The sequence below is a fragment of the Canis aureus genome, chromosome 22, assembly GCF_053574225.1.
Source record: "Canis aureus isolate CA01 chromosome 22, VMU_Caureus_v.1.0, whole genome shotgun sequence".
In the NCBI taxonomy this organism is placed as follows: Eukaryota; Metazoa; Chordata; class Mammalia; order Carnivora; family Canidae; genus Canis; species Canis aureus.
Window position 1 is genome coordinate 25,634,494 of NC_135632.1, and position 271,832 is coordinate 25,906,325.

Below are 271,832 nucleotides of genomic sequence, written 5' to 3' on the forward strand. Positions count from 1 at the left end.
ACACCACAATCTTCTCATTCATAGAATGTATCTTGTGTGATCCATGTGGGAATGATCCAAATAAGCAAAACCCCTGCTGACTCACTGCTCACTTGCAAAGGTTTGGAATGAGTCACGTCTTCAGGGAATAAGCAGGAAGAACCCAGAATTCCTGAGGAAGCCCTGGGAAGTCCCCCTGGAGCAGGAACAGGACCTCTCCCACCAGATGAGAGCTTGCCCGCCCTCTCCAGTGCGGGACCTGCCAAGAGGAGTGAGCTTGTGGCTCCGGATGTGGTTGGCTGCCACCCACTTAGCTCTCTGCCCCAAACCCCAGGGAAATAGAAATCATTTTAAAAATGCATATTGTTGCTTCATGCCAAGTGGCTTTAAGTCAGCCTGAGAAAGAGAGAGACAGAGCAATCCTAAACACAGACTTGGTGGACCTCCTCCTCCCAGTAAACACTTAAGAAGCACTTGCTGGATGCACAGTCCTTTCTTCTGAACAGACCACCTAAAGCTTTCCCTGAATTACTTTCTATTGACAATTTAGAATTAACTGCTTATAAAGTAGAAATGAGGGGGGAAATAAATAATGATGGTAAAACAATTATTTTTATAATAAAAAGAAGTAGCTGCCAGATGGCAGCACAAAGTGGAGGACAGGGGAAAATGAGTAAAATAAATAATTTTCAGGAAAAACATACACCTATGATTAATGGTTGTGATGTGCTTTTGTCAACTAATACTGAAATTCAGGAAGTGAATGGCAATCTTGACCATAATGTCAAGGCAGGAAATCAAATGTATTTTTGGTCAAATCAGACTTGGGGGAAGTCAGTTGGTCTGTGTGGTTTCTCATGCAGGTACAGCTGGTGCCTGTTTGTGGTTTTCCTCACAGAGGAAGTGAGAGGCACAATGAGCTGTGTTTACAGTGGACTTAAAAAGGCCTGTTCCTAGAGAAGGCGAAACCACGCCCTGCTCACAGTCCCAGCACCCACTGCTCCCCCCTGGGGGAGAGCCTGCCTGCAGCCCTGCTGAGGGACACCCACCCAGACCACCCCGCACTCACAGGTGGCCCTGCTCAGTACCCTGTGGCCCCATCCCTTGGCCATTGCACAACGGGCCAGGAGGAGGCACCTGACTCCAGCCCAGCCAGTCAGAGGGCTGCCTGGTGACCTGCCAGGTGCCCTGGTACCGGAGACTCTGTCCAGAGAGGGACGAGCTCAGTCAGCTGCTTGGATTCTCAGTGAAACTCGGAACTGCTCAAATACCAATTACCCACTGGAACAAATGGTTTCTCAACAAAGTGGATATACATATGGCAAAACTTAAAAAAAAAAAAAAAAGCTTTAGTACGAAATGTATAAAAAGGCTCAGATTTAAAACAAATGCTGATGTGACATGAAGATCTGTGAGCAGGACTGCTGTGGAGGCCTTTGGTCTTACTGCCATGTCTCCCTCCCTGTGTTAGTTGCCTATTCCCTCACAGCAAATCACCCCAAAATTTAGTGGCTTAACACAGTCACGAACATTTTTAGCTCACAGTTTCTGTGGGTCAGGAATCTGGGAGTGGCTTGGCTGGGTTGTTCTGGCTCAGGGTCCTGTGAGGCTGCAGTCAAGATGTGAACTGGGGCTCTAGTCAGCTGAAGGCTGCACTGGTGTTGGAGGATGTTATTGATAATTGTGTTCCCCAAAAAGATATGTTGAAGTCTTAATCCCCAGGAACTTGGAATGTAACCTTATTTGGAAATAGGGTCCTTGTGGATATGATTAAGATGAGGTCATAGCAGAGTAGGCTGGCCCCTTAATCCAATGTGACTGGTGTACTTGTAAGGAGAGAAGGTACAGACACACAGGGAGAGGATGGCCATGTGACAACAGAAGTGAAGATCAGAGGAATGCATCCATGAGCCAAGGAACACCAAGGATTGCTGGCAAACACCAGAAGCTAGAAGAGTCAAGGAAGGCTTCTCCCTTACAGGTCTCAGGAGGAGCATGGCCCTGTTAACACCCTGATATTAGATGTTGAGCCTCCAGAACTATTGAGGCCCCAGAATTGACTCCAGTCAATCTCTGTTTTTAGGCCCAATTGGTGATACTTTTTAAAGGCAACCCTGGGGCAGCCCGGGTGGCCCAGCGGTTTAGCGCCGCCTTCAGCCCAGGGTGTGATCCTGGAGACCAGAGATCGAGACCCACATGGGGCTGCCTGCATGGAGCCTGCTTCTCCCTCTGCCTGTGTCTCTGCCTCTCTTTCTCTCTGTGTCTCTCATGAATAAATAAGTAAAATCTTAAAAAAAAAAAATAAAGGCAACCCTGGCAAACAACTAACTACCCATCAGGTTGGTGCTGGTTATTGGCAGGAGGCTCTGTTCTTCAACACAGGGTCCTTTCTGTAGGGCTATTTGGCTGTCCAACTTGACAGCTGGCTTCCCCTGGAGCAAGTGGTCCAAGGGAGGGCAAGGTGGAAGCCACAATGTCTATTACGACCCACCCTCAGAAGTCACACTTTATCATTTCCATCCTATGTTTGCTGTTGGGTTACACAGATCAGCCTTGCTCACTGAGGGAGGGGACACAGCACACAGGCCAGGAGGTGAAGATCACTGGGCACCATCTTGGAGCTGGTTACCACTCCCCTTCATCCAAATCCCACTTCTGCTTTGTACCTTCCTGAAGTTTATAGGCCTGCCCAGCCTGCCCCCTGCCTGTGCTGAGCCCCATGCTGACCCCTCACTGTGAATCTAGCTCCTTGGTCCAGCCATAGCCAAATTCCCTCAACTCCACAATGTGCTGAGCATAATCTGGACTCAGCCCTGTTGTCTCTGCTTGAAATGGCCTCTTTTGAGGAGCAAACACAAAGTCCACTCCATCAGAAGCACTTTGTGAATCATCTCCCACTGAACTGACTTTTCCTGTTCCCAGAGCCCTTCCTCATTGGGCCATAATACTTATCCAGGTCCTCCTCTCTGCCAGAACATGAGCTGCACCAAGAGTGGCTGCTCCACGGTGAGTGACAGCTCTGTGCTGGATGTAGCACATCAATAGCTCCCTTAACCTTCTCCCTGAGCCTTAAAGAAGGCTTGATGCAATGGTGGGTTGTCTCTGAGATTAGGGTATAAAAGATCCTGTGGCTTCTGTCTTGGTTTCCTACTTTCTATCTTGGATTACTTGCTCAGGGGAAAGCCAGCTGCCCTGTCCTACAAAGCCCTATGGAATGGTCCATTTAGTAAGAAACTGAAACCTCCTGCCACCAGCCCCATAAAATGAGCCATGTTGGAAGTGGACCCTCCAGCCCCAATCCAGTCTTTAGATGACTGCCACCCTGGCCGATGTCCTACAGCAATCTCATGAGAGACCTTGAGGCAGAACAACCCAGCTATACCATTCTCAAATCCCTAACCCTCAGAAACTGTAAGATGATAAATGTTTGTTGTTTTTTAAGCTTCCAAGTTTGGGGTAATTCATTATATAGCACTAGATAACTAATGCAGTAATCTTCCTGACAGCACCTCAATCCCCTGCCAAAATTCAAATCCATCTGATGCTCAGTCTTCTAACTGTCCTGACTGCCCCTTTATAGGTCTCTCCCATGATACATGATACAAGTACTACTAGCAATTATTTGTTGGACTACACGAGCTCAGAAGTAATCTTCTCTTTCTCACATTTTTGAAGAGTGAGGTACACCCAGGCAATATTCTCATATGGAGGAAGAAAGCCACAAAGAAGGGTACACACTGAATAGACCTTGGTTGCTTTGAAATTGGAAGTTCTAGAGGAGGCATTCTGAGAGTGGCCAGGAAAATCTCCTGTCTCTAGAATTTACCTAACCCACCTCAGCCTGGCATGATAAAGGTAATGATTTTCAAGGGTAGTCTCAATTCAACAACTGGCATTACTTGGAAACTTTCTGGGAACACAAGTTCTTGGGATTCAGATCTTCTGGATCAGAAACTCTGGGGACAGGACCTTTCAACCTGTGTTTAGAAAGCCTTCAGGTGATCCTGATAAAATGTGTGACCACCACTCTAAAAATGTGCATTTTTCAAAGCATGTGTGCCAGCCTTAGTCATCAGCTCCCCACATCAATCCTCTGAAACAGGCAAGTGTGCCGATTTTGTAGAAGAGGGAATTGAGGCTCGGATGGGAAATGCCCTACCCAAGACTCAATAACACCCTAATATCACAGCTAGAGCCTGGAATCCCCACCCCAGGACCAAGCCATAATAAGTTTCCATATCACTGGCTCTCCTCCTATTCTCATGCTAGTTTTCAACCCATTATTACTCTTTTTCTGGGACTCTTTGTCACTCAAATACATTACTTTTATTTGACCAAAGATAAATCAATGGGAGAAGATGACCTATAGTTAAGTAATTATTTTTTAACTGGTTCTGTGTAATTTTGAAATTTCACAAAAGGCTTCAAGGGAATGCAAAAATCTTGTTGAAACTATTTATCGGCAGGTATTTTTTTCATTTTTTAATGTAAGTTCGATTTGCCAACATATTGTATAACACCCAGTGCTCATCCCATCAAATGCCCTCCTCAGTGCCAGTCACTCGGTTACCTCAACCCTCCACCCATCTCCCCTTCCTCAACCTTTTGTTCATTTCCCAGAGTTAGGAGTCTCTCATGGTTTGTCTCCCTAACTTTTCCCACTCAGTTCCCCTCCTTTCCCTTACAATCCCTTCCACTATTTCTTATATTCCCTGTATGAGTGTAACCATATGATGATTGTCCTTCTCCAACTGACTTACTTCACTCAGCATAATACCTTCCAGTTCCATCCACGTTGAAGCAAATGGTGGGTATTCGTCGTTTCTAATGGCTGAGTAATATTCCATTGTATATAAAGATCACATCTTCTTTATCCATTCATCTGTCGAGGGACATTGAGGCTCCTTCCACAGTTTGGCTATTGTGGACATCGCTGCTATGAACATTGGGGTGCAGGTGTCCTGGCTTTTCACTGCATCTGTATCTGGGGTAAATACCCTGTAGTATCTGCAGGTATTTTGAGTATAATCCCTTTATTTGGTTCCAATGGGAAAAAAATTGGCAAGGGATGCTTTTAAAATCTTTTAATCTGGCGCTTCAACTTAAAAAAATATATTTTATTTATTTATTCATGAGAGACACACAGAGAGAGAGAGAGAAGTAGAGACATAGGCAGAGAGAGAAGCAAGCTCCATGCAGGGAGCCTGACGTGGGACTCGATCCCGGGACTCCAGGATCACGCCCTGGGCTGAAGGCAGCACTAAACCGCTGAGCCACCAGGGCTGCCCAGGGCTTCAACATTTTGAATAAAATACATAAAGTTATTGCTTGTTATGCTTAGTGGACATGTCTGTACCGAACCTTCCATACAAGTCAGATGATTGGTTTTATCAACAATACTTTCAGTGTATAAATTTTCTGAAATATTATCACCTAATTTGGCAGAACAAAATTTTTGATACTGTGCCCTTTAACTTGGAGGCTTGTTTTGTAGTTTATCTTATGAATGCTGAGTTTATTGCCATAGGGTCCTGATGTGATAACTAAAGATACTATATTGAAAGTAAAAACACCACCTTTCTCATTTCCACACTCTAAATATTCCTACAGAACATGTATATGGTCAGCATTTTACATTTTCTCTGAGTATTGGAATGTAACATTTGAAATCATACCATCAATCTGGAAGACATGTAGGGTTCTAAAATGATCCCAGAATAATCAATAAAGATAAAATTATGTACAATGTGATTTTAAGATAAGATATATTTGGGGGTTTTAATTCTTCAAAAATTATTGATTCATCTATGCATATTTTGCAGCTGTCAGAACATTAGGTGTGAAATTTAAGTGTTAGCTCCACATAAAACACTGTGCTAGAAATCATACAGTTTGTAGTTACATAAGAAAACACTATTACTTTTGGAGAGAGCTTACCATCTAGGGCTCATTTTAACATAGGATTTATACACATACCCTAAAACAAATCCGCGAAAGATATTGTGGCAATTTATTTTTCAAAATTGGCTGCAACTACATTTCCAGTCCCACTTTTTTTCCCAAAACTTTGCCAGTCCCCATCAGAGAAGTGGGGTCTGTGCTCCTTCCCTTGACCCTGAGCAGGACTTTGTGACTGCTTCCATGATGGCATCCTGGCAGATGTGACACTGCATGACTTCCAAAGCTAGGTCATAAATGAAGATATGGCTCCTGTCTGCTTCTCTGTCTTGGGGATTTCACTCTTGGAACCCAACTACACTCCAAGAAACACAAGCCACATGGGAAGATTTATGTGAAGAGAAATTAAGGTCCCTAACCCTTACAGCCCCTGTTGAGCTCCCAGCTGACAGTAGAGCCAGTTTCTCAACCATCTGACAGAGTCCTTAGATCCAGTAGCCCTCAGATAACAGCCCCAGTGAGCCGAGCAGAGACAAGCCTCCTCCACCCTGCACTGACAAAGCTGCAGATTCACAAGTAAAATAAGTGAGTAGCCATTATATTTTGAGGTGGTTTGTTATTTATGATAGAATGATTTAAATCAACCATAGAAGTTTGCCAAACTTTAGAATGTACAGGCCTGCAGACTGTGGCAGGAGTTTGGGTTTATTTGGGAAGCAGTTAGGAGGTATTAAGCAGGAGAATGGCATGGCCAATTAAATGACTCCTTCCTGAGCCAGTCACATCTCACGACCAGCCACGAGGACTCATCAAGGAATTATGATAAATGGCAATTTAATGGAAAAGTTACATTTAAAATTTATAATAAAACAAATAGCAATGTAAGGGGAAAAGTAATTCTTTGGGATTATCCATTTGGAGATTTTCTAATATAATCCTCCATCAGTTTTTAGAAGACTATTGTATATGTCAAAACAAAGCGGGAAAGAGGATCCTTACATTTGCAGATAACAGAAAGGCATTTGCTTTTAGTAAAATACACATCTTTGAAGAATGGTTGTGGTCCAAATTTTTCAGCAGCCATCAGAAAAACAAAGGATATGTCCTCTGAATCGTAACATGCTAAATACTGGGGAGTGAATCATACAGGGAGTGTGAAATATATAAGGATAATTACTAGGTTGATGGAATATAGACACAAAAAGATATAATAAAAGCCACTCTTTTGGCACTACAAATGAATTTGAAAGGGTAAAGAATTCCACTGTTTTGCAATTAGTATACCACATTTGGCTCCTATATTACACAGGCCCTGATAAAATTCTGTTTCAGACCTTTCCTAGGACACAGGCAATGTATGCTGAATGTAAAATGGCTGTGTGTCACAAAACAGATTTGCTTTTGCAAGGCAGCACAACAAAAATGCAAATAAGCCAAGAAATAAAATTTTTAGAGTTCTGGCTTACAAGTGCAGAATTAGGCCCGCTAACTTGCTGCAAGACCTGGGGTACCTCCTCTCCCTCTTCAGATCTAAGGTCCTGTCCTCAAAAGGAGGTTAAACTAGATGATTTCAGCTCAAACCCACCTGGAAACTCTTTCAAGTAGTAAATAAGGAAATAAACAGCATCCACATATGACAGGGAAGCTCTTATAGGATACTTTGTAAAACAAACAAAAATGAAGACTCAATTTGTAGTATGAATCATCTTTCCCCCAAGCTTCTTCCCAACCCATTCATTTGTTTAGTGTTTAGCTTTTCGTCATCAGTGTTGCTATTAACTATTGCTAAGTAATGGAACTACTCTGAAATGTAATAACTTGATATAACCATTTTAATTTGCTCATAGTTTTGTGTGTCAGGAATTTGGAAAGGACTTAGGTGTACAGCAACTTGTCTCTCTAGAGCTAGAGTGGGTGGGGCTAGAGACCCCACTTCCAAGACAGTCCTTCCACTCACGTGTCTAGTACAGCAATGGGGGCAGCCGGCAGGCTCTGCTGGGTCTCTCCATGTCTTCCTCCAGTGTGGTGGTCTTAGGGTAGTCGGACTTTTCACAGGACATCTGTTAGAAGAGACAGGAAGGAGGAGTTGTCACTTTCTGAAGGCTGGGGCAGCAGCTCTTCTACCAAATCCTATTGCTAAAGTTGGACACCCCCCATTGGCGGGAACAGCATACAAGAATCTGTGGCTATTCTAAATCTACCTCAAAAGAGGTATGTTGATATTTTAGTTTATTGAGTATTGTTGGGCATAGTGACTTATTTAATCCTTCCCGAAACTCCATGAAATAGAAATCTGTCATCCAAATATCATAGGTGAGGAAACTGGGACAAAGAGGTTAAACCACTGGCTAAGGCCGCTCAGCTGTATGTGAGCCAGGTTTGCAATGTGAGCCAGGTATGCATGGTAGATTAATGAATTAACTAGGCTATTTCTTACCACAACTTCATGTAATTTTAACAGAAGTATCAAGTATATTGCAAGCGCTATGCAGGAGTGTGGACTTTCTATATTTCAGGTAAACACCCCTTCTCTGGTGTGGATGGTCCCAGTTGCCTTTTTGCTGGGGTGGGGGGTGTCTATGGGTCCGGATGGTGTCTGGGGGTGAGAAAGGGGTTGCTAAAAGCCAACTCCTACAGTAATCTTTCTTTCCCCACAGTGTATATTGGTACTCTTATTGAAATCTATTAGCCATAGATGAATGGATTTATTTCTAGACTAAATTCTATTCCATCTTTATCTGTCTATCCTTAAGCAAGTACCACATTGTCCTGATAACTGTAGCTTTGTAGTAGGTTTAGAAAGTAGGAAGGGAGTCCTCTTTGCTCTAGTTTATTAAAACTGTTTTGGTATTGTGAGTCCTTTGCAGTCTCATATGAATTTTGGGGTCAACTTGTCAATATCTGTCAAAAAGGCAATGGGATTTTCATAGGGACTGCATTTAAAATATTATTAAAATATCAATATTTCCTAAGTTGATCTACCATTTTTACAACTAAGTCTTCCAATTCATGAACACAGTATGTCTTCCCATTTATTTAGATATTATTTACTTTTTCAATGATGTTTTTTATAGTTTTCATAGTACAAGTTTTATACATTTTTGTTGAATCTATTCTCAAGTGGTTTTTTTTATTCAAGTTTTATACATTTTTGTTGAATCTATTCTCAAGTGGTTTTTTTTATTTTTCTGGATGTTATCATAAATTAAATAGTTTTAACCTCATTTTCGGAATGTTCATTGCAAGTGTAAAAAAATATAATTGATTTTTCTATCTAGGAACCTCGCTGAACTTAGCACTAGTGCTTTTTTGGTGGATTCCTTAGTATTTTCTACATACAAAATCATGTCATTTACAAATAGCTTAACTTCTTTCTTTTTTTTATTTAAAGATTTTATTTATTTATTTATTCATGAGAGACACAGAAAGAGCAAGTGAGAGAGGCAGAGACACAGGCAGAGGGAGAAGCAGGCTCCATGCAGGGAGCCTGATGTGGGACTCTATACTGGGACTCCAGGATCACGCCCTGGGCTGAAGGCAGGCGCTAAACCGCTGAGCCATGGATCCCCCACTGAGCCAGGGATCCCTAACTTCTTCCTTTTCAATACGGATGTCTTTTTTTTTTTTCCTCTGTTGAATTGTTGTGGCCTGAACCTCTAGTACAATGTTCAATACATGTGATGAGAATGGACATCTTTAACTTGTTTCTGATCTTAGATGGTAAGTTTTCAGTTGTTCACCAATAAGGACTATGTTGGCTGTGGGTTTTTCTTTTTTAATTTTTTATAAAAGATTTTATTTATTTATTCATGAGAGACACACAGAGAGAGGCAGAGACATAGGCAGGAGAGAGAAGCAGGATCCATACAGGAAGTCCGATGTGGGACTCGATCCCGGGACTCAGGGATCATGCCCAGAGCCAAAGGCAGACGCTCAACCACTGAGCCACCCAGGCATGCGGCTGTGGGTTTTTCATAGATGCTCTGTATCAGGTTGAGAAAGTTGGCCTTATTTCTGTTGTTTTTATCATAAGTATGAGATTTTTGTCAAGTGTGTTTTCTCCATCAAAAGAGAAAATCTAGTGTCTCTTCCTCTTTATTGTATTGATCCTGTATTGTGTTTTACATTGATTTAGTTTTGTGTTGAGATGTTTTATCTTGCATTCCTTGGATAAATCCCAATTGGTCATGGTGTGCAATGATTTAATGGGCTGATGGGATTCTATCTGGTAGTATGTTTTGACGATCTTCACATCTGTACTCATAAGGGAGATGTACGGTGTACAATACTTTCTAGATACTGATGGATTTGGTTTGATAGAATTGTTAAAGATTTTTATGACTATAATCAGAAGAGATGTTGGTCCGGTGTATTCTTTTCTTGTGATAGTTTTGTTTAGTTTTAATACCAACGATGCAAGAGTGAGTTGTAAAAGTGTTCCTTCCAATTCTTAAAAAAAAAAAATGTTTGTGAAACTAGACCTGGCATTTTTTTTGGTTTTGTTTTGTTTTGGTTGGAAAAGGGAAGAATATTTTATTAGCTTTAGCATATTTTCTTTTTCAAATACATAAAATTCAGTATGTGGTAGTCTTTCCTTTCTTTCTTTAAATTCATTTAACATATAGTGTATTATTAGTTTCAGAGGTAGAGGTCAGTGACCCATCAGTCTTATATAAGAAATGGGTAGGAAATATCAGAAAGGGAGACAGAACATAAAGACTCCTAACTCTGGGAAATGAACTAGGGGTGGTGGAAGGGGAGGAGGGCGGGAGGTGGGGGTGAATGGGTGATGGGCACTGAGGGGGACACTTGACGGGATGAGCACTGGGTGTTATTCTGTATGTTGGCAAATTGAACACCAATAAAAAATATATTTATTATTAAAAAAAAAAAACCCAGTGCTCATTACATCACGTTCCCTCTTAAATGTCCATCACCCAATTAACCCATTACTCCCGCCACCCCACCTGCCTCCAGCAACCTTGTTTGTTTCCTATAATTAAGAGTCTCTTATGGTTTGTCTCTCCCTCTGTCTTTATTTTTTCCTATTTTCCCCTATGATCCTGTTTTGTTTCTTAAATCCCACTTACATATGAGTAAGATCATATGACAACTGTCTTTCTCTGATTGACTTATTTCACTTGTTATAATACCCTCTAGTTACATCCATTTGTTGCAAATGGCAAGATTTTTTTGGATGGCTGAGTAGTATTTCATTTTGTACGTTTATCACATCTTCTTTATCCATTCATCTGTTGATGAAATCTGGACTCTTTCCATAGTTTGGCTATTGTGGATATTGCTGCTATACACATTAGGGTGCAGGTGCCCCTTCAGATCACTATATTTGTATCTTTAGGACAAACCCCAAGTAGTGCAATTGTTGGGTCATAGGGTAGCTCTATTTTCAACTTTTTGAGGAACCTCCATACTGTTTTCCAGAGTGGCTGCACCAGCTTTCAATCCCACCAGTAGCATAAGAGTGTTCCCCTTTCTCTGAATCCTTACCAACATCTGTCATTTCCTGACTTTTTATTTTAGCCATTCTGACTGGTATGAGATGGTATCTCAATGTGGTTTTGATTTGTATTTCCCTGATGCTGAGTGATGGTGAGCATTTTTTCATGTGTCTATAGGCCATTTCTACATCTTTTGGAGAAATGTCTGTTCAAGTCTTCTGCCCATTTCTTGATTGGATTCTCTGTTCTTTGGGTGTTGAGTTTGATAAGTTGTTTATAGATTTGAGATACTAGCTCTTTATCTGATAAGGCATCTGTAAATATCTTCTCCCATTTTGTAGGTTGTCTTTTGGTTTTGTTGACTGTTTCCTTTGCTATGTGAAAGATTTAAAAAAATATTTTATTCATGAGAGATACAGAGAGAGACAGAGACACAGGCAGAGGGAGAAGCAGGCTTCCTATGGGGAGCCCAATGCAGGATTGGCTCTCAGGACCCTAGGATCATGACCTGAGCCAAAGGCAGATGCTTAACCACTGAGCCACCCAGGTGCCCCTGTGTAAAAGCTTTTTATCTTGATGAAGTCCCAATGATTCATTTTTGCCTTTGTAGACATGTCCAGCAAGAAGTTACTGCAGCCAAGGTCATAGAGGTTGCTGCTTATGTTCTCTAGGATTTTGATGGATTCTTGTCTCACATTTAGGTCTTTCATCCATTTTGAGTCTATTTTTGTGTATGGTGTTAGAAAATGGTTGAGTTTCATTCTTCTGCATGTGGCTGTCCAATTTTCCCCAATACCATTTGTTGAAGAGATGGTCTTTTTTCCATTGGATATTTTTCCCTACTTTGTCAAAGATTAGTTGACCATAAAATTGAGGATCCATTTCTGGGTTCTCTATCCTGTTCCACTGATCTGTGTGCCTGTTTTTGTGTCATACCATACTGTCTTGAGGATTACAGCTTTGTAACAGAGTTTGAAGTCCGGGATTGTGATGCCATCAGTTTTGAGGTTTCTTTCAACATTCCTTTGGCTATTCAGGGTCTTTTCTAGTTCCATACGAATTTTAGGATTATTTTTTCTAGTCCTTGAAAAAAGTTGATATTTTGATAGGGATTGCATTTAATGTATAAGTTGCTTTAGGTAGCATAGATATTTTAACAATATTCTTCTATGAGAATGGAACCTTTTTCCATTTCTTTGCATCTTCCTCAATTTCTCAGAGTACAGATCCTTGACCTCTTTGTTAGGTGTATTCCTAGTTATCTTATGATTTTTGGTGCAATTGTAAATGGGATAGACTCCTTAATTTCTCTTTCTTCAGTCTCATTGTTAGTGTATAGAAATGCTACCAACTTCTGTGTATTGATTTTATATCCTGCCATTTTGCTGAATTCCTGTAGGAGTTCTAGCAATTTTGTGGTGGAGTTTTTTTTTTTTTTTTTTTTTTTTTGGGGGTTTTCCACATAGTTTCATGTCATCTGTGACTTTTTTGCCAGTTTTGATGCCTTTTATTTCTTTTTGTTGTCTGATTGCTGAGGCTAGGATTTCTAGTACTGTGTCGAACAACAGTGGTGAGTGGGCATTCCTACCATATTTCTGACCTTAGGGGAAAAGCTCTCAGGTTTTCCCCACTGAGAATGATATTCACTGTGGGCTTTTCATATATGGGTTTTATGACACTGAAGTATGTTCCTTCTATCCCTACACTGTGAAGGGTTTTAAACCAAAATGCTATACTTTGTTGAATGCTTTTTCTACATCTATTGAGAGGCTCATAGGGTTCTTGTCCTTTCTTTTATTAATATAGTGTGTCACATTGATTTGCAGATGTTGAACCACCCAGGAATTATTATTGCAGCCCAGGAATAAATTCCACTTGGGCATGAATAATCCTTTTTACTGTTGGATCCTATTGGCTAGTATCTTGGTGAGAATTTTGCATCCATGTTCATCAGGGACATTGGTCTGTAATTCTCCTCTTTGGTAGGGTCTTTGGGATCAAGGTAGTGCTGGCCTCATAGAAGAAGTTTGGAAGCTTCCCTTCCATTTCTATTTTTTGAAACAGCTTCAGAAGAATAGGTATTAATTTTTCTTTAAATGTTTGGTAGAATTCCCCTGGGAAGCCATCCAGCCCTAGAGTCTTTGTTGGGAGATTTTGGATTACTGCTTCAATTTCCTTCCTTTCTTCCAAGTTATGTGTCTGTTCAGGTTTTCTATTTCTTCCTGTTTAGTTTTGGTAGTTTATGCATCCCCAAGAGGGCATTCGTTTCTTCCAGATTGCTTAATTTATTGACATATAGTCACTCACAATATGTTCTTATAATTGTATTTCTTCAGTGTTGGTTGTGATCTCTCCTCTTTCATTCCTGATTTTGTTTGGGTCTTTTCTTTTTTTGATAAATCTGGCCAGTTTATTCATCTTAGTAATTCTTTCAAAGAACCAGCTCTTAGTTTCACTAATCTGTTCTACTGTTCTTCTGGTTTCTATTTCATTGATTTCTGCTCTATTCTCTATTATTTCTCTTCTTCTGCTGGGCTTAGGCTTTATTTGCTGTTCTTTGTCCAGCTCTCTTGGTGTAAGATTAGGTTGTGTATTTGAGATCCTTGTTTCTTGAAAGAGACTTCTGTCACTAAAATACTTACCTCTTAGGATCGACTTCATTGCATCCCAAAGATTTTGTTTTGTTTTTTAAGATTTTATTTCTTTATTTATTCGAGAGAGAGAGAGAGAGAGAGAGAGAGAGAGAGAGAGAGGCAGAGACACAGGCAGAAGAAAAAGCAGGCTCCATGCAGGGAGCCCGATATGGGACTGGATCCCCGGTCTCCAGGATCACACCCTGGGCTGAAAGGCGGAGCTAAACCGCTGAGCCACCAGGGCTGCCCATCCCAAAGGTTTTGAACAATGAAAACTCAGTTTTCATTTTTAGTTGTTTCCATGATTTAAAAAAAATCTTCTTTAATTTCCTAGTTAACCCAGTCTTTAGTAGGATGCTCTTTAGCTTCCACCTAATTTGTGTTCTAAATTTCCTCTTGTGATTGAGTTCCAGTTTCAAATCATTGTGGTCTGAAAATATGCAGGGAATGATCCCAATCTTTTGGTACTAATTGAGACCTAGTATATGATCCATTCTGGAGAATGCTCCATGTGCACTCAAGAAGAATGTATATTGTTGCTTTAGGATGGAATGCTCTGAATATATCTGTGAAGTCTGTCTGATCCAATGTGTCATCCAAAGCCCTTTCCTTGCTGATCTTCTGTTTAGATGATTTGTTCAATGCAGTGAGTGGAATGTTAAAGTCCCCTGGTACTACTGTATTATTATCACTATATTTAATTTTAGTTAATTTAATTTAATTTTCTTATTAACTAGTTTAAATAATTGGCTGTCCCCATGTTAGGGGCATAAATACTTAAGGATTGTTACATCTTGTTGGATAGGACCCTTTAATTATGACATAGTATCCTTCCTCATCTCTTACTACAATCTTTGGTTTAAAATCTAATGTGTCTGATATAAGGATTGTCACCCCAGCTTTCTTTTGATGTCCATTAGCATGATAACTGGTTTTCCATGCTCCACTTAAAATCTAAATTTTTGTGTCTACTTGCAGACAGCATATTAGATCTTACTTTTTTTCTCCAATCTGATGCCCTGTGTTTTTTCATTGGGGCATTTAGCCCATTTATTCAGAGTAATTATTGAAAGATATGAATTTAGTGCCATTATATTACCTATAAAGTCGTTTCTGAATACTGTCTGTGCTCCTTTCTGGTCTATGTTACTTTTGAATTCTCTGTTTAAAGGATCTCTTTTAATTAATTTCTCACAGGGCTGGTTTAGTGATCACAAATTCTTTTGGTTTTTGTTTGTCCTGGAAGCTTTTTATCTCTATTTTGAATGACATCCTAGCTGGATAAAGTATTCTTGGCTGGATATTTTTCTCATTTAGCACCCGGAATATGTCATGCCAGTCCTTTCTGGCCTGCCAATTCTCTGTGGATAGGTTTGCTGCCAGCCTATGGTTTCTACTCTTCTAGGTTATAGAACTCTTGTTCCCAGCTGCTTTCAGTTTTTTTTCTCTGAGATTTGCAAATTTCATTATTATATGTTGGGGTGTTGACCTATTTTTGTTGATTTCAAGGGGCTTCTGTTTCCTGGAGTTGGATGCCTATTTCCTTCCTCAGATTGGGGAAGTTCCCCACTGTAATTTGCTCCAATATACCTTCTGTCCCTCTCTTCCCTCTTCTTCTGGGGTCCCAACTATTTTAACATTATTCCGCTTTGTGGTATCATTTATCTCTTGAATTCTCCCCTGGTGATCCAGTAGTTTATCTTTTCCTCAGCTTCTTTATTCTCCATCATTCTGTTTTCACTATCTCTAATTCTTACTTCTGCCTCATTTATCCTAGCAGTTAGAGCCTCCATTTTTTTAATTGCATCTCATTAATAGCCTTTTCAAATTTCAAGCTGATTAGATTTTTGTTTCTCCAAAAAGGGATTTTCTAGTGCCTTCTATGCTTTTTCTCAAGTTCCACTAGTATCTTTGTTATTCTGAACTCTAGTTCCAACATCTTACTTATGTCCATACTGATTAGGTCCCTGACAATCAGTACTGCCTCTTGTTCTTTTTGAGGTGAGTTTTTGTCTTGTCATCCTGTCCAGAGAAGAATGAGAGAACAAAATACTAAAATAGCAACAACGACCCCAGAGAAATATACACTAAACAAATCAGAAAAGACTCCAAAAAAAAAAAATATATATATATATATAAAATCAGACAGGTGAACAGAACAGAGCAATACACTGGATCCTATGTGTATTTTGGTTAGAAAACTAGATCCGTATTGTGGGAATAAAAACCATGAATTCTGTATGATATACTCCCTGGTGCTGGAGTTTTGCATTTCTCAGTGATCGGTAAACTTGGGTCTTAGCTGATGTTCTTGCTGATCATCTGGGGGGGGTGCCTATTGTACTGATTCTCAGGTGTCTTTGCTCTGGGCTGAACTGTAGTGTCCTTTCCCCAGGGGCCAGGCTAAACGAGCTCCAGATTGTTCTATGTGGCTTTTATTCCCTGCAGGCCTTCTGAGCAGCTTTAGAGAAGGAAAGTAAAGATGGCAGCCTCATGATCTCTGGTTCCGAAGATGAAAGCTCAGGGCCCCACTCCTCAGTGTGCTCTCAGGGAAAAGCAGTCTATCACTCCTGTCTCCCTGGTCTCCGACTGCACTCTGTGCTCCCCTAGTCTGTGACTGAGAGATTCTATCTCAGGCACACAACCCTGCTTTGAGCCTCTAAATCCTGTAGACTCCTGTGGCTTGCCCCTGTGCCACTCCTCCTCCAGTTAGGTGGGAGTTTCATCAGGGTTCTGCTGCTTGCTGGGCCCCAGCTCCGAAAGCAGTCATGCTGACTGTGCTCTGGTTCAGTTTATGGCAACCCGGAGCTGAGAGCCCACTCCTGCGCTTGTTGATTGCAACTGGCTTCCCCGCTCCAATGCCTGGGAACTCTGTTGCACTCAGGCATCCCTGGTCTTCCTGGGGATCCTGAGAACACACTGTCCCATTGAACACAATTCTGCCCCCACTTCACCACCTGAGTACCTTTCAGGCAGATTTCTAAAAGTTCCTTATTGTGCTCTGCTGCTCTATCACTTCCTGGTGCAGATTGCTGGGAGACTCCCTCCCTTCTCAAGGTCTATCTTCCCATATATTGCCTCAGATTTAGTTTTCCGCACCTCCTACCTTGCAGAAAGTGGTCACTTTTCTATTTGTAGACTTGCAGCAATCCTTAGATCTACAGTTGAGTTCGCAGCTGTTCAGAATTTGATAGCTATACTAGCTGAAATCCTGGAATCTAGATGAAACTAAGGTCTCCTACTCCACCATCTTGGACTCTTCTCTTTTTAAAATATTTGAGAGAGAGCATACATGTGCACACACCAGCAAGGGGTGGGGGGCAGAGGGAGAAAAGCGGACTCCCCACCGAGCAAGGAGCCTGATGCAGGACTTGATCCGAGGACGAAGGCAGATCTTTGATTGAAACACCCAGATGCCCCAGATTTTCTGTATCTTCTTGAAACAGTTATCATAGTTTGCCTAATAATTTGTCCCTTTCGTCTAGATTAGCAAGTGTATTGGTATATAATAATACATATTATTCTGATTCTTTTTATTTGTATGAAGTCAGTAGAATGTCCCCTCCCCTTTTCATTGATTTCAGTAATTTGAGTGTTCTTGTTTTTCTTGATTATTTGCTCTACAGATTTATCAACCGTGTCAATCTTTTCAAAGGAACTTTTTTCCCTCTGTTTTTGAATCTCTACTTCATTTATTTCTGCTCCAATATTTATTATTTTCTTTCTTTTGCTTGCTTTAGGTTTAGTCTGTACTCCTTCAATCTAGTTTTTCAAGGTCAAGGATCACATTATAGACTTGAGATCTTTCTTCCTTTTTACTGTTTACAGCTAGATTTCCCTCCAAGCATTGCTTTCACCTCATCTCGTTAAGTTTTGGAATGTTCTAATTTTGTTTTCATTTATCTTGAAATATTTTTCTAATTTATTCCTTGATCCATTGGTTACTTAGAAGTGCAGCCGCCACAGGTCTCTTTTGGTTGCTGCTTACATGGTATTTATCATCTTGCTACTTTCAACTTCTGTTCTTGAATGTAAAGCATGTCTCTTGCAGACAGCATACAATTGGATGTTTTACATCCATTTGATTAATCTCTATCTTGTAATTAGAGTTTAACCTGTTTGCATTTAATGTAATTACTGATAAGGTAGCCATTGTGCTCTTAGTTTTCTGTCTTGTGTCTTTTCTGTTTCTCTAGTCCACCATTCCTGCCTTATTCTGTTAGATATTTTCTAAGGTGCCATTTAATTCTCTGGTATTTTGTGTATTTTACAGTTATTTTCTTATTTTTTATTCTGGGGACTTACAACTAAGATTTTAATTTGTAACAATTTAATTCAGATTAATAAAACAAAAGTACTACACATTTTCTAAGTAACTCTATTTCCTGTACTTTTGCACTGTTTCACAAATTATATTTTTATGCAGTGTCCCTACCAACATAGATTTATAATTACAGCTTTATGCAGCTGTCTTTTAAATCAGATAAGAGTAAAAAAGAGTTACAAAAATACATTTACATATTGCCAGATCTTTTCAAAGCTCCTATGGATGTGGATTCCCTCAGCTTTTCCTGTTAAACTCTTTGGTTAGTCTATTGCTTGCTTCAGCTCTTATTAATCACCTAAAGCAAGTGCAACATTAAAACTCTTGCCTATAATTGTTTTCAACAAACACCTGTCCAGGGAGAATATTTTTCATACTGGGTCCACTCTGAGCCCAACTACAGATAGTTTTGTGAAGCATTCCAGGGAACCATTAGGCCAAATAATGGCAACTGTTTGGAAACGAGGCTTTAAAAGAGCTCTAGCTTTGTTTTGTTCTCTCTTGTGACTACTAGGCTGTACCAGGATTGTGGACTGTTAGCTGCCAACACTAGTGCAGAGCTGAAATGAGGAATGCCACTAAAGCAAGTTAAAATGCCACAAAGATCAGTGTTCTTACTGAGATTCAGAGGTTCTTTCTCTGCCATTTTCACTGAGATCAGTTGGTAAAAGCTATTGGATCACTTACAGTATCTATTCCTATTTGTGGCCTAACTGCAGGCAATTGGTGGCCTTTTCTCCCATTCCCCTATACATATTGTTACCTACATGTGGATAAAGACAAAACTCTTTTCTAGATGTCCCTATACCTTAAATTGTCTTCATTCACATTTTCTTGGATTTTGCCATTTCTTCCTATGAATATCAGAACCACAAGCAACTTTTCTCTCATACATGCCAGGTCCTGCCACCTTTGTGGTGTACATACATAAAGGCTCAAAAGCAGGTTGCACAAGAAGCAGGCTATCAAGTAAAAAATTTACTATCAACATAAAAAATACATTTCAATTATTTCTACTAGGTTTCAAACAGTGTTACTTACAGCACTTGCTGTTATTTTGGGTATCAGAAATAAACCAACTTCCCATGGGGGGGGGGTATCCAACTATTACATTAGCATGAAGCTCAAATATTAGAGCTTAGTGCTTACCTGTCCAATCCTAAGCATTGTACCATCTCCATTTCTAGCTAAAGATGAAGCAAGTTACATGTCATGGAATGGGGATGGCTGACCCAGCAGGCCTCTAAGAAACACTTTCCATCAACCTAGATCAAATGACAACTGATCCCTGGATGACACATGACATGGTTTTGGGTTAGGGTAACCTCAGCAAAAATCTTCAGGTTTGCTTTTGTGGATTAGTTCACCCTCTCAATCTATTCTTTCCTGCCTTTATTAGTTTGTTACTTCAACATTCTTCCACATTCTCAGCAAAATATGTGTCTCCCATCAGAGTTTTGGTGTAATCCCCCTAGTGCACAGACAAGGTATCTTTATCTTCAAGGACTTCTCCCAAATACCAAAATCTCAAATAGCTATCAAGTTATTCTCACAAATCTTTCTTTACAGAATAATCACCACTGTCTTCTTTCCTGTCTCCCCAACTAAAACATAGCTTCCTTATGGCAGGAACCTCGCCAGGTTCATTGCTATAACTCTGGTGAAGTTCCAGTATTTACACAGTGCTTGTCACAGGATATGTACTCAATAAGTGTTTGCTCAAGGGCTAAATAGGTCTTAAAAGTAAAAATGCAATTTTTCTTGAAGTTTAGAGAAAGACAAAGAGGAAAATATATTTTAAGATTAAATTATGGACTTTTTTTTTTTTCTTTTTTTTTTTTTAATTTTTTTTATTTATTTATGATAGTCACAGAGAGAGCGAGAGAGAGAGGTGCAGAGACACAGGCAGAGGGAGAAGCAGGCTCCATGCACCGGGAGCCCGATGTGGGATTCGATCCTGGGTCTCCAGGATCGCGCCCTGGGCCAAAGGCAGGCGCCAAACCGCTGCGCCACCCAGGGATCCCCTAAATTATGGACTTTTCTAATTAAGGAAATACTACTTCAGCCTGTATTTCAGTCCTAATTTCAGATAAGACCAATAAATATCTTAAGAAGAGGAGTAAAATAACCACAAAGAAATGAGAGCACAAAAAAGAGGAATTAAGTGGAGAAATGGAGACTTCTACAAATATGGGAGGGGACGCCTGGCTGGCTCAGTCAGTAGAATGTGTGATTTTTGATCTTCTGGTTGTGGGTTCAAGTCCCACATTGGATGTAGAGAGATTACTTAAGGATAAATTTAAAAAGAGTGTTAGAGAGGGGGAGATGGAGAAATGATCTTGATAGAGTGGGGTGCTTTATGCATCAGTGTCTTTTTGTTTTAAAAGTAGTCACTAGCCAAGCTTTATTTTCCATCTTCTATTAGACTGAGCTCTGGTTTAAAAGGGATGGTCACAGTAAGACAGACACCAGAGGGGATTCCTGTTACATTATTATTATTATTTTTTAAGATTTTATTTATTAAGAGAAAAAAAGATTTTATTTATTCATTCATGAGAGACAGACAGGCAGAGACACAGGCAGAGGGAGAAGCAGGCTCCATGCAGGCAGCCCGACGCCGAACTCGATCCCAGGCCTCCAGGATCAGGCCCTGGGCTGAAGGCGGCGCTAAACCGCTGAGCCACCTGGGCTGCCCTCCTGTTACATTCTTGTGGAGTTTTAGTAGGCAAAGGAAAGGGTTCTTTACCTTTGGAAAAGAGCAAATCCAACACCTATCCAATCAGTTCTACACTGTCAAAGAACTTTACAATTCAAGATATATTTTTGCTACTGTTTTACATCTGAACCACCTACACCAGAAGGGATACAAGAAAGGAATGAATAGGCAAAGCAAAGACTACTAAGAAAGTATGAACAAACTGAAAAAAATGACTGGTTGGTTCATCATTTCAGTGCTAAGTGAATTGTGGAAACTGAACTCAAAACTATTCTTCCCCATAGGCAGAGCCAAAATGGCCCCATCCCATTGAGGTTGGGCCTGGTCATATGATTTGCTCTAGCCAGGGGTGTATTAGCAGATGTGATGCATGCAGAAGCATAAACTGTGTTTGTGTGAGTGGGCTTGCCTTCTTGTGCTTTTGTCATCATCACAGAGAATTTCCAGACAACTTCAGCAGTCTAGTCCAAGTCCGAAGAGGAATAGAGATGGCGCAGACCCAAGCCCAACTCATGGCAAATAGTTAAGCCCAGCCAGATTTCCAAGTGTGAAGCAGTCACCCAGCCAAGCCTGTCAGCCAACCTGCAAAAGCATGAGTGAGAATTATTAAATTATTTAAAGTTGAAGAGATTTGGTGCAACAACAGCAACTGAAACATAAGTATGCCCTTTTCTTAGACTCATTGTAAGGGTAAATCTTGGTTTTCCTTCACTGCTACATGCTCAGGACGTAGCAGTTTCTGGTAATTAGCAGATGTTCAATAAACATGTTGCAGTCATATTTATGTTTCTTCTAAAATTAGTGACTTAGAATAAAATTGAAAGGAACTTACATAGTTCAGTTGTCAAGCATGTGGTTGAACTTCAAAATCACCAATTTCAACAAGGATCAGAAAGCATATTAGAGGTCGTTAGGTGGTTAAGAGCACTGACTATAGAAATAACTGCCTGTATTTAAATCCAGGCTTTGTGAATTACTAGGCAGCCGATCTTGGGCAAGTTACTTCACCTTTTTTGCCTCACTCCTCATCTGTTAAATGGTACTATTAATAGTACCTACCTCACAGGATAGTTGTATAGGTTGAGATGTAGTTCAGTCACTTACAACCCTACCCAATACATGACAAATACTTATAGGCATTTTATTATTACCAGCATAAGAGGATTTTGAGCAAGGTTATGAAAATCCTCTTTGCTTGCTCCTCCAGTTCACCTATTTATATCTTTTTGTTCTCACTTTTGTTATCTCATCTCTGTACAAATGTATAATTAGCTCTTTTGTAGGTTCGCATGGTCTTTTTGTGCTCTGGAGTGCTAAATGCTGACACCTATTCCACTCTCTTCCACCAGCCATTTTACAAACCACTGATTTTGTTCCTTTCACCTAGGATAGCATCTGCCCCTTCTTCACCTGCTCAAAGCATAGTTGTTCCTTAATGTCCAACCTAAATGTCATCTCTCCCAGAAAGCCTGTTCTTTCCAAAGTCATCTTTTGTTCTCTGACCTTCCTTAGCAGTTCATCTGTACCTCAATTATAATTTTATACTTTCTATTTTCAGGTATATGCATTTTCATGATGAGACTATAACTCCTAGAGGACACAGCTTCTAGGCTCACTTTCTGCCCATTCCCACCCTCAAGTATATGGCAGGCAAGCAATAAATATTTGTTGAACTAATACATTTGAGAAGCCCACTTAGGTTTCATCTAAATTCTAAAACAGCTTTGTCAAGAAGTCATTAAGTTTTTAAGAAAGGTAAAAATGAGTTAGAATACTAATTAGACATTAAAAGATAAAGTTTATATGTAAAAAAGAAAGACACTTGATTTATTGCATTAAAAAAACCTTTATTTCATTTAAAAGGTCCAATAGAAGCCAAATTAAACCCCAAATTGACAGCTACACTTAGAGATCTCCTGAACTAAATGGCACTGTTTGAGTTGAGTGTCTTGTTAAAGGAAGTCATTTGCTATTACGACCATTTCCCCCAAAGTAGTTCTAGAGCAGAAGCTGGTATTACTATAATACACATCAGATATTTCAGATGTCATCTTTCATGCAGAAGTTAAAAAAGCAAACAGGCTTTTCTATTCTGTATGAGGATAAAAACCACTACAGAGCAGGGCCTGAATGCTTTTGACATACAAGGTGTAACTATAAAGGAACTTACTGTGCTGCTGTGTTCATTCATTGAAGTTGTCCATGTACATACTCCAACAATACTAGGGCTGCTCAAATACTATTTGGACCAGCAGTTTGGGATTTCCCCTCATTAGGTGCAGACCAAATGAAGTGGCTGATCAAGCTGGGGACAGACTGTCACAAAATGCGATCACAAAGCAATGAAACAGATTTCCTAGTGGGCAAGCAATTGAAAGGACCATCTCACAAATATTTTCAGTAATAGCCTCATTTATATAGAGTGATACAAGATCTAAGTTCTGGCATGTGTGAGGATAAGTTAAAAACAGCTTGTTACTTTATAGCTACACCTTGGATTTCATTAGATGGGTAATCTAACTGTGTTTAATGAGTCCTTCTGGAAATCACTTCAGCAGATAAGTCAAACAGCCTGTAAAAGAGAAGACATGGCAGAGGGCGTGAGATTCATCCTTCCAACGTTCATGTTCTCTTGGAGGACAGACCCGGGCCCAAGGACAGAAGTTACCGGGAGGGAGGCTTCAACTCCATCTAAGGAAGACCTTTCTAACAGTTAGAGCTGCTCAACAATTGAATGGACTGCTTGGTGAGGTAGAGTCACTGGAAGTGTTCAAGGTGGAAAGATCACCCTTGTAGAAGGGACTCCTGTATTTGTTAAGAGGTTAGACTGGATGAACCTCAGGTCTCTTTCAATTCTGAGATTCTAGAAAATTCCCTCAGGGAATTCAGAAGAGAATTCCTAAAAGGAAAGAGAAAGCACACATATGTATACTTTTAGAATCCTCTTGAGTTTTTTTTTTTTTTTTTCAAAAGGTACAATAGAAAATGTAGTCCACTGTCTTTAAAATGCAAATTCACCTTCCTACCATTAATAATTAGGAAGGGTCCATTATGACTTCTTTATATTATAAAGAAAAGATGAAGGATTACATTTATAATTTCTGTAAATATTTTAGAAAAAAATGCTTAAAATCTAGTAGTCAATGCCCTAGAAACTTTATAGATTTTTAGGTAATATGCACAGATACAAATACATTATTCATTAAATACAACTCACATCTGTGTTTTATTATACTCTAAAATATACAGGAATCTTGATGTACTGAAAGAGTGCAAGTAAATACAGTATTCAAGCAGTCACTATTTCTATGTACATGCTCATTAATTCTTCAAAAACCCCACAAAATTATCAAATAGATCAAAATACTGTTCTGTGTTTTCACACTTTATATTCAGAAAAACCAGCTGAAATTTACAATGTCATAAAGTTTCCAGTTTCACAATACAAAAAGATAAAATGAAATTGGGTATCATTTTGTGAAAATTTATGGAACTTGACCCAGATCTGTAAGACCCCCTACATATGTGAAATCATTCTTACTGGGAAAGTGACAGTTACAGTAAAAGCAGAACCATATAAATTGTTATTTAAAAGCCTAAAGATCAGCCTTTCTCTCTCTCTCTCTCTCTATTATTTGAAAGGCAGTCTTCCAATTCGGCAGGCAATTGTTTTTTTCCTCAAGTAGTAGCATATTTAAATCTTGAATAGGACCCAGTACAGAAATGCCTTCCGAGAGGCCTGATGATGCTAACTTACCAATAATAAGGGATTTTTTTCCTTTTGATTATTCACTAAACAGTGAAAACAAAATCCCCCAATCCATTGTGGAGGCACAAAAGTAACATAAGTGATGAAGGTGTACCATCCAAAGTAGTGAGGTCGAAAATTCCATTCCCCAGGACCATTTAGCTGCAATAGGGTGAAAATAATCTACTTTCTGATTTCATGAAATTTTCTTCTAGGAAATTCTTTACATTTTCAAACAAAAATAGTTCAATTTTAAACCTAAACCATTCAAAACTGGTCAACATCCACCCGACCCCAATCTAGCTCATGTCTACATCACAAGTATTTTCACCCTGACTGCACTCAGCCAGCTGGTTTTTAATTCTAATATTATAAAAGTTGGAATTTTTAAATTTTTATGTAAAAGAAAAAATGTAAAAATACATCTGCTTTCTCTCATGGTTTAATACAGTATTCGAAGGCTTTCAGATGTTTTCTTTAAAAAAAAAATCAACATTTAAAACCAAATCTCAGCTTCATTTTCAGAAATATTAAAGTTTGGTTTAGATAATGTCTCATTTCACCTATTCTTGTTTCCACAAAATGGCATTCTATTAAAAAACTTTTAAGTTACTTGGTCCTTTGGCAATTTGCTGTGCACATAATGCCTACTGTACCAAACTTTTATTGCCCTTAAATTTAGTTGTAGTTTTATTGGTAAAATTTAAATCTAGTGTCCTTATCTCTTCTTTTACAATAGTGTTGCTTGTATAAGCAGATTAGGGTGCAGTGTCCCAAATTATTCCTGGCACTGCAAAACCAAATTAAACAATTCCACAAAGTAATGTGACATCAAAGTGTTTTCCTCTGGTCAAGTCTATTTCAAGATTCTAGAAGTTCCTTTTGCAAAACTTGCCTTTAAAACTCTTCTTCCTAATGTCATCACATTTCTCATATTTGCTCACTCTGCGATCTTTCTTTCTTCTCAGGTTGAATTTGTATGTGAATAAGAAAGTGCCTTTTTTCCTGAAAAAGCACAATCTGAAGCATTAGTGTCAGAACTCCTCATTTAGATCTCCGGCTCAGCCTCTTAGTAGGTCTCAGAATCAGAGTCATTGAGCTCGTCCACATCAGTGTATATGTACTCCTGTTCCCCGCCAATGTTGTTGAAACTGCAATAGGAGCTAGGTTCATTCCTCATGATGGGCAAGGCTTCAAAGCTGACTGTTTTTGAGGTGTTGGTGTAACGGTTAATGGCATTGAATGTCAGGGATGACAAAGGGCTACTCGATGAGACAGGCATCATGGTGGCCAAAATGAGAGCTAGGCAATCAGCCACATCCTTATTGGGAGCACAGGCCAAAGCTGGGGTATAGCCTAGAATTAAAAATAAAATTTAAATAATTAAACATCCCGAGATAAGGAAATAAGTCTAATGGTCTTCAATTTTAGACACAGTTTAAATTACTTGGCTTATAATAAATTGGCTTAATTAGAATGATTCAGAAATTTCCCAATAGTAGAAAAAAGTTCTAGGGTGGGAGAATATATATATACACACACTCTGTATTATAGAAGAGGAAACTGAGGCCCAGAGATGGATGATTTCTCCAAGATTTCAAAACTTATCCATATACACCTGAATTCACAGAAGATATTGAGCTAGAATGGAAAAAACACAAGCAAACAAAAACCCTCAGACTGATCAAGCTACCTTCAGAGTGGTGGAAGAATCTGTTAACTTGTAGTTATACTAAGTGCTTACATGCTGAGAAATCTAAATGTGTACAGTTTCATGAATGAGGCACAGAAGTGATCAAAGATGTTCACTGAATGAATGGCAGACATCTGGCTGTTGATCAACTTTTCTCTAAGGGACACAGAACACTGACGAAAAACAGGAGTTTTTAAAGTTTACCTGTTTATTTCCTAAGTCAAAACCCAATGTTTCCTTTTCAACTCTTCCTTTCTTTAGAAGCCTGATCTTACCATTAAGGTACCACAAAGTATAAACAAACTGAGTAAGTAAACATTTGTTACCTTGGCTGGTACAAGACCCTGTCTTGAGGATGAAGTGAAATAGAAGATGGTGAGAGCATACCATATGATGCCAAGTTTAGATCACCCCCAACTGGAATTCTAGCAGCAAATGTCTTAGAAGTTTTAATTTACAGCTTCATTTCTCCATTGCATATCTAGATACAGTTTTCCCTATTGCTATATATATAAATGCTTTAGCTTTTACGCTCATATATGTGACTCTTGAATAATGTAGGGGTGGGGGGACAGGGAGGGTGCCTAAAGGAATGAAACCCTGCATAGTCGAAAATGTGTGTATAACTTTTGACTCCAAAAAAAAAAAAAAAAAAAAAACTTTTGACTCCCCAAAACTTAACTACTAATAGCCTACTGTTGACTGGAAGCCTTACCAATAACATAAAACAATATATATTTTGCATGTTGTATGTATTATAAGCTGCATTCTTATAATAAAACTAGAGAAAAGTCATAAGAAAAAATACATTTATAGTACCATAAAAAAAAATCCATGTATTAAATGACCCATGTAGTTCAAACCTGTGTTGTTCAAGGGAAAACTATGTATTTTATAATGTCACTTTTTTTTTTTACATAGCTAAATGATTTATCAAAAAACAAAACTTCACGTAATCACTACTCAGATTAAGAAAGAATATTACCAGCATACCTTACTAATCACTATCCCTGTTCTCTTCCACAAAAGTAACCACTATCCTGATTTACGTGGTAATCATGGCTATTAGTTCCTTTCTAGTTATATTCATAAATGCTACGGTTCAGTGTTTTTTTGAACCAAATGTAAACGGAATCATATAGTATGTATTATTTTATATCTGGCTTCTTCTGCTTAACATTATTCTTGCAAGATTTATCCATGTTGTTGTATATAACTGTAGTCAATTCATTTTTATTGTTGTACATTCCATTACTGTGATTATACCATGGTTTGATTACCCATTCTAACTACTAGACCTTTAACTGTTTCCAGTTCTCCTATATATTTTTATCCATGCCATGTTATCCTTGAGAAAGAAGAAATGTTTTTTTCCCTTCTTAAATCTCCCCTTTTAAAGAGTCAAAGGGAACAGCTGATGCCCCTGAAAATTTGGCAGGAGTGACTGAAGGGTGTGCATTTTTAAAAATTAAACCTGTTTACTCAAAATGAGGAGAGTGCTTCAATGCCCACACTTCAAGAGATCTTCTGAAAGCCTGAGGATGCCTGTTGTACTCTGTAGGCAGAACAACCCCTTAGACAGGTCATGATGCCTGAATGAGAGTAAGGTAGGGGGAGAAGAGCATCGCAGGTGTGTTATATAGTTGGAATATGACAGAAAGCAGGCTCCTCTCTTCTGCATGGAGTTGATATGGTCAGCTAAAGATAAAAGAGAAGCAAATTGCCTGAAGACAGGGTCTAATCTAACTCATGCAAGTATAAAATATTTTGCTTCCTCCAGAAAAATCCATGGAAATATATGGCTCTGACTTGTCAATTTTGGACCCTGATTACTATCTCACATTGCAAAGTGTGTTAGAAGATACCCAGGTGGTCACAGATGACCTTCCTTATCTTATTATATTATCCCTTCTGTTTATTTATAAGGAAAAATCTATATAAAATATTGAAAATGATCAACAAAATTTGAGTATTAGCTTATGATTCAGAGTCTCATAATGTGGCCAAACATCTAAGGTTAGCATTTTAGGCTGTTCATTTTAATCTATATGTAATAACTGTATCTCTAGAAATGTAATTTGCTGATAATGAAAATTTATTTTAAAGCTATATGAGTCTGAACTTATAGATGCTATCATTTACTTCTTTGGATTTCATGACTTACACATTCTTATGGTTCCCAAATCTTTATATCCAACCTAGATCTTGCTTTTGGTCTCTAGGTCCATATGTCCCATTATCCACTTGGGGTTTCCACTGAAATTTTCTCATGTCCCCAAATGAATCTAGCTCTTCCTCCTACATTCCAATTTTAAAAGCATTTCCATCATCCACACAGCACTCCAAGCCAGATGGTGTGAGATTTATTCCCATACAAAGTCTCACTGAGTTCCTTCATAAGATCTCTAGAAACATGTATCTTTTCATCTTCAGTGCTTCTACCATAATTCTAGTTACCACCTTCTCTCACCTGTAAATGTTACTTTGTTTTCCCATTCTAATCTTGCTCCCCTCAAACTGCTAGCTTCCTACTGCACAGATCCCTTGCCATTTGATTTAAGAGACTCTGGCACAACTCCAATATTTACAATATCCTGTGTTTTCTCTCTAAATATGCCACTCTCTGCTTAGAAAGCTCTCTCCCCACTTTTTTATTTGTCCTTTGGATTTTGGCTTATAAGCCACATTTTTGGGATGCCTTCCCTGATCCTGTAAGAAAGAGTTTGAACTCTCTTATGTGTTCTTACAGCATTTTAAGTTTTCTCCAAATGAACCACTTTCAGTGTGTTGTAGTAGCCTGTTTATACTCCTCTCCATTTAAGGAAGTAGATGGTCTTAGTCACATCCTATCTTCAGAATTGAGCATAGTGCTTGGCACAGTCACTCAACAAATAACCACTCATTATGTCCAGGTACTTTCCTAAGTACTTAGCATATAACAGTGAAAGCAACTGATAGAAAGTCCCTGTCTCCATGGAGCTTATATTCATTTACTGGGGGACATACGCAATCATAATAAAAAATTCAATTATATACAGAAGATAAGCTTTATGGAAAAGAAGAAAGAAAGAAAAGAGCAGGTAACAAGGACTGAAAATGCCATAGTAGGGGGTCAGTAGCAGGTTGTAGTATATATAATAGGCTTGAGAAGATAAAACCTGAGTAAAGATTTGAAACAGTTAAAGGATTTAGTCAAAGACTTGCTTGGGGACAGAGTGTTCCAGGCAGAGAAAAGAAGCCAGAACAAAGAATCACAATGCATATATACATTCCTAGTGAGCATGGGCTGGCATGGTAGAATGGAGAGAAGGAAGAGTAGAAGATGAGGTTAGAGAGGTAATAGGGCAACAGATTAATTATGTAGGGCCTTGAAGATCACTGTAAGTGAAGGGAGATTTAAATTAGTATCTTCTCATATTTTAAAAGGATCCAGGCCAGGGTGGTAAGAATAGAAAAAGTGGGCCTATTTTGGATATACTTTGGAGGTGCATCGGTTGTATATGAAGGATTATACACTGGATGTGAGAAAGACGAGTCAAGGACAACCCAGGTTTTTGTCCTGAGTAATTATAAGGATCGGAATTGTCATCAACTTAAGATCAGGAGGCTGTGGGGAGAACAGGCTTAGCAGGGAAAGAGACAGAGTCCGTTCAATTCTGGATAGGTTAGGTTTGAGCTTTTATTAGACATTCATACAATACTATCAATTAGGCAGCTGGATCTGTAAATGGATCACATCTCTATATAGACTCTGAGAGGTCTGGGCTGGAGATATAAATCCAGAAATTCTCAGCATATAGGTAGTATCAAAGAACCAAAGGGCTACATATAGATAGGGAAAGCAAAAAGAACCAAAGATGGAGTCCTACAGCTCTCTAATATTAAGGATATGGGGAGAAGAGGGAGAAACTTCGCAGAAGAAACTGGGAAGGAGTAACTAGTAATACAGGGTGAAAACCAAGAAAGTGTAAAGTCCTAAAAGTCAAGTAAACAAAGTTTAACAAAGAAAAAAGTATATACCTGAAACTTATCTAATGTTGTATGTCAATTATGCCTCAATTAAAAAAAATAAAATAAAAAACATATTTCAATTCCAGTGAATTTGGTTATTACTTAATCCAACCATTAAAATAGCACCCTACGGACCCTCCTCCAGTTATTAGTTGAAGGAACCAAGTATTTGTGAATGAAGGCAGATTGGATTCACCCATAGAAGGGTACTGTAATCAAACTCTTAAGACTCCTCTCTTACCCCGACCTAAAGTGATCTATACCTATTTATCTATGTAACAGTATGTAGCATAAAGGAAAATATAGAGATTGTTTGGGGAAATATTGGACACTTGCTATGCCACACTGCAACGTTCACATCCCCACTTACTCCCTTATTCCTATATATTTTAAATTCTTTATTAAAACCCTTACTCCTACTTAAAAAAAGAAAAGAAAAAGGAATAATCAGTTGTGCCAAATTCTGATACATCAGGTACAATGAGAACTAAGAACTGATTCAATATCATGAAGATCACTGGTGATCTTAAGGACAGTATAGCTGTGTGGTGGGGGCAAAAGTCTGACCAGAGGGGCCTCAGGAGAGAATGAAGCGGGGGAAGAACTGGGGACAGTAGGAGAGCCAACACTTGAGTAATTATGCTACAAAGGGGAAGATCAAGAAATATGGCAGTAGTTGCAGAAGTAGTTAGATTAATTGAAGATTTTAAGATGAGGGAAATGATATTTATATATGCATGGGAATAATCTAGGAAGGTTCCTACAAAAAGTCCTTATTACAGGAAACAATGAAGAATTGTAAAGTGACAGTCTCAAGTAGGCAAAAGGGAAGAGGATCCAAATAGTGGGAAGATTAACTTAGATAAGAACCTGGTTCTTAAGGGCCTTGGTAAGTATTTGCTGACAGAACAAATTCTTTGAATACTAAGATGAATGAAGGTGATAACACTAAACCAAAGTTAGTGAAATCAGAAGTTTATTTGTTACATAGATTTTTCTTATTTTTTTTTACCCTTATCCACTTTGCCGAAGTATGATTCAATGTTTATTTCAGTTCTCCTCTTTGACCAATATAAAATACCCACATTTACTTCACTTCAAATATGGATCAAAAGATAAAATCCTCTAGTAAAATCCAGGTTAATGAAAGAAAATACAGAACTACTTACCATTTTCGTCTACTGCAAGCACACTTGCTCCTTTCCCCAAAAGTTCCTGAACCACCATTGTCAGCCCATTTCGGGCAGCAACATGCAGAGGTCTGAGGGGGGGAAAATATTATAAATGTACATGCACACAGGTATGTGGCTCTGAGTATATACATGTGTACACACACACACACACACACACACACACACTCTTTCTCAATTCTGGTTAAAGAGCTTTTTTGCTAACTTGTGATGACCCAAAAATACAAAATTGAGGCATTCAGTCTTAAGAGCAATGAAGATGGACATGAGGGACAACAAAATCAATGTGCAGAGTATACTATCAAACCTTCCAAGGTGCGTGACCATAGCATTGCCCCCGCCCAAGCAATTCACCTTCACCAATACCTTTTGTTTACTCCTAAGAGTCAATGTTTAAAAAGATTTTATTTTATTTTTTTTATTTTATTTTTTTAAAAGATTTTAATAACTAAACTGCATTCTTATTTTAAGAAATGAGTTTGGCAAGTATATATATAATAAAAACCTTTAATTGCAATAGCACAAATTTCAATAAACTTTGAAAATAATTTACAGGTGACTAGTTTTGGGACCCTCAAGAAATCTGATTGATACATGAATGGGAACTGTTATAAAATTGGTTTTTTTTAAGCCAAGACTCAAAGTAGAATAGCAAACAGAAATTGGGAGAGAAAAATGGGAGACTTTGATCTAAGATCGAAGAGGTCACTTGAAAGATGGCTGTCACACTAAGAACTTGATTCTTTCTGAACTCTCTCTAGTTTACAGACACATATTAAGCTTTTCATTTATTGCTAGAGTCAAATAACATATTATTCCAGTTGATTTCCAAAAACACACAGAATAGTACTATCTTCTTACAAAAAATTATGTAATTAGATCAAGGAAAAAACATAGTATTTTCATTATAAAGTTTCAGTACAAAACCTTTTTAAATAATAAGCCTTTTAATTGTGATGAGTTTTGTCAATTATAAAAACAGTTCTTTACTTTTTAACTGCTTCTGTGGCTGAGACTGATTCCAATGGTCTCATGTTAGAAAAATAACTATGAATCATATTTATAATTATAGGTCACAAGATTTACACCAGTCATGAAAATACTCACGTTTGCAAGGCTGCATTGGTTGCATTGATGAGGTTTCTATCTGTTATCTTTTCCAGTATTAACAAGGCACTAGTTTCATGACCCTAAAATTATGGCAAATAACTCTTAAAAACTTACATATCATTAAAGATAAATATATAAACTCAATAAACCTCAACTCTTATTCATACAATATGTACATTACCATATATATGCCATGAATTTTCTTAGCTAATAATACCTTGAATATTTGTTCAAATGTGTTGGTAGAGTAGGGTCAGGGGAGAGGGAAGGAATATTTAAGACTGGAGAGATTAAAGGAAGACAAAAATTAAATTTAGGCTTACACTCCAAAACTTACTTAGCCTACTGGAGATTTTCATACATCATGGTGCCTAACATGTCAGTGTTTTTTTTTCCCCTCAAGAAATCTGATGCCAGTGATCATTAGAGAGGTTCTATCTCTAGCTATGTTCATTTTAGTAAAGTAGAAAAACTTCACTAAGTTTGGGGAAAATGCCATTGTTGATATAAACAATGAAAACATACCCTTAAAACGTGTACCTACCTTGCTACAAGCCAAATGGAGGGCGGTGTTTTTACTGTTATCTTGTAAAGTCAGATCTGCACTAGCACTGCTAACCAGCATCTCTGGGAGGAAAAATTACATCAGGTTTTATATTTATGAACACTCAGATTACTAATAAACTCACTGTAGAGAAATAAAGATATAAAGCAACAAGATCCCTCAAGTGATAGTTTAAGTACAAGAAAAATACTGTAACCTAAAAGGTATATACACTATATCATCATATTATCCTGTAAGTCACAGACACAATGGCAACTAACATTTATGCTGTAAGAGCTTACTAAACTCCAAATACTGTGTTAAGTGCTCTGGATTCATACTCTCATAATAACCTTAACAAAGTAGGCATGGTTACTTTTCTCAATTTTAAAAGTGAAAAAAATTAAGATATAAGGTCACTTAATCGGTAGATCTAGGACTCATATGCAGTCCATCTAACTCCAGAGCCAGTGTCTTTTTTTTTTTTTTAAAGATTTTTTTATTCATGAGAGACATACAGAGAGAGAGAGAGAGAGAGAGAAAGGCAGAGGCACAGGCAGAGGGAGAAGCAGGCTCCACGCAGAGAGCCCGATGTAGGACTCGATCCCCAGTCTCCAGGATCACGCCCTGGGCTAAAGGCCGCGCTAAACTGCTGAGCCACCCGGGGCCCCCCAGAGCCAGTGTCTTAATCGCTATCCTATACTGCCTCGCTATAGTAAGACTGTCCAATCAGTAAGAGCAAATGAAAACATTGTGTGGTCCTAGATAAAAATATGGGTTGAAAGCAGACTAAGGGTTTTAAATCTTAGGACTAGGGAGATAACTGGCAAATTTTAAAGAGTCAGAAGTTTGGGGTTTAAGTTTTCCATAAGTTAAACATATATAAGCAATATAGCATTACAGTATTAGAATAATACAAGCCTTAACCAGTGTCTTTACCAACTGTATTTGTCTGTCCATTTTCTGCAGCCATCATGAGAGGTGTTTTCCCAGAAGAGTCTATAGAATTGACTTGAGCATTATGGCTGAGCAGCAGCTGTAAACACTCTACGTGGTCTGTGAAGGCGGCTGCATGGAGAGGGGTTCTGTAATACAAAGAAATGGGAAGACTTCACTAAATTTGTACATTGTATACTCTAGAAAAAATTATTCCTAAAAAAACAAAAACAAAAAAAAACCAAATATTCCTAAATTTATGACAAGCAATTTTCAAAGGTGTACATATTAGGCTATAAAATCATTGCCTGGATACAAATAGGTTTAATGATTTACTTATTTCTGCCAGAGTAATTTGTATTTCTAATAAAAGGTCCTTAATTAAACTAATATAACATAAAATTGCTAAAAACAAATTACATCATTAAAGAAATTTTAGAAGAAATAAATCCTGACCCAATATTGCCACCTATTACAAAATGGCAGACTCCCCTCTCCAGCCTTTACTAGTATTTAGAAAACTTTTAACAATAATCTTTGGGTAACAAACATACCTTTTAAAAGGGGGCAGAGGGACCTTTACATTTTACAAGTTTTAAAGAGGAAGACTGACTAAATATCATAATAATAAAGCTTTTTATAACGAGAACATAAAATTTTATAACAATTTATACTTGCAAATATAAAAATCAACTATTAATTAATAATGGGTTCTCTGTTAATTCTTCCACACTAGCCAGTAGTTAAAACTTTTTCCTATTGCAAGTTAAGCTATTTCCTACATAGTTGAATTCCTACCTTCCTTTTGAATCTGTGGCGTTCACAATGCTGGCACCTAAAGTATCAATTAACATTTCAGCAGCACCTTCGTTGTCATTTATCCTGTGTAAGGTAACAAAGTGATCACTCTTACAGCAATGGTGTATTTCTTAAATAGTCAAACCAAATCTGATTCATCTGCCTTTACTTACACAGCACAATGCAAAGGACTGAATGCATTTCCTTCCGTTTTCTGGAAAACTTCCTGTTCTAAAAGAAGTTCTACACATGTCTCATGGCCTAAATAAGTAAATGAGATCAGATATTAAAATCCAAAAAAAAAAAAAAGAATACTGAAATGCCCAATTACATCCACATATCCCTAACACAAATAAGAAAAAACTTTACGTGGATTAAAAATAACTAGAATGGGGGAATCCCTGGGTGGCTCAGCAGTTTAGCACCTGCCTCTCTATGTCTATCACAAATAAATAAATCTTTAAAAAAATAAATAAAAAAATAAAAATAGAATGTTATTCACTGAATGTATTAAACATCACATTTCTAGGAATTTTATTTATTTGTTTGTTTATTTATTTTTATAGCAATTTATTATTGACACAATAAATATTTGTTTTGTGGGGAAAAATTTAGTCTCCGTTTTCATGATGATCAGTTAGAAATACCATTTTTTGAAAAGTCATATTTATATAGCATACTATAAAGTATATTTATATAGCATAATTAACTTCAAAATGTAAATATTTTCTAATTTTAGTAATGAGGTAATGATAAAATCTCAAATACTACAGTAGTGTCTAGAGGGAAAAAGTACACATCCCTGTCCCCACCACCATCTCCAGCCCTACTTTTTAGACTGTAACCACTATTAACTTAATAGTTCCAGGAAATTTGTAAGCATATATAACTGCATGCACAAACATGTACTTCCTTTTAAAATTTTTATGCAAATTTTAAATGCTACAACTTGTTTTTCATTTAATAAACTGTATACATCCTTCCATTATAGCATATATACAAATCTTATTCTTGAATGTTTAGAAAAACTTCACAGCATTAAAGTGTATCATAAATAATTTAATTTCTAATTATGTATTTCAAGGTGATTGCTAATTTGTTTCTTATATTACCAATATGCTGTAATGAAATATTCCAGTACTTTAAAAAGTTTTTGTTTTTCTAAGTCAATTTCCTAGAAATGAGATTGCTAGGTTGAAGGACAAGTGTATAGATTACTGACAGGTATGGGGTGCACAGTTTGTATTTATTTATTAAGATTTTATGTATTTATTTGAGAGTATGCATGTGTGCACTCACAGGAGTCAGAGGAGGAGGGAGAGAAAATCTCAAGCAGACTGAGGCTCAGTGCAAAGCCCAATGTGGGGCCCAATACCACAACCCCAAGACTGTAACCTGTGTTGAAATCAAGACTTGGACGCTCAACCGAATAAGCCACCCACGAGTTTTTGAAGACAGGGAAAAGCCTAAACCTAAGATTTTCTTTACCTAATTTTCAAAGCCAGGGTGTTAGTTAAAATGCCTCAACTGCCATACTAATTTCTGCAAATGAAATGTTGCATCTTTTATTTCATTAGTCATTTGGGACCTGCTTTAGGAAAAAATTAGATTCTTATTACAAGGTCTGCATTTATTTCCATGGCTTAATATTTGGCTAACAAAATGATGCTATATTTCTTTTCTTTTTAATTACTCTAACATTTTCAAATACTAGCTCAACTTAATCCTTATTCCTTACTAGAAAAGAAGGTAAGTTTTAGGAAAACCTTTAATTGTTCCATCTTCTGTTAGCTCTTTTCTTTAATCCAGTGGTTCCTAACTAGAGCAATTTTGCCTTTCAGTAGACATTCAGCCATATCTGGAGACATTTTTGCTCATCACAACTAGCCATGGGGTAAGAAAATGCTGTCATTTAGCAAGTAGAGATTAGGGATACTGCTAAACACCTTCAACCCACATAGCAGTGCCTTACAACATAGAATTTTTGCCAAAATGTCAATAGTCCTGAGGTTGAGAAGCCTTGCTTTAATTCTCTCTAAATGTCAACTCATTAACAAGAAGTACCCAGGGAAAGTTGTCCAGTACAGATTTAAGAGTTTCCTATTTGCCTAGGATAGTAGTTCTCAAGGTGTGGGTCTGGGGAACCTTGGGATGCCATTGCAAACTAGTCTTCTCCTAAAGTAGCCAGTAAAGAAATTTGCCATCCTTCTCACTAAAATTGTTCTTTTTGAAAGTAAGTTATTTTTCAGTAAAAAAAAAAAAAATTATTTATATTAATATTTAATGATTATTTTAAGGTAAAGTAATAAATATCCTTAAATTTCTCAGTTCTCATTTCTAGTACCGTAAATATTGACAGCTCTAAATCCCAGATCTTGAAACTGAAAGGTTTGAGAATTACTATCCGAGTAGACTGCATACTCCAAAGAGAGAGGTCTGGGCTACTGATTACCACCAACAATTGTATCAAGCTGAAAACTTATCATTTTGCATCCTAGTTTATGAAAAGATGATAGAACTGGTCTCCTTCATGTTTCAGAGGGATATTTTGAGGACACTTATAGCTTCATAAAAATTTATCAGTTTTTAAAAGAAACAGGGATAATGTAAGTACTCTTAAGTTCTGTGATTGAATGATTACATAAACTGAAAATGTGAACTTTAAAATTTAGTATTATAACCAATTCTTTTCTAAAACTTTTTCATCATTTCATCTTAATTTTGAGAGAAAGGTTGTTTTTTCTGGCTGGTTAAAGAGTGCTTCCAATTTTGTTTTTGGCCATACACTAATTAGTAGTGGAAGCAAAACCATTTTACATCTTCTATTCTCAGAATGCCAAATTATAAAATAGTTTTGACTATAAATATGGTATTAGACTGCCTGTATAATCTCTTATTGCATATAGCCAACACACATCAAATTCTTTTCAGCTCAATTCAGAATCATCACAAATTTGCTATATTCTGGAAGTTAGACATATCTGTTATGATCTTTAAATGGGAACCAGGCACGTAGTTCATGCAAAATTTTGTCTGTTTTGTCTCTTATACATATTGTGCTTAGAGAATCTAAATTTAGCAATAACCGAGTAGGAACTCATTTTAGAGAAACAGTGTTTTCCATTAAGACCTGATAAATGTTGTAATAGATAGCAACTCTCCAAAGGGCATGTACAACAGTAGTGTATTTACAACTAAATGCTCTGCTTGAAGAAAGATAGCTTAGTGTGTGATTTTTCTAATGGTTAACTCTTACTGACATATTTAAAAAAAAAAGAATCAAGCAATAAAAGTCAGCTTCAAAATGGTTTCATTTCTTGGAGTGGCTAGGTGGCGCTCAGGCAGCATCCAATTCTTGATATTGGCTCAGGTTATGATCTCAGGGTCATGAGAATGGGTGTGGAACCTGCTTAAGATTCTCTCTCCTTCTCCCTGTGCTCCTCTCTCCCTCTCCTCTAAAAACAAAAACAAAAAGACAAAAACAAAACAAACCAATAAACCAAAAAACCCAGTTTCATTTCTTAAATAAAATTCACATCTGTAGGTGTTTCCCTACAATATTAGACGGTTTTGGTTTTCCTCATACTTGTAAAATGTCAAGTTACATTATAAAAACAAATCAAATTCTAATGGTAAAATACAGTATCTTTTTAAATTCAGGACTACTCTTTGGCCAGTTCACTATATTCATTAAATACCAACTCTATTGAGTAGAAAAGGAGAAAAGAGAAGTTGAAATCCAAAGGTTTTTAATCTTCAAAACTGTTCTGGCTCAGGATCTCAGGTAGTAAAAATGAAACAGACTAAACTAAGCTTATGAATTAGCAATACATTTTACTGTTCAAGTTTTGATAGTACAATCAGTACTCAGAAATGATGGATGCCCAATCACAGAACAATTCTCAAGAAGAAACCAAAACTTCCTTATAGCAAAAGGTTAGAAAACTCAATTCTGACACAAGGATTAATATGAAAATCAAAATTCTGCATCTCGAAAATACTTATGAAAACATTTAATTAAATTATAATTTTGCAAGATTCAGGTTTCTTCCCTTTCACAGTAACTCAACAGTATTTGTCAAAATGGCTCTAGTCAAAGAACTACGAAGCAGCACATTATAGAAAGAAACCTCAACTCTCTGGTAAGGCAGTCAGCTGGATTTTAGAACAGATACTATATTTTTTAAGCAAGTCAATATTTATATCAAGAGGCAATTTAAATTTTCTTAATATTTTGAGGGAAAGTTGTCAGAATTGTGAACTAGTTTTCCAGGTATGCTCTCACAACTAACAGTAATCTAAATGCTTCAATGAAATTCAAATCGAATTAAAAACCTCATATTCCTAAGATTCTAAACCTAAATTTTGACAAAGCTGTTTACAATGTATATAATGTACCTTAGCATTTTTCTTTTTTAAAAAGATTATTCATTCATTTATTCATGAGAGACACACACAGGTGCAGACAAAGGCTGAGAGAAAAGCAGGCTCCTCAGGCTCAGGCCTGGGAAAAAAGCAGTCCTGATGCAAGACTCCATCCATGGACCTGGGATACATCCTGAGCCAAATGCAGACGCTCAACTGCTGAACCACCCAGGCGTTCCACCTTAACATTTTCTAACATGATAAAATCTGTGGTCTTACACAAGGAAAAAATCATTATCTCTCAACATGCCTCATTACTTAAATTATTTTAATTAGTGACATGTCATAAGCTGAACTTCATTTTGAACATTTATATCTTAAACATAGCTTTATATTTCTGAGTGACCGTTAGGGAGCCTACCTATAGATGGATTGACCAGCTGTAATCTTCTTGGAAGCCAATGGTCAGTATGTTCTAATCATGTAGCAAAGTTAACCATAAAAGTTTCTAAGTTTCTCAAATTTCTAGTTCTGTGATCTCCTAAGATTTTATTCCCTTAAAATGCTAAGCATACATGTTACAGTTGATATAAGGATCTACCTTACAATTGTGCTCAGAAAATAGATTTCAGTTTAGAATGCGATGCGTTTTTATTTTCTGCTACCTGTCTTTTTTCCCCAATACAAATATACTTAGAAAGTAAAAGAACATAATCAAACTACAAGCATACTATATAAAAGACATTGTAAACATTACAAAAGTATGTTAAAAATGCAAAAATCTCAAATTTAATGAAACCCTACCTCAAAAGATCTTTGTCAAACTAGTACCTTGGCTTTACAATGATAAGTGATAGGAGTAAGCTAAAATTATGTAGTACAGTATTTTTTAGCTTTTAGCTTCCTACTGATCTTGCAGTTATCTAATAAATATTCACAAATATCAGAATGTGTTATAGTTTGTTGTCTCTACTTGGTACATTAACAGCATCTAATGTAGATTTGTATCTGTATACTCAACCGTTGTAGCAAGCCCAGTGAAGTGCTGTATATCCATGATTGTCTGCTATGGCTGGATTTGCATCCACAGATGCTGCTGACTGCAAAAGGGCTCCAAGAACACCAATATGTCCGCAGGCAGCTGACAAGTGTATAGGTGTCCGGCCCCTGCTATCTCGAAATAAGCACTTAGCACCATGTTGAAGTAATGCATCTACACATTCTTCATGGCCTGTAACTGCCTGAAAGAAAAAGCATTTGCAAGTAGTTGAATATATTATCTTGGGTACTATCTGCCAATTTTAGCTAATTAAAAAAAAATTTAAGCCTGTATTCCTCATATTTGTCCATCGAAGTATTTATCATTTTTTGAATAATTCAGTATTTTTATTGGAATTGGCTTAAAAACCCATGAGCAGTAACTTTGTCAAAATACAAGTATTATGAAAAACAGGAATAAAGAACTTATAAATCTGTGAAAATAAAAAAGAAAAAGGTGAAAGGTTTCAAAGGTGAAAGGCAAAAATGTATAAGAAAACAAAAAACAAAAAAAAAGAAAACAGTTGTGATACTGAGAAAAAGTAAAACTGACATTAATTCTACTCAAGGTCTTACTTAGGGTTTTCAAATTTTGTTCCAACAGTACTGTTTCCTGGATTAAGTTGTGTTTCAGTAGTTTAAAATTATTATTCAAAAACTATTTGGTAAAAATCTGATGAAGAAACATAAACATAGCCTAGTTCAGTTTTAGGCAAAATGAGATCCTAAGAAATTTTTGAAAGGCAATGAGAATATTTTTACTTACCCCTCTATGCAATGCTGTCCTTCCCCATTTATCTTTGGCATCTACATTTGCTCCTTTGTTCAGCAATGAGTAAACACAGTCTGTGTGCCCATTGAGAACAGAGAGCATCAAAGGAGTCCTGAGCAACAACAGAATAGGTTCAGTGTTACTACCTAAGACTCCACTTTATGAAAAACAAACAGTTGTGCTGGCCCGTTTTCTAAACATGCCTTTTTGTAATGCAACTTTAAAGTATACTTAAATGGGAAAACTAAACTTGCTATTATTCAGTTACATACCATAAGAGACTTACTAGAATAGAGGCAAAAGTATGAAGATTAACACACATCTTAAAATTAATTAAAAAATTATTAAAACTTACTGTCCGTTTCCATCTTGAATGTCTACTGCATTCTGTGGTTCTGCATTTCCTATAAGTAGCCTCAAGCACTCTGAATGACCATTTGTTGCTGAAAAGTGATATTTTAATATTTCAGAAATTACAATGGCAAAATAGAAAATTTCCATCTTAGGGCACATTTTCTAGATATAACTGTGGGATAGTTTCATTGAATTTAATAGTCAAAGAAAAAATACATACATACAAAGGTTTCTATTGCCTTTGTTGGTGAAACTGAATAGATATAAATTCCTCATGGTAAATTACGGCCATCTGCCCTGCTAATAGAATGCTCATTTTATTTGGCTTTCTGGGGGTGGCAGAGTGATCAAGGGAAGGTGGCCTGCCTTCAGCCAAGGGATGAAACTGTGATTAGATAAGTCCATCACAATTCTGTTCTTTGCCAGTGACTGGTTTTAAGATGAGTGCTGGTCCAGTTCTGGCCACTGAGATGCTAAGAAGTTTGAGGGCTTGTGGGAAATATGTTTATCCCCGATAATGACCAATCCTTCTCATTCTGTGCCATGACTGAAAAGGCAAAAGAACAGAGTGTTCTGACACCATTGCTTAATCAATCAATCGTGGAGCTGACTCTACCTCTGAACATCTTATGAGAGAGGGTAAACACTTGTCATTTAAGCTACCTTTTAGTTGGGTACTATGAAAGAATCTCAACTGATAACATGTATAATAAGAAGAAATGATCTACCTAAAGATGGCATTTATATGTCCAAACACATAAAAAATGGGCAAAGGTATAAAACAGAAGTAGCCTAAAGAAAACAGTAAGCTTTTAAGGTAAGTTAATCCCCTGCAAAATTCAGATCCTTCCCATAATACAATAAAATTTGAAGTTTAAAGTAGTAAGTCACATAATGATGAAGAAAGGAATATCTATCACTGTTCTTCCTAATTAAAAGAAGACAAAATAATGAAAGCAAGCTAGGTGCCCTAATATGCCACAGTACCTTCTAACAGCTATATTTAATTCTAATAGTTATTAATTAAAACAAAATCACTCCTATCTATATGCTAAACTTTGCCAGCAGCTCTCATAGTGATCAGTAACAGCTGTCACTGAAGCATCTCACTTGGGGATGCATGAAGGAAACTGTTTGTCCCGGCACTTCTTAATGGACCCATGTGTACTCAGTACATAGTAGCTCCTGAGGAGTTTTGTGTTTTCTAAACTCAATACCTAAAACATCATGTCTAATGCCAATATAGGAGAAAACTTTTTTTCCCTTTTGGAAAAAAAAAATCGCAATGTCCTCTTCATGACTTATGAATAAAGTGCTCCATAACAATCTCCAAATTTAAAAGGTATCTATAAAACCAGGTTTGCATTTATTATATAGGTGGGCATCAATAATAACCTGTAGCAGCTAGCTTTTCCAGCAGATGAGATGTACAGACTATCTGACATTGGTCAGCCACTGAGGGACTGGCTAGCGTCTTGATTCAATACTGACCAATTAAGTGTGCACCACTCCATGAAAGCTTTATAAATCACCTCTGCAAATGATCTGTGGTTACAACATAATTTTTCAAGTTGCAGAATGATATATAAACTTCATTTTTTTCAGAATAAGATAATAGAAAATGATTGCATTTTGACATAATTCTGAACATATAGTAGTTTTTTGGTTGTTTTGCTCTTTGAAAGATTTTATTTATTTATTCATAAGAGACACAGAGAGAGGCAGAGACATAGGCAGAGGGAGAAGCAGGCTCCCTACAGGGAGCCCGATGCAGGACTTGATCCCAGGATCCTAACCTGAGCCAAAGGCAGAGGCTCAACCACTGAGCCACCTAGGTGTCCCAACATATAGCAGTTTATATATACACATTTACTAGGAATTTTAATCCATTTAAAAATTTTTTGGTTTTGAGTCCTGCTTGAATATCTAATAGTTTCTGAAAGGCTACTTTGGAGCAACAGCTGGTGTTACCTTTAGGAAAATGCAAGTTTCCTAAAGGAATAGAAGTCCAAGGGATCCCTGGGTGGCGCAGCGGTTTGGCGCCTGCCTTTGGCCCGGGGCGCGATCCTGGAGACCCGGGATCGAGTCCCACGTCGGGCTCCCGGTGCATGGAGCCTGCTTCTCCCTCTGCCTGTGTCTCTGCCTCTCTCTCTCTCTCTCTGTGACTATCATAAATAAATAAAATTAAAAAAAAAAAAAAAAAAAAAAAAGAAGTCCAAGACCCATATTAAAATATGTCCTTAAAAATCACTCTATTAAAACAGACCAAGTGAAATGAATGTAATCATATAAAAGAGGCCTACTGGGTGTGAAAAAAAATACTTAGCTAGGATTTCTTCCAGTATACCACAGTCTTAGATATTTAAGATAAATACTGATTTGCTAATTCTCGTATAGAGTTGTGAAACTGAAATACAGCAGTACCAAGTCATATAATGACATGGTTACATAATTTTGCATTTTCACATATTTACAACATCACAAAATCATATGGTAGAATAGATCTTGCATAAAGTAGGTGCTCTGTAACTCCTGTCTGACTACATGTTTAACATAGCACTCTGGTGGGGATCCCTGGGTGGCGCAGCGGTTTAGCGCCTGCCTTTGGCCCAGGGCGCGATCCTGGAGACCCGGGATCGAATCCCACGTCGGGCTCCCGGTGCATGGAGCCTGCTTCTCCCTCTGCCTATGTCTCTGCCTCTCTCTCTCTCTGTGTGACTATCATAAATAAATAAAAAAAATTAAAAAACAAAAAACAAACAAAAAAAAACATAGCACTCTGGTGCAATAAGCCAGCATGTTCACCAACTGTTCAATGAAAGCATGTACCAATCCAAAATAACTTCCATCAAAAAGAAGTAAAAAAATTTGCATTGTGTTGATAAAGTATTACAGAAGTCACACAACTATATAAATTTACTATATATAAATTTCTAAGGTAGATCATGATTTTTTAAAAGCAATCATAATCTTGCTGTTGGCTTTTCTTTGAAAGAAGAATCATTTGATCTCTTTAATTTTTTAAGATTTCATTATTCATTCATTCATTTGAGAGAAAAAGAGAGAGAGAGAGAGAACACAAAAGAAGGGAGGAGCAGAGGCAGAGAGACAAGTAGACTTCGTGCTAAGTGCAGAGCCCAACACAAGGCTCAATCCCAGGACCCTGAGATCATGACCCAAGCCTAAATCAAGAGTCAGGCACTTAACCAACTGAGCTATCCAGGCACCCCTTAATTGACCTTATAAAGTCAACATTATAAAAATAATTACCACAGGATGCCTGGGTGGCTTAGCGGCTGGGCGCCTGCCTTTGGCTCAGGTCATGGGATCGAGTCCTGCATCAGACTCCCTGCGAGGAGCCTGCTTCTCCCTCTGCCTAGGTCTCTGCCCCACCCCTCCTTAGTCTGTGTCTCTCATGAATACATAAATAAATCTTTAAAACAAAATTAAAAAAATTAAAATAATTACCAGGGTATAATACACAAAAAAACTGAAAAAGGCTAGAATATTAGATGGAAAGTGGTAACTAAATTCACGCATAATATTTGACATACCTGCTGCATGTATAGGTGTTCTTTTCAAAATGTAGTCTTTTACTAAAATTGAGGCTCCCTGATTAATGAGTACATCCACACATTCAACATGGCCCTTAAATGCTGCAAGATCTAAGGGTGTTCTTCCACTACTATTTCTCACATCAAGATCTAACAAAGACTGTACCAACACTTCCAGTGCTTGATGGTGACCATGATAGGCCTAGGAATAAATAAAAATATAAATTAAAAAAATACATATTTAGATTTACTTCTCATGCCTTATAAAACATAAAGGAAGCAAACTTGTCTTCACACTATTATTACATTTGAAATAATAAAAAACTTACCTATGAAGGGTTCAGAAAAGTATAAATTTTTCTAATAAACAAATGTAGGTTATGGTGTTAGAGAATGTGTATTCTGCAAAGAATAAATGTTCAAATGACAGGTGACTTTATCACTAACATACAATGGTCTGGTTCCTGGCATTTAATGAATGTGTAACATAGATTCAGTTAAACCTGCCATTCTAAGTCTATGATGGTAAAGCCTGTGCTATTAATCACAGTTCAGTGCTCCACTTAACTCCCTGATAAAATTTTACTATACTTATAGAGCTAGCCAGCAACTGAAGTTAGTATTTGAGTCTTCTGATTTTTCAAACTGAAATGACTATCTTCATTCCGTAACATGCTGTACCTAAAAAATAAACATCTTTCAGCACAAAAATACTTAAGACTGAGCCCAGCTTAAGTAACTGCTATGTGCTAGGTACTAGCTATACAACAGAGGACGAAAATTTAAATGTCTGTCAGACTGAAGTTCCCTTCTTTACCACAGTTTCTGATAAAAAGGCTTTCCAAACATAATTCATTTCAAAAACCAACATGTCAACTGAACATCTATTACTGTTGTTGGACTAGATGTGAGCAAGACATAATAAAGCAATCAACAAGACCCACTTGTGGCACACAAGGAATGTCCTCTCTAGTTCAAATTACCATTTTGTCGCTAAAAGGACTTTCATACGTCATTTCTGATACCATTCAGACCTACAGCTTAGCAGTTTGTTATTACATGTAAACTTTTCACTGGGAACTGAAAAATGTAAAATTCTACCATACTTGAGGTAAAACTGAAAAAAGATATATAGCTAGAAGAAGGCCCCACATTACAGCAAAGGGCTGTAAAGTTATTTCTTGTAGAAAATGTCAGAAAGTACCAGGAAGACATAAAGTTGCTCTGGGCCTTACTGATGATCTCTGATGTTTCTGACTACCTACAGAGATTTTCGACCACCTTAAATATTAAAGTAACTTGAGATTATGGAACTCTACTGTCCTAGGATTATATTTAATCTTGTTCCTCAACACTGGGTCAATGAAATCATGCTACTAATAGAAAAAACTTTGAGAAAAACAGTATATGCAGAGGATAGTTTATAACAAGAAGACACAAAGTAAGGATGACAAGAAGCTGTAATGGTTTGCTAGAGAGGTCTGGCCCTCATGATATCCTTGTGTAGGACCAAGACAAGGAATTTGTACAGGTACTATGTGCAAAGACAAGAACCAAGACCTCAAACTACTGTGTTTTCACAGCATCAAGGTGTCCTATATTGGGAGAGTTTGGAAGGAAAAAAAATAATCACCTCAAGTTAATTTCTGGAAACCTCTTAGGAAGAGATACAAAATGTAAAAAGTAGTGGTATAATCAGTTCACTGAGCCTAATTACCAAGTTACAAAATTGTTTCCACTTCAGCTTAAAAACATTCAGCACAGCCAAGTTCATATAGAGCACTACTATTCAAAATGGCCATAGAGTAAAAAACTAGTAAAAAAAAAAAAAAAAAAAAAAAAAGTTACTTTCTGAGATAACATGTTCAAGAACTAGGGAAAGTGTTTAGCCTGGCACCTAGTAAGTGCTCAGGAAATGGCAGTGACAGTATAAGAACGATGGTGATGATATAAGAAAAACTGTCTAGTCATCTGCTCAGATGATTTAATTTCTTACCACCAACAGTAAAATGGCTGTTTTCTCCATGCTGATTTTGCCCTTTCAGATGACTTATTTCCTATGCAAGTGTGGGAGAGTAGATAGCATTTCCAAAGACCCAAAGGGCAAGGAAGCAGGAAGCCGCAGCATACTTCCTTAGTTATTCAGAAAATGGTAGGAAGTATTAGTGGGGAGAAAGCGGCAGAAAATTCAATGCAGATGCATCAGTGTTAGAAGATATGCAGGATATTATAAAAAATAATAGCATACGTGAGAAGAAAGAAAGGGATCAATGAACTTGTAGTGATCCTCTCATTAACTTAAAGTATATACCCCTATAAGCATTTACTTATTTGGGAGAGAAATCTCCCAAATAGCTAGTGACTATCTGAGTCTCCTGATTCTCAGTCTTCCTCTCAGCCTTAACAACTGTTAACATGCTCTGTTCCAAAAACAGATTCTTCTTTCAGCACAAAAAGAACAAGATTGGGCCCTGCTTGAAATTTCCTAAAGCAATTCTTTCACACAACTGATTTAAAGAACTGTTATACTTCACTAACCTTCTCCTCTTAGTGACTGACATTACGAGGAAATATTTAGAGGCATCTTAAGTAGAAGGGACATTACAGATCACAGAGCCAAATTCCACAGCATGAGCAACTGAGGGACCAGTAAACACATAGTGCTCCAAGATAAAAAGTTGTAGAAATACCGCAGAAAATATAGTTCTGCTCAGCAAGTTAAGGCTACTTCATTAGAGCAGTGCATTTTAAAATTCACATCACAGGTATATTCTCTTCCTTAGAGTAGTCTTTGGCGGAAACCCAAAGACCACTATTTGTGTTTTAAATGAAATAAAACATAACAAGTGCATTCAGGAAGTCTCTGAATGAAAAAAAGTTGTTATGAAGTTTAATTTCATGATCACACCCGGCCTAAAAGTTCTGGGTACTGTTTGAGTCAAACAACCATGGAGATATTTTCAGTAAAGCAGCCATCAAGTTGGCTGTGAAGGCAGTACTCACGGCCAAATGTAAAGGGCTTATTGTTGCTCTATTGTCTGAATCATTCAGCATGTCTGTCCCAGAGGTTTCCATTAACTGGGAAAGAAAAGTATTTGAAATGTCAGAAATGGTACTTCAGATATATTATAGCAGTTATTCCTGTCCCCTTCTTCCAAGTTTAAATCCATTTTAGAATGAAAACTGATACTTGAATATGAATTTTTAAATCTCAGACCAAACTGCACTCAGCTAGCTTATACAACAGATCATCATGATAGGGTGGTGAGGACCACAGAATAACAGCTCTGAGGCATGGCTGGCTATAAACTAGCTTGAGGGAAATGCTATTTACTCACCCCCAAGTAAAAACCACCAACCTCATCCCCTAAATATATGGTTTCTGTCACTGTCTTTGTTCCCAGGAATGCATATAACAGGTTTCAGCTCTAGTGAGAGCAAATAAATAATTAAAATACTCTGAATAGTAGGGGAGAAAATTGATTATTACTTACAACATCTAAAGGAGTTTCACTTGCAATCTGAAATAAAATTTAAAATAAGAATATTTAGCTTAGAAAGTATTCACATATATTAGAGATAAATATTAACTACAGGTCTCTATTTATATAAGGCTCTGTTACATTTTATTTTTAATTTGTGCTCTGACTCCAAAGGTTAAGTCTTTTAAATAAACAAGTGTACAATACAATAGACCACAAATCTATACTCATGGGTCTAAGATTTTAGTATACAACATATTACAATAACCTAAAAAAATATTATTTTTGATAGCAGAGTTTTAAGTTCCATATTAAATACGTCAATCTGCTTTTTCTATTTTTAATACTCTCCTTTGAAAGGAAGCAAAGTTTAATATAATTTGTAAGGTAAGTCTAAATAAAAAAAAACTTTAACTTGAATCATCTGTTACAGACGCGAGAATCTTTTAACTTGTCCCTTGCTTTCTCTTTGGTTTGGCAAAGTGGGGTGAATGGCATGTATATTCAAGAATGAGATCAGAGTTGAAATGAAAAGTTCCCTTGCAGAAGTACTGCCTCCTCTATGAGGGACTGTAAAAAGAATGGGCCTTTCAGAAATCTCTAAGTATATGGAAAAAACTCTCACAGGGACATTTCTCATATAAGAAATGGATATAGTTCTTTAGAAATTTCTGGAAAACATTTATTTAAAGGAAAAGGAAAAGAAATGCTATATCAACATGGGGTATTATAAGGGAAGGACATTAAGTAGACCTCTCCAGAGATCTAATTGTCTTTCTCTTTTTGAAAGGGAAAAGAGAATGAGAGATATCTTACTGAGGCAAGTATGAATTTAAAAGGGGGTTTATATATATAGGTTCTAAAAATATTAAAAAGCAATAGTGTTTGTTTCTTGATTCATTTATTTCCATTTTCATTATGTTATTAGAATATAAAATCACTTAGTCTTTCCACAATTCAGGAATCTTACCAGCTGAAGACATAGACGGTGACCATAAGCAGCTGAATAATGAACTGCATTGTATCCTTGCTTGTCACGGATCCCTGGATTTGCATCATTTCTCAATAAGTATTCCAGGCACCTATATATAGTAATAACATTCAAAATTCTAAATCTTGCATTTTAACAAATGGCACAGACAGCCTGAAACTAAAAACTGACAATTTTTCTTACAATTACAATTTCTTGCAATTTTTCTTTTTTTTTTGAGTAATGTAAAAACCACAAACATATCTACACTATACAAATTTATCATTTAAATGACATTGACTGTAACTATCATATGAATACAAGCAAAATGTTCATAAGAGAATTTTCTTCATTCAAAGTGAGTATCTCCAAAGTCTGTCAATAAGCTAGGTATACCTGAGGGCTGTCTTTTACAGTCACTATGTATGGCACCACCTATTCCACTCAAACAATATTTGACAGGATTAAATTTAGTGGTGGTGAGCATCCAATGTTGGCAATATTACTGCTGACGTATCTGGAACACATAGTGAGTGTAATATCTCTTGAGGAAGCTGAAGAAAGAATATAAAAAAAAAAATCTCAAGATAACAAGGTCAGAATTCAATGATCTTGAAACAGAGGACTGAGAAGGGTGTAAATAATATAAAATGGTATGTGGGTAACAAGAAAGATCTTCCCATAGATTTACTTCATTCCTGTGCTATCAAAATGTTAGACAAATAATTTTAAAACATTTTGCTACTGCAGCAAAAAAAGAGCAATGAATTAGAAATTAAAAGTCTGTAGAACCAGTTTGATACTAGTGATTTTGAGCAAATCAAATCATTTTGACTTTACGGTAAAATGGCCTCTGTTTATTCATTTGCTAGATGGAGTGGGAGATAGAAATCCAACTAAGTATGCTAAACTCCATTCATGCTCAAATTCCAAGTCCATAATTATTTGTTGGTAATTTGTCTAATATTGTAATATGTCTAACTAAATATTAATTCAGCTACTAGGGAGAAAATTCATAATCAAATACTCTTTGTTAAAAACTTAAGTTTCCTTATTAAGGAGTGCACTTGTGATGAACATTGGTGACAGATATATGGAATTGTTGAAACACTATACTGTATACCTGAAACTACTCTAACACTATGTTTAACTATACTGGAATTAAAAAAAAATAAAGACTGTAAAGAAATTCTCAAGTTTCCAAAAGCATACTAAAGTTATATCAAAACAAACAAAAAAGAACTCTAAAGCAATGTAACTGATCTTTCAGGAACTGTATCACACATATATATAAAATTTATCATATATATAACTATCATTTATGTATCTGTATATTACCTATCAATCAATCAGATATCTACCTACCTATCTACCTATAAGGGCCATTCTTTTCAATACCAACACTTTTTTTAACCTATAAAGTTAATAAACTTTATTTTTAGAGTAATAAGATCACAGCAAAATTGATTAGAAAGTACAGAGAATTCCCATATACCCCGTCCCAACACAGGCCCAACTTCCCTATAAGTATTACACATCAAAGTTGTACATTTGTTACAATCAATAAAACTACATTAGCACAACATTATCAACAAAGTCCATAATATACATTAGAATTCACTCGCAGGCCAACACATTTCTTTAATGCTGAATTGCTTAACATCCTTTCAATCTCTTAGGAATTACTTGCAGAATCTATATTTATTATAATATCATCAAGGGCAGCAAATGTCTATCCATTTAAGCAGGACTTTGATATTTATATACAGTTAAAATTATTAGTCATACATGGTCAATCACTATGATGAAAAAAAAAACCCAAATCAGACTCAAAAGTGACAAAGCTGGTGTTTTTTAGTGTTCATTAACTAGCTCTGAGGGCCCTGTACAAAGTGTTCCAGACAGTATATAAATTGTGTCCAGTTTTCTTTCCTAGGTGTTTAACTCAGAGGTCAATGCTCACTGGAATGCATAAAAGACCTGGAGGACAAATAGATTCATTGCTATGTAGGCACAAACATTTCACCCGAGGGCATATCTTTTTATCTTTAATCAAGTTCTCTAGATGAGAGAGATGAAGCAGAAATAGTTGAGACCTGAGGACAAGACAGATTCTATCAGTGGAACAAACTATTTTAAGATAACTTGCTGATACATGAGTACTGAAAAAAAGATTTATTTAAGGAAAGCAAAACAAGTAGGTAAGTTCATGTTTACTTTCTAAAGTAGGAGAGCACATCTCAATGCATTATTTATAGTGACTAGTCCAAGTGTACAGCAATAAATGATTTCAAATAATTTGTTATACATGCAGTTCTTATCAAATCATATTATTTTATATTTTTACATTCACATTATTCAGATAATTGGTCTCCTGCAACAAAACAAAGAGTTGATTTGAAATGATAAAATTTATTTTATTGGCCTGCCTTTTAGATTTTGCTAGGTAGGCAGTATCAACTTTTATAACTACTTTGTAAGATAAAGCATTATCTTTAACAAATGGAAAAAAATTACGGACTCTCAGGAAAACCAAATCACTTACTCAAAATCTTTTGCCTAGCATATGGCAAAGCAAGGACTAGACCTTAGGTCTCTTCTCGTCATCCAGTGTTCTTTTCATGCTACCAAACAACTTCAAGATAGGGATTAATGAGTTAGAGTGATACTTTATTTTATTGATTGACTGATTGCAGTTTTATACCTTTGACATTCACCGATTACTTCTCATCCACATTAACAATCTGTAGATTTTTTAAAGTGGTAATAGGTACATAGCAGAATGATACTTTAACCTGAGTGCTTATAAAATACTGAACCACAAAATTACTTGATCTTGAATATCTGGACCTCACATTTAGTTTGCAAATAAGGTGGAGGAGACTCAATTCTTTTTTTTTTTTTTTTTCATTCTAAGTTAACATACACTGTTTTAATAAAAGTCAGAAAATTAAGATATGGATATCCTCTTTAATCTCTCCTTTCCCCTAAAATAAAATGTATGCAAAATCTGGAGGAATTATTCATGGCTAAATAGCTAAGTAATAAGCTATACTACTGTTATATTTAATGTGTTAGACAAATTAAGTATCATTCCAATTAAGCATATAAATTTAAATCAGAGTGCATTTCAAACTATTTAAATTTCACCTACTCCACGGGCAGCCCGGGTGGCTCAGCAGTTTAGTGCCGCCTTCAGCCCAGGGTGTGATCCTGGAGACCTGGGATCGGGCCCGCGTTGGGCTCTCTGCATGGAGCCTGCTTCTCCTTCTGCCTGTGTCTCTGAGTCAGTCTCTCTCTCTCTCTCTCATGAATAAATAAAATATTTTTTAAAAAATAAATTTCACCTACTCTTCCCTACCACCCATGAGTCCCATGGCTGATCAGAGTTCTGGGTAAGGAACACCCAGGCCGGGTAGGGAATGTGGTATTGTTACCAGAGGCCTTCTTTCCTCTACTCTCTCTCATTTTAGTTTATAATAGTGTTTGTTCTTACCAAATAAAAAAGAAAAAAAAAATACAGCTAATCCTTAAGATTATGGGTACTGTTCTAAGCAATTCAGATATCCTATAACTCATGTGGTTATAGGAGTTAGGTCAGACTATTTTCCCCATTGCACAGACAAAATGAACACAGAGATGTAAACTATGCCCAAAGTGCTACAACAAGGGGCAGAGCCACTAAACCCAATGTTATATTATAGACATATCCAAATCAAATCATAAAAGGCTGCTGAAAATATAGTCATATACAAAAGTCCAATGTATTTATCTGTATCACAACAAAAGGAAATTTAAAGATAGGTTTATTTTGGCAATAAAATATTAACCACATAGGAATAAATCTAAGGATTTTAAACCTCCAAACAAAAAACTGTTATGATTCCATTTATATCAAGTTCAAAACTGACAAAAATACACAGTGCTATTTGAAGTCAAAATATGAACCCATTTTTGTGAAAAATGCCAACTATCACCATAAAAGTAGATCTAGGTGAAATATATCTATATACTCATAAATATATTTATGTATTCAATTACATGAACATAGAAAAGGCTATGGAAAGGCATATACCAAGTCATTCATTCTTTAATTCATTTGAGACACAGAGAGAGGCAGAGACATAGGCAACAGGAGAAGCAGGCTCCATGGAGGGAGCCTCACGTGGGAGTTGATCCCGGACCCCGAGATCATGACCTGAGCTGAAGGTAGATGCTCAACCACTGAGCCACCCAGGTGACTGGCATATACCAAGTCTTTAACTTTGATTGGACTATGACAGACATGAAATGATCTATATACACGTACAGAAACAGCTTGTTTACAGTGGATATCTTAACAGAATAGGCATGAGAAGGATTTCTTCTTTATGTATAATCAGAAAAAACCATCTCAGTCGTCTTCTCCTATACACACACATTGGTATTGGGAAGATCTTTAACCATCTTGCTCAAAGCCAGTCCTATTTCGTTTGAACTGGTGAAGAGAATTTTATTTATTAATATTTAGCGCATTAAACAGGTTTCTTGTGACCATGTATTTGTTTGAGTCATGACTGTCTATAAAGAATGCAGCCACTGGGGTGTCTGAATAGAGCAATCTGTTAAGCATCTGACTCTTGGTTTCGGCTCAGGTTGTGATCCATGGCTATGAGACTGAGACTGGTGGCAGGCTCAGCATGGAGTCTGCTTGAGATTCTCTCTCCCTCTCCCTCTGCCCCTCTGGCTCCTGCTGTCTCTCTCTAAAATATAAATGAATGAATGAATGAATGAATGAATGAAGGCATTAGGATAATTGGGGGGGGGGGGACGACTAGAATGAGAATGAGTTAGGAAAGATTTCATGTATTTCTCCAATTACTCAAAGTGAAGACTGAGGGACACAAGGCAGAGGAGAGTTATAATTACTTATGTCACTCTTGAATAGCAGAAAAGCAATGTCAAAAATTAACATATAAACAACTTTCCCTGGCGATGCTGACATGGGATTAGTAAATGATCATTAAAAAAACAAACCAACAAATATACGTTATTGAATAATAGTAATTTGATACTACGGGGATCTTGTGTTTTCTTTTAGAAAATATTTCACACTTGTTTTGCCAGAAGTAGGAGTTAATCATGTGAGATTCTTTTATGATCCAACCTCTACCTGGGAATTAAATCAGTGTAACTTAGAAAAATAAATTGACATCTTAAAATTTTTTGTAGGGGGAAGAGGGGCAGAGGGACGGGGGAGAATCTTTTTTTTTTTTTTTTTTAAAGATTTTATTTATTTATTCATGGGAGACACAGAGAGAGAGAGAGAGAGAGAGGCAGAGACACAGGCAGAGGGAGAAGCAGGCTCCATGCAGGGAGCCCGATGTGGGACTCGATCCCGCGTGTCTCCAGGATCATGCCCTGGGCCAAAGGCAGAGACCAAACCGCTGAGCCACCCAGGGATTGACGGGGGAGAATCTTAAGCAGGCTCTGCACCTAGCATGAAGCCCCAAACGGGGCTTAATCTCACAGCTCTGAGATCATGAGCTGAGTCGAAATCAAGAGTCAGATAGATGCGTAAGCAACTGAGCCACCCGAGTGGCCCAATGTTTTATCAACATTTTAATGCTACTATTTAAGCCACCAAAACAATCATTTATTGAAAAGAAGCCTCTGGTATCCTAAAATGGTTACTGTAGCTTATAGCTTCCAGAAAGTTCTCAGGGAACATATCATTGAGTTAAAAAGTGATGGCATTAGACAGGACCTCTGGGATTCTGATTCTTTAAAGAAATAGGCTCTAAGAAACAGTGCTAGAGAGACACCTGGGTGGGTTAAGGTTAAGTATCCAACTCCTGGTTTCAGCTCAGGTCATGATCTCATCCTGAGATTGAACCCTGTGTCAGGGTCCATGCTCAGCAGGGAGTCTGCTTGAAGATTCTCTCCCTCTAACCCCACTCACTCACACTCTCTCTCTAAAATCTTAAAAAAAAAAAAAGGCAGTGCTAGATTGTTTTATACACCTAATTTCAGTTTTTCCCACAATTCTAAGTAGGTTTCTTTGCAAATTTACAGATAAAGAAGATTTTACTTGGCAATTACCTGCTCAGCCTCAAAGAGGTATAATATAAAACCCCCAAGATTTAAACTGGGTCTTTTGGGATCCCAAAGCTCATGTTTTTTTTAGTACATCGGGTTGCTTTGTGTAGATCTGAGAATTAACTGTTTAAGTAATAAATATCACTAGCCTATTGCTCAAAACAATTATATTAGGTGAGAAAACTAATAATTTATATCTCTTTAGTACTAATATACTTCTACAAAAAATAGTAGGTTGGTTTAAAATAAAACCAAATCCCAAACAGAATGGGTTGAACACTGTTATTCTTCTGATTTTTGCATAAAAATTCAGGTTTAATATAATTGTCTAAGGGCAAGGGGATCTCGGGTAATCTCTATGTGCATGTATTATGTGTGTGATCTTTCAGTGGAATTTTTAAATGTTGTATTTATTTGACAGAGAGACCATGTTCAACTGCATGCACACAAATAGGCAGAATGGTAGGCAGAGGAAGTGAGGCAGGCCCCGCACTGAGCAGGTGGCCTGATGTAGGGCACAATTCCAGGACCCTAGGATCAAGACCTGAGCCCAAGGCAGATGCTTAACCAACTGAGCCACTCAGGTGTCCCACTCTCAGTGGAATTTATGTAGATCTGGCTGAGCTACAGCTAATAATTAGTGTGTGGGAATAGTAGTAAAGGATTATTTGTGGTGATATACACATTTTGGGTATAACCTATTTTAAGAAAATCTATAAATCAAATCCTGAAGCTATAAAATTTATATATCAGAAGATGATCTATTTAACTATTTATCAAAATACATATATATTTTTTACAAAGTCTTTACCACAGATTTTCTTTAAAGAACTACTATCTAAAAACATATTTCAAATAATTTAACTTCTCCCAAAATCTATCTGTACCTAACTATTCTGGGTATATATAAAATTCTACAAAGTGATAGATTCTTGTAAACAAAAAGTACATTTTACTAGTGCTTTCAAGATTAGAGTTTTAGCTATGAATCCAACATAACAAAATGCCACTGATAGAAATGGCTTTGGTATTAGTTATAGAATTTATAATACTCTCAAATTATGCATTTTATTTTGAGGGTAAAAAGCAAATATTAAAAACCAAAGAAATAGTTCTATGTTAATTAAAACTTCTTGAAGTATATTTTATAAAATTCTCCCCTACAAACCACTCTTTGTTTTTCTTTAAAGGTATTTTTCCTCTTAACTGACCCAGACACATGGAAAATACCACAGACTAAAGATCTCTGTCTCCAATGAATTTATTTTCTTCCAAGGCAATATATATTAAGGAGCTATAAATGGTTCTGATCAACTTTAGGTGAATATTAATTATAAGAATAATTTACACATCTCTTATTCTTTTGTTCTTATTCAGGCATTCTTGGCCAATATTTAGTTATTCCATTATCTCATTTACTTATTTAAGCAATATTTGGTACCAAATAAGTGCCAGATTCTGTCAGTTTGGTTATTCCCTTTTTGGAAACCAATTTATAAGGATCTCTTAGAAATATAAAATCTCTACCTCTGATGGATACTGGTGTCCAATCTCTGCCCACCTTCTATTGGCATCATCCACATCTCCTCTCGGACCCCTTCCCTATGACAAACTCAAGACTGCCGCCTCTGAGAAATCAGAGGGAGAAAACATGGAGGAGATACTAGGGTGCACTTTTGGCAGGGAGGACAAGAAGAAGTCTTTGTTTCTTCTACCAGATCAGTCAATAAGGCAGGTTGCTAAGTAGAAATAGGTAGTAAGAGGATTACAATTTAGGAATAATTACGAAACCAATTTATTTCCCACACTAGAGACTCAGGAAAAGACAACAAAAAGTACAAAAAGAAAATATAAATTTTCAATAAAAACAGCCATCCACATGGAAGATTCTAGTTTATAGAAATAATACTTTATTCTCACCACATGATACTTACTTGCCATCTGTGTCTGATGTGGCTGCATAGTGCAGGGGTGTGCATCCTCTTTCATCAAGGTCATTCACACTTGCTCCTGATCCCACAAGAGCAAACAGGCACTGGTAATTGCAGTTGGCAGCAGCATAGTGCAGCGGAGATCTTTTGTGCCCAAGTTAATATAAGAAAAATAAAAGCCAGGGACATACACCAGTAAACAAGAGCACAGCTGCCTCTTACTTGATCTAGTTACAAATACTGTATTAGTGAGCCTGACATTGAATTCTACCATATGCTATGTCCTTAGAGGGCCAGACAGAGAGCTAGTAGGAGAAAGTAAGGTGGCAGAGAGCTTCTAAGAATAGAAAATAAGATAGAAACACAATTAAAAATTATCTCATGGACCCCACAGTAACAATTCTAGTCTTTTGAGTGAATTATAGATACCTTCATATTCTGCTCAGAAACTTTTGAAAATTTTTAACAAATCTTCCTTTATACGAATAAAAATGTTTCATTGTACAGAGGTAGAAGTTTTGGTCATATCTCAGAGGAATAAAGGATAAGAGAAATATAGAAGCCTTAAAAAGAATGCCCTATTCTATCAACTATGCAGTAAAGCTGCATAGTAATACCAAGTCTCTCAAGCAAAAACTGCAGTTTCGAAGATTGTTCCCCAATCAGAAGAGTTAGAGTATTTATTGTTCTTAATTTCTAAAGGGTGAATATTTGTAGCTGATTTCTTCCCAGTTACTGAAATGCAACAGAATGTTACTAAAATTAGGAGTCCCTAACTTTGAATTGCAACTCTATGATGAATCGAGTTTTCATTAAAAGCAAAAACAAAACAAAAAAAGGAAAAGAAAACAGAAAAGTGAAGGTAAATTCAGTCCAGAATCGTCATGTTATAATTTTTTCTAAAACATTTACCTAGTGAGACGATAGTAAAACATTATTTTACTTTACTGGATAACAGTATAGTACACAGTAATAGCATTTTAAGAAAGACAATTAACCCTGAATTACTTTCAAGCTTCTAAATTCAGAATATGCTTCAGAATCCCGTTCTGCTATGTACAGTAAAAAATGTTTCAAGTACTACAAATTAACTAATATACTGAATTACAATCGTAAAAGCCAATTAACTGTAAAAATATTGCACTGCAAAGCCAAATAAATTGATTTTTGATTTTGCAGGTCATTAGTTCCTCTTATTAGTAGGCTTATGAGAGCAGTCTATTCCTCTAACTAGTTATAGGGTCAAATAGCTTTTTTTTCCTATATGCATTTCTGATTCCCTACCATACATAATTCTATTTACTTCTGCACTGATCCCATCACATGCACTGAACATACACCCATACATTTCCTTCTGATACACACACACTTTCTTGTCATAGACTTTGAGGTAATTCTCAAACTCCTGACCCATTATTTTGCTCACACTGCCACCTCTATTTTTTTTTTTTTTAACCTGATTCAAACTGCCTTCAATCCTTTCCTGTATGGTTGGTTTTAGCACATGCTGGGTTAATTCCTACTCTAAGTTAACATAATAGATACTGGTGGCTTTAAGTACTGCTACCATAAATGCTAGTCACAGTGAGAACAAAGATTGGCTAAAAGACTACAAAGGGACTCTGTCACTTCACAGGTGCTTTCCTATCAATCATATGAAGGGATGTATAATGATGTGTTGTTATGTGTATATGTTTATGTGAGGATTTTCAGGAGGGGAGAACAACAATTTCATATATATTTGTGATCTACTTCCTTCCTATTATATAGGCACCATGGAGTTTTACATTTCCATAGTATAATTATCGGAGGAAGAAGAAGAATGATATCAAGAGATACAGAGGTATCTGTGGCTAGCAGCCTGGGGCCGTGACAGGGACATAAGTGGAAGAAGACTGTGGGTAAAAATGAATATTTAGAAGTTACTGACTTATTTAAGCCTCTTTTGCATGATCATAATGCAAAAGATGCTGAATTGTTAATTCTCAGAAGCTAGTTAGAAGATCATGCAAATCACTAAGTAAAATAACATTAATTAGGTTCTATAGAGGAATGGTATCATAGCCTACCTCCCAAACTTGTCCTTTTTGTTGAAGTCTGCACCAGTATTCAGCAGAAGGTTTAGGCACTCCAAATTCCTATTCAGGGAAAATACAATTAAAAGACTTTAATTGTTGGGCAGCCCGGGTGGCTCAGCGATTTAGTGCCGCCTTCAGCCTAGGATGTGATCCTGGAGACCCAGGATCAAGTCCTATGTCAGGCTCCCTGCGTAGAACCTGCTTCTCCCTCTGCCTATGTCTCTGCCTCTCTCTCTCTCTCTCTCTCTGTCTCTCTCATGAATAAATAAATAAAATCTTTAAAAAAAAAAAAGACTTAATTGTCAATAATTTCATAATAAAATTGGTAGTTTAAATAAGTTATCAAAGCATGTTTTCAAATGAAGGCAAAATGAACAAAATGGTGTGATTTATATTTTATAAAAAATAAAACATTAAAATTCATATTACCTAGAATTTTATTTTATTTTTTTTCATATTACTTAGAATTTTAAAAAGTTATGTATACACATAAAAGAAAGCTCACATTTGTAAAAAGAGTTCCTGAGAGTCGGTTAAGCAGCTGTCTTCAGCTCAGGTCATGATCTCATGCGTCCTCGGATGGAGTCCACCCATGTTGTTAGGCTCCCTGCTCAGCGGAGAGTCTGCTTTTCCCTTGGCCACCCCCCAACCCAGGCCACTATCTCAAATAAATTTAAAAAAAAAAAATCTAAAAAAAAAAAAAAAAAAAAAAAGAGTTCCTGAGAGTTTTTAGGGACCTTTAAAATAAACTCCAAACAACATTAAATTTAAATGGTTTTTAATACTAAATTAAATGAAAATGGGTTTAAAAAAAATCAAACCTGGAAACCCAGATAATGTTCCAATTTGCTTTCTCTTATATTCTCCTATACTATAATTGCTTAGATGTATCCTCAGTTAAAATTATAGGAGAGTACAGTACATGTGTGAGTATTTCTGTACTTTAGTTTTCAAAAACTTGAACATCATTATTATGTTACACTAGGAACTGTGACTGCCACCTAACCAGACAGTCATGTTGTCTTTTGTCTCTCTCTCTGGAGGCAATATGGAAGCTGGGTTTTAAGGAAGGTTTTTTGGTGACCTTGGAAGAACAAAAGGACCCAGGCATACATTCACAATCCATTTCTGCATCTGAGACTGGCCTAGTGGAAGTCTTGGTTCAGTACATTTGTCCTCTGAAAACACTGGGAATTTTTAAGGAATTATCAGGAATAAAGTTCTTGCAAATAATGTTTTTGGTAAGTCACCATGAATTAAATGGTGTATTTTAGATTTAGGATCTAACTAATCAGAAACATTAGATTAGCAGCAAGCTTCAGGGACCAAGAGTTTTAATTGAAAGTTGATGTTTATTCAAACCAAGGACCTAGTTTCCCCTAGCAGCAGTATTTAAAACTTTGTCCAAAATCCTTCAAACTCAAAAATTTCTTCCTGTATATTAGTCCTGAGTAGAGGCAAGACATAAATAAACCATCAACACTCTTCCTTCTAAAATTATGATTAAAAAGCCCTATATACCCTCTCAAAGAACACTAGGATAACTCAGAACATCCTTAATGTTTTGTTGCTCTCATTTGAGGACATATATTCTTTTCATTTATCCAGAAATAATTTCTCTTACAGAAAGCAGTACTTCCTTTTACAGTTTTGTTCCATCTCTCCCACTCACAATTTATATGACTTAGGTGGAAGAAGATTTAGAAAAAGCAATTTCTACTACTACTCTGGACTATCTTCTCCCAAACCACTCCTATTATGGTTTTCTACTTTGAGGCAGCCCAGAACTAATAAAGAGAAACAAAGATAAGAGAAAAACTGACATGATCAGCTACTTTTTTCTGAAAAAGGTAAAAATTTTGTCAACATACCCTCCAGCTGCAGCTGCATGTAGACAGGTCCTGCCAAAATCATCTGGGGTATCTATATCAAATCCTAGAAAAATGAAATACATCTTATATAGCATCACAGATAGGTTACTTCATATAAAGTACTATGTCAAGAAATGTCAAGTATCACATGCCCCCCAATCTCAAACAAAACTGATTTACAAAAGGACACAAGATTATTGAAAATAGATTAATAATGTAAAATATTACCAAAAAAACTGCCTCTAAAGGAGTGGGGCTAGTTTTAGGATAAGTGCTGGAGTACTTGTTTAAAAGCCATAGGATACAATGGAATATTATTCAACAACAAAAAAGAAACCAAATACTGATACATGTTATAATATGGATGATCCTTGAGAACATTTCGCTATGTGAAAGAAAAGACCACATCTTGGGTGATTCCATTTCTATGAACTGTCCAGAATAGGCAAATCAAGAGAGAGAAAGCAGAATAGTGGTTGCTTAGAGAGGGAAAGGAAGAAATGAGGACTGACTGCTAACAGGAGGATGAGAATATTCTAAAACTGACTAAAGGGATGTGGCTTAGTGGGTTAAGTACTCGACTTCGGCTGAAGTCATGATCTCAGGGTCTTGGGATGGAGCTCCATGCCTGGCTCCCTACTGAGCAAGGAGTCTGCTTGTTCCCTCTGCCCCTCCCCCTCCCACTGCTCTCTTTCTCTCTCAAAATAAATAAATCCTTGAAAAAAAACCCCAACTGTAATGATGGTCCCATACTTTTGAATATACTAACACACACTGAACTATACATACTTTAAATGGATGAATTGCATGTTACATGAATTATCTCTTACTAAAGCTGTTTTTAGGGGTTCCTGGGTGGCTTAGTTGGTTAAGCATCTGTGTAAGCTCAGGTCATGATCTTGAGGTTCTGTGATGGATCCCCATGTTGGCTCTCTGCTCAGTGAAGAGTCTGCTTCTCCTCTGCCCCTCCCCATTGCTTGTACTTTCTCCCTCTCTCAAATAAAAATCTTAAGAAAACAAATAAATAAAGCTGTTTTTAAAAAGAAGCCATAGGTGCTTTGCTATCTGTGGATTATTACTAACGCTCAAGAAATTTTAGACTTCTCTTTCATAGATAAATGGGTCATGAATACTTGTGGACATACATATGCTTTTAAAAACTTAAGAAATAACTAAAAAAAAAAAAATCACTAAGAAAAACACAGAAGGGTCCCTAAGAAAAACACAGAAGGGTCCGTCCCACACAATATGTTAATTTTCACTGAAACTTACCCATCATTCTTTGACCAATTGTGAATATTAACATACAAAATATGTCTAACTTTAACACTCTGAGAAACAGACTATCATTTAAAATCAATTAAATTATATATATTCAGTAATTCTATGCATTTAATAAGGACCACAGTTTGTAGTATTTATAGAAAGCTATAGTCATTTTACTTCAAAATGACTATGATTATGGTATAACACAGTAATTAGATATGGTATAAATAATTTCACAAACCTAGAAGATTTTTATAGAATGGCTATCAGTTCCTAAAAAGGAAGCATGCAACTGAAGATACTATTTCTAGACACAGGGAGATGATCCAAGAAAACTATCGTTGAATGAATAGAAACTGCTCTAGAAACATTCCATATCTCATTCCCCAACAAACAGACAAAAGGAAATCCTGGAAAAATAAAACCTTTCCCAGATTTGAAGAGAAAACTGAATCTTAAAATTAAAAGATCTAACATCTAACGGGGCTTAATAAAGGATTCACACTTGGACACATCATCTACAAGTAATTTTGGAAAAGCAAGATAAAGATAAAGATAATTTTTGTATTAAAATTTGGGGGGCTTTGGGAAAACAAAAAAAAGAAGAATCAATCTGTAACAGTTCCACTTACCAGAAGAAAGAAGTTTCCTGCAGCAATCTGAAAAACCACTTAAGGCTGCCAAATGGAGGGGGAACATTCCATGTATGCCACGCCTAAAGCATAAGTAAGACAGTCACCTCATTACAATACAAGAATAAACAAAAATTTAATAAAATACAAAGAAACTATTAAAGTAAGAAGATAATTAGAGGAGTCAAAACCTTTAATATTTTGAAGAGCAATTTGGAAAAAGGGTTAAGGTAGTTATAGCTTATTTATTATCCAGCAGTTTTCCTCCAGGAGCACAATTTTTCAAACTTCGCACTACTGTCATGATGGACTTTGTATGGGGGAAAGGTGGTGGTGCGCTACACAGTGCATGCAGGATGTTCAGCAATGCCCCCTGGCTCTATCCAAACCAGATGCCAGTAACACTCTCCTCCAAAGTATAACAATGAAAAAGGTCTCTGGACATTTGCCTATGGTGTGAAATCCATTCTCCCTGCCTCACCACTGAGAATCATTACCACAATACAAAATGTTCAAAAAGACTTACTGTAATAATTTTTGTAAAACTGGAAGCAACTTAGGTTTGCAAATAAGTAGAATAAATAAACTATGAAATCTCTATATAATAATTAAACTTTATAAAATGAATAAACTACCGGTATTTGTTGAGATGTGAAAAAAAAGTCCAAATTTTTATCTACATGGCTAAATCAAGGAAGTTGCAAGAGTGTTTGGTAGCATCCCATTTACAGAAAATTTAAAAGAAGGTTTAAAACAAGTTAATGAATATATATAAATGTAATAAAATATAATAAAAACACAAGGACACACATAGGAATGATAAACTTCAACTGAAGTAGGGTATTTACTTCTGCGGAACATGCAAGAGAATCCATCTTTCAAACAAAATCTTTATATAAATGGATCACAACAATGAAAAGCTCTGACCAAAACTGCATATAATTCATAATCACTGAGGTAAAAAAATATAAATAAAAATATACTATACTGGCTTATCAGACAAAATCACATTAAATATCTATTCTAGCACATCATCATCACAAAAAGGAAAAAGTTCAAGCAATTAGTACTATATTGGGCACAAAATCCACACTCCTACTTGAAATCTCTGGAAAACTGCAATTCACTTTTATCTGTTTCCCTGTCATCACAGCTATCAACACTATGGTAAGTACTTACTTTGCAGTGTCAGCACCACTTGTAATAAGAGTGTTGATTAGCAGCTCATGGCCATACCTTGCTGCTATGTGCAAAGGGGTGTTTCCATTCTTATCCTCACAGTCAATTACAGCTCCTACGATAAATAATGTACTATCAGATGCTGGATTATATTAAGATCAAGTCAAATCTATTACATGGAAGTAACATAAAACACTTCGAGCATAAACTAACGGATATAGTGATTTAACTAGATTTCATTCTTAGAACATTTACTGAGCCAGGCACTAGAGTTATAGATTTTACACTTAAAAACACTTTTGTGAACTAAGCATAAGCTTTTAACAGATTTTAAAACGACAAAAGGGTTTTGGGGTCTAAAGTCTGGAAATCACTGTATTAAAATAAAATTAAACATATTTCTTTAAAGCAAGACTTCAGAGCTTTAATGCACTCTATGTGTCATCAAGATTGCATGCAATGCTTTAGGAATCATTTGATCACGAAACTACTACTACTTCCTTGCAAAACCGAAACAACCATTATCTCAACGACTACTAACAAACAAACAATTCCTTGGAATATGGCTTGGGAAATACTAACATAATGTACCTAAGAGTTTTTATTTAAAGGTTTAGCTTGCCTCGTACTAATTTAAATGCAAAAAAATATAAGTTCTGAAAATAAATGAAAGTTCTAAAAATAGGTCAAAATATTCAAAAAGGGAAAAGATAAATGCAACAGAATTTTGTTAACGTATAATACAAACTGTGGTGTAAAGACAAAGTTTTCTATTTAGCAATGCTTAAAAAAAGCCCACAACAACTGCTAAAGAAATTGTATTTATAATTCAGGTGAAAACAAAACAAAACTAAATGAAAAATAAATTGTGAAAGATACACATACATGGCATTTTATACTTTTATTATTTGAATTTCATAAGACCTGAATTCAAATATTAAAAATTTATAGACAGCTACAACAATTCCTCAATACCATTCATTTTGTGGATGTTTTACTACATTTAAGAAAAAAAACAAACAGAAATACTTTTTACCACTCTGGATAATGGTTTGTGATCTGGAGAATCTACCGTGGAGGGCAGTCATGTGCAGTGGAGTTTTCCCATCCTTGCTCTGAAGTAAAAGAGATTTAAAATTATTGTTATTTGTCACATGTAACCCTTAGTTTTATTTTGAATATCTTCTTGCATCTTTATTTTGTAAAACTATTATTCAAACATTATGTTTAGTTCAAAACTATGGAGGTAAAACAGCTGTTCAAAATTATAAATATTGTATTATATTATAAAGCACAAATATACAAAACAACAATAACAAACCCACACCAAAACCCCTCAATGCCTACATTTTACAAAAAGCTCTGCATGGTAGGTACAGTGTAATCTTAGTATTATTCCTATTACATAGGTGGGAAAACTGAAGCACAAGAATATTAACAATTCAATCACGGTCACAGTCAGTAGTGGTACAGCTGGAATGTACTTCCCATCTTTTAAAAACTTGCTCACATTGTTATGATTCTTTCATTCTAAGAAATGCTGAATCCCTCCTTCAACCAAGGGAAAGTGAAAGAATTAACTTCAACCACTACAATTTACTTTAAAAGCTTCATAATTTTATAATAATCTGCAATAAATAGTTAGCTTTTTTCTCATATTACTTAAAATAAGTAGACTAGCTGTGCATGTGTGTATTTAATGTACAAACTCTGAAATTCTAAAAGACTTCATCAAAACATATAATGTGACCATTACAAAGGAAGGAAAGAATCTATTCTGTAATTCCTAATCCTTCAGCAATATTCAGCATATCTTCTGTGTGTGTGTGTGTATATATATATATATATACTTAAAACTGAAATATGACCAATGTCCTAAGTTTACACTAGAACTGTATAATGCAGATCTCTTTAAGAAATTCTCATGTCATTATAATAGTGGAGTGCTAGATGAACTTTGTAATATCTATCAACATTTGATTCCATAATTTGTATTAATTTTTTCAGGCAAACAAGCTATCCAACTGGCAATTTATCTCAAAGAATTTTCAAACCTTTGGAAGCAGTGTGTGCACAGGAGGGAAAACAAAACAAAATAAACCAAAGCCAGCAAACCTAAGTGAACAAACAAGGTAGGCCCTGGAGTCAGAATGGCCTGAGCTGAATCCCACTTCTGCCAGTTACCACAGCAAGATTTAAGAGAAGCTATGTACCTTCTTGAGCCTTCACTTCTCAACTGAAAATGGATATGATATTACCTGTACCTGATAGGTCTATTGTACAGAATAAATACACTAATCTTTGTAAAACACCCATATAACATACCAGTATCTGTCATATATAGTCTATACTATATTTGGTGTTTTTATCTATGTACCTAGTTTTTATCTATGTACTAATTATTCTTCCAATCAGAAAAAAAAAAAAAGCACAAAAGTGTTTTAATAAAGGGATTCCAGGTTGTAATGTCTTTTCAAAATGTTCCCTATATAACATATCTTGATTTTTTAATGTTAGTCTTTTACCTACAGACAAAAAAATAAAAAAATAAAAACTAAACTGTGCTATAAATTTGAGTTCACAAAATGATGAAATTTGAAATATAATTACAGCTAACATTTACATACATATAGCAAGCACTATCTAGGCAGTTTTAAAACTAGTAAGTTCATACATACTAGTCATTTTCTTCTTAAAACCTTATGACATATGTAGTATTGAGCCTAACAGGCCATGGGGTTAAGAAATGTATCTAGGTCTCATAGCTAGTAAGTGGAGTCCTACAGGTGGCACTGGATTAGTATTTTTACTTTCTACGTGCTTACTGATATAAAAATATTCTAACATACTAAAACAAACAAAAACCCCCAAAAGATTCAGGTTACCAACTGAAAAGTCCACTTTAAGACATGTTAGAAAGGAGGAGAGTACATTTATTTCTCTCTGAACTGGGGAGACAATGGGTAGATTTTTTTTTCAAGTCACCTTAATTAATTTTAGACCAAATTAAGAGTTTCCTTTTTTTTTTTTAAGATTTTATTTATTTATTCATGAGAGAGAGAGAGAGAGAGGCAGAGACACAGGCAGAGAGAGAAACAGGCTCCATGTAGGGAGCCCGATGTGGGACTCGATCCTGGTTCTCCAGGATCATGTCCTGGGCTGAAGGCGGCATTAAACCCTGAGCCACCCAGGCTGCCCAAATTAAGAGTTTGAAACAAAAAATAAAGATCAAAACTCTAAGAGTTGGTTTCACAGGTGACCATAAACAGCAGCAAGTAAGCCAAACATATTCCTTTTACATTTAAATTTTAAATCAAATTATTTGGGCTATTTTATCTCACCAAAATTTCTTCTTTTTTAAAAAATTAAATTCAACTAATTAACATATACTATATTATCAGTTTCAGAGGTAGAGGTCAGTGATTCATCAGTCTTATAGCTAGTGCTCATTACATCACATGCCCTCCTTAATGTCCATTACCCAGTTACCCTGTGCCCTCTCCCCTCTAGCAACCCTGTTTCCTATGGTTAAGAGTCTCTTATGGTTTGCCTCCCTGATTTCTCCTTGTTTTATTTTTTTCTCTCTTCCCCATGATCCTCTGTTTTGTTTCTTAAATTCCACATATGAATGACATCATATGACAATGGTCTTTCTCTGACTTATTTGGCTTAGCATAGTACCCTCTAGTTCCATCCATGTTGTTGCAAATGACAAGATGTCATTTTTTGAAGGCTAATATTGCAGTGTGTGTGTGTGTGTGTGTGTGTGTGTGTATACACACATATATATTCCAGTAATAGTACTATTCCACCCGAATAGTAATATTCCAGTGTGTGTATATATATATTGATAGACATCTGGGCTCTTTCCATAATTTGGCTATTATAAACATTGGGGCACAGGTGCCCCTTCAGACCACTACATTTGTATCTTTGGAGTAAATATCCAGTAGTGCAATTGCTGGGTCAAGAGTAGCTCTATTTTCAACTTTTTGAGGAATCTCCATACTGTTTTCTAGAGTGGTTGCACCAGCTTGCACTCCTACCAAAATTTATTCTTATTCAGGCAAAGTGGGAAAAGATGTGCATTTAAGTGATACAACCAAAGCAGTAGGGCTCATGTTAATAAACGAGATTATAAAAACCAGACCTATAATGCTTTTTCATTCATTTTAACCCTATGTAGTAGTTTGTAAGATAGCCAATTTAAAAACCTATTAATAAATAATTGAATTATTTCAAGCCTAAATTCACATTCTAATTTCTAGTCATCCACAACTTGATCAGGGACAGAAACACCAAAAGGGAGAACGAGGTAGAAGGAAAAGATGAAGCAAGGAAAAAGAGATGACTTGATAAAGAGAACATGAGGGTTACAAGTATAATTTTTTATAATAAAAGGCAAGTGTCAAGTGTCAAAGCCTTATTAGCTCCTTAATGAAGCAACGATTTTATAGGCATAGATTTGATAAATATTTATATATATAGATAATTTTTTTTGAAAAAAAATCAGGAATGAAGAAATATTGAGTGAATATACATTCTTACTGTTTGAAAACACATGGCTATTAATAATTTTTATATAATTTCAGAGCTGGAAGGTATCTTAGAGGTCATTAACATGGAAACTGTGTTCTAAAGGCACTTGGCTATAAGATTATTGGACAATTGCATATAAATGGGATGTCATACACCCAGGCAAGATTAAGGCAACTTTTTAGGAAATCTATTTCTAAACCAACATCCTAGTCTTGTAGCCATTAAGTCTACTTAACCACTGGAGTCAGGTATGTATGCACTCACATATGAATCAAATGATCATCATTAAATTATATTAAATATTCATGATTAAATGGCACTGAATAAAAGAAATAAGCCTAATTTTTACCCCTTAAAGACAGCCCTATAGAAACTAAAACAGAGGTTACAGTTAATGATATCGGTAAGCCATGATACTTAATATTTAACACACAATGATGATTTAACTACAGTCACTTGATCATAACAGGTCTCATACAGACTAAAAAATTTGGTTGTGATCTTTTGAGAAATGTTAAGATCTAATCTTCATTAAAAATTACTACTAGGCATTTGAGGAAACAAGTAACAAACTTCTTTCCTTCATAAGAGTTTAGATATTGTTCTAGTTCCCAATAATCCAAACAGCTGGAATTCTTCAAATTTAGTATCAATAAATTTTTCATAATTATTTAAAATCTTAAAACTTTAGTAGGTGATTTGACTAAGAACTGGAAGCTTTAAATGTATATTCTTAGAAGAGGCATTTTAAATGTAAGCATATAATAGGAGTTCTTTATGATACCTCAGGTCCTTTCCTTCCTTAGATGTGATATCTATGAATTCTTCCTATAGCTGAGAGATGGTAATTCAGATCAATGACCTAATTATAGATGGACCTGCTGCTACTGCAGCTATCAGATGAGGTCAGTGGCATCACTAAAGGTTTCTCTAAAATTAAGAAATATAAGAAAATGTGAATGACAATGTGAAAGACACTGGCTCATGATACTCAAAAAAAGAAGTTGAAATCTTAAGTAATTAAAGCTTTGAAAAAAACATTTTAAGTTTAAATGTTCTTACTAACCCTAAACAGTTCAATTTTATTTGTGGTTTTCTTTTCTTCATAACACAAGATATAGACTGGTAAATACTTAAAGAATGAATAAATGAATTAAAACAGAAACAATCAGGGAAGCATCTTGGAAAAACTAAGATGATGATTACACATTGTAAAATAGTGTTGTTCAAAACTGTGGCTGAATGCGTGTGGTTTTGCACAGAATTATATAGTGAAAGTAAATTTATTTTGGCTCCAGAATTTTCACATATTTCTAAAATTTAAATGCTCATTCCTGAAAGTGTTTGTAACCAAAAAAACAAAAAACAAAAAAAACAACTATTCCTTATACATAACATTTTTTTTCCTTATACATAACATTGAAAATGGTCTTTCAATTTTTATAAAACTGGAAAAAACTTCAAAACAGAAAAGTTCAAAGATTACTGTGAACATCCATATACATACCACCTGGATTCTACCACTAAGATTTTACTATATGCATATCATCATATATCAATCTCTTCATCTACCCATCCACCCAATTATCTGATGTTTTTATTTTTATTTTTTATTTTTTAATTTTTTTTTCTGATGTTTTTAAAAGTTGCAGATATGACTACATATTATCTCTAAACACTTTAGTATGCTTATCATTAACTATGGCTCAACATCAGTTTGATTTGTTACCTCCTAAGGGAAAATCTACATGTAACAAAGTGTACAAATCTTAAGTGTGCCATTTCATAAGTTTTGACAAACATTTATATAACACAAAGCCTATCAAAACACAGAATATTACCATCACCCCAGAAAGTTTTCATCAATCCCTCCTCACAGAGGCAACTGTTTTTTCTTTTTTTTCCAACTGTAGAATCTGGAATCCCATATAAATGGAGTTTCAATTGTTCTAGAACCTTATATAAGTGGGACTAGTATTTATATTCTTGTATAAGGCTTTTTTAAGATTCACCTGTGTACCTGTGTCAATCAGTAATTTGTTCCTTTTTATTGCTGAATGGTATTTGCTACTGATACTGTTTTAAACAGCAAACTCCTAAACACTACAGTATGGATTCTGATTTTATTTCATACCTTCATATTGACATCAGCCCCATTGCCTACTAGAAGCTCTAAACACAATGCTCCATGTGTTGATGCAGCAGCAAAGTGTAAAGGAGTAAATCCTTTTTCATTCTTTTGATTTACATTAGCACCACAGTCTATAAGTTCATTCACTACAACATCTTGTCCATTGTAGCAGGCTACATGAAGAGGTGTATTTCCATAGGCATTTGGTTCATTCATCTATTAGAAGAAAAAAATCTCAATGTTAAAATAGTCTTGCTACAAAAATGAGACCCATTTTAGCGATGTTGTGATTGCAATCAAGTTATTAAAATGAGAAAGACTAAATACACAGATAAAGTTTGTAATTCTGAAGTCCTTTTAAAATAATGAACATTAATAACAGCATTTTAGGTCAAGTAGATTTTGTACATTCAAGAAATCATGACAAATGAACACAAACTGAAAATTCCGAGGTATACTGAATAACATGCTTATTTTCAGCCTTTATGTTTACATTGAGAAGAGATTAAAGTTGGTAACGAAGATCAGGTTTTTAAAAAAAATAAGTGACATCTTTTTCTATTTCATTTTTGCAAGAAAGTCGGGCTGTAGATATTTTCCAGCCTTACATGTTAACATTTTACCAGAATGAATGTGCTTAAATGAATATGCTCAATACTGCGAAGTAATCCTGGAGGAATTTTCTTTCTCATTGTTTCTCACAAAATAAAATTTACACAAAACTTTTGTGTAAAGAATTTGACCTATGCCCAATGCACTGTCTGGCTCTCACCCTTGCCTTCTGGGAGGTAATCTATGGCATACTTGATAGGAGTGTCCTTGTTTAAGGTGGGAGCTAGCTACACTGGATCTTAGAGTAGAACTGGCCACAGACAACAGTCTGGGGGTAGGATGTGACCATATTGCATAAACCAAAGATGTGATTTAGGGTGCGGGCTTTGGAGCCCTCAGTTATCATAGTGCACTTGGAAACTGAAATCAACCATGTGGGCAAGTGATCAATCAATCACACCTTTCTCAAGAGCTCCAATAAAAACTCTGAAACAAAGCTCAAATGAACTTTCCTGGTTGGCATTACTATGTGTGTATTGTCACACACTGATGCTGGAAGATTAAGAAGTCCTAACTCTATTGGGGAGAGAACAATAAATGCTCTCTGTTTAGAATACTCCTGGACTGTGCCCTAAGTGTTTTTCCCTTTGGCTGATCTTAAATTGTACATTTTTTTTGTATAATAAATCATGAGTATAATATCGGTCAGTGAGCTATTTTTAAAAGTAGGCTCCATGTCCAGCATGGGGCCAATTAAGAGCTTGAACTCACAACCCTGAGATCAAGACCTGAGCCAAAATCAAGAGTCAGACACTTAACTGACTGAACCACGGAGGGCCCTTCAGTGAGGTTTTTGAATCCTTCTAGTGATTTATCAAACCTGAAGGTGGTTTTGGGGCATGCCTCAACCTTGTAGTTGTTCAGAAGTAAGGGTGGTCTTGTTTGGAGACTGTGCCCTCTAACTCTGAAGCTGGCCCCAACTTATCACAACTCTATTTAACATTTTCTTTTCTGACATCCCTGGTAACAGAAATTCAAGAAAGTGAAAAAATTACACTTAACTTTACTCAAAGTACCTAGATTTCATCATCAATAGCTAGGAGACATAGACTAGATTCTCCCTCAAAGTCTCCAAAACTTTGAGAAATCAAATTTAAGTCACTCACATTATGGTAATTCGTTATGGAAGCCTTGGGAAACTAGTAAATCATGCAATTGGAGGCCACCATGTCACTAAACAGCTCTAAGTCTGACCATGTATTCCAAAGAACGCTGTGTCACCAGTTTACAAATGTTATTTTACTGTTAATAAACAAATTTTAAAAACTGCACCAGAATGAATGTGGAACAGTAGTCATTAACAAGGATGCCTCATTTATCTAGATGAGGGGTACTGTAAAGCATTATGCTAACTCTGGTGAACAGCTAGAGAAAATGCTGAGAAATAAAACATCTGTTTGTACTCTACAAGACCCTACCTAACAACATGTCTTGATTTTTTTGCAGTATCTCATAATACTGACATTTTCAGTAACTACTTGTTTGCTTTAGGCAAAGTGCTTCATATAATCCTTAAAGTAAGAGTCTTATATTCAGCTCTCCAATTCTGCCTTACATTCCTTATTCAACCAGACTACCACCTACCTTTTTCTTTTGTTTTGCAGCTGATCTAAAGCCCTCCCTCTAGCAGAGCCTAAAACTCTTCTCTTTCTAATTTGCTCTTTTTAATCTGTTTTGAAGAACTAGATGAGTTGGTCAGAACTGTACCTAAAATAAGAGTAAATATACTAAGAAGGGTATAAAAGCACAAGTGCTTAAAGGATGGCCTGTGAAAGTGACAGGTATTCTTAGCTATCTCAATTCAGGAATCAAAAAGTCAGAACCCTCCTAACCAAACAAATTTATATAGTAAGGAACACTTAGAGTTGATTGGCAAGAAGCCTCTGGTTTTCCTGCCAAGCTCTTGCCAATATCCTGTAATGTGCACTGCTAGAGTCATTTAAAGGGAGTATTAAACTGAGCAAATAAGACTACTAGTAACCTAGCTACTTAGGAAAATAACCCAACTGTCTGATCTGCTGGTTTCCACAGCTAAAATGGAGCTACAGGGCTTGGATTGTGATGAAAAAGACAGATTTGTATTGTTCATTTACCTTTGAAATGTCCTTTACCTTTTAATATACTTTGACCAATTACATGATCAGATAGTAGCGCACTATATATTATATAAAGAACTACAAATATCTAATTAAAAGACAAAAATATTATTGTATAAAATTATCTGTAAAATTTGAAATAACTTCTGCCAAAAATGAAATCACAAACGTATAAAATGCCCCCTTCATTTATACTGCTCAATCTATAAACCTACATCAACTCCAAGATCCAGAAGGTACTTGACTACGCTGATCATCCCACTAGAGGCTGCTGCATGAAGAGGTGTATAAGACTTCTTATCCTTGCATGTCACTTCAGCTCCATGTGCCACAAGTAATTTCACTACTTCAATGTGACCTGAAAATGTATTTATGAGAAAATAATGAGCATAGGAAAATATGAAATATAATCTTGAATAGCTTCTTTAAAAGGTAAAAATGCAAATTAAATAATGCAGAGATCACCAATAAATCAAGTTATAACCAGAGAAAGGATGGAAGAAAAAGAACTCAGATAATTTTGATAAATGTTGATAGAGGTAACTAATTGAAAATAATATTTGATTATTTTATCCAGTGACCACCTTTTGTCTAGATAATCCTCCTTTTGTCTAGATCTTGTTTTCAAGGTTGTTTAAATACATTCTCAAGTTCTGAAGTTTCTTATGCCCAATGTTACACATTAGTTTATGTTTCTCTTTAACATTCCTTGGTGGAATCTTCTACTTGAAGATCTGGGAGTGGCTTGGGGATGTTTCTTAAAAATGTTAGGTCTTTAGTAAATGTAGTTAAAAACTTATTTTCCTCTATTATAATTTCTACAATGTCCTTAACCAACTTAGTTTGCTACCCATTTTTATTGGGATAGGGTTATATATGTTGTGGTTAATCAATTCCTCAATCTCAGTGGCTTAACTAGAGTTTTCTTCTTATCAACACTAAAATAGCTTGGCAAGAGGGGTCTGTTCAGTCACTCAAGGACACAGGCTCATACAATTGACACCATCTTGAACATGGCCAGTCACTGTGCCAAAAGGAGGAATAGACTGTAGAATCTCAAATCAGCAATTAAGTGCTCTGGCCTAGAGGTGATGTTGCTTTCAATTCACTAGTCAAAAATAGTACCAGGCCCTACCATACAAATAGGCCAGGAAGGGAAACATGTATGCCAAGGTGGGAGAACCACTATTCTCCTTTTATATTTTTTGGTCTTTGTAAGATTAGAAGATTAGAAGATTAGATTATATACAGTGCTTTCTCCTTCTTCCACAATGCTTCCCACCTCTGTGCCTTTGTTCATGGGATTCCTTCATTGCATGAAATGGTTTGCTTGAATATTTCTTTCCAAGCATTGCTACTAATCCTTCAAGGCCTACATCAGTTCCCATCTTCCCCAATAAACCCAGTCATCTCTCTTTTCTAGAAACCATCTAAGCCAAAAGCACCACATATTTGTAAAATACTAATAAGTATATAATACCTTCTGATGGGTTTTTAAACTTGGAATCATTATTTAATGCCTCTAATTACTTTTATGTAGTAACTTCCCAAATATATTATCTTCAAAGGCAAATATTGTATGCTCTTATGTTCCACAGGGCTGAGAACAGTGTTGTATACAAAAGAAGTACCCAATACGGGATCCCTGGGTGGCGCAGCGGTTTGGCGCCTGCCTTTGGCCCAGGGCGCGATCCTGGAGACCAGGGATCGAATCCCACGTCAGGCTCCTGGTGCATGGAGCCTGTTTCTCCCTCTGCCTATGTCTCTGCTTCTCTCTCTCTCTCTCTGTGTGACTATCATAAATAAATTAAAAAAAAAAAAAAAAACTCTTAAAAAAAAAAAAAGAAGTACCCAATAAATAAATTACATTGTTACATTAAATAAATTGCTCATGACATCATTTTTTAAATATCCCTTCATAGGGAACAAGTATATAAAATTAATTACTGGGTGCCTGGGTGGCTCAGTTGGTTAAGTGTCTGCCTTCAGCTCAGGTCATGATCCCAGAGTCCTGGTACTGAGTTCCACATCAGACCCCCTGCTTGGCAGAGAGTCGGCTTTTTCCTGTACCCCTCGCCCCTGCTCATGCTCTCTGTCACTCTTCTCCCTCTCGCAAATTAAAAAAAAAAAATCTTTAAAGAAAAATACAGTTAGTAACTATAAAAATGAGGCTTTCAAACACAGGACTCACTCCTTGACAAAATAAAGGCAGGATACAAGATGCTCAATCAAGCAGATTTCGTCGTTTATATGTAAATTACCAATTAAAACGGATACTTTCAGTTATTTTTTCCCCCAATCTCATTAAGAAATATCTACTATATTTTTAGGAAAAAATCAAAGGAATATCTATCAAATACTAGGTGCCCAGGCAAGCATAATTATCAGATAAGATTATTAACTGGTATAAAAGATCACTCAATATACATTACTGATTATGACTCTATAAAGGATAACTACTTGCATTTACTGTAATACAGTCAAAATTAGTACCCAAGAGGCTCACCCATAAATATAGCTTTTCAACTGGGCAATGTGTATTATTAACTAATATGCCAAAAGAAACAAAGCTTTCTTGATGTTTAAGACTAGAAGGCTCAGGGACCCCTGGGTGGCTCAGCACTTGAGTGTCTGCCTTTGGTTCAGGGCGTGATCCCGGAGTCCCAGGATCGAGTCCCATGTCAGGCTCCCTACATGGAATCTGCTTCTCTCTCTGCCTATGTCTCTGCTTTTTTCTCTTTCTCATGAATAAATAAATAAAATCTTAAAAACAAAAACAAAAAAAGACTAGAAAGCTCATAATACTGGAAAACTGTTCAAAACCAATACATCATTCTAAGTAAATAACAGAGATCATATTAATTGTGTGTATAAACTAGTAGATTCTAGGAAGTATGAATTTTTCCTAATACCAATAAAACTTGTTTCTTTAAAGATTTTATTTATTTATTTGAGAGAGAGCGAGAGAGAACAGAGAAGGAGGGAGGCGCAGAGGGAGAAGAAGACTGCTGAGCAGGGAGCCCAACACGGGGCTGGATCCCAGAATCCTGACCTGAGCCAAAGGCAGAAACTTCACCGACTAAGCCACCCAGGTGCCCCCAAACCAATAAAACTTTATTTGGAAAGCAGCTATGCGTAGGCAAATTCACAATCTTAAAATTGACAAATATTTATTTAGTCACATTTCATAAATATGGATAAATTCCTTTACTGGACTACTGAAAATGAAAAAGGTACTTCTCCACAGCCAGTTTGGGGTGACTTATTTAAAAGAGAAAAGGGAAGAGAGTTCTAGAATGAAATAAATGATATTGTTCTAGTAGGTGGACCCTTGGCAGAACAAGTATATGTCTTTCTTGTCAATTTATAGACTGATGCTACCAAAAGGACTAGATTTCATTTAATTCATCTAGGTGTAGTTTTAGAAAATGGCATCCATTAGATGTGCATGCTATATGTAATTTTACTTGGAAAATTCCCTACATTTTTCCTCATGAATGCGTAAAAAAAAGTAAAGTGAGCTATGTTCACAATTTGTAAGCTTTTACAAAAAAGGAAAGGAGAGAAAAAAAATACCATTTCACATTTATTCAAAATTATGCTCTACTTTAAAAAGAAATAACATGAGTTGCTAATCAAGGTAATATTTATTCAGCACCTTCTATGTCAGAGTCAACACGGTAAGATGATTTTGAGGTAGAAGTTGGCTGAATATTGCTGAAAGTACTGAAACCAACAAAAAAAAGATAAATGTGTAAAAGGGATCTTAATAGAGGTTCATGGTCAGAGCAAACATGGGGTAGGGAGGAGGAAATGATCAACTCTTTGGGGATAGAGGCATTGCTGTGAAACACTAACAGATAATTCATTAACAGCATAAGGATAAATGGTAACGCCTACCAGAAAAGTAAGGGGAACTTCAACCAAGGGATAGGAGACAAGGGCAAATAAGGAAGTTTGTGAGAAATAAAGTATAAGACTACATGAAATTTTACTATCTCTTACACTAATATTGACAGATTTTCTCAGTACAACATAGAGGGGACAATGACTGGACTTCTGACTAGTCTATTAGACCAGTCAATTGCTCCCTACTTTAACATGTTTAGCTCTGTTTAATCCTGAATGCCTGTGGAACAGTTTTATTTTTTTTTATTTTTTTATTTTATTTATTTATTTATTTTTTTTGTGGAACAGTTTTAGAAGCTATGTGTCAATACTCCTCTTTTTCCATGCTGAATGAGACAGGGAAAGAATCATAAATCCTCAGTGTCTATGTTCAGAATTTAATTAAGGTCCAAGAAACACAAAATATCTTTTTTAATCCACAACTGGCCTGAAAAGCAACACTGTGCATCAAGAAAAACAAAACCATTGGAGGAGGCCTCCTGATATATACACACACAGCTATTCTGGGAGTCCAATTAGAGGCAACCTACAAAATCCTCTGGCCTTCAACTTCATGAAAACAGCTGCTTGCTTAAATCTTAATTTTGGAGGTAAAAGACCTGATGCATTCTGGTTTGTGTTTAAACCGTTTAATGTTAGATGTACAGTTTAAAATTATGCAGACTAGCTGCTCCTAAAGTGTTTGGGAGGATAAGCTACACAAGATATTCAGAAAAGTCCCCAAGACTTAAACTATGAAAAATGTACAGACTGAGAGGAGGGGACCTGAGAATGCTACAGGAGACTTGCTTCTGGATGTTTTACCTCCAAGTAACAGAAGAAAACTGCCTATGATATAACTAGAGGCATAAATCTTTGGTGTGAGAACACCAGAAGCTCAAAATGCTCAGCTTTTGGGTTTCAAAACAGGATATCTGAATAGGATATTAACTTTCAGGAATTTTCATTTTTATATTCCTTTACAATCATGCTAAAGGTCAGACATGTAATTCAATATGGATTCTAATGCTTTTGGTTTTTCTATTACAGGCAAAAAAAATTTCCTGGACCTTGGAGTTATCCATGTAACTGGTTTGAGTTCATTTATTTTCTTCCACTATATTTTATAATTTTATAGTTTTAAAACTTAATAATTTTCCATCATATCTTCCTTTAATCTTTTATTTTTATGTGAGAGACAGGAAAAGATAAAACCAAGAGCAGGGAGTACTCAGGATAAGTTATGCCTATAAGAAGGCTAGTGAGAGGTCTTTCTAATCAGGTAGTATGATTGGTAAATCAGGGAAGGACTGCAGTATTATCAAAAGAGATCGGTCCATATGTGATTTTTCTTAAGCCAGAGGAGCCAAAATAGCAGAAGCAGAATTATAATCTTTAGCAAGGAAGAGAAAAACTCTGAGGCTCCATGGCTTTAAAGGGAGGAGTTGGTCTTTCAGTTTTATTTTGAAAAACTTGAGAATGAATGTCTGTATCCATGTCTTTCTCCCAAAGGTACAACCCTGGCTTTGTAGGAATTGCAAGGTTCATGGCAGGCTGCACTTCCTCTACACTTAGAGATTTATTTCTACATGCATGGTCTTAGCATCCACAAGCCAATATTCTACTCTGCTCTTTGCGTGCTCTTAAAAATATCTTGAGGAATGCTCAAGATCTGCCTGCTCTCTGGCTTTCCAAGTTACCTCAAGAACCAATTAATGTTTTTGTTAGTGGTCTGGTCACAAAGTTGCATGGTTTTGGATGGACTAAAACCTTGGGGTGGAATACCCCAAGACTGTTTTCCCATGAGCTCTGTTAGATTTATCTATCTATCTATCTATCTATCTATCTATCTATCTATCTATCTATCTATCTATCTATCTATTTATTTAATGATAGTCACAGAGAGAGAAAGAGAGAGAGAGGCAGAGACATAGGCAGAGGGAGAAGCAGGCTCCATGCACCGGGAGCCCGATGTGGGATTCGATCCTGGGTCTCCAGGATTGCGCCCTGGGCCAAAGGCAGGCACCAAACCGCTGGGCCACCCAGGGATCCCTCTGTTAGTTTTAAAGTGCAATTTTACAAATCTTAAGACTTTTCAAGAATGTATGTATCATGTTACAGCAGAGAAACCTATACTCTAAGCCTTAATTTCTTTCTGTGAGATTACTGTTGAAGAAATCAAGCACGATGATGCCTATTCAACTCAACCCAGTGGTGGCCCAAAATAACAGGCTTCCTAAAGCACCTTCGTTAACTTCAACCTTAATACTCCCATAAAAACAAGGATGGAGGGACACCTGGGTGGCTCAGCGGTTGAGCATCTGCCTTCGGCTGAGGTCGGATCCCACAATCCCGGGATCGAGTCCCACATCCGTCTCCCTGCATGGAGACTGCTTCTCCCTCTGCCTGTGTCTCTGCCTCTCTGTGTCTCTCATGAATAAATAAATAAAATCTTAAAAAAACAAACAAAAACAAAAACCAAAAAAAACAAGGATGGGCTTTTAGTAAACAACTTAAATTATGTTTCCCAGACTTGTGTCTAGGGTGTCTCTCCCTTTAAAAATAAACAGAATTATTTTCAAATAGCCTTTAGAAGCAGACCCAACACACTCCTGGTTCTGGAAAACCTCTCCCATACCAGGCTGGTTCCACTTAGGCAGCAAATTTAGATATGGTGTAACTTCCCACTATCCTAAAAAACAGATGTTATACCATATGCAAGAACTAAAATGTACTAATTTTCCTGAATATTATCGGGTCAGAAAATTAAATTTAAAACATACATACCCATATATGCTGCCCAATGAATAGCCCGTCTATCTTTCTTGTCAAAAGCATTAATATTGGCACCTCTAGACAAGAGTAGTTTGACCATCTGTAATAAAAATAAACAGCTTCATCAAAATTTAGAAGTAGAACTATTCATGTATATATCTTTTATGATGACAACTCATCTCAATCTTTCTGGAACTGAATTTCTGCATTTGTAGAAAAGAAGGAGCTAGATTAAACCTTGAAGACCCTTTAACATAATTTAATAAATAATAGGACAAAATAATGAAAAAAAAAAGATTCACAATGCGTGCTTTTGAAGTCAGGTATCAGTATCTTTTAAAGATGCTACTTTGTGTCCTTTTTTATGAACAATGAAGTACAAATCTGGAAAGTCTAAAGATATTTATTTTTTTTATTTCTTTTAATAGCCTAAGGTGTTTTTAAAATGCAAAGTGCATTCTTATCCCAGAAATGTCTTAAATTTAATTCAAACACAAATGTACTATCTATAATATGGTTAGATCTGAAGGTCACTACACAGTCTGCTTACCTCATAATACATCAAGAACAGTATTTCTATTTCGTTCTAATCATATTTACAATAGCTTCCCCATAGGAAAGGGCATTCTAGGTTTCAAAAAAGAACACATCTGTGACCTTAATTGTAGTGAAGGCAAGGATTCTTTATGTTGCAAAAAACCCCAGAGAAACAGTAAAAACACTGCAGCCACTAGCTCTCAACCATGCAATCCTGGGAATGTCTCTTTTATCTCTGAGTTTCTGTGTCTGCAACAAAAATGAAGGAATGGACAAGCTGTCCTCAAAAATTCTTATAACTCTGTGTTTTCTTCTTTCCTAAGCCTTCTATGTACACATTAACCCAACTCTTTGCTGTGAAACCACCTAACATTAGGTAATGCTTGTTGTATAATTAAATATTAATTTTCTTACATTTTTTTCTTTTGATGGTCTGTTACCAAAGAATTTTTGACTAAATGTTGATAATAAACTGTAGGAAATCTTTTCTAAACTCTGCTTTCCTTTGTTACTATCTTTCTGGGAGCACTATGAAACTGCTCTATCTTTCTGGATTATTTTTTCTACAACAACAGAACATACTTTTCACGTTGTGTATAGTTGGCAGTGTTCTTGGTCTTTCCAGGTTGATCATGAAATTCAAGTGCATAGGCTATATCTGATAAGTAACCTTTTAAATTTGAGAAATTTATATCATGAATTTTATCATGGAAAGAAATGTGAGGGTTTGCTAACGGCAAAATCAGGCAAAAATAAACAAGATGGGTTTTTGTTTTGTTTTGTTTTGCTATTACCACGGACTGAATAGCTAAAAAGGGTTAAATTCATTAATAATTGGGGTGGGGAGTGGCAGGATGAAGGGAGAGAGAATCATTGTCTTATTGGACACCACCTACCTCACCATGTCCACTAAAAGCTGCATGATGTAATGCAGTCCTCCCCGCTCTATCAGACACGTTTACATTACTTAGGAGAGGTACTAAAGCTTCAGCACACTTTACAGCTTTATTAGCAGCAGCTATGTGTAAAGGGGTTTGCCAATTTTTGTCTCGAGCGTTAACATCTGCAGAATGCTTCAAAAGTACCTGCACTGCTTCCTGAAAGATATGAAGATAAAAGTTACAAAAGACGAATGAGTTAACAGTTTTAGAAACTGTGTATATATTAAAAAACTAACATTCCCTGAGGAAATAAGAAGTCTGGTAGAACTTGCTATAATCAAGTGGGAATTTACTCAAGAAAACAAAATATTTTGAACTAAAGGCAGTACTACTCAGAGCCATTATAAGATATATTGAGACAAAATATTCCTTTTTGTTCTCCAATTAAAGGCATAAGAATATCAAAATGTCCAAGAAATAGTGACAAAAATTCTTTAAAAACATTCTTTAAAGGGGCGTCTGGGTGGGTCAGTCAGTTAAGCATCCTACTCTTGATTTTGACTCAAGTCATGATTTCAGGGTTGTGAGATCCAGATGAGTCTCGAGTCAGGTTCTGAGCTCACAGGGAGCTGAGGACTCTCTCTCTCTACTCCCACCCCACTCCACCACTCTCTCTTTAAACACACACACACACACACACACACACACACACACACACACACAGAAAACATTGCTCTCTTGTTTTTCTAGATAACATTAATTTATATTTAATAGTTTTAAGGAATAGCTTAAGTACTTTGCAATATATAAAAATTTAAAACATACTATTTCCCAAATTAGTATCCATTTTATTTTACAAATGGAAAAGTCACTAGCATCTAATTTATTAGAGAGAGAGAAAGAGAAATAGATACTATCATGTGAACTGGTGAGAAAGTTGGTATTAACAAGGCAATTTAAAAGCCTAGTATCCAAAGGGATTTGTTTTCCTGTAAGCACAAGGAAATCTTCACAACACATCTATGAACTGGACTCATGGCTAGATAGATACTAAGAAATCCAGTATGCTATCTACATTAAGCAATATAATCAAAACTAAACCTGGCAAAAAATTTCTCCTTGCAGTGATAATCCTATCTTTGGCAGACAAATGAACTAAAGCCTAGTAATAATACTGACCTTTGGTTTTCTTTCCTTTTTTATTTAAAAAAAATATTTTTATTTATTTATTTTAAGAGACAGAGAGAGCATGTGCAGGGGGAAGGGCAAAGGGAGATGGAGAGAGAATCCTCTGGTAGACTCCCTGGAGACCAATGTGGGGCTCCTCCCAGGACCCTGAGATCAAGACCTGAGCCAAAACCAAGAGTTGGGACTCTCAACCACCCAGGTGCCCCAGTGACCCTTGGTTTTCTTTAAAAAAGAAAAAAAAAAAAAAAAAAAAAAAAAGCACATGAAAAGTGTTCAAAGCAGGGACGCCTGGATGGCTCAGGGGTTGAGGGTCTGCCTTCGGCTCAGAATGTGATCCTGGAGTACCAGGATCTAGTCCTACATCAAGCTCCCTGCATGGAGCCTGCTTCTCCCTCTGCCTATGTCTCTGCCTCTCTCTCTCTCATGAATAAATAAAATCTTTTTTTTTTTTTTAAAGTGTTCAAAGCAAGAAGCAACTATCAACATGTAAAGTAGCAAGGAAGATTAAACAAAATACTATTATTTGTGATTCACACATAGTTTTTTAAGCAGTTCGAATAAAAATGATCGTAACTGAAATATGGGAAGTAGCATAAGTATTTAACAGGACAGACAAAATATTGGAGAGATGCCCAGTAATCTACCAATCTGCTAAGGAAGTCAGGCACCAAAGAAAGATAAATATATGGAGGCTTACTCTAGACCCCACAATTCTACTCTACTTATCTGCCCAGGAGAAATTTAAAAAAGACCCACCCATCCAAGAATGTCCACAGTCTTTTATTCATAAAAGCCAAAAACTAGAAGTGCAAGCTACTGTATATCTATACAATGAAATATTCCTCAGCAGTGAAAGGAATGAACAATTAGGTGCACACAGTATGGAAGAATCTCAAAAGTATTGAGTTGAAAAAAAGAATTCAAGACACAAGAGTACACACTGTATGATTCCATTAAGCAAAAATTATTCTACAGTGGAAGAAATCAGAATGGTGGCTGCCTCTGAGGAAGACTGACTGGAAAGGGACAGGACGTAACTTGTTGGAATGATGCAAATCTTCCATATCTTGATTGGGAAAAAAGTTACATGGGTGGATACAGATTTTAAAACTCAAGACTACACACAACATTTTTGCATTTACTGTAAATTATACTTCAATTAAAAAAAGGAATATGGAGAAAAGAATACAGAGAGAAAGTGGCACAAACACACCATCAGCCTTCTTCAACTCAAGAAGTATATATTGTGACTTGGGAGATAAAACTAACATTACACTGGGAAATGTTAGCCGGTATGTTGATAGACGAACTAGAAAATAATTAAAAACAAAATGAAGAATTTATAATTGGATAAATTAGGCAGACATTGCATACTATAGATGCTAGGCCTTAGGCCTGCCTTATTCATTCCCATTCTGGAATTCACAATGCAGACATTAAATCTTATGAGAAATCTGGAGAATACTTATTTTTCATTAGTAAGAAAAAGAAAAATCAAAACTATTCTTTTGTTTCACTGAAAAGCAAAAATAATTCCAGTTAACGGTAGGTAAGGGAAGGTAAGATGGCACCTAAGAAAGGCTATACACACAGTTATTAAGACCCTAGAATTAACAAAGACCAAAGTGAGAACCATGGGTTCACTGCTATGGACCGAACTGTGCTCTCCTGCCATTTTTATCTTGAAGCCCAACCTCCCAGCATACCTGTATTTGGAGATACAGTCTTTAGAAGGTAATTTAAGTTAAATGAGATGTAAGGGAGGCAACCTAATCTGGTAAGACTGGTAGCTTTTAAAGAAGAGGAAGAGAAAGACACTGCTTTCTCTTTACCACGTGAAAACACAGAAGTAGCAAGCCCAGAAGAGAGAGCCCTCATCAGAAATGGATGCTGCCAGGACTTGATCTAGGCCTTCTAGCCTCCAGACTATGAGAAAATAAATTTCTGTTCTTTAAGCCAGCCAGTCTATATTATTTTGTTATGGCAACCCAAGCTGACTAATATGTCCATCAGTTACTACTCAGAACAGTATGTCAGATCACAATAGCAGTGATATTTGAAAATTCAAAAAAAAAAAAAAAAAAAAGAAAAAAAATCTCTACAGATAAACCAAATCAAACAGGTAAATTAATCAATTTTTCTTTCTTTCCTCTCTCTCTCTCTCTGAAAGCATGAGAGAGGGGGAGAGTAGAAGGGTGGAGAGGGAAATAGAATCTTAAGCAGCCTCCACATCCAATGCAGAGCCTGACCCACAGCTCTACCTCACTACCCTGAGATCATGACCTGAGCCAAAAGCAAGAGTCAGACACCTAACAGCCTGAGCTATCCCAGGTGTCCCTAAACAGGCAAATTTCTGGAAATTACAAATCAATGAGCCTGATATCCTAACCTAATAAAATTCTAGATATTACTAGCACATTATACGCACTGAAGAATGACATAGGGATAATAAAGGGTACACACAGTTTTACTAATAGTAAATAATCACCATAGTAACTGCAATCCCAATTTTTCCATTATTTCCAATAAGAAATGCTGCAGGTGTGCCCTGACTTTGAAAAAACAGCTAATATCCTATGACACTGATTTTAGTAAGATTATGAAACACTCAGGGTCAATCTGGAAAAGTATATAGCACTAGCTGTGTCTCTGCCTTTTTAGTAATTCTTACAACTGATTTGAAGTCAGGCACAGGAAAAAGAAGGGCTAACACATTTGCAAATAAACTTAATACTTGGAAGGGCTGTTAATATCTCATGTAATAATATAAAGCTCAGTGTCTTGACAGAACTGAAATGTAATTCCTAAAGTTGAGTTAAAAAAGTAAATGTAGATGTGCCATGTAATATGGCTTCTTTAAAAAACAAGAAAAGAAAACCAAAACACACACACACACACTCATATACACACAAAGCCCTAATACTCAGAAATCAATTCATTCAGAAGAATACTCGGCATTTACAGAGAGCTGAATTGTCCACTCCACTAGAAGAATGGAATTCACAAATCACTGGTAGAGATGAAACAAGTTGGCCAGCTGATATGATGAGGTGTGTGGAAGCCATGTCACAGAGTGAGAGTGAAGGAGCTTAAGACATGTAACTGGAAGCAGCCTTTCTCAGTCTAGGTATAGTAAGGGGAATTAGCCCTAAGGCATCCTCTGTGTGAATTAATTTCTCCACAATGCTCTACAATGGTGCAGAGCCTTAGAGGATTAAGAGAACAAACAGTCACTATGATCACCCTGTATAGGGTTTGATTCTCTCATGGTATCTCAAAAGCATAAACGAAAGCTGCCTAAAATTTTGTCTTTTCCATTCCTCTCTGTGACTATATTTTTTTTATTACATGAAATGAAGTACAACTTTCTTTTGCTCTCAGGATGTAATAGGAAAAATTTTAAAAAGTCATAAAACTGATAATCTTGAGTAAGTTTCCTGCAAAAGAGTACTACATAGCCCAGCAATTTTTAGGTAGAAAGCAGACTTAAGAAACTTATTAAGATCACGGCTTTCTAACCTATAGCTTGCCCTCAAGTTCAGGCTATGTACACAGTTTTAAAAATTTCAGCTGTCAAGTCTTTGGGAGGAACCTGAAATCTTGCTCTAACATTAACTATTTTCTTTAAGAATTTTTGGTCTGTTTTGCAATCTTTACAAATATGCAAAGTGTTCCTTCTTAGGACTTAATTTGGGGGAAAAAAAAAGGACTTAATTTGGCAAAACTCCACCAGTCTTAAAAATTGTAATCCCAGGAGTTATACTAAAAAGTGGATAGGTCTGACTAATTTGTTAATAGGTTCCAAAGATACTAATGTTTATCTTCCTTAACTGCCCTGTTTACGGAAATTCTTTACAAGGGGGCTAATCACAAACTTAACATTACTATGGAATTTCAAACTATTTAGGTTAACGTCTTAGTTTTCATAATAATCCCCAGATCTGCCTCAAATCACATAGCCAGTTTCTCCAGATCCAAGCTCCACATTTCAATAGCTATAGCACACCACAAACTCAGATCCAAGGTAGGAAGTGTGCTCCAGTGTACCACCCACTGTTTCCTCTCTTCTCCTAGCTAGGATGCTACAGCTAACACTACACTGCCTCTGTCACATCATAGGGTTTGAAATCCTTCCCAGCCACTCTGCCCCTACATCTCTTCGCTTGTTCTGGGTTTGAGATGTAGTTCATAATGAGGAATACAAAGAAGAATGAATAGAAGAGTTCTTTGGGCACAATGCTTTTTAAGTTGTTGTTTTTGTTGTTGTTGTTTTTATGATAGTCACACAGAGAGAGAGAGAGAGAGAGAGAGAGAGAGGCAGAGACATAGGCAGAGGGAGAAGCAGGCTCCATGCACCGGGAGCCCGATGTGGGATTCGACCCCGGGTCTCCAGGATCATGCCCTGGGCCAAAGGCAGGCGCTAAACCGCTGCGCCACCCAGGGATCCCCACAATGCTTTTAAAAAATGTACTTAATATATTTTACAAAAAGAGTAAGATGACAGAAAAAAAAAAAAGGTCTAGGTTTTGATTCCATCTCTACTACTCAAAAATTGAGTGGTTTCTGGCAAATCATTAACTACAAATCCCTCAAAGTATCTATCCTGCAAGGATCTCATGAGGCCTGGAAGATATGACAAACATAAAAATGAATGTTCTCCAAAAATGTCAGTTATCTTGAAGAACAAATAGTATACAGGGTTAGAAATAAGAAATTGTTCTTCCCCATAAAACACCTAACATTTTTAAGTTGTATATTTAGAACTGGCAAAATGTGAGATCACATCAGATTTTTGTAGCTAATTTCAGTGTTTACCTAAACAGTATTTCAATGAATTGTTACATACTGCTGACATTGTTTCTTGATCATGGTCAGCAGAACCTTTTGCAGCATGTCCAGGAGAGAAAAGACTGAGGAGGATTTTATAAGACAAAATAGTCTGTCTTGTAGGACATAGACAAGGAAGGTTTTCTATTCTCTGCACTTCAGATTCTCCAAGAGACCTTACTCAGTCACGAAAGAGAAATGGGAACACTTAACTTGGTTTATACAAATTTTAAAGTAAAATAACCAGTCTAGGTACTTTCATTTGCTTTTTCCTTCTTTTGCAAACAGAATTTGAATATGGGCTCATAGGCAAACCTACTTAATGTTTTCATATACAGTATATTTACTAAGAGAAATTTCATACCTCACTACAAGATGCAACTGCTCTGTGTAAAGGTGTCAACCATTTGCTGTCTTTGGCATTAACTCTAGCTCCTGCAACAAGAAGAAAAAAATAAATTGAAATAATTTGCATAAAATATTTTAAATAAATCTCCTGAAATATTAATTATATATAGTCCAAATTGGATAAGTAACAACTGAAAAAGTAGTACTTTATTTTTTATACTTCCTGCTAATAAATTACCATTACATTACAAAGCAAAACTATCCAATAAGGTATAATTAGCTTTTTATTAAAAACATTATTTTATATATAGATTAGAAAAGCACCTTTATACAGAGCATAGAGTAAAAATAAGACCCCATTTAAGAATGTGTCTTAAAAAACAAATACTTAAATAAGAATAATCCTATGTAAAATGAACACCATTACAAAGTCTTCATTACTTTTCTTTATTAATGAATGTATCATGTTATAAAGCAACAAAATATAAAAATATTTCTCCAATGAGGATTTAAAATGCATTAGTACTATGAAGTTATTGTGTAAAACAGATAGTGGCTATAGACTTAGGAAAAAATTTGAGAAAAAAAGAAATGAACAAACCACATGTCTTTTTGGGTTATATCTAAAGGTTTAAAGAATTTGGGCAGCCCGGTGGCTCAGTGGTTTAGCGCCGCCTTCAGCCCAGGGTATGGTCCTGGAGACCAGGGATCAAGTTCCATGTCAGGCACCCTGCGTGGAGCCTGCTTCTCCCTCTGCCTGTGTCTCTGCCTCTCTCTCTCTCTCTCTCTCTGTCTCATGAATAAATAAATACAATCTTTTAAAAAAATAAATAAAGGTTTAAAGAATTTAAAAACACACCCAACTGTATACAGTTATTTAAAAATCACTGAGTCAATGGACAAAAATTGTCCTTAACAGAATATAAATACATTTAGTAAGACCAAAAAAAGTATACTATGTAATTGGTGTGTGTGTGTGTGTGTGTGTGTGTGTGTGTGTGTGTCTACTGCCTACATAAAATCCACTGATTTGGTACCTAAATTCCCAAGAGAAGCAGCAACCAAATTGTAGGATTAGTATATATTGAAATAGAGAGAAACAGTCAGGCTTTTAAAAGTATAGAGAAACAGGCGACAGGTTCTACACTATAAGCAACTCTAGATTTATATCTAGGATCATAATTAGCTAGTAAAAAGGGACTTTAGATAGCTAGTCTAACCTTATTTTCTAGATGATGAAACACAGGTACAGAGAATAGCTTAACTTCTAAGTCCAGTATAGTAGAACCAAGGCTAGAATTCAGATGTCCTAATGTTTGCATTCCATGTTTTGAGTGTGAGGTTCCAGGGAATAATCAAGTACACTGACTAAGTTATACCTCTAATAACTACTAGGTATGGGTTCCTAGCTAGTTGTGTGATCCCTCTGACCTAAAGTTTCTTCATTTATAGAGATCTCCCAATGCCTCATTACAAAAGTTAAATAATAAACATACAGCACGGATAGGTTAAAAGTAGATTTAAAAGTCCTAAACATGAGAGAAAAATGAAATGAAATGCAGGTATATAAAATCATTCACAAATGAAGTAGCTGGAATTCTGAGAGCAACTGAACTCCTATTCAATGACAGTGAGGACACGAGGACACTTGACACTTGAAGAATTAAGAATCAATATGACAGTTCTCATGATTGCTCAATTAGGCTTTGGGAAAAACAAAGGGACTCAGCAAAAATAAAGAAATAGCTAGAGAGAGTGATATATTCAACTATACCTGCGAACAACTATCTGCTAGGCTCTTGGGAGACCAAGATGTTTTAAAACATAGACTGCCTAACCACATTTGAGTCAGCATCTGTTCTGGGTAACAGGCAGAATGTAGAGAGTGCAAATATTTGAAATGCTTATAGGTCAGAAGGTTGGAGACCTTAGAAACAGGGAAGGGACAATATAGAAGCTAGGCTCTTTCATTTGCCCATTTATCTGCTTAGAACATCAAGGGTTCTCCATAGTACTTGTACCTCTCTCTACAACTTTCTACTTATGTGCATAGTAGAAGGGCAAATCCTGGCATTATAGCCTGAAAGACAAGTACTCTGGATAGACAGAAGTAGAAAAGAATAAGGCCTGATAATAGGTCTTCAGCAAATGGGGAAAGTTCAATATAACTATGATTCCAGGTGTTAACTAAGGAAATAGAATGTGGTTGTCACAAAAACAACAAAATCAAACAACCCCCCCCCCCAAAAAAAAAAAACCAAAAACACAAAACCAAAACAAAAAAAGCCTCTATGTACTCATAAAGATGTCAGAAATATGGGCAGCCCCGGTGGCTCAGTGGTTTACAGTGCCGCCTTCAGTCCAGGGCGTGATCCTGGAGACCCGGGATTGAGTTCCAGGCTCACTGCATGGAGCCTGCTGCTTCCTCTGCCTGCGTCTCTGCCTCTCTGTGTGTCTCTCATGAATAAATAAATAAAATCTTAAAAAAAAATGTGAGAAATAAGTGAAAAAAGCAGTGAGAACTGGATGAGTAATATTCTTTAATTTTATGCAGAAAATGGAAGGGTTAAGTATAAATATCTATATTCATATTTGCTTTCTATGCATAAAGAAATCCCTGGAAGAACACTAAGATACTGCATTTCTGTAGGTGGTAAGGTACAGTGAAAGCTGGGTGATAGGGGACTGGAGTAGAAAGGCAGCCTCACTATCACATACCTTTACATATATATACTCCAAATTTTTAAAATAAAATTGAAATATCAGTTATTCAGAAAGAAAAGAAAAGAGAAAAAAGAAAAGAAAAGGAAAGAAAAGAAAAAAGAAAAAAGAAAAAAAAGGGGAAGGAAGGAAGGAAGGAAGGAAGGAAGGAAGGAAGGAAGGAAGGAGAAAAAGAAAGAGAAAGAAAGAAGAAAGAGTAGGTAGGTAGGTATTTAAGGAGGAATAAAAGGAGTGGTCGTGCAATGAAAAAAACTGGAAAGTAACTAGGTAGAAAGTAAAGATAGTTTTGTTCTTTCTTTTAACCATGGGTTATCAGGCACACAGTTAAAGAAAGGAAATCTAATTTTGATAGCCATTTGGCAGCCTCAAATAAAAGACCTTGCTGGTTTCATTCTTCACTCTAAGTTATGATAATTAATTAATTAGTCTTTCTCTTCACTTTTAATAACAAATTTTAGTAACAAATTTAAAGTTAATTTCCAAAAAACCATGAGTGACCTACCACAAAGAATCCACTTATGGTTTACTGAGTATACATAATACTACTAGTTGGTACTAATGTAACAGACTATGTGATAAAAAAAAATTAGGCCTGTTCTTTTTAGATTCTAAAGATAGTTATCTCCAGGAAGATCAACACCACTGGATACTAGATATCTGATCATAATCTTTTTCAGAAGATGCTCATCTTATCTTTTGTTAAATCATGTGTTTCTTCTAATAACACTAATCAAATGTTTGAATTCCTTTGAAATGAAAGGTCAAGTATATGACAAATGGTTGAACTATTTCTTTTTTCTTTTTTTTTTGGTTGAACTATTTCTAAGGACACCAACAGAATATCTCCCCTGCCCACATCTATTAATTAGTAACACTTTACATATTAACAAACAAATATGGCATAGCAATGTACATTACAAAAGTGGCAGCTGAGTATAAAAAGAAAAATGGCATATGAGCAACAAACAGGACAGCGCACTTCAGTTGTCCAGGCTCCTAGAGCTCACTCATAGGAATTCTGAAGGTAACCAAACTTTTGTTCTACACAGACAGCTCCAAAATTAGTTGTATATTCATAAACATAAGCTACAAAGTCATTCCAGTAATGCAAAAGATATTTCCAGAGTAAAGTTTACCAGTCTAGCAGCTGAAAACCAGGCACAAAGACTAAAAATGAAGATGAAAAAAGGGGGGGGGGGGGAATCATACAGACTTAAAATATAAAAGAGTCTTCGAAGAGAGAAAATGAAATGCTAACAGTTCTGGTGGAAACATCACATACTCTGTACGTAGCTGAGTATAATATTTGTGGCTTATAAGGATGACCTTAAGTCACCAAGAAAATATTAATTTCTTTCCTCTCTCCTAGTCATTAAAACAGAAGAGAATATAAAATAGCAGCCCCATCCCAATTGTTGAAGTTAGGTTACTAGGAGACTCTTGGGTAAGAGGAAGCAGTGCTAAGAAATTTAAGACAATTGAGATAGCAATTTAGGGATATCACTGATAACTACTGCAAACCCACATTTATAGAAAACCTCTCAAGGGCTAGGAGCACATCTCATTAAATCTAAAATAGTTATGCCCCACCATGTATCAAATGCTTTCTTGACTAGGCTCTCTTTCCCCCACAAATCCACATGTAGGAGAGATCCATGAGCTTTCCCTTAAGATGATAAATAAGCAGCCAGCACATATGCCACATCAAATATCTGAATAGATTCATCTTCCAGAGTAGATGTGATTAGATTTCTGAAATGCTAAAAGCAAAAAGCAAAAAAAAAAAAAAAAAAAAAAGGCAAGCAAAGAACAACTGCAGGGTAACTCAAACAGGCTGTATACATTTGATACCACCATTAGATTATAGAGAAAAATTCAGATAACCAGCTTCCTCTCACCCAGTCTTTTCATTTAATAATTCATACATATAAAAATTTACTCTAACAGTTTCTGAAAGAAAAAAATTAAGGTAAGATTTCCAGAATCAGGCCAATGTCTAGCTTATTTGAAGATAAACAAGAAAATAATTTAAAAAAATTAAAAATCTGGGGCGCCTGGGTGGTACAGTTGGTTAAGCATCCGACTCTTAGTTTCAGCTCAGGTTGCGATCTCAGGGTTGTGAGACTTAGTGCTGCATCTGGCTCCATGCTCAGTGCAGAGTCTGCTTAAGACTCTCTCCCTCTACCCCTCATCCCTGCTTGAGCGCTAGTTCTCTCTCTCTCTCTCTCTAATAAATAAATAATCAATCCAGTTTACTTACATCTGTCTATTCTGGGCTCTAGACAACAATGCAGCTGAAGAGGAGTCTTGACTTATAAGGAGACGGGCATTAGTGGAAGGAGCCCAGAAGCAGGACCTATGATCTAATAATGCCTCTGTAACAGCACATTGTGTGACCTGGGGCTCTTCCCCACAGCCTAGACCTTTATGTTGTTCATCATAATCTCTGCCCTCCTATACCTTGTGTGTGTATATGGGGGAGTGGGGGCAGAGGGCGAGGGAGGATGGGCCCTATGCTGAAACAACATAGGGAGCTCCTGTTTCTGCAAAGTGGATGCCACGAGTCAGGAACTCAAATCAGGAGCACTCCATTTAACTCTAGGTCTCAACTCATCTGTTCTCTCCTTAATCTAATCAATCAACAAGATTTGCCAATTCCTTAAGTTTTGAAACTAACTTATCAGGAAAATAAGGGTTGTGCTAAGTGAGCTGTGTGATCCATTTCCCATTATAATATTCTATCCTACTTTGAAATAGGTACTGGGAATAAATTATTACATACTTAGGAAATACCTTGCCCTACTTTAACATTAAGTAGATAAGGCAGCATCTTTATCATCTATATCAGGGTGTCTTCAATTACAGCCCACCTATTTTGTAAATAAAGTTTTACTGCAATACCAGCTACACCTATTCACTTAACTATGTAGCTCTCACACTGTAAGAGTAGAATCAAGTAGTTACCACCAGTTATCTGTCTGGCCCTTCACATAAAGTCTTTTAACCTCTGATTTAGGCTAAGTATTTAATAGTAGATATTACTAAAGTTATTTCCATTTCCACAGGTGTTTATAATAATTATCAGTAGTCCACTAATAATTTTCTAAACTTCTCCTTGCAGAGAATAGTTCTCTGCTCCTGAGCCTCAGAGGAGACAGTCCATGTCCAGTGAGCTGGGCCAGGAGCCAAACACTTTCATTATGCTTCTCAAACTGGAAATAATGCTTTCCTTTGGCAGCCTACCAAAAGCAATGTCAAAAGCTTCAGATTCTGTTTTCAGGTTGGGAGTGGAATAAGCAAAGAGCAAATACATTTCCACTTTCCACCTGCAATGCTGAAAAAGAACCAGCTGCTGCACTGTATCATTTAAGATGGTGTTATGGACGCCAGATCCCCCTCACCCTTCCCAAATTCATATGCTGCAGTCCTAACCCCCAACACCTCAGAATGTGATCTTATTTGGAAACAGGGTCTTTACAGAGGTAACTAAGTTAAAATAGGTGATTAGGATGGGCCCTAATCTAGTATGACTGATATCCTTACAAGCAGAAGAAATATGGACACACCGACATGTACAGATGGAAGACACAAAAAGAAGGTGGTCATCTATAAGCCAAGGAGAGAGGCCTAGAACAGATCCTTCCCTCACAGCCCTCAAAAGGAGTTGATGCTGCCAACATTTTGATCTCAGACTTCTAACCACTAGAATTGTGGAAAAAAGAAATTTCCGTTGATTTGTTTAAGTTACTCAACTTGTAGTACTTTGTTATGGAAGCCCTAACAAACTAATATATACCAGGACTGTCAGTTTTCAAGGATCATATCCTTTAGGTCTAATTCCTAATATATAATATTACTATTTCCTTATTAAGGGCTATATTTTCTAAAACAGACTGATCAATTGAAGCTTTGACTAATGCCTTATACAACAGTCATTTAACCATTCAATCATACACTGGAAACAGTCTGAAGTACTGCTAAACCTATGGTTTTAAATATAAACATTAAATGAATAGCTCCCATAAAAGTATCTATACTTATGTAGCCAGAAAATTTAGCCCTCAAAACAGAAGTTCTTCTATAAAAGTAATTATCTATACAAATTTTGCTATGGGGGAGAGAGGTAGGGGTGTGTGAATAGAGGGGAGCAAGAGATTAAAATAGAGTAAGTTTTGGCCAGTTATTAAATCTCTAAATGACTTAGTTTCCCTATCCATAATACCTTCACATAAGAGTGAAAAAGTAAATTTAGCATAGTACTTGAGATCTTCGTAAGCATGATTTCCTTTTATTATTTTACTCCAATAAATAACAATCATGAAATTACACTAGACTTTAGTGTTACTATTGATTCTATGGAAGTATTCACTTGTTCAATCAGACACAACATGTCATAAATGATACCTCTCATCCAAAATTCTTGGAGCTTCATCATGTGTAAACATGATTTTCAATGAATTTAGTTCTGGACTGCAGGTTAAAGAAAGTGAGTAGCTTTACTCTTAAAAACAAAACAAAAAAAAAAACCTCAACAAAAAACAATGTGAAGAAATACCACCCTAAGTGCAAGAAAACAGCTGTAACTGCAAACCAAACTATGAAAATTTCTACGAAATATAGTGAATTCTATACCAAAATGAGGAAGGATATAAAATCAAGTAAAGCTTCTTCCGATTCTGGGAAGGCTACTGAGTCTTCTAAAAGAGTCTGTTTGTGCATATAACTGCCCCTTTTCCTGTGTCCCAGAATCCCTTTCTCACAATCTTTTAGATGATCTAGAGCTGAGTGGGTAATTCACAGTACCCTAACTTCATAACATAGAAGAACAAAGTGGAGTAGTGCTGCAAGAGGAACCAACCAGGAATCTTTACTATTTTTCACCCAGCTGAAGATGGAGGGCAAGGGCCAAACACCAGTAGATCATTACCTAAAAATCTGTGATCTAAGGAGCTGCCAAGTGACACCAACTACATATAGTACACCAAGAGCTAAAGGAAACTACTCTCCTAAACTGAGAGAAAATCCATTTAGTTTGAGAGCTAGTGGAACAGACAAACCTAACTAATGCTCACTTTTTGCCATCCCCCCTGCCCTCCCGCCCCACACTCTACTCATTAGTAAGTAAATGCTCTGGAGAGAAGCAAATTCTTCAAAGATGTGTAAGTATCCAGCACAGGACAAGAGGAAAAATATATGGGAGAAGAGAGACTGAGTAAAATATAGTTAATAGGCTCATCTGAAAGAAATTATCCCAGGGGAGGAAAGGATGAATTTGCAAACTACTCTCTGCACAACTTCAGAGAAAATAAGCTCTGAAGAGAGACCTCAAAGAGTTCCAAGATAGATGCAAGACAATACAAGAGTCTGAGAGCTGGCAGAGATCAAGAAGGACAAAAGGAAAAAACAATTACAGATAAAAACTTAGAAATAACAAAAAGCAGAATAAACACGATTTAAAACACAGCTAAGAATCTGAACCACAGCAAGAGTGAACCTTAAAAACCTAAGTAAGACCATGTCACTTCACTCAAAACTCCCCTTTGGCTTTCCTCATCACTTTAAGGGCCAAATCAAGTCCTTGCCAAAGCCTACAAGGCCCACATGATCTGGAACCTGGCCACCTCTGCTACTTCATCTCCTACTGTTCTTTTCACTTGCCTCCAAACATGCTACCACATCATGGTGTTTGTTCTTGTTCTCTCAGTTTTCTCAAAGTATCTGCCTGGTGTGCAAGGCTTGCTTCCTCATATCCTTCAGTTATCTGCTCAAATGTCATATATCCTGAATCCCTTCCTGATAACCTAACATAAAACAGCAACTGATCCCCATCCAACATATATTTCTTTAATCTTCCCATACAAATTATCACTACAAGACAAGCTATGCATATTAACTTGTTATTATCTCCCCCACCAAAACAAACTCCATGAAGGCTGGGACTTCCATCCATTTAATTCATTGTTCTACCCACAGCACCTAGAATAGTACCTGATACACAGACATGCTCATTAAGTATTTGATGAATGAATGAGTAACAGGTATAAGGCAATAACCCAAAACTAAATGGAAGAGACAAAATTACAATTAGAGAACCCCCCCCCCCAAAAAAAAAACATGGTAGAAAAATTTACTGACAGAAAACATGGAAATAAAATATTCAAAGATTTAATGGAAAATATACATGAAATAAAAATCTAAATTTTAGAACTAAAAATGCACACTCACATTATGTCTCAGCAAAAATAATCAACAGATTTAGCCTAAGTTAGTAATGAATTTTAGGGATAAGGAATTGAATCCTACAGGCATCCAGGCAGAAGAGAAGTGACTATGGTGGTGGAGGGTGCTATGGGGGAATGGAAATGGCAAGCAGAGAAAAGCCTGATCCAAGATTTCCACTCAGTGCTAGAAGACACTGGAGCAGCATCTATAAAACTGAGAGGAAAGAGCATCATGAATCAAGAATTTTAGAACTAGCCAATCTACTCTTCAATTAAAGAAAAAAAGGCAACAGTCCCAAATAAGAATATGACATCCATGAGCTCTTACTGAAAATTAAAAACAAAACTCCCTCCCCTCAAAAAAGCCAACCCTCCAACAACTTGATGATGATGTCTATTCAACCAAGAGATACATACAAATAAAAAACCTAGGGCTAGAGAAGTTATGAATAAAGACTGGGGTGTGTGAAAACAGTGGGAATTCTGATTACAAAATAGAATGTAAAGTCATAATTCTTAACAATGAAAAGACAAGACTGAAACAAACTAGAGAACACAGTTTCCTAATTTCTCATCATAGGAAGTTAGAGAATAATCAAAACCTGAAACATTAACATGGAAGGACAGGACTCTACAGACTGATGTCAACCTTTTTATCTTCTTCATTTTTTATTTTAGAGAAATACTGTAGATGTGTAGTATCATATCACTGTGGTTGAAAAGATGCGGAATGGGATTTCAATCTTAATTATGAAAAGTTGTTTTGTGACCTAACATGATCCTGGAGAATCTTCCACATAAGCTTAGCCTTTTTTTTTTTTTTTTTTAGCCTTTGATTTCATTCCAGCTCATTTTATTCCAGATCCAAGTAAGTTTTTATTTATTTAATTTTTCTTAGAGCCTAGGTGGTAGTCTGAAGAGAAACAAAGTATACAGAAGAGCCTGAGCTGCTTCCATAGGAAAACAAATCATTTGTTTTTTTCCCTTTTTCACTGAACCCCTAACAATCCCACATTCCTACTGCATTCCCACCTCTCCCACTCTCACTTCCACTAAAGACGTGGGAAACTGAAACCAAAATGTAAACAAAGCCTAAACTTATATTGCTGGAGCACCTGGGTGGCTCAGGCAGTTAAGCATCTAACTCTTGATTTTGGCTTAGGTCATGATCTCGAGGTCATGAGATGGAGGCCGCCCACCCACCCATCCACATCAGGCTCCATGCTGTCATGTCAGCCTGATTAGACTCTCTCCCTTCCTCTGTCCCTCCTCCCTTGTCTTGGAAGTTTACATTCTAGTAAAGAGAGAATGATAGGAAATGACTAAGTAAAATTTTAAAAGGCTATCAGATAACATGAAGTAGTAGGAAAAATAACACAGTAGAGGGAAAAGATGGTGGCAGCGGTGGCAATGATCAGGGACCTCACCCAGGAGGTTAACATTTGAGCAAGGACATGAAAAAAGGTAAGGGAACAAGTCATGTGGCTATCTGAAAAAAGAGTTTGAGGCTAAAGAAGCAGCTGGTCAAAGACTCAGAGACAGTAGCCAGTGGCATTAGAGCAGAGTGTACAAATGTGAGAGTAATAGAAATTAAAGTCAAAAGAAATTTGGAGCAAGGAAATAATACAGTTTGAGACCAATGTAAAAACTCAATTTTATTCTGAAAACTATAAATTAATTTGTGATTTTATTACTCCACCTAAAAACAGCTACTTGAGACTGATAAAACAGTATAATACAAAAAGTATCCTCTTCTTTTTAAAGATTTTATTTATTTATTCATAGGAAACAAGAGAGAGAGAGACAGAGACATAGGCAGAGGGGAGAAGCAGGCCACCCATGGGACTCCAATCCTAGGACCCCGGGACCACGACCTGAGCTCAACCAATGAGCCACCCAGGTGCCCACTAAAATTATTTTTTAAAGTTGAAATAGCTTTTTTATACATGTATGGTAGCTAATTTTATATATTATTTCTCTTTGAGTTATTTAAAAGAAATTAAGCATTCTCTCAAATGTTCATATCAAAGCTGATATGATATTATCACATGTGAATTCATAAGGCTCATCTGACTATCATACTTACAAAGACCAGGAAGTCAACTTTCTATAAATCCTGATGCAAACATTCACTTTAAAAGCCATGTAGTAAGTCAAATGGAGCATCTGAAAAGTTTTTCCTAGGTTAAAAATTAAAAATGAGAAAAAGAATCCTCCATTTTAAGTCATAAAATCTTTAAGTTAAAATGGAAGTAAAAAAACAGAACTGTGTTAAAATAAAAAAAAATGTAGCAGTAGAGTTCTTATCCAAAGTCCTAGACATTAATTTAACTGGAATTGTACTGTTGTTAGCATAGCCATGTCTTAAAGAAAAAAGAAACTGTTTCTTAGGCAATATTTGTAAAGAAAATTCCATATATAACCTATATCCCATCAATTCATGTTACTATAGTAGAAGCCTCAATTAAGAAGAAATATGATTTTTCTCTTGCATCTCCTCAGTTCTTATCTCTAATAAATTTAAGCTGGAAACTAGTGAGCCAGCAGCATCCACAGAGGAACAGATATCTTCAAGAAAGTACATCTGTGATGAAGTTACTCATGAAGAAACTAGTATAAGAATATCAATCAGCTGGGGCTGACATGAGCACTGAGTAATGTTTATGTTGTATACCTAAAACTAATAATAATACTTCAGTAAAAAAAGAATATTAGCTGATCAATATTTAAAAATGTATATGATCATGCAATTTGTAATAAAATCCAGATTTTAGAATTTTCGTAAATGTAAAAATGGTAAAATTCTATTTAGACTTTTTTTTTTTTTTAAGACTGAGAGAGAAAGCGAGCACAAGCAGAGGGAGAGGGAGAGAGAATATCTCAAGTACAATCCATGCCTGGCATGGAGACGGACGTAGGGCTTGATCTCATGACCAGAGATCATGACCTGAGCCTAAATCAGGTGTCAGACACTTAACTGACTGAGCTACCCAGGCACCCCTCTATTTAGGTTACTGAATGAGATCTTCATTCAAAAATTCCCTAAGTGCTCCTATTCCCAAATATTAAATGAATGATACTATTTCTTCAATTGCATTATGTGTATATCTACAATCTAGCAACAGAAGCAAAATTTAAGCACATTTGAATTTTCTAATAAATAAAATTTCTAATAATTTGGCTACAACAAAAATATTTCTAAGCTCTGTTTGACTATAGGCAGTCTGATCACAATAGGAGTTATTCTATAAGAAAGAGTTCTACCATTACTTCATAGTAAAGTCTTAAACAGTTTAGGAGAAACTGAAAGATAAAAGTACAAGTTTCTAAAATGTATTTTATGGGCCCTCAAAAAGAGTTCGATAAAAGCTACTTAAAGACAGACACCTTGTTGGCAACAGTCATAAAATATATCACAATCATATCATTTCTCACTACCTCCACTACTGCACTTGGTCTGTGCCACATCACCTCCCCCTTGAAGACCCACAATTTTCTCATACTTACTCTGTGGTCAATCAGGCCTACTATGAATATTCTATATAATGCCTGAGCCTATATATTGTTCATCTCACCCTGTTATTCTGATATACTTTTTCATTTTTCTATGGCAATTATCATCTCCTAACATGCTATGACATTTACTTGTATTTACAGCCTGTTTTTCCTTATTGGAGTATATACCCCCCCAAAGGCAATAATCTTTGCTTTGCTCTCCAACATACTCTAAGTACTAGAACAGTATCTGGGACGTGATACGAGATTAGCTATAGAATGAACAAACAAATTTCAGCTTATGAAACAAATATAAAGTCAACTAGGTTTGATAAATATTAATTATGACAAAATATGCATGATGTGCTCTGATTAATTAGAACTTTACCATACCAGATAAAATAAGCAGTTCAATGATTTCTGCATCTCCAAGATAGGCAGCAGCATGCAGTGGAGTTCTCTTTTCATTGTCCTGTAAGAAGAGGAAAGGTGGAACATAAGTTTTAACATAAAATTAATTTCAGTCCATTTTTTTTCCAGTATACTTTAAATGAAGAAAAATCATTAACTACCAACTTACTAATTCTATAACCCTAGTCTAAGTCAGTAAGTCCCAGTAACAGAATATTACCTTGCTAGGAGAAAAAAAAGCCTGAAAAAAATATTTTGGCCTTAAAGGAATGGTTTTTTAAAGCACAGCAAAAATAAAATCTAAAGTGACAGAGAGATAGTTTTTTAGGCTTTCTTGAATAAAGATGCCTATGCTGCTGATATATACAGGCAAATTTCTTTTATTTCATCCTATTTTCCAATATACTTCCACAGTTTTACACAGTTTGGAATTGTTGACCTAAATAAAACAAACCTTAACAAACCAAATGGTTTGCCTATCAAAATGTTTCCACATGTACCCCAAAATATTTTTCTGGGGATTTAAACTTATCCCTTAAAACAATATTAAGGTTTTTCTTAAAATTCCTGTCAATTTTGTTTGTGGCTCTAAAATATTTCCTATCTTTGTAAATATATAAAATAAATACTCTTCCATTTTGAACAGTGAAAGAAACCATCAACAAAACAAAAAGGCAACCTACTGAATGGAAGGAGATACTTGCAAATATCCCCCATAATGGGTTAATATCCAAAATATATCAAGAATCTAGGGATCCCTGGGTGGCGCAGCGGTTTGGCGCCTGCCTTTGGCCCAGGGCGCGACCCGGGATCGAATCCCACGTCGGGCTCCCGGTGCATGGAGCCTGCTTCTCCCTCTGCCTGTGTCTCTGCGCCTCTCTCTCTCTCTCTCTCTCTGTGACTATCATAAATAAATAAAAATTAAAAAAAAAATCTATAGGACTCAATCTATATGACCAAAAAACCCCAAATACTCCAATTAAAAAATGAACAGAGGACCTGAATAGCCATTTTTCCAAAGAAGACTTACAGATAGCCAAAGAAGCTTAGAGACATATGAAAAGATGCTCAACATCACTGATCATCAGAGAAATGCAAATTAAAACCACAATAAGATATTATTTTATACATGTCAGAATGACTAAAATCAAAAGGACAAGAAATAATCAGTGTTGGCAAGGATATGGAGAAAAAGGAACCCGTCCGCATTGTTGGTGGGAATGCAAATTGGTGCAGCCACTCTGGAAAATAGTATGAAGGTTCCTCAAAAACTTAAAAATAGAATTACCATATGATCCAGTAATTCCATTATTTACCCAAAGAAAACAAAAACACTAATTCAAAAAAAAATATCCACCCCTATGTTTATTCTTGCATTATTTACAATATCTAAGCTATGAAGTGTCCATCCATAGATAACTGGAGAAAGCCATAGATAACCGGATAAAGAAGATGTATCATACATACACACTGGACTATTACTTAGCCATAAAAAAGAATAAAATCTTGCCATTTGCAACAACATGGATAGATCTAAAAGGTTTAACATTAAGTGAAATAAGTCAGTGAAAGAAAGATAAATACAAATTTATGTGTGATTTATGAAACAAAACAAATGAACAAAGGAAAAAAGGGACAAACACTCTAAAATACAGAGAACTGGTAGTTGCCAGAGGGGAGGTGGGTTGGGAGATGGGTAAAATAGATAAAGGGGATTTAGAATACATTTATCTTCAGAAGCAATGAGAAATGTATAAAACTGTTGCTGTTCAATCACTACATTGTATACATGAAATTAATAAAATAGTAATGTATTTAATTATACTTCAACTGAAAAAAATATATATACTCTTCCAAATCTTCCTTCAAGAAAAGACGCTATATCTAATGCAAGGCTTCATGTACCTCCTCTCCCCACCAAATACCAATGATCTCCAATTTAAGAAACTTGAATATCTTGAGGTAGAGTCACATTCATGGATTTTTAATTCCTATTTACACCTTATCTAAAGTTACAAGAGTGTTGTTTCTGTGAAAGCTATTTATTTAGATTTATTGTGAAATTTTTTGGATAGAGGTTTTGTGATACGCTGTTGTTTTCCATTATCTATCTTCCCCTTTGTCCACAGGAATAAAGTTGTAGCTGATACTTTACCCACACAGTGAGAGAATATATTCCTAAATCTGCCTGGAAGTTTTGTTACTTATTGTGGACCAGTGTGGTATGTGAGTTGGAAGTAGACACAACTTTCAGGTCATCTTCAACTTAAAAGACAATTACCTTACATATGGATTACTGCTTTCCCATTTCCTACAGGCTGTAAGGCAGATGTGAATGAAACTGAGCCAGCTCTGACCCTGCAGAGGTAGACCAATATCCTAGAAGACCATCATAATCTTGAATAATCTTAGAGAACAAAGTTGCTCCATTAATCTGGACCACTAATTCATATACTACTAAGAGAAATAAATTTCTCATTTAAGTAAGTATTGTATTTTGGGGTCTTTTACCATATTAGAATATTTATAGCTTTCAAGATTTAAGAAAATGAGATTTCACACTGTAATAATTTTCTCGTTTGGTAATACCCCAATTACTCTAAGAACGAATAGACAACTGAGAATAAATTATGCTAGTCAAAAGAGGGGTTAAAAATATTAATAGGCAATCCAAAAAAGGTTTAATAGTAGCATATAAATAGGTATTATAAAGATGTGTGGAACATACAATTATCACTGGCTCTTCACTGGCTTCTTTATATAATTTCAATATATTGTGATACTGTTTTCGTCCTTATAGTCATAACAGGTGCTTCAGTAAAAAGAAGCTGGTATAGGGGCTATTAGTGTTGTTTACTAAGCTAAGAGCTCTTGTCTCTCCAACCTCAATTAATTTCCACAAGACCGTGTTTTTTTAATTCCAATATATACCTCAGCAAACAGAATGCTTTGCACAAAACTCACTGAATAGTTGTTGAAAAAGCTAACAAAGAACCACCCGAAATCTCAGACTATATTCAGTCTTAGTCATTTTAATAAAAGGATCCTTGGTTTAAGGCTTTTCAGTATTAATCATTAAGATATCAAATTCCCTAGAGTGTTTAAATATGATCAGACCTTCTCAAATTGAGAAACATGTCTACTACAAAGGATAAACCACACATACACAGTGCATGCACAAATTGAGTCATTTATGTGTGAGAGATGTCTGGAATTCTATGACTCAATACCTTGAATACTATTCATGTATTCTATGACTCATGAGCATAGTTTTCCTCTCTACAAATCATATTAAAGGAAAAAAGGAACACTTTGGTTAATTTTACAAAAATAAATCTACCAATCACATTTTATTTTACTATAATTAAATACTGAAAATTACATAAAATATTTAAGATCTCCTTCAATAATTTTATTAACATAAAGACTATCCCCTTGTACATATTAATTTTATTTCAAAGAATTTGTTTTAGATAAAAATATTCTTATATATATGCAAACAAAATGATTAAGTGTACTAATTGATTATTGTAAGAAGGAAAATGCTGGAAATAACTTAAATGCCCACCAAGCGGAATGGTTATCTAAAATGAAACACAAGAAGTTCTTAACCAACCTTCATTTAACTGACTCACATGATTAATCAATATTCTCTGTTTCCTGAGTAAAACTAATGGTGACTTTGGCACACCATGTATTTTGACTATTAGGCTACCACTAATAAGCCCTTATACTTTCATTCCTACCACTGGGCGTCTATTTATCAAGGGTAAAATATGTTTGTTACCACAACTGTTTGTGCAAATTATACCTGCTATCCTAATTATATGATTTATTTAAATATTATTTAAACTGATAAAATGGAATGAAAAAAAATTGTTTCTATGATCAGTAGGTTGAACACCACATAAAGACTCAATAATGGCAAGCTACTAAAAAAAGTACTATTGAATTAGGTGTGGCTGAGAATTCAATCACTAAGGCAAACAGTAAACAGAGATATTTGATTCTTAAGTGGCTAAATTCTCCTATCACCTAAAGAAACCCAAAATGGGTTACAGAAAATGTACTGAGGGTAGGGTTCATACAAGGAAGATAACAATGAACAATGGACTCCACGCTGCCAACAAAAAAAAAGTCTCAGCTCAGTTAAAAAAAAAAAATGGCTGGCAAATATACATTGTTACAGTAAAATGCTTAAAGATCACTCTTTATGGCTCCCTCTGTCAGACTCTGATTAGCTTACTAACTACCAGTTATGAAAGCTATTAGATGAAAGGACTTCAGCTGTACATCCGTAAAATGAAATACTATGTATGGGTTCTACATCCAATCCCACTGTGTGGGTTTTTTCCCTCCACAGATCCAGGCAGTGCTCCAATACCAGCTTTACATAATACCAGCTGGTCTTACCATTCAACTCAATTCTGACACTATCAACTATGATATAGATCCCACAGGATATAGGTTCAGTCCTATAACCACCCCCCATCCCACCTCACCCTGCTTCAAATGCCCATAGCAAGTCCAGGATGTTTACCTGTACTTCAATCAGCTATTAATCAGGTTTCCCCGGCTCCCACCTAGCTACAGTATTCACAGGGTTCAGGAAAACAGTTTTCTCAGTAGATTACCAGTTTATTACCAGGATATTACAAGATACAAATCAACAGCCAGATGTTAGAGAAACACTGAGATGCTTAACAAAGAACTTACAACCTGGTAACATTTGGAGGCCAGCACAGTAGTAAAAAGTGTGTTTCTGGTTACCCAACCCAGAAGCTCTCCAAACTCTTTCCTTTGGGGTTTTTATAGAAATTTCATTACATAGGCACGACTGATTAAAACACCATCCACTGGAAACTGAGCTTAATCTCCAGCTCCTCTACTCCCCAGAGGTGGTGGTACTAGGGCAAAAGGGAACAGAAAGTCCTCATCCTCAAATCACAAAGCTGGATCCAAAGGCATCTAAGCACCCATTCTAAGCTTTCCCAAAGTCACTTCATTAACATAAAAAAGACATCCCTCATTGCTCTCTCTCAGGAAATTCCAAGGGTTTTTAGGAACTCAGTGCCAGAAGCAAGAATGAAGACCAAATATATACTTTATATTATAAATCACAATATCACACTATGCTTCCAATTTAAAATAACAAGCAGACCTCAATGTTCCTTGTCAATAGAAAAGTCTCTAAATCACAGTGTTAAATGAAAAAATGCAGGCTTCAAAACAATTGTATGATAGGCCTGAATATGCATAAAATAACTTTGAAAGGATACTCAAGAAACTAATACAGTGATTATCTCTGAGTAAACTGGCAGACTAGGGTTTAAAGTGTGAGAAAGAGTTATTTTTCACTATTGTGGCCTTTGGTATTGTTTGGAGTTATTACTATGTACATGTTTCAAAAAGTAAAACAAACAAAAAACCCTAAAAATAACATTTAAACCAACTGTAAAGCTATTTACTAAAAATTCTAAAAATAATTTACTATACCAGGTATTTCATAAATACTAGGTACTCATTACAAAAAGAATGTTTTTTAGATATTCAGTTTTTTAAGAAACTGTTGCATCTCAATGTAGTATTCCTAAAATAATCTCAACTAAAATTATAAATACACACCAGACTCAACAAATGTTAAGTTGATCAGTTTTTGATCATATACTTTAAAGTACACTTTTCTTATAGTTCTTATATAAGTACTCAGAAAAGACATTTTTTGCATGATTAGGACAACAAAAAACTAACTCCTCACTCTCCCCAAATAAAAAACAAAAAACAGCTATAATTTTTATTTTTTTATTTTTTATTTTTTTAGCTATAATTTTTATAAGCAATTATCCTGAAAAAAGATAATATACAGTAGATGGGTTAAGATCAGTGATTGCTAACCACTTGGGGTTGGGCCACAGGCATACGCCGGCTGGTAATTTACAGAAGAGCTACACAAGTGAATGGAACATGAAGGAGCTCTTTATGGTGATGCAACAGTTCCATACCTTAAACATGGTGGTGGTTATACAAACCTACACATGTGACAAAATGTCATAAAGTTATTCACAAGGATGTTGCCATTACTACTGATGTGGGAAATAGAAGAAAAATTATTAAATTTCCTTCCTGCCATTGATTGACAAGTCCTTGAAACGGGGAGGGTGACATTCCTCTAGTGACTCAATTGCCTAGATGTTAATACCTTGCTAAAAGCAAAAGGAAACCTTAGCTCAACCCCCAGGATCCTGTAAGCCTACTTTAACAAATAAAAATTCCTTTGGAAACTTCCTTCATTTCTACCCCGCCCACCCCCAAGATACAGGTTGGCAATCATCCCCCAAGCATGTAACCCATCGATATATATATATCCAAGGGGTCTCATGACGCAGGAGTAATAAATGACCTTTTCTTAACAATAGCTAGCCCCCTCAAGGTCCTGGAAATCTTGCTTCCAAAATTCCTGAGAGACTTAATGCTATCCCTAACCCCCTCCCAACTTTAAAGTATATAATGGGCTATTCCTCATGATCCCAGTGCAGCTCTTTCTGTTCACAAGTCCTGTCCCCATGCTTTAATAAAACCAAAGACATCTCAAGAATTTTTTCTTGGCTGTCAGCTTTTGAACCCTAACATCTTTCTTATACCACTACCACATCATCTCCTCCTCCAAATGAGTGAATGCCAAAAACCTGGTGAAATCCAAGAGAAGTCTCTACTTTAAATTAATTGAATTGTGCCATTATCAGTTTCCTAGTTTTGATAATCATACTGTAGTATGATGTCATCATTTGAAGAAAGGAAAGATCTCTCTGTACAATTGCTGCAATTTCTGGTCTACAATTTCTTCAAGCTAAAGTTTTTTTAAAAAGTATTACAAAAAATCTTGAATTATATTTTGGTTTGTATGTTGTGTTACAAGTGAGCTCCAGAAGCAGTTTACAAAACACAGGCAAACAAGGTTGCACAACCTAGGGTATGAGGCTGTGAGAAAAAAGGGAATCCATGGTGGATCCCAAGCACAGGCCAGGAAAAGGGTTAGATGTAACTTAAGTAAAATCTGGGAACAAAAAACTGCACCTGTACATTCTCAATATTTTGTGTAAAACTTTTAATGTAAAACAGATTTTAGGATCAGGCTGGAATAAGAGGAAAGGAACTTTATAAGGGAGGAAAAGAGAAAAGTTAGAAATGATAAAGTGAAATAGAACGTTTATATAGGGATAAATAGAGACTGTGAGAATTCATTCACATATACGCATTCAACTATGACCTTCATAGCAAGTACTCAATTCTGTAATTCTGCCCCTGTCCAGGTACTGAAACTATTCACTTATATGAGCTGTAATTTAAGAACAGTAATCCTAGCAGTCACAACAATTAACACTTACCTAGGACTTACTTCATGCTAGCACTGCTCTAAGCACTTTATTTACTCTGCAGGGCTTAAGAACTAAATGTGTTTCCTTATTTAACAGATAAAGAAATAAGGCACAGAAAGATTTAAGGAACTTACTTAAGATCATATGGCAGTGGCAGAATCAGTATTCAAGTACAGGCACTTGGGCTCCAAGGTATGTGCTATTTGTTAACTTATCATACAGCCTCTATTTGTAATGCTCCATTATCCATTTAACCATGGTCTGCTTAAAACTAGTCATTCTCCGGGGCACCTGGGTGGCTCAGTGGTTGAGCGTCTGCCTTCCACTCAGGTCATAATCCTAGCGTCCTAGGATAGAGTCTCGCATCAGGCTCCCCACAGGGAGCCTGCTTCTCCCTCTGCCTGTGTCTGCCTCTATGTGTCTCTCATGAATAAATAAAATCTTTAAAAACAAAAACAAGTAATCATTCTTCAAAAAATTCTGTGGCCTGACTTCATTTTTCTTATGAACTTTTTATCATAATTTTCTTAATAATTTTTCCCTTTCTCTTTTATTTGTACTGCTATCAGACTGAAACCTTCATACGGAATATTCAGGGAGCTCAGTTTCAGGTCCACAGAGCTCAGCTGTACTTAACCTAGGTTTTACCAGATCCAATCCTGTCTTACCCTTTCATAAATAAGTTATGATGCCTGACTGTTCTCAAAACTGCACTCAAGGAAGCTCCAGGGTGAATCTCAGCTTTGGGGATAACGGTTCTGTAGGGTACTGGTGGATGTCTATAGCTGCTTCAAGTAAGAGAATTCTAGTTACTTTGGTATAGACGTAATGCTTTGTATACTTACAACTATTTGGAAAAATCCTTAGATTGTCTTTTTAGGTAACTTCATTTTTAAATTCACTAACAGCCCTCCAACCTTATCCTCTCATCCTCAAAGCGTATTAGAGATCCAACTGGTTTATATGCTAGCAGATCAAATTTGGAAGGCAATTTCACATTCATTAAACCATTAGCTTCCCTGCTCAATTGCCTTTAGTGGGTCATCACCACCAATCATCTCCACTCCACCCCCATAAATTGATATTCAAAAGCCACTAACTTGTAGCTGGAACCACAACAGCTAATCTCTACTAAAAGAATAAGTAATTGCACACTTTCATCTTTCACCTTTGATCCGTTTGCCCAGAATGTCTTTCCCCTGCTCAAATCCCTTCTACTCTTCATGGCCCAGTTCAAGTTCTAGTTCCTTCACCAAGTCTTCAGGCCAATGTTAGTACACTCATATCTCTCTACCTTGACATTATCATCTGTAGCATACAACTGGCATTTTGGTAATTACTCAATTTTGGGTTTATGTCACAGCTTCATAATTGAGTAATAAACATCTAGAGAAAATAAACTAATTTCATGTCCATATAGCACCTGGCTCAAATGTATCTCATAGGCACTATAGAAGTTTAGACAAAATAAAATATTAATGAAGAAAACCTGCCATTAATCATCATATTCTAATGTGTAGGTTTAGAAGACTTCTATAATTGACGTTCAGGTCCTAGAACAAAGATTCTAGAATTGCCTCTAACACACAGGCTATCCAAATTCCTAGGTACAGACAACTCTCCTTAAAGGAATCAAAAACCAGTTCTAAGATGTATGCTATGATTCTTTCCCAAGAAATACTTTGAAAACTTCTATGGAGGTTTTAGATTATAAGATGAAAAATCATCAGCATTTAACAGAGCAAAGTAGCTTGAAGTAAAAAGTGTTTTAACTAAGTACATTAGTCTACTTCTCTTAATAGTTACTATTTATTAAATACATATATTAGATATCATTACTGGGTATAAGTGACAGATGTCTAAATCAAACCAGTTCAGGAAAAATATACTTATTAAAAGTAGTAAAATACCTCCTGGGACTGAGTACCAAACAACCAAAATTTAGATAAGGAAGGGGATGGCTAGGCCACAGGAACAACTAAGAATCAAACCCTTGAAACATTCAGGACCATCTTTTATCTGTTTTTCCATGCATCAGCTTTCTTCTTTTTTTTAATCTTCACCAACAACACTTTCCTGCATAGTAGGAAACAAAGTCATCCATCATAGATCCTTAGATTTACTCTTAGAACTTCAGCAGTCTGAAGAGAAGTCTTTTCATTCCAAAACCCTAAAATAGTGCTCTGATGGACTCAATTTTGCTTAGATTCTCAGGTACTAACCAGGTAAGAATAGGTTAAAAAAAAAAGTTATATTTTATGTACAAATACTGTATCAACATATTGTATCACAGTAGCAGTGTGGAATGGGAAGAGTATCTCAGAAAATGAGGGCAACCCTACAGATCTTTATTTTGTGGTAGACAATGCATAAAGCACTTGCAATAGCGGTTTTATTTTGCAGAATTATTGTAGAGTTTAACATATTATTTCTAAAGATGCGGAAACTGCCTCCAAACTCATGCTCTTCATCAAAATGCTCTACTGACAACTACAATTAAATGTAAGCAATCAGTTCAATCCCTATTTATTCAAAGCTAGGCCAGTTAGTGGCTTCTCTTGAGAATCTTGAGAGCAGCAGAACTGCTGGAAGTAAACTGCTCAGCAATTTGGGTTGGAGGCTTTGTTTCTGCACACCTTGGGAGGCTGAAATCTAGTTTATTCTACAAATAGAACAGAACTATCACTATAGCCCATAAATGATGCATTTCTCTATTTTCTTTCTATAGTCGGACAGAACGAAAAAGGAATGGCTAAGGAATAATTAGGTAATAAAGCACGCTATCTTTCTTCCCATCCCTTTAGAAAACCTGCATTAACTAGAGGGCAGGCGGGGGGGGGAGGGGGGGGGTGCTCAGTGGTTTAGCGCCGCCTTCCGCCTCAGGAGTGATCATGGAGACCGGAGATGGAGTATGTCAGGCTCCCTGCATGGAACCTGCTTCTCCCTCTGCCTGTGTCTCTGCCTCTCTATGTCTCTCACAAATAAATAAATAAAATCTTAAAAAAAAAAAAAAAAAAAAAGAAAACCTGCATTCCTGCAATAACTAGAGATCCAGGATTGCATATATTTAAATACTAGCTAGAGACATTGCATAGGTACGTATGTCTAAACTCCTAAGCTTCTGAAAACATGTAGCAAGAATATTCTACCACACAACTCACCAATGAATACATAACTTACAATCAGTTATATTTTAAACAATATTATTAGTTAATTCTGCTTGTTAAACTAAAAACAAAAAACATTTCAATTCAAATAATGTATCTTACACATGACAAGGGATGCTTTATAAAAACCTAATCACTCCACTACAAATGCAATCCAAACTTTCAGAAGTCCAGAGCAATACAATGGATGCTCAATAATCTGCTGGTTTAAATTGACCAAACTCATGGACAAAATTCATAAGATAGATAAAAATTAAAGTCAAATAGAAGCAGAATTCCAAATGCAAAGTAACTAGAAATGTTAAGTTTTTGCGAGTAACAATCATTTTGGATGAAAGTAGACAAGGAGATTTTTCATGCCCCTTAATCATCTTTTAAAAAAATACAATAATGAATATATTCTACGGAAGCTAGGGAAGGGGGAAAGGGAGGCAGGAAGAGAGAGAAAGTTATTCTCTTAATTCAATATATTATTAGTGAGATTTGTAAAGCAGCACTATCTTTCAGGACACAAAATTAATGTTTATAGTTAGTTCTTTAATTGTATCCTTTGTAGGTTTCAAGTATGGAAGAATACCAATTAAAAAGGACTTAAAAAAAATAAAAGATTTACGCTTACCTAGGACAGGGACAAAGCTGGTTGATTTAGCAACTCAAAGACACCATCTAGGGGTCTCTCAAAAATTCTACCTTTCTACTCTGCCAACCACAACTACATAACCACAGTGGGTACTACATAACCACAGTGGGTATAGGTTCATCTCAAGCTAGTTCACCCCAAACAACAGCCAGCAGCAAGGAAAAAAGCCACCTCTTCCCCTCATTTTTAATATTTACAAAAAAAATTTTAAGACAATTGTTTTAGAGCAGTTTTGCGTTCACAGTAAAACTGAGGGCAAAGCAGAGATTTGCACTGTACTCCCTACTTCCACACGAGCATAGCCTTCACCATTATCAATAGCCCCCAACATTTAAGTGATGAACCCATACAGACACTTCATTGATCATCCAAAGTCCAAAGTTTACCTTGGGTTTCACTCCTGGTGATGTAAAGGCTATAGATTTGGACAAATGTATTATAATATGTATCCATCATTATGTTATTAGAGCTTTATAGTATACAAAAGCAAAAACTAATAAAAATAATGGGAGAGATAGGTAATCCACAATGATAATAAACCTCATCATGTCTCTCCCAATAACCAACAGAACATACAACAGATAAAATCAGCAAAGGTAAAGTTGACCTGAACAACACTACCAACTAAACTCAACTGATATTTATAGAACACTCTACCTAACAATAAAATACATTTTCAACTGCATTTGAAACACTCATCAAAACAGATCATATTCTGAGTTCCAAACCACACCTTAAGATATTAAAATAAACTGAAAACATACAAGCATATACTTCTGGCCATAACATAATTAAACTAGAAAGCAGTAACAGAAAGATGCTTGGAATATCCTAAGTATTTGGAAATCAAAGATGATACTCTAATAGTAGAGAAAAAAAGAAAACTAATTCTAAATAACTCATGTAAAGAGGAAATTTCCCTGGACATCAGAAAATATTCTAACTAAATGAAAATTAAAATACAGTATGTCAAAAAAATTTTTAATTGATCAATGAAATTGATAACCAGAACCACAAAAGAAAAAAAGACAGAATCAGTATCAGGAATGAAAGGGGGGATTCCTCAAAGCCATTAAAAAGACTAAGGGGATATTATGAACAACATTAAAAATTCTACAATTTGGATGAAAAGACTAAGTCCTTCAAAGATACATATGTTACTTATGGAAAAACAAAAAAGTAGTCCTACAGCTATTAAATTAAACTCACAGGTAAAAACATTTGGAGAAAGAAAATTCCAAACCCAGATAGTTTCAATGATAAATTCTATTAGACATTTAAGAAATAATACCAGTCTGCACATCTGGAAAGCAGAAGAGGGACTACATCCCACTTTATGAAACCAACATGTTATTAATTTTAATACCAAAACTAGACAAAGATATTACAAGAAAACTATAGACAGTATCATTCATCACCATAGACATAAATATTCTTAACTAAATATAAGCAAAGCGAATCCAGTAATACACGAAAAGAATAATGTATCATAACCAAGTGGGGTTTATTCTGAGATCATAACTCTAGACTCAACCAATGTAATTTAACATATTAACAGACTAAATAAAAAACCCACATCATCAGTACATTTAACAAAATGACACCTTTTCATGATTGAAGGGGGAAAAAAACCCTCTTATCAGATTAGGAATAGAAGGTAACTAATCTGTTCAAGGTTATTTATAAAAGTTACAAACAATATCCTATTTAATGGTGAAAGAGTGAAATAAATCACTCCTACTCATTCTCAGACTGGTAGTCCTAGTCAGTAAAAAGAAAAGGCATATAGATTGGGAAAGAAAACCTAAAATTTGTCTCTACTCATAGATGGCATGTTGTTTACGGAGAAAATGTATTAAAAAAAATCCAAGAATGAGTTTAGAAAAGTTGCTGAATGCAAGGTCAATATACAAAAAGCAAGTATACTTCCATGTAATAACAATTAACTGGAAATAAAATTTTTCTAAAGACTATATTTATTTGACAGAGAAAGAGAGCGAGCGAGCGCATGCACACACAAGCAGGGGGAGTGGTAGGCAGAGGGAGAAGCAGGTTTCCTGCTGAGCAGAGAGCCTGACATGGGGCTTGATCCCAGACCTTGGCATAATGACAGACCCTGGGATCATGACCTGAGCACAAGGCAGACACTTAACCAACTGAGTGTCCCAAGCACCCCTGAAAAAAAATTTTAAAGACTGTGCATTTACAAAATGAAAGAATCAGAGAATGAAAGTGAAAAAAAAAAAAACACACAACAGAAGAATGCTTGATTATAAACCTAAAATGCAGCATTTGTACACTGAAAACTAACATTCATGAAAGACTTAAAACCTATATGAACAGAAACAACACGTTCATGAATTTTAAGACTCATTATTGCTAAAACATCAATTTTATCTATAGATTCATGGTATTCTAATAAAAATCCCAGCAGGATTCCTTATATATATTAAGGACCTAAAATTTACATGGAAAGGCAAATATATTAGAATAGCCAGAGCAATTCTGAGTGAATAGAACTTAGTTGGGGATCTCAGACTGTGATTTCAATAACTACTATAAAGCTGCAGTAATCAAGGCAGTGTAATATGAGGAAAAAAAGACATACCTAGAATAAAGAGTCCAGAAATAAACCCATGCAAATTTAATCAATTGATTTTAAACAAATGTACAAAGGCAATTAAATGGAGATATAACCTTTCCAGCAAATGGTCCTGGATATCTACATGCCAAAAACTGGACGCCAATCTATACTTAACACTAAATAGAAAAATTAACTCAAAAAGAATTGTAGATCTGTCAAATCTAAGATTTTTAAATGTCTAGAGGAAAAGATATGAGAAAATGGGTAGGTTGGGCAAAGAGTTCTTGCACAGAACACCAAAAGGACAATCCACAAAGTTGAAGTCAAACTTCATCAAAGTGAAAAACCTTTGCTCTGAGGAAAACATGTTAAGATAAAAATACAAGGCATACTCTAGAAGAAAACATCTGCAAATCATATACCTGACAGAGAACTTGCATTCATATACTAAGAACTCTCAAAACTCAAAAAATGAGGAACAGCTCAACAAAATATGAGTAATTACATTGTCTTGGGACAACTTGGTACCCATTTGGAAAAGGAAAAAAACAAAAAACAAAAACACTACCTCTCATTATGATATGCCTAATTTAATTGCAACTATATCATAAAGCTAAATGTAAAGAGCAAAATGATAAAGTTCTCAGAAACAAATGAAGGATATTATCTTTAATACTCAGGTTAGAGCAAGACCTTGTAAGATATCAAAAGTTCAAAGCTTTAACCATGAAGGAAAATACTGAAAAATTTGACTACATTAAGACCGGGGTTCAATGACCCAAGAAAGAGCGCAGTCAGTTTGAAATGGGAGAAGACATCTGCAACATACACAACTCACAAAAGGTTTATTTCTAGGATGTATAAAGAATGGTAAATTAATGAGAAAACTCAAAAGAAAAATGGACAAGAGATTTAATAGGCACTTTATAAAAAGACTATATAAATGTCTAACAAACATCTCAAAAGGTACTTGACACTGTCATCAAAAAAACTCAAACTTTACAAATAATGAGATAACAAACACATAACAGAATGGCTAAATAAGTCCGACAAACACCAAAAACCAAGAATGTGTCCGAAACTTTGGAGCAACAAGAAATCTCATAGGGTTCTCATGGGAGTATAAATTGTTTAATAATATGGCATTCTCTGTAAGCTGAATATATGCATACACTATACACCAGAAATCCTATGCCTAAGTCTATACCCTAGAGAAATGCTCATGTGCAACAGAGGCATGTTTATGAGTAGCTGCATTGTTCATAACAGGCAAAACTGGAAACCCAACCACCCATCAATAGCAGAATATGGATAAGGTGTATGCATTTGGTGGGATTACAAATAACACACAACACAGGTAAATTTTTGAAATAAGATGGTGTCATGCAAAAGAATCCAGGACCAAAAGAATACATGTTGTAAGATTCATTTATTTAAAAACATGCAAAATTAAATTGTACTGGTTAGAGAAGAATAATTAAGTTGCAAAATTATAAAAGAAAACAGAGAGAGACTATTATAAAAGTCAGATAAACGGCTACACAGCAGGGTGGGAATAAACAGTTCTGATCATAAGCTGGGCACCAAGGGCACTTTGTGGCAAAACCAGTGTTTCTCAATCTGGGTAGTGATTACATTTAAATAACTCATAATAGTTTACATTTGTTTTATGTATTTTGAGTGTGTTATACGTAACAGTTTTTTAAATGATTAAAAGAAAGAAGGAGAAAAACACTGGACAATCGTTCTTCTAAAATATCAATTAAGGGGCACCTGGGTGGCTCAGTGGGTTACTGTCTGCCTCAGGCTGAGGTCATGATTCCAGGGTCCTGGGATCAAGCCCCATGTTGGGCTCCCTGCTCAGAGGGGAGTCAGCTTTTCCCTGTCCCTGCTTCTGGGCATTCTCTCTCTCTCTAATAACTAAATAAAATCTTTAAAATAAAACAAAATATGAATTAAAATACAACTGAACTAAAAGGAAAAGCATATAAAAAAATTGGCAGAAGACACAGGCTCTGACATGATATTCCAGCTTAAGAATAAGAACAGTAGCTTCCTTTCTTGGTTTGGCCACGTTTGTTCTCCTGAATTAACATTCAAAATGAAACTGAACAACTCACCTGAAAATTGAAAAAGGAAGCTACTCACCCCCTGCACCTATGCCCTTCCCCAACCACCAATTTGGTTTTATAAAGGAATTAATAAAAAGAGAAATTATGTTACAGAAATTTGTGTAAGACAATCTTAAAAAAACTAAACAATTAATGTAATCTAGTTTCTATGTAAACAGAAACCAAAATACTGTACACATTCATCTTCCAAACTAATGATAAAAACTTGACATAAAGCACTTTGTAAATCATATTTTTCTCAGATACAAAAATACATGTATCTTAAAATGATTAACTTATTTATTATCAATTTATTGAGCTTGTACAAGAGAACACTTTTTAAATCACTTTGGTAAGTAATATTCAAATCCTTAATTGTGTATAAAAACTACCAAAGAAAACAATGGTACATTAGTTTAAAATATTTATGTAATTTACATGTTTTACTCAATAAGTAATTCTAAGATTGGAAAAATGTATCTCAAGGTTTTGTCACTGTAATTTTATGGAAAATATTTACTAATTAATCTATTAATTAAATCATTCCCTTTAATAGTAGATGATTTATAATTATGTAATTCAAATAAAAGATATTCTCTTGTAAATACATGATTTGGGGTGGGATGGAACAAGAAGTTTCCTTTCCCAAATCTGACTCTGGCTATTACGGGTACTTTGGATTACACACAATTACCAATATATCAGCTATTCAGACTTGTTTATAGTATATATGTTCCACTGTTCTGGCAGCATGAAAAGTGAACCCCAGGTCATCAAAAACTATACACTTCGCTTATTAGGCAGTTCTTACCAATGAGTGACAGCTCCCAGCATCCCCTCTTCACCTGTGAAGTTTCCATTTTTTCCTGTGTTGCTTTGTGCTATGTGTTCAGCAATCCTGCAAACTTTACTTTTATTTACTGATAATGATTTAGATGTTAATATAATAATAGTAGAGCTGCTTTGTAGTTTGTCAGGGAAACTCATTTATTAAATGCCTTCCCTAGAACCAACTTCTATTCCTGAGCATTGCAGGCAAGATGGAATTTAGTCCCCTTGGCAAAGAATTGTGTAGAATAGGTCTGTCTCCCACCCCATTGTCCTGTTAAAGTCAATGCTCTTGACAGATCATCAACAGAATCCTGCAAATGATAAAGTTATTTCTTAAGAGTGCCTTTGTCCACATGCATTTTAAGTTAACATGCTTTTTTCTCTTTTTCTTTTTCTCAAGGAGCTTACCCTTCCTATGTCAAATGATTTAAATGGTCTAAACAAGTACTAAAGGGGATGCAAGACAAAATGACCATGGAAAGAAGAAGCCAGTTTAAAACTTCATTTGTACTTGGGCAACTGATAGCAGACTGCTGCCACCCACCAAAACCCAAACACATCCCATACACAAAAACAAGAATACCCAAACACAACATAGCCAAACACCTTTAGATACAAACTTGTTTAAGTCAGGGAGTATATCTTATTTTTATTTATTCACTTCTAACACTTTTTAAATGCTTATTATTTACGATAGGCTGGGTATAAATACAGGGAATAATCCAAACCAGGTCCCTATATCCAGAGAGCTAAAGGTACTAAACAAGACACAGGTTAATTAATATGAGTGCTACAAACATCTAGAGAGCTATGGACATCTATAATGTTACCTGGAGGACCAAGAAAGGTGTTCCAGAAAAAAGAGATATTTCAGACATACTGGTTCTCTACTGCTGCGTAACAAATTACCACAGACTTAGTAGCTTAAGACAGCAGTCACTTATTAATTCACAGTTCTGTAGGGCAGAAGTCCAGGCATGGTGTGGCTGCTCAGGATCTCTTCTAAAGCTAAAAACAGAGTGTCAGGGAGTTCTGTTCTCATCAAAAGACCTAAGGAAGAATCTACTTTTAGGTTCATTTAGGTAAAATTGAGTTACTTGTGGTTGTGAGATTGAGTTTTCAGTTTTCCTTCTTGACAGCCAGCCTTCTCTGTACCTAAAGACTGCCCAATCCTTACCTGTGCTCCCCCTTCAAAGTCAGCAAGAGACACTCTGTCTCACATCAAAACCCTTAATGCCTTTGTTTCTGACTCTAAATACACAATTAAAGAGTTCATGTAATTAGGTCAGGCCCACCCAGATAATCTCACTTTCCTAGTCAACTGTGCCAGATGTCATAAACTAATCACAGGAGTGCTATCTTACCATATTTATAGTACAGAAGATCATACAGAAATGCACATGGTGTGGGGGGAAGGTGAGATTCCTGTAGACCATCTTAGGAATTCTGCCTACCATTAGGGGCAACCTAAAGAATGAACAGAAACTGAAGATGAGGCAAGGGAGGTGGAGATCGTGAGGGCACAACTGATATCCTGAGTCAGGAAAGAGCATGGAAAAGTAGAGGAAAATAGTATGTCTCACTGGACATACCAGCATAATAACTGGTACCCAGTACCAGTCTTCCCAGTACCCAGCATAATAACTGGGACTAATTTGTCAAGGGAATGAACTAACATACCAAGTTATACCAAATCAAGCTAGCAAGTACTTACTAAGAGCTTATGTACTTATAGCTATGAGAAAAGCCAAGAAATTTCTTGTAATACTAAGCCAAAAGGCAGAACTGAAGGGTGATAAACCAGAGGAGACAACATTAACAGAGAAAACTGGACATTAAGAAAACTGGGCCCGTATCTCTTCTAAATATAAGTGACCAAATCAAACTCCAAGGGCTTTGGCTTTGCTTCATCTTTAACAGAGATGATTTAACTACTTGATTTCTAACATCCCTTTCCAATACTAACTGTACTACAAAATGGAAGGCACTGGTTCTTGCTCTGAGGCAAATTCTATTTAGGAAGTTTATTTTTTTAAATATTTTATTTATTTATTCATGAGAGACACACAGAGAGAGGCAGAGACATAGGCAGAGGGAGAAGCAGGCTCCCTGTGGGGAGACTGATATGGGACTCAATCCCAGGACCCGGATCACGACCTGAGCCAAAGACAGATGCTCAACCACTGAGCCACCCAGGTGCCCTAGGAAGTTTAGAATCCAGTATTAATTCATGTCATAATCAGTAGTAATATTAAAAAGACAAATTCACACAAAATCCTATTTTAAACACTGAATTTGCTCTCTTCTACAAATTTAGCAGTAATCAGACACTTGCTTTTCACAGTAAAAAAATTAAACCCCAAAATCACATATCTTTTGTTTTTTTTTTTAAGTAGGCTCCATTTCCTTTATTTATTTATTTATTTATTTATTTATTTATTTATTTATGATAGTCACACACACACACACACACACAGAGAGAGAGAGAGAGAGAGAGAGAGAGAGAGAGAGAGAGAGACACAGGCAGAGGGAGAAGCAGGCTCCATGCACCGGAAGCCCAACGTGGGATTCGATCCCGGGTCTCCAGGATCGCGCCCTGGGCCAAAGGCAGGCGCCAAACCGCTGCGCCACCCAGGGATCCCAAGTAGGCTCCATTTCCAATGTGGGGCTTGAACTCATAACTCGGAGATCAAGAGTCATATGCTCTACTGACTGAGCCTGCCAGGTACGCCCAAAAGTAAGTATCAATACCAGGTCCTTTTAGAATAAGAGAAGGTAAGGTAATGCAATCTATGATTGGGCAATTTAATTATCCAATATAATACTGTTTAGAAAACTAATACACAGAATTTCTATTTCAAAAATACTGCTAGACTAGAACAGAAAACTCTATTTCACAAATACATAAGTAAGGTGTAAATGTGAAAAATCCAGTGGAATGTCAGTCAGTTGTTTCAATCAATAAAGTTATTTTCAATGGCTTTTACAGAGCTATGTATATTTTAATAGGCATATATGCCTGTGTTAAGGAGACAGAGCTGACAGTCTGGGAATACAAGGGTTAGAATTCTCAAGACAGCAACAGAGAGAGGGTGGTACAGCTAGGAAATCCCATAGATCTGCAGATTATCCCCTTGTGTACTCAGCTAAGTACTAAGCAGCACGTGTATAAAAATACTGAGTCTAGTGAAAAGAAGCATCCAAAGTAATTAAAGTAATAATTTTCAACCTTTTTCTTATCACCCTGACCCAGGAGGTTTTAGAGACCCCCCCCCCCAACTACCCTCATGAAATTTTAATACCACTGTGTACCTAATCTCTCCAGTTTGGCCCTTTGGGGGGCCATACATAAATCATTGTAATAATGTGACTGATCGATCTCTCCCTCTCTCTTTCTCTCTCTCTCTCTCTCTCTCTCTCTCTCACACACACACACACACACACACACACGCTCACAACCAAAATATAAATTTTGCCAAGCTGTAGGTAATATCACCCCCAGTGAAAATATATGGATTGTGAAGGAACAGTGCTTGGGTTGCAAACAAGGAAGTGTCCTGTTCCTACCAGCTAGGGTGAAAACCTCCTATTTCCTAGAGCATTAGACAGAGTACTCAAAACAACAACAACAACAACAACAACAAAAAAAAAACCCTCAGTACAGAATATTTAGCATATTTTGAAATTAAATATTTATAGCAGAAACAAATTTATAAAATATAGGTAAATCTGACAAAATATATAAAAGGCCATCCACAGTGAAATTATGAAAATTGCTGAGAAAAAAATGTCCTAAATAAAAGAGCTATAACTTGTTCATGGGTCAGAAGACTCAATATTGTTAAGAGGTTAATTTTTGCCTAGGTGACCTACAGATCAACATAATCCAGTTTTTCCCCTAGAAATTAAAAGCTGAATCTAAAATTTATATAAAAACAAAAGGTCCGGGATCCCTGAGTGGCGCAGCGGTTTGGCGCCTGCCTTTGGCCCAGGGCGCGATCCTGGAGACCCGGGATCGAATCCCACGTCGGGCTCCCGGTGCATGGAGCCTGCTTCTCCCTCTGCCTGTGTCTCTGCCTCTCTCTCTCTCTCTCTCTCTCTCTCTCTGTGACTATCATAAATAAAAAAAAAAAAAAAAAAAAAAATTTAAAAAAAAATAAAAATAAAAAAAATAAAATAAAAAAATAAAAACAAAAGGTCCTACTCAAAACAACTTTTAAAAAGTTGGTGATCAAGAATTATAAAGCTATAGCATCACAACAGTTATGGTACAGGCATTATCAACGGATTTTTCATAAAGATACAAAGACAATTCAGTGAAGAAGCAGTTTTTTCAAAAAATATTTTAACTGAATATCTGTGGTATATATCATGCATAGTATGTAAATATTAACTCAAAACAGATTATAGACCTAAATGTGAAATTTAAAACTATAAAACCTCTAGGAAGATACAAGAACACCTCAGTAGATATCTTTTTAGATACAACACCAAAACCAAGATTCATAAAAGAATAAATTGATAAATTCAACACAACAAAATTTAAAACTTCTGCTCTTCAGATAAACTCTTAAGAGAATGAAAACACAAACACAGATTGAATACTTGTATCCAGAACATAAAAAGAACTCTCAAAACTCAAGAGCAAGAAAAACAATTAAAAAAAAAAAAAACCTAGCAAAAACATTTGAAAAGACATTTCACCAAAGAGAATATACAGATTGCCAAGAGGCATATGAAAAGATATTCAATATCATTAGTCACCACAGAAATGCAAATTAAAACTACAATGAGATACACTGTGGGATGGATAACCGTGTATCCATTCTATCAGAATTTTTAACATTAGAAAAGACTGATCATACCAAATTTTGGTGGAAAACAGATTTTCATATCTTGGTGAGAATATATAATGATACAACAAATTTGGAAACATTTGGCAATTTTTTTTTAGAAGTTAACCAGATGGCTTGACCTTACCACTAGATATTTACCCGAGAACAGAAAGCCTATTTTCATATAAAGCCTTGTATAGAAAGGTTCATAGCCGATTTATTTTTAATGGATAAAAAAAGGAAACTCAAGTGTCTATCAATAGTTGAGTGGATAAACAAATTGTTTTTATAGATACAATGTAATACTACACTCAGCAAGAGAAAAGAATAAACTGTTAATATATGCCAGAGCGTGGATGAACTTCAAAATAATTATGTTGAGTGAAAAGAAAAGCTATACAAAAGGAGGACATATTGTATGATTTCATTTATATAAAGCTCTAAAAAATAAAAATTAACCGATAGTGACACAAAACAGACCAGAGGTTAGGGGCAAATGAAATCTTTTGAGAGTGATGGAAATGTTGGCTACCTTGATTATGGTGATGGTTTTATAGGTATATACATACGCCAAAACTTAAGACATAGTACAATTCAAGTATATGTAATTTATTGTATGTCAATTATGTATCTCATTCAAACTTAGGGGGAAAAAAGGCTAACATGCTAGCTAAGACCTAAGAGACCAATTAAGAACTTCAGCTCCGTCTGAAATTTAGGACAGCATTTACAACATTTTGCTATACTATATAACTTCAATCATTTATTTATATGTGATTATAAGTATAAAAAAATCAGCTTTATTTCTGAGTATACAAGATACTTCATCTCTATTAAAAATATCATTGTTTACCCAACACCTACTTATATATACATGTCCACTAAAATTCCTTCAAAGAACTTAGAAGACATTTAGTCTATCTGGAAAGACAATAATTTGTTTAATAATTCATTACAAATACAAATATTCTAAAATTTTTGCATGTCCACTAAAGCAGAATTTTTGTTTTCTTGGATCTCAATTTATTTTCTATTAGCAAGATTAAAAATAATCCAAATGTTAATATAAAAGGGGAACTGGTAAAATAAATTACATTATAAACAATGCAAAACTATGTGACTATCAAGAAAAATGAGAAAGCTTTCATTACTAATATGGATTAATATACTACATTCCCAATACATATTCCTCAAATGTATTAGGGCTAAAAAATGAAAGATGTGAAAAAAATATATATATGCTAAATAAAAAACAATACATGACTGGAACATAAAAAATAAGTCACCACCAGTTTCTAGCTGCACAAATAGCTGGTTTCATTTAGACAGTATCTTCTTTGTTTCAGAACACCCAAAAGCCATTTAAGTCACAATGACATTTAGTACATACATTCGTTTATAGATCTTCAAGGAAAACTGAATAATGGTGAAGCAAACTTAAAAATCTGAGGCTGAAATCTAAAAGCACTGCCAAGAACAAAAGAGAGGTGCCATTTCTAGGCATGGAGAAACTATAGAGGAATTCTCTCCTGAGTGTTTACTGAGTTGGTTTTTCTCTCTTCTTCATTCCCCTATTTCTATTCCAAGTTGCATGGAAGCCAGCTGGAAGTTGGGTGGGTATACTTGAGATGGGGCTGAGAGTTATGGGTTCAACACTAGTAACTGTACCTACGGATGACCATACACGTGCGTACAGTGTGTACATGTGCACTGTTTTATGATGGAGAGTACATATGACCTCAAATAACTCAGAGAAGTGTTAAGAGTGTAGAAACATCAACAGCTTGGAATACTGACACCAGCACAAATGACATGTGATCATAAAAAAGACTGGTTGAAGATTAGAGCATTTCTTCCATATTTCCAGAAAAGACTAAAAAGCATGGTGAAGAATGGGGGTGGGAGGAATTCAGGCAACCTGTACAAACTTAAGAGTTTACTACTTTGGGTTAACTGCCAACAATATTATTACAATAATCATGAAAACTAATAATCTGTGTGATATGTATATACTTGCTGACTACTTCATCATCAAAGTAAACTCAATATCATTTTAATGATCCCAGAAGGTATTTTTGAAAGCTTAAAACATGTTAATAATTTCAAAGGCAATTTGGCAAACCAATCCCCAAATATTTTGAACGACAAAGCTAAATTCACAATCTAATAAAATATATAAGAAAGCATTTTCAAAAATATTAAGCTATGTGATAAGATATAGGGAAGATCTACTTATTGACTAGTTCTTAGATCAACTCTTTTGTGTTTAAAAGGCGTCACTCATAATCCAAGTCTTCCTCTGTTTTAAACACTAAAAACAGCATTGGCTAGATTATAATTTCCCCTAGTTTGATATTACTTTGAATGACATTTTTATCCAGCCAAAAAATTAGATACCAGAGAGGCTTATGTATTCATTCATTTGCAATGCTAACACTTCATAGCACTTAATAACACTGAATAACATTTAATAGTACCATGAAAATTAGGATCGTAGTTGTGTTACAGTTTAAAAGGTAGGAATCCATAGAACATGGACATAACTTTTAGGGGGAGAAATCCATATTTGAAACATTACACTTTATGGCACTATTTGATAAAAGAGAAAGACTTCTCTTTCTCCAATTTACTTTATTTACCCAGTTACTATCAAGTCTGACATGGATTCAAATCCCTGTTTTGCTATATTTACTGATACTGGAAATGTTTAACCTTTCTGAGTTTTAAGTTTTGTTAACTACTGGTGGAATGGAAATGTTATTCTACCAACTTTATGAGATTGTTGTATGAACTGAATCATGTAACATAGGCTTACACCTATCACTGTCTCTGAAATAAAATTCTATAATTAACACCAATTTCTATCACTTTGGATGGAAGAAAACAACTTCTTTGTGTAGAAAATAATTTTCTTACAAAGTTAGGCTTTTCCTTTGAAATGTGTTATTAATATTTCAGACTTCATTATTTGGGCTCCACAACATGTCTTTAAGGTTTCTAGTAAATCCTAGGGAAAGAAAGTAATAATTATGATATTGGCTAAATATATTTAGAAATACAAATGAAACCCTTTGGGGAAAAGCAGGTCATTCAGGATCATTCTAAATTTTTAGAGCATCTGAAATTTGGAGTGGAAAAAGGACTGAAGGCCATTATTGTAAACCCACACATTTTACAATAAAAGAAAGTGAGTCCCAAAGAACTTAAATCGATTTGTTCAAGTTATGTATATAAATAAGGTAAGAAAATATGAGGGGATCCCTGGGTGGCGCAGCGGTTTGGCGCCTGCCTTTGGCCCAGGGCGCGATCCTGGAGACCCAGGATCGAATCCCACATCAGGCTCCCGGTGCATGGAGCCTGCTTCTCCCTCTGCCTGTGTCTCTGCCTCTCTCTCTCTCTCTCTCTGTGACTATCATAAATAAATAAAAATTAAAAAAAAAAAAAAAAAAAAAAAGAAAATATGAGTACTTAGGTCTAATAACTTATATTCCAATCATTCTTTACACTATATATACATACCACTCTGCCTTTATAAATTTTTTACTGTGTTTCACTTTTTCGATTAACAGTGCTTCTTCCAGGTCCAAGTGACTTTTAGGTCACCTATCCAAACAACTATTTCCCCCTTTATGACTTCCTAAAGAAATGCTGATTTTCTCCATATATGGAATGGCAATATAACCAGATGGTAAGCCTCTATTCTTGCTCCAGGGGATGAATCAGGTAATAAACAATGACTGACCTAAGCAAAAAATTAATCCCATTCTACCTTTGGTGGTGGGCTTGTTTAGAATAAGCCAGTATCCAACAGAACCAGGTTCTGGGGAGTTTTGAGGAGATTTTGGAAAAGGTGCTTTTGCTTGACTAAAAAAAGAAACAGGGACACCTAGGTGGCTCAGTGGCTGAGCGGCTGCCTTTGGCGCAGGTCATGATCCTGGTGTCCTGGAATAAAGTCCCACATTGGGCTCTCCGCAGGGAGTCTACTTTTCCTCTGCCTGTATCTCTGCCTCTCTGTGTCTCTCATGAATAAATAAACTTTTAAACGATTTTTAATAAAAAAAAAAAAAAAAAAGAAAACTTGTAGTGAGTGGCCCCTTTCCACTTTATTTGGTTGTTTCTCATAAGCACATAAGGCAGCAGTCATAAATACTGTAAGAAAACAGACTCTCACAGAGAAGCTCATCCAGAGCTTGACACTATTGTCTTAACCAACCCTAAAATCACCTTGCTCTGGATTAATTATATAAGCAATAAATCTTTATTTAATTAGGCACTCAATTACTTGTGGTCTAAAGCTTCCAAATATGAAATGCTAGTACTTTCTAGTGAAATCATCTTACCTACTTTCTACAATAGAGGACTTCTTTCTCAGACCAAATAATATAAAAGCATTGTAAATTTAGGGATCCCTGGGTGGCGCAGCGGTTTGGCGCCTGCCTTTGGCCCAGGGCGCGATCCTGGAGACCCGGGATCGAATCCCACGTCGGGCTCCCGGTGCATGGAGCCTGCTTCTCCCTCTGCCTGTGTCTCTGCCTCTCTCTCTCTCTCTCTCTCTCTGATGTGACTATCATAAATAAAAAAAAAAAAAAAAAAAAAAAAAAAAAAAATTAAAAAAAAAAAAGCATTGTAAATTTAAAGTTTTGTTAAAAATTAATTAGATGTGTTAATAAAATGATGCCATTTGGTGGTCCATAGTAACCAAAACTTCAGGACATTACTGAAAAAAGTAAAAATAATAAATCCAAAATAGTACAATATTTAATAGTACAGAAACAAATCTAAATTTGCATATCTGTTCTAAAAATTTATAAACAAGAACTTCAAAAACCTTAAGTTTCAAAAAGACGTTATTCTCAATTACTTTATTTTTTAAAAACACCATTGTTACAGACATGAAGCTTAAACATATACCTATCAAGAGTCATTCTATATGACACAAAACATTGTTTTACTACACAAATGTATACATTGCCTCTTAAAAGAAAAAACTTACTATCTTGAATTAGAAAAATGGCCACAGATTTAACACATTGTAAATTATGACAACACTCTTAACTATGAAGTCACATGAGAAAAGACCAAAAAGCAGCTGTAAAAAAAACTTGTCAAAACCCCATGAATCACAAAAGATAACAGAAGAGTCATCCACTCTCAAGAAGGACCTACAGATTTGAAATACTAACCTCGCTTTTAGTTTCAGAGTAAGGGCACAAGTTAGGAGATGTTAAGAAATGATGCTTAAAAGTAAAGAAAGGAAACTGTAAGTAGAGGCTAAAATTCATAAATGTTTTTTTGGGGGAAGGGAGGGAGTCACACACTAGTTACACATATGCAATAGTTCCCAAGGATATCACACCAGAATAAACTGATGCACAAAAAGATTAATTTTTTTAAATTTAAAATAATTTGATTACTATAGCAGAAAGCAGAATTGGCTATAATGAGACTTTGTAGTAATGGAAATTAATCATGGTAAATAGCATTACAGTGCAAACTTTCTCACCAAGATAAGATTTGTTAGTACTATTAAGAAAACAAGCAAACAAACAAACCCAAAAAACTAGAGTTAAACAGAACAGAAAGCCATTTTCATCCTTTTCATAAGTCTATACACCATCACTATTTTCTGTCCTAAGAAAAGTAGACTCTTCAGAACACCTCAATTAGGTAAAGTAACCAGGCACTCCATTTAAAATATGCTGGGGCGCCTGAGTGGCTCAGTCAGTTAAACATCTGCCTTCGGCTGAGGCATGGGGAAATCCCTGCTCACTGGGGAGCCTGCTTCTCCCTCTCCCTCTGAGCCACTCCGACTTGTGTTCTTGCTAACTCTGCTCTCTCTCTCAAATAAATCTATAAGTTATCTTTTTAAAAAATATACATAAATAAGTACATCCTGAATTAGGTACATGTATCCAATAAATATAAACTTAAAGGCAATTCACTTAGGAAGGTTTTTAAAAAATGTAATGATAGCACTTTGATTACTACCTAATGTGAGAATGAACCACTTTAGCTAAAGATCAAATTTATTTGGATAATCCAACTTTTATTTTTATTTTTTTTAAGATTTATTCATTCATTCATTCATGATAGATGGAGAGAGAGAGAGAGAGAGGCAGAGACACAGGAGGAGGGAGAAGCAGGCTCCATGCTGGGAGCCCAACGCAGGACTCGATCCCGGGACTCCAGGATCACACCCTGAGCCAAAGGCAGGTGCTAAACTGCTGAGCCACCCAGGGATCCCCTGGATACTCCAACTTTTAAAAGATAAATACTTTTTTTTAATATCTACTTAATATTATCACAGTAGTATTTTATGAAAGAATGAAGGAAATGAAGGAAATGAAGGAAAGAGGAGAGTTTGAGATGACCTTGCAGACTTGTAGAATTACACCTATCATTTCAGGTCATCTGTCTTGTGTTGCTATAGCAACTTTATGACTCAAGACCCCCTCAACCCCAATAATTCAGAGGACTGAATTACGTATGGAAAATGTTGTGTGTTTCCAGTAACAGTAACACACATTTATGTGTCTGATCTTTTTATAGTAAATTATGTATTTTTAGCCTCAATTTAGTAAATTAACTACTGGCCACTAGAGAAACACAGAGGAAATTATCCATATACCCAATCTTTATAAAACTGTCATGTCAGTCCTGAATGTTAAATCACTGTATCTTTCAGATTAGAGACTTCTCAAATATGTCTTTCTTTACTGACAGACTCAAACAGATGAGTCTGTATATAATGCTTACAATGCTTATTTACAGAAAACAAATTTGATCTCAAACTATATATATTGTATAAAATTAGTTATATTATAAACTTAATAGAAATGTCTTTTATTTAAAGTTCGTTCACAAAAAAGAATGCTCACCTAAAATGCATACAAGTACTTAACAGTGAAGTGTCATGACGTCTACAACTTACTTTCAATGAGATTCATCAAAAGACAATGGAAAACCATACGTGTGTGTGTGTGTGCATATATATATATATGTTATATGTGTAAATTGAAGAGGGAAAGTAAATGTGGCAAAATGTTATCACATCACTGCAGGATCTTTGTAGAGGGTATATGGGTAGCCAGAATATTTATTCAAACTTTTCTGTGAAAAATTTCCAAGTAAAAAGCTGGGGAAACGACCCTCACTGGATCCTCATTTATTTGGGTTATAGTTTTTACACTGACTAGTCTAGTTTTTTCTTTTGAGGTAATTAATTCAAGACCCTTTTGCCTTCATTTAAAACACCTGTTACAGACATGTGTTATATCTTTTTAACAAAATCTTAATTCCTAGAGTTTTTACAAGTAGATTTAAAGGCCAGTATCAGTGAATTAACTGTTTTACCTGAAAGTTAACATCTTCTTTCTTAAATATTAGTGCTCGAACTTCATCAGGATCTCCATTAAATATAGCTTGCACCAGTGATGGCTAAAATACAAGAGAGTAATAAAAAATATTAATCACACTGCATGGATGATTCTAAAGATATTCCCACATAACTTTTAAACCTAAATTTTTTCTTCCCTTTACCAACGATAATCAATTTGGTTTTTGACATTAACCAAAAGTTTCATGAAGTTAAATCATAGGAAAGTATAGGATTCCCGCCTGAATAAAAAAGGCCTAATTAAAAAAAAAAAAAAAATCAACTCAGTATGACCAAAATTACATAGATAATAAACACAATAAAACTTCATTTTTTGCGAGTAGAAGCCTTTTGTGTATATATACATATATATGAAAAACAAATTTTCTTCCAAATACAAGTGTGGTATCTCAACATCTGCTTGTGAGACATAACTTGTCAGACAAGTCATTCCTAGGCCACACTGAGGCCCAGGAAGGTGGGCCTTTTTGAAAAGTTCTGTTTGGGGTGTTAAATAACTTGCATGGGTTAGCATTATATGTTATACAGATATAAATCCAAAGAAAGAAAATCTGATGATTGATGAAAATCACTACTATTCAAAGATCAAAAAATATCATACACCTGAATAACATGAAAAGGCAAACACGTGCATGGCTAAATATAACAATTTCTTAACACCACAGCCTCTCTGATAAGGTATCATATTATACTAGACAAATAAGAAACCAATTGACAACAACATTAAAAGTAAGGTTAAGGATGATTCTTTTTTAAATAAAAGTGCTACCTGTAAATACATAAAATTCATTACAGAAAAGGTTGTGCCTCAGTATTGCTAGCAGCAGTCAACCTTTCCTAAAACATACAGTTCCTCATTCTTGTTACAGCAGTTTTTAAAACCACAAAATGAAAATAGAAACATGGTTGCCAGAACTACAATTCTCAAATTATTTTTAAAAAGTCTTTTTAAGAGAGTAAGAGATAGTAAGTAAAGTCTGAAATGTTACCTAAACATCTGAAGAAGTAAAAAATCAGAAATGTGTGCATTTTATACACAAGTGATACTCTATCATATTTATACATCTATATTGCTTTAATTTGGGTTTTTAATGAAACTAGCGGAAACCAACTTATGTTTATTCTTAACAGATAAAATTTACCCTGCTAGTTCAGTAGAAGATAGTAAACATAAACTCTAATATCTTACCAATACACTTCCAGAAGATGATGAATGTAGGGATTTATTTTCCTGTGGCAATTTAGAAATGAATGCAGGAGATTCATCTTCTACCTCCTCCAAAACAACAATACACACACGACTCATTCGCTCTTTTAAAATACTAAATTCTAAGCTATGTGATAAAAGTCACAGTTGGAAGAGCACAAGTAGTTTTTCCTCCTCTTCTGTACAACAGTTACGATCATTCTCTGAACAGCGCAGCTGGTTTTTTAAAGTTAATAAGTACTATCAGAAAAACTGAAGTTTAAAATTATGACTATGTAACATAACTTCCTAAAATCAACAAAATTCTACTATTTTCTGTTGGGTTACTGCAATACTTAAAAGATATTTCATATCAACATGTCCGTAACTAAAACAGAGTCCAATATAAGCTCATTTAAAAATATTTTTCTCCTAACAAAATAGTCATATTGCTCTCTGTCTCACAGAAATTTACTTGCATAAAAAGATCATTGTTTGGAGTGACAACACCACACAATGCAAAATGAAATGAGAAACAATTACTGTGACAGAGATGATTACAGCTATACCCACTCTTGCCTGCAAGGTCATACAGTTACCAGTAGCTGACTTGCTTATAATTGAGAAAAAAAAAAAATCTCACTATTCTGTTTCCACTTCTAATTTGTCTTCATTTCTTCAGCTTCTGATTTAATGCAGATACTATCCAGAAAAAAAAATATCTAGAGCTCAGCACAGATTCTTAAAATAAGGCTCAGAGGTTGACAATTCTTTCTGTGTTTGGTAAAGAAAAAAAAAAAAAAAAAAAAAACAACAACACTGCATTAATAGCAAAGCTGCAGTACATTTACATGCGATGAGTCAGACCACAAGAGACAATAGGACTCTTGGTACTAGAATACAGCTTGATTAATCCAGATATCCCATATAATAGAAGAAACACAGATAGCTTTATTCCCATCGATAGCATAAGCAAGGGAGAGCGTTCATTCTTTCTCCATCAGGCAGTTGTCTGTGGCTGCTCCAGCAAAAGGGCACAGCACCAGGCAGAAATAGTGTTAGCAGTGGATCCTAATGGTACAGGCAGGCTGCGAAGAAATTAGAAGGCATTTGAGCTCAAATTACTGCTTCAGGCTTTTCATTTAAAAAAAGAAAGGAAAAAAGCCCAGTAGTTTATCATTCCAGTGTTTCCTTTGATCTCCACATGAATACAGCTTCCATTAAATAGTCTTCATTCACAGGAAAAAACAGCAGACTGTGCATCTTCTTTGAGCCAACTACTTTATTCAATCATCTGCTCTGTGCCAGTATAGTTTCCTTCCACTGTGAAAACCGCTACAGTTATCCTTTTCAGTAGATTTCAGATGCTTTCCTGTTTCTCAGATGATCTTGCAAATCGCCACGGATACCTCCAAATGAGTAGGTCCTTAAAAAATATCTACCGAACATCAGGATCAGCCCCACAGAAGCATTCCAACTGAGCAACAGTCTGAATAGCAAAGACTGCAGAACCGCAGGATGAAATGCCTAGTAATGCTCACATGTTACACTTACCAGAGATCTGAGCTACTGCTCGGGATGTAACTTCCTCTAGCAGGAGAAAAAAATAGTGCATTTGGACAGCCTTCACAATTAGAAGGTTCATGCCAGTTCTGTGACTAATCCAGATCAAACTGAAAAATTCTATAACTGAAAAATGAGTGCGCTTTTAACATTTTCCACTAAAAGCCACAAGGAAATCTGGTGTACTGCCTCTGCTGACTAACACTGGTTTTAGCAAGTAAACAATTCCAAACAGCTTAACTGCTTTCGTATGTTACAATATAGCAAATGTTTAACCCTATAATGACAGCTGCAGTAAGAGTGTCTGCAGTGAACCCATAAAAAGAGATGGAGAAATATTTTATGAGAATATAAAAACACAAATCTAAGATTTTATTTTTTTACGAAGATAATTTTTAATAAACCAAGTGTATTTAGTTTCAAAAATGCAAAGAAGTTCAAACAAAGAAATTTAAGATTTACTAACAATTTGTAGGTTGTTGAATTTAATCAATCAGGTCATATTTTTTAAAGAGAAAAGACAAAAATTTCACAATGTAAAAATCCTGGCTCAAAATGTCTATGGATCATTTCAATTTTACTGAAGAAATTAAATAATTCTACCTTCCCATCTGGAAATGGAATAAAGCCTTAAAATCTGTTAAATAGCTGCATAAAACTATTGTTTAAAATTCTTAGATTAATATTCTGTAAGTCAAAAAGACATAGGGTAACATAAAGTAAGATTTTAGGGAAAATTAATTTCCTCAAAGCTACAAAGAAGTGTCAAAGAAGTGTCAATTTATAGTTAGGTTTCCCCTTCTTTCTCTATTTACTAAATAAGTCAGATAGTTTCCAACGGAAAAAAATAAAGAAAATATCGTGGTTTCCCTTCAATCTTTGTTCTCCTATCATCTAGCATTTTTATTCATAAACATAACAGCTATTTTTGAACATTCATAATGTGCTAAGTGTTGTACATTCTCATTTAATAGAATAACCTTGGTATGTTCCCATACGATAGAGGGAAAAAAGACACAAAAACTAAGTATTTTATCCAAAGGCATATAAATTAGTAAAGTTGTGCCTAATTCTAAACACATGCTCTTTCAAATCTACTCTGCTTCCACTGAGTACATGCACTTATGAATGGTATCCCTCACCCTTCCATTCTCTCAAGATCTTTGCAACCTATATAATACTAGACTGTAAAAGTAATCTTAAAAGATAGGTAACTTATAATGGTTGTGAAGAGTTTAGGTAACAAAAGAATATACTATTTATTGCCATATTATTCCTAAACAAGTTATTTTTAAATAGGTATTTCAGGGCTAGTGTTATTACATGTGTTTAAGCCTATTTACCAAAACATAAAAAGAAAAAGAAAAACAAAAACTCAGCAAGATACAGATAATATAAGAATGCCAGAATTTAAGAACAAAAAACACTGGACATCAATATATGAAAAAGCCTGTAATCCTAACTGTACCAAGATACTAAAATATGCTATTAATTCACATAGTTGTATTTTAAAACATAAAATATAAACTAGTTTTAAGCCAAATTAAAGATATGCAAATATTTTGACATACAAAATTATGTTAACTATCTCCACATGGATACATAAAAAATACCATCTTGATATTCGAAACAAGTGAAAATGAAACCACTATGGTAACAGTATCCTATATTCTATCTTCAGGGTTTTTTTTTTTCCCCACCCCAAACAAATCCCTCTTTTTAATATAGGCAATTTTAACTTGTTCCAAAGTATCCAGTGTATAAATTCACCTACTTAAGACTTAAACAGGTACATCCTCGTTCTTGTTCTAAGTAAACTTCCATACTTAGGTCTTTCCCAGCCAGAATACAAGCTCCTTGAAGGCACGGATTATGTTTTTATTATATACATGATGTGCGTGCACACACTTTCCTTCCACTTTCTTCCACTTATAAACAATTTCAATGAAAAGAATCTCATGTCACAAGACTCTGGCGTTGAGAATTAAAATTATAAAAGACAACAGGGAATTCATATGTATATACAAATATGTATGTATACATTAAAAGTATATATACAGGGGCACCTGGGAGGTACAGTCAAGCTTCTGACTCTTGATTTCGGCTCAGGTCGGCTCAGGTCATGATCTCAGGATCGGGAGATTGAGCCCCACTCGATGGCTCACACTCAGCCCAGAGCTACTTGAGAGTCTCTATCCCTCTCCCTCTGCCCCTCCCGCTCATGCTCTCTCTAAAATAAATAAACTAAAAATTTTTAGAAAGAGAACATATTATATATACACACACACTTTAATCAGGAAACACAAGCGGCATTAAAGTGCAGTAAAATGAGTTTTGTACCTCTAGTAGGTAAGCAAGTTAAAATGCAGAAATTGACAGGATATAAAATAATGATAGAGGATGACAAAAATTAAGGCCTCAAGAAGTCCAGCCTACTTGGAATTCAAATTCTGATTCTGTTACTTATTAGCTGTGTTCTTGGACAAGCTACTTAAATTCCTGGAGCCTAAATTTCTTTACACTTATAACCTAAGAAAAATAATCTCCAGAGATTCTTATCTAGGAAAAATACAGTAATAGCACCATGACTGACTGAGAATGAAGGCTTTGCAGCCAAACTGTATGTATTCTAATCCAGCTTCCTACCAACAAACCTAACCATGACCTTGAGCAAATTACTTAACCCCTCTGTGTTTCATTTCAACATCTATTAAAGGACATTAACAGAATCTGGTTTAAAATGAAATGAAGACAGTCTTATTATTATGGATATTAAGGGTAGTAGAAGAATATCCCGTTGTTAAGGCAGTAGTAAAGAGAGGACTACTGCCGTTTTCTCCCCCTACTGGTGAGGTGGTTCAGACTGGTGTCCGGAGATCGCAATTCAGTTGCTAAGTACAGCCTCCCCACCCTCTTCAGGCGTTTTAGGAGACGGTAAGAAGTTTGTCATACACTCCAGTAAACCAAACTGAGCAGTTACTGAGAAGAGGAAGTAGTAAACTTAAGCAAGAAGTAGGACTACGGTTTTACCATTCTTCCACATTCACTGTATTTTACATCTAAGGAAAGAGGGTAAAAATTACTGGCCCATAATATACTATACTATACACAGATAAGTAATTCACTATTTTTTTTATTATTTAAGCTAACAGCATCATCTGGCACTATTTTATATCTTGTACTGAGTAAGACAGGCCCCTATTCTCAAAGAATTCATAACTTAAAGGAAAAGGAGACAGGTCCATAACTAAGAAAATAGGAGTGTATGAAATATTAATGATGAAAAATTAACAAAGACTGTGCAAACTTAGGTTCAACAACTTCTTTTGTCATTTGAACAATGGCAAGGGGATGTGATTTTTTTTTCTTGAGGCACTTACTTTTTAGGCCAAGTTAGATTAAATTTTAATAAGCCAACAGATTTCAACTCTGACAACTTCATAATCTTTCCAATTTTTTTTTAAGATTTTATTTATTCATTCATGAGAGAGACACACAGAGAGAGAGAGGCAGAGACACAGAGGGTGAAGCAGGCCTCCCACAAGGAGCCCGATATGGGACTCAATCCTGGATCCTGGGATCACGCCCTGAGCGGAAGGCAGACACTCAACCACTGAGCCACTCAGGCATCCCACATTCCTAATTTTGTTACACTACCTTTCTTCTTCTGACACAAATGATTTTTTTCTTTATGTACAGAGACTGAATCCAAAGCTCATCTTATCCCTTGCAAATCTGTGACCTCCATATTATCATAGAAAAGTAATTTTACTCAGGGTATATATAGTGGCTACTCTGTGCCAAGCTAGTCTGAGTATTAAAAAATAAAAAGCTTGTGGTGAAAGATGGTAAGGAAGTGAGTTTAAACCATGTTTAAGAAACATTTCTCATAGTTCAAGAATCCTGAACAATCTTCTTGAGCTAGACCTCATCTGCCCATATAGTTAAGAAAAATCCTTATAAACAGATTTAAAAGAAAATGTGGCAGGAAGGAGAGGGAAGGGAAAAAAGTTGTTAAATAGCTGTTCTTTAGGTTATCAGCTTTCCCTATTCTTTGTACAACCGGTATAAAAATGACCTCACATATTTTTAAAATGATGGATTCAAAATCCTTATAACATATGCAAATTAAATATGCACATAATATATTTACAAACTAAGCTATTTTTTAAATGTTTACCCATCCACACTTCCAAAATGGCTGACAACCACTGATATCCAATAATCTCAAGTGGTTTGATCCCACTGGTATTATGGTAATAATGAATTGTTAACTCTTCCATTATTAATATTATTATTTTTTATGATTTATTTATTTATTCATGAGAGAGACAGAGAAAGAGAGAGAGAGAGAGAGAGAGAAAGAGAAAGGGGGGGGGGGTAGAGACACAGAGGTAGAAGCAGGCTCCATGCAAGCAGCCCAATGTGGGCTTGGATCCTGGGATCACGCCCTGAGCCTAAGGCAGACACTCAACTGCTGAGCCACTCAGGTGTCCCCGTTATTAATATTATTATACTCCGCATGGTAACATATATTAATATTACCTATTATTAATCTGGTGTGTTTTTTACAAAGACCTCTATATTCTGCATCCATTCTTCCCATCTTATTCAACTAGAACATTCAATTTTTAGGTAGTACAGAGTCTCACAAAACAAAGTCTATACTTCTCAGCCTCCCCTGTAGCTGGGAACCACAAGACAAAGTTCCGACCAATATTTTAAGTACAAGTGTTAAGTGGTTGCCAGAAAATCTCCTATTCCTAACAAGGACAAATGGTATATCCACCCTACTTCTTGGAACATGGCTGACATGCCACCATCTTAAACCAAACAAGGACCAGAGTCTAAGGTGGTGAAGAGTAGGCTAAAGGGAATCTGGGTCCCTTGAAGACTTTGTGGAACAGAACTGCCAAAAAAGCCCTAGAATACCCACTTCCCAACTCTTATGTTACAAAGAAATAGAAATTCTACCTTAAGTCAATGTGATTTTGAGTCTCTTTTACTGGGAGCTGAAGCTATCAGTATCACTAAGTGATAACCTTACCCTTCCTTTAGTAAGTGATCCACATTTTAGAACAGTATACTTAAATTTTTCAATAAATAAAATGGATTATAAACAGCTGCAACAAACTGCAGTAGAAACAATAACTAACCAGAAAACTAACCAAAGAATTAATCCACTATATTATTTATACTAAGAAAAAAAAAAAAAAACTCAGTGGAGGTTGGAGGGAGAAGGAAACAAATATTTATCACAATTATTCTCACTGTGGTGTGCCTTGGTGGCTCAGTCAAACATCCAACTCTTGATTTCAGCTCAGGTCATGATCTCAGGGTTGTGGGACTGGGAACAGAGTCAGGCTCCATGCTCTGGCAGGGAGTATGCTTGCGATTCTCTCTCCCTCTCCTTCTGTCCCTCCTCCTGCTCTCTCTCAATAAGTAAATAAATAAAATCTTTAGAAAATGTATTCTCATTGAATCCTCATCACATCTTGTGGATACTACTATTCAAGTTATATACGGGAAGTGAAGGTTCAGTAACATCCATTCAGTCAATGACTCATCCATTTATCTATATTTATTCATCATCTACTATGTGCCAGGCTTTCTGTTATGCTAAAGAAACAAAATTATGAATAAACAGTCAAATCCTTAATCTAATGGAGCTTACATACAAATAAATACTATATAATTGAAAACTACAATAAACTGTAGAAGGAAAAATTTCTTGAAAGGTAGAAAACTAGAGGAAGGTCAGTGTGGCTAGAGCAATCATGAGGAACAGTAACAGATGGGAGTTGGGAGAAATAGGTAAACTCAGACTATATAGGGCTTTGTAAGGCAAATTATAAAGTTTGTATTTTCTGATTGAGAAGTCATGAGAAATTTTAAAACAAGGCAGTCATACTTTGCTTTAAAAAGATTATGTGGCTTCTGTGTAGAGAACAAATTTGAGAAGAATGGAGCCAAAGGACTAGTTAAGAGACTGTTGCGATAATCCAAAGAGTAGGTACTTTTAACAAGGATGTTGAGCATGTAAATGCAGAGACGGAGATATATTTTAGAAATAGGATTTATAGTACCTGCCAGTAGATGGCCATAGCCATGAGGGAGAAGGTGGTAATCACAATTCCTAGGTTTTTTACATAAGCATCTAGTGCTTACAAGAGCTAAAGCAATCTAGGCCTTCTTCCATTTCCAAATTTATTAAAATGAGTAATAGGACTTGTCACATCATATCCAAGGACCCTGGACTCTCTAAGTTCCAAATCTTAATTTAAAATCTATATCTTGAACATCTACTCTTATGATTTGAAAATGAAGTGTTAGCAATTCTGAACTTGTCTAATTCTAAGATGAGTATAAAAAAGTTCCTAAAGGACAGTGAGATTTGGTTCCATCCTACTCAAAATTCATAACACTGAAACAATCTAAAAACCTTTTGGCAAGAATATTTTTAAAACATTCAAAATTACAATAGCAGCAATGTCCACAATAGCCAAACTGTGGAAGGAGCCTCAGTGTCCATCGAAAGATGAATGGATAAAGAAGATGTGATATATGTATACAATGGAATATTACTCAGCCATTAGAAATGACAAATACCCACCAATTGCTTCAACGTGGATGGAACTGGAGGGTATTATGCTGAGTGAAATAAGTCAATCGGAGAAGGACAAACATTATATGGTCTCATTCATTTGGGGAATATAAAAAATAGTGGAAGGGAATAAAGGGGAAAGGAGAAAAAATGAGTGGGAAATATCAGAAAGGGAGACAGAACATGAGAGACTCCTAACTCTGGGAAACGAACTAGGGGTGGTGGAAGGGGAGGTGGGCAGGGGGTGAGGGTGACTGGGTGACGGGCACTGAGGTGGGCACTTGACGGGATGAGCACTGGGTGTTATTCTATATGTTGGCAAATTGAACACCAATAAAAAATAAATTTATAAAAAAAATTACAATAGCAAATGATTCAACAAATATTCCATATTATCATTTCCACTCTACTATACACATAGGACATTATAAAATGTCATATATCATCTCCACCTTCAAAGACCTGATGCAATCTAAGGATTTTTTGCTATTACACCAGAAGCACAGGCAACAAAGGCAAACATAAACATGTGGGACTACATCAAACTAAAAAGCTTTTGCACAGCAAAAAAAAAAGTATCAACAAAATGAAGAGACAACCAATGAGATAGGAGAAAATAACTATAACCCATATATATCCAATAACAAATTAATATCCAAAATATATAAGGAACTCATATGACCCAATAGCAAAAAACCAAAAACACAAAAAAACCTGATTTTTAAAAATAGGTAAGGATTGGGGCATGTGAGTATCTCAGTCAGTTAAGCGTCTGCCTTCACCTCAGGTCATGATACCAGGGTTCTGGAATGGAGCCCTGCATCACACTCCCTGCTCAACGGGGAGCTGCTTCTCCCTCTCTCTGTGTCTCTGCCTCTCTCTCTCTCTCTCACTCATAAATAAAATCTTTTTTTTTTAAACCCTATTAAATAAAAATAAAAGTAGGCAAAGGATCTAAATAAATATTTTTCTAAAAAAGACATACTAATGGCCACAGGTAAATGAAAAGGTACTCAATCATTAGGGAAATACAAAGCAAAAAAAAAAAAAAAAAATCACAATGAGTTTTCACCTCACACCTGGTATGACATCTAGTATCAAAAAGACAAGAGATAACATGTTAGCAAAGATATGGAGAAAAGGGAACACTGATTATAAATTGGTACAGCCACCATGGAAAACAGTATGAAGGTTCCTCAAAAAGTTAAATATAAAACTACTATAGGATATTGCAATCTCACTTCTGGGTATATATCCAAAGAAAATGAAATCATTATCTCAAAGAGCCATCTACATTGCCAAGTTCACTTCAACAGTATTAACAAAGACAAGATATAGAAACAAGTGTCAACGACAAATGGATTTTTTTTTAAGTGCATATACACACACACAGGAGTATTATTCAGCCGTAAAAATGAAGGATCCTGCCCACCATTTCCAGCAACACAGATGAAACTGGAGGGCATTTAAGTTAATAAAATAAGCATGGGGGCAGTTCTGGTAGCTCAGCGGTTTAGCGCCACCTTCGGTCCAGGGTGTGATCCTGGAGACCCAAGATAGAGTCCCGCTTCAGGCTCCCTACATGGAGCCTGCTTCTCCCTCTGCCTGTGTCTCTGCCCCTCCCTCTCTCCCTCTCATGAATAAATAAAATCTTTTAAAAAATAAAATAAGCATAAATAAGCCAGACACAAAAAGACAAATACTATATTTCACTTACACATGGAATCTAAAAAACTGAACTCATAGAAGCAGAGAGTAGAATGGGGGTTGCCAGGGGCATGGGGCGTAGGGGAAAGGGGAAACTTTGGTCAGAAGGTACAAACTTTGATTTTTTAAGAACAGTAACTTTTGGGGATCTATACACACAGCATGATGGCTACAGTTCATAATACTGAACTACATACTTGAAACTTGCTGAGAGTAGATATTGTGTTCTTACTGCAAAAGAAAAAAAAGATAACTATGAGAGGAGGGTGATGTGTTAACACACTTTTAGCTTGATAGTGGTAACCTTTTCACAAAGGATACATACTTCAAATCATCACATTGTACACTTTAAGTAATAAAATTTTTGTCAATTATACCTCAGTAAACGGGGAGAAAGACCTTGTGCAGCCTAAATGAGGTACATGAAAAAACTATCCAGTACAAGATAAGAATACAAATGATAGTAAAGTGCAGTAAATACAGAAGACCTAAATAAAAGGTACAAGACAAATCTGCCACTTTAATTAAATTAAGCCACTGGCAGGAGTACAGCATATGAATTTATTAATTGTAATTAGTATATAAAGATATCTTCTAATTGTCCATTCTCTTAAAAAATGATGGCTTTTATAAAGCTATTCATAAACTTCACTGTTGCTGTTTTTCCTCTGATTTATTGAAAGGGTGCCTTCTCAAACCAATGGTCAACTAACTAGAACATCCAGTATCAAAACTTCCTCTTGATCACATTTCTGAGAAAATGGTTAAAAACATTTTATTTATTTTTTTAGGTTTAACATTAAAAGTATTTACAATCAATCAATAAATATAAAACTATTTACAGTGCCAGAGTTTAGTCACCCAAAGTGTAGACAAGTGCCATACAACAGAAATGAAAAACGAGCCACGTAATTTAAATTCTTCTAGTGAACACATTTAATTTTTAAAAAGATTTTATTTATTTTGAGAGAGAGAGAGTAGCATGAGCATGAACAGGGAAGAGAGTGAGAATCTGTAAAATTTAATATTAGTATTTCAGCTTATAATAAATATAACATAGTGGATATGTTACATTCTTTTTATTTTCTTCAAAATTTGTTGTGTATTTTATACTTAAAGCATATATCAATGTGAACATTAAATTTTCCTTAGAAATTATGGATTTGGGGCAGGGAGATGGGGTAACTGGCTGATGGGCATGTGATGTGATGAGCACTGGGTGTTATACTATATGTTGGCAAAATGAATTATTTTTTATAGATTTTATCTATTCATCTCAGAGAGGGGGCACGAGTGGTGAGAAGGGGGAGGGAGAAGCAGACATGAAGCTGAGCAGGGAGGCTGACATGGAGCTCCATCCCAGGACCCTGGGATCATGACCCAAGCCAAAGGCAAATGCTTAACTGACTGAGCCAACCAAGCATCCCAGCAAAATGAATTTAAGTAATAAAAAAGAAGTAACGGGTTTGTATTTAGATCTCAAACCATTTATAGTTGAGGATGCAAATAAAGGTGTTTGAGTTGTTGCAAACATATTTTAACGTTCTAACAACTAAATCAAGTATTTTTAAAATTTACATTAAACTAAATCAAGAATTTAGTTCCTTAGTTACTTTAACCAGCCATATCTGGCTAGTGATGATCATTATACAACACTGGTTTAGACCTATAAAGACTAACTTTTTACAAGTTTAACTGTTCTATTACACAGAAATCTAATAAATATGCTACCTACATTACTGTCTTAAGGAAAAGAACACAGTTTAGATTTTTATGATAGATCAGTCAATAATATGAATATACATTGCTGGATTATTGCTAGCCACAATAGGAGCTAGCAGCCTTAGTTGACTTTTCCTAGATATCTGTCATAACTTGAACAGCTCACTAGTTCTTTTACCTTTTGTTTTTTCCCAGATAACATATACACATCTCTCTAATTTTATCACAATATTAAGCCTGGTTTGAAGGCAACATTATTTTCTTTGAAACAAAGCATATGAACTTCATAGGTGACATTTTCTTCAGTAATCAAAGGCCTCTTCACATACATAGGGTTCCATATAAAATTTGTAAGATGAAGTTAACAAAAATTGACTAGCTGTCAGCACATTACTTCATTTCTCTTAGCACCTTCATTTTACTGTTGAAGCAAATGAATCTGATTAAATGATTTTTACAGCTGTTTTCAGTTCTAGCATTTTATGACTTTATGTCCCTTTTCAGAGAAAAATAATGAAAGGTACCAAAAGGAGTGGTAGCAATCATAGATTAAATTTTTTCAATAAATTTGACTCTGAGAAAATAATAAATTGAGTAGTATTAACCCCCATAAAGAGTTATGGTAGAGAAGGCAATGATCAAGATAAACATGTTGAAGGCTAAAGAACTTGATTTCAAAAAAGAACTAACCAATCAAAAGACACAGAATGACTGGATGGATTAAAAGAAAAAAAAGAAAACTTAAGTTCCAACTATACATTGTCTACAAGAGACTCATTTTAGTTTTAAGGGCACATATAGGCTGGAAGCAAAGGGATGGAAAATATATTCTATGCAAATGTTACCAAAAATAGAGTAAGGTGGCTAAACTTGTATCAGACAAATTAAACCTTAAGTCAAAAAGCGTCACATGAGACAAAGAAAGACATAAGGACAAAACTAGAGAGATTTAACAATTATACACACCCAACATCAGAACATCTAAATATATGATGCAAACATTGACAGACTGAAGGAAAAATTTGACAGCAATATAATAATAGTAGCAGACTTCAATATCCTACTTTCAGTAATGGATAGAACATCCAAACAAGTAGTCAACAAGTAAACAGTAGACTTGAACACTATAGGCCAAATGGACCTAACAGAAACATAAAGAACATTCCACCCAACAGGAGCAGCATATACACACTGTCCTTAATCACACACAAAACATTCTCCAGGATAGATGACATCTTCGGTCACAAAACAAATTTTAACACATTTAAGACTGAAGTCACACCAAATCTCTTTTCTGACCAAAACAGAATGAAACTAGTAATCCACAACAAAAGCAATATTGGAAAAGTAATAAATATATGGAAACTAACACTCTTGAATAACCAATGGATCAAAGAAGGAATCAAAAGGGAAGTTAGAAATATTCAGTATCTTGAGAGAAAAACGAAACACAATTTCCCAAAATTTATGGGATATAGCAAAAGCAGTACTAAGCGGCAAGTTTACTGTAACAAACACTATGTTAAAAAAGAAAGATCTCAAATAATCTAACTTTACACCTGAAGTAGTTAGAAAAAGAACAAACTAAGCCCCAAGTTAGCAGAAGGAGGAAAATAATATAAAACCAGAACTAAAGAAAACAATAAGGAAAAAGAAAATCAACAAAACTGAGTTGGTTATTTAAAAATATTAAATTGACAAAACTTTAGCTAGACCAAGAAAAACAGAGAACTCAAATGAAATCAGAAATTTAAGAGGAGACACTAAAACTGATGTCATGGGAAGGGGGAAGGAGGGAGGATAAGAGACTAGACTACTGTGAACAATTATAATGCCAAGCAACCAAGTAACCTAAAATAAATGGGTAAGTTCCTAGAAACACACAACCTACCAAAGACTACATCATGAATACAGAAAGATTGAAGCAGTAATCAAGAATCTCCAATAAACAAAAGCCCAGAACCAGATGGCTTTACTGGTAAATTCTACCAGACATTTAAAAAAAATCAATGCCAATCTTTCTCAAACTCTTCCAAAAAAAACCCAAAAACCAAAACCCAAACAAACAAACAACAACAACAAAAACAACTGAAGAGGAAGGAACACTTATGAACTGATTGTATGGGCCAGCATTATCCTGATACCAAAACCAGACAAAGACACTATACAAAAAACAAAATTAGAGATGAATATAAAATTCCTGACGAACATTGATAAAACTGTCAACAAAATACTAGCAAACCAAATTCAATAGTACATTAAAAGGATCATTTGAGGGACGCCTGGGTGGCTCAGTTGGCTAAGCATCTACCTCCAGCTCAGGTCAAGATCCCAGGGTCCCAGGGTCCTAAGATGGAGCCCCAGGACAGACTCGCTGCTCAGCAGGGAACTTGCTTCTCCCTCTGTACCCCAACCCACACTCTCAAATATTAAAAAAATAAATAAGTGGATCATACACCATGGCAAAATAGGACTTATGTCTGACATGCAACCATGGTTAATGATACAAAAATCAATTAATATAACCCATGACATTAACACAATAAAGGGTAAAAAAAATGTGTATATATGATCATCTCAATAGATACAGAAGAAAACATTTGAAAAAATTCAACACCCTTTCATGATAAAAACTTACAACAAACTAGGAAAAGAAGGAAATTATACAGACCTTATATGAAAAGCCTACACATGCAGTGATTTAAAAAAAAAAAAAAAAAGGTGAAAGCTTTCCTTCTATTTAATAAAGTACTGGATTTCCTAAACTGATTAGGCAAGAAAAAAATAAATGATATTCAAATCAGAAAGTAAAAATAGCTCTGTGTGCAGAAGACATGATCTTATTATGTACAAAACCCTTAAGACTCCACACACACACACAAAAAATCTTATAATTCATTAGTTCAGTAAAGGTACAAGATACAAAAAAAAAAAAAAAATCAACCAAATCACTTGCCTTTCTATACACTAAGAATAAACTATCTGAAAAGGAAATTAAGAAAATAACCTCATATACCAAGCATCATAAACAATACTAATAAACTTAATTAAGGAGGTAAAAGACTTGTACATTAAAAAATTGCAAAACATAGATGAAAGAAATTAAAGTGACAAATAAATGGAAACATATCCTGTGTTCATGAATTAGAAGACTTGGTATTGTCAAAAAGGGGTCACTGGGTGATGGAACTTAAGAACAGCTTGTGATGTAATGAACACTGGGTATTATAGAAGACTGATGAATCACTGAACTCTAGCTCTGAAACTAATAATACATTATATGTTAATTTAAATTTTAATAAGTAAAATTTAATGCTAAAAAATCTTTTAAAAAGATTAAAAAGGGGGAATAACAAAAAAAAGTAATTGAGGAAGGTAGATTTCACAGATACAGAAAAAAGGGAGTTCTATATGGAAGTGGAAAGTCACCTTGAGTTATGAAGAGATCTCTGTCTTTTGACACAGGAAGGAAGGTTGATGTGGGTAAGGTAAGTGGAAGAGAAAGTATGAAGTTGAAAAGGAGTTTTAGCTGGCAGTTGAAAGTAATAGGTCATAGGGTCTAGGATGGTTAACAACAAAAATACAGAAGTGAAGGTAGTACAAGAAAGAAATTGTGGGATGTGGTTATTGGAGTATGTGGTAAGAGCCAAGTGGAGAAGATTACTGATGTAGAAGCTATTAAGCTGTGAAGTATGATATATAAAATGTCATCTACAAAGAAATGAAATCATATAGATGACGGATACAACTCTGATCCAGATGTAGAACTAGGAGTGAGATTCAACAGACAATAGCAACAAAAAAACAGAAGAGTCATTTAGCCAGATGGTATGTGCCTCAAAAGAAGGAAGATTTTTTTTTTCTTATGGTTAGGCAGGCTAGTAACATTTTAATAGCTATAGTGGATGACTAGAAGAATGCTAACTCTACTCCTCTCCCTCCCTCCAACAGAGTATGCACACATACACACACAAAGCCATTCCTAAGATATACTGGCTATGAGCAAAGGAACAATACTTGAGACCTCTAGAGAAGCATACACTTATGAAAAGAGTTTCAGTTCAGACAGGAAATGGAATAGGCTTCCTGGAAAGAGTGTAGATTAAAGATTTATTTATGAGAACTTAAGACCTAACTCAACATTTAAACGATTGTTTTTAGACTGGAGTCTCAAAAGAATTAGTTATTTCCTTCAAAAAGTATGCAAGCAAAAAAAAATTAACAAGTCAAATATAACAACATAGGTAGTTTTCCAGAATACACCCAATATGCCAAAACTAAGGGAGAAAGGGGAGGAAAACATTCTGTTGTCAAGTATATAGCATTGCATTTAAGCAATATTTTTAAAAGTTGGATTATTTTCTTCATAGTTTTGATTATCTCAAGAAGTAGTTTGAAATTAAGCAAAAGTATTTATCATTTAGACTGAATTGAAGGCCAGACTGAAGTAGTTATTTAAGCTGTATTACTTTTAAATACTCTATGTGATATGTCTCTTATTAGTATAGTTTTTGGCTGGGACTTATGCTAATTAGCAAAATCTCTGGCATTTGACTTCTGTCTTTCCAGGCCCAGGATAAGTACATTCTCTGAAATATAATCTTACGTTATTATTAATGTAATTATGATCTCTCAGTAACTGCATCAAAGACAACTTAAGTCCAATATTACAAATTAGAGTGTAAAACTTTTAAACAGGCTGAACTTCTGCTTTGCTTTAAAAAAAAAAAAAAAACTGAGGTGAGATTATCTGCAATTCATTATGGTTTGTACAATGTGGTGACACTGGATATAATGTAATATCAAATTATTGCACTTTAAAAATTGGGGCAATTTTTCAACTTAAAAATAAGTTGCGAGCAACCCCGGTGGCTCAGTGGTTTAGTGCCGCCTTCATCCCAGGGCGTGATCCTGAATGTATGGAAATTGGATGTATGAAAAGTGAACTGCCTATCCAGGGCCTCAACTGATACAAAGTTATACTGATTCATGTATTCAAAATACCATGTAATTCAAAGTAACTCCATTTTCCCTGCCAAATAAATTTATAAATAAGATATTTAAAAGGTGGGCAGCCTGGGTGGCTCAGCGGTTTAGCACCGCCTTCAGCCCAGGGAGTGATCCTGGAGTCCCGGGATCAAGTCCCATGTCGGGCTCCCTGCATGGAGCCTACTTCTTTCTCTCTCTGCCTGTGTCTCTGCCTCTCTCTCTCTCTCTCTCTCTTTCTCTCAAATAAATAAAATCTTAAAAAAAAAAAAAGTTGCTATGGTTACCCAATGTTTACCTTTATAAGCAATAATTACAGGAGACATCCAAGGGAATCCCACAAAGTGCAGTTAAAATCAGGAACTGAAGTATACACTAGTTATTTCACACACAAATTGGGACCACATATACCACTTCCCTTTCAAAGTATCATTTGGGAAATACTAAAGAAAATGATTCACTTCTTTCTAAACTGTAGAAGGGTGGAGACAAAAATACTGAAACTTGTAACTATTTTAAAGTCCAAGTGATGACTCAGATAATTAGAACATTTTTCATATTCTTCAGCTCCTTTTATTAAAGAGTGCTATCTAAAATGTTATAGAACAGCTTCTATTGTTAAAAAAAAAAAAAAAAAAAACAAAGGAAAGGGTGTTTCTAATTGTACCAGGCATGGAATTTTTTTGCATAAATAGATTTGATACCGTTGATAAACCTGTAAAAAGCCATGCTTATAACTTAATGTTACTTCAGAGTAAAATAAAGTCAATTCCTTTACATGTGGTCAATTTTGAACTTCTTAAATGGAAAGGGGCGCTTGTCAGAATTGATAAATAGCTCATTCTTGACTATCTGGGTAGTTAAATCTGTATCAGTAGTTATTGCAGTACAGAAATGTTTTTGTCTGTTTCGTTCAACAGCAGAACATTTAGTATGCTAGAATACCCCTGAAGGTTTTCACCTGAATAGGCTTCTAATGTGATCTTAAAATTAGGAGACTCATCATTACATCTTAATGGACCTCCCACAAAGTGTCTACTGTTCTACTGGAACAGTCCAGCAGACTTTCAAAAACATTTGTTCCCTACATTAGGGCTATCCTAAACTAAACTAAAAATAGCATATTACACTCAACTGGCTTAAACAATAAAGAGACTTAGCATAAATAACAAGAAGTGAAATTAAGGTGGCTCTAAGGTACTTAACTGACACCAGGCTCCAGCTAAGTCTTCTGTCTCAGTATGGACCTTAGGATAATTCCCTTCATAGTCATGGATACCTGCCATACTTCAAAGCATCATATCAGACACATACTGTCCAGCAGAAAGGTAAGCTTCCTGCTGTCTTTCCCTTTATAGGTATGAAAACTTTCCTAGAAGCTACCTAAGCTGACTTTTCCAGACATGTGACCAATCCTGGCCTCTTATGTTCCTTCCTAAAGAAATAACTACTAGGTAAGAGTAAGATTACCATGATTAGCTTACACTATTAAAGACTTCTTCAAGTCATGTAGGTGAGGAGTGAGCAACCAAACAAAACTGGGGGCCTGCAAGGAAGGAAGTGGGTAATGACTGATGAGCAAACAACCAAAAGCATGCTATGTACAACACTAAAATTTTGAATCTTGCATCTTATTTCAATAGTGTACTTTTTCCACCTTCATTAATGAATCACACCACACTAGGTACTAGATGATATTGAAGGCTCTAGGGATTTTTATTTTTATTTAAATAATTTATTTATTGAGACAGAGGGTGGGGGGGGGGGGCAGAGACACAAGCAGAAGGAGAAGCAGGCTCCATGCAGGGAGCCAACGCAGAACTCAATCCCGGGTCTCCAGGATCACACCCCGGGCTGCAGATGGCGCTAAACCGCTGCACCATCAGGGCTGTCCTCTAGGGATTTTTAAAAGGGGGGAAAAAAAAATCAGTCATCAGTAACTTATCTTAAAACAGAATAAAGGCAATCACTTTATAAATGCCATTGACAAGAGTACACTTTAGAATATGAAATAGTAAAATTACACTTTATTTTTGACCAATTAAAATGAAAATTTTATCTCAAAAATATGGTTTTTTTAAAAAAAGATTTTATTTATTCATGAGAGACACACAGAGACAGGTAGAGACATAGACAGAGGGAGAAGCAGACTCCTCGCAGGGAGCCCGATGCGGGACTCAATCCTCAGACCCCGGATCACACCCTGAGCCAAAGGCATCCCTCAAAAAATATTTCCTATTAATCTCACCTTTCTCCTTTAGTAAAAGTATGCTATATCCTAGACATAGGTCAAACCACATCTAAAGTAATGAGACTAGAACATACCCAAAGCCAGCACAATGTGGATCTAAAAACCATGTCATGTCAATGAAGCTACAGGGATTTTGTCTGAAAAGGAGTCAGGGAGAATATGACAGCTTTAAAATATTTAAAGTGAAGGTCATTATAAAAAGACATCAAATTGCATAAGTCTAGAGATAAGAACTAGATCAATGAATAATAACAAGCAGCAAGATAAAATCTGGTTAAATATAAGATGGTACTTTTATCTAGCATTATTTTATGTGAAGATAGAACAAGGTTGGCTGCTCATATGGGGCTGGGATGAACATCCCAGGTAATATGAATACATGATGATACTAGGCACTTTATGTGTACTCATTTTTAACATGCTTACAAAGTAGTTTCTACTTCCAATTTCACAGATAAAAATCTGAACTGGAAAAGTTAAACACTCGAAATCATATGGCTGACAAGTGGAGAAAAACAGACCCTAACCCAGGACCATCTGTCTCCAAAGCCTAGCTCTTCTTACAAATCACACATCCAAGAGAAGTTAAATTAACAGTTAAGGAAGCAAATGGGATTCCTGAGTTGGTGAGAAACAAACAGCATCTGACTTGAAGTCCTGATTTCAAAATTAAGATGCCAGAAATGAAAAGTATTACTCCATTTGTGTCAGTACCTCTTAGTTTAAGAATACTCTCACATCTATTCTTGCTTTGAGGTAAGCGAGCTGGGGAGACACTTTCTTGGCATTCTACCTCACAGAGAAAGAGAACAGGGATGAATTCCTTCAACTCCCTTCTGGTTTACCTTCAAACATACTGTATCTTCAAGTTCCCTCTCTGATCTTTCATTCATTCAGTAGTCATTTATTTAAACACTTCTTGCAAGACAGGTACCCATACCTCAGTGACTTTGCTATCAATGGGAAGGAGCTTAAAAGCACAGAAGAAACAATAATTTTATTCAAAAATATTTCCATCTTTTTATAAATTTTGTCAATTCTGATTCCTTTATCACTTTGATTTATCCCTTATTACTGTCTCTATTGCTTCCTCTTGACCTACACAAAACTCCTCTGCTTCCTTCATGAGCTAACTTTCCATTTTCTACTTGTTTCCCCCTGCTGTCATCTGACTTCTATACTCACCATTTAATTGAAATTGGTCTAAGATCACCAACAGTAATATATTGCAAAATCTTCATTTTTCTCAAACTACAATTATAGATACCAATGATTTTTTTTAAAACTTTTAAAGATTATTTTTTTTATTCATGAGAGACACCCAAAGGCAGAGACTTTTAAGCAGTGGGAGAAGTAGGAGCCCAATGCAGGACTCCAATCCCAGGACTCCGGGATCACGACCTGAGCTGAAAGCAGACACTCAACCACTGAACCACCCAGGCGTCCCACCAATGCTCTTTATTAAAACTCTCTTCCATAACTATTTCACCTATATTTCTAAACCTTCTTTTTTGGCCCCTCCCACTTGGATTTTCTTGCACCACCCATACTTAAATACTGGCTTTTCTTTCAGCCTACTTTTCTACCTCTTCCTGGACAATTTCATTTGTAATACCAGCCATCACATGTGATTCTTTCAAGTCCTAACCTCCAGACACAACTTCCAAATGCACAGTCATTTTATCTGCATATTCCAAATTATCTCAGACTCAGCAAGTGAAAAATCAACTTATCATCTCTAAGTCCATTCCCCCAAAGTGTTCTTTTTCTAAACCTCCCAGGCTGATTAATAGTAATGGCATCACCATATACACAGTAGCCCAGAACACAAAGAATTTCCTAGAAGCCTAATATTACTTTATCTCCCATTTCTCATTAGTCACCCACTTCTAGGTATTTTACCTTAAATCTTCCTGAACTTTCTTTCCTCAGAGCGATCTATTTCAGAACCCACTTCAGCCCTCCCCTGAGTTATCAAAACCACCTCTTAATTGGTCTCTCAATTCTTGGTTCTCCTTTCACCAGTTCTATCCATCTTTGCAGTAAACATATTCTTTCAAAAGAATCCCTTCCTTTCAGTTCACCTGGTAAAAAGATATAGGAGAGACACAGGACTGGCCAGTACCACCTACTCGTAGTTACATGTCTAATTCAGGGATGAACAAATGATCAAAATCAGGCAGTCTCTTCCCTAGGACTTTGTTTTCTTGCCAAGGCTATCAGGAAAGATACTTTCTTTTCTTTTAGGATTACAGATAAGACAATGTAAGCTAAACTGCCTGCAGAAGAGGGAAAAAAAAGGACAAAATTTAAAAAGTGAGAAGTGATGGGGAATCTATTGTCACCAAGTCCTATTATCTTGCTCCGCTTGACCATTCAGCTACTGCCTGGCCAATACATTTCCTTTTGAATTTAAATCATTTTGAGTTGGGATTTCTGTCCCTGTAACGAAGAGTCTTGATTCATAATTCTCTGTATCACTGCTTACTTTCTAAATCATAGATAAAATGCTATTTGCCTCCTTTGATTTAGTCAACTTTTATTTTTTATTTTAAAGATTTTATTTATTCATGAGACAGACAGAGAGAAAGAGGCAGAGACACAGAGAAAGAAGCAGGCTCCATGCAGGGAGCCCAACGTGGGACTCAATCCAGGACTCCAGGACCACACCCTGGGCCAAAAGCAGATATGCCCAACCACTGAGCCATCCAGGGATCCCCTAGTCAACTGTCTTATTAAAGTACACTAAAGACTACCACTACTTTAAGTTTCACATATATAAATGTACTTGTTGCAATTTAAATGTACCATATTGTTTCCTGCAGCTGTGCCTCTGAATAGGTTTTCCCTGTCTACAATATTCCCTTCCTACTTGCCTATCAACAAAATATATAGTAGGGTTGCATTAAAATAAGGCTGGAAAATCAGACAGGGGCTAAATTATGAAGGGTCTTGAATGCCACATTAAATATATACATTTTAACCTGCAGAATAATGGGGAAACCACCAAAAAATTTAAAGTCAAAGAATGAGATGATCAGATTTGTATCTTAGAAGTCTCACGGTGGATGCAGTGTAAAAGATGGCCTAAAAATGAGGTGATACTAAACACAGAAAACAGCAGACTACTGCATGCAACTGTCCAAGCCAGAGGGATGATAAAAGAAGTAAACTGCGATTTTTCTGGGGAAAAAGTTTGCCAACTGCTGTCAATAGCATTCACTGATAAGTCTTTCAAAGCTTTTAAACTAGCATTTCTTACAAGAATGTAGATAGAAGGAAAAGTGAGGCCTACAAAACTTTGCATATCATGATTTAACTGAAGCATCATTTATAACAAAACATTAAAAACAACCTAAATGTTGAAAAATAAAACAATTTAACATATAGCATATATCATACAATAAAATTGAATGACATTTAAAGATTATTTATTCATTTGAGAGAGCAGGAGTGCAAAAGCAGGGGAGGGGGCAGAGGGAGAAGGAGCAGTAGACTCTACTGGGTAGGGAGTCAAACTGGGGCTCCATCCCAGGAACCCTCTAGGACCCCAGGACTTATGACCTGAGTGGGTCTGAACAGAGCTGAAGGCAGCCCCTTAGCCAATGGAACCACCCAGGCACCCAAACTGAATATTTAGAAACAAAATTTTTAAACAATTTTCTAAAAACACAGGACAAACAATATGGAACAAAACAATATATAAAATAAGATTCTAATTATGTTAAATATTAACATTAATTAACTAAATATTAACATAATTTTAACAAAATCTTGTTAAATAATAATCAGAAGGGTTTTTTTTTAAAAGCAACAACGGATTTTTATTTTTAAAGCAACAACAGATTAGTTAACTCAGTAGCAGGATTACAGGTCCTTTGTTCTTTCCTTCCTACGTGCACATATTTTTTTCTGAGTAACACTACTTCTTAATCATGATTCTTTTTTTTTTTTTTAATTTTTATTTATTTATGATAGTCACACACACAGAGAGAGAGAGAGAGAGGCAGAGACACAGGCAGAGGGAGAAGCAGGCTCCATGCACCGGGAGCCCGATGTGGGACTCGATCCCGGGTCTCCAGGATCGCGCCCTGGGCCAAAGACAGGCGCTAAACCGCTGCGCCACCCAGGGATCCCTTAATCATGATTCTTATTTGCTAAACTCAATCACCACTTTAGAGGCAAGAAAAATAACCTCTACAAGGGTTAAATGACAAAAGTTCACATTCCAGTAAATAATAAAATTTAGGACCAAAATGTGAACACTGCTAGGTGAAGATTCACTGTTAAGAAGCAAATCTGTCAGGCCAAAGCCATTTAGCAGCTCCATACTCAGCCCAAGGGACGAAATAGTTAGGCACTGATCATAGAGCAAAGCGACTAAGACTTAAAACTTGCTGAGCTATAACTGTCTCCTCATTCATACCTCAAAAGCTATCAAATAGCTAGTGAAGAGCAGAATACAAGAAGGGGTAATTTCAGATGCTTGTTTTTATATAAATAATCCTCTAAAGAACAGAAAAAGAAACAAAAGACTGAACTGGAGAAAGAAGGTCTCAGAGAAAGCTGTGTAGACACTGATGTTCTAGAGTTTCTGTTTTTCTTGTTAAAGAACATAAGTGAATGCTTTCTTACTTGAAATTATTTCCTTGAATTACAATCTCCACAACTTTGTTACGATCCCAATAAACTCATGCTTTGTTTGTTACAATCCTAAATAAACTCAAATTGCCCAAGCAGGATAACTATCAAAAAGTCCCTTGGCAACTAACAAAAGATAATTTGAATATAGGATTTGTGAAAGAAAAGGCTTCAATTGATGGCTTCCAGATAGAAACAAGGTGATTATCAAAAACATTTATAGGGACGCCTGATCATAGGGGTCCCTGGGGAGCCTGCTTCTCCTCCCTCTCTCTGTGTCTCTCATGAATAAATAAGATCTTTAAAAAACAAACAACAATTTTAAAAGCCTGAGCTATCTGCATATATATTTTAACATTACAAATCAAACTGTTTTATTTAAGTACCATTTAAATTATAGTATCACCTACAAAATCAAAACACCTAAAATATTTCTAAGGTGGTAGAGTGAAGAAGACTGTATTAGAAAATACGGTCAGGTATATAGCTCTTAACCCTTAACCATTTCATGCACAAGGGTTTATCTTTTTAAAACTACAGTATGTATCACAAATAATCGTTATATTTTAATGTTTATGTGACCAACTATATCACTATCAAATTTTAATTTCATTGTTCTTTACGATGAATTTTTAAATGTTCCTTATGCAAAATTAGACTGCAGAAACCAATGCAAAAGCACCATCCAGTGGTAAAAGATGAAAATTACAATTTATACAGTGATCATGTAGCAAAAGTAGTTAAATTTGTGACTCTACATTACCAGGAAATAAAAAATAAGTGAGCCAGATAACACTGATGGTGTCTGCTGTTTATTGCAGACAATAAACAAATTGTCTTCCCCAACAAATCGTATCCTTACTTTTTTAAGTTTGCATTTTTTTCATTTTCCGTCTTGCCTATCCATTATTCAAATCCTTGACTGAATTAGGAATATTTCAAGACTCATCCAAAGCTTTTACTGGGTCAAGAGCTAGACAATGATTTGTTTATATCATTTTATTTTAATTTTTTTTTAAGATTTTATTTTTATTTGGGAGTGAGTGAGAGCACATGAAGGGGGCTTGGGGTACAGATGGAAAAGCAGACTCCCAGGACCCTGAAATCATGGCCTGAGTTAACGTCAGACACTTAACCAATTGAGTCACCCAGGTGTCCCTAGAAAATGACTTACAAAGAACAGAAATAAGGTATATGAGGAAATGAGCTTCCAGTGGGGTTCTGTTCAGTAAAAGAAATCCAGGTAACAACGAGAAGCATCCTGTGTGGGCTTTTTTTTAAAGTGGTAATTTAATAGACAAAACTGAAAGGTCAGGTAAAGAGTCACAACTGGTTAATTCACACAGAATTCAAAATTTCTCAAGAGAATATAAATCTTCAATGTCACCAAAATTATTCCAACTGGAAGAACACAACGTAATAAATGTTTCCCAATAATCTGCTCCCCTCCTACTAGAATACAGATGGACAAAATCTTTTAGTTTTCAACATAATAGTAGCATTCTAATCATCTTCTCTTCTTTAAAAAAAACAGGAAAAGTTTAACTAAGAACAAATTACAACAAAATCCAATAAGGGTGATTTGTTTTGTTGCAAAACAACTTTGCTCAAGTCTACTTAGTATCAAATGGTATTACCATTTAGGATCAAAAATATTTAACAGAAAGTACAGCAAGTGGAAACTTGATAATGGTAAAGAAGCCAGTTATAAAGCCATAGGTTTTTCTTTTCTTCAGAACCTTTCAATATGTTTGAATTTCAAATAAGACGCCTAGCAAACAATGCCAATGGTATCAAACTAGATTATATTGTCTTCACAAACATCTTCAGTCTAATAGCCCTAGATTTTATGAGATTTTTTAACTACTTTCTAGAAACATAGGAGTCACTCATGTTATTGAGGTTCCCCAATGATCAGTGAATGGCTGATAATGTTCACAGAATGTACCACAAACATACAACATGTAAGAGAATGAGCTATGAGCAAGGTGATATATACAATTTAAGAATGAAAACATCTAGTAATTTACTAGTTAAAAAAAACTAATTGCAGTACCATAATTTTCAGCTGTTTCATACTCTCTTCTCCAAACTACAACAGAAAAATCACAGAAATCTTAAATCAGATTTTTAAGTTCCTTCCCTAAAAATCTATTTGAATTAAATTGTTATAATTAAGTTTTCCAGAAATACAGGGACCACCACACATAAACAAAATGTCTACAAGACAGGATTTTGACTGACACAAAGGATTCACATATAGTTATATAGAAAAGCTATGCTTAATTTATGAGAAGGCATAAATACCAACAAACTGATAAATTACAAGAGCTGCCTATATTATTGCAGAGAGACTACTGGAAAATAACCTACCATAATAGGAATTCCCATACTATTTTCCTCTGGTGGAAGCAGTAGTTGTATTGCTTCAATTCCAATCTCAGGCCTGTGGCAGAAAACAGATATCAAAAGCAAGAATATGCTGACCCTAAAAATGAAGGGCTAGGTTATAAATATAACTAGTACCTTAACAAAGCACTAAATAATTAGATAATATTCAAAATCTTACTGATTCAGAAGTTTCATCCTTCTGCTAAAGAGAAAATTATTAATCTGTGTAACAAAGAGTTTTTGTAAAGGTTTTTTTAAATATGAACCAATCAGAAGAGACTCAAAAAGTGAAGCCTGAGTCAGAATTGCTTGCAATAAGACATTTTCATTATTCAAAAACAAAACAAAACAAAACCAAAAAACTGCTTGAATATATTTCCTATAATAAAATGCTGCCATGGGGATGTGTCTACAAAGTATAAAATATTCAATCTACATAATTTCTGAACATTTAAGACATGTTCATTTTAGAAATACATATATTTAAGAAATCACAATACCTCCCATAAACACAATTATTTTCTATAAATGTACTTTTTAATTAACTGTGATACTATAATGTTTTGTAATTTGCTTCTCCTCATCTCCCTCCATTTACTAATGTGGACTTTTATCCATATCCTTAAGTATTCCTCTATTACACTTTCAGTAACTATATAACATTAAAAAGTAATATCTTATTTTTTTTAATTTTTTTTTAAAATTATGATAGTCACAGAGAGAGAAAGAGAGAGAGAGAGGCAGAGACATAGGCAGAGGGAAAAGCAGGCTCCATGCACCGGGAGCCTGATGTGGGATTCGATCCCGGGTCTCCAGGATTGCCCCCTGGGCCAAAGGCAGGCGCTAAACCGCTGCACCACCCAGGGATCCCCAAAAGTAATATCTTATTGTATTTAACCAACTTCCTAAAAACTGAACATTTGTTTCTGTTTTGTTTTTTCTACTCTCATAATAATTTTTCCAGGATAATATCCCAGTAATTTTAATAAAATGGCTTATCTTCAAATAAATAAAATTAGACCTAAAATATTCTGGAGCCATCAATCTCAGGTACAATAACCTAGACAAAATAAATGTCAGAAATTCCTGTATAAAAGTATTTTCTCAAATACTTTTCTTATTAAGGCTGAGTTATCAGTTTTTATCATCTTTGTCATAGTGATTTGCACTATGTCTTTCCTGTATGTTAAAGAAGATAGAAACCAGCCTATCTACTCTGGTAGAAGGTCAGGTACAGTTCTAAACATATTAAAATTTGTTTTTTCTTCTCTTGTCAAAATTCTTTATGAACGAATTAACCTTGTCAGAACAATACTAAAGGGACATTACCTTTAGAATGTCTTCTTACAGTATTAATTTAATAGATATAGTAGTATTATTAATTTGCCATTTGGTGGCAGTAAATACAAAAAAGTAAATTTCCTGGGTACTTCTATCCATTGATTATTACTAACACAAAGATAATCTTTTCTGAATCATGTATTTTAAACAAGAGTTTCAAATGAATACATGGTACTTTATAGGTTTTAATGGTATATTTTAATCTTGTTAATAGTCAAAGCACAAAATGATACCATAAGCAAATTCCTGAATGATTAAAAGTCTCTGTTACTATATATTTACCAATACAATTTAATTGCCTAAACAACTACAACTCTCCCGATGCTTATCAAGCACCATGTGATTATAATAACTTTCATCTGTACTAAAATCAACATATTTCATGTAAAAATTACATTTTCTTACTGTAATCAAATCCAACTAGCTTGGCCTCCTCCCCACCAGGAATAACAATAATCATTTGTTAATAACTACTTATGTGCTAACTGCAAAGAATACAACAGTGAACAAGAGAAAACAGTTTCTGACTTCATGAAGCTTACATACAGTCTCTTATATATTCCTTTTTCCAGACTTGGAATACAAAGTAGTGAAAGACCAGCTTAAGAGTCAATACAATATTTTTGTATATATAATACAAAAATATTATAGTTCCCCTCCACATATAATGTACCCAAACACAAAAAATTGGAGTAGGGAAATTCAATAGTTTTATTTTTTATATTATGATTTCTTTAATGTCTTTCTTCTTTTTTTTTAATTTTTTTTTTTTAATTTATGATAGTCACACACACACACACACACACACACACACACAGAGAGAGAGAGGCAGAGACACAGGCAGAGGGAGAAGCAGGCTCCATGCACTGGGAGCCCGACGTGGGATTCGATCCCGGGTCTCCAGGATCGCGCCCTGGGCCAAAGGCAGGCGCTAAACCACTGCGCCACCCAGGGATCCCATCTTTCTTCTTTTAAAACATCAAGTTATTTCAAAAGGAAATCTACAAGATACCAGGTGATTGAAGTAATGTCACATTAAACTGAACAATGTACAGAGTATTTTTTCACATAAAATCATCACATACAAAAGTGTGTTAGCCTTCTCAGTAACTTACACAAATCACTACCAAAGTCTTTTGTAGTCCAAGATACTGAGACATATGGAGCTAAGATTACAAGTAGATTCCAACTGAGATTAAATTTGTGCATATATTGACAGATCCATCACAGAATTAAACATATCTAAATGTTGTAAAGATCCTGTCTTCCAGAGAGAATCTCCTTCAAGGGCAGTGGTTGTATCCCATTTACATCAGTATATCCAGTTCCATGGCTTCACTTATACGCACACAACAGTGATGAACAACTTCTCATGCACGAACATTTCTCACACTGATAATTAGGCCTTGAAAGCAGAACACAGTTTTCATTTTCTTTTCTTGTTTTTCTGTATTGGTCCCAAGTTGATATAAAATTTTACAGGCTAGAAATTAATACTGGCAGGCACCTGGGTGGATCAGTTGGTTAAGCGTCTAGCTTTCACCTCAGGTCATGCTGCCAGGGTCCTGGGATGGAGCCCCCTGTTGAGCTCCCTAACCCTAACCCTAACCCTGATCAGCAGGAAGCCTGCTTCTCCCTCTGCCTCTGCCCTCTCCCCCTACTTGTGCGCTCTCACATGAACACTCTAAGTAAAATCTTTTTTTTTCTAAGTAAAATCTTTAAAAAATAATAATATTGGCAATTTCAAATGGTCCAATATAATACCAATTATTCACAAGATAAGTTCCTTGAGGGTAGGCACCATTTTTTATTCCCCCAAAATGTTCATCTTCTATTGAGAGAGAAAAAGAAGTAAAAAGTAAACAGCAAAGCAATGCAGTAAGTGCCCTGATTAAAGTTCATGTGTTGAGGCACAGACATACATACATATGGTACATTTAGTTAATGAATGATATCAGGAAAACTGGAAGCCATCTGAAAAAAAGTAATAGGATTCCTTTGCTATGCCATCACTATATTGAAATGTTTGTGTTAAAAGAACTATAAAAGTACTAGGAAACTACTGACTGATTTCTCTAAGGGGAACCAAGGCAGGTATGTCTGCTCTCACCAATTCTACTCAATATCATATTGGAAGTCCTAGCCACTGCAATAGGGCTATGAGAAGAAATAATAAGGCATACACCTTAGAAAGAAAGAAAACTGCCTGTATTAGCACACATGATTATCTATGTGGAAAATGCCACAGAATCTCTGAAAACGTTTTCGTATTTAGTAATTTTAGCAAAGTTGTGAAATACAATTATATTTGTACATACTATCAGTGAACTGTAAATAAAAACTTTAGAAGTATAGCATTTGTAGCAGCACCCCCAGAAACTGACATACTGATATAAACTTAACAAAATATATGCAGAGTATCCATGCTAAAAACTATAGAATATTGCTGAAGGAAATAAAAGCCCTAAATGGAGGTATCACGTTCATGCATTCAAAGGCTCAATATTGTTAAGATGTCAATTTTTCCATATTTAATTCACAGACTCAATGCAATCCCAATCAAAGTACCTTTGGCATTTGCAGAAAAGAATACACTGATCTAAAAATGTATATGGAAGAGTAAAATTTATAAAGAAGAACCAAAACAATATTTAAAGTTGGAGGATTCACACTACTAGAAAGCTACAGTAATCAAGACAGTGCAAGAGAGACATACAGATCTGATGAAATGGAATAGAAGAGTCCAGAAATAGATGACATGATCAAGTGATCTTTGACAAAGGTGCAAAAGCAAGTCAACAGAGAAAAAATAATCTTCCCAATAAATGATCTGGAACAACCTGAAAATCCACTGACAAGGAAAAAAAACAACAAACTTACACTTCTAGCTAATATCAAACACAATAAATGACTGAAAAATAAATCACAGATCTAAACATACAATCTGAACCTACAGAATTTCTAGAAGAAAACACAGGACAAAAGATGCAAAGATGTCTTAGAGACAATATCAAAAGTACAATCCAGAGATAAAATATGGATTAAAATTCATCAAAATAAAGGATTTCTGCTCTTTGAAAAAGATCATTAAAAGAATGAAAATATAAACCACATTCTGAGAAAATACTTACAAATCAGATCTATAACAAAGGCTTCTATCCAAAATAAAGAACTCCTATAATAAGTAATAGAAAAGCCCAATTTTTTAAATGGGCAAAAGACGTAAACAGTTTGACAGTTCAAGAAAGCCAATATACAGACATTACTCACTAGGAAAATGCAAATTAAAGCACAATGAGGTACTATAACACACCTAGTAAAACGACTTTTTTTTCTTTAAAAAAAAACTGACAATACTGAATGCTGGAGAAGATGCAGAGTAATTCTCATACATTACTGGTGGGAATGCAAAATGGTACAGCCATTTTGGAAAATGATTTGCCAGTTGCTTATAGTCATATATATAATTAACATGTAATTCAGCAATTCTATTCCTAGGTATGAACCCAATAAAATAAAAATTTATGCTCACAAAAAGTCTTGTATATGAACAGTTATATTGGCTTTATTCATAACCTCTAAAACTTGGAAATAAGCCAAACATTCCTCAACTAGAGAATGGATAAATAAGCTGTGGTAAATTCATATACTAGAAAATGATTCAGTAATAAAAAAGGAACCAACTGATGACTTGAATACACCAACAGCATGGGTAAATCTTAAATGCATTATGCCAAGTGAAAGGCTACATACTGAATGATTCAATTTCTTATGACATTCTGCAAATGCAAAATCTTAAGGACAGAGAAGAGGTAAGTAGTCAGGAGCTGGGTACCTCAGGAAGAGATGAATACAAAAGAGCACAAATGAATTTTTAGGGATGATGGAAGTGTTTTAAATCTCGATTGTGGTAGTCATTAAATGCATTTGTTAAGATATCACAAAAAAGGATAAATTTTACCACAGCTAAATTATACATTTTAAAAAAGATTTTATTTATTTAAGAGAGACAGAGCCTGAACAGGGTGCAGGTGCAGAGGGAGAAGGACAAGCAGACTCCCCACTGAACAGGGAGCTTAATCCCAGGACCCTGGGATCATGACCTAAGCCAAAGGCAGACGGTTAACCAACTGAGCCACCCAGGCACACTGCTAAATTACATCTTAGTAAAAATAGAGAAAAAGTATAAAAGTACTAAAAAAAAAAAACAAAAACAAAAAACAAAAACAAAAAACAATACTTTTATTAAAATCATCTAAAAGGGAAGACACAAAAATTTAGAAAGCCATAAAAATTCATAAATCTAACCATTTAAAACCATTAAATTTCTGTACTGAAAAAAATGTAGCCACAAAGTAAAACAAATGACAAACATAAGAAAAAGGAAAAAAATTCCACTAATAAATTGGCAAAGAATAGAAACAATTCATAGAAAAGGAGCACAAATGTGAAAACATATACAGATGCTCAACTTTGTAAGAGAAATTCATATTAAAGCTACATGTATAAACCACTGTTCATCTCTCAAACTGGCAAAGATCAAGAAGTCTGAAACTATCAGGTTCTAGACTGAGATAATTAATTAATACAATCTGTGGGAGAGCAATCTGTCAATATCTAGCCAAACTGTGAATGCATATTCATTCTACTGATATATTTTGGATATGTATTTCCTTATTTTTAAGTGAAAAAAAGCAAGTTACATTGGAGTCTCTATATGTAGGCTATATATAAGGAAAAAGACATTTGCACAGAGAAATATGAAGGATACGGAGAAAAGCATGGTTATTTGTTGGGAGTGGGTTGCACAAGTTTTATTCATGGGACTCAAAGTGGGAGAAAAACCTCTCAAGAATAACTTTATTTGGTTTTGATTATTAAATCATGTGAAAGTCGGGGAGAAGAGGGGGAAGAGGAAGAAAAATTTCCCTTTTAGTTGATACATTTGCACATGAACAGAGATATACGTAAACTGCTAAATAATAAAAAATTTGTCTTGTCTTTTGTCCTGGGTACCAGAGAGCTTATAAAACCTATCAATTTCCTGGGTGATATAAGTGTCCTTGTTATTCACAGTAAGCCCTTCAGACCGTATCTGGGTTTATGCTAATAAGGTAACTCATGGTAGACCCCTCAATTGTTTGACTGAGGTAGGCCAGGCTGAAAAGAACAATCGTGTGCTAAGAGGGTTGAGGCTATTAGCCAAGTCATATTAACCGGACCACCTGACCTCTAGGTAGAGGAACAGGGCTAAAAATGGAGTTTAATCATATTAAAAATGATTCAACCTATCATACCTATCAACTGAATCCTCAATAAAAAATCTTGACATTGAAACTTGGTTAAGCATCAACATGCTAGGAGGGTGACATGTCCTGAGGATATAGAAACTTTTGAGTTTGGGACCCTCTCAGGCCTCATCTTACACGTCTCTCCCTTTTTCAGGTTCAGATCTCTATAAGAAGACTATAATTATAAGTACAGCATTCTCCTGCATTCTGAGAATCGTTCTAGCAAATTATTAAACCGGAGGGGGTGGTGGGAAGCCCCAAATTTATAGCCAGTTAGTTAGAAGCCATGGGTAGCCTGGGAAACCTAGAGTTTTAAGTAGTGTCTGTGAAGTCAAGAGTCTTTTGGAGGACCAAGTGAACCTGTGAAGTCTACAGAATTGCACTGTAGTAGGTGGTTATTCACTGTAGCATTGTTTGCATTAGCAAAAGATGAGAAATGACCTAGATGTCAACAGGGAACTCGGTATTGGACAGTAAAATACTAGGACAACCAGAGTAATGAAAAAACTCTAAGTACTTACGGGAAATGAACTCTATACTGGAGATGGAATAATTATGATACACAACAGTTTTTCTAGTATACTATTGTATACATGTGGGGAGTAAGAGAGATTCTTGGTTATATAATCATAAAATCTACAGGAGTAAGGAAGAAAATAACACTGACCTATAATAAAGGAATACAGCTACAGTAAGGGAATTGGGGGAAGAAACAAACTCTAAACAGACTTACTAAACACACAGAGATTGTATCAGTAACCAAAAACCCTCCAACAAAGAAAAGCCCAGGACTACAAGGCTTCCCTGATTAAGCTTACCAAACATTTAAAGAATTAACATGGATCCTTCTCAAATAGAAAGGTAGGGAACACATGCATACTTTCTTCAACACACAGACAACTGGGAATCCACATTCATTGAGGCATTACCATGACACCAAAACTAGAAAAAGACATAACAAGGAAAAACAAACTATAAGCCAATTATTTCTTATGAATATAGATACAAAAATCTTCAGCAAAATACTAGCAAACCAAATCCAGGAGCATATTAAAAGGACTCTAAACCAAAAAAAAAAAAAGGAGAAAGGAGAAAGGAGAAAGAAAATAAAAGGACTCTAAACCAAGACCAAATGTAATCTATCCCAAGATTGTAAGCATGGTAAACATCAAAAAGAAAAAAAAAAAATCTATGAATATACCAAATTAACAGATGAAGGGAAAAAGCCACACAATAATCTCAACTTACCCAGAGAAAAAGTATTTGACAAAATCCCAACATGCTTTCATGATAAAATTACTCAACGAACTGCAAACTGGAAGTTCCCTGACATGATAAAGAGTGCTTATGAAAAAGCCACAACTAGCATCATAGTTAATGCTGAAAGACTCAATGCTTTTCTCCTAAGATCAGGAACAAGAGAGGGACACCCACTTTTGCCACCTATATTTAACCCTACACTGGAAGTTCTAGCCAGATTAACTCAACAGAAAAAGTAATAAAAAGCATACAAATTGAAAAGAAGTAAAACTATCTCTTATTTGTAGAGGGTATGATCTTATATATACAAAATCCTAAAGAATCTCAAAAAAAGAAAGAAACCAACACCTGTCAAAACTATGAACAATTTCAGCAAAGTCAGAGAATATAAGATGAACTCACAAAAAAATCAGTTCTTTCCATACACTAGCAATGAACAATCCAAAATTTAAAACATAATTTCATTTACAATAGCATCAAAAACAAAATACTTTAAAATAAATTTAAAGTGTATGCAAAACAGTGTTGAAAAAAATTAAAGAAATCTTAAATAAATGGGAATACTTCCGTATTAATGGACTGGAAGACTTAATACCTTAAGTGATCTACAGACTCAATGCCGTTACTATCAAACTCACAACAGCTTTTTTTCTTTTTGCAGAAATAGAAAAGCTGATTATAAAGTTCACATAGAAATACAAGGGACCAGAATAGTCAAAACATTCTTTGTGCACAAGACCACAAAAAATTCACAGTTCACAGTTTCAAATCTTATTACAAAACTACAGTAATCAAAACCGTATGGTACTAACATAAGGACAAATACATAGGTCAGTAGAATTTAATTGAGAGTGTGAAACAAACCCACATATCTGTGGTCCGGTAATTTGGATAAGGTATGCTAAGCCTATTCAATGGAAAAGAATAGTTTCTTCAAAACTCAGTGTTGAGACAACTGGATCCACATGCAGAGGAATGAAATTGGACCCTTACCTCATGACATTCAAAAAAGATTAAAGACCTAAATGTAAGAGCTAATACTATAAAACTCCTAGAGAAAATTTTATTTTTTAAAAATTTTATTTAAATTCTAGTTAGTTAACATAGAGTGCAATATTGGTTTTAGGAGAATTTAGTAACTCATAATTTACATACAACACTCAGTGCTCATAAGTGCCCTTCTGAATACTGATCACCCATCTAGCTCATCCTCCACCCACTTCCCTCCATCAACCCTGTTTGTTCTCCATGTTAGAGGTCTCTATTATGGTTTGTTTCCCTCTCTCTCTTTTAATCTTCTTCCCTTCTTACCATATGTTTATCTATTTTGTTTCTTAAATTCCACATGAGTGAGATCATACGGTATTTATCTTTCTCTAGCTGACTTATTTCACTTAATCTAAAACACTAGCTCCATCCACATCATTGCAAATAGCAAGATTTCATTCTTTTTGATGACTAATATTCCACTGTTTGTATACATATTTATTTACTTATATACCACTTCTTTACTCATTCATCAGTCAGTGGACATTCGGGCTCTCTTCATAGTTTGGCTATTGTTGATAATGCTGCTATACATATCAGGGTGCACATAGCCCTTTGAATCTATTTCTTTATCCTTTGGGTAAATACCTAAGTAGTACAATTGCTGGATAGTAGGAGAGTTCTATTTTTAATTTTTGAGGAGCCCCTAAACAGTTCTACAGAGTGGCTGTATCAGTTTGCATTCTCATCAACAGTGCAAAAGGGTTCCCCTTTCTCTGCATGCTCACCAACGCCTGTCGTTTCTTGTGTTGTTAATTTTAGCCATTCTGACATAGGTGAGGTGGTTACCATAGGTAACCATCTTACTATGGTTTTGAACTTCCCTGATGATGAGTGATGATGAGCATCTTTTCATGTGTCTGTTAGCCATCTGGATGTCTTCTCTGGAAAAGTGTCTATTCAGGTATTCTGCCCATTTCTTAAGTGGATTATTTATTTTTGGGGTGTTGAGCTTGATAAGTTCTTCATAGAATTTGGACACAAATTCTATCAGATATGTTGTGTGCAATATCTTCTCCCATTCCATATGCTGCTTTTTAGTTTTGTTGACTGTTTCCTTTGCTGTGCAGAAGCTTTTATCTTGATGAAGTTCCAAAAGTTCATTTTTACTTTTGCTCCCCTTGCCTTTAGTGATGTGTCTAGTAAGAGGCTGCCACTGAGGTCAAAGGGGTTGTTACCTTATTCTCCTCTAGGATTTTGATGGCTTCCTGTTTCATATTTAGGTCTTTCATCCACTTTGAATTTATTTTTGTGTATGGTATAAGAAAGTGGTCCAGTTTCATTCTTCTGCATGTTGGTGTCCAGTTTGCCCAACACCATTTGTTAAGGAGACTGTCTTTTTCCCATTAGATATTCCTTCCTGCTCCATCAAAGATTAGTTGACTATTGTGGGTCAATTTCTGGATTTCCCATTCTGTTCTACTGATCTATGTGACTATTTCTGTGCCAGCACCATACTGTCTTGATGACTACCGCTCTGTAATATAGCTTGAAATCCAGAATTGTGATGCCTCCAGTTGTGTTTTTCTTTTTCAGGATTGCTCTGGCTATTTGGGGTCTTTTGTGGTTCTATACAAATTTTAGGATCGTTTGTTCTGTGAAATGCTGATGGTATTTGGATAGGGATTGCGTTAAATGTGTAGATTGCTTTGGGCAGTAGAGACATTTTAACCACGTTTGTTCTTCCACTCTATGAGCATGGAATGCTTTTCCATTTTTGAGGGGTCCTCTTCAATTTCTTTCATAAGTGTTCTATACTTTGGAGTACAGATCTTTTTACTTCTTTGGTTACGTTTATTACTAGCTATCTTATGGTTTTGGGTACCACTGCAAATGGGACTGATTCCTTGATTTCTTTTTCTGTTGCTTTGTTATTGGTGTATAGAAGTACAAAAGATTCCTGTACACTGACTGATTTTATATCCTGCAACTCTGCTGAATTCATGTATTAGTGCTAGTAATTTCTTGATGGAATCTTTCAGGTTTTCTACAGAATATCATGTCATCTGCAAATAGTGACAGTTTGACTTCTTCCTTGCCAATCTAGACACCATTTATTTCTTTTTCTGTTTGATTGCTGAGGCTAAGACTTCTAGTATTATGTTAAATAGTAATGGTAAGAGTGGACATCCTTGTCTTGTCCTTGACTATAGCAGAAAAGCTCCCAGTTTTTCCCCATATGGTCTTTACGATGTTGAGGTATGTTCTAGCTATCCCTATTTGCTGAGGGTTTTTGTCAAGAACGGATGCTTTATTTTGTCAAATGCATTCTCTGCATTTATAGAGAGGATCCTATGGCTCTTAGCCTTTCTTTTGTTACTGTGGTGTATTACATTATTAATTTGTGAATATTGAACCTGTATTGCAATATACTTCCATCCTAGGTCTGCCTTTACTGCAGCCCAGAGGTTTTGGACTTCATATTTTCATTTTCATTTGCTTCCATGTAGGTTTTCTAATTTCTTCTTTAATTTCCCAATTAACCCATTCATTCTTCTGTAGAATGTTCTTTTTTTTTTTTTTTTTTTATTTAAATAGGAAAATTTCCTGGGACTTTATTATTTGTCACTGGTTTGTGGTTTAATGAAATACAATAATTAATTTATTTTTTATTTATTTATTTATTTATTTATTTTTATGATAGTCACACACACACACAGAGAGAGAGAGAGAGAGAGAGAGAGAGAGGCAGAGACACAGGCAGAGGGAGAAGCAGGCTCCATGCACCGGGAGCCCGACGTGGGAGTCGATCCCGGGTCTCCAGGATCGCGCCCTGGGCCAAAGGCAGGCGCCAAACCGCTGCGCCACCCAGGGATCCCCTGTAGAATGTTCTTAAACCTTCATGTATTTGTAGTCTCTCCAAAATTTTTGTGGTTGACTTCAAGTTTCATAGCACTGTGGTCTGAAAATATGCATGGTCTGATCTCAATCTTTTTGTACTTTTTGAGGACTGATTTGTGACCCAGTATGTGATCTATTCTGGAGAATGTTCCATGTGCATTTAGGCAAAATTTTCAAGTAAATTACATCACCTTGGATTTGGCAAGGATTTCTTAGATATGACACCAAGAGCTAGGCAACAATGAAAAATTGACAAATTGGACTTTACCAAAATTAAAACTTTTGTGCATCAAAGGACACTATTTTAAGAATTGAGAAAATGTCCCCAAAGAATGAAAAACTATTTGCAAATTATGTATAAGAGTCTAGTACCCAGAATATATAAAATATTCATACAACTCAATAGCAAAAAGATTAAACAATGGTTTTAATGAGTCATGTTCATGTATGTAAAGCATCTAGTATAATATACTGTGCTAAATACAAAAAGGTCATTAAGCTGCATATACCCTGTTTAAAATTATGTATTATTCATTCCAGTAGTTACTGAATTGTTACTATATGCTAGATGCTGCCAACAAAGAAGTAACACAGCATTGTTCTAAAGGGCTATAGTTTAGTAAAGGAGACAAACACATACCCAACATGTTTATGATAAAAGGATATACAATTATAACTAAAAAAAGGCTATGTCTACAAATTGGCACAGAGAAAATTTTTATAAAAAATGAAATATCATATTTATCACAGAGAAAGCACAAATATCCTAATATAATAGAGTAAGATGAACTGAGTATGTACACGTACATGCATACCATCAGATTATCACTTCTGCCAGGAAGACTTCACAGTGTTTTTTTTTTTTTTAAAGATTTTATTTATTTATTCATGAGAGACACACACAGAGACAGGCAGTGACACAGGCAGAGGGAGAAGCAGGCTCCATGCAGGGGGCCTGATGTGGGACTCGATCCCAGAACTCCAGGATCAGGCCCTGAGCTGAAGGCAGGCACTAAACCGCTGAGCCACCCAGGGATCCCCCAACTTCACAGTGTTTAAACAATAAGGAGTTTACCAAATGAAGGTAAAACAATATTTTTAATAGGAGAGCAGGATACAAAATAGAAAGTGACAGACTATGGGTAGAAATAGAAATTCATACAACCTCAGCAGACAATAGCTAGCAAAATTATAAATGTACATCCCATTGAAATAGATCTCCAAAACAAGTCAGTTGCGGGGGTAGGGGGGCAGTATAAAACAATCAAAACCCCCTTGTATGTCAAGAGGAGGAGAGAAATAAGAACACATTTATTTATGCTTGCTTGGCTTGTGTATTGTAAAATCTGCATCATCAATACCCCCTTCTATAGTCTCCTATGCATCACAGGACATAAATCTGGAACTACATTTCCCAGAATCCCTTTCCCCCAAATTATTTAAGGATAGCATCTGCCTATGAGGAACACTCATGCAAGGTTTAGTGCAGAGAAGGAAGAGCTATTATTGTTTGATGGCAACTGTGAAAATATGCTTGGGCAGACAACAGGCATAAGTCTGAGTAGCTGCTACATGAGAATCATCTACTTTTTCCAGACTCAGTATTGTACAATGTCAATTTTCCAAATTAAATCCATAATTTCAATGGAATATAGATTAAACTCAACTTTCATGGGGTCTTGAAATTTTTTAAAATATATATAGAAAACCAAAGGGTAAGGAAAAGTCTATTTTGGAAAAAAAATGGAATCTTATACACAAAAGTAATATTCCAGGTGGGTCAGAAAACTAAGTGGGTAAAGAAACTGCAAACTTTTTTTTTAAGATTTTATTTATTCATGATAGACAGAGAGAGAGGCAGAAACACAGGCAGAGGGAGAAGCAGGCTCCACGCAGGGAGCCTGACGTGGGACTCGATCCCGGGACTCCAGGATCACTCCCCAGGCAAATGCGGCGCTAAACTGCTGAGCCACCAGGGCTACCCCAGAAACTGCAAATTTTAATAAGAAACTAAATACTTTTAGGACCTTGATGAGTTTCTTGTACAAGAAAGGAGAAAACGAACATAAAATATTGGTAAGTAGGATTATACTGCAATTTAGAAGCTCTGAATAAGACCTCGTAAACAAAGTGAAAAGACTAGCAATATTATCTGGATGTTTATAGAGTAAAACCAATAAAATTCATAGTGAACATACACACACACACGACTGCACTGTGAAAAAAGGAAAAACAAAATGGGCAACTCATGCAAAAAATTCCAATTGGTCAAAAATGTGAACATGTATTCAATCTTACTATGAACTTGAGAAATATAAATTAAAACAAAATATTACTTCACACCCATCAAGCTGTAAAAACAAAACTGAAACAACTATTAAAAATTTGAGGGGTGCCTAGGTGGCTCAGTCAGTTAAGTGTCTGCCTTCGTCTCAGGTCATGATCCCAGCATCCTGCTTCTCCCTCTCCCTCTGCCCCTGCACTCCACTCATGCTCACTCTCTTGCACACTGTCTCTTTCTCTCTCTCTCTCTCTCAAATAAGTAGAAACTTTTTAAAAAGGTTTGAGAGTAAAGAGACAATATAATTGGTATAACCACTTGGGAGAAAATAAAAATCACACAGTAAAGGTGAACATGTATATATGCTATGGTCCAGTAAGTCTACTTCCCCACATCAATCTCAGAGAAACTTTGATATGTACACAGTAAGGAGACATACCAGAACATCTAGTGTAGCACTATTTTTTTGCTCAAAACTGGAAACTACCTAATGGCAGAATTAAGGAAATAGACTATTTATTTGTATGAGGAATACAGTGATTATAACAAAAGTATCAACACATAAAGTTTTTAAAGAGTGTTGCAAAGGACACATATACCATTTCAAAGTTTAGAAAACACAAAAATGATAGCATATAGTTTATGGATATGTAAACACAGTATAAATGTTAAACTTTCAAGGCAAATATCCAAGGAAAAATGGGAATGGGGCTCCTGCTATATATATACTTACAAATCAGCCTTAAAGAGACATATAGGAAATACGGTAAAGTATTAATATCTGTTTATTCCTTGTGGTAGGTATTTAAATTTCTATTGAATTTTATTTTATACTGTGTCTGAAAATTACATTCAAATTAAAAATATTGTCTAATTCTAAAATCTAATTAAAAAATTATCAAGAAAGATCATTCTCGGGATCCCTGGGTGGCGCAGCGGTTTGGCGCCTGCCTTTGGCCCAGGGCGCGATCCTGGAGACCTGGGATCAAATCCCACATTGGGCTCCCGGTGCATGGAGCCTGCTTCTCCCTCTGCCTATGTCTCTGCCTCTCTCTCTCTCTCTCTCTCTCTCTCTCTCTCTGTGGGACTATCATAAATAAAAAAAGAAAAAAGAAAAAAAAGAAAGATCATTCTCACAAATCAATGAAACCAGGAGCTAATTTACTGAAAAGACCAACAAAACTGATAAATCATTAGCCAGACACATCAGAAGGGGGGGGGGGGGGAAATCAAAGTCAGAAATGAAACAACTGACACCACAGAAATATAAAGGATTATAAGAATATTATGAAAAATTATATCCAACAAACTGTACAATCTAGAAAAAATGGATAAATTTCTAGAAGCATACAACCTCCCAAAACTGAAAAATAAACAGAAAATTTAAAAATTACCAGCAATGAAATTGAATAATCAAAAAATTCCCAATAAACAGAAGTCTAGGACCAGGTGGCTTCACAGGTGAATTCTACCAAACATTTAAGAAAGACTCATTACTTATTCTTCTCAAACTTTTCCAAAAATAAAAGTTTCCAAACTCATTCTGTGAGGCCAGCATTACTCTGATACCAAAACCAGAGAGACACCACAAAATAAATCTGTAGGCCAGTATCTCTGATGAACACAGATGCAAAGGCATCAATAAAATATAACCATACTGAATCCCACGATACATTAAAAAAATCATTCACCATGATTAAGTAGGATTTATTACTGGGATGCAAGGGTGGTTCAATATTCACAAATCAATGTGATACATCATATCAACAAGAGAAAGGATAAAACCATATGATCATTTCAACAGATGCAGAAAAAGCATTTGACAAAGTACAACATCCATTTGTGACAGAAACTCTGAAAAGTAGATTTAGAGGAGACATATCTCAACATAAGAAAGGCCATATATGGAAAACCCCACAGCTAACATTATCCTCAATGATGAAAAACTGAGAGCTTCTCCCCTAAGATCAAGAATAAGACAAGGATGTCCAGTCTCACCACCTTTATTCAACATAGTACTGGAAGTTGTAACCACAGTAATCAGACAACTAAAAGAAATAAAAGGCACCAAATTGGTAAGGAAGAAGTAAAACTTTCACTATTTGCAAATGACATGACACTATAGGTAAAAAACCTAAACTCCACCAAAAAACTATAACTGATCAATGAATTTGGTAAAGTTGGAGGATACAAAATCAGTATACAGAAATCCATTGCATTCTATACACTAACAATGAAGTAGCAGAAAGAGAAATTGAGAAAACAAACTCATTTACATTTGTACCAAAAATAATAAAATACCTAGGAATATACTTATCCAAATAGGTGAAAGATCTATACTCTGAAAACTATAAAACAATGCTAAAAGAAAATCAAGGCAACACAAACAAATGGAAATATACTTCATGCTCATGTCCATACTACCCAAAGCAATCTACAGATTTAAAGCAATCCCTATCAAAATACCAACAGCATTTTTCACAGAACTAGAACAAATAATCCTAAAATTTGTATGGAACCACCAAAGACCCCAAATAGCCAAAGCAGTCTTGAAAAGAACAAAACAATAGAGGTGTCACAATCCCAGACTTCAAGACATACTACAAACCTGTAGTAATCAAAACAGTATGCATGGATGGTACTGGCACAAAAACAGATCAATAGAACAAAACAGAATGCCCAGAAATAAACCCATGATTATAAAGGTCAATTCATCCTCAACAAAGGAGACAAGAATACAAAGTGGGAGAAAGACGGTCTCTTCAAAAAAATGGTGTTGAGAAAACTGGACAGCTACATGTAAAAGAATGAAACTGGACCACTTTCCAACTACATAAAAATAAACTCAAAAGGATTAAGAGGCCCTAAATGTGAGACCTGAAACCATAAAAATCCTAGAAGAGAGCACAAGCAATAATCTCTCTGACATTGGCCATAGCAACATTTTTTTAGGGATGTCTCCTGAAGCAAGGAAAACAAAAGCACAAATAGACTACTGGGACTACATAAAAAAATTAAAAAAAAAAAAAAAAAGGCAGCAGCAGCTTCTTTCTGCACAGCAAAGAATCAATTAAACTAAAAGGTAACCTACTGAATAGGAGAAGATATTTGCAAATGACATATCTAATAAAGGTTTAGCATCCAAAATATACGAAGAACTTATGTAACCACACACCAAAAAACATCAAATAATCCAATTAAAACCTCAGCAGAAAACATAAACATTCATTTCTCCAAAGAAAACATCCAGATGGACAGAAGACATATGAATAGATGCTCAACATCACTCATCACCAGGGTAATGGAAACCAAAGCTACAATGAGATATCACTTCACACCTGTCAGAATGGCTAAAATCAAAAACACAAGAAACAAGTGTTGGTGAGGATGTAGAGAAAAAGGAACCCTCGTAGTTTGTTGATGGGAATGCAAACTGGTGTACCCACTGTGGAAAACAGTACGGAAGGTCCTCAAAAAATTAAAAATAGAACTACCTATGTTCCAGTGATTGCACTACTGGGTATTTAACCCCCAAATAAAAAACACTAATTCAAAAGGATGCACATGCACCCCTATGTTTACTGCAGCATTATTTACAACAGTCAAACTATGGAAGCAGCCCACTGATAGATAAATGAATAAAGATGTGGTATATGTACATAATGGAATACTATTCAGCCATAAAAAGGAATAAAATGTCATTTGCAACAACATGGATGGATCAGAGAGTATAACGCTAAGTGAAGTACAACATTCAGAGAAAGACAAATACCTCAGGATTTCTTCCACTCATGTGGAACTTAAGAAACAAAACAAAGAAAAAACTGAACTGAAAAGGGATAAGACTGGAAAAGGGTACACTGGTCAGAGAACTACTATACTATATCAATCCAAATAAGATAGGACAGAAGCATGAGCTAAGACCATGAACATGGAAGGAAAGAAATCTATGTATGCATATGAATTAGGACCAGAGAGCTCTTCACACAGTTATGAAAGACTGGTATGCCTTTAAGTCATTTCCCTCGATCTCCTATACTACACTAAACCAAAGGCAGAAAATAAAAGAAGCCCCTGATAGGAGCTTGATTTTTAGACTGTCTTATAAATTCAAGTTCAATTACACCACCTTGTAGTTAGGAACTTATGTTGCCTTTCTATAAAATTATTTAGTAAAAATCAAAGCATAAGGAACCTCTATTCAGAAGCTCTGCATTTCTATTATTAAATCTGATTCACAGTATTATTACTATGTCTGTATTACTAACACAATGTACCAAAGACATCCCTGTCAACCTGCACCAAACTTGTCATTTTTACTGTGTATCACACAAAGCTAGGAGCTTATAAACAAAGTCTAAAATTCATCATCTCTAATCGTTAACTGAAAATAATTCCAGACACAGGCTTCAATAGTCATTAACGTTGGATCCAAACAAAATTATAGGCAAAAATATTGTAAATTCCAAAAAGACATGTAAGAATACAAGATAATGAGTTAAGTTTACTATAACAGCAATGTTATGATATATATAACTTGAATCTGAGAGTATCCTTTCACCGAAATTAAGATTTCAGATGATTTCATCTAATACACATGTGTATGCCTATGCCTTCACACACATTCATGAGAATGTATAGAATGACGACAAGTCAAACAGACCCAGCTCTGGATAAGAGAATGCAGCCCTAGAGGTCCACCAGGTCACCACTCCAATTCCAATCACAAAGCACTGCAGCAAGACCCTAGAACTCCGAACAAACACCATATGAAATTGCCAAAAACATGCTAAGCCCCAGCAGCCATTTATATGTATAGGGGTTTTTTGTTTGTTTAAATAGTAAGGTAATGAAAGTTTTAGAGCTGAACACTAGTTTCTCTCAGGATTGTCTGCTTATCAGCATCAACTACCTAAGAGAGACTTACTCCAAAAAACCAAAAAAAAAAGGAAGGAAGAAGGGAGAAAACAATGTACTTTCTTTACCCTCAGCTCTACTTAATGCTTATAGAGTTCCTTTTCAGTTTGTAATGCCAAGGTCATCCCCCTTCAGAAACTCCACACGTCTTTTAAATCCACTTGGGAAAAGGAAAGACAGTTTGTTCCTGTTAACTCTGAAGTGGAGAAAAATTCGCACTTTTTGAAAATCATTCATTTTTAAAGGCAAAGGTGTAGGTATTATGACTTTGATAGAGCACTTTGTTCAGTGGTAGAATGGAGCTATATATACCTTTTCTGGGTATCACTGAACATAATCCAGTTAGTTATCAATATTGTCTATCATCAATTTTTGTGTTTCTTCTCATTAGTCCTTTATAGAACCATTTTTCCTCAGTTAGTTATCAATATTGCCTATCATCAATTTTTGTGTTTCTTCTCGTTAGTCCTTTATAGAACAATTTTTCCTCTTTTGTTCCTGCTCCTAACTTTGCCCTGCCTTCATTTTTTATTAGATGAAGTCAGATGCAACTAACTCTGATCTTTGACTTACATACATGAACGACTGCACAACTACTCACTCTGTAACAGTTACATGAAATGGTCAAGTTTTAGAGTTAGAATAGATCTAGGATTAGCCCTATGACCTTGGTACAGTCATGCAACCTCTTTGGGCCTGAATGCCCTTAACCGTAATAGGAATAATATCACTTGCCCCAAATTCATATAAAGTACTCACTACACTTTTAAGTACTTAATAAACATAAATAAATCCCTTCCCCATCTTCCTTTACTTCCTTCACCAATCCCTACAGTAGCTGCTGTGTCCCTCGTCTTTCAGAACCAATATGGAAAAGTAGACTTTGGGAGGTAAAAAAAAAAATCTTTCTGGATCATATCAAAGTTGAGATATGAGTAGCCATAAAGGGGACAGAAAAGAGGAAGGGGCCAGGACTCCAAATACTACTCAACTAGGAGAGCTTTTTGTTGTAAGATTTCAGTATACCACAGGCTACATTTGGTTAAATGGCTTTTAACAAATTAATTCTGAAAAAAATCACCATTGTTAACAATCCCACGTTTCCTCAACATATACATAATATACAAAAACTGCATCTTCAAGAGCCACTCATGTGACTGTCTTCTTCAATGGTTAATTCCTTCCCTGTCAGAAGGTTTCCCCAGCACATAGCCACCCCCAGAGCCACATCTCATCTGTCAAAAGTAACCAGTACTGTTCAAGGTCCTACTCAATCCTTTCTACTCCTGCAAAAGAGGAATTGTTTAAAGCTACTAGGGATTTCTCACGTAGTTGAGAAGGGTGGAATAACTAAATCACGGCAAGGAAAGGAACGCAGATGGCCATTGGGAACAACTGGAACCACACACACAGCCACACTAGCTTGTCAGGCAGTAGACCTCATTCTCTCAGTGCAGTCCAGCTTCCTTTAAACAGCGGCAACCACAGACGTGGGAAGCACTCAAGTACTAGATCTTTCTACATCTATCACCACACAAGGATGATTCTCTTCTCTGGTTTCAGTTAAAAATTCCCAGGGAATGCTGACTGGCCTATGTGAAGGGAGGTAGGGGGTGACCAAGTAGTGGAGACCTCTAGGAAGTCCCATTAGAACCATGTGGAGAAGGGATCCCTGGGTGGCGCAGCGGTTTGGCGCCTGCCTTTGGCCCAGGGCGCGATCCTGGAGACCCGGGATCGAATCCCACGTCGGGCTCCCGGTGCATGGAGCCTGCTTCTCTCTCTGCCTCTCTCTCTCGCTCTCTCTCTGTGACTATCATAAATTAATAAAAAATTAAAAAAAAAAAAAAGAACCATGTGGAGAAGTACAGAAAGATGGAGTAATAGAATTCAAAAGTAAGGGAGCACTGGTCCCCCTAGACATAAACATGGTAGATATGGACAACAAGGTAACTACTGCAGTGGGATAGTGAAAAAGCAATTCTGGAAATCAAGGAGATCTTGGTTAAAATTCTTACTTAATCAAGTAGCCAGCAATAAACGTGGGCAAGTTATAATCTCTGAATTCATTTCCTCATCTATAAAATGAGACTGAAGGCTTAGAAAAAAATTCATAAAGTTCCTAGTATAGTTCCAATATGTAATAAGGCATAAAGGTAGAAATGGTTTATTAGCTAATTCATTAAATTTTACTTTTTTTCACCAGCAAAGTTACAAATAATTACCTAAACATTTACCCACTCATTGATTTAATAATGTTTATGAAAGTTCTTGGCATATAATAGGCATTCTTCTGTCATTAAGCATCATAGAAATTCAGGAGAATCAATCTGATGCTTATCTCTAGGAAGGAGTATCCTATGCTATCTTTAAACTAGGAAAATTCTTCTTTACACTGAGCTGAAATCTCTTCCAGTAGCTTTCACCCACTAGTTCTTAGTCTGACATATGATAAAAGTTCTCCTGCATACCTCCAAATATTTGAGGCAGTCATGATGTCCCCCATTTCCCCATCTAGGATAGGATAGTTTTCCCAGTTATACACTATTTGCCTTATTCATATATTCAATTTTCAGTGTATTCAAATTCAGTGCATTTCCCCTCTGAACATGCACCTATTGCCATAAATGTGATAATTCACGTGCAGAATAGTCAGAATTGAGGCCTCCGTGTCATTTTCCTTGCACCAACCACTATACTTTTCCGTCACGTGTGCTGATAAGCCAGCAACATGTACCCACCACATCCCACCCTCCATCAAAAATATGTTATTGGAATTAGTTTTTTGGATAGACAGACAGGATCTTACATTTCTCCCTATTCAATTTCCCTTTGATTTACCTATTCACATTAGCCTATCACAATCAACCCTTTTAGCTCCTTAATCTGTCATTGAAAATCTTCATTCACCTTAGTCAATACTGACATTCAGCCATTATTTCTGGGTCTCCTCCTTCCAACTGATGTTAGAATTACATTTCCCTACTGACCCAATATCCAAATTAGATATAGTCATATAACTTGTTTGGATCAATTAAATATGAGTTTAAGTGATACAACAGAAGGCTTTGAGGGCTGATAAGTAATTCATCAGGTTCCCTTTCTCCTACCACAAATATAAGTAATGTTCCGGAAGTTTAAAACTCCAGCCTGGGTTCCTGAATGAGGACAACACAAAGCAGAGTACCCTGCTGACATGAGAATGGACATGTACTATAAGCAATAAATAAATCTCTTATTTTTAAGCTACTGAGATTTGGGCATTACTACAGCAAAATCTAGTCCATCCCTGCTAATGCACTATCCCTCCCGTATCTATCAGCAAATTTGATGAGTATGCTTTAAATCTCTTGTAATCCATTTAAGACAGCAAGTTTCATATACAACTAGAAAGAGTTAGACTCAATGAATTTAGGCTAATTTTTAATAATTAGTGCTTCACCTTCCCTGAAAACAAGTAACTCTTTAAATAATTTATTCTAGAATCTCACTTGAAAGCCACATCAAGCTCTATAATCTTCTTTCTTCTGCTTAGCGAAAAATGGGAGTAACCTTTCCTTGTCTCTCGTCTTTAGGCACTTCTGTCCTAACTCCATAAGACCTGAAAACATTAAGTCAGATAATTTTCAAATTTTTAAAACCCAATGATACAATTCATGTAAGTCAAGAACAAATATTTGCTATTTTAAGATTTTATTCATTTATTTGAGAGAGAGCACCAGAGTGAGTACACATGAGCATGGGGAGGGGGTAGGAGGGATCAGCAAACTCCCCAATGAGCTAGGGAGCCTGACATGGGGCTAGATCCAAGAACCCTGGGATCATGACCTGAACTGAAGGCAGATGCTTAACTGACTGAGCCATCCAGGTGCCCAAATACTTGCTACTTTTAATCATCTCCCTGGATTTCAATTCCCTCATTCTGTTACCTCTCACAATTTCACTTTAATCCCAGAATGACCTTTGATGCACATGGTCAATCAGAGGAATCTTTTCCTTCCAAGGTAATATTTCTGTCTTCCTACATTGGGCTATTTTCACTCTCCTGTGCTGTTCACTCATTGCTTAAAATCTATTCAACATTTACCAATTACCTACTATGTATTATGCAACTGCTTGGTCTGGGACATGATCTCTGCCCTCAAGAAACTTACAGTTAAAAATGTCAACCATGGGGATCCCTGGGTGGCGCAGCGGTTTAGCGCCTGCCTTTGGCCCAGGGCACGATCCTGGAGACCCGGGATCGAATCCCACGTCGGGCTCCCGGTGCATGGAGCCTGCTTCTCCCTCTGCCTGTGTCTTTGCCTCTCTCTCTCTCTCTCTCTGAGGCTATCAAATAAATAAAAATTAAAAAAAAAATACTTAAAAAAAAAATGTCAACCATGAGGTGCCTGGGTGGCTCAGCGATTGAGTGTCTGCCTTTGGCTCAGGTTGTGATCCTGACGCCCTGGGATCGAATTCCAAATCGGGCTCCCCACAGGAAGCCCGCTTCTCCCTCTGCCTATGTCTCTGCCTCTCTCTGTGTCTCTCTTGAATAAATAAATAAATAAATCTTTAAAAAAAAATGACAACCAAACACTAGAAAAGTGGTTAAGAATCACAATACAAAGTACCTTGAACATCCTACTTAAGTAGCAGAATATAGTGCCTAGGAACATAAACTTTGAAATCAGACAGTCCTGCATTTAGGTCCTGGTCTCAGCTTCTTCATCTATAAAACTAGAATAATTAATAGCAAAGGACTATTTAAAGAATTAAATCAGACAACACATATAATAGACTAACACATGTAATAGCTGTATTTAATGCTAATATTATCCTGAAGATAATGGCTAGTAAGTGAAAAATACACACTAACATGACTAATCAAATATTATATTTTAGAAACATGCTCTGGATCCAGTAGCCAAAATAAATTAAAGGAAGAGTCTAAAGTCCAGAAAGACAGTTAAAGGCTGTTGCAGTAATCAAAGGTTCTGGCAGACAGAATGAGAGAAAAATCACCAAAAGGTTTTAGTCCTAGCACTATATAACTGTACAAACTTGTGCAAGTTAACATCATCTCCAGGCCTCAGTTCTTTTATCTAAGATTTTACCTAGATGATTAAAGTTTATTTCCAGTGTACTATGTGTTTTTAATAACTTCACATTTTATATATATCTATAATGTCAGTTACAGGCATCTCTTACACAAATATCTTTAACAACACAAAAAAATCCAAAGAATAATTAGATGATAATTAGTTATCTTTAAAAGCAAGCAAAAAACACAAAAGATGTGTGCAAGGTCAAGAGCTAGAAGAAAACAATCTGTGATTAGGCTTTCTTTGAGACAGCAAAACAAAGCAAAACCAAACCAAAATAAACCCCATTTTATATCTACAGAGTTAATTTTCTTTGCAATATAGATGGTCTTTATCACTTTGTAAATAAAAGCCCCACACCTTTCCATGGAACAACATGTAAAAGTTTCAAGGTACATTTTCCGTAGTAAGTCTTTGGATAAATAAACTTCTAAATCAACTAATACCATTTCTCACTTAATTTCTCCATCAGTTAAAACTAATAGACAAGAAAAAGCATCCTAATTGGAAAGGAAGTAAAATTAGCTCTGTTCACACACAACATGACCCTACAGGTAGAAAAACCCAAAGATTACACACACACACACACACACACACAAACACAATTATTAGAACTGATAAATGAATTCAGCAAAGTTGCAGGATGCAAAATCAAAATGCAAAAATTAGTTATTTTTTTACACACTAACAACAAACAATCCAAAAAGGAAATGAAAAGAACAATTCCATTTACAGCAACATCAAAAGAATGAAATACTTGGGAATAGGGCAGCCCGTGTGGCTCAGCGGTTTAGTGCGCCTTCAGTCCAGGACATGATTCCAGAGACCCAGGATCGAGTCCCACGTCAGGCTCCCTGCACGGGAGCCTGCCTGTGTGTGTGTGTCTCTCTCTCTCTGAATAAATAAATAAAATCTTAAAAAAAAAAAAAAAAAAAGAAACACTTGGGAATAAACTAAAGAGGCAAAAGATCTGTACACTGAAAACTAACACTGCTGAAAAAAATTAAAGACAACACAAATAAATAGAATGATATTCTGTGTTCATGGACTGGAATACTTAATACTGTTAAAATGCCCTTACCTGCATAGAGCAATCTATAGATTCAATATAATACCTATCAAAATCCCAACACTGTTTTTTATAAATTAAAAACATCCATTCTAAAATTCATACGGAATCACGAGGTTCTCTGAATAGCCAAAATAATCTTGAAAAAAAGAACAAATTTGGAGGTTTCACATTTCCCGATTTCAAAACTTACAAAGCCACGGTAATCAAAACTGTATGGAACTGGCCATAAAGACAGACACACAGACCAATAGAACAGAACGGAGCCCAGAAATAAACCCTTCCATACATATGTGATCAAATGATTTAAACAAGGGTGCCAATGCCAAGAGTGTTCAATAGAGAAAAGAATAGTCTTTTTTCAACAAATGATGTTGGGAAAACTGCATAACCACAAGTTAAAGAATGAAGTTGGACCCATACCTCACACCATACACAAAAATTAATTCAAAATAGATCAAAGACCTAAACACAGGAGCTAATTTTTTTTTAATTAAAAAAAAAAAAAAAAACACCTCTTAGAAGAAAACAAGGGAAAAACTTCATGATGTTGGATTTGGCAATGACAAAAGTACACATAACAAAAGAAAAAATAAACTCAATCAAACTTTTGTACATGAAAAGACACTATTAATGGAGTGAAAAAGCAATCTACTGAATGGAAGAATGTATTTCCAAATTATGTATCTGATAAGGAGTTAATATCCAGAATATATTAGATGCTGACAAGGATGCAGAGAAACAAACTCTTGGGCATTGCTGGTAAGAATGTTAAATGGCACAGCCATTAATACATAGATTATGGTGTTTCCTCAAATATTAAGAGAATTTCCATATAATATAGCAATTACAGTTCTGTGGATATACCCAAAAAGAACTGAAGGCAGGAAATGAAACATCTTTATATGCACAAGTTCATACCAGTATTATTTACAAGAGCCAAAAGAACACATGGGAAGCAACCAAGGTGTCCAGATGGATTGATAAGCAATGTGGCACATATATACACTAAAATATTGTTCAGCCTTAAAAAATAAAGATATTTCAACACATTCTAGAGTATAAAATGTTAACATGGAATTTAAAAAGATAACTGTATCTACTGTTTCCCAAAAAGTACACTGGTGATTAGAAAAAAAATCTTTTCTAAAGGCAAGATTTTCTAAAGACAGAACTTCCTCACACTTAGTGAAAAACATCCAAGTATACAAATATCAATGCTAAGTATTACTTGTACTAGGACTTGAGAAAAAAAAATTATGGTCTTTTCCTAATATTCTAGTTCTTAATCCCCTCTATGAAGTGATTAGGGGTCATAAATCCACCATAGATGAAAGCTATATATAAAAAATTATATTTATAAAATCAGCTTAACAAAAATATTTCTATCTAGGGGGAAGAATTCATTGCCTTTATGTTTTTAACTTGACTCCTGACAAATTTTCCTAATTTCTTCTGAATCTTCTACAGCTTTGCACACCTCACTGTGTACATAACTTTGCAGATATTTCTCAAAGCCTTACCTAAAGACAAGCAAAATGCTCTCTACAAAGGTTTAATTAAGGCCAGGAATCTAAATCAAGGTAATCCTGATTAATGTTGTATAGGTTAAAAAATATCTGTGGAAAGTCTCTTTCCCTCTAAATCACTTTTAGTTAAAGTTCTCCTAAATGTTGCCTGAAATTACATCCAACGTAACTACCAACAATTCACTCAACCCAGAGCTATTTTCAGTGTTTATAAAAAACAGAAATCCTATTTTTTTCTTTAGGGTTAGATAAAGCTACAGTACATGTCAATAATTAAAATTATCCTATCATAACCCCTTTTTATGGGTATGTAAAGCGTTTGCTAAACATATCTGATTCTCTAAGACTCTCATACAATAATGCTTTTTCATTTGCCCAGAAACTTCTAGAAAATAATTTATTTACCATTGCCTGCAATTCTTGTCATTCTTCCAGATATAATTCTCTACACGTTCAATCTAGAAATAATACTTTAGCCATAAGTAGTCAAAATTTAACCACTATAAATTCTATGTATTTTATACATTAAAAAATATACTCAGATCAAAATAAAAAGCCAGAACTTTCCACTGAGCCCAAGGAATTTAAATCTTCTAGCCTCTGGTCGCCTAATCCTACAAGAGACACAAATTTAGGTTCAACGATATCTGTGGGATGAATCTCAGGAAGCCATGTTTTCAAAAAATTTTGGTCTCTGGACCCCTTTACACTTTTAAATTGTTGAGGACCCCGAAGAGTTTTGTTCGTGATGGTTATTTATGTTGATGTCTACTATACTCAAAATTAAAACTGAGAAATTGTTTACATCTTATTTTAATTCACTTAATATATTACATATCAATATAAAAAGCTTTATGAAAAACAAGTTTTTTTTTCTAAGATTTATTTATTTATTCATGAGAGACACACAGAGAGAGAGAAAGAGAGAGAGAGAGAGAGAGAGAGGCAGAGACACAGGCAGAGAGAGAAGCAGGCTCCACGAAGGGAGCCCGACGTGGGACTTGATCCCGGGACTCCAGGATCACACCCTAGGCTGAAGGTGGTGCTAAACCGCTGAGCCACACGGGCTGCCCTGAAAACAAGTTTTAAAAATCAGTGGGAGGAGTGGCACTGTTTTACATTTTTACAAATCACTTTAATGACTAACTTAATGGAAAATAGCTGGAGTCTCATAGCTGCTTCTGCATTCAATCTGCTATGATAAATTATACTGATCCACGCATATGAAAAAATCTGTACGCATAACTATGTTTCTCATAAACAGAAAATAGTAGCATATTTTAAAAGCCTTTTCAGATAATTGTGGATATCTTCCTTCAATACTACATCAAAACTTGTCAAGTGGTATCTCTCAAAGACTAGTTGCAATGTGGAATACAAAACTATCAATAAACTTTTCATACTTTTTCACACAGAAATCTATGCACTTTGAATGTATCACTTATCCATGAGTGTTTTTATAACACTGTGAATCAGTCCTTAAGAAAATACTGGTTCATGTAGTTCAGGTCTTCCAACACATTTCAACATATACAATATCAAAAAAGTCCACACTTAATTAATATCACTACCAATATTGTCACAAGTCTTGTAAGCACTGTGATGCTGTTAAACTCAAGGTAAACAACACAGATTTTCTCAAATTCTGATTTCCTTCTGGATATTTCAATTTTTATAATTAGTAACAAATATTGACAGCTGCTTTCCTCAAAATGACAAGTTATTTTGTTCCTTTTCAAGAAAATATTTGCCAAATATCCAAGTCTGAAAAACCATAGTTTATCAGTTGCTCTTTCAAGTAAAAAGTCTTTCATTGAAAAAAAATAAAAATAAAAAGCCTAGTTCAGCTGGCAACTTCCTCACGAAATGCTTTTCCTGTGCAGTAGATACTCACTTTATCATACAAATGCTCATGATTCAAATTCATAATAAAATTTATACTTAAAAACATTCTTAAGGGAAATGGGAATTTTTTTTTTTTTTTTTTTTTTTACTGCAAATGCAACCCAGTTAAGGATACAGACTGCTAGCCAGTCCGCTGCCACTGCTGAGATTCCTAAAAAGGTATCAGTTTTACTCATTACTTTTTTTTTTACTCATTACTTTTGTACCATTAGTGCAAATATTAACAAAATAAAGGGGCATATAATATTTTACTGTTATTTTGAGAATAGCTTTGATCTCACAGACTCTCAAGGGCTCACAAAGCACACTTGGAGAACCACTGATTTATTTGTACCAAAAGGTCTCTAAGATACAAGATTTGGGTATAAACTATTGATCAATAACAGAACATCCTAAACTAGCCTATAAGAATCACTCAGATAATGGTTTCCAAGAAAGAAAAAAACAGCAGGCCCAATATGTACAGTCAAGGCTTAACCTTGCAAAGAAAGATTTGGCCTTTCTCCAACTTCTAGAAGGTAACCTCTAAGTCTTTGAAATGTTCTGCTTGGCAAAAATGTCTCTATTTACCTGGGGACCTTCGGCCACATAGATTAATAATGTGATTTATTGTGAAGGCTTTAGGCCATGCAGTATCAGCTTGTCCTCTTAAAGGACTGGAGACTATGTGACTGACCCCCAATAAAATCCCTGGGCCACAAGGCTCAGATGGGATGGCAGTACTCCTAATTGGCAATACTCCACACAGGTTGTCATACACTCTTCTGGGAAAAATAAACACTGTCCGCTTAACTTCCCTGGGAGAGAACAACCGCAAGTTTTTATCTGGAACTCTTCTGGATTCTGCTCTACAGACCTCTTCCCATTCCTGGTTTTAACCTGTATCCTTTCACTGTAATAAACCATTACCATGAATATAAGAGGCTCTGCTGAGTTCTATGAGTCTTTCTTTTTTAAAAAATATTTTATTTATTTATTCATGAGCAACACAGAGAGAGAGGCAGAGACACAGGCAGAGGGAGAAGCAGGCTCCATGCAGGGAGCCCGACGTGGGATTCGATCCCAGGTCTCCGGGATCATGCCCCGGGCTGCAGGCGGTGCCAAACCGCTGCGCCACCGGGGCTGCCCTCTATGAGTCTTTCTAGAAAATTACAGAATCTAAGAGTGGTCTTAGGGACCTCTCAAACTAGGTTAGTTACAATCAAACTCCTAAGTATATAGAAGCCAATTCCACACCTATAAATTTCTCTACACAAGACTTTCAGTTTTGTCCAGAGCCAAAACCTGGTATGCACATGTGGGTGTATACACATGCAGGCTCCATGGATCCCTAACTGCCAAACTCCAAGTTAACTACCAATGCTTTCTCCAAAGAGCCTGTTAAGTGAATGGCTTCTCAAACTCTGCAATACTGACATTTCAGAATAGATGATTCTTTGTTGGGAGGTAGATGTCCTGTTCATTGTAGGACACTTGGCAGTACTCTGGCCTCTATCCAGTAGATGCCATGAGTATCCTTTCCTCTCCCCTATTATAACAACCAAAAATGTCTCCAATCATTGTAATATCCCCACCCTGCCACTGAGAATCACTGTTTTAGAGAAAAATCACCTAGGAAACCAGTCCTTGCCTTTCCCCTCCATTTTTGTACTATCTTCTCACCTCTCCTAAATTACTTGATTATGGAAAGCAACTGTCCATTCTGAGTCTTACCTACAAACAATACTTGGAAAATAATACTGAACTAAATTCTTCCTTCTAGGGGAACTCAACCACAGGTTTCTGATTTTAAGAGTGAAGGAAGCCTCTAACAATGATCTTTCAGTCAAGATACATACGTACCTTACACACATGACTGCACTCAGAGAACGAAGACATGCTAGTATTTCTCAACTTTGGGACGCTCTCTTTCAAAATACAGGTACCAGCATCCCATTTCCAATACACCTAATTAGAATCCAGCAATTATCTGAACGCCCACCACATGTAAGCATGATTACAGGTGATGGGGATACCACAGTAAATGAGACATATTCTTACCCTTCTTTGAGCTCATATTCCAGTAGAGAGAGACAGACCATAAATGTAGACAAATAGAATTACTTCAGAAAGTGCTATAGGGAAATCAAACTGTATAACGGGACCAATTTCCTGTATTCTCACCAGTATTAGTAGAGATATTACCAAAGTACTGAATGTGCTAGGTAAACATGGTTGTTTTTCCATGCTAGTATTTAGAAAGCTTATGACATAATATGCCTAAATTCCTTGTTATGTGATTGGTGCCGGGCATTGCTGTGGCCCTTACTCTTTGGGAAATTTTAAGCTCAAGACTAAACAGACAAGTTTCCTCACAGCTTCAATTCTAACTTCCATCAGTTAAGTGAAAACACTATGTTAAACCCTTGAAAATTGAAGAGTTTAATGGTTTTATGAATAAGGAAAAAAATGAGTTCCTGCATTCATAAAACCAACTGCAGGCACTTACTGAGAGTAGTCGAGGAACAAGGTCATTTACCACAGAAATTACTCAAAGGTAAAAACACTGACAAGTTGACAATGACAAGGACAGTTTACAATAGAATCTGACAAGACTGGAGATGGACATATTTTTCCTTTTATTTCATACTTCTGGAAAGAGCTGGTAGCAAAAACCTAGAATAAATAAGTTTTCTGCTCTTTAGTTTTTCCTAACAAGTATAAAATAAAACCATATATATTGAGGTTGTGTGTGTGTATCCTTCCTATGTTAAAAAAAAGTTCCAAATAAGAAAAAGATCAAACACTTCTCTGTCATATGAAAACTAGTAAGAAGTTGGCCTACGTACACCCAGCCTTTAAGAATAAAAAGAGGAAAAAAAAAAAAAAGGTTACATGGGGCCAGATGTTTGTATGTTTCAATATACACTCCATTCCATATACACAAGTGGTAAGCAATCTGTTCATCCTGCAACAGTGGTTCTCAAACTGTTTCACAAACTTCATAGGCCACTGGCATGGTTTCCACTCTACAAACTATATATCACTCTGTCACAAATCCATAAATATTTTATGCCTGCAAGGAAGTAACTATTCGAATATAAACAGAGTTTAATTGCTCAAAAGAACGAAGAAGGAATGCCAGAGGAAAAGGCAGATTTACCTTCCTCTTAGAGCCTGGAGTATGTCAGTGCTATCTCTAACAAGCATTCAGAGTCCAGTCTTTGCAAAGTCCTTTCCTCAAGGCTCAAATTTGATAACAGAACTCTGTATAAAATCTTCCAGTGGTTGCTCCCCACAGCTATAAAGTTCAAATACCATGGCTAAGAACACAAAATACTCTAGGAATTGGCCCTGACAAACTACCCACCCCAGCCCTATTTCCTGCCAACCCTCAATCCTCACTCAACTAATAACAATGTGTAAGAATCATAAGGCATGTGAATTCCCAATTGAAAAGATGGGAGAGGGCTCACTAATCCTAACATGTATTCTTTGAAAGATACAGGTGTAAGCCAAATACTAAAGGAAGTTATTCAGGATGAAAAGAAGCAATAAGAGTAACTGGAATTTATATGAAAAAATAATACTGGCAAAGATAATTATAACAGAAAAATGCCAATAAAGAGATTTTTTTTGCACTTCTCTTGAAGTAATTGCATAAAAGTTATTCAGGATGAAAAGAAGCAATAAGAGTAACTGGAATTTATATGAAAAAATAATACTGGCAAAGATAATTATAACAGAAAAATGCCAATAAAGAGATTTTTTTTGCACTTCTCTTGAAGTAATTGCATAAAACACTTATAAAATTGTATTGTTAGGCTTGTAACAAAAAGACATGATATAAACGACAATAATAGCACAAAAAAGGAAAGAGGGAATGAAATTACACTGGAGGAAGGAAATGATGACACCAGAAGGTAACTCAAATCCACAAGAAGAATCAGAGATTGGAAATGATAAACACATTGGGTTTATACAAAAGACTGTTTTCTCCTTTCTTCTTTTCTTTAAAAGACATACATTGTTGGGGTGCCTGGGTGGCTCAGTCAGTTAAGCATCCAACTCTTGATTTCAGCTCAGGTCATGATCTCAGGGTTGTGGGACTGAACTCAATGTTGGCTCCTTGCTGGGCATGGAGCCTGCATAACATTCTCTCTCTCCCTTTCCCCCTGCCTCGGCCCCTCCCTCCTCAACCCTCTCCTCACACTTGCACCTCTCCCTCTCTCAAAAAAAAATAAAAATAAAAATAAAAAGACACGCATTGCTTAAGCAATGTAAAGCGGTTTGTTTAAAGCAATAATTAAAATACTATACTGTTGGGTTTATTACATAAATGAATATACATAAAAATAATAGCACAAAGGAGAGAGAAAGAAATGGAGCTCTACTGGAGCATTATTAGTATTAATCAGGACTAGACCATGATAAATTCTGATGGATAATGTAATCCCTAGAGCAAACACAAAGCATAATTTTAAAAAGTTGAAGATTTTAAATGGTAAAAAGAAAATACAAAAGGTAAAAAAAGAACAGAGGAACAAAAAAAGACATGAGATGTACAAAAACCAAAAAGCAAATGGGAGATGCAAACTTAACCATTTCAAAAATAGTATCAAACAGGAAAAGATTAAAGAGTCCATCAAAGAGACCTATTTGTTGGACTGGATAAAAAAGCATACCCAACTATGTGCTATCTACAAGAGACACTTTAAATTCAAAGGCACAAACTGGTTGAAACGATGGAAAAAGATATAACATGTAAACAATAACATCAGAGAACTGAAGTAGTTTTATAAATATCTGACAAAATAGACTTTAAGTAAAAAAAAAAAAATTACTCAAGACAAAGAGGGTATTAAAAACATCAATTCAACAGGAAGATATAATGAATAAAAACATACCTAACAAAACCACCCAAAATAAGGGAAGCAATAAATGAAAGAAATGAAGGGAAAAACAGGCAATTATATATTAATAAGAGACTTCAACATGCCACCCTCAATAATGGATAGAACAAAGTAAACAGGAAATCAGTCACAATACTGAATTTAAACATTACCCAACTTGATCTCACTGACACATGTAGAAGATTCTACCCAGCAACAGCAAAATTCACATTTTCTCAAATATGCATGGAATATTCTCTACAATACGACATATGCTAGGCCATAAAACAAATCTTAAAAGAACTGAAATGAAAATTAAAACCACAATGAGATATCATCTCATAACAGTCAGAATGGCTAGTATCAAAAAGACAAGAAACAGCAAGTATTGTCAAGGATGTGGGAAAAAAGTGAACCCTCATGCACTACCAGTAGAAATGTAAATTGGTACAGCCACTGTGGAAAAGAGGATGGAGATTCCTCAAAAATTAAAATAGAAATACCATAGGATTCCATTACTCCAAAAATGAAATATTAATCTGAAAAGAAATATGCACCCCTGTGTTTACTGCTGCTTTATAATAGCCAAGATATGGAAGTAACCTAAGTGTCTACTGATAGAAGAATGGATAAAGATATAATGTATACATAAAATGGAATATTACTCAGCCGTAAAGGAATGAGATCTTGTCATTTCCAACAACACAGACCAGACCTAGAGTGTGTTAACTAAGTCAAATAAATCAGAGAAAGCTATAATTTCATTGTATGTGGAATCTCAAACAAAAAAAACAGAAATATTCATGAATATAGAGAACTGGTGGATGCCAAAGGTGAAGGGAATGGGGGGGATGGGCAAAATTGGCAAAGAGGATTAAGAGCTACCAACTTCTAGTTATAAAAGAAGTCACAAAGATGAGAAAAATACAGTACAGGGAATATAGTCAGTAACACTGGAATAATGTTGTATGGTGACAGATGGGTGGCCACACCACACATGGTAAGCCTGGAGTTATGTATAGAACTCTTAAGTCACAATGCTGTGTATCTGAAACTAATAAAACACTATATGTCAACTATGCTTCAATAATAAAATTTTTTTAAATAAAAGTATATATCTTACTCATTCTGGTACGGATAATAATTCAAAAAACAATGCTGAATTTCTTAAGCTAAATTGTTATAAAAATGCAGGGAAGGGGTGCATGGGTAGCTCAGTCAGTTAAGCACCTGACTTTGGCTCAGGTTATGATCACTGGACCTGGGATCCCATATCAGGCTCTATGCCCAACAGGGAGTTTGCCTCTCCCTCTCCCTCTGCCCTTCCTCCTGCTCATGTTCTCTCTCTTTCTCTCTCTCATATGAATAAGTAGAATCTTTTTTAAAAAATGCTCCTGGGTGGCTCAGTTGTTAAGCATCTGCCTTGGGCTCAGGTCACGATCCTGGAGTCCCAGGATGGAGCTCTGTATCAGGTACCCTGCTCAACCGGGAGTCTGCTTCTCCCTCTCTTTCTGACTTCCCCCTGCTCTGCTCTCGCAGGTTCTCTTTCTCTCAAATGCATTAAAAAAAAATGTTTTTAATGTGGAGAAAAAAAGAAAAATGAAATGACAGATATGATACAAAGAATACAAGAAATGTTCCTCAATAACAATGGAATTAAATTTTTTAAAAATTGGGAAATCCACAAATGTCTGGTTATTAAAGACACTTCTAAATAACCTATAGGTCAAAGACAAAATATCAAGAGAACTTAGAATATATTCTAAACTGAATGAAAACAAAAATAAAACACATCAAAACTTAGAGGATAGTTAACACAGTGCTTAAAGGGAAATTTATGGTTGCATGCAGCAATATAAGAAAGACCTTGAGTAAGCTTCTATCTTAAGAAGTTAAAAAAAGGAACACTAAACCCAAAGCAAGCAGAAGGAAATAAGTTATAAATATTAGAGGGGAATCAATACCATTAAAAAAAGAAAAATAGGGAAAAATCAAAACTAAAACTTGGTTCTTTGAAAAGACCAACAAAATGGTCTTTGAGGGAAAAAAAGAATGAAGACAAATTTCCAAAATTGGAAATGAAAAGGGGTACATCACTATCAACCTCAGAGAAATTAAAAGTTTTATAAAGGAATACTGTGAACATCTTTATGCCAACAAATCAGATTAAATGAACAAATTCCTTAAAAGACACAATTACTAAAACTCAAAAGAAAATTAAAAATTTGAATAGACCTATAACAAGTGAAAACACTGAATTAGCAATTTAAAAGCTTACCACAAAGAAAAGTCCTTGCCTACATAGCTTCACAGCTCAATTCTATCAAATATTTAAAGAAACAATACTAATCCTTCACACTCTTCTAAAAAATAGAGAACACTTCTTAATTCATTTTATGAAGCCAACATTATCCTCATATCAACGAATAAAGATATAAAAACTCTCAACAAAATATTAGCAAGCCAAATCCAGCAATATGCAATAGGGATTATACAGTTTGACTCTTCTTAAAACATTAAACATAAACTTTACAATATGACCCACAATTCCACTTCTATAAATCTTCCCCAAAAATGGAAACATATGTCTATACAAAGATTTATATATGAATATTCATTGCAACTTTATTCATAATAGCCAGAAATTGAAAACAATTCAAATTTCTAACTGGTAATTGGATAAACAAAATATTGTAGTATAGCCATACAATGAATTACTACTGAGCAATAAAGAATATACATGCTACAACATGGATGAACCTCAAAATGAAAGATGCCAGACAAAATGATCATACAATTCTGTTTACATAAAAGGTCTAAAAGCCACATCATGGAAACAGACTATTATCACCTGGAGCAAATGAGAAGTGACTGCAAAATGGGCATGAGGTATTGAGATATTGTGATTTTTAATAAGAAATATATATTTGGGGACACCTGGGTGACTCATGGTTGAGTGTCTGCCTTCAGCTCGGGGCGTGATCCCAGAGTCTCAGCACCGAGACCGGCAAGGGGCTCCCTGCATGGAGCCTGCTTCTCCCTCTATGTCTCTGCCTCTCTCTCTCTCTCTCTCTGTGTCTTTCATGAATAAATAAAAAAACATTTAAAAAAAATATATATATATATATATATTTCATCTTCATTCTCCTTTTCTGGCACAGAGCTCCTAAAATCCTTAGAACTTCTTAGGAACTGAGCCATTAAGTGTCTTTTGTTAAGTTAATGAGCTAACTTTTGGGACCCCACCCAAAGTTAACCATCCAAGGTGATTAGACAGTTGTAACGTTCAGTCCCACCCCCATCCCCACCCCTACTCTTGACTTCAGGGTCTGGAAATTGAGTTCAACCACCAATGACCAATGATTTAATCAGTTGTGCCCATGTAATGAAACCTCCACAGAAACCCAAAAGAATGGGGTTCAGAAAGCTTCTATGTTGGTAAAGACAGGAAGATTTGGGGAAAGTGGCACACCCTGAGACATGAAGGCTCCATACCCTGCCCTATGCATCTCGTCCATCTGGCTGTTCCCTAGTTACATCCTTTTGTACTAAACTAGTAATACAGTTAATAAAATGTTTGAGTTCTGTGAGCCATTCTAGCAAATTATTTGGGAACTTCTGATTTACAGCCAGTCAGAAGCACCTGGACTTGCAACTAGCATCTACAGAGAAGGGGGGGAGGGGGCATTCTCATAGGACTAAGCCCTTAACCTATGGTCAACATGTCATAATTGAATTGAATTGTAGGATACCCATCTGGTGTAGAAGTGTGATGAGTATGGTAGTAATGTGACAATAAGAGAGCAACACATAGGAGGAGAACTGAGGTTTTCCAAAATAGGTATCTTTTTAGGTGACAAATCTTCTAAAACCGGAGGGTGGTGCTGCTGGGAGCCAAACCCTTTAAATTTACTAAAATAATTGAAGTGTGCTCTTAAAACAGATAAATTTTATGGTATGTAAATTATACCTTAATAAACCATTAAAGAAAAGAAGGCACCACTGCTCTAATCAAGTACTAGCTCCCTGAATCCAAGTTGAAAGGTTGATCAACTATACAGGATCCTTACTGTAGACAAAGCAATGGAAAGTGACTGAATTATAGGGCAGCCCTGGTGGCTCAGCGGGCTTAGCGCCGCCTCCAGCCCAGGGCGTGATCCCAGAGATCTGGGATCGAGTCCCACGTCGGGCTCCCTGCATGGAGCCTGCTTCTCCCTCTGCCTGTGTCTCTGCCTCTCTCTCTCTCTCTGTGTCTCTATAAATAAATAAATAAAATGTTTAAAAAAAAATGACTGAATTATAGCTGGAGAGAACTGAACTGAATAAAAAGAAAGATCTTCTGACGGGATGGACACAGGAATGTAAGCTTTTTGTGCTGCTCGTTCACGTACAGTGATGTGGGCCTCTCCTGTCGGCTCCACTAAGGGAGCATCACCAACTGACTTTAGTTTTCTGACCTCCTGCTCCCAGAAGGGTTATGTGCTGTTAAACACCAGTGGTCAGGCACATAGTGAGAGTGGAACTTGCTCACACTTGGGTCATCAGGGTGATGCTGTAAAAACACGTAGACGTATACTCATTTCTGACAAATGTTTCTGCATGTGCAGTGATTTATGAGAATCTAATCATGTTTACAAACACAAGGGCAGGATACTTTGTCTGGTGCCCCCTCCTGTCACTCACTGTACACTGTCCTTTGTAGACAGTCTCCCGTCTCCCACCCGCCTGCCACCCCCCCACCCCCCGGCCCAGGAAGAGACTCTTTCTATGAGTGTAGATGCATAGGTTTACTTTCTGTGGAGTAGCATAGCGTGGCTAATTTCATCTAAGAGTTTAAAATAAAAACATTTGCAGGAATTAAAAAATATATATTTTAGAATATTTAGCATATTTTAGAATCAATTTAGTTCAGAGAGAAGACTACCTGAAGGGTGAATCAGATTTCTGTCTCCAGGAATAATAATAAAAGGATACTTTTTTTTAATATTACATATGCTTAGCCTTAACATAACACAACAAAAAAGAAAATGTTTTTTCTACTCTAATGAAAAAATTTCAACTCAAATGAACTTGATTTACTACTTTACACTAAAGTAAGCAATATTTTAAAAGTTATATTGTAATATATGCATACCCAAACCGAAATAAGCCTTGTTAAGGTTGAGTCCTACAGGGGGTGTTGCTTACCTGGTTTTGCCCACTCTGAGTATTAGAATCTTGATTAATAAGTAGTGTCCATCCAGACACCAATATATAACAATGTGTGAGAGCAGGAATAGAAAAGCAAAAATATGAGAAAATAAAAATAAGAAATACATCTAAATCTCAGATGAAACTATGATTAGGATTACAGCAGAAAATGCTCTAAGAAAATATATATTCTTTCTCGGGCAGCCCCGGTGGCTCAGCGGTTTAGTGCTGCCTTCAGCCCAGGGCGTGATCCTGGAGACCTGGGATCAAGTCCGCGTCGGGCTCCCTGCATGGAGCCTGTTTCTCCCTCTGCCTGTGTCTCTGTCTCTCATGAGTAAATAAATAAAATCTTTAAAAATATACATATATATATTTTATATATATATTCATATATATATGAATATATATCTTCATTTCTCTCAATCAAAATAAAATAAGATCAAGGAAAAAAGCAAAGTATAGAAATAAATTATCTGCAATAAGGAAGGAGATCAATAAGAAAGCTTAATGGGTAGGTAGACTTCTCTTTTTCAGTCAATTAGGAGATACAACTACCTGTTAAAATAGAGAAGGCAGAAATTAAAGATTAATAGATACAGAAGAGGAATGATAAGGATTAAGTAGCCTTGAGGGTGCAAGTGAAGTTAGACATCAAAAAACTGAAGTATATTCAACTTGGTTTCATTACTTCCTTCACCACTTTCCAGTGGTCCCAGAGCTGAAACAGGAGAATAAATATTGTAGAAGTAATCTATAGGTTGACTGAGAAAGTCAAGGGAATATAGGAGTTTAAACTGTTTGAGTGAGTGATCATTTATTGAACAGCTACTACATAATAGGCACTTTATCAACATTCTCACAATTCAATGAAGATAGCTCTATGCCCATTTTATTTTATTCAGAAAGTGGAAATAACCCAATATAGCAATAAAAAGAAATGAAGTTCTGATACCTACTACAGAATAAATGAACCTCTGAAGAAGCCCTGTAAGTCAAAGAAGCCAGTCATAAGAGATTACATATTTTATGATTCCATTTATATGAAGTGTCCACAATAAGCAAATGCAGATTAGTGGTTGCCTAAGGCTGAGGGAAAGGCAGGCTGGGGGAGTTGGATTTAGGAGGAATGAGGTGACTGTTGGATATGGGACTTCTTTCTCAGTGACAAAAATGTTAAAAAAAAAAATTAGACTGTAATGATTGCTGCGTAACTCTGAATTTACTTTAAAAAAAGAAACTCCTTTGTTTATTTTAAATGGGTATATTTTGTGCTATGTTAATTATATCTTTAAAAAGATGTTAAAACCGGGGATCCCTGGGTGGCGCAGCGGTTTAGCGCCTGCCTTTGGCCCAGGGCACGATCCTGGAGACCCGGGATCGAATCCCACGTCGGGCTCCCGGTGCATGGAGCCTGCTTCTCCCTCTGCCTGTGTCTCTGCCTCTCTCTCTCTCTCTGTGTGACTATCATAAAAAAAAAAAAAAAAAAAAAAATGTTAAAACCAACCAACCAACCTCAGGCTCAGATTTAGTTTCTTTGTCCAAGATCACACAGTAAAACAGTGGTAGATTTAGTAGCTGCCGAGATCTCTCAAGCCAGTCATTTTCAGTACAATAATAGCTATCATTTAACTAGGGCTAACTATGTATCAGAGGTTTTATACACTCATTTAATTCATCAAATCTGTGAGATAGACACTATTATTTCCCTTTATGAGAAAACTCAAACTTAAGTGAAGTAACTGGCCCAAAGTCACAAAGGTGATCAATCAATGAGCCACAATTACAAGCACATACTTGGGAGGCCTGGGTGGCTCAGTGGTTGAGCTTCTGCCTTTGGCTCAGGGCATGACCCCTGGGTCCAAGGGATCAAGTTCCACATCAGGCTCCCCACAGGGAGCCTGCTTCTCCCTCTGCCTATGTCTCTGCTTCTCTGTGTCTCCCATGAATACATAAATAAAATATAAACACATGCTCTACCATTTCAGACATTCAATTAAGATTATCGTAACTGTTTGCCATATTCATATATGGTGATATCCACTCTTATTTACTTAAGATTTTTCTTTGAGTCATTTGCTTCTCTTGCCTGACAAAACTGCAGAAAAGTCTGGAGCTATAAGCTTAAAGGGTAGTGTCAGGGCTAAAGATAAGAGTAGAGAGCAGAGAGGAAAGGATATAAGACTGACATGAGAGCGCTAAGGGAAGGACTTGCAGGGGAAAGTTCCCACTAAAATAACCAGGCTTGCTGAGGAGAAAAAGGGTCCAGTCTGAGAAGCGTGTGAGAGTGGGAAAATGGACAAGTAGCAAAAGGCAGAAGATTGAGAAGAAGGGGAAGAGATTGTGTAAGACAGGAGCAGAGGCTCAAGAGGTTGGATCAAAGCACTAAAAGAAAGCAGATAGCTAGGTGGAAAAGCAGAAATGAAAGCTTAAATACCGAGTTCTACTCAGGATCTGGACTGGAGGCAAGGAAGTATCAGTCAACATCTAGTGATAGGTCACCCACAAAAAAAATCTCAAGAAAAACACCAGTAGTAAAAGTTGTCCCGTGCTTCACAAAATACCACCCTAACCAGTAATGCTCAAATCGGAAGGTCAAGGCTTCTCAAGAGGCCAGTTTGTGGCCAAATTGGACCTAGCAGACTACGTAAAGTTGGTTCCAATACAGCAAAGCTCAGGTTCACTGTGGGTGAGAAAGCGGGAGAACTAGCAATGAAAGAAGCTGTGGTCAGAGAAAAATTTCATGTTCAAAACTGTAGCTCCGGGCAGCCCGGGTGGCTCAGCGGTTTAGTGCCACCTTCGACCCAGGGGGTGATCCTGGAGACCCAAGATCAAGTCCCACGTCAGGCTCCCTGCATGGAGCCTGCTTCTCCCTCTGCCTGTCTCTGCCTCTCTCTCTCTCTCTCTCTCTCTCTCTCATAAATAAATCAATAAAATCTTTAAAAATAAAAAATAAACTGTAGCTCCAAGATGCTGAAGAAACTACAAAGTGAGTAGGTAAAAGTTCATGTGATTTCATAATAGAATCTTATAGTCCAAGAGAAGTCTTAGAAGCTAGAAATTGCTATATAAGGAAAAGAAAATACAAACAAGGCAATTAGTGACATTTCAAAAGCATTAATTCCATAGCCAAAACATAAGAGCTTCTAAAACCAATATTGCACCAAGACATCCAAAATAATCCGTGTTACTGACCATCTATAATAGTTAAGCAGTTATCTAAACTTAAGGTGTTATGTAGAAATTCAGCTTTATAGTAAAAGAAGAATAACTTGTTTTACTAATAGACTATATTTAAAACAATTTATTGTCTTTCATTAAAATAGAGAAGTTGTTCATTGTTAAATGAGTTGGATTAACATATACAAAATCTTCCAAAACCTTTCTATAGTACATCTATACTGTATTTCATTTACACTTCTTAACTAGTTTATAAAATGGGAAATATTCCAACCAGGTTCCTTCTCACTGTCCCTGCTATGGTGTCAAATGAGAAGGTCTGAAAGGTTACAGCCCCTTGACCTCATCTATTCAAGTCTCTCTCTTCTTTTAAGATTTTATTTATTTATTCATAAGAGACACAGAGAGAGGCAGAGACATAGACAGAGGAAGAAGCAGGCTCCTCGCAGGGAGCCCGATGCTGGACTCGATCCCCTGGATCCCCAGACTGGGATCACACCCTGAGCTGAAGGCAGATGCTCAACAGCTGACCCACCCAGGCATCCCTAAAGTCTCTTGATTCCAGATATGTTCTCTATACAAATCATTCAAGCCCTCAAAGACACGCTAGTTTCTAACTACCTGCCTATATCCTGGATTAGGCTACTTACTGCATCTACCTGACAAACACTACACTTGCTAATCTGACCTATTCACCTGGTTTCAACTCCACTGCTCACTCCTGATGCTGCAGTTTGCTTTTACATCCCTTGAAAGCCAGCTGTTTTCAACCATCAAATTCAACTCCTTTCCTTCAGGATGTGGTTATCGCTTGCCTAGCTGTCTTTAGTTCTCCTAGGGACACTCTCCTCACTCTTGGCAAGACCCGATGTGACACTCTGGAACTACACACTGACCAGCCTGTAAGCTTTTAAAAAGTGGAGGAGGAAAAAAAAAAAAAAGTGGAGGAAGCCTCTCACCATTCAGAGAACTAGTCAATATAGAAGACTATTGTTTACCTATTAACACATACACACACACACACACACACACACACAGTCTTTCAAAGTCCTGTTTGAATTATCTGACTTTTTCCTAATTTACACTAGTAAGAATACAATACTAATAGTAGGCAGGTCCATTCTGCCTTTCACCATTTCTAATCAGAAAATTCCCTCGAAAGGAAAAAAAGAGAACATGTAATACTTATTTAAAAACAAAACAAACAACAAAAGACTTTAATGAAAGTAAATGTTTAACAATATAATCTGCATTAGGACTAAGATCTGCAAATTCTTCTAAATAAAGCATTCTATTCTTTCTTGGTAGTAGAGATTAAGAAAAAATATACACTCAAACAAAATACCCACATGTACACAAATCTACAAGAAATGCACTTGTACTTTTTGCTCCTCTAAAAATATTTTATAGAGACTATGTATGGCTCTTATACATCGAGGAGGAAAGAAAACAAAATTATAAAAGGAACATGGGTAAATAAAATCCCATTAAAATAAACTTCAAAAATAAAATAAAATAAAATAAATTTCAAGGACCCCCCCCCAATTCCACCATTGGGTTCAATCAGCCATTTCTCCCTTGATGCTCTCAAAGCACACATAAGATAACTGCCCTTATCTAATTCCATCTTATCCCACACTAGAAGGCAGTGATCATGTTTTATACACAGGTATACCCCTAGTATTGAGGACCAGCAGGTAGCAGGCACATAAGTGTTATATAATAAAATAATCAAGATGTTAATTATAATCATTTCCATGAAAATTTTTACAAAGAAAACACATTATTTAGGTATAAGGTCTGGAAGTTAACAGCTGAAGACTAACTTACCATATAAATGAGTTTTAAAATATAAAATAGTAGAAACCACAGGCAATGGATGATCCCAAAACAGAATTTGGACAATAAGCTAAGGAGCTATGTGGATTAAAGTAACAATGGATGTTATAATAGATATATCCCAAAGTGTGACATAATAGTTTATTTTTATTTCATGCTTACATGAAGTCCAAAAATCCATGTTAATGATCAGCTGTGGGCATGAAGAGGCTGGAGATGACCCAGGCTGACAGAAGTTCAGCTCTCTTGGACCCATCATTTCCAAAGTTGCTTTGGCAGACAACACCCAGCCAGCAGGAGAGAGGAGAAGAGAGAAGAAAGGATTGTTCAAGGAAGGTTTGTATTTGCCAGGGCTGAAGAAACACTCAACACTTCTGCTTAATTTCCTATAGCCAGATCTCAATCATATGGGCCATCCCCAAATGCAAGAGGGGCTGGAAAATAAGTTAGTTGGGATCCAAGAAAAAAAGTAAACAAGCTTGGTAAAGAGCAAACCACTCTTTACCTTACGAGGTTTTCAAATACAGATTCTGGGACACTACCCCAGGTAATCCTCATTCAGCATATCTAATAGGACCCCAAAATCCTGTATTAAAGCTGGCCAACTGATTTCAATGTATGCCCAACTTAGGAATTATTGGCTTAGAAAATAAAGAAATTGGGGCAAGGAAAAACATTTCCACAGAAAGTTTTTAACAGTGTGCTGGATAAAAAGAAAGCTAAAAGGTGATGAAAAACTTGAGCCTTTGTGTCTAGAAGAGCACAGTATAGGTAGAACTTGGGAAATTCTTCAGTCTACTGGCCTGTGATAGTAGTCTCCCCATGCTTTTTTCTTAACTCTGGTAGTTTCTCATGCTTCCTTTCCTCTACCCATTCCATATTCTCCATTATATTCTCCTTGGCCAAGAACTTATCTCATTAAATGACCTCATTCACCTCAATTACCATGAAAAACACATTTCTCTAAGCCCAGCCTCTCATTTAACTGCCTCCTGTAATAATTTTTCCAATTAACTGTCCCACTGGGACCTCAATATTTCCAAAACTGAATTCATCTCATTCTCAAGTCAACTCCTCTTCTTGCATGTCCTATCCACCTAGCCCCCCTAGTCAAAATCCTATGAATCACTGACAAATTGGACTCCATAATTAAAAGTTTTGTCCTTCAAAGAATACTAACAAGAAGGTAGGGGGGATCCCTGAGTGCCTCAGCCGGTTTAGCGCCTGCCTTAGCGCCTGCCTTCGGCCCAGCGCGTGATCCTGGAATCCCGGGATAGAGTCCCACATTGGGCTTCCTGCATGGAGCCTGCTTCTCCCCCCACACCCCTCCTCATGAATAAATAAAATCTTAAAAAAAAAAAAAAAAGGTAGAAAGACAACCTACAGAATGGAATACATTTTTTGCAAATCATGTATCTTCTAAGAGACTGGCATTTAAAATATATAAAGCACTACAACCCAATAATGAAAAGACAAAGAGCCCAATTTAAAAAATAGGCAAAGGATCTGATAAAAAGAGGCTGAACACTATTAGTCATTAGGGAAATGCAAATCAAAAGCACAAGGAGATACCACTTTACACACACCAGGATGACAACAATGAAAAAAAAGAGAGTGTTACTGAGGATGTGGAGAAACTGGAACCTTCATGTACCGCCAGTGGGGAAGTAAAATAATAGAGCCACTCTGGAAATAATAGAGCCACTCTGGAAAACTGACTGGCAGTTCCTTATAAGGCTAAATAAAGAGTTTCCATATAACCCAACTAGTCCACTCCTAAGTACCCAAGAGAAATGAAAACTTATGTCCACACAAAAACTTTTACACAAATGTTCATAGCAGCATTATTCAGAGTAGCCAAAAAGTCAAAATAATCCAAATGCCTATAAACTGTTGAATGAACAGATAAAATGTGGTATGATACAATGTAATATTATTCAGCAATAAAAATATTGATACACACTATAGTACAAATGAGCCTTGCAAACATACTGCATAAAACAGGCAAATAAATAGAAACAAAATAAATTAGTAGTTGTTTAGGGCTAGGAATGATGAGGGTTTGGGGGAATGATAGTTTAGGGGTAAGAGGTTTCTTTTCACCATGATAAAATGATCTAAAATTGATTGAGGTGACACTCATACATCTCTATGAATATACTAAAAACCATTGAACTGTATAACTTAAATTGGTCTGTTAATTAGATCACAGCAAAGCTCTTTAAAAAAGAAACAGCTATCAAACTTTTTAATCCAGAAACTTATACAAGAGAAAAGGTTGCCTCTCCAGACTAATTTATACTTCCTATTACAAGATACAAAGTTGGGGGGTGGGGGGTTGGTACCTTAGGTAACAAGAAATAAAGTTAAATGTAGTACTGCATCATAATAACTCTCACTCTAGGCTCTGGAACAAGTATATGTTTCATAAGCAACTGCTTCCTGATTTTCCTTAAGTATTTTAACTGTCCCATGCTGTATGTTTTAATATTATCTGTGGCCTTCAATCCTTAAGAGTAGAAAAGACATACCTTTAAGTCTATAATAAATAAGAAAACCATCACCAATTAAGAATTTGAATTTAAATTTACTAGGCAAAAGTGAACTTTCCACTAAAGTTGTGGGAGTAATTCTATTCAGACTTAGTTTTGCATGCCAATCAGTATACACACAGAAGAATCCTTTTTAAAAAAATCAGTATCACATAAAGAAGGTGGATGAATCACTTAACTAAGAACTGGGACTGGAGAGTAGGAGTAGAAATTAAACTTGAAGTCCTTGAGAACTTTAATCATTATGTACAATGTACTGTTACACTTTAAAACATTACTGGTTTAGTAACTGAATATTTCATTAATTTTTGCTTTGAATGAGAAGTACTGTATAATTCTATGATTATCACTGTGTATGTTTAATGTAAATTATCCACAGAATACATTGTCCAGAACAAAAAGACTTAACCCTAAACTATTCTCTCCAGGCACAAAACTTTCTCCAGGAGTATCTCACTTCAACCCACAGGAGGTGCATTCACTGAATATAAATTTTACATTAGAATGAAAAATAAAAAGGAAATAAGATAAAATGCTGGAAAACCTAATATAAACCAAATCTAACTACTTGAATTATCAATGTTTAATTGTATTCTCATATTTAATTTACCCTACTGCGGGGATCCCTGGGTGGCTCAGCAGTTTAGAGCCTGCCTCCGGCCCCGGGCTGATCCTGGAGTCCCAGGATCAAGTCCCGCGTCAGGCTCCCTGCATGGAGCCTGCTTCTCCCTCTGCCTGTGTCTCTGCCTCTCTCTCCCTTTGTGTCTCTCATGAATAAATAAATAAAATCTTAAAAAATAATAATAATAATTTACCCTACTGGGACTATGCAACAAAAAAAAAAAACTGTCAACTGTCAGTAGATATGACACTCTTAGTTTTACACTTAAGTGAGCCATTAATATAGCTTTGTGGATCCTTTAGAGATGTACTCATTCCCATTCAAACTTCTTAGTACTTAATGTACTTGGCTTGCACTAAAATGTTTTACATATGTTCTGAATTATAGCAGTAGCCACCTAACTGGTCTCAGGTGTTCCTGTTTGTCCTCTGTAATTCACTCTTCTAAAACTATAATGTAGTGGTTATTTAACTTTTAAGTATCATGGACTTGTCAGAGGACCTAGTAGAAATTATGAGGCCTCTTAAGTACACATGTATGCACTTTCCTTCAGAAAGCCCTTCACAGACCCTAGATTAAGAAAGCCCACCTATGACAACTTCCCAACACCTTCCAATCAAGTCCAAACTTCTAAGCCTTATATTTAAAGTACTTCAAAATGTAGTCACTGTTAATTTTGCTAATCTCCCAACCTTTCCAACTACACACACCAATGAGGTGTGCCCACAGTCTACAGCACAAAGCAAGGGGACTCAATATACAGTAACTGAATATCTGAGCATAAGTGTTTTTCAGGCATTTCATATATATATTTCACATATTCTGTGTCCCTAATTTTAAGGTTTTTCAAGGATCATCTATTTTTCTCCTGAAAAGTCAAATAACACTCTATCCTTACTGGACACTTAATCAAGTGAGAGCTTACTAACTATCCAAAATAGTCAAATTATTGTCACCTATTCAATAGCTACTTGTTGATATACGCTAACCCTGTTCAAAAAAAAAAAAAAAATATTATTCAACATATCAAGAATCCTTACCCAATGACCCCAGAAGAGAACACAAAGGCAGCTCCTATACAAAAATGACCCAAATGTAAAAACTATCCTCTAGAACTAATGCAAAGTCTAAAACTTCAGTTTTAAAACAAACTCAGAGGGACACTTGGGTGGCTCAGCGGTTGAGCATCTGCCTTTGGCCCAGGCCGTGATCCCAGAGTCCCTGGATCAAGTCCCACATTGGACTCCCTGCATGGAGCCTGCTTCTCCCTCTGCCTGTGTCTCTGCCCCTCCCTCTCTCTCTCTCTCTCTCTCTCTCTCATGAGTAAATAAAATCTTTAAAAATAAACAAATAAAAAAACTCAGAAAATAGAGGCAGAAATAGATTATACATTTGCACACTGCAAAAAGCAATGAAACAGCATAAAAGTATAGAAATTTCTTTAAAAGAAACTCTTAAACATGATATAAAGTTTATGACCAACTGATTAATTCATGCTACAGGAATATATGAACCTTAACAATATTACACTAAGTGAAAGAAGTCAGATGTAAAAAGTCACATATTGAATAATTCTATTTATGTGAATATCCAGAATAGGCAATTTCATAGAGACAGAGAATAGATTAGTACTTTCCAGGGGCTGGGTGGGGAGAGGGAAAATGGGGAGTGACTGCTAATTGCTTTTTGAAAGGATAGAAATGTTTTTGGAATTACATAGTTATATTACATAGTTATAATGGTTGCACAAGTTTGTGAATATACTAACTACTGAACTACACATTTCTGGAGGTGTTATTTATTGAATTTTTTTAAGACCGAAGTATAGGGGATCCCTGCGTGGCTCAGCGGTTTAGCGCCTACCTTTGGTCCAGGGCGAGATCCTGGAGTCCCGGGATCAAGTTCCACATCAGGCTCCCAGCATGGAGCCTGCTTCTCCCTCTGCCTGTGTCTCTGCCCCTCTCTCTCTATCATAAACAAATAAATCTTTAAAAAAAAAAAAAAAAAAAAAAAAACGAAGTATACCTGACTATGTTACACTGATTTCAGGTGTACAATACAGCAATTCAACAACTCTATCCATTATGCTACAATTACAAGTGTAGCTACCACCTGTCATCATACACTGTTATTACAATACTCCTGACTATATACCTTATGCTGAAACAAAATCCCTGTGATTTATTCATTCCATAAGTGGAAGTTTGTTCCTCTTCCTTCCTTCATCCCCTTGCCCATCCTCCACTCCCCTCCCTTCAGGCAACCAATAGTTATTTATGGGACTGTTTCAGCTTTTTGGGGTTGGTTGCTTTAGATTCCACATGTAAGTGAAATCATACGGTATCTGTCTTCTGTTGACTTATTTAGCATAATACCTTCTAAGGTATGTCCATGTTGTCAAAAGTGGCAAGATCTTGTCCTCTTCATGGCTGATGAATATTCCAGTGCGTGTGTGTGTGCGCGCGAGAGAATGAGAGAGAGAGAGAGAGAGAGAGAGAGAGAGAGAAAGAGAGACACATCTTTATTCACCTACTGATAGTTGCTTCAATATCTCAGCTATTGTAAATACTGCTGAAATAAATGGTGCATATTCCCTTTTGAATTAGCATTTTCATTTTCTTTGGGTAAACATTCAGTAGTATTACTGGATTGTATGGTTTTCCTATTTTTAATTTTTTGAAGAACCTATATACTGTTTCCCACAGTGGCTGCACCAATTTATATTCCCACCAACAGTACACCAGGGTTCCTTTTTCTCCACATCCTCACCAACACTTATTTCTTTTCTTTTTGATTCTAGCCATTCTGACAGGTGTTAGGTGATATCTCACTGTTTCTTATTGCATTTCCCTGATGATGAGTGATACCGAGCATCTTTTCATGTGTCTGTTAGCCATCTGTATGCCTTATTTGGAAAATGTCTTCTGCCTATCTTTTAATCAGATTATTAACCCCAGCCCCCCGAGTGCTGAGTTGTGTAAATTCTTCACATATTTTAGGTACTAACCCCTTATCAGATCACTTGAAAATATTTTCTCTTACTCAGTAGACTGTCTTTTTTGTTGATGGCTTCCTTCACTGTGCAAAAGCTTTCTATTTTGGGGTAATCCCAATATTTTACTTTTGTTTTTGTTTCCTTTGCTTAAGGAGACATATCTAGAAAAATATACTACGCCTATGTTGTCTTCTAGTTTTACAGTTTCAGGTCTCACATTTACGTCTTTAATCTATTGAGTTTATTTTTGCATATGATGTTAGAGAGTGGTCAAGTTTCACTCTTTTGCGTATACTTAATCTAGTTTTTCCAGTACCATTTACTGAACAGATGGTCTTTTCCCCATTGTATATTCTTGCCTCCTTTGTCATTAATTGACCAAATAAACATGTGTTTATTACTGGCCTCTCTATTCTGTTCCATTGATCTATATGTCTACTGTTGTGCCAGTACCATACTGTTTTGATTATTATAGCTCTGTAGTATATTATAGCTCTGTAGTATAATTTGAAATCTGGGATTGTGATACCTCTAGCTTTGCTCTTCTTTCTCAAGTTTGCTTTGGCTTGAATTGTACACTTTAAAAAGATTACTTTTATGGTATGTAAATTATATCTTAATTTTTTTATATCTCAATTTTTTAAAGTTTATGGCCATTTGACTATCTGAAAGAAAAGTGTTCTTTTAAGATAGGAATTTTGGAATGTCTGGGTGGCTCAGTCAGGTAGGCCTCTCTGACTCTTGATTTCGGCTCAGGGTCCTGAGACTGAACCCTTTGTAGAGCTCAGTGGGGAGTCTGCTTGAGACTCTCCCTCTGTGCATCCCCCTAACTCACACATGAGCATTCTCTATCTCTCTCTCTCAAATAAATATCTTAAAAAAAAAAAAAGGCCAAAATAGAAATCTTATTTTGCAGTTTGTTTTCTGAAGCTGAGCTATACTTGTGATTACAAACTGGTCCCCTACCAAACCCTTTGTAAAATTATAGCTTTAAGTTTTTATCAATGGTTTAACTCCCAACTTGCCAAATCTCTCAATTTATAGAGAGATTTCTCATAACTATCTGGATCTCTAGCTTCCTAAAAAAAAACCTGGAATTCTAAAAATACTAGGCACACCTGCACAGCAACAATATCCTGGAGCTAAGCAGCAACTAACAAATCTGCTCCTATCTGCCACAATCTCCATTACTCGCTACTGTCTTCTAGATACTAAAGCCAATTGTCAGTTGCCATTCCACTTCCCAGTTGTGAGTTCGTTACTTACACATCCTAAACACTCTTTCTAAACAGTCTTCTCTTTCTTATTAGAGCATACTATGAATCACTGCTGATAAATTAAAATGTAATTATGCAACTGGCCAAAAGTTACAAATTTCCAGCTACGAATAAGTTCCAGGGATCTAATGTACAGCATGCTACCTATAATTAGTAATACTGAATTTTATATATATATATATACACACACACACACACACACACTTCAAAGTTGTTAAAAAAAAAGTAGATTTTAAATGTTATCTACACACACACACACACAAAGTAATTGTGTGAGGGATGGTAGTGTCAACTTTTTTTTTTTAAGTTATTTATTTTAGAAACAGAGAGTGCCTGCATGCAGGTAAGCAGAGGGAGGAGCTGAAGGAGAAGGACAAGCAGACTCTGCACTAAGCACAGAGCCCAATGCAGGGCTCAATCCCACAAACCTGAGATCAAGACCTGAGCCAAAATCAAGAGTCGGACACAAACAAGTAAGTTACCCAGGTGCCCCTGGTAGTGTCAATTAACCTTAGTGCGATTATCATTTTGTATTATATACATGAATCAAATCATCATTATACTTACACCTTATCCTTACATATGTTCTATGTCAATATCTCAATAAAACTAGAAAATAAATAAAATTTTTAAAATTTAAATGTAATCACATATGACATTTTCACTAAATGCAAGGACAAAAGTCTGCACAGTGATACCTACGGAATAAAACCTACACTTGTCAGAGATCCATGCTGTCTAGACACTTTATTGTGGGGGAAAATTTGAGGGAAAAGTTCATGTTTCTAGTCCTACAAATAGAAAACAAATTATTTTCACTTCATTTACAATTAAAAATTATTTTCATCTACTAACAAAAAGTAGTGCCCTAGTCCGAGTCCTTGCCTAAGTGTCCTCAAGTTTACAGATGACATTTCACATTATTACCACTACACTGAGTACTGATATTATATCAAATCAGAGCAGCATCACGATTACACTCCTAACTGCAATTCATGAATGCAAAGGTGCAATTAGATTTATTTCCAATTGAAAACTCAATCCTGTCCTTACCCCCTTATTAAGGTGTTGCCACAAAAAGGGGGAAAGCTGCCTTCCCAGATTATTGGATATGAAAACAAATTGCTTTATTTATTCACTGATTTTATGTTTAAATGACTTAGAACCCACCTGATGCTTATGTGCACAAAGAACGACTCCTACCCATTAGTAGGTTCTACGTATTAGGCTATATTTACAGAGCTAAAAGAAAACAAAATACAATCTGAATATAGCAATAACAGAAAAAAAGTAGCTTGAACTATTTCTTATCCCAACTGTAAAATGAAGATTGAATTAAATACTACATCAAGGACCTTCTAGCTTTAAAATTCTGCATCTTTATCCTTCTCCTCCTTTCCTCCAAATAAAATCACCTTGCTGAAGTCCTTTTTCCGTAGATAGGAAAGATTAAAATAGTATTTGTATTCCATTTCATTTTTACTATCATTTCAAATAGCCAATAAAATATCAACATACAAGACAACTTCTAAACCAGCTAATCCCTCTGAAATAGGCAAACCAAATTCATTTCTCAAAGTCTTCCAAAAGAGAAACCAGACGAGTCAATGAGTAGTTTAGAGGTAAGCTTCAATGTTCTTCCCCCTCTGAGCCATGCCACTTAACTTGCCCAAGTATCCTTAAGTTTACAGGTGACATTTTATAGATCATCACCACCGGAGTATTAATAGGTACTACATAAAACTGGAGTAGCATCCCAATTGCTTTATAATTGCAATTCCTAAATACACAAATGCAAAGGTGCAATTGGATTTTATGTCCAAGAAAAACATAATCTTGTTTCGGTTTAAACCTGGTGGTGAATAAAATGGGATAGTCTCCAGAAAGTTCACCAAATTCCTAATGCACACTATGATCCAAATTGCAAAAGTTACTTTTTCAAATGTGCAGGACTAGAAACAAAACAAAAATCAATCATTACCTCAACTGTGACTTCTGGAAACGCAAAGTGCCATTAGTTTGGTAAAGATTAAAGACTTGATCTTGAGTTTTACACCTTTAAGAGTATAAAGTGAGTTGACTATACAGGAATTAGCAAGAATTAGCTATGTTCTACTTGTCTTTTAACAGTCCTGTCCCACAGAACTTTCTGATATAAATGTTCTGTATTTGTGCTAATACCATAGTCAATAACAGGTGGCTACCAAGCACTTGAAATGTGGCTACAAGACTCAATTAAAAAAAAAAAAAGACTAAGTGAACTTTTTATTTAATTTTAATTGTTAAAATTTAAGTTGCCACATGTAAGCTAGTGGCTATCATACTGAACAATGCGGTTCTATCATTTGAAATACAATGTATAAACTTCAGTGAACAGCAGGGTTTTTCAATTCATTCCTGAGGATGTTAACAGCTAAAACTTTCTTGATAACTAATGATAAACAAGTCAAGCCAATGGCCTAAACATCAAACATAAAATTCACTCATGAAATGAGAGAATTGATGATACCAAGATTCAGAATTTAAAGCACCATATTCACTAATAGACGATGTTTAAAAAAAAAAAAGAAAAAGACATCTCAAGTTTTTCCCCAGTTTTTGCAAAAGGGGTATTCGCTTTAAGAATAGTTTCCCCAATATATGCCAATTACTTTCCCCTCAAATCTGCCCGATTTTTTAAAACAGATTTTAAATCTGTTTTAAAAAAAATGGCAAAAATAAATTCTCAGCACTGTAACACCGCCACTCGGTAAATTCCACACGTTGATTTCCCTTTCCTTAAAGAAGGGATTCAAATTTCTGAAAGCCTCTGCATCGCCCGAAAGCCTTGTTATCCATCTTTCCACGTACAAATCACTCTGATACAGCTGCGGTTTCGTTCCTAGACACAATTATTTTCAGTCCAAAAGAGACAACTGGCACTCTTTTCGGCACTTCAAGTACTCTCTGACCAGCTCTTCCAAAGTCAAGAAAAGTAACCAAAATGGGGCGCGAGAAAGCAACAGAAAACAAGTCTGGGAACTTGCAGGTTGAATTAACTCGTCCCGAAGCAGAAGCAACCGCCTTTAACCCGGGGAGAGAGCGCCTCAATCCACCCGGCTGCAAGGTCGTGACCTGAGGTCACGGCCGCCAGCACCGCTCCCGCCCAGCAGCGGGAAGCCACCTGTTAGGCCCGAGCCTCACCTGGCAGGAGAGAGGAGGCGCCGACCCGGCAGGGCGCCGGCCGCGGGCGCCCAGGCGGCCAGCGCGGGACCCGCCCCTCACGCGGCGGCGACCGGAGACGCCCGCGAGCCCCCCGGCCGCACGTGGGCTTCAGCCGGCGGCGGCTCCGCTGACAGGCCGGTCGCTCGCGGCCCCCGCCCGGCCTCCGCGCGCCCGTGCCCGGGGCAGCACCCCGCCGAGCGGGCGCCCAGGCGGCCCACAGCGCCGGCCCGCCGCCCGCCCTCCCTCCCTCCCTTCCTTCCTCCCTCCCCGGGCGGCGCGATCCCGCCCCGCCGCCCCTCACCTACCTGGTCACGGAGTTTGAGGAACGCCATGGCGGTCGCCTCCACCGCCGCCCCGGCCCGCCGCTTCCGCCCCCGTAGCTTCGGCCGCTGCCCCGGGGCGGGGGGGGGGGGGGGGCAGCGAGCGGGTCGGCGGCCGGCTGCGCCGAAGAGTCCGCGGGCAGGGGGCGGTGCCGCCTCCCCGGCCGCCCGCCGCCGCCGCCGCCGCCGAGAGGTGAGGAGCCCGGTCGGTCCCGCCTCCCCCGGGTACTCCCCCGCCCTCTCCTCCCCTTTCTTTCTCTTTCTCTCTCAGCTGCCTCCGCCCGCCGCCGCCGCCGCCGCCGCCTCCTCACGCCCCCTTCCCGAAATACGCCGGCAGCCCCCGCGGCCGCGCCGTTCCAGCCCGCGGCAGCGGCGGCATCCAAACTCCACTCCACAATATTACCACCACCGCCCGCCGCGATTGGCGGCCGCGCGGGGGAGAGGCCAGAGTAAGCCGAGCGCCCATTGGCCACGCCGCCGCGCCCGTTCGCGCCCCCCCACCCTCCTGGAGAGGGAGGGGGCGGAGAGAAGGAAGCGGCGAGGGGTGGGCTGCGAGCTGGCGCGCGCCGGGCGGGGGAGGCGGGCGGGGAGCCGAGCCCGGCAGGGGGAGGGGCGGCCAGGTAGTCCGGGGCGCGCGCCCGGGGCGCGGTGGGCGGAGCCCGGGCGGGGGCGGGGGCGGGGGCGGGGGGGCGTCGGGACGCGGGGTAACGGCCCCGGGTTCGCACGTGGAGGTGCGGCGCGGACTCTCCTCAGCGCGAGGAGGATGGAAGAGCCGGGTGAGGGGCCGGAAGGGGCGTGAGAGGTGGGCACCTGGGGGCCGCCGCCTTCCCGGGAGCGGCGAGGGGACCGGGGCGAACCCGGCGCGCACGTGCAAGGAGAGTGAGACTGCGCCCGTGGGCCGGGGGAGGAGGGGCGAGGCGGGGGCCGCGGGGGGGCGCGGACTGCCCGGGCCGCGCGCGTCCTCCCCAGCGCACGCCCCTCCGGACCCGCTTGGACTCGTCGCCGCAGGGTGTGAGAGGTGACGCGGGGGGCCGCTGCGCTCCCGGGGGCAGCCACCGGGCCGGGGGGGGGGGGGGGCGGAGGGGGCAGCGATGCTGCACTCCGGGCGGAACGGCGGCATCTTTGCAGCCAAACAGGTTGTGGACGCCGGAGTCTTTCTCTTGCCTGTAGTCCCAATCCGAGGCAAGGCTGCAGTTCTCCAAAATCCTCCTGCCCGACTTGCTTTTTTTTTTTTTTTTTCCCCTCCTTTCTTCTTTCGCATCTGAAGGGTTTTACCTCCCACTCGAGAGAAATCAATTTAAAAAACAAAAGATGTGCTGGATTTCCAATAAATAGCATCCTCGGATGGAGAAGAAATGATTCCCTCACCCTGCCACACACACACACACACACACACACACACACCCATGCCACCCCACAGTTCTGAAACGGCTTTTCTTTCTAAGGCAGCCGCACACTGTTACCATTCCAGGCTTGTGTGGGAGAAGGCTGTTGTGCGCCTGTGTCTGTCCGCCTGGGCGGCTCCAGCCCCTGGTTAATAAAAGGTACAGATGGTTAAAGCACAAACGTGTGACGTCAGGCTCGGTTTAAAAACGTCCCCTTTTCCCTACATCAATTGTGTCTCTCGGGACAGACTTTATTTAGAGGATCGATTTGAGTTTAATGGCAGGAGAAAAGGGGACCTATGCCAGGACGGTCAGTTTATTACGATGCTGTGCTTAAAACAAAAAGCTTATCTTTTAGCCCCATAAAAAATGCCAATGTCAGTGTGCAAAATGAAAAACACTGCTGGTTAACTAATAGTATGATCCTTCCAATAGTCTTTAACGTACCAATGTCTTGATTCCATAAAAGCAAAATTTACCTAAAATTAACAATCTTACCTGAAATTAACAATCCTCATAAATTATGTTTGCCACTTGAAAAGGAAAGGTTCTCGTAACAGGTAACCACGCTGAGGCTAAAGAGGAAGCTACACTGTTCTTGATTTGCATTATCCTCAGTACCTCACTCCTCTTTACTTCCAACAACTTCAGCAGATATTTGTCATCCAGCCTCTCCTTGTCAGTTCAGTGAGGGTGAATGCATGAAGTTGTAAAAGCATTTGAGTTCCCCAAAACAAAGGTGTTGTGATAATATTGCTAGAGTACTTTGTGATTACAAGTCACCTTTGTAAATAATTACCCATGTTCCATATCCAACACAGAGTTTTATCTTAGTCAAGGGTTGCAGGAATTTACCCTCATTTGTACATGAACCTGTTAAGCACTATGGATGTCTAGGCAGGAATTAATATACCCCGTTCTCCTCTACTCCGCCCCCAATAATATCTTCTCAAGGTTAATGTTCTAGAGTTTAAAAGCACAACAGGAACTTGATTCAGAACATGGCAAAGATTAACTTTTGGGAAACCTCAAGTACATTTGAGAGTATGAATTTAAATTGTGGATTGAGTGCATTTTAATAGGTTTTATGATTGAGCTAATGAAACTTTTCAGAGCCCTTCTGAAATCCTAATTAACAGTAATTGATGAAAATATTTTACAATACACTGTCTCTGACACCCTTGCAAATAGTAAGCTCTGAGTTCTCCTGATAGAGAACGCTCAATACCTAGCTCAATTCTCACCCTTCTCCATCCTGAACAATAATAGGTAACTTGAATCCTAATTTCATAATTTGTAAAAACTAAGCAGAACATTACCTGGCCTACTCATCTCACACCAAATAAGATAATGATATGAAAGGCTGTGGGAACTCTGTAGGACCATTCAAATACAATGTTGTTACAGCTACTTTTCCATAGCTGGAGATGGGAAAACAATCATTCTGGAAAGTAGAAATAAAAAATCTATATAATTGAGCAATAAAATGAAGTAAGATTCATGTTCAAATTCTGATGAACTCTTTCACAATCTTTATTATAAAGCTATTTCTCCCTGTTATAAAATATTCAAATATTAAAGGAATCCATAGTATCAAAAAGTTCCGTACATCAATGCTAATGAGACCACGAACTTGAGTCGTGTCAGTAATCTCTCTCCCCCCAACTCATTCCCCTCTCTCTGCCTTTTCTAAATGTCATTTTCATTCCCTCTGACTACAGCTAGCAACTCTACTCACAATTTGAGTATTCTGCTGTCATAAAGGAACTTCAAATTTTAAGTCTCAGGGAATGACTAATCAGTTGAGTTAAACTCATCTGACCATGCTTCAGCCAATCATTACAATGAAAGAAGCAAGATCTTAGAACTTTTAACAGCTTCCATTCAGAATTCATGTATAAAATGGTAGGACGAAAGATGTCATACAGATGTGACCACTGGGGAAATTGTGTTGAGAGGGGCAACCACACTAAATTGTATATAGGATATTGCTATGTGTTGGGCACTTGTCAGCATCTTAAGTGCTTCACCTCATTCAAGTTTTTCAATAACTTTATTAATCTTTTTGTGTTGGGAAACCGGGGCCCAGAGAAGTGGTTTGCCCATAGTTACCTACCTAATGTCAGAGCATGGATGCATGAGAGCCTTGAAAGCCAGGCAAGTAACTAATATGGTAAGAAATAACACTACTGGCGACTTTTGAGCCAGATAATCCTTATATTATAAAAATGATTTTTATGAAGAGACTGAAATACACAGAAATGCATATAATAAGCTGCTAAAGCAGCAAGATAAGTTCAGAAACCTAGAGGATAGAAATAGAAGACCCAATGTACATCTAAAAGAATTTCTAAAAAAAAAAAAAAAAAAAAAAAGAGTTTCTAGTGGAGAAAAAATAGAGTATGAAGGAGAGACAATATTCAAAGAGATAATGTGTGAGAAGTCTTCAGACCTGAAGAAAAATGTGAGTTATCAAATCAAAGGAAAATGCTGAGGCTCAAGCAGAATAAATTTCTAAAACTGAGACCTGTACACAGAAGTGAAATTACAGAATACCAAATGCAGTAGGAAAATGTTAAAAGTTACCACTGAGAAAAGTCAAATTATCCTAAAAGCAATGACAGTCATTTTGATAGGAATGACCTGTTGGATTTTTTTTTTTTAAGATTTATTCATTTATTCATTCAGAGAGAGAGAGGCAGAGACACAGGCAGAGGGAGAAGAAGATCCACGCAAGACGCCCGACGTGGGACTCGATCCCGGGTCTCCAGGATCACACCCTGGGCTGCAGGTGGCGTAAACCACTGCACCACCAGGGCTGCCCACCTGTCGGATTTATAAGCAACAATAAATGACAGAAGACAATGGAAACTATCTTCAAATATGGAGAGTCTATAACAGAGAAACTAGAATTCTATACCTAGCTAAACTATCTTTCAGGAGGAAGAAAAAAATAAACACATTTTTGAACTTAATACTCACAGGTTTTCATTAAAAGACATACTAAGGAATTTGCTCCAATAAGAAAAAAGTCAAACCCAAAAGGAATAAGATGGGAGAAGGAAGAATTAACAAATAAGTTAGCAAAATCTCAGCTAGTCTAAGTCAGTAATATTTTTTTATGTACCAGTATTTTGGAAGTTTAAAACCAGATGAAATTAAAATATGAGCCCTTAATGGGGTGCTTGGATGACTCTCATTGCCGAACATCTGGCTCTTGATTTTGGCTCAGGTCATGATCAGGGTGGTGATATTGAGCACTGAGTCAGGCTCTATTGTTGGGCATGGAGCCTGCTTAAGAGTCTCTCTCTCCCTCTGCCCCTCCTCTCTCTCTTTCTCTCTCTCAAACATAAAATAATTAGCCCTTAAAAATATGGTAGATGATGGCAGAAGGGAGTTCTGAATTAAAGGCTTGATTTACTCAGAAGAAGTGATATACACTTTAATTATAGACTTTGACAGGTTATTATATTGGTTAAAATTCTTTGTTGCAAACAAGAGACTCCAAGCAAGAATTTCTTAAATTGACATTCAGCAGTTCCAGGGTTATTGGGTAAGCTAAACAAACAAACAAACCAGCTTGGGTTAAGGTGCTAGAAAAATTGCCTTAAACCATACAACAGAACTGACATGATAAACTGCTGTTATTCCCAACAAGCACCAAATGCCATGAGCTCAGTTTTTCTTCATCTGTTCCTGCTATCAGCATCAAGGCCAATTCTGTGTCAGAACTTTGATCTTGCAACCACTCCCACCTTTACAGACTAGATACCTCTATCTTTACCCCTGCACCAGCAAAATAAAAGCTGTGTGCAGAGCTTGTATACTCATAGTCCTCACATTTCCGCAGGTGCTTCTGGTTAGCAGAGCTTATGTCATAGGCTTGCATCCTGGTTGTAATGGAGGCAGGAAATCTGAGTTCTGAATTTTATACCGGAAGGTGAGATGTATAACCAGGAATTATCCTAAATATAAAAAGGCTATTTAAAAGATTATGGCAGCCTTGAAATGACAGAGTCTGCTACTGGTATACATATTAAACATTGAAGGGTGGTATTCACCAAAATTAGGGAACTAGAATGCCTAACTTCAGATTGATAGAGGGGGAAAAAATAACCTAGAGAAAACTTAGTCACTGGATTAGCAGGCAAAAAAAGAAGGAAAAAAAGGAAATTAAAAGTATAAATAGAAAACAAGATTCTAGAGAGAAGTCCAAGTGTTATTAATCACAATAAATATAAATGGTTTACATTATTAAAAAACAACGACACAGAAATCACATTTAGGATGGATCTTTAAAGAAACCCAGGGCAGCCCAGGTGACTCAGCGGTTTAGTGCCACCTTCAGCCCATGGCATGATCCTGGAGACCCGAGATCTAGTCCCACGTCAGGCTCCCTGCATGGAGCCTGCTTCTCCCTCTGCCTCCCTCTCTCTGTGTCTCTCATGAATAAATAAAAAATTTTTTAAAAATAAAGAAATAAACCCAATCACGTGCTATTTGCAAGTATATGGTTAGAATATATCACCAAAACATTTGGAGGAAGGCAATTTTTTAAACTACCAAGAAAATACTAACCAAAAAATTGTCATCTAATAACATTAATATCCAACATAACAATTTAAAACAAGGATTGATAAAGTAACTATCCACCAAGACAACCTACAGTCATGATACAATCATAAACTTAAGTGCACTCAACCACATAGAGTGAAGTTTGATAGAACTACATAGAGAAATTGATAAATGCATCATCAAAAACTAACAGACAAGTAGATGAAAGGTTAGAATGCCAAGGAATCAATAAGCTTAATATCACATGAGATTATATATATGTATACACACATAAAACCCATAATCAATAGTAAAAAAATAGTCTATACTATTCCTCCAAGAAACTTAGTCCAGCCATTTACAAGTGAATTTTACCAAATGTACAAGAGAAGATGCCTTGCCTTTGTTTTGTTTCACAAAGTAGAAAGTTAAAAACCAAGTGTATAACCAAGACTCTTGATGCACCAGGTGCCTCTCAGATATCTTGTCTTCCAAACCAACCCTCTTATGTATCCAGTTTTTGACAAGTGTAGTTATTTCAACAAGGCCATTCAGAACCATTTCATTTGGTCAAAAGCTCTTCCAAAGTGGTTTCTGCTTAACTGCTTTGAATATCTCTCTGTTGGTGATGGCTGCTCTGTGGCTGAAATACATAGGAAATGAATGTAATAGACTGCATAAGCTAAAGATATGTAATTGAATAATATATAAACTATGTAAACAAGCAAAAATCTGAATAGAAAAAATTTTTAAAGACTGGAAAAATATAACTATTAAAGTTGTGTTTGAATGACAAAAGTATGAGTTGTTTCTTCTATTTTTCTATACTCTGCATATTTTGTTCAGTGAGAAATTGTTTGAGTTGTTTCCAAATATATTAGTACTTCATGATTTCATGAGTTCACTGAATAAAAAGGATATGAGACACATTGGGGCATCTGGGTGGCTCAGTCAGTTCAGCAACCAACTCTTGGCTTAAGCTCAGGTCATAACTCAGGGTCATGAGATCAATCCCCGAGTTGGGCTCTGTACTGGGTGTGGAACCTGTTTAAGATTCTTTCTTTCCCCCTCCTTCCCCCACTCATGCATGTTTGAAGTCTCTCTCTCTCTAAAAAAAAAGAAAGAAAAAAGAAAAAAAAAGATATGAGACACATCGGGACGCCTGGATGGCTCAACGGTTGAGTGTCTGCCTTCAGCTCAGGGTGTGATCCTGGAGTCCCAGGATTGAGTCCCACATTGGGCTCCCTGCGTGGAGCCTGCTTCTCCCTCTCCCTCTGTCTCTGCTTCTCTCTGTGTCTCTCATGAATAAATAAGTAAAATCTTTAAAAATAAAAAAGATATGAGACACATAGAAAATAACTATCAAAATAGCAAAAGAAATTCAGATTATATCATTAAGTACATTAAGTATAATTGGACCAAACATGCTATTCAAAAGGCAAATACTGTCAGACAGAATAAAACAGCAAAATCCAACTCTGTGTCATAGGCCTACAAGAGACACACCTGAATTCAAAAATAAAGTAGATTAAAAATAAAGAATGGAAAAAGCATAGCATGCAAACATAATAATAAGAGGCCTAGAATAGCTATATTAATATCAGACAAACTTTAAGACAAATATTACTGGAAACATTTTTGATAAGTGGTCGATGCATCTAGAAGATATAATAGTTATCTATACATCAAAGAACCAACTCCCAAAATGTATGATGCAAAAATGAAGAGAACTAGACAATAATAGAGATTTCAACATCCCACTTTCAACAGTTGATAGAACAATTAAAGAAGACTTTAAGAACACTGTCGAACAACTTGTCTTAATTAATATTAATAAAACATACCACACCAAAACTGCAGCATACACGTTTCTTTTTAAGTGCATATGGAATGTTCTCCAGGATATACCATATACTATAGCTCAACATAAGTTCCAATAAAATACAGAAGATTAAAAATTGAAATTACATAAAATATGTCCTGTGACAATGGAATTAAAGATCTATAACAGAAAGATAACTGAGAAAACACCAAATAGTTGGAAATTAAGCAATACATTTCTAAATAACTGATGAGTCAAAGAAGAAATCACAAGGGAAATTAATCAGAATTCATGGCATGCATCTAAAGTAGTGCTTATGGGCACCTGAGTGGCTTAATCAGTTGCATGACTGACTCTTGGTTTCTTTTTTTTTTTTTTTTTAATTTTTATTTATTTATGATAGTCACACAGAGATAGAGAGAGAGAGGCAGAGACATAGGCAGAGGGAGAAGCAGGCTCCATGCACCGGGAGCCCGATGTGGGATTCGATCCCGGGTCTCCAGGATCGCGCCCTGGGCCAAAGGCAGGCGCCAAACCGCTGCGCCACCCAGGGATCCCTGACTCTTGGTTTCTGCTGGGGTTGTGATCTCATGGGTTGTGGAATCAAGCCCTGAGTGGGGCTCCACACTCAGCAAAGAGTCTACATGAAGATTCTCTCCCTCTGCCACTCCTGTCACTTGCACATACATACCCTCTTGCTTCTGTCTCTAAAAAAAATAAAAAGCAATGCTGAGAGAGAAATATATAACTCTAGATGCCTATATAAAATTTTGAAAAATCAAATACCTAGGATTCCACATTAAGAAACTAGAAAGCAAAAAGCAAGCTAAACACAAAGCAAACAGAAGGAATGAAATAATAAATATTATAGCAGAAAAACAATAGAGAAAACTTTTTAAAAAGTTGATTCTTTGAAAACATCGATAAAATTGACCAAACCCTTGCCTAGACTAACCAAGAAAATAAAAGACACTAATTACTAAAATCATGAAGGAATGGATATCACTACCAACTCTGTAGAAATTAAAAGAATTATAAGGGAATATTACCAACAACTGAATGCCAATAAATCAACCAACTTAGATAAAATGGAATGATTCCTAGAGGTACACAACCAAAACTGACTCAAGAAACAAAATATCTGCATAAACCTTTGACAAGAAAAGATACTGAACTAGTAATTTAAAATCTCACAAACAAAAGCCAGGCCCAGATGGTGTCCCTAGTGAATTCTATCAAATATTTAAAGAAAAAATAAGACCAATCCTTCACAAATTCTTTGAGAAAAAGAACACTTCCCAACTTATTTTAGGAGGCCAGTACTACCCTGATTCCAAAGACAGACAAAGACATCACAGGAAAAGCCTGCAGAACAATATCCCTTATGAACAAAGATATAAAAATCCTTAACAAAATATTACCAAATTGAATTAAGCAACTTTAAAAAAGAAGAATATATCATTCCCAAGTTGGATTTATTTCAGGAATACAGAGTTAGTTTAACATCTGAAGATCAATTAATGTATTATATTAATGGAATGAAGGACAAAACCCACATAATCTTCTCTGTAGAGTAGGAAGAACCAGCAAAGGATATTGAGTGGGATAAGAAAAATCAAAACCAAGAATGTATTTATCTTTTTCTTCCTTTTTTTTTTTTCTTTTTCTAATTTGGCAGAGAAAGAGACCACAAGTAGGCTGAGTGCAGGCAGAAGGAGAGGGAGAAGCAGAGAGCCTGATGCAGAGCTCAATCCCAGGACCCTGGGATCATGACCCGAACAGAGAGCAGACACTTAACTGACTGAGCCACCCAGGTGCCCCTCGAGAATGTATTTCAAGAAAGAGAGTGGTCAACTGGTTGATTTCTGCTAGGTCCAATAGAAAGAGAAATTGGATTTTTTAGGATCATTGGATTACACCATATGGAGGTTGATGACAACTTTCAGAAGGGTTTCAGAAAAATGGCATAACTAAAAATCTGATTGGAGGGGTGCCTGGGTGGTTCAGCCGGTTAAATGTCTGCCTTCAGCACAGGTCATGATCCCAGGTCCCTGCTGAGCAGGGAGCCCGATTCTCCCTCTCCCTCTGCTGCTCCCCCTGCTTGTGCTCCCCCTCTTAAGTAAAGACAATCTTAAAAAAAATAAATCTGATTGGAATGAGTTAGAAGAGAATGAAAAGTGAAGAGGTGGAGAAAATGAATAAAGACGACTTTTTCAAGGTGTCTTATTTTAAAAGGCAGGAGAGAAATAGAACAGTAGATGAAGAGAAATGAGAAGCCTAAGGGGAGCTGTTTTTGTCTTTTAAGGTGGTAGATATTACATCACCTGTATAGGCTGGGGAGTGATAGAGTTGAAAGGGAAAAATTGACAATGCAAAAGAGAGAACAGATACCTGTAGGAGCAAAGTCCTTGAAAAGGCAAGAGGAAATGAGATGCAATTCAGAAGTAGAAAGTGTCAAGAACTCTGAAATGTCTGAGATTTTATCTAACATGTATGCTAAGTTAGCCTGTCATAATTTCATGGATGCTGGCAGAAAACATGAGATGCCTGGGTCAGAGACCAAGGATTTCATTTCTCACAGCAATAGCAGTAGCCAGAGATCAGAATTTTATTGCATCAATTTCCTGAACCTCCATTCCCACGGAGCAATGTAGGAAGAGGGCCAGGTAATGCCTGCATGTGCAGTGGGTTGCATTACAAGTAAGGAAATCTGAGCTTAGTGAACCTGAATCTTTTACATTGGGCAGTAAATATGCCTGTCCTTTGCTCCAGAGAAAGACATTATTTTTATTATAATGGACAGTAAGCTTCACTATACTCCTACTATTTGTTCCAAAGGAAGACACTATCTCTATCTTCCAAGGCTATTCACTCTACAAATATCCTTGATGAGATAGTCTGAATCGAAACAGATATAAGAGACACATGGAGAACTATCTCTCAACAGAGAGTTTAGTCTTAATAGCATGGACAGTTCATTCATTTACAGTGTGGAGGTTGGGGAAATGGGGGAAGATAAGATTGGAAAAGAGCCAGTTGCTCTCTTTCACTTAATTTTATTTTTTTCCGCAGTATATCAGTGGGTGACAATATCAGGTAAGAGTGAAGATTGGGTATTAAGAATGTGTGATTTAAATAAACAAAGTCTAGGAGAATGAGAGAGGGTTAACTAAGGAAATGAAGAATTACTGGGCACTGCTGAGGGCCCTCCTCTAATTTATAATCCTAAATTTAAATAGCACAAGTTATGACTGTTTTAATCAGGTTTGTTCCACTGCTTGGGTATGGGGACAAGATAGGTAGACAGTTGGCTTTAACAAGGACTGGAGTTTTTCCAGGCAAGTGATGGAGAAAGAAAGTGGCAATGGAGTTGTGGATGTACATAAAGGACTGATTACAATGATGGACCAGGGATTCTAGACTGGATGAAGAAGAAAGAGTGAGGAGAGGAAAAAACAGTGAAACACAGATAGGGCCAAAGGATCAGAGTTCCTAATTTGGTTGAAGAATGGTTGGAGTTGGGATATTATGATAAGCGAACTAGAAGATGAGGGACAGTAGTCAAACAATGGACTGCTTAAAAATCAAGATTTACATTACAATATATGAGCATAAGAATGGATAGCTGACATGAGGTAGAGAAAAATCTCATTGGAGGTGAGGAGTTCAGTAAACTAAGTGGTCAAGTGTCATATGGTTCATTTGTGAGCTTGCTGAAATCACCAAGAATAACGGTCACATGGAAAGAACAAGTGAGTTGGGTGCTAAAATTTTCAATGAATGAGGGGAAGCAACTAGACAGTTACAGATGATTATGACAGGAAGGGTGGCAAGTGCTACGTACAGACTATTGCTTTTTTAATAGATATTTATATATGATCAAATAAGCACTGTGAGAGAAACAAATTAGCATGATCCTCAAGAATTACATAAGCTAACTTGAAGGCAATACAGACACCCATGAAAAGCTAAGCAACAGCAAACATTGCAATATGGTAAGACCAAAACAACACTGGTCTAAGGGTCAGAAGATCTGAGTTCTAGTTCCAGCCATTCCAATAGCTAGCCGCGAGCTTAGATAAATCACTTGCCTTCACCAGGCTTCAGTTTCCACATTTGGATATGGATTAGATGATTCCCAAGATACCTGAGGGCCTAACATTCTGTAATTCTATGATATAAAACAATACACATTTCACAAGGAAGTTAGGAAGAATAAGTACCATTATCCAGATGTTACAGAAAGAGGAAGTTGAACCATGAAAGACTATATAATTTGTCCAGCATCAGACTGTTAAGTCAGGTTCATTGTTTGTGTTAGATCGTACAGGGTACAGAGTAGATGCCCTAATCTGTGTTTGTTTCCTTTCACTTACACAAAGTTGTGTTTGTCTTTCCATTATCTCTATTTAATTCTGGTTAGGTCATGATTGCGTATGTCAAAGAACAAAGAAAGGACTATCAGAAACCATAACTGAAGCACCAACATTTAACACAGCCCTGAAAGAACACAGTTTTACAGGAAGCAAAGAGGTATGTTGCCCTCTAGGAAATGTATGTCACACTGGAGTAATTAGACTGACATGCATTTCCCTGGTGGCAAATGTAATGAATGGGTCCAATAACCCTTGACATCAGCACAATGTTAGGGTGGGATTGGAAGTCAAGATTTAGAAGGATATAATTTGAATAAAGGGGATATAAACAGTTTTTCCTCTATAACAAGCTCTTCCTTTATAACCATATTGTTACTTATATAATTTTTAATATAAGTTCATTCAGTTATATAGTTAACAAATATTCATTGAGATCCACTAGATGTTAAGCACCATAATAAAAGCTGGAAATACTGTGGAGAACAAGACAGCTAATAGCCCTGTCCTACCTCCCTTTGTTAAGATATACTGATTGTAATGAGGTATGGACATAAATAGGAAGATGAATAAGATATTTTTCAAGTATGATCAATGCTATAGAGAATAATGATTTATCCCTTACCATGTTTTGTATTCTCTCTATTTAGAATATAAGTATCAGAAGAGCTAATACTTTGTTACATTATTCATCATTATTCTCTCTGTGTCTTGATTAGTGAATTTTAACTGTGGGTTCCTTTAAATAGGATTGTCAGGAGAGGTATCTTGAAGGAGGTGCCATCTGAGCTAGGACCTAAAAAAGCGAAGAGTTTTCAGCCATGCAAAGAAGAGAGTAGGGAAAGAGCAGTGTAAAATTCCCAAGAAAGCTAAAAGCTCAGCATGTTTGAGAAACATAAAGAAGGCCATTGTGGCTGGAGAGCTGGAAGGGTGGGACAGTGTAACAGAAGGTGAGGCTGAAGCAAAAGTCAGGGCTAGAATAATATAGGGCCTTGTAAGCCAAGGCTAGGGGTTTAAATTTTAATTTAATTGCTGTGGCAAGCCGTTGGAGGGTTTTAATCAGAGATATTATATGACTTCACTTTTTAAAAGTTTGCTCCGGCCTCTGTGTTGATAGAATGAGGGGAGCATAAGAGGAGGCAAGAGATAGGTTAGGACATGAGGCTTGATGGTGGCTTGGTGTCAGGGAAGAAGCATAGAGTAGTTGAATTTGAGATCCATTCTGAAGGTAGAATCAGGACAAGCTGATGAGTTGGATGTGGAGTGTTAGAAAGGAAGAGGAGTCAAGACAGACTCCAAAGTTTTGGCTTAAGTAACTTGGTACTGGTGGTACCACTAACTTATAGGGAAATTAGGGGAGTAGCAGAGTTTTTCCAGGGAAAAATCAAGCATTCCATTTTGGCCATGTGAAGCTTATCAGACTTCCAAATGAGTATGTAGATTAAACAGTTGATATGTGAGTATGGCAAGATGTCAGAGCTGAAGATATCCTTTTGTGAGTCATTGGCATTTAGATACTATGTAAAGCCACGTAGCTGAATGAGATCACCAAGGGAGAACATGAAGATATGACAGCCAAGGACTACACCTTAAACATCTTTCATAGGACTCCAGTTTTGGCCTTTGAATAATATGATATTTTATACAGAACTGCATTATCTACCAGATCAATCAGTCTTAAAACCCCATTTTGTCTTTCTCTTAGCAAGTAGTGAGAGGCTGTTTTGGAGTAAAGCCATCTTGGTGAGGACTTTTAATCACACAACAACCCCTAGGACTTGCCAGTTTGTCATCAGATACACAAAAGAGGGCTCTGGTCCCCACTATGCCCCCTTCCATTTATAGTGTTCCCTGACCTCTCCAGGCCACCATGATCCCTCCTTTCCTCTAATTTCCTCTGAACCCCTCCTTTCCTCAGTATTGCCTATACCTCTGCAGTCAGTCCTGCTGATATTATAGCTATTTATGCAGAACAGGTACTCTGTGTTTGTTTCCCTCCACTTATACAATGTTGTATTTGTCTTTCCATTATCTCTGGTTCTAGCTAGGTCATAATTACTTATCCCCACTTTAAACTACTATACATTGTGACTTCTTTGAGTGCATGATATTCTCTTATATATCTTTCTCTCCCTTGCCATGTTCTGCATTTTCCTATCCAGAAAAAAGTACTACAAGAGCTAGGACCTTGTGTGTTATGTTCACCACTGTACTCTTTGAACCTAGAACAATGTTCTTGAGTAAACACTAACAGAATAAAAGGATACAATAGCTGCTGACAGATTTATGTGCTGGATGGATGATCAGGCACCTCAAAGCAAAACTATCTCCCTTTTCCTTGATAGATGTTATCTCCCTTTTGGATTCCCTTGAGCTTTACCATCACCCACACTTAACACTGCAGCATAAAGTGGTGTTTCAGTTCTCACCACCTTTATGAACTCTTTCCACAGATTCTGCTGATGCTGAAGTAGATAAGAATAGGGTATGGGGGTCCTGGTGGCTCAGTGGTTGAGCGTCTGCATTTGGCTCAGTTTGTGATCCCAGGGTCCTGAGGTCAAGTCCCACATCAGGCTCCTCACATGGAGCTTGCTTCTCCCTCTGCCTATGTCTCTGCCTCTCTGTGTCTCTCATGAATAAATGAATGGAATCTTAAAAAAAAAAAAAAAAAGAATAGGGTATGGGTTTTTGGTTTATATAATGCATATATGCAGTTGGGACCTGTGGTAGATTGCCTGAAAGATAGTCATTAATAATTGCTTTCAATGTTATATATGAATATTTTTCCTCCCAATGGGCCATGGGGTTTGTTTCCCTTCTCTGAATCTGGAAAGCCATGAGGCTTGCTTTGGCCTGCAGATTGCAGAAATAATATCATATGAGTCTGGACCTACACCTTAGGAGAATTTGGAATTTCCAGTTTTACTGTCTTGGGATTTAGACACCATGCTTATAAAGCTTGGAATTCTGGATAATGTGAGATCACTTGGAAAGAAAGAAGCCCGGCCAGTATCCCACTGTCCTAGCCCCTACAGCTGAGGCATGAAACGTGAATAAAATCACATGGATTCTCCAGTGCCAGACAAGCTGTCCCAGCCAAGCAAATGGAGTCTCACCCAAACTGCACAATCATGAGAAATAATAAATGATGTTGTTTTAAGCCACTACTTGTGGGGGTTATCTGTTATGTAGAAATAGATAACTAAAATAGGATGTTTCAGGATTCATTTTATAGCAAAACTTCTAGAAACACATTGCATTTAAAAGCAGAGCTTCTGCAATTTCTAACAAAATTATATATAAAAATAATCGTAGTTATCCTTTGTCTCAGCAGTTTCCTGTCTGGGAATCTATTCCAAAGATACCCAGGCAAAAAAAAAAAAAAGACAAGTATTAGCTATTCGTTGCCCCACTATTTGTAGTAGCAACAAACTTCACACACATCAATTGTCTACCAGTAGGGGACTGCTTGAATAAGTTATGTAACATCCACATGGTGGAGTAATATACAGCTATTAAAAAAAAAAAAAAGGAATGAGAGATTCCTCTGTAAAGTATAGTGGAGTGATCACCAGCATATAAAGTTGAATGAAAAATAGCAAGGCAGAAGAAAAGTGTGTAAAGTATGCCACTTTTTAACTATTTTTTTAATGAAAAGATAAAATATAAACTTTTTGGAAGAAATTATTACATATAAAGGGAAATTATTACATATAAAGGGAGAATAAGGTACAATAGGAATATAATCTGCAAACTCCAAACTGTAGGAAAATTTATAGAGCAACCAACCCAGTTTCTTCAACAACAACAAAAATATTTTTAAATCCAAAAGGGAAAGAATGAGAACCTAGTGATGTAAAAGAGTGACTTAAGTACACATCAGCCAATGACAATTTATGAACCTATTTGTATTCTGAATACAACAATACAACTTGACTACAAGTTGTTTGAGTAAACAAACTGAAAAAAATTAATGAGGCAATGGGAAAATTTGAACACTAGTTAAATACTTGGCGATGTTAAGAATTTATTATTTAAATATGATAATGATAGTGTCACTAAGTTCTTAAAATAATCTTCATAAATTAGAGATACACACTAAAACTTTTCATTCATGCTCTAATATGACACTGGGAGTTGTTTCAAAAGAATTACATGTATTTTGAAGTGGGTGAAGTTACAGATTAAACAAGATTGACCAAGAGTTGATCCTTATTGAGTCTAGACAATTGGTTCATGAAGGTCCATTGTTATATATCTGACACTTCCCAAAATAAGAAGTTTAAAAAAAAAGCCTTCTGAAACTGAGTGTTTAAGGGTACTGAATCCATTTTCTTCATAATAACACACATTAGGTCCATCACTCCAAGTAACAGTATCTATGTCAAATGGAAGCCTTGTCTGTAACACCATGATAGGTATCTAGAACTGTATGTAATTGACATCACGTAAGTGATATGAAAGTTATAATGAATTCTCAGGAGGTCCAAGTGTTTCTGTTGTTTTAGTTTAGTTTTTTTTTTTTAAGATTTTATTTATTTATTCATGAGAGACACAGACAAGAGAGAGAAGCAGAGACACAGGCAGAGGGAGAAGCATGCTCCATGCAGGGAGCCCGAAGTGGGACTCGATCCCGGGTCCCCAGGATCACACCCTAGGCCAAAGGCGGCACTAAACCGCTGAGTCAACCAGGCTATCCTTAGTTTTGTTTTTGTTTTTTTTTAAAAATATATATTTTTTAATTTTTATTTATTTATGATAGTCACACACACACAGAGAGAGAGAGAGAGGCAGAGACACAGGCAGAGGGAGAAGCAGGCTCCATTCACCGGGAGCCCGACATGGGATTCGATCCCGGGTCTCCAGGATCGCGCCCTGGGCCAAAGGCAGGCTCAAACCGCTGTGCCACCCAGGGATCCCCTTAGTTTTGGTTTTTAACAACTTTTTGTATCGTTGTCTCTGATACTTAGGAAAATTTTAACTAGCACGTGAATAGTCCCCTTATTGTTTTCCAAACATATATCATTTATTCACTCAATCATTCAATACTCTTTGGGCCAAAGACTTTTATGAGGGGTCCTAGTGTTAGGGAAAGGATTCTACTAGTCCAAAGAAGTCTCCAGCCATGCTGCACATGACTGCCAACATGCATGCTGAGATGCTTACCACACCTGGGAACAATAGAGGGCTGTAACAGAGGTCTTTCAGAGTCAGATGTGTGGTTGCTTTGCCTCTAGCAGAAGATTGGGGGAAAAAAATATTGGAAAGGGTGTTAGAGCATGCTAAGATGCTGCTTCAGAATTGGAGTTGACTTATTTTGGAGGCAAGATGTAACCTAATGCTTTTCACTTGCCAAAATTCAGTTTCAAAAACTCAAAACTTTTCATCTCCTTCTTCCACAGACATGGAAGATACTTGTTAGTGGTTCTCAAAGTGTGGTCCCTGGACCAGCAGCATTGCCAACCCCTAGGAACTTTTAGCAATGCAAATGATTCAGTCCCACCTCAGACCTACTGAATCTGAAACTTGAGCTGGGCCAATAATTTAACAAACCCTCCTGGTGATGCTGATGCTCACTCAAGCATGGGAACTGCTGGTTTAGAGAAAAGCAGTAAGGGTTCCAGAAATGCAGCTCAAAGAAGTAAAAGAATCCTGTTCCTTTCTCCAAGTTAAAAAAAAATTATGATTATAGGAGAAATTTCAAAAGAATCCAAGGTAGAAAAATAGTTTAACTTGGCTGAGGGCCTGACAGTCGTGGTTCTGGAGAGACCAGTGTCCCACAAAGAGAACCACAAGTGCCAGGCTAGGCAGCTGCTGTCTACCAAGCAGCAGTACATGCAAACTAGAGAGGTCTAAGGTTTGGTGGGACCGGCCCCCCAACCATCTCCTCTGAGATACTTCCTTGGCCAGAGAAACCACAATAGTTAAATATAAAAATTACCCTCTGAAAGTGAGGGTATGCAGCATAAGGTATATGGGTAATAAAACTGGCAGAGTTTGTGTAAAAATGTGTTAATTTCTCTTCACCTTTTTCATATGACTATTAGAAAATGTAAAATAACCTATGTGGTTCACATTAATGGCCTGCATTATATTTTTATCAGTCATTGCTGGTCTATAAGGTATATATAAAATGGAGGATGGATAAGATACAGAATGTGACCATTTTTTTCTCCAGCTCTGAGCAGAAGAGTGGGTGTCCAGTACAACGAACCAGTCGTTTCTTACTTATGTTTATGTCATTTGTGTTTATACTGTGAAGATGGTTCAGTGATACTAGCCACACAAATCATGCAGCAATCATCTTTTATATCCTTGTTCACAAAGCAGTTTTTCAATTCTAGAAAATAGGAGAGAGAGAGAGCATGCATTCTTATTGGGAGAGCATGCATTTCTTATTGGGAGAGCATGCATTTCATTGTCAAAAACATTTAGGGATGCCTGGGTGGCTCAGTGGTTGAGCGTCTGCCTTTGGCTTAGGGCGTGATCCTGAGGGTCTGGGATCAAGTTTCACAACGGGCTCCTTGCATGGAGCCTGCTTCTGCCTCTGCCTGTGTCTCTGCCTCTCTTTCTGTGTCTCTCATGAATAAATAAATAAAATCTTAAAAAAAAAAACTAGAATATATAACAATATGTATCAATAATAGCCATTCCCACTTTCCCATTGTGACTGTTTTAGACATAGTCAATTAACCAGGACATTTTTTCCCTACTGCCCCAGAAACAGCATCAATGTCCTTATCAACAGAATACCATAAAGGAGCTATGTAGCTATGGAGAGTTGCAGCGTTGGTGCAAAACTAGGTCTGCCTGACTCCAAAGGTCAAGTTCCTTTATTATACCATTCAAGTTCCCATTTAATAATAGGTGCACGTTCATAATTTTCTTTCTAAATCAAGTCAATAAACTTTCTGATTTGTATATCACTTTCTTAATGATTTGGTTGTCACAGGTCCATCCCTGAGGTATCAAATACATTTTTATATGCTGGAAAACTTGAATATCTGACCTTACTAAGAGGGAGCCCCTAGATTAGGAATGGCCTGAGCATGTGCCTTTAATTGTCTTCTTCCTTAACTGTGACAGACATTGGTAATCAATTGCAATACTCTTCTCTGTTGAACCTAGACATAGTCTCAAAGTCCTTTTTAACACATTGATCCAGGCAGGTACTGCCACTCAACCCGGAAGACTCTAATGATTGCTAGCCTGTATGGATAATGACTTTACAAAATGAATTTCCTTTGTGCCTAGTTGGCTTTCCTCAGGTAAAAACTTGACTTCACACCCTTCTTTTCTTTTTTCCAGAAGAGTAGATAGGTTCTTACCCAAACAATTCCTTGTGGATACAAGAGGGAAAAGAACAACAGCATTTTAGGAAGTCAGTAGGATGGGAGAATTCATATAACACTTTTTTTTTTTTTTTTTTTTTTTGCTTTTCCAGAGGCAAACTCCCAAGGTTTATAGACAGTTCTCTTCAAGTTCTACCACTATAACTGATTTAGAACTCACCAGGAAGTTTCCATATGGAATTCACAACGATTATAGTAATAATAGTTCCTATATCACGATTGAGTTGCAAATAACATATATTTCTATAGTGAGAATGTTGATCCTGCAGCTATTCAAGAAACTTAGGTACGCAGCCAGAAGGCAAATCTATCATCAATGAGTGGTGCAACAAAAAGGAGGATGTCTTGGAGGAAGTGGTACTGGCAACATTTTCACATTAAAGGAACTCTCAAGGGTATTTCACTGTACGGGTAAAGGATAAAATGTTGGAAGCAGATCTAAACTTAGAACGGATATGACAATTTGCCAAGGCAGAGAAAAGACATTCTGAAGGTAAGCACTGTTCAGAGTACTCTTGATAAAATTTTTCAAAGAAGTAAAACATTTAATTAATATTTCTATTATTTTAAGTAACTATTAAATAAATGTAACTTATAATTTTTAAAATATCTCCATATATTTGTAAATGAAACTAAGTTTTTAATATTTTGGAAAAAAAGATTTTTTGGAGGTGTAATTTTTCCTGTTAATTATTAAAATGGCTTTGTACAGTTTCAGGTTGCATGGCCATTTTTATACTCCTGCACTACCATGCAAAGTGAGGACTCCCTGTATATGGCTAAAACAAGAAGAAATTCAAAATGATAGGATTGTACTAATGCCTTGGCAATGTAAGCCTATTTTAAAGTATAACTGGAGTTTGAAAAAAATAAAAAGTGCAGTAATATTGTAGACACATCTGCCAATGCAAACCAATAATTCATATAGATATTTTAAAGGTGAGTGATGCATTTGAGACAGAGACCACCTATGTATTCATTTGCCTGGTGTGTAGGAAGACTATAAGAAAAGAATGGAGAACAGGTGTAAATCACCATATAATGCCTCATCCTCAGAAAACATGGCAGCTGCTGTCAAATTATCTTAACATTTGCTTCCTTAAAGAAGTCTGCACCAATTAGAAGCCCTTTGGCTGCAGGTGCGTCAGGACTTCAGCCGTCTTGCTGGGCATTTCTCTTGGCTCTCCTTTTACTTGCATATTGGCTCTATTTCAGGCTGGCAGCAGATGGTGACAGCTGTACCAGGCATCACATCCAAATGCCACGTCATCCAGAGGCAGATAGGGGCTGGCTGTCTCTTCTATAGTCTACTTCTCAGGAGGAAAGAAAAGCCCTCACCCTGTTGGCCGCAACTGGACCCCTGCCACTGTATCAGTCAGGGTTCGGGACAGAAAAATAAAGAAGCCACTCTATGTATTCTGGCTCTAATGGGCTCACCGTAGAACTTGGGGGCATACATAACTCCTGGGAGAATGAGGGGAGCAGAGTCCAGAAACTCTATTCTTAAATTTAGATCAGAGGAGTTGACCCTAAGCAACCCTTAGCCTCAAACAACTAAGTGTGTAGTTCCTCAAATTTGTGCTAGAAGCTGCTGGGACTCTCTCATCTGCCCACATATACAGCTACAACCATCTCTAGAAGAATAACACCACCCTCTTTGCAAATCCTGACCTGAGGTCCTCTTGTGCACAATGTCCTGGAATGCACAGATTCTGGACAGCATGGGTCATAGACTTAAAGGAAAATAGGGGTCCATGCTGGCAGCGGACAATCCAGCATACCCACCCTTAAAGTAGCTCCCGCAAGGGGAATGGGACACTGAGATTGGCTGAGGCCAATCCTCTTTCCCTTTGATCCTGGGGCTAGGGTAATGTCACTCTCAACCTGTCACGTGGGGGAGGATTGAAACCCAGCTGCCTCCCTTGCAAACCAATACTTGACTAGCAAGGAAAGTAAGGGAAAACTGTTGGTTAGACAACCAGCAGAGTCTGCTCCATGCTGTGTCCCAACATAATCATAATTTACTTTGCAAATATTACCAAAGTAGCTCACTGCAAATTTTAAAGAAATATGCTATATAACATTCACCATACATACCTATTATTACCCACAGGTACAATCTCCTGCAAACAGTTCAAATTCTAGGCTAAATTGTAAAATTATAGTCAGCTGATTGATAATGTATAGTGTTACTGCATTCAGTAAAAAGTTAAAGCTCCTTTTAGAAAATTCCTCCATTAGCTCTTCTCCTTCAGATAACAGGCCAGATTTATTTGTCCACTGCTTCTTTATATTCCTCATGAGCACCCTGAGCATATCCTAGATTTAGTGAACTTATTTGCACAATTCAAATATACAAGATCGGCCATCCCCCCCTTCCTGCTGCCCTTCTTCCTAATTCCCATTTGGCTGTCACTTTACAACCCAGTTAACGCCATTCCAGTTCCTCAGAGACTGTGGGACCAATTTCCCCCTGGGAAGAGGGAAGCTGATGGGTGTGAATCCATTTGGGGGCCGAGAAAGGAATGCAAATGTCAAGGATGCTAATTTCTGATCTTCTCACCAGGGTTGCTTACAGTAAATCCTTTTTAAAAGAAAGCCCTGAAGATAAGCCTTTGTGAGGTGAGGGGGGGGGGTGTATCAGGAAAGTTATGTATGTGCAGGTGCCAGGGAGTGGCTTCTGTTCTAGAAGGGCCCCACAGCTCAGCGTTTCCTCCCACATGCCTCCTCGAATATGCAAGCTGCATATGTATTTATAACTCTGCAGTAAAAAAGTGAACTTTATTAGCAGAGATAACTGTCATAATTCAAGCAACTGCACTCTGCAGGGCAACAAGAGACTATAGGCACCAGTATTATATATGTTCAGTCAAATCAGGTGCAAATGCAGGGGAATTATGAGTCAGTAACTGGGCATAAACCAGGAAGGAGGGAGGGCTAGAATTGACTGTCCCTGTAGGAGATTCTGGGAGTCCAGAGAACATGTCCAAAAGCTTCTTCTAGGGAGCTGTTATATCCCAGGGGTTAGTGACTTTATCCTGCATTTTTGCATCTACCCATTCTACTAGCAGCTTCCAAAAAATATTTTTTGACTGAATGAGTGAATTAAATTTTGACTCTGGCAGTGTACACTAACTCCTGAATCGTTCTATGTGTGTGTACATCTTCTCCCCTTCTTAGTCAAACATTTATTCGAAACAAGTGGAGCCACAGTTGTGCAACTGAAGAGGTGCATCCATAATCACTACGAACCAAGGGAGGCTCTAAGCCAGTGGTTCTCAGCCTTGGTTGCACATTAGAATCACTTGGGAGATGTTTGAAAAGCCCAATGCTCAGGCCTAACCTCAGACCAGATAAAATCAGAAGCTCTGGAGCTGAGGCCTAGGCATCAGAATTACAAGATTGAGAACCACTGCTCTAAGGTAGCATTGGAAACAGCTCTGGCTCAGCAGCCAGGAGACCCAGAAGCTATCCCCCAGCCAATGCCACTTGCACTGAGGCCCAACGTGCAGATAGAAAAGAAATAATATTCTGATGCAACTTAGGAATTTGTTTTTGTACTCATGTGGAATTTGAGGAGGGGAGGGTGTGTCACATGTCTTTGGAATACATAACACTTCAAACAAAATGATGCCACGCTGTGAAGTGAGATGAGAAGCTATTGGATGGCCCCACCCCACCCCGGTTAGTGACCCTTCTCCAGCCTTTGCCTAAGCTCTGAGGCTCTCTGTATGCTGCTCAGGGAGCCCAGAGTCTTCTCTGGTGACCTCATCCGGTTCTTGGGAAAGGTTAAGGAGAGGCAGGTAGCTGTTTGGGTTCGTAGACTCGCTGGGGGAGGGGTGGCTGAGCTGGCAATGGCAGTAGAGGAGCTGTGACTCAGGGGAAATTCTAAGTTGCTACAAGCTGCAGAAGTGTGTGTCAGTGGGAGGTGAGAAAGGCAAACAGAGGGCTGAAAACGGTGCCAGGAACCTGCCTAGTGGATAATCAAAACTTGACTATAAATAACTAATGAAACGAAGAAAGCGTTAGTGAAGTTATTTTGTAAAGCAGCATATAGGCAAAATGAGTGCTTCCCTTGAGCAAATCCTCAAGCTGTTTCAGAAGACCAAGTGAAAAATGCAGAGCACCTGTCTGGTGGTGGTGCCTCTACATAAACAACTTTTTCAGATAACTGAATGCTACCCTTACAGATGCCAAAAAAGCCAACATTTTAATTGTGTAAGGGAAATCTTTCTAAAATGGTTCATATTCTCTCCAGAGATGGTGAACAGAGTGCACAGCCATGTCGGCTTTTGGTGGTCCAGGAAGCAGAGCCCAGATTTCCTTCTAAAGATTTATTTATTAATTTATTTGAGAGAAATGGAACAGGGGGAGGGGCACAGGAAAGGACAGAGAGAATCCTCAAGCAGACTGCCCGCTGAGCACAGAGTCTGATGCAGGGCTCGATCCCAGGACCCTGAGATCATGACCTGAGCCCGACACTTAACCGACTGAGCCATCAAGGCGCCCCTCAGATTTTCTTCTGAACCACCCTTCTCACACACCCTCAGTCTGGGCACCAGGAGTAGAGCATGAGACCTAGGCTTAAGGCCATCAGAGTGTTTTGTTTCTCCTGGCTACAGGTCAGGGGCTCTAGTGCATGGGCTTTGTGACAACTATTCCCTTTGCTTTGAGCCCTTTCTGGCTCCCATGCTCTCAGATATGTTTTGAATAGATACAATTACTGCAAGTCTGGCCCCTCTATAAGTAGAGAATATGGAAATGAATTTATTATTATTTCTCTTAGTATTCTTAGAATTCACTTTGGTTTTTGAACATTTTCAAAAAGATTTATAAAACTGTTGCTATTCCATGACCTGAAAATACACTGTGGAAAAAGATCCCAGGAAAGTAATCTAAAATAATCCACACCTAGTTTCAGTCTCATGTCTTGAAATATTTTGTGCACAATTCTATCCTGCCTTGGTACCATACACATGGCCATACTGACACATTCAGGGTGGCACAATTAAGGTAAAATAAAACATCATACCATTTATCCTGCAATCAGCTTTCATGAGATTCACATCATTATAGACCTGTAAGAGAAAAACTGTGTATTGTTGAAGATTTTATACGAAACCCTGTGTATGTGATTCAGTTGTGAAACTTCCCTAGGCCTAATGGTTTAGAACCGTGGGTGAAATTAAGCTAACTAATGGATCGAGTTCCTGTACTTGGTTCATTGCTGAGCTAGTGAAGGGATGTGGGATGCTGTCAGAAGCTACCCCATCAAGATGCGACAAGGAGAGAGGAAACAGCCAAATCACTTCCAGCTGTAGAGCCGTTAAGTGTGGGGAAGACAGCCCTGTAAGCTTCACTTCAGGCTTCTTATTGAGGGCCTCCTTATTGTTACCCAAGATGACAACTGAGGTTCACACTTTGTGTTATTAAGAAAAGTCTACAATTATGGCCACATGGCTTTTTTACAAGGCAGAGAAGTGTGCAGTATGTCTCAGAACGCTTTACATCAAAGAATGGTTAAGTATAGACATTTAAAATGGCAAACTTGAATTATCTGGGAAAATCTTTATGCAGATTCCTCAATTCCAATGAAAAGAGAATGGAAAAAAAATGTTTAAGATTTATTTATTTATGATAGACACAGAGAGAGAGAGAGAGAAAGAGAAAGGCAGAGACACAGGAGGAGGGAGAAGCAGGCTCCATGCCAGGAACCCAACGCGGGTTTCAATCCCGGGACTCCAGGATCGCACCCTGGGCCAAAGGCAGGCGCTAAACCGCTGAGCCACCCAGGGATCCCCGAGAATGGAAAATTTTAAAAGATAGAAGAAAGCAAGCTTTCAGTTCCCAGTTATGTTATGAACTAGCTATGTGGTCTGGGAGCTCAGATTCCTTATTTTTAAACTACACTGCCTTGTAGGATAGCCACTTGGTATATATATATATATATATATATGTATATATACATATATACATATATATATATTTAAATAAAAAAATAAATAAGATTAAAAATTTAGTCCCTCAGATGCATTTCAAGTACTTGACAGCACACATGTGGTGAGTGGCTATCACATCTGAGAGTGCAGATATAGAACATGTCCATTATCAACAGAAGTTCTATTGGTCTACTCTGATCTAGACCCTAAGGAGAAAGTATGTTTCATCTCTTATGCCACTGCCTGTTGATTGATAATAGCAATGGAACACATATCTGAGTTTCTGCTCGGGCTGTGAGCCATTCCTGTGCTCTCTGAGAACTGCTCCCCCTTCCTCAGGAGTGGACACTAGGTCCGTAGCCATTTTGAGTGCTGTCACTTCCTTTTAGATTAGGGCTGATCGGACCCTGACACAAGCACAGTCAGTCAGAATTTCTTCCTTAGGAATTTGATGCCAAGATTCAGATACCCTCACTGTAGGAGGCTGTAATTGGAATAAGTAAACATGGGTGCTCTGAGTGGCCACGTGACCTCAAGCAGATTAGAGATACAAAGAAAGCCTGACAGCAGAGAGCAAAACTGAAACAAACAGGCAGAAACACACCAAGATAAGGGACAGAGTCTTGCTGGCTTTCTGGTTCCTGAGGCCTAGCTGATTCTTGTGCCTCCTTTAGGGCACCCTTGTATGCTTCTATGAATTTCCTTATTTGCTCAAGGTGGCTCAAACTGGTTTCTATTACTTGTAACTAAAGAGCCTTATCTAAAACAGTAGTAGTTTCTAGAGAACCGAGAACTCTGAAGCTCTATTCAGACTCAGCAGAAGAATGTAGTGATGGATTGATGATGTCTGCTACGGGCACCAGCTGGGAAAGTTGAGGCATCCATGCTAAATGTTTGCCATTCCTGATTTGTCCGTCTCTGAAATGATCTTCAGTTCTCAAGTTCCTTTGTTTCTCTGGTGATTCTTATGCTTTGTGTGTGTGTGTGTTTATGATAATGCTTGATGAACAACATGTTTTTGTTTTATTCCCTAACATTTACTATTTTTTTCCCTAACATTTACTATTAACTGTTTTCATTGGTGAAATAAAGTATAATGACATTTTAAGACCTTAGAGAGAGAATAGGTTGGAGCTATTAAGCATCAAGGTCTTCAAGTTTTATATAAAATGTGAGCTCTAAATTCAACAAGCTTTCAACAGAATGTGACTTTTAGCAATGCTGGCCAAATTCCCTAAAACTGATATCCTATAGACGTTCTTTGAAAATTACAAGGCTAAACTAAAAATCTAAATGATATAAAATCTATCAATATAGTCAAGTACAGTTCATCTAAAATAGTTTCTTCTTACCTGAAGAAATTTACCAAGATTTGCTTGCTTAATAATTATAATGTATTTTGTTTGATCCAGTGAGCTGTAGCTTTTTCCTATATGACAGTTTTGATAAAATATATGAAAATATAGGATATTAACTGAAAACAGACTATTAGGTGTGGGACCACAGGCAACAGCTGTAAGGTTGCAGAGACAGGGCTATGTAACTAGCCAGGGGAGGACCAAGACTGAACCAGTGGTTTGGAGATACTGGCTGAAAATGTGTTGTCAAAATGCACACAGGTATAAGAAGTCAGAAAGCAAGGAAATAGATCAACATCTTTTAGGCTCTGCACAGAAAAGACCTTGCTTGCTGGCTTAAGACCAGGTTGGTATGAATGGAAGAATTAGAAATGTAGCAATTCTTTCTCCTACACAGCAAGGCTTTTACCTTGAGGCCTCCAATTAAACATCCTCCTTCCATAATCATTGTGGTGGACAGATCCTAGTATGGTTCCATTTTTATGCCCTGTTTAATCTCCTCCCTTTAAGTGTGGGTGGGACCAGGAACTCACCCTAGAATATGGCAAGTGTGTCACTCTTGTGATTGTTATATGTCACTGTCATGATTGTGTTATGTACGTATATAGCTCTGTCTTGCTGGCATGCACTTGAGTGATTCCAATATATCTCGAAGGAGTAAGATGTCATGTCATAAGAGGCACTATGAAGGAGGCCACATGGCATGAAACTTTTGAGTGGCCCATATTTGCTGACAGTCAGAAAACAGGCCCTAGTTCTATAACTACAAAGAGATCAATTCTGCCTATTGCTTGAAGGAGCTTGGAAGCAGATCTTTCCCTAGTCAAGCCTCTGATGGGACCACAGCCTCTGCCAACACCTGGATAGCAGCCTTCTGAGACTCTGAGCTTAGTTGTGCCTGGAATTCTGACCTACAGAAATGAAAAAAATGTATATTATTTTAAGCTTCTAAGTTTTTGGTAATTTGTTATGCAGTGATAAAAAAAACAAATACACTTATTTTGGCCATGGTCTATCACAGTAGTTTTCAAGGCTTTCTTTTAGCTGTAGAGACCTATGATTAAGCAAAAGCACACATGGAAACCCAATATGTAAAACAAATAAAAGTAGAATTGCTTCATTTTTAGCCAGGTAGAGTGCATGGAGCCCTTACCAGCTGGGCTCTCCTGGATTGATGGTGACCCAAGAGGAAACTCTGTAGAAAACAGTCTGAAAACCAGAAGGTGAATTGAAGAGAGAGCATAAGGTTGCTACTCCAGCTACTCTTCAGGCGGTCAGGAAGAGATGTATGCAGGTGACCTTTTGTGATGGAGTACAGTGGACACTGTTGATGTACTACCCAGAATCCTCACATCTCTTTACTGTTTATGGTCACTCCTCCCCTGGCTTCTCTGTGACTTGCCTTCAATAGTCTACACTTGTAACTCTTTTTCCTAGAACACTCTTTGGGCTACTAGAGTTGCTTTGCCTAGTAACACAAGCAGGAGGTATCCAGGGGTTTAGGTTCCCTGCTGAGGAGGCCTTTGACAAAGGACTGATTGGTCGGGGGCTATGAAAACCAGCCTTCCCTCACTTTGAGTTGGGACAACCTCTGAAGTATAACTTATATTCCAGAATTTGCTGTCTCATTCAGGCTGAAGCTACTCTCTGCAGGACTGCTAAAATCACACATGCTGGGCTTTCCCTGCTTCCCTATCCTGTCCTCCACTTCCTACCAGCTTCTCCTGGGAGCACTCTCTTAATAATTGCTTTGCACATTAATCCTCGTTTCAATGTCTGTTCCTGGGGAACCCCACTTGAGACATGGGAGTTTCCTGAGAGGCTATATGAGCAACTGAGATATCTTAACATCTGTGAGGCTCAGCATTTACAAGTCCCATGTTGGTCACATTCCAGTGTGGGTTCTAGTACCTTGTCTGGTCCTCACATTAATTCTTAATACAGGTGTAATTAGTACATATTCTAATTATGTACGTAATTTAAAATTTTTAGTAGCTATATTTTGAAAATTAAGTTTAATAACATTTTATTTAACAAAGTAATTAATTTAACATGTAACCAGTATTAAAAAGATTAATGAGATCTTTTATGTTATCTTTTGATAATAGCTCTTTGGAATCCAGTGTACATAAAGCACCTCTCAACTTGGATGCTAAATTTTCATTGGAATTCTAGATTTCATAAAATTTGCAACTTGAAAAAATGTAGATTTACACACCCATGTTGTTACAAACATGTTTAATAGCTTTTTAAATGACTGAAGTATCAATTTTTAATTTTTTATTTATTTTTTTAAATTTTATTTATTTATTCATGAGATTCACAGAGAGAGGCAGAGACACAGACAGAAGAAGCAGCAGGCTCCATGCAAGGAGCCCGACTTGGGTCTCGATCCTGGGTCCCCAGGATCAGGCCCTGGGCTGAAAGCAGCCCTAAACTGCTGAGCCACCCAGGCTGCCCTGAAGTATCAATATTTTAAATTAAAATTAAGTGAAATTAACTATTCAATTTTTCAATCGCATGCATTTCAAATGTTCAGCAGTCACATGTAGCTAGTGGCTACCATTGGACAACATAGCTCTAGACTCTCATCCCTCTCCCTTAGACTTGGCTCTGGGGCCTCCATAGGCTGATGGATGTAGAGAGGAGATTCCAGTGTAAGTCATGTTGGGCTGGTGTCCAACACTATTACCTTCTGGTCTCAAGCTCCAGTGCAGAGTCATAGTGAGCAAGGCTAGGCCCTATGGGGCCACGAGGGCTCCCTTGCATAGAGAATTGAAGTCTAGAATCCTAACAGCTCAAGCATTCTCATTGGCTCTTTCTTCTTGGGTCAACATTGAATCTCAGCCTTCTGCATCACACTTTTTGGATGGCAAAAAAAAAGTGAGAAAAAAGCAAAGCAAAGAGACTGAATCCCCAAAAGGAGATATAAACCCTAATACTGTGGCCCAGTCTAGAGGCTTGTTCTTCATTCATTCCCCTAAGGAATATTTAGTTAGTGCCTATGCTGGGCCAGGTGTTGTGTGAGGTTGTAAAGGCAAATGCAAGGAGCAGTTCCAAGGTCATTTTGAGTAATGGCAACATGACTAAAATAAGTGCTGCTGCATGGTTTTTGATATCCAAAAGTAGGGACAGGCCAAGAAAGGTGGGGCCTGGGGAGAGCAGGGATGAGTCTAGGACAGTCTAGGTCAGCAGGGAGTGCTGAGAAGTATAGCAACAGGCCCCAGCAAGTCTGCCAGGGACTCCAAGGAAAGAGTTGAGGTCAGTCTGGGGCACTGGCCAAGTGGCCGAGTAAGCAAGTTAAGGTCAGCTTTCAGAAGCACAGGCCAAGGAGAAGGGCTTAGGCAGATAGAGCTGGGCACAGAGGAATGGCAGTGCCAGGTGCTGGGTAAAGATGATAATGTATTTAGCATCTAGGACTTGCCAGGTACTTTGAATACATTTAATCCTCACAAGGTAAGTGTGAAGTTCAGAGGGATGCCTGGGTGGCTCAGTGGTTGAGCATCTGGCTTCAGCTCAGGTCATGATCCCAGGGTCCTGGGATCAAGTCCTGCATTGAGCTCCCTGCAGGGAGCCTGCTTCTCCCTCTGCCTAAGTCTCTGCCTTTCTCTCTGTGTCTCTCACAAATAAATAAATAAAATCTTTTTTTAAAAAAAAGTATGAGGTTCAGAAAGATTAAAACAGTGCTTCTCAAACTTTAATGAGCCTGAGCCTATGAATCACTTGAGGATCATGTTAAAATGCAAATTCTGATTCAAAAGGTCTGGGGTGGGGCCCAAGGTTGTACATTTCTAACAAGTTCCAGGTAACACTGATACTGCTGATTCACACACCCTTACCACAAAGATGGTAAAGATGTTAAAACCCTTACCACAAAGTTAATGCTTTTGTTATTATGAAGGGAAAGGCAGACAATGAAGGCAGGAAAACAAAAGTAGTCTAGTTTGAGAATCTAATTTTCCAAAGACACGGTCACAGCCCAGGATCCAGGGCCTGTCTGCCCTACTAGGTGTGGGCAGGGAAATGTGCTATCCTGATGAGGGAAGTGGTCCACTCTGGATGGTTGAGGAGGTGGGGAAACTCCTCTAGGGGTTCTCCTGGGGTGACATACTCATTTCAGGGCATCTGATCAAGTGTATTCTAGTCATTGTTCATACTTGGCTTAATGATCAGTGAATTTGGATAATATATTGTGGTAGAAATTCCTTTTCAGGAGGTACTTTAAGTTGTTAGTCTCAAATGAAACCAAATCCACTTCTCAGAAGTTTTCTTAACTTTTTTTTTTTAAAGTAGTTTGTTCTCTAAGACCTTCTCATGGACCTTATTATTAATCTACTCCTCCATCTCATTATGGATAATGGTGTGAAGACTTACTGAAATATAGGAAGCCCCTGCTAGTTTCTTAATTGTGATAATAATTATTTTATATATATATATATATATATATATATATATATATATATATATATACTTTTCTTTAAAGACCTTGCATTCATGAGATGCTTTACAGTTTCTAGAATGCTTTCGTTGAGATTTTCTTTATTTTGATCTCCTTGCAACTCATGAGGTCGTGTTACTATTCTAGCGTATAGAGAAGGAAACAGTGAACTGCTCAAGGTCACGTGGCTACTTAAGAGGTAGAGATAATACTTTTAAGTCTTTGCTGGTGTCAGGCACTGTGCTAAGAGCTTTACATGTAGTAGGTCTTTTAGTCTTTGCCCCAAACCCATTGTTATCCCCATTTTGCAGATGAGAACATGGAAGCCTAGAGGGATTACCTATTTATTCAGCTAGCAAGGGGGTAGAGCAAAGGTCTGAACTGAGGCAGAGGTACATTTAACTTCACTAGAAAGGTCATGTTGCAATGTTTACAAAAACAAGTGCAGAGGTACTCATGAGGATTTCTCCACTCTGTTCTAGAGTAATGGTGCCCTGGCTGGCCACAGTGAAGACCATAAGGGGTTTGGATGATCATTCTCATGTAAAAGGAAGGGTGTGGCCTGGCTACCCAAATTGGTGTATGGTAAATAAGTCCTCCTAAAATCCCCTGTTGGGCCCAGCCTGCACTATGTCTGAGGATATGCGACATTTACACTTTGTTTTTGGTGCAGGGTCATCTCCCAAACATGTCCACCCCACTCTGCCCTTTCTTGTTTTCTTCTGACTCACCCTTGCTCAGCCCATGTGTACACCTGGGTGCCTGAATCAGAGTCACAGCATGAAATCCACTTCACCCAGATGGCACAACTGAAGAGACTTTAAGGAGGGAACTGCCTATAGAGGTGTGATTCAGGTCTAGGGAACAAACAAGGTGTTGAGACAGCCAGAGGCTAGCAGGAAGCCCTAACCACGCTTTCAGGCTTGCAAGGGGCAAGAGGAAAAGAGCGTTTCACCAGAGGTTGTGTGAGCTGGAGCCATTGAGGAGCTGTAGTTGTAGGGCGGCCCAGCTAAGGCCACACAAGACCATGGCTAGGATGCAAAGCTGAATCCCCTCTCCTCTCACTGCAAGTGCCTCTTATTGCTGAGTCCAATCAGAAGCCTACTGGTGAGGGAGCCCAGCTGATTGCAGTCCCCTGGGATCAGCTTCCCTGAACACAGAGCAGGATGGAGAAAGGTGGTGAGTGCATTCAGGAGGGTGAGAACCGGTCAAGAATACCCAGCACATGACTGAGTTGGTTTGTTCCTTCATGCCCTGAACATTATACAGATTCTTTCCTCCTCCCCACTTTAAGGTTCTACGTGCTGGGCTGCACTTTCCCATCATGCATCATTCACTCCCTTGGCTCTCAGTTTTCTGACCCAAAGTTCTTTTTCCAAAGAGGCTTCCCTGCTATGAGGAAAATAGAAGACTGGCCACTGGGAGGGTCCTGGTATGCCTCAGAGTGAGTAGACTGGATGTGTAAGCTGGTTTTCAGGAATTAGAGTTGCTCCGGTGTGAAACCGAGTGTTTGCCATGCCTGGTTGATGGAGAACAAGAAGTTACAGACTGAGAAAGGCAGTGGTGAGCCAGAGATTGCAACATGGTGCCTGTGGCATCATGGCCCCCCGAAGAACGGTCTGGGTCTGTGAGGGCCACACCTTCAACATTTGAAGGTTAAAGAAGGCTCTGAGTTCACATAAGCCTCTGACCTTGTGAGAACAGACTCTGAGGCCAGATTTCTGGATCCAAATCTCAATGCCACCACTCACTGGCTAGGTGACCTCAGACAAATTACTTCAACTCTCTGATCCTCATTTTTCTCCTCTATAAAACAGGAATAATAAAAATACCTACCTGATAGAGTTGTTGTGAAGACTGTTTGAATTAATCCACAAGGTGGGATTATAGAACCCTATATACAGTAATCCTCATGTAAAAACAAAATTAAAAAACTGCAGGGCTAGAGTCCAACCAAATGAGGGTTTTTAATAAAAAATTGGTAAAAATGTGTAAACATAACAAAAAGCACAGGTAGTGAGAATTTGAACAAATAATAGGAAATATAATGAGGTTAAGAAGAGTGTACCCATCTACATGAATTTTTCATTTTAGTCTCACCATGGATTGAGCTGCTGTGGTGAAACTTGATATCACTAACTAGGTGAATATTAATTGGCAATCTAGTCTAGCCCTCCCAGGGAGGATTCTCATAAGTTAATACCCCACCCAATCCCATCTAAAGCTTTTTCAAAAGTGAATTCAAGTCACTTGGTGTTTAACCAAATGTTTGAGAAAATGTTTTAAAAAGCCAGTTTAAAAAGATTCCCTAAAGTCTTATTCCCTCCATGGGCAAAAGCAAGAAATAATATACCCACAACAAGATTGTTCTGAAGAGTAGAGGCAAAGTGTCTGGCACATAGAGCTCATTAAATATTGGCTTTCTTTATTGTGTTTTATGATTATACCTTTGAAAAATTTGATAGGACTACACAAGAAAATATGTTCTGTATTTTGATTGCTTTGAGGAATTGAACTTCACTTTGGATAATTAAACTATAAGCCTATTAATAAAAATAGGTTTCATATTATATAAACTAATATTATAGATGAAAGTATATAGTACCACGATGAAATCATTTTATCAAAAGATACAGAAAATCCAGAGAACATAAGAACATGTTAAATGACACCATGGGGATGCAATCAACCAAATCCAGACTATAGGTATTTTATATTGAATTATGTTCCTCCTACCCCTAAATTCATATATTGAAATTCTAACCCCAAATCTGCCTATATTTGGGGATAAGGCTTGTAAGGAGGTAATTAAGGTGAAATGAGATCCTAAGGATGAGCCCCTAATCCCCTGGAATCCTTATAAGGAAAGAAAGAGACACCAGAGACCCCTCTCTCTCCAAGTACACACAAGGAGAGGGAAAAATCATATGAGGATACATTGAAAAGGTAGCTGCCTACAAATCAGGAAGAGATGCCCCACCAGAAACCAACCTTGCCAATACCTTAATCTTGGACTTATAGCTCCAAAATTGTCAGGAAATGAATTTCTGTTGTTTAAGCCACCTAGTCCAGGCTATTTTGTTATGGCAGTGCAAGCAGACTAATACAATAGGAAATTCCAAAGGACAACCACCCTGGTTTCTTTAATAAATAAATTGCAATAAGAAAAAGAGAGAGACAGACAGAGAAACAGAGATAGAGGTAGAAGGGGACTCTAAAGATTAGAGACTTAAAAGACACACCCACCAAGCATATATATGTGCGGGTCTTATTTGGATCCTGCTTTAAACAAACTGGAAAAGGGACTCCTGGGTGGCTCAGTGGTTGAGCAACTGCCTTTGGGTCAGGGTGTGATCCTGGAGACCTGGGATCAAGTTCCACCTCAGGCTCCCTGCATGGAGCCTGCTTCTCCCTCTGCCTGTGCCTCTTCCTCTCTCTCTGTGTGTTTCTCATGAATAAATAAATAAAATCTTTAAAAAAAACTGGAAAGAAAAAAGAGAGAGAGATAGATAGCCACACTATTTATGACATTTATGAGACAATTGGAAATTTGAACGCTGGCTGGCTATATCATGCTGTTAAATAATTTTTAGGTGTGATCAGCTTATTATGATTATGGTTTTTTCCTTTAAAAAAGTGCATTCAGATACATACTGATCTATTTATAGATAAAATGATGTGATATCTGGTATTTGCTTCAAAATAATATGGGGGTAGTGGAAGATAGAATAAATGCACCACGACTGCTGTTGATATTTGAGAGTTGATATTTGTTGAAGCTGGTTATGAAATTTGCATGGGTGCACTAAACCATTTTCTTTATTTTTGTGTATGTTTGAAATTGTCTATGATAAAAAGTGAAAAGTTAATAATGGTTTTATAAAAACTAGAAAATTATTTTTCTTCTAGACTTGGTAGTATCTAGAAATACAATCTATTTATAGTGTTGGACTGTTGCAGGGCTTTACAAGCAAGGGAAATCTTGGCAAGAAGGTCCTGGTGGATGTATGAAAGCTTCTGCATGTGCAGGTGCAAGAATAGTTCTTGGTGTTAACATTCTGCAAATGTCTATTAACCATCCACTATGAGTGAGGCACATTCCTGGGTGCTACTAACAAGATGGATACATTCCCTGACCTCTTAGAGCTGACATTCTAGTGGGACTGATGGACTAAAAGCAAGTAGGTCAATGGATAGATTTTGGAAATGTTGTTGGAGAAGATAAATGCTATCACAAAAATAAGGACTGAGAGAGATGCCTGGGTGACTCAGTGGTTACGCATCTGCCTTCGGCTTGGGGCATGATTCTGGAGTCCTGGGATCGAGTCCCATATGGGGCTCCCTGCATGGAGCCTGCTTCTACCTCGGCCTATGTCTCTGCCTCTCTATCTCTCTGTGTCTCTCATGAATAAATAAATAAAATCTTAAAAAAAAAATAAGGACTGAGATACTGGGATTCTTGTTTAGAGGGTGAGTCAGAAAAAGTCTCTTTGGAAGAGGTATCATTAAGGCTGAGAGAGACCAGTTAAGATGAGGAAAAAGACCACCCCTGGGAATAGTGTGGAAAGAACATTCAGGTAAGAAATGCTGTGGGTAAGAGCCCTGCAGTGGAAGTTTGGTTTGCTGGAAGAACTGAAGGAAGCCAGTGTGTTTGGTTGTGGTAGACAGAGAAAGTGCAAAGAAGAGTCCTTGAGATGAAATTACACACTTAGGCAGGGGCCAAATCATGCAAAGGAATAAGAATTTTGGATTTTATTCTGGAAGCCATGAAACTCATTGGGGATTCAAAGCAGGGAGTTTGACTTTGCATAGGACTAGTGAAGGTTAGGGGAAGGGTGATGGGGCAGAGGGTTATGAAGAAGCAAGGAGATAGGGCTGTCTTCATCTGGGGCCCTGGAGCTGACTTAGAGCTCATGGGACAATAGTAGGATCTCCCAAGGTGTGATCTGTGTCAACCTCAAGAGAGGGTGTCTTCTTTGCTTTCCCAGCACCCATTGAGCTAGCTGTTCAGAGGCAGGACACTCTTATTATCTGTTGCCATATAACAAACCATCCCACGATTACTGGCTTAATGCAACAACAATTTCTCAGGAATCTGCAGTTTAGATAGAGTGTCTCTCTGCTCTATGCCACATCTGGGCCCTCAGCTGGAGTGACTCAAATGACTGGGGCCAAATCAGCTGAGGGCTGGCTGGGCATTTCATTCTCTTTCACTCAGTTCCAAGGCTCTCTACGAGATTTCTCATGCAGTACTTCTGGCTTGTGGCCTCAGGATAGTTGGACATCTTACATACAGATTAAGGCACTAGAAGCAGGTATCCTGTAAGAATAAAGTAGAGGTTTTGAGGCCATTTTTCTCTAAGTCCAGAAGTCATACAGTCTACTATCACTGGAGTCTATTTGTCACACAACCCAGTTCTAATCTGTGTGGGAAGGGACTCCATAGTGGCATGATCACTGAGCAGGGAGTAATGTAGAGGCTTGCTAAGAAAAGCTCATACGTCTGTGTTGACTGAGTGTGCGAGAGGGATGTTCTGGGGCCCCAGAGGACTTGCTCAGGAGCCATAGGTGATTGCAGTTGGCTAACTCTTAGGCTTCCATTTTGCAGAGTGAAGTATTACATCCAGGAAGATCTGAAGTGCGTGGGGGCAGCAAACAGGGCTTTAGAAGCTGTTTTGGGAAGACAGCAAGGAGGGGTGAGGGAGCTGACTGGAAGAGGATTTTGAAGGGATGCAAGAGGCCCCTCAGGTATTGGAGAAGTCTTTGTTTTATGTGTGTAAGGCCAATCCCCTCTCCCTTCCCTCCACCAAATCTTCACTAAATTGTCTCTTTTGTGAGTGCATTGTGGGTCTGTTTTGAAGGACACATTGAATGCTGAGCTTTGTGCCAAGGAAGGTTCAGGGTGAGAGCAGATGCTGCCCAAGGAAGCCTGGCTACACTAGAAACACTAAAGAAGAAAGAAAATCTTAAGTGACACTAGGAATGCTAAAGAAGAAAGGAAAAACTAAGTGAACAGTTGAGTGAATGAGGGAATCCTGGAACTCCCATGATCCTCCACTAAATCATAATCCCTGGCAAGGCCAGTCTGTAGCCAAATTCTGGAATGAGCCAGCTTACCCACTCTATGTCCCATTTCTTTCTGTCTCAACTGCTCATCTGCTTTCTTTTGCTTCACATTGTGGGGTTGGGGATAGAAGTGATTTCTGTAGCATGAACTCCCTGTGTATTCATTCTTCATTTTTCTGATGCTGAAAATGCTTCATTTTTCTGATGCTGGAAATGCTTCATTTTTCTGATGTTGAATGTTGTGTGAGATGTGGTGCCATGTGCAATGGAAAACTCTAAGAAAAGATGAAATTCACAGTCAGCAAGAGAGATGAGACCAGGCTATTCTAAAAGGCAGGAGGAAGCAGCTGCCCCAGGAGAGGCAAGAATAAATGCTGTAACTGTTTATGGGGTTGGGATGGGGGGTGTTCAGTGGAGACAGTGGAGGGGAGAGGGCCAAAGTCTTCATACACATGATGGCATCTAAGCCAAGCTTTAAATTAAGGGTGACATTTGGATGTGAAGAAATAAGGATTTGGAGGTTAGAGACTGGGTGGGGGAATAATTTCTGACATACCCACTTTGCCTTCCACACCAAAGTGCTACTGACCTATGTCCAGGCCCCTGGACCCTTCCTCAGTGCTTTCCTGGCCCAGAACGGAGCTGCACTGACATGTTAATAAAAAGAAATCAGCCCCAGTCTTCTACACCCACTCATCAAGAAACCAAGGTTCCTTTTCAACTGTGACCTTCTGGAACTAGCTTTCCACCCTGGTCACAGAGGGAAGAGCTAATGTCAAAAAAAGCAGTACTACCAGATAGTACTACCAGAGGCCTGGAATGAGGGAAGGTAAACTAAGGCCCAGAGAAAAAACATTGATGCTGTATTCCCTTAACAGCACTCAAGGAATAAATGAGTCCATGTATATGTCTGTTTATTGCCCCACTTTGACTATGAGCTCCTCACCTATCTTGATGTCCCCAGCACAGAGCCTGGCCCATTGTAGGGGTTCAATATATGGTAGCTGAACTAATACCATCCTAGGGCTAGGACAGTGATGCTCAATGTCTGGTCCCAGACTTGTAGTGTCAACATCAGCTGGGAACTTGTTGGAAATGTACATTCCTGGGAACTCATCCTAGACCTACTGAATCAGAAACTCTGGAGGTAGAGTCAATTAATCTATTTTAACAAACCCTCCAGGAGATTTTAATGCAGGTTAAAGTTGAAGAATCTTTGTGTAGAATATTTGAGCCTGAATGACTTGCTCTGGCTTTGGGACATCAAGAACTCAGATGCTTTTTATCTGTAACAGACACTTCTTTATACTCTTCTATCACCACCTGCCACCTTTGAAAAAAAAATAGGAAAGAAAGAAAAGAACAGAAAAAAGAAAAGAAACACCAAAAGATATTACCAGTGACCAGGAAGAAATAAATCAGTTATGGCAGGTTGTTATCCTTCCTGAAAAAACAGAAACTTTGCCTATAAAAAATATATTCAACGATTTCAAAAACAGACTTTTTATAGCATAGGAAGAGAGCAAAGAAACATGTCAAAAAAACTGAGCTGTGGTTTTATATGAATGTGCTGTTCCTTTCAGACAAAACCACCCGCTCATCTTCCTTGTCAATCTCCATTGTCATCCCTGATAATTCCTAGGCGTTGCCACCAGCTGATTCCTTCTGGAGTGAAGGATTCTGTAAAATTCATTATTTTCCTGATCACTTACAGTGCTTCAGTACTTATGGGACAGGCACAATTGATGGGATCTTCTTTCCAGCATGTGCTTGTACCAGGCAGATAAGAACAAGGAAGACATATATATCCATATAAAACCAACCCCTAAGTAATCTTGGTCCTTACTGTGTGGTCAGTACTCTAGTGGCTTTATACAGAATGATTCTATTCCTATCTGCAAGGAACCCACAATCTAATAGGATGTTGTGATAAAGACATACAGAATGAATGACACCCTTTATATGAAAGCTTTTGAGTTAACAAAGTATTTTTACAGATACAGTTTTATTTGATTCTTACAACAGATCCTGGAAGTACCATATAATGGCTATAGCAAGGTAAGTTCCAAATTTGGAGCTACAAAATGAGCGTGATAAATGAGAAGGAAATCTCCCTGACTTAGTATTCACATATTGGGTAGCTAAATAGTATATTCTCATGTAGGCAAGAGAGGATTGTGACTGTATCTAAGAGAGCATAGATCCAACTAGTTATATAAGCCGTAAGCTGATGTACTGTTTTCTCTGTAAGACATACTGATGAATGCCCACATCTCACTTAAAACTTGCTGGAAGTCCAGTCTGTTGTACATCTATCAATTATGTTACAGGCTTTCCAAAAGTCAGTTGGGTTTGTTCCTAAACCTGTTTACATCAGTTGTGCATTTTTTTAAAAGATTTTATTTATTTATTCATGAGAGTCAAAGAGAGAGAGAGAGAGAGGCAGCAGAGACATAGGCAGAGGGAGAAGCAGGCTCTATGTAGGGAGCCCAACGTGGGATCAGGCCCCGGGCCAAAGGCAGCACTAAACCGCTGAGCCACCCAGGCTGCCCAGTTGTGCATTTTGTAATTATACAGTTAAATAAAATATTATGTTAATCAATGAAATAATGAGTGCAAAAAAATGATGAATCTTGCTTTGATGAAATTAAGTTAGATGCTGTGAAAAATTTGTCAGAAGTGTTTTTAAGAAAGATGTCATTGTATGATATCTAAAGGTGACAACTTTGGGTTGAAATTGTAAAAATCTAGAAGGATTCTGCTCTAGAATCTAAGAAACATTGCTTATATTCTTGCTCTACTCTAAAGAAATCTAAAAGGAAATTGTAGAAGATGTCTTACAGGTGGGCTTTATGAAAGGGAAATAAGATAAACTTTAAAGAACAGGCCTTAGCCCTAGGTCAAAAGATTGGCACATAAAGGTACATTTAAATGTTTTGGAATATGAATAAATAAATAAATAAATAAATAAATAAATAAATAAATGTTTTGGAATACAATGTTAAATGCATTCTTCTTTTATAATTTCTTCATTTTTTCCAGTGAACTTGTTTCCAAATTACTTTTAAAAATATTATACTAACACACTACACATCAATTTTATTAGATAGGAGGACTGGAATTGAACTACATCTGCATGGAGCCTAACCAAAGAAGAAAAATCAGGGGTACAAAAGAATTAAAAGTTGATGGTGTTTTCCAGGGCTGTCCTTAGAGAAAGAAGACTCAGGCAACTGTCCCTTGGAGCTCTCTCCTGGTGGAGGATATGGTTGGTTGAGCTCATTATAGATTGATATCATTGGCTATTGGTATTGTTGAAAACGCCCCTTGTTCTGATTTCCTCTTCATCACAAAATCTTCTGTCTACAATCTGGCCATCCAGGTGCATTTCTTCCTAGAAAAGAATGTGCTGATGAGAGAAGACTTGAGTCCTGATTCCTAAAGTTGTCAATGTTTTCCATTGTAAATAAGTGAGTTATTAACATAGTGTTTTAATTTATAAGAGGCAACACCTACTGCCTCTTCTGACACTTCTAGTGAAAACGTACGAAGAGGGTGGAAGTCATCCAACAGTGTTAATATATCTGCCAGTATTTAAATATTGGCAACAGATTCAAAATGTTTCAATACGGCCATGTGATCCAAATGAAACTATCAGTTTATAATCCATGTGCTAGAACCTATGATGAAGAAAGACTTTTTTTTTTTTTTTTTTAGTTTTGCTATCTAACTAACTTAGGGTCTGGGTCTCTTTGGATCAGCAAATGTATTTACTTGCTATGGATTAAGAACCTGTAATGCACAATTCACTCTCCCACGTATTACTTACATGCATTCAAATAATCCTTATAATCTAGCAAGAAAGTTTTACTGTATTCATTTTATAGATGAAGAAGCAGAAACTCAGGAAAGTTATTTAACTAACCCAAGCATGAGCAGCAAGGCAGAGCTGTTATTAGAGGTTGGTTTTCTCTTGCTTCAACATTCTTTTCCACTAAAAAAAAAAAATGACATTAATCAATATTCCCTTTTTCTGCAATTACAATTCTTGCATCACTCTGACTGTAAAAATGTTTGCTTCATTTGGTAAGCAATTACCACAAATTAAGAATTCCAGTAGAAACAAATATTTCGTATTATCAGAAGACATTCTGAAAGAGGACGGGGTCAGCCTTACGGCCAAATAAATGGAGCATCATTAATGGGTTCCATGCTTGTGTGGCACCCTGAAATGCAGGTACTAACATTAGGTAACACAGCAGGCGGGTGCCCCAAGGAGAATTAAACATTTTCTCTGTGATACTTCAATAGCCAACACAATGAAAATTATTGACTGTTGGTTGTTTTAATATGTGCCAGATACTGCGCTAAACATTTGAAATGCATTTAATCTTACAGCAAGGGCAGCCCCGGTGGCTCAGCGGTTTAGTGCCGCCTTCAGTCCAGGGTGTGATCCTGGAGACCTGGGATGGAGTCCCACGTCAGGCTCCCTGCATGGAGCCTGGTCCTCCCTCTGCCTGCGTCTCTGTCTCTCTCTCTCTGTGTCTCTCATAAATCAATCAATCTATCTATCCTTAAAAAAATAATAATATTACAGCAAACCTAAGAAGACATGGAGATATGAGTTACCTTACCATAAGGTCACATAAGTAGTAAGTTGAAGAGACCAGATTCAAATTCAGGTTTAGTTTGGCTCCATAGTCCATGTCATTAACCACCTTGAGAGTCTGCCTCCCAGTTATTGTAACCATTTGTGAGTGAATATTTTGTGCCTGGCACTATGCTAAGCATTTCATATACATAAATGCATTAATATATAGAATTATATTTTATTAAGTAAGTGCAAGAGAGCACTTGGTATATCCCTTGGTTATAGCTGGTTCTATATTTGTTGGTTAGAATAGGGTGATGGTGATCCAAGGATTTGATCTTAGCCCATGTTTTTTATAAGGTACCAAGTTTTAGAGAGATGATGTGATATAAGGCAAAGATGTAGTCTTTGCAGCAAGTCCATTCTGTTCACATCTTGACTTTTGCCACTTTTGGTCTAGTAATCTTCTATAAACTGTGTTATGAATTGTGTACAACCATTTCCTGATCTGAAATAACGAAGGTGATAGGATTTGCCCTGCAGAGTTCTTGTGGAAACAAGAAAAAAGTGTTTGTAAGGACTTGGAACAATATAGGAACTCAACAAAGCAAGATTTTAAAAGTATGACTGCATTGCCTGGCTCATCAGGAGCATTTGAGAAATGCTAATCATTATTTGACACCTGCATTGTAGCTATTTACAGAGTCTCTCCCCCTCTCAGCTGATTGGTTGATTCATTCAATAAATAGTTATTCAGCATCCACTCTATGCAGGCAGAGAACTAGGTTGGACATAAAAGAGTGTGATCTAGATAAACATGGTTTTTGCCTTCAAGGGATTTACATTCCAGTGGGGAAGACAGAAAATAACAAATATATTAGTGCATACAATTGTAATAATTTCTGTAAGGAAACCCATGATGTGCTGTGAGACAGAAAGGTGGGTGGAGTATGGGGGAGGGCAGCTGAGAGTGTGGTTTGGAAACTCTCCCTTTAGAAGATGACATTTAAGTGCAGGATATGTTTTCCAGGAAGAAGGGGGTCTAATGGGACCAAGGGCTGGAGAAGTGGCCTGTGGCTGAAGAATGAGGCCACTGGGAAAGAGGGGTTAGGGATAGGCAGAGACTAGTCTTTATGGGGTTTTGCCCACAGTGGTGAGGGGATTGGATTATATTGTGAGTGCCATGGAAAGCTGTCGGTGGGTATTAACAGGAGAATGGTATGATTAAAATGGTATTTTAACAAGATCATTTTTTAAAATTTTATTATTTATTCATGAGAGACACAGAGAGAATGAGAGGCAGAGACACAGGCAGAGGGAGAAGCAGGCTCCCTGCAGGAAGCCCAGTGTGAGACTCGGGACTTGATCTGGGAACCCGGGATCATGCCCTGGGCCAAAAGTGACGGTAAACCACTGAACCATCAGGTTGCCCATCAAGATCATTTTGGTTACATGGAAAACAGAGGGAGAAGGGCAGGAATACAGCAAGGCAACCAGTCAGGGAAGGCTATTTGTAGAGGTCTCGGTGAGGCATGGTGGTGCCTTTGGAGTAGGGTGTGCCAGCAGAGGTGGAGAGAAGCACACAGCTTTTAGGTATATTTTGAGATTGTGTACAACTCAAAAGCAGGGACTGGCCCAAATTTAATTTGGGATCACATGCGTAGTGAGATTCCTACACTGTGGGTGTTCAGTAAGTGTTTATGAAATCGGATAGCAGGGGCACCTGGGTGGCTCAGGGGTTGAGTGGCTGCCTTCGGCTCAGGTCATGATCCTAGGATTTTGGGATCAAGTCCCTGGAAGGAGCCTGCTTCTCTTTCTGCCTTTATCTCTGCCTCTCTCTGTGTATCTCTCATGAATAAATAAATAAAATCTTAAAAAAAAAGAAATCAGATAGTTGAAATTAGATATTCTATAATTAGACTGACTGTGGTATCATAGGAGATTCCAGTATAGCATAAATTTTAAGGGTATGGGCTCTGGAGTTGGGCAGACTCCCCAGCTTACTGGTTATACAATTCTGAGCTATAGTTTCTTCATCTGTTAAATGGAGCTATTCAATGATAAAGATGAAAACACATGATGTACTTAAAATGCTGTTCTTCATCTTAATCTTTCTCCCTCATTAAAGTAAGCAATTAAAAAATGAGAGAGTACCTCTTCTAATTTTGAGCAAATATCACTGAACTATGGAAACCTCTACCCACCCTGTCATTGTCAAGATCCAAACATCAAGTCATTTCCTCACATCCGTCACTGTCTTCTCCATTTCAGCTTCTTATTATTTTTTAATTTTAATTTTTTGATTATTTATTTGCTTTTTAAATTCATTTATTTTTATTTTTTTTAAAAAAAGATTTCTTTAGGGGGATCCCTGGGTGGCTCAGTGGTTTAGTGCCTGCCTTTGGCCTGGGGCATGATCCTGGAGTCCTGGGATCGAGTTCCGCATCAGGCTCCCTGCATGGAGCCTGCTTCTCCCTCTGCCAGTGTCTCTGCCTCTCTCTCTCTCTCTGTGTCTCTCATGAATAAATAAAATTTTCTTTTTTTTTAAAATAGATTTCTTTAGAGAGACAGAGAGAACGTATGCAAGCAGGGGGGAAGGACAGAGAGATCTCAAGCAGACTCCCTGATGAGCAAGGGCCCGACTTGAGGCTTGATGACCTGAGCAGAAACCAAGAGTCAGACACTTAACTGACTGAGCTACCCGGGTGCCCTAAAATTTATTTTTATTTTGTATTTTTTATTAATTCCTCATTCTTGTGGAGGACCCATGGATTAGTTATCAATTGCTGTGTAATAGATTAACTCCAAATTTAGTGGCTTAAAACAACAAACATTTATTATCTCAACGTCTCTCATGAGGCTACAGTCAAGATTTTGCTGGGGCTGCAGTCATTTGAAGGCTTGACTGGCACTGGCATCTTGGCATTGCCAAGATGGCTCCCTCACAGGCTATTAAAGAATCTCAATTTCTTACCACATGGACCTCTCCCTAGGGCTACCTGAGTGTTCTCACAACACATCACTTGGCTTCCAAGTGCGAATGATTCAGAAGAGAGCAAGAAGGAAGCCATATGCCTTGGATCCTAATCTTGGAAGTCACATAAACATCTCTTCCACCACAATCTATTGGTCAGTGGGAGTAAGTCATTAAGTCTAGCCCACACTGGAGGGGAGGAGAATCAGGCTCCACTTTTTGAGAAGAGAAATGGTAAAGAATTTGTGGACATACTGTAATACCATCCCAACCCATAAGATGCCTTAAATTTAAATCTTGATGAAATTTTCATACTCTCTCAGATCTGGCCTAGGCTTATCATTGGCAAAAGAGCCCATCTCTCTTTTTAATATCTCTTCTTATGATACGCACACGTATTTTTTTTTTAAGATTTTATTTATTTATTTATGAGAAATGCACAGAGAGAGGCAGAGACACAGGCAGAGGGAGAAGCAGGCTCCAAGTACCAGGAGCCTGACGTGGGACTCGATCTCGGGTCTCTAGGACCACGCCCTGAGCCAAAGGCAGGCGCCAAACCGCTGCGCCACCCAGGGATCCCCCACACGTATTTTTTTCATGACTTAATTCCTCTTTACCTTTAATTAGTTTTGTTGGGATAAAACAGGAAATTTATGCTACATGGCCTGGTTCCTCCCAAAGATCCTCATATAATTTATTTTTTGAAGACTGTAGCCACTGTTCAGTGTAGACACTGAGGAAAGTAAATTACGGACACTACAGAGGATCCCTGGGTGGCTCAGTGGTTTAGCGCCTGCCTTTGGCCCAGGGCGTGATCCTGGAGTCCCGGGATCGAGTCCCGTGTCGGGCTCCCGGCATGGAGCCTGCTTCTCCCTCCTCCTGTGTCTCTGCCTCTCTCTCTCTATGTCTATCATAAGTAAATAAATCTGAAAAAAAAAAAAAAAGAACATAAATTACAGACACTACAGATTACCATGACAATGATAATTACAGTTTACTGAGGGCTTACTTTGGGCCAGAGAGTTTATTCAGCATTGTGTAGGTCATATCCTGTTTGATCACTTTACACCAATGCTATGAGGTAGACATATGTAGTTACCAGATATCCCGCCCCCAAACCCTGAGCCACGATAAGGGTAATGTTATGACTTCCCTACACTGATTGAAGCACAATTGGAAAGAAGCTATACCAAAATGGGATTTTAAAAACTGAAACCAATGGAACAGAGTAGATCTCAGAAACCGCCCCGTGCATTGATATAAATGTTTTATACAATAAATCTGGCACTGCAGATCGGTGAGGGAAGTACAAACCACACAATAGTTGGTGTAGGGGAAATTGGATATACTTATGGGCAAAAAAATTTTGTTTTCTCCCAGACTGTACATAACAGTGAATTCTAGGTAAATCAAAGAATTGAGTGTGAAAAGGAAAACTTCAAAAACTTTTAGAAGAAAATATAGGAGAATATCTGTTTGATCTCAATACAGGAAAGAATTTTCTAAACAAGAGCAAAAAGTGCAAGGAAAGTATTGTCAAACTCAACTCCATTAAAATTAAGATTATCAATTAAAATTCTGACTATCAAAAGATGGCAGAACAATGTGAATGACAAGCTATAATTTAAGAAATTTGTAAAACATAACTGACAAGAAATTCTATCCAGAAAAAAATGTATACTGTATAATGAATATAATACCTATGTTTTGGGATCCCTGGGTGGCGCAGCGGTTTAGCGCCTGCATTTGGCCCAGGGCGCGATCCTGGAGACCCGGGATCGGATCCCACGTCGGGCTCCCAGTGCATGGAGCCTGCTTCTCTCTCTGCCTGTATCTCTGTCTCTCTCTATCTCTCTGTGTGACTATCATAAATAAATAAAAAAAATTTTTTTTAAATTCCTATGTTTTATAACACATGTGTATAATACACAAATATTTTAAAAATCAATAAGAAAAGGCAAAAACCCCATTGAAAAAATGGGCAAAAGGAACAGAAAGAAACCATGAATTCCAATAAAAGGTCAGACACACTCAATCATTTGTAATTAGGGAAATACAAGTCAAACTAGAATGAGATAACATTTTATAACTCCAAAATTGATTTAAAAAAATGTTAAAACATGTTGGTGACACTACAGGTTAACATAAAGTCTCATACACTGCTGGTGGGAGTGTAAATTATTCCAACCACTTTTAGAAACAATTTGGCATTATCTAGTAAATTTGACATACACATAAAATGTTCTGTAACCCAGAAATTCTTAGGAATTCCTAGGAATTACAATTCTTACACACCTGCAATCAAGGCATGCTCAAATATGTACACCACAGCATTTCTTTTATAGCAAAAATGATAAAAAACAATTTAAATGGCTATTAATAGGAGATTGGATCATTTTGCCATACTCGTACAGTGAATACCTTGCTGCAATGAAAATTAATGAACTTCAGCTATGTACATCAATATGGATGCTTTTTTCAAACGAAATGTCAAGTGAAAAAAAATCATGTTGCAGAAAAATATATGCAGTATGATAACATATAAAGTGCAAAAACAGGCAAAACTAATCCATATATTGTTAAGACGTGTGAAAAATCTATTTTTTAAATCTTTTTTTTTTTAAAATTTATTTATTTATGACAGTCACACACAGAGAGAGAGAGGCAGAGACACAGGCAGAGGGAGAAGCAAGCTCCATGCACTGGGAGCCCGATGTGGGATTCAATCCCGGGTCTCCAGGATCGCACCCTGGGCCAAAGGCAGGCGCCAAACCGCTGCGCCACCCAGGGATCCCAAAATCTATTTTTTAAAAAGTGATGGAATGATATACACAAAATTTAGAGTATTGCTTACTTTTGGGAGAAGTCAGGAGAATGGCATGAAGGTGGGGCACAGAAGGGTCTTAGAACTGACGTTCTCTTTCTTGAGTAGTGTGGTAGATCCATGAAAGTTCATATTATTATTACTAATACCTTATACATTTTTGTAAGTGTTAAATAAGGAAGAATGGAGATAAGGGAGGAGAAGATGACTGGAATGGGGAGTGTGTATTAAGTAACTCAAGGAAGTAATCTCTTTTGGAGAAACCAATCTATATTCTCTTCCATCTTCTCTATCAACATTCCCCATAGCTCCTCCCTCCCCACTGCCAAAAAAGAAAAAACAAACAAATAAATAACCCATAATTTGAGTACAGTTATTTAAAAAGTAGATAAAATAAAAAATGTATTGGTAAAACCAAGATACCAAAGACATCCTCCTAAAGGCTGAGGGAACTATCCTGCCATGACATTGACTCCTTCCAGTCATGTGTGCCCTTCACTGTATAATACGAGCGGAGGTGGTGATAACCTGGTGAAATGCTATTATACAGAGAGCAGGGTATTGAAGAGCTGTTGTTTTTTAACTCTAAAAATAAGTGATTTTATCCCGAATAATCTAGAATACCTGGCTATGTAGCCCAGAATCTGTCCAGGTATGCATGCATCCATCCATCCTTCATCGGCCCTCTAGCACCAAGTTCCTCCTTTATGCCAGGGCTAAGAAGCTGCTGGAGATGAGAAGAATAGTTAGAAGTAATCACACTGCAGGATGATGGCGTGAAGTTAGAATTAGGTCTCAGGCACTTGGAGGCACTAGTCACAAGGGTTTGCTTTCCTTGCCTGAGAGGTCAGAGAGGGCTGCATCACAGACAAGATGACTCTGTCTTGATACATCTTCGTATGCCTTGAAGGTCAGAGGAAAAGCTTTCAGATGCGTGGACTTCACACTGTTCATTTTCCTATGAACTTCTTAAAGAAAATCTGAAAAGCTATGTACAGCTCATAATTTTTGTTTACATCAAAACTTTTTTTATGTAAGTTTAAGTAGTTGTAAAGAATGTGATAATCTGTTTATTATGAATGCCCACATTTTAAAGCAAGCCTCTTACATAATTTAAAAACTGTTTCCAGGACGCCTGGGTGGCTCAGTGGTTGAGCATCTGCCTTCAATTCAGGGCATGATCCTGCAATCCCGGGATCGAGTCCCACATTGGGCTCCCAGCATGGAGCCTGCTTCTCCCTCTGCCTGTGTCTCTGCCGCTCTCTGTGTGTCTCTCATGAATAAATAAATAAAATCTTTAAAAAAAACCCCAACTGTTTCCAATGGAATCTATATTCTGTAGTAATTTGATACATAATTTCCAATAAAAACATACAAGACCAAACTCTTAAAGTATTAACATTTAAAACAAGACTTTTATATAACTTTTGAAAATGCTTCCAATGGAATCTATATGCCATAGTGATTTGATATCAGCATCCTTTTAGAAATAGAACAAGTTCTTAAATGATCCATTGTTCTTTCTTCTCTTTGATTCATCTTTCCATTCCTTTACCTTATAAAATGTTATCCTAAAAAAAAAAAAAAATGTTATCCTTATAAAACATAATTTCTGTCATATTTTTCTATAACAAAATAATATATATATATAAATTCAGAGTTCATTAATCTCTAAAGGTTAAAACATCTCTCCTGGATTGAGTCCTACAGTGATTACTGGTACACAATTGATGAAAACAACACAAATTTTGTAATTGTTATTTTTAAACAATATGCTTATTGGAAACACATCTCTTCATGACATAGATTTTTTTTTCTTTATGTTGCTCTGTTTTTTAAAACCAGTAATATATCCATGTCAACTATTACTTATTGCTAGAAGGGAACAAGATTCAACATCGATACTCACCCAATTTTTTCTTTGCTTTTTTTTTTTTAGATGTAAATGCGGAGACATTTTGTTCATATTGAAGCAGTGGGATGGGAAGTTTTGTTATAGAAATGTCATTTAATTCTTTGAATTCTTTTTAAGTTAAATGCTCAAAATCACTTAGTGATTTTTTTTCTCAAAATTATTTTGAAATATCTCTCAGTGGATAATTCACATCTTTGACTTTGTTGCAAGCAATGAATCAATACCATTTGACTTGTGAAAATATTTGTAACCAGTTATTAGAGTTAGTCACTTAATCAGCAATAGACTGATGTTTGTTTCACATTGTTGCTTTACTAGGGGACCTAGTGGGTTTTGCACCCAGAGGCAAGGCACCCTCCTAACATCTTTGATGGAAGAGAAGGAGAGCCTTTGCTCTGTAAGGTAGGAGAAGTCCATTTCAAAAGGAGAATGTACAACTTTGACCTCACTCTTTCTTAGGTAGCTTTTGGAAAAGAGTAAAAATGGGCTTCGAGGATCTGAAAATTGATTCCTGTAAGACACTCAAGACTCAACATGGAAAGTTCTCCAGACTCTTGCTATTAGAGTGTGGTCTGTGCATGGGCAGCATGGACAACAGTTGGGAGCTTGGTAGAAATATAGAATCTTAGGCCTACTCGAGATCTACTGAATCAGAATCGGCATTTAACAGAATCTCAAGGTGATTTGTAGACACACAGAAGTTTGAGAAACCCTGGGCTGGACCACAGCTCCTCCTCTCCCTGCAAAACCTGGCTTCATAGCCTGGAATCTGTCCACATGGGCTCCTTCCCAGGGCAAGCTATCATTTAAATAACTCTTCAGGCTCTGCTGCTCATGCTCCAGGCTCCAATTCTCTAAGAAGTCCCCTGGTTCAATTGCTAGCAGCCTATGGGACTGGCTGAGCTGGGCTTTCTGATCACAAATAATTTGAAGACCGCTTATGTAAGACTAGATGGCCCCTACGGAAACCTTGGTAAGCAGTGGCTGATAGCTTACTTCCTTCTCAATAATGTTCAGATTTAGGAAGCTCTGTCTTCCTCCCTGTCACTCCAGCCTGTGATTTTGAGTTACTTGATGTTAAGATTGGCAAGATACACCCGCGTCACAGAGAGGTTTCCTCCTATCATCCCTGTGAACGTTGTCATTAGGAGAGCTACAAATAGAACAGCTTTTTTTTTTTTTTTTTTTTTTTTTAAGGAAAATAAAAGCCCATTCAAATCAAAAGTCAAATGCTATTGGCTCTAGCAAGAAGAAAATGGCCATGGTTGTATTTTTGCAATGTTTTTGTCTTTCCCTGCATTTTTGCTGTGTTGACAGTTGTGCCATCCGGGTTTGGCCAAGCCCTCTGCCCTCTTTTTTGGCCTTGCATTCTCTTTCCACGTGTGTGGGATTCCAGATCTATAAACAAGGGGGCCTGGTGCCAAAGCCTCCCTTTTGGGTGCAAACACCCAAGGCAGTGGTGTTTGGAAGCAGAAGTCCGTGGGAAGAAGCATTTCCCCTACACCAGTCTCACTTTGCCTCCACAGCAGAAAAGTCTGCAGTTTGCTGGACAGAGCCAGGCCACTCAGAGTTCAAAATCTATTCCATTACTCATTAGCTGGGTGATGCACATAAGCTACTCAAACTCTCTGAACTTCCATGTCTCCATCTCTAAGATGGCCATCAACTCATACAGCTACAGGAGAAGTATTTTTTTAAAGATTTTATTTATTTATTCATGAGAGACACAGACAGAGAGAGGGAGAGAGAGGCAGAGACACAGGCAGAGGGAGAATCAGGCTTCATGGAGGGAGCCCGAAGTGGGACTCAATCCCGGGTCTCCAGGATCACGCCCTGAGCCAAAGGCAGACGCTCAACCGCTGAGCCACCCAGGTGTCCTGCTACAGGAGAATTAAATGAGACTTAGTATATTGGTAGATAAATGAATGTATATAAAATTGGTTTCTCGCCTCCTTCCAAAACAAATGGACCATGCTTCTTAAAAACATTGCTTCAAAAAAAAAAAAAAAAAAAAAAAAAAACATTGCTTCATAAAATCATGAGATCCTAGGTAGGCTGGGGCAAGTTCTTAAAAATTCATCTCATTCACTCATGAAGATACTGGAGGAGAAAATAATCTGCACTGATGAGCCAAATTTCAGATTTTTGCAATAGCACTTATGTGCCAATGGTAATTTAAGATGATGGTGGCCAAGAAGGGACACATTTTTCTACAGCTGATTGACTAGAGATCAGTGCTATAGGTTAGGAGAACTGAGTCAGAACACAAATAGATAAGAGAGATTATTCAGTAGAGCAGAAGAAACACAGCACTGAGAGTCCTCAAATGCATTTTATTTGCCGTTACACAGCATTTTAAATAGTGAAATTATGTATCCCTATCAGTGGTTCTTGAAGTGTGGTTCCTAGTCAGCAGCAGTAGCATCACCTGGGGAATTGTTAGAAATGCAAATACTCTGGCTCCAGCCCAGGCCTACTGAATCAGAAGCCCTGGGGGTGGGACCAGCAATCAGTGTTTTAGCAAAACATAAATGTGATTGAGATGCACACTAGAGGCTGGGAATTACTGGTTTACTTTATAACAGCTTACAACCATCTTTTCCAATGCAAAGTAAAATGATATCCTAAATGTCTTAGCATTTTAATTTCCTCACCTCCTTGACGTGTACTGTGTAAATTCTAGATATTATTGTCAGCTGATTCTTGCAGGGATATGCATGAGCACAGTCACCAGATAGAACTTTCTCTACTGCTGAGTGGGGTTTGTTTAATTATGAGGCACTAATAAAGAGAATGATCTTAAAAACTAAGCAAATGAATCTGATCTCACTTCTGTTCTGGAGAGATACCTTTCCTCTAGAGTCACCATGTATTTATAACTTTATTATACAGACCACTAGGTCTTCATTTCCACACCGTAGCAACTCTATCTCTAGATGCAGCTACAATGAAACCCTGTATTGTCTGGAACGTGCCACATCTCTGATGATGTCCTGGTGTCCCAGGACACCTGGTGTCCCTGGTGCAGAGGTTCCGGGCCCCTCTGAGGGGTGTCATCACTCAGTTCTACTTTCTGCTTACCCTGATTTACTGTTTCGTGGTTCAAAGTCAAAGAGTAAGTCAGAAGTTAAAAAAGCCTGTACCACATTCTGCCTCTCATTCATACTCCCTCGTTGTTGGCTATTTGTGTGTCTGCCACAATCTTCCAGGTTAGGGGTCCTCCAAGGGCAAGGGTCATCTGTTTAATTCCCCTTCTACGAGGTAGGCATGAAATAAATATTCATGGATGGAACTGAAACGGAAGCCCAGCGAGGCTGGGAAGCTTACTGAAGGCTGTGGAACTCTTCTGAGTGCCCATGGCTGCTCCTGATTGCTCCCTTTGTTACCCCATCTCCATTTATTGTGTGGGTTTTATTACTTACTTTATTTCCACGTGGCAGTCTCTGGAGACTTTGCAAATGATTGACTGTGTTCATCCCCCAAACTGCAGATACCAGGCTTTGTAAATACAGTGGAAGACAGGAGATCCGCAGCTAAAAGCTTCCTAATGAGGACAACTCGAACATGTTATTTTCAACATTCAACTCCCAAGTCTGAATAATTCATGAAAAAAAAATCTGTTGAACTAGAAGTGACTGGGCTATTTTAATGAAAGTAGAGATTTGGAATGTTTCAGAGCTGGAGATTATATGAGGGAACTGCAGGCAGAGAGAAGTGACCAGCCTGGCACAGAGTTAGCTCAGGTCTTCTCTGGTGAGTACCCCCACCATCCAAGGTCACACTGTCCAGTGGTCAATCCCAAACTGGAACCCAGACCTGGAGATGCACATGTGCAGCCCTCTCCACTGAGCCATACAGCCTGCCACAGACCAGAGGGGGTCTGGCCCAATCTCCTTCTCCCTTGCACTGCTGGGCTGCAGAAGACACAGCAGATCATATTTCCTTTTCTGTCTTGAGTCTAGCTCAGTTGGTCCCAGCTGGCTGTACATTAGAACCCCTTGGGGAGCTTTTAAAAAAAAATCTGGATGCCCAGAACCCACCCCAGACCAATGAGCTAAGTCTCTGGGGGTGAGGCCCAGGCCCTAGTCTTTTTGAAGCTCCGTAGGTGACGCCAACCTGCGGCCAAATTTGAGAAACATTGAATCTAGCCCACCTCTGTCTTGTTTCTCCTATTCCTTTAAAGGCCAGAAGATTTCTCTTGCTCCTTCTGGCTTTTTTTTTTTTTTTTTTTTCTAATCCTCAGGTTTTAACACTGTAATCACACAGTTTACATTATGAATGCTGCCATTCTAAGCCATTTAAAACATCTGAAAGAACTTAGCCCTGTAGTCCCCTCCTTATCTACTTGTTGCTCTGTTGGCTCGGTCCCTGTGTCCCTCCTCCTGGCCTCCACAAGGACACCCCCACCAGGGCCTCACTCTGCCACCATGAGGGTCTGCCATTTGAAGTCCTTCCATGTACCTCCTCTGACACCTCCTCCTTCTGAGCTTCTGTGAGTGGCAGTTGGGGGGCTGGACTAGAGGGACTGTTCCCTGCCCCCACACCCTCCCCAGCTGGACAAAGCCTCCGGGAGGGCTGTTCCTGTGATGATTGGTCCCAGAGGGAATAATTCTTGCAGCAGCTCTTCTCTTCTTGCTGGCTAAGTGTGTGGGAGTGCAGCAGGCATTTGCTAGGGAACGTCGGCAAAAAATAAAACTTTTCAAGCTTCAATTCTGCAGACAGATTGAGAGGCCCCCCAACAGTTCAGAATTGCTGAATCTGGCTCCATCCACCCACTTATACCCCAGGAAGTGGTAGGTCGAGTTAGATGTGTTTGGATTTGTTAACCGTGGCCTAGCTTATGAGAGTTTAAGTCATAAGGGTGAGAGTTTAAGATAAACCGGTAACAGGTAATTATTGGGCTCCCATTGTATGCAGGGCACTGTGCTGGGCACTGAGAAAACCAACCAGAGAGGTCACCCCTGCTGAAGGTACTTTCTGGGCAGGAGAAAGGAAAGACCAGAGGTTTTGGGGAAGCTCTAGTCCGTCTGAAGTTCAAGAAGAGCAGAGGGCTGAAATTCAGTTCCTAGGCAAAGATAAGAAGGAAATATGAGGAGGGACACCTGGTTGGCTCAGTGGTTAAGCATCGGCCTTCAGCTCAGGTCATGGTCCCCGGGGTCCTGGGATCAAGTCCTGCATTAGGATCCCCACAGGGAGCCTGCTACTCCCTCTGCCTATGTCTCTGCATCTCTATGTGTCTCTCATGAATAAATAAATAAATAATATATATATATATATTTTTTTTAAAGGAAATATGAGGAGCCATAAAAGGAGCAGGAAGCAGAGTGAGTGACACTTTGTTTAACCTCCTAATATTTAAAGCCCGGGCGCTATTTGCCCAGCCCATGCTCAGCAACCATATTGAGGCCTCCATATTGTTTTAATCTTGCCATTTTGACCCTCAAGACATCCGGACCCCTCGGAGAGCCTAGCAAGCACCATCCCAAGATAGCTGTAGCTTCTGTTTCAATCTATCTCTATTCCCTGTCCCTCTAGCCCCCAACCCCTCACCCCACCCCCGCCACTGCCCGGGCGATGTGTGTCTTTTTTCCTCATTTTCTGACTCCTACACTTTATCTCCCTTGCTATGTCTTAGATACATAGAAAAGTGAAGAAATAAATCTAAGCTCTCAGTCTGTTATCAGAGTAATAATGAATATCCCTGATGGAAATAGGCAACACAAAATAAGAGTAACAGCAGCTCAAACTACATATGGAGGGAAAATGATTATTGGTGAAAGAAGGCCTGAAGAATCAAATCTTGACAAAAATGTAGACCTCCAAATCTGACTGGGAAAAAAATGGATTGGGTAGAAATAACAGCTGCAAAATGAAACTCATAGAGGCAGATGCTATAATTGGTGAAATCTGACACGATTGAAAACCTGATAATGAATGAGATCCCCTTGTAACATTTGAATGGGAAAAGAATTAATGCTGATGAAAATGATTCCCATAAACTATAATAAAAGTGGCAAAACTGTAAACGAATTGTGCTCTAGGGGAAATTGATCAATGAATTTTATTACTTAATGACACTTGTTCTGGGAACCCTCATGCACAGTTGGTAGGAAGGTAGATTGGTGCAGCCACTATGGAAAATAGTATGAGGTCCTTCAAAAAGCTAAAAAGAGAAATACCACATGATCTCATAATGTTGCTTCTGGATATTTACCCAAAGAAAACAAAAACACTAGTTCAAAAAGATACATGCATTCCTACTTTTATTGCAGCATATTTATAATAGGTAAGCTATGGAAGCAAGCTAAATGTCCATCAACAGATGAATGAATAAAGATGTCATATATACATGTACACACAATGGAATATTATTCAGCCATAAAAAAGAGAAGAAATCTTGCCATTTGTGAGAATGTGTATGAATCTAAAGAGTATTATGGTAAGTGAAATAAGTCCAATAGAGAAAGACAAATACCATATAATTCCACTCCTATGCAATATGAAAAACAAAACAAATGAATAAACTAACAAAAAAAAAAAAAACAGAAACAGACTCATAAATATACAGAACAAACTGGTGGTTGTCAGAGAAGGAAGAGATTGGTAGTGGTAAAATAGGTGAAGGGATTAAGTGGTACAAATTTATAAAATGAATAAGTCATAAGAATGAAAAATACAGCATTGGGAATATAGTCAATAATATTATAATAACATTGTAAGATTACCACACTTACTTGGTGAGCATTGCATAATATATCTAATTATTGATCACTATGTTATACATCTGAAACTAACATGATACTAATGTCAACTATACTTCAATTTAAAAAAGACACTTACTCTAGAAGTTACTTTCTTGATGGAAGTCTATCAATGTTGGTAATAATTTTGATTAAAATATGGTCCAACTTCCACAGGGGTAAAATAAAATGACTCTATGGAGTCATGATAATTCTGAAGAGGTAGCTAGTGGGAAGCTAAATCACAACTCCAGGGTGGGAACTGGGACTCTGTATTTCTAAAGCAATGGGCCACCTTTTGAACCTTAATTTAAAAAAACTAACCATTTTGCTTGCTTTGGCAGCACATATACTCAACAAACCAACTTAAAAAAATGTTTTGGGGCTATGGACAGGATATTAGATAGTAGCAAGCAATTATTATTATTTTTTAGGCATAATAATGATGCTACAATTATGATTTTTAAAAGTCTTGCTATGGACCTGAATTGTGTTCCACCCAAATTTAAATATTGAAGCCCTAACCCCTGATGTGTCTGTATTTGCAGACAGGGCCTTTAAAGAAATAATTAAGATTAAATGAGATAAAAAAAAAAAAGATTAAATGAGATCATAAAAGTGGGGTTTTAATCCAATCGGCCTGATGTCTTTATAAGAAGAGGAAGAGGGCAGCCCCGGTGGCTCAGCGGTTTAGCGCGGCCTCCAGCCCAGGGCTTGATCCTGGGGATCCAGGATCGAGTCCCACGTCGGGCTCCCTGCATGGAACCTGCTTCTCCCTCTGCCTGTGTTTCTGCCTCTCTCTCTGCATCTCTCATGAATAAATGAATAAAATCTTAAAAAAAAAAAATAAGAGGAAGAGGAAGAGACCCCATGAGTGCATGGGCACAGAGAAAAAGCCACGTGGGCTTCTAGCCAAAAGGTGGTCATCTGCATGCCAAGGAGAGAGGCCTCAGGAAAAACCAAACCTGCTTACATCTTAATCTTGGACTTCTTGATTCTAGAACTGTTAGAAACTAAATTTCTGTTGTTTGAGCCACTGAATCAATGGTGTTCTGTAGTTGCAGCTCTAGCAAACTAAGAAAAGTCCTTACATAGTAGAGATACTAAAATATTTATGAGTAGAATGATTGATGTCTTGAGATTTGCTTTAAGATACTCTTGTGTGTGTGTGTGTGTGTGTGTGTGTGTGTGTGTGTGGAGGGGGGCAGCCCGGGTGGCTCAGCGGTTTAGCGCCGCCTTCAGCCCAGGGTGTGATCCTGGAGACCAGGGATCAAGTCCCACAACAGGCTCCCTGCATGGATCCTGCTTCTCCCTCTGCCTGTGTCTCTGCCTCTCTCTCTCTCTCTCTCTCTCTCTCTCTGTCTCTCAGAAATAAATAAATAAATAAATAAATAAATAAATAAATAAATAAATAAATATTTTAAAAAAAGATACTCTGGGGGGAAAAGTGCTTAGGAAACAAAAATTTGGAGTAAGGGATAGATGAAACAAGACTGGCTAAGAATTGACAATTATTGGAGCTGGGTAACAGGTACCTGGAGGTTCATTGTAGTGTTCTCTTCTGTTGTAGAGTATATTTGAAAATATCCAAATAAGTTTTTAAAATTGACAGTGACAATTGTAAGATGATTTTGATGCATATCTAAGTAGGTAATTACTGAGAAAGGGCTTTCCAAAATCTTGTGTTCTAACCTGGGCCACTATGGCTTGAAATAAATGTGTAACCAACATATATTTATAAATAAGAATTTAACTGAATACAATAAGGTGGTAGGGAAAGGAATCAAAATCCCAACTGCAAGCAGTGGAATTATGTGCGAGGGACAAGCAGGCAAGGAAGAAGGAATCAGCATTTACTGACTGCCTAATGCATTCAAGATGCTTTGTAAACATTATGTTTGGACATTCACACAGGTCTATGAAGTAGACTTTTTAAGTTTTAATCTTTTTTAAAAGTTTTAATATGAAGAGACTATGGCCCAGAGAGTATGAATGAATTCCCAAGATCCCACGCAAGGAGGTGGCTGGGATTTGAATCCCAACTGACTGCCTCCAAAGCTTGCATTCTTTTCCCTACGCATCACCTCCTCCCTAGATATTGTCAAATGCCAGACCACAAAGGGCAGAAGAATGTTGAAGAGGATGGGATCATGGAGAGATGGTGCCAGTAAGGACTAATGAAGGATCACAAAGGATATGAGCTTAGATGTAGGTTCTGGAGATAAAGGATATGAGAGCATCCCAGGAATGGGGAGGGATGGCAAGAATCAGAAACTTGGTAGCAGATGGAGAATGAGATGAGAACGGATGGTATTGTGGAGATGTGGTGAGGGCAGGATTGAGTGATGGGCAGTGGAATTGAAAAATGAAGTGTCCCAGGACTTGGACTGGGACAAGGTTGGTTAAGATAACAGATTTCAAATGTAGGTGAGAAAATGATGAGGAAAGCAAGGAGGAACTTGTTACAGGCAGGGAGGGGAGGAAAGGGTAAAGTCAGCTTAAAGATGTAGAATTGGAGATGGTATTGGAACATCCTAGTGGAGAAGCCCAGATGGCAGTTGGGTTGACAGAATTTTAGATTTGAAAAATCAAGTCTACCATTTCATTTGAGACTATAAATCCAAGAAACAACCACTGAATGCCCTGGGAATACAAACATGTGAGTCCTCAAGTCTAGCTTACACTGTGATACAGAATGTAGGCATTTCATTCTTTGTCTACTGTGTTCCAGGCACTGTTCAAGGTGCTGGGGATGCAACAGTCCTAGCAGTAAATAGATTGCCTAGATAATTATAAAGACCTTTTAATTGGTCTTCTTGCTTCCACCTTGGCATCCCCTTCATTTTTTTCTCAGCCAGTAGCCATTACAGTTGCTCTGTTACACATACAGTCTATGTACATGGACTAAATGTAAAAGGAAGCTCCTAGACTGTGCTGTGGAATGTCCACCCCATGTGGCTATATGTGGCAGCCTCGGGAAACAGATCCTGGTAAAAGTAAGATCACATGACCTCTGTACAAAATGTTCCAGGAGCTCTTTTCTGTTTCTCAAACACATAAGTCATATGCTAGCCTCAGAACCTTGGCGCTGGTACTTCCCTCTACCTAGAAAGCTCTTTTGCCAGATATCTCCCCGAATCTCCCTCAAGGCTTTGCTCAAATGTCACCATTTCATTGAGGCCTTCCTTGGCCACCTGTTTTATTTATTTATTTATTTATTTATTTATTTATTTTATTTATTTATTTTTTTTAAAAAGACTATTTATTTATTCATGAGAGACATAGAGAGAGAGAGGCAGAGACACAGGCAGAGGGAGAAGCAGGCTCCATGCAGGGAGCCTGATGCAGGACTTGATCCCAGGACCCCGGGGACCATGACCTGAGTTGAAGGCAGATGCTCAACCACTGGGCCACCCAGGTGCCCTGGCCACCTGTTTTAAATTGCAACTATCTCCATCTTCTCTGCTACATTCCTAATTTCCTATACCTGACTCTAACTTGCACTCTTGCCTTTTTTTTTTTTTTTTGCCTACTTGTTTCTTTCCAACACAGTACTTATGTTAACTTTTAAGTTGTCTATCTACTTTCATTGGAATAGAAGCTAGACAGAGCTGGGCCTTTT

The 271,832-nt window shown here is 37.0% G+C and overlaps 2 protein-coding genes and 2 long non-coding RNA genes across 18 annotated transcripts; 3 read left to right on the forward strand and 1 right to left on the reverse strand.

Annotated features, from left to right (window-relative positions):
* Positions 1 to 7,691: 7,691 nt before the first annotated feature.
* ANKRD28 (ankyrin repeat domain 28) lies at positions 7,692 to 212,000 on the reverse strand. Of its 14 annotated transcripts, XR_013361277.1 has the most exons (32): positions 206,459 to 206,518; positions 205,947 to 206,050; positions 157,253 to 157,325; positions 130,177 to 130,260; positions 101,262 to 101,340; positions 88,448 to 88,518; positions 82,084 to 82,284; positions 80,663 to 80,750; positions 74,203 to 74,345; positions 71,283 to 71,495; positions 65,646 to 65,724; positions 64,610 to 64,724; positions 63,431 to 63,513; positions 61,533 to 61,596; positions 59,653 to 59,721; positions 57,587 to 57,727; positions 49,575 to 49,686; positions 48,617 to 48,643; positions 48,126 to 48,200; positions 45,123 to 45,324; positions 41,570 to 41,657; positions 41,209 to 41,326; positions 40,426 to 40,645; positions 35,213 to 35,300; positions 35,040 to 35,123; positions 34,245 to 34,390; positions 33,306 to 33,388; positions 32,759 to 32,841; positions 31,631 to 31,722; positions 25,653 to 26,113; positions 21,419 to 21,591; positions 7,692 to 7,937 (listed from the first exon to the last, which is right to left on the reverse strand). XR_013361277.1 is itself a non-coding variant. In XM_077865244.1 (30 exons), coding segments are annotated over exons 2-30 (3,210 nt in total). In that variant the 5' UTR covers positions 201,074 to 201,179; positions 211,865 to 211,897; the 3' UTR covers positions 22,836 to 25,826. The 14 variants fall into 14 exon arrangements, 12 of the variants coding, with proteins under 12 accessions (XP_077721370.1, XP_077721367.1, XP_077721369.1 ...); XR_013361278.1 differs by lacking the exons at positions 7,692 to 7,937; positions 21,419 to 21,591 and adding an exon at positions 22,836 to 23,908; XM_077865244.1 differs by lacking the exons at positions 7,692 to 7,937; positions 21,419 to 21,591; positions 205,947 to 206,050; positions 206,459 to 206,518 and adding exons at positions 201,072 to 201,179; positions 211,865 to 211,897 and having other exon boundaries at positions 22,836 to 26,113.
* Positions 99,105 to 120,369, forward strand: LOC144293928 (uncharacterized). Its single transcript, XR_013361282.1, has 6 exons — positions 99,105 to 99,273; positions 103,409 to 103,501; positions 103,597 to 103,762; positions 108,752 to 108,847; positions 111,384 to 111,422; positions 118,389 to 120,369. It is a non-coding gene; the product is annotated as an uncharacterized LOC144293928 (long non-coding RNA).
* Positions 127,894 to 152,622, forward strand: LOC144293927 (uncharacterized). Of its 2 annotated transcripts, none has more exons than XR_013361281.1 (3): positions 127,894 to 128,083; positions 149,346 to 149,441; positions 150,693 to 152,622. It is a non-coding gene; the product is annotated as an uncharacterized LOC144293927 (long non-coding RNA). The 2 variants fall into 2 exon arrangements; XR_013361280.1 differs by lacking the exon at positions 127,894 to 128,083 and adding an exon at positions 146,237 to 146,489 and having other exon boundaries at positions 150,693 to 152,621.
* LOC144294248 (uncharacterized) lies at positions 211,890 to 232,786 on the forward strand. Its single transcript, XM_077866064.1, has 6 exons — positions 211,890 to 212,328; positions 213,325 to 213,423; positions 222,713 to 222,736; positions 224,064 to 224,173; positions 231,458 to 231,858; positions 232,581 to 232,786. Exons 1-5 carry the CDS (start codon positions 211,890 to 211,892, stop codon positions 231,683 to 231,685), a joined length of 900 nt encoding a protein of 299 aa, XP_077722190.1. The 3' UTR covers positions 231,686 to 231,858; positions 232,581 to 232,786.
* The last annotated feature ends 39,046 nt before the right edge of the window (positions 232,787 to 271,832 follow it).

Coding starts and splice junctions, on each gene's coding strand:
- ANKRD28 (XM_077865241.1), bottom strand. CDS start 205,993: ATGTGGAACTTGATCCCGGGACTCCAGGATCTCGCCCTGGACCAAAG. Junction 71,496..74,202: donor TTCTGGATCTTGGAGTTGAT/GTAGGTTTATAG, acceptor TTCTTCTAATAG/ATGAATGAACCAAATGCCTA. Junction 65,725..71,282: donor GGGCTGATGTCAATATGAAG/GTATGAAATAAA, acceptor CTTTTACTTCAG/AGCAAGGATGGGAAAACTCC.
- LOC144294248 (XM_077866064.1), top strand. CDS start 211,890: ATGGCGGTCGCCTCCACCGCCGCCCCGGCCCGCCGCTTCCGCCCCCGT. Junction 212,329..213,324: donor CGCGCGGGGGAGAGGCCAGA/GTAAGCCGAGCG, acceptor TTTCTTTCTAAG/GCAGCCGCACACTGTTACCA. Junction 222,737..224,063: donor TCAGTGGGTGACAATATCAG/GTAAGAGTGAAG, acceptor AATTCTGGTTAG/GTCATGATTGCGTATGTCAA.